The following is a 259,445-nucleotide window of genomic DNA, read 5'->3' as shown; positions in this document are numbered from 1 at the left end:
ATTGGCCACTGGCAGAGGCTGCCCAGGGAGGTGGTTGAGTCACCATACCTGGAGGTGTTTAAGGGACGGGTGAATGAGGTGCTGAGAGGCATGGTTTAGGGATTGTTAGGAATGGTTGGACTCAATGACCCAGTGGGTCCCCTTCCAGTCTGGTCATTCTATGATTCTATGATTATATGGATGGGATCCATGCAAGAGTATAAAGGGAGCTGTCAAAGGTGCTCACCAAACCCCTTTCCACCATCTACCAGCAGTCCTGGCTGAATGGGGAAGTTCCACTTGTCTGGAGGTTGGCAATTGTTGTAAGAACGGTTGGAAGGAGGATCCTGGGAACTACGGACCTGTCAGTCTGACCACGGTGCTGGGGAAGGTCACAGAGCAGGTCACCTTGAATGCTACAGCACAGCAAGCAAAAGACAACCAGGTGATCAGGCCTCAAGTTGCACCAGGGCAGGTTCATATTAGACATTAAGAAAGATTTCTTCACTGGAAGCTTTATCAGGCACTGGAACAGCTGCCCAGGCAGGTGGTTGAGTCACCAACCCTGAAGGTGTTTAAAAGATGGGTAGATGAAGTGCTCAGGGATGTGGTTTTGTAGTGGACGGGTATGTCTGGACTCAATGATGTCAGAGGACTTTTCCAACCAAGTGATTCTATGATTCTATAATTCACCTCCACCAAGCTCCCATCTGACGTTGCATGCAATGCTTTTTTGAGTCTACCTAGATTTGAGCCACCAGATGTGTCCCTAGAATTATGTTTGGCCAGCTGCAACCTGTTGTATGGTTCAGATGGTTCCCGAATGACACTGAAAACCTCTTATTGCACGCATTCAGCTCTGCAAGCAGCCACTGCTCCCATCTCATCTTGAAAGCGATGGAGCCAGCTTACAGAAGTGTAGGCCTTTGACAGGTTAGAGTTGAGAAGTCGTTTAGTAGAGTCAGGGTCAAGTTGGTGCTGCACATTCTAGCTTTGCCAAACCCGTATTGCCTTTTGCCTCACTTTCTGTCCTTCCTTTTGGTTTCTTTCTCTAAAATCTGCTTCTAAGCCCCTGTATATGTTCCAGTTAGCCAAACAAGTTGGAAGTCACTTGGACATATGATATATTTTGCACATTGTTCTCCGATCACCTAACTTTCACTTGCACAAATGAACAGACCTTTGCTGCCAAACTTCCAGTTCCACTTTTCAGTGTTATCAGAAGTGTGGCTTGGAAGTGATCGTTCCTCTGGGATTGACGGTTTTGAGCTCTCTGAACCTCTAGTGACTGCAGTATAGCATTTCTCTTTCCTCATTTTCTGTTTCAGGCTGTTTGTTTTCCTATGGGCAGTCCCTCTGAGGCCAAGTTATTCTATGAGGAGAGTGCGAACCAGAACTGCATCTCTGCAGAGACCTTAGTAAATTCCTCACTCCTGAACTTGTGCAAGTCAAACATAGCTTGATGAGGAAGCAGGTGAATTGTCTCTCTAATGCCAGACCCCTGTGACATCTGTCTGTCTGACCTGGAGACGTCCATACCCACAGTCCTGCTTAACACTAAGGAAAAGATTGTGAGATGCTTGAGCGGATTTTGTAGCACCTTTTGTGCATTGAAAAATGCACTGAAAATTGGAGCAGTTGCAGAGGGGGAAAGAAGAGCAGTATTTTCTGGCAATCTGCAGATGACAAGCAGAAGTCTGGAAGTGTAAGCAGTAGTTATTTCAGTGCAATGTAACACTCTGTGATAAATAATGTAAACATATTGAAAGCTCAATGAATATCAGATAAGATTAAGAACACTAGGAGACTAAAGCTTTTATCGGAAATACTGATCTCACCCTCCAGCACTTGGGGTGATGGCAGGCAGGCAGCGCTCCTCGCAAACTGTGTCAAAGACTTCTAGCCCAGCAATGATTCCACTTGCAGACTAAAGTACTAGCTTCAAGTTCTACCACAACAAATTACATAGCTCTCTGTGGTCTCAATCTGTGTGCCTCGAAGAACGTTTATATTATCTCTATTCTGTTGGCAAGACTAATTCAGATGAAATTTAACCAGTTCTTATTTATCTTTACTTGATTTTTCAGTACATGTGGGATTTTTGTTGTTGTGTCAGAATCTGGGGTTTTTTTGAGTTGTTGTCTCAAATATTAAAAGATTCTTTACTTATTCTTGCATTTAAACTGCACATAATTATTAACTGAGTAGTGCTTTTATGAGTTGCTCTTTTTAGTATTTTCACTGCTTATTGGAACCAAACCCAGAACACCTCCTCCTTTTATCATCTTTGTGAATATGTCGTGACAAAACCTGTCAGTTGTCACATCTGGTAGTGCCATTATTAATAGCAACTATTCACCACTTGCTGAGATGCTAGTTTCCTGTAACGATAACTGCCAGACAAAAGGATTTCTGTCTATCAGCTGTAATTCAGATAACCTGGGAATATCAACCCTATGAAACAATCTGTTGGGAGGTACATTTTAGTTTTGTGAATTTTGCAAAGAAAAAACAGTACTCACAGTGCCCACTGAGCATCTTTCTCTGCCTCCAGCCCTGCCCCCCTGCCCCTCCCTGGCCTTGAAATGTTCTTTCCCAAGACTCCCTTTTCTCCCTTTTGTTATGCACTGGTGACTGGCAAATTGAAGAACATAAAACTTGTCCATCTGCATCTTCAGAAGCAGAAAAAAATAATTTATGGTGATTTACCTCCTTCCTAATCACAGATAGAGTTGCAGAGAGGTGTATCACTGTAGCAGCTGTGAGTAGTGATGAAGTAAAAAAGGCTCTTTAAATTTAAGTTGCTTCTAAACATGGTCAGTTCATCCTTGTAATGAGTACAGCAGCTTGTCAGGCTGCGGATCCTTATTTGGAATTATTTTTGTGTGTCTGGAGCCAAGCCTAGGTCAAGTCATCTCTTTCACCAAAGGAGGAAATTTCTGACGGTGACCATCACAGATGCAATAAACCCACACAACAGCGATGAAAGATTTCTCTCAAAGCATGGCAGCAGCAATAGCTTATTCCCTTATGTGTGTGTGTTGGGGGAGAGGTGGAGTTTTAAGACGCAAATACTCTCTGTGTTTCAGGGAAGTTCCTTGTTCAATTTTGAAACATTTTTCAATGAAACCACCCACTTCATCACAGCCTCAACCTCCACATGCTGAACATGTGAAGTCTTTGGGGCATCTTCTTCTTTGCCCCCCTCTTCTCTCCATTGGAAGCAGCAGAATGGCCACCAGCAGAAGTTGGAGAACACAGTCTGCGCTAGATGTAAAGCTATTATTTTACAGCCAATTTCTCTAAACTACTCTGTTTTTAATCTCATAACACTGCATGAGCAATCTGTTTTTCTGCAGGGGGAGCTTGTAGTCCAGTCTAGACATCGGAACAAGAGAAAAACAACTGGAAAACATCTGCTTTTTCCAGCTGGATTCCAGTAACTTAAGTCCTGCCATTACTCCCTGAATAAGGGAGGTGCAAAAGCTTCAGACACCCAGCAAGTGCAGCATGCTATCAAATCTATTCACAGAAAGTAACAAGGACGTGGAAAAAAAATCTCTGCCAGAGGAAGTTTTGCTTCACAAATTTGTAGGTCAGTGAACTTTTTTCTTTGGGAGTACTCTTGAAGAAGCAGAAACATAAGGGAGACAACCCCAGGGGGATAAACCAAACTTCTTCTATTGGTTGACTCTCAAGCTCACACGTTAAGACCATTTTCTACATTTCCGTAGAGGCACGGATTTCCGTGGACAGAAGCCAGCAGATCCAAGCCGTGCTTCCCGGTAACTGCCTGGTAATTGGCATGATTGCCAGCACTCAGTGATTGCCCCCCTCCTCCTCAGTCTGTTTTGGGCCATTTCACAATACAAAGATGCCTCTGCGAGCAATTTACAACCTTTAAACTTCATAGATGTGATGATGTTAGCAAATGCCTTTCTCCACTATAAGTAATAGTGGCAAAATGGAGGCTGATACATTTTGAATGGGAAGTCCTTATTTTCTCTGTCCTTGACAAGTCATTTACTGTCTTATTGGTGTATTTCATAACTTAACATTTTTTTGTTCGGAGGGTCAAGGTGAGTTGTGCCTTTTCCTGTGTTCAGTCTTTTGTATCTGCCACTGAGAAAATCTGTGGGATTCACTTGTGCCTCCTGGGAAAACTGCAGCAAGCAGGCATTCTGCTGAATGTGGAAAACTGTCAGCTAATGTGCATGAGGTTTGACCCAAAGGGATATAGAAGAAAGAGACAAGAAAGGAATACAGCTTGAGGATATCCCACATGTAATTTTCTCTGCACACTGTGGGATGATAAGATGGGAGATCAAGAAACATGTTTTGCTTCTTGACACTAATACTGTTCTGTGCCTGCCTGATGCCATCCCCAAACCACTACTCAGCAGCTCCTCACCCCCAGTAACAGCTCACACTGTTCTGCAGAGCACCGTTCTCAATACACCGAGCGTCAGTAAACTAAGTGCTAAGGCTGTAGCCAATTTTGTCCATACTGCGGGTTTCATCTGAGTCATGCGATATGGTTTTAAAAGATGGACAAAAAAGCGTGACTTGACAGAAAGCATTGCTAGGATGATTTCTATAGGCAATCCTTATAAGCCATCATCATCTGTGACAGAAGAGCCCACCAGTTCTCTCATCATTTACCAACCAGCCATCTGCCTGATTCCCTCCAGACTGCGACTGCCTTTCCTATACTCCACCAAAGCTACAAAGACTGCAGTATGTGTAACATCCTTGGAATCAGAGCCAGGGAAGCACTAGCAGATAATTTCAACTAATCTACTGCATCGCCCAGGTCACTGTGCACCCAATTAACTATGCATTGAGGTCAGTAGCTTTGAATGTGTCTGTCACTTTTCCCAGAAAGATACTCTTCATCTGGCTATGTTTCAGTAGAGAGAGGATAAGATCAGCTGTTGGTGTTTTTCTTTACTGGTGAATGATTTGGAAGTGTTTAGCTTCCCAACACACATTGGTTTGGCTTGAGGCATTCAGCCAGTGGTTCTTGCTTCACTGCACACTTGTAACAGGAAGTAAGGTTTTCAGAGCAAGAGAAGAGAGGTTTGACTGGAGTTTGCCTAGCTGCACGTTTACCAGAAAAGCATTATTTGCCAAAATGAACCTACTCGGACCCAGTCAGCTTGGACTTAGGTCCAGAACAAGGAAGGAAGAAATGCCAGGTTTCAAACAAAAAAAACAAAAGATTGCCAGGTCATATGCTTTGGTACTTCAGAAGTCTCCTGCAAGGATCAGGCAGTATAACCATCCTCTCCATCCCACTGAACAGCTGGTTAGAAATTATCTGAAGCTAAATAAGCGAAACATCTGTTTCCTTTTTCTACCTCCTCCGTGAAGCACCCAAGACTTATCCTGTCCCTGCTCCATGGTTTACTGGTAGCAACGTGATTCCCTTTTCTTAAATGCCCTGTTGGTATGACTTGCTCAAGGTCATATTGATTAACAAACTTAAGATCAAGCAGAAATATTCTTCTGCAGAGGGTTTCAACTGAGCTCTTCTTCACAACTTCAACTAGCTTTCCAAGTTCCATTGACATCTCTGTCCCAAGTAAAGCTTTTCAAAGAAAGAGCCTTGCTTGCTGGAGGCCACCTTGTCAATCTGGTTACTTGCTTGTGGTAAGCAGCAGGTCAGTCCTATGAGGAGCGAGATACTTTTGTCAATCAGTGGTTTGGGTTCTTACCAACTTCTCCTCCACGCTCAGCTGGTTCCTCAGATTAGAGTCATTGAATCATGAAATCATTGAAGTTGGAAAAGACGTCGAAGATCATCAAGTCTGATCACAGTGCCTACTAAACTCAAAGTGCCCAAATTGCCATATTTACACATTTTTTTAACACCTCCAGGGACAGAGACTCCATCACTTCCACATGCAGCCTTTTCCAATGCTTCACCACTCTTTCCGGAAACAATTATTTTTTAAAAAAATATCCAATCTAAACTTCCCTTGGTACAATTTGAGGCTATTTCCTCTCGTCCTGTCACTTGTTACTTGGGAAAAGAGACCAACACTCACTTCACTACAACCTCCTTTTCTGACTGTATACCTCTGTAGAATATGAATCCCAGGTAGAATTCCTCCCCTATGCTCCTCTGTTAAAAACAAGCCTTCTGAATTGTCAGGGATTTCTTTCTGTGTGACTAACAATAAAGTGCAAATAATAAAGAAAATGCAACGTGCAGTTCTAGGAGAATCAAGAAAAGAACATAGTTTATCTCGCACAGAAACAGTGCTGGAGGAGTTGTGTTTCTTTTGGTTAGATTTCCCAGCCAGACAGAGGCCTCTATGGCTCTGTAGCCCCCTCACGTTTGTCATTTGCATGGAGTAGGCGTTTTGCAGCTATTTAATGGACCGTTTTGCAGAACTGTGTACACTGTGAAATACCGACAAAGGGTATTTGGTGAGGACAAAATAATTTTCTTGTCAAATGGTGTGAAAACAAACCTCCTTTTCTCCACAGCATAGCAGCTCAAGCAGATTTCCCACATATGTGCTACACCAGTGTGCTTGAACACCGGTCTGCACGCAGCACTCCTGCGGCCAGGAGTAACGCACCCTTCACCTCTCACATAAGGTCCTACATCTGTGAGTATCCTACCTTGTTTAGGGCAATAACGCACAATTCAGTGCTGTGCAGAAGTAGAGGGGTGCAGGTGTTGTGTGCCACTCTAGACAACCGCAGAGTTCTCCCTGCCAGACTGATCGTATCGTTTTTCCTTTGGTCTGGCAGAGATGTTGCTCCAATACAGCACAATGAGTCTGTTATAAAGAACTTAGAACAAAGGATTGTGAGACATGACAAAAATAATGAAAAATCATGACTCTCCGGGAAAAACGTTTTAAATGGGACGGTAGAACCTTACTACATATACAAGGTCACAGGTAAAATAGCATTAAGATTGAAAAATGACTCAAGCTTTGGTTGCTTTTCACACTATCGAGCAAGATAAATTTTCTACTTCTTCATGAATGCGTACAATGGTGGCATGGGCTGTGCAACCACAGCATGACTTGACTGCTTGGTGTTAAATCAGGCAGCCAATCTGAAGGCATAACTGCAAGGGCAGCTATGTCAGCATAGCAGAGTCCCAGACATCCCCCTTTGGTGCACAGTGGTGTGCATGGAAGACCCCAACTTCCTCATATAGCCCAAGTGTGTTCCACAGCTGTCTGGAGTGTCCCCAAGGAGAAACAACATTTACGTAATTTCTTCCCAGCAGAGAGCAGAGCATGACACCCAGCAGTGAGCGATTACATACGAGGACAGGGTCCAGCAGTGTAAGAACTGATAGACAGATAGTAGTTACACTTGGAGTCTTGGAAACGGTCCCAAGTGACCAGTTTAGGCACAACTTTTGCGAAGTGGCCATTGTAATTAAATTAGGGATAGGGAATCCAAGCCTTCAAAGCATTTCCATGCCTTGCCAAGTTCTAAGCACCCTGTCCACAGGGTTTCAAGGGAGCACTGACTTTGCCATGGGCTTGCCTACTTGTTCAGGTAGCTGTTTCACACAAAGTGAAGCGCATGTATGCACGTGTAAACATCTGCAGCCGAAGCCAATATATCTGACAGTTTGTATTTCACACTCCGTGCCCTCCAAGGAAAACTAATGCCTCTCATGAGTGTATTTCTCCCTGGATATGGTTTGTAGAAGTTCAGTGTGGGGTCTGTCCCAAGAAACATCACATCTTCTAGGGCTGATGACTTCCCGAGGCAGTGGAAAGGGAAACTGGAGTGGTAAATAGAAAACAACTTTCCTCTCTCCTTTGAAGTCTCACAGATGCAGTGCTGAAGCCAGCCCTCTTGGAAAGCACAGAGGCTCACTGGGTTGTAAATTCAAGTATGCTGGAGCTCCTTCAGAAATCACTTCCAAATTTTGTGAACAGAGTTATGAGAGATCAAAGCCTTAGGTAAGTAGGACACCTATTATACTGAGCCTTTATCTTTTCTTAAGAGGAGATGGGAGATAGCAGGAAGTCTGATGATTTTGCAAAGCTAAACCAAAAATTTATTACATTAGCTGGGGGATATCACAGGCATCTTTACAGCAGTTTTGAATTTGCATCTCTCAACATCTGATGTCCCCAGTGTGCAAGAAATGTACTCAGGCACTCCAAAAACATGTCAAAAAAAGGGGAAATGATGCTAACAAGATAGCATCCTTGTTTAACTTATTCTCCTGTGAATTTAAACTGTACTTCAGGGTGTCATTGTTGAAATTATTTGTTTTGTTCTTATTTGTTGGATGTCTCTTTTCAAAAGCCTGAGCATTATTGCTGGGGAAAACACGGTTTTGGATATGTCTGTGATGTCACCTTAACTCAAACCATTCCTGGAGTAGAGTAGTAACTATTCATGTGCTCAGAAGAACACAGGAAAGTGTGAAAAATTCTAGAATTATATAAAACCTGCCTGCTTTTTCCTCCTCAAAACTATTCTAGAGTCTCAGAAGCCTCAAGCACCTCTTGGGATACAGCAAAAAATGAACAGACAAAATCTAGGTAAGATTTACAGTAATGCAAGTCTGGGTAACAACCCACTGTTCCTGGAGTAAAAGCATGGATTTAAGCCCATGCTGCTACTTGCAGGAGGCAATTGGTGGTTCCTTCACAAACTGACTCCAGTGAAAGCTGTGCTATAAGAAGGAGGTTTCTTTAGGGGAGCAGCTTCTGAGGGTGGAAACTGAATAATCCAAAGCTGCAGAAGGGAACCTTAGATGGGAATTTGATCAGTGGGATGTACTCTTGTCTACTGGATGCTGCAGGTCAGTCTTGGAAAGGGCCTTTGGCACAGACTGCCTAAGGCTACAGTTTAGAGACACCTACCTGGTCTGAAAAATTAAAAAACCCAGGCCAGTCCATAGCTAATGCATAGTATTATGGCTCTGTTTCCGACTTATACTGGGCCATAAAATGGCCCATAATGTCTTATTCAACAAAGGGAAACTGTGTCTTATTTACTCTTCTTCCCCTGTTGCGCTGAGTGAGTATTTTAATGTTTATGCTTTATTAAAAACATGTCAATCGTCATGTTTCTGGAAGTCCTTTCCCAAAATTTCTCCTCTGCTAGAATGAGTATTGGTGTGTCTGAGTCTGCTTTTGTGGAGGATTCAAATTCACTTATGTACCGTATTGCTCTTAATGAACTTTATTGTAATTACTATGACACGTTCAATAGAAGTATTCACAAAATTTTAGAGCTCATTGACTGATTCAAGATGAATAATGCTAGACAGAGGTCAGTGATAATTTGCAACAATATTTTAAACATTTCTAGTCGTGGGAGCTTGTGTGTGTTAAACAACTGTAGATTTACTATATGTTTTGCGATCTTTTACTTGTTTGCACAATTAGGTGCGTGGGGTCAAATTCTAATTCATGGCCCTGTTGTAAGTTCAAAGTCCTATAACATTAATGATGTTAACTATGGACCATGTCAATGATATTAACTTCAGTCATGGAAAACTTGAGCTGAACCTGAGCAGCGAGCTTGCACAAACCTTGAAATACTTGTAACTACATGAGCTCTGAACACAATATTTGTGCCTATCTGAGGGTGTTTCACTTTTGTTGGGGCCAGGTTTTATTCTGTTACTGTTCTATAGATGATATTTTATAAAGAAGTTTCTTCTGCCTTTTAATATTCTTTTATTGCAATTTTTTTCTGCATGTGACTGCTAATAAGATAGTTCAAAGAGCTGAAAATGTTCCCTTTGGTAGTTTAACCATGACTGAACTTCTCCATTTCACCAGAAGCCTCAGAAACTGTCATTTTTAGGTTATGTCACTAGTATTCTAACAAACTGGTGGGAAACTGAGAGCTTCAGCAGCAGCCAAAGGGAAGTAGGTGCATGAATCTTCCTGAAATTCAGTGGAAAGTGGCAGCTACACTATAGCGAATGTTAAAATGGAAACTTTGATCAGAAGCTCTCATGACAGTAGTGGGTTGTAAGGATTACATGGCCATGTGCTGCTTTTAGACTCAGATTGTGACACCTCTTCTTCACTTACACGTCTTATTTTTTTATTTTTCATCTTGGTGCAAGCAGCAGGGAGTCTGTGCAATGAAGGTCTGACATGCCTTAGAGAAAAACACATCAGAACTGAAAATGCCAGGGAGGGCTGTCTGAACCCTAATGAGGAACAACAACCCCATTTCTACACAGTTGTCCCTGCATGGGGTCTTGTGCTATTCCTTCATGTGTTTTGGAGAGAAACACTGTTTATAGTCTTATTATAGGGTGTTTATCATTAAATGCCAGGAAGCATCTGCTGGCACATTTCTCAGCAGGAGACTTCTAAATTCTGCAAGTGAGTTTGGGTAGCTGTTGTGAATGTACATGGGAGTTCCCTCCAGAGAGCTGGATCGTGTCTTTGAAGGCAAGTTAAAGCTGTCTTGTTGCAAATACACTTCATAAAATGGGGTTCTCCATAAACGGTCAAGCTGAATATTCAGCTGAGTGGGCGTTCTCATCTTCCCTCATTTCAGAAATATCCACTCTCTGGTCCATACATAGGTATCACTGGGAGACTTCTTTTGATGTTATTATTATTATGTATGAAGTCACGCTTCCATGAGACACTTGGTTTATCCATAAAAATGTTTTACAAAGTTAGCCTCTGCTAGAGCCTAGTATCACAGTGCGTTGTCCCATGGGCTATGATAACACAAGTCTTCATGAGACCCTGTTTCGAACTCACTTGCTGAAAAGATGTATTAAAAAAAAAAGAAAGAAACAAAGAAAGAAAAATTGGGAGGGAAGGCTGGGAGGGGAAAGAATATAAAACAAAAGCCTGTTGTGTGTCAGGCTCTTGTGTCTGACTTATGTGACAATGACTTCAAGTGGACACAACCAGACCGTCACCAGATTGTTGTCACTGTATTGTGATCATGTGTTTTTATGCCAGAGAGTCAGATGAGGGAACTGATACGATAAATTCAAAGAGATACACATCTTTCCCCCTCTTTTTTTTTTTTTTTTCCAAAGCACCTCTCAGTCTGAGGACAGGGCAAACAGGAGGTTCTGGAAACACATATTCTGCTGAAGCCTACGTCTCATGAAACTGCAGTGATGGTTTGTGGCATAACCATTCTTTTTGCAGGAAAACTTGTACAAAACAGCTCTGAGCTGAGCTGTCCTTAAGTCAAAGTGCCTATTGCTCTTCAGACTCAACTGGTATATGGTCTTAGACATCCAGTTATGCATGACTGACAACCTATATAATGTCCGTGCCCTCCATGGCAGGCTGAGAAAATGAAGTAGGTCGGTCTGTTTTTCAATGTGTTGAGTGAAATCAAGTGGCTGATGGATGCATCCCTCCTTTAGGACTAGTCCTGAGTTAAAGTGGTTTTGTCCTTCTGCTTGGACCTGCAGGAGAGACAAACTCTTACATATTCTGCTTCATTTGTCAGTGTCATGCTAAACTTGCTTTTTCCAGGATGGTTAGTATGCTTACAACTGACAGGATGAGTGTTTATGAGAAATCATGAGAGATCTGACCATGGCCTCCTTCCCAGCACGTTACAGCTATAGGAGGAAGCCACAACATAGCAGGGTATTTATAAAGCAGGAACTGGGGATGAATGAACACCCTCAGTAGGTCTGTACAAACAGATTTTGAATTCACGGAGGACAAGAAAAATTGGTTATTGGTCCCACCCCTAATCTAGAAGCTGGAGACACATAGAAGATGGGGGACATTGGTAACGCTCCCCAGTATGTCATATTTTGTAAGGGCAAGCAACTTTTGAAAGAACTTCTCTTGAAGAAATCTTCCGGGAAAGACCTGAGGGAACTTAATGGAAGAGAAAATCATAGAATCATAAAATAGTCTAGGTTGGGAGGGATGCTTAAAGGTAACTTGGTCCAAACTGCCTGCACTGAACACCGATATCTTCAATTGGATCAGCTTGCTTAGAGTCCATCCATCCTGACCTTGAATGTTACAAGGGATGCAGCACCTACAGTCTCTTTGGGCAACTTGTTCCTTCATTGTAAAAAATTTCTTCCTTATATCTAGTCTTAATCTACCTTGCTTTAGTTTAAAACCATTACCACTTGTCACATTGCAACGGGTCTGGCTAAAATGTCTGTCCATATCTTTCTTATAAACCCACTTTAAGTACTGAGAGGCCTCAATAAGTGGCCTTCCACTTTCTCTTCTCCAAGCTGAACAACCCAAACTTTCTCAGCCTCTACTCCTAGGAGAGGTGTTCCATCCCTCTGATAATTTTTGTGGCCCTCCTCTGGATCTGTTTGAGCAGATCCATGTAAGTCCTGTTCTGAGGACTCCAGAGCTTCATGCAGTAGGGTCTCACCACAGCGGAGTAGAGGTGTAGAATCACCTCCCTTGACCTGCTGGTCATGAAGCAGCCAGGATACAGTTGGTCTTTTGAGCTACAAGTGCACATTGCCAGCTCATGTCCAGCTTTTCACCCACTAGTATCCCCGAGTGCTCCTCAGCGTGGAGGAAGAGTCACCACTTGTCACCAATCTTCTTTGGGACATCGAGCTGCTGAGCATTACCCTCTGGATGCAATTTTCCAACCAATTCCCCATCCACTGAACAGTCCACACATCAAATCCATGTATTTCCGATTTAGAGAGAAGCGTGTTGTACTGTGTCAAAGGCCTCACAGAAGGCCAGATAGATGACATCTGTGGGTCTTCCCTTGTCTGCTGATGTAGTCACTCAAGTATCCAAAGGCCACAAGGCTGGTCAGGCAGCACTTAGCCTTGGTGAAGCCATGCTGGCTGTGTTGAATCACCTCCTTCTCCTCTATGCGCCTTAACATACCATGTAGGAGGATCTGTTCCATGATCTTCCCAGGCAAAGAGGTGAGGCTGACAGGTCAGTAGTTGTAAGGGTCCTTCTTTCTACCATTTTAGAAGCGAGGGTAAAGCTTCCTTTTTTCCAGCCTCTGTGGACTTACCTGACTGTCATGTAAGCTGTAAGTAGTTCTTTCAAAATTACTTTCCATTAGGCAGCAGCATGTCTTTCTTTTCCCCTTAAATACTGGATCATTCCTAAACAGTAGCTTTTTATCTCCAAACAAAGGGATTTCTCATGCCACGAAAGCTTTGATCTCAAACTGTACTCCTACTTCCAAATTGTTAGCCATTGTTAATTTGAAGTTATTTTTACACTAGTGAACAACACAGCAAAGACAGGAAAGAATTGTAATTTTGTATATCCTCCAAGACCAACCTCGAATGCTGTGTAAAAGTCTTCTTACCAGCTTACTGACTCATAGCTGTAGTGCTTGGAAGCGAAATGCTAGTGGGAGAGGGTATCATATTACTATTGATATTAAACTAGAAACTTGCACTATTTGGCAACTTTTTCCTGTTTTCTTCTAACAGCAGCATACAGAACTAATACAAGAACTGGAAAATGAACACAAAAAGATTGTTTCTTTTTACCTCACAGAAAGGTGAGTATTCACATTTAAAAAAACCCAACCATTTTCACTAGGAGTTTTGGATAGCTTGTGCCTTTTTTAAGTGAGAGAGACGACGATTCTCACATACTGAGATTTCACTGGTGTGTTTCAAAACACTTTATAGTCCCTGATGACTCCTACTTGGTCTCTTGAGGAAATGAAGAATTATTATTCCCTTCTGTGAGTAAGAAAAAAAAAGAAGTACAACAGCATTAACTGACTCAGAGTCTGTCACAAATGTGATAAGGGATTTCAGTCTCATTTCGGTATTCATCTTTCTACTATCTTTCCTTCTTCAGTTCCACACAACTCTATTCATCATAGCCATGGCCCATTATCTAGTGGTAGAACTTTAAATAACATGATAGATTTTACTGCCACGTCTGCAATCCTATATGCACCACTGAAAGGCAAAGGATGTAGAGAACTGTGGTACGAATGAGTCTGTTTTCATTAGGTAAGGAAAAAGAGCACAATAAAAAAACCCTAAGAGACAAGAAAGTTAAGGAGATGTGAATTAACTTTCAAAAAACCTCCCACTGCAATAATTCATCATATTGTATGGAATGTAAAGAAAATAATTTTGTTTCATGGAATCACAGAATCATGGAATGGTTTGGGTTGGAAAGGACCTTAGAGCCAATCCAGTTCCACCCCTTTGTCATGGGCAGGGACACCTTTCACTGCATCAGGTTGCTCAAAGTCCCATCTAACGTGGCCTTGAACACCTCCAAGAGTATTCTCTGAGCAACCTGTGCCAGTTCTTCCCCGCCCTCACAGTACAATAATTCTTCCTAACACCTAATCTAAATCTTCCCTCTTTTAGCTTAAAACCGTTACTCATCATCCTATCCCTGCACTTCCTGATAAAGTCCCCCTCTCCAGATTTTCTGTAGCCTCCTTTAAATACTGGAACACTGCTAGAAAGCCCAGCTCTCAAGCCTTTCCAGGTCCCTATGGATGGCACCCCTTCTCTCCAGCGTATCCCTCCAGCACATGACCATGCCACATAGCTTGGTGTAGTTGGCAAACTTGCTGTGGGTGCCCTCAATCCCACTGTCCATGTCTCTGACAAAGATGTTAAACAATACCAGCCCCAATACTGACCTCTGCAGAGCATCACTCATCACTGTTTTCCACTTTGACATTGAGCTGTTGACCACCATCCTTTCGGCGCAACCTTCCAGGTACCTCCTTATCTGCCAAGTGGTCCATCTATCATATCTATGTCTCTCCAATTTAGAGAAAAGAATATCATGCAGGACAGCATTGAATGCTTTGGACAAGTCCCTTAGAATATGTCAGTTACTCTTCCCTTATCCACCAGTGCTGTAGCCCCATCATAGAAAGCCACCAAATTTGTTAGGCATGATTTGCCCTTAGTGAAGATGTGTTGGCTGTCATCAATCATCTCCTTATTTTCTATGTGCCTCAGTAGAGTTTCCAGGAGCATGTGCTCCTTGATCTTGCCAGGTGCAGAGGTGAGACTGACCAGCCTGGAGTTCCTCAGGCTTTTCTTCTTTTTTAAAAATCAGAGTTCTGTTTCTCCTTTTCCAGTCAGTGGGAACTTCACCAGACTGCCATGACTTCTCAAATTTGATGGATTGTGGCTCAGCAACTTCATCTACCAGTTCCCTCAGGACCTGTGGATACATCTCATTAGAACCCTTTGACTTGTGCACCTTCAAGTTCCTTAGATTTCTACAGAAAAATACTTTTTTTTAATTTAAACTTGACACTGATTCTGAATTTTTCAGGCATCATTAAACCCAAAAGAATGTGGCAAAAAGTCCTACAGGAGCAAATAAAAATTTGTGAATTAACGCTGGAAATTTGCATTATCGAGTTGTAGGAAAATCTGCATTGTGGGTGTGGCTTGATAAATGCCATTATTTAGATGAAATTTTTAATCTGAAGTTTTCATATCACACCATATCACAGCTGTACTTAAACGATTTCTTTAGATTAGCTCTATCTCTGTTTCAGAATCGTCTTCGTAAACTGTTTTTTTTAGGCTGAAGAGGGCATTGAAAACAATAACTTGGTGTCAAAAGCTGAACCTATGGGTCTTGTTCACACAACCATGGCAGGCAGAATCCTGAATCAGGATCCTTCTGTACTTGATGCCAAAATCACCCCAAATAATTGAATATCCCATGGAAGTCACATGCATTTTGTAAGTCCCTATAAAGTAGGTAATGAAACGTAAGGGAGGTAATGAAATGTCTGACCTTTGAAAAAGAGTATGTTTTGTGTTTGAAATCCTCCAAGTGCTGTCCAGGAAAGTAAATCTGTCGGTTGTCAAAAGTTGAGCACAAGGTCTCATTTGCATCTCTCGCTGCTTCTTTAGCTACAGTAGTGTGTGTCAGCAGGGGTTTAAGGCTGCATTTCTGTTAGATGAAATACAGAGACCTGCCTATGATATATACACCTTTGTACTACCTGATGTCATACCTGAGTCCAACGATCAGTTGCTTTTTATTTACTCAGTGCTACACAGTGCCAGGTTCTAACCACAGCTTCAGGAACTTTGCCTTTTCTCTTGCAGTCCTTATCGAGTACATGAAGCGCATCGAGACATCCTGTAACTTCTGAATCGTGTTCAGTGTGTCCCTGCACGGGCTTACTTCTAGATCCTGGAAAGCATTGTGTTCCCTAGTGAGCTTCACAGCCAAGCTGGGGAGAAGTCTGGTGTGCTCTGCAAAGCAACCACCTAGGGATTTTAGAAGAAGCTGCAGCTTTTTGTACAGTGCTGAAAACAATCCCTTCTGCTTGTCTCAACAAACAGCTTCAGGTAGAAAAGAAGATACAGAACTGGCAGGTAGGATATTTCCTTCATCTTTTCTTGTAGAAGAAAGGGATAAATATTTGTATATGAACCTTGATTTCAGCTATTTTTTTTCTGTGTATTTTCCTCCTTTTGCATACTGGTTTATTTTGCATCTGTACATGTTGGTTCTCAATAACGGGTCTTGTGTTTAAGTTTTCTTTCTGTGGCATCAGCATCACACAAAGGCAGAGTGCCTTGTTTAAAACTTCCTAAGAGAATGCCAAGTTCCTCTTTCTCTGTGTGCTTAAATCAAAAAGGTGCTCAGGCCTCTACCTGCTGATTGCATTTTAATTTAGCTGTAAAGGCATGATACATGGGCATGTCTTGCCTCCATCGCAAAGGGGTTTGCACCTTAACTAACTGTCTCCTGAGGAGACGTGGTGTAGCTCAAACTCGTAGATGAGCCAGTAAATGGGTGCTGTTTTCTGGCCTGTGTGTGCTTAGTGGTAAATGGTCTCACTGCCTTGCTAAAACTCTTGTATAGATATTACAGGTCATTAGGTTTCACTTGGATGTACTTTCACTTAGCATGGCTATTTTCATTTCAATTGACTAGTAAGTGCCACTTACTAGTGGCAAAAAGAGGTGAGGCCAACTCAGGGGTGCCTAAAGATTTCATGAACGTGGAGAACTGATAAGATGAAATGCACCCAAAATATCCTCTACACTACAAAGAAAACCCCTTCCCACCCAAAACCTTGCATATCAGATACACAAAATCTTCCATCCTTCCCCCGTATCTAATACTAGTTTGGCTCTCAACCCAGGAGTAAGACAGTCTAGAATGTATCAAAGAAGGATGTTCAGTGCATGCATTGCGCTTCTCTCTCTTCACAAAAAAAACATGTCTATTCAGGTATCCTAACACAATCAAAGGTCCCATAGAAGCCAGCAGATTTGCTACATGAATCTGTGATGAGAAGTAATATTTTTGTTTTAGCTAAAGTTAACTTGCTGCACTATACTTCTGCAAAGCATAAATTAGTTCAAAAACAGTATTAAAAGGAAAGGTTAAGGCCATATTATTAGTGATTCTTTGTCTTTCAGTATTTTTTGTTTGCAAACCATCAGACCAAAATAACCACAGTTCATAATGCAGAAGTAACCGTTTACTTCCTTTTAAGCAGTTGGTTATTTTTCTTAGTGATAAAAACTCTCTATGGATCTCTATTTAGCCAAATCTGTAACTTAGTGTGCTTCAGCTTTGGTTCTGGTTGCTAGCTTATTCTTGAACTACATATTATTCATTGTTACTGAAAGTCACTATTCCAGGCTTAAGCAAAAAAATAGGTGGAAGGAAGGGAACAGTGAACTAGGCTAATTTGCTGATATTAAAGTAAACCATACTGCTTCCTGGGAGCATGACTTTCTTCAAGCCAGCCTAGAAATCTGCCTACAGTTTCACAAGGACTAGTTCACCACTACTGGACAAGACAGATTTCCAGGGCAAGACCAGCCAGTTGGCTGTCTGCATTAGAAAGCCTGCTCTGAGCTTGCTGGTAATGCACCTTCCACACATTCTGTGTGGCAGTGTTTAGTCTGGACAACCATCCAGCCCCTCACACTCATGGGACCAGTCTATGACCCATAAATGTTTGCGTGTGCTCAGAATTGGCCCCCAGAGGAGCAGGAGTAGGTTCTTGCACACGCATAAACTGATAAGGAAAAGCCACCTGAGTCCCCAAGACTTATACAGCAGGGAAGTACAAAGAGGTGAGTTCTACTCCACTGTATGTATATATTTAAAACTGAATTTCACATCTCAAAGGTTTAATTACACACTTTTATGAGTGCTTCAATTGCCACGCTTCAAGAAGGAGCTCTGAAAAGAGGAAACACAGATAGATCACAGTTCATTAAAGACTTTGCTTTTTCCTCATATGATAAAAAGCAGTAGCTTAGCCTGAGGGTTGGGCAATACTGTGGTGGAGCCAAGGTCAAAGCTGTGTGCGTGCTCTGTAGACAGGACTGATAACTATGATCGGTAGACAAGCAAGATTCCTTTCCCTTTTCCCTGACTCATGCCACGGGCCTGCGTAGCACCCTGCCTGTCTCCTTAGTTTATTCGGTGTTATGCCTTCATCCATTGCTTCCTTCCTCCTCCATTGCTCATGCAATCCTGAGTTTAGTGGGACTTGCAGCCTCTGTTGGCTGCAATTTCAGTGGCAATCTGGATTACCTGCTAGTTTAACATTAAGACCTTCGTTTTCCTTCCCTTGCCCTTTGATAAGAGCTGTTTGTGTGCAATTTACACTGTTGCCATTGGGAATGTTGCCAATGCTTCCCCCACCTGCCATTTCGCTTCTTGGACAAACAGGATTTAATTTACTTTTCCATGCTAAATCTACAGCTTTGGCTTTACAACACTATAAAAGATATTGATACAGGTGCGAGTGGAGTGAGAACAATGGTTTAGCTTAATTTATGCTTGGTTGCAACAGTGTGCTGTCTTGCATTACAACTAGGATGACTTTCCCTTCTGCTCTCTTCTAAACTCCCTCATCTCTGGTGCAGTGTCGTGGGAGAAACATTCTTTATTTCGTGGTGTTTCTTTCCAAGGGCTCTGACTCTGCACCAGTATGGGATGGCTGGAGTGGCAACCAGCTCACACATCTCTTGAAGTCTGTTCCCACACAAGAAAGCCATCCAAACAAATGGGTATTTCCTCCTGAGTTCCTGTACTTTGTAGGAATTCTCATGTGAGAGTAAATTGAAATGAATTGTGATTTATTTTTATTTGTGAGGCTGTAAACAACGACTACTCTGAGTAACATTTTCTTCAGCTGTGTCTTCTGCAAGACCAAACAATGCCTCAGATGCCTATGTTAGACTTCTCAGATACCTTACAGGAACTCCCAGGCTCCGCTGGCAGCAAATACAGACATCTATCTACACGTAAGCATGTCAAACTCACTGGTTTCCAGTGCCTTTCATTATACCCATCAAGTGATGATTTTCACTTTCAGTTTAGGTCTGACTCTAGGGTTATTTCATTTCACCTCGATGTGATCCTAAGTTTTCTTTTGTTCACGTGTGAATCCTTTGCCTTCTGCCACTTGGCCTTCACAGCTCTCCAAGTACCTTTATTCTTCCATTGAATCTTCTCCTTTAAGAGACTCTGGGGAGGTCCCTTCTTGTTTCTTTAACAAACAGCTGACTAGAAACATGAACTAAAAATAGACAAACCTGACAAAAATTGTAGAACGCTTGCAAGATGAAAGTAGCTTCTAAGAAATCGTTTATTCAAAAAATTTCCCGCACACCAGACATTGATTAATGAGGCAATACAAATGTTAGTCTATTCAAATTTTATTCCTTACTGGCATGATTGCCTCGTCTCACAAATATTTTTGGAAGTCTCAAGGTACACACTTGCTACCCACAATTTTGCTGTCTGCCAGAGAGGTTTTCCAACTACAGCTAGTTCCCAGACATTCCTTTGGCTCTGTCTGCTTGTCGGAGAACATCATTCCCTGGATTATCACCACAGTTTACCTTCTGGCCAATCCTTGTTGCAAAGCTGTGCTGCATGTGGGCTGGCTGGGCTAACGTGTACTTTTCTTTATTTGGTTTACAAACAAAATTACTTCTCAGCAGTTTTCCTGGAGTAGTGCAAATATTCTGTTGAGCTATTCTCAAATATGCTTCACAAACTCACTTGGGACTCTGCCTCTGCCTAACTCCTTTGAGTTTTATGCTACATTTTCTACTATGGCCAAAATAGCAATCTGATTGCAGGAAAAAATTCATGTCCGTGCTTTTCTGGGCAGACACAACCTGTTCAGAAAGTGGCATTCAAAGAAACACTTAAGCCTCTGTCTGAACTGTTTACATCTCTGTACCACTCTCGCCCCCAAAGCTAATCCAGTCTTGCTTTTTCTAAGAGAATTTGTGGCTATGATTAACTGACACAAGGCATTTATTCTTTTCTGATTACAACACTGTTGCAAAAGTCTTTAGGAATTACATATGTCTTCTAGTACTTTGCTTAATTTTGGAGAACTTGACCAGATACTAACGGTCCTTATGAGATGTCTCTTCTTCACCCAGGCCTTGCCTACACTAGCTATGAAATTAGTCTAAGCAGATACATGGGCAGATGTACGCTTCAGGTACTGGCAGCCTAACACAGAGTTTTTTGTTGGTTGCCAAGGTTCAAGGTTGTAAGAAAGTTAAAAACACAGATTTGGAAATAAATGAACATGGCACAAAAAGAAGACAAAATAACAAAACACACCCTTGAAAATTAGACTCAAGAGTACAGTTTCTCATTGGCTGTGCTGAGCCTCATGTAGCTTCCACCTCTTTCTGTTATTTTAAGTTGGGATGTCTTGCTATTATCTGGAGATTATCTATCTCCCTTGGGGGGGAGGAGGCACCAAAAATGGTTGACCTTTTATTTCTGTGACGCACCAAGCTAAAGGCCCATGAGTTTTTTGGGGTTTTTTTACTTCCTTGTTAAGAAAACTCCTTTTTATTTCTCCTGACTAGGCATTTGGTGTCACACAGTACTGCTGAAACCTGACTTAATTCCCTTTCGTCTCTCAGAGCCTTTGATTAAGTTTTCTGTTGTGTGCCTTCATTAGCACATTCCCAGCTCCCGGCTGTATGTCATTGCTGTGGAGGTACACTGGTAAAACCTTGATCACTCTATCAGAAACAGCAAACACTGCCTCTTCTTAGAAAGCCCACAACTGATTTTACCCTATAAACATCACATGAAAACCAAACAGGACATGAGAACTTGTAACACTGGGAATATGATGTTTAATTTAAATACTCGCATCATTTCCCATATATCACCTTGATTTTATAAGGAGCTTCTGTGGTGCTGCATCACACGCTACCAGCAGAAGTGGCAACAATTTACCTCAAATAGGAACCATATCCCCAGTATCTTTGTGGCTGTGTGCGCTGCAGTGCTCTCAGTCTTGCATTTCTCACTGACTTAGCTGCTGCTGCCTTCTACCCTACCAGGATCTTCTAAATTGTTGGGAGAAGAACGTGACCTCCTTAAATCTGCCATCAGATGCTGAATGCCCTGTGCACCTATCAGGTAATCCCTCTTTTTCATGTGGCTGCAGAGGGATATATGTGCATAACTTCAATTTCACAGGAATTTACCATTTCATAAAATCATAGTATCAGAATGGTTTGGGTTGGAATGGACCCTAAAGATCATCCAGTTCCATCCCCTTGTCATGGGGAGGGACACTTCCCACCAGACCACAGTGCTCATGGACCCCATCTAACCTGGCCTTGAACACCTCCAGGGATGGGGTATCCATGACTTCTCAGACCAATATTTTCCAGCACCTTACTACCTCACAGTACAAAATTTCTTCATTATATCTAGTCTAAATCTCCCCTCTTTCAGCTTTAAACTGTTACCCATCATCCTATCCTTGTGCTTTCTGATAAAGAGCCCCTCTCCGGCTTTCCTGTATCCCTTTTCAGTACTGGGAGGATGCTATGAGGTCTCCCCAGAGCCTTCCCTTCTCCAGGCTGAACAACCTCTAGGCTGTGCTTATATGGGTGGTGCTCCAGCCCTTGAATCATCTTCCTGCCCCTGCTTTGGACTCACTCTAACAGATCTATGTCCTTCCTGTGCTGAGGACTCCAGAAGTGAATGCAGGGCTCCCGGTGAGGTGACAGGAGAGTAGAGTAGAGTAGAGTAGAGTAGGGTAGAGTAGAGTAGAGTAGAGTAGAGTAGAGTAGAGTAGAGTAGAGTAGAGGGACACAATCCCCTTATTTGACCTGCTTCTCACACTACTTCTGATGCAGCCCAGGATACGGCTGGCTTTCTGGACTGCAAGTACACCTTGCTGGATCACATTGAGCCTCTCATCGACCAGCACTTCCAAGTCTTTCTCTTCAGGGCTACTCTCAACCTAGTCACCATCCAACCTGTAATTGTGTTTGGGATTGCCCTGACCCAGGTGCAGGACCTTGCATTTGGCCTTGTTAAATGTCCGACTTCCCTTGTGCACAGAGATGGGAATAATACAGGTCATTGTTCTCAACCCTGTGAGGAATGTGCCTTTCTGTTAAACACCTGGAGAACAGATAAAGGAACAACCTTACATAAAATAAACTTGGACTGAATAAAAGCAGAGGCTGCCAGTGCCAGACCTAAAAACGTGCCTGTGCCGTGGCACACGTGTTGGTACAGACATGGTTATACACAGCTTATTTACTGCCAAAGGGATGCTGCAATTGAAGTGCAAACTGTTGATAAAAATGTCATGCAGTTTCCTTAGGGAAATCTCCAGGAAATTAAATGGCTTTGTGCATATTTATGCTATGCCGTATTAGTGCAGACATCTTCAGTTTTTGGTTAATTAGCTAAATTTGATGTTTCATAAGGGAGCCGAGTTCTCTCTTCTTGATACACTAGATTCCCTGGGCCTTGTTTTGTAAGACAGCGACTTTTTCCTGACTCCATCCTGACCATGCTCCTTTGCTGTTAGCTGAAGGTTTCTTTTTCCTTGTTAGAGTTCACAGAACTTGAGTTACTACAGTTCAAGAATTTCGTGAGTCCCAGCCGTGACAATAATACACTCCTATGTGCTCCTGTCTCATTTTGAGACCATGCCCAAATGTACAGAGATGCTGGTGCTGCTGCATAGCTGAAGAGCAAATATCAGATATCCCTGACCCCTCTGAAGTGGACATCTTATCACCGCATAGCCAGCAAAAGCTATAATAAAATTACAAGGACTTAATGCAGGAAACAGTACTATAAGATATACAAGAAGATCATTGATACTAGAAAGAATTCCATGGAAGGCAGAAAGTTGTTTCTGTATTTTTCCCGGCAGGATAGATGTAATTGTAACCTGGAAAAGAGACAATACATATAGACGATTTACATGGTGCATTTAATTGGCAATGATGGTTAATGTGTTTATGAGCATAATGGATGCAACATTGTATTTAAAGGACTCCTCTCAGAATGCCACTGAGTTATTTATATGAAGGATAGTTGACTGACTGAGTAATATATAATGCTCACCATGAAAGAATGAAAGAAATAAATCTGAGACTTTTTCAGGGATGCTGTAGGGGGTGCAGAAGTGATCTGATTCCTGCAGATCCAGGTCCCCTTCACACGTACTTCATGCAGAAAATATGAAAGTGGCAATGGGGGACAAGGCTGCGCTGCAGAAGTGTGAAACAGCCTGTCCAGTGTGGTGAACGTTGTTCCGCTGTATTTCTTGTTATTAGCATCTGGAAAACTGAAGGGGAGATCCACCACAGCCCTGTCCTCCTTTGTCTGCTCTGCTCTCCTAGTAGCAGGTATCTTAGGCACTGGTGCTTGCACTGCCAAGGCAAAGGAGTTTACAGAGAGAGGAGCTAAGCACAACCACTACCAGAACATCTCTGGGAGGCTATCAGAGACTAAACATCGTATAGCCATTATACAGCCCTTGGGGTGGTGTTATACTGTGCCAAAAGAGCTGTTTCTCCCATGAGTGCTGCTTGTTTTTCCCATAAGCACAGCTTGTGGGAAGAATCTGTAAAATGCTGAAGCTTTTTGTTGGCTCTGCATGGGTTGGATCTCCACTGTGTGTTCAGTCATGGGATCCCACCGAGGGGTATCCTAATTCCTCAGTGGTATGAGCTGTGGGTTTTTATGTGTATCTAAGCAGTGTGCATATGGCAGTGTTTGAAGTGTCACCAGATACAGCATGTGTGTTTGTGGCAGCTACTGCCTTGCAAATAACAGGAGGAGGTCTTGTGTAATACCTGTGTTACAAAGGGTGCTTTAATCGGAGGCTCTAACAAGCTGGGCTGATGCTTTGCCCTCAGCTATTGATTTCTCTCCTCATGTAGGCATGATTAGCTTTTAATGAGCCCTCCCAAGCATCCCTCTGAGATTACACTTTGTTCACTGAGGATGATTAGGAAATATGTGCTAAAAGCGATGTGGACATATCTGGGGTTTTCTGCAGCAGCTGATTAATCCTTATGTTTTCCCTGTGCAGTTGGGCATGTGCAGTAACATAGGCAAATGAACAGGCACAAATTTATAGTTGAAGAATGTAATCCTGAAACAGGTGGATCTCCAGCAGCTTTCACTGATTGATGTGTCCATCAAATCACCTAATTTTGCACCAAGCATTTCAGGTACCTAAGAGATTTCTCCCTTTGCAACAACCCCTTCCCTACCAGGGCAATGACATGAAGGAGTTCTCTCATACAAGATCCCAAATTTGCTGGGAACTAAACCTCAGAGACCAGATGATTTGGGGCCTCACACCCTGCACAACTAAACTTAGCTTTATCTCCCCTTCAGTGTCACCTGTGCAGCTGGACTCAGATGAACGCTCTTGACCAAAAGGTTTTTGGCTTTGCTATGGGCTGCAAGAGGGCAACCAAGAGAGACTACACTAATTTCTGTTCTAAAATATCAGGAGGATTTGCATTTGCAGGAGTTGGTGCCAGGGATGAGATCCATAGTCACCAGAGCAAGTTGTTGCTTTCCTTCTAAAGGCAAGAGGCTTCCGTTTTGTGGATTTCTTATGATTTGCCCCAGCTGATCATGGTTTGCTAGAGGCCTGGAGTACTAGGCAAGGGGCTCTGCTGGAGAAAGTGAATTTCTAGCCAGGCACCCTTCCTTCCACGCTGTAGGTAAGTGGCACTCCACTGAATCCTGATCAGTATGAGTCACGTTATTCTGCACACACCCACCGAAACTGTTTTCTGACCATTTCCAGTTGGCATGTGCCTTACAGCACCATGTCATCTCCCAGCTCCTGGAGTAACTGGTGAGGCATGGGAATACTTCTGTATGTACCCACAGTTGCCAAAGCTGCACACAGTAAGCTGGATGCACATCAATAGGAATCCAGATCATCCTTTCAAATTGAGTTACCTTGGATTTCTATCGATTTTGCAGAACTTTTATAGGTTCTTTGGAGGAGCACTTAAAAATGTGGCTGAATAGCTCCCAAGATGCATGAACAGCCCTAAAGCAACTGGGCACTTTGTGACATTGCCTTAATGGGCCTATTTAATTCTCCTGCTACAGTGTGGTCATGATCACAGGAACGTAGGATTTCTTTTTCCCTTCATCTGCAGCATCATGGTGTGCTTTCTGCTGCCAGATGAACAGTTTCACCTGTCAAAACCTCCCCTGGGATCAAGGCAATCAACAGTACAATTCATCTTTGACAATATATTTGATGACCTTTTGTCTTTTGGTGTTCACTTTACGACTCTGCTGGTGTTCCTGAATGATGGTAACCTGCAAATTGGATGTTCTGTGGTTCTTCCTACACTGAATTTTTTAAATGCTCTCTGATGTTCAAGGAGTGGGCATTAATGTCTCAATTTGGTCCTTTCAGTCTTGTATTTATTATGCATCCTACACGGACTTTCAACAGCAAGAGGATGGAAAAAGTCTCTCATAGCAAGGGAACTTGGGACAAGATGCACATCCAACTCCTGTTAGGAGTTATGGGTGCTCATAATAACAGATATGCCAGTGGTCTCCAGGGCTCCTTATCCTTCCCCTCAGCAGCCAGTGTTAGTCAGGAAAGGGGAGCAAATATGGGATAAGGAAAGCACAGGTTGTGGGAGGTGATTTGGTCATCTAAGGCTGATCTTTAGGAGTTTATGAGGAAACCTTTCACCGTGTATAAAGGCTTTTCTGGAGTTGTGACTCCCATGGTGAGTATGAGCAAACTGCCTGTCTTGTTTTGTCCTCATCTTGGAGATGAGGCTGTTTGAGTGGAAACAATGCCTGGACATTGCACCAAATCTGGGTGTGGTGGGAGCCCACCTTGGCTCAATCAGCCACAGGTGTTTCTTTGCAGTGTGAGGTACCAACCGTGGAGGAGCAGGTCAAGCTTCAAACGTTGCAGTTCAGGAGTTGCAGATTGGAGTAACAAGATAGTGAGGAAAAGCAAAGGTCATCAGTGCTCCTTTTGGAGGAAGTTTGAGAAAGCATGTAGGTTGACAGTAATTTTGAAAATAGCATTGACATAGGGAAGGTTTCTTGCAAAGACTGGTATTCAGTTTAAGTCTGCACTGTGGGATGCTACAGAGTGTGTTTCTCCTGTCCTCTAGTTACCCTCACCAGTTACTTGGGCATGGCATATTAAGTTGTTTGAAGCCTTACTAGCACACCAGGCATGTTTGGGTCTTGTGTGCTCCAGAGAGGGTCCTCTGCTTCCCCAGTTTTCTGTTTGGTTAGAGAGCAAATCTGATCTGGAGGGTGGGCTGACAGCATCCCTTAAACACCCATGTCAGTAAGTCCTCAGTTTAGCATCTAATCATGGTTGAAATCTAGAACAGTCTAAACGACTGGAAGTCATTCTCCCAGATACAATCTCAGGAAAAAGTCTTAATGGCATGAATTTAAATCCACCCCACCCTAAGATAGTCCCCAATGACTAGTGGCCATTTGGGAAAGTGAAGGATTCAAAGGCGAAGTGGGGTTTGGTGGTAGATGCCTGGCCATTTAAACAGCTCATTGACTGGAAAGGCAGCAGGCTGAACTACTTGTTCTCACAATTATTGGTTACAGCAAACTGGCAGCTGCCTTGCTGCAAGTGGTCAGCTTAATATTCTCCCAAACCTTACTGAGTGTGGTGGGAGCTAAAACACTCAACATACACATACTCTCCTCATACGGGCACTAAAACTTGCAGAGGAGGAAGTGAATTATGTGAATATTGGAAAGATGCTACCGAGAGAACAAAGTGCAAGGCAAGGACAAGAGACCTCAGAGCTGAGTTCACGACACTGAGTCACTCCTGCTCTTCTGAGTGCTTCCATGTGTGCTGAACTTCCCTGAGGAAAAAAAGTCATTGACAATGTATGCGAGGTGGATTTCTGTGCCGAGAAAAATAATCAAGAAAACAGCCTACCAAATTTTTAGCTGTCTTAAATTCTAAATAGGCCTGAAAGGCAGCTAATATTACGGTTGGATCCACTCTCATGTCAAGTGGAGATGAACATAACTCTAGGAAGGAAGAAATTATGGCTGAGGTCAAAGTGGTTACAAGCAAGTATAAAGACAACAGCAAAGAAAGTGGGAGTCATGTGGAGTTAGTCGCCATTAGCTAACATATTAAAATGGGGTAAAAAAGCAGAAGAAAGTTCTAGGAAGGAGACAAACTTCAGAATGAAGCAAGAACAAAGGGTTCTCTAAATATGTAGAAGGACAGAAAATAATCTAGATCCTTGTACTTTTGGTTGCAGAGAAAAATGCAATACTTCTGTCCGTTGCTGTTGGGACAGGGCATGGGTGATGAGAACATTAGAAATGCCTAGTGCAGGTGAAATTCTTTCTCAAGCTAGATGCTTTTCAGTTCAAAATCATCTGAAAATTACCTGCATTTTGAGGAGTTCAGTTCTACACGGAATGTCTCTTGTTGGCTATTTATGTGGCTCCTTTGCATTGGAATTAGAAACCCAGTTCAATGGGTACCTCAAGTAGATGTAGCTTGGAAGAACAATGATGGAGTAACTGAAAAGAGGCGCAAACTTTTGTTCTTCCTTCAGAAACTGCTTATGGTTCTATGGAGTCCTGTTCATTGCCAGTCTGCACTTCAACCTTCATCACTACTGGAGTACTGTCATTGCAGCATCTGGAATCTGCCATAGCTTTTCTCTTGACAAGACTTCAGAAATTTCACCTTCCAGAAAATACTCTTTGGCAAAGCTCTGGCTCTCATGTTACTATAATTAATCAACTGATGAATGCATTCAAGTGTTTGTGAGTAGGTTTGAATTTCCTTCTAACAGTGTTCATAAAAATCCAAAGTGAAAACACAGATAAAGGGAAAAAATAAGAGATACATACAGAAATCTATTATGTTAAACTTTCTCTCACTGCTTGCTATCAATAGGCATGTTTCTAGCAGGCATTACTGTCAATGCAACTTAGGGAAAGAATTTGATGATCTTGGAATAATGGTAATTCACAGGTACAGGGAAGAAGAAAGGTGGATTAAAGCTGGAGTTGGCCTAGTTTTAGTCTTCTTGTCTACCTGGTAGGCACAATGCCGGAGGACTGGCACCATAGGAGGGTACCTTATTGTGAAAAGTCCCGTAATTTGGGAAAAAAGTGAATGTGTGATTTGTTAAAGGTTGAGAACAAGTGGGAAGGGCAGAAGGCTCATGAGAGCTTATGGACTTTCAGTGAGCAGCATCCCCTTGACAGCAGGTGGGTGTCCCAGAGGCCAAGAGAAGGTCATGCTCTCAAGAATGAGCAACCCCTGGAGTTTTGGCACCAAAGCAATCCTCCAGATCGCTGGAGGAAGCTCTGTGGTTGGGTTATGCAATTGTGCTCTGTGAAGTTTTTCTCTGCAGTGTTTTTGCTTTTCTCAACTGTTGGAAAGTGGGGGAGGTGGAGGCTTGGGATCAGTTGGTAGGATATTTCTCTGGCTCCAGCATTACGGACGCAGAGAGAGGGGCTGCTGCTGGAAAAGTGATGCCTCACCAAGTTCATCCTTTTTTAAAGCAATTCGATATATTGGACTCTCATATTCCCTCAGTTTCCTTTTGAAAGCTTCCACGTCGGCAGGAGGTAGGTAAGGCGAGCAGCAATTACCTCTGGAACTAATTGGGGTGCCCCAACCCTAGGTGGTCTGCTTTTCTGCTTTACTATTTTAAAGCCTGTTGTGCCGAAGCATTTTATTTTTAAGGGAGCTACTACACGCTCCATATCTACAGGAAACAGAATTTAGAAAAAAAAAAAAAAAGGGAAGAATTTGGCCAGGAGCCAAGCTCAGTGAGTGGAGCAGAAGTAGGAAACTTGGAGTAAGTTTAGTTACCAGGACATTGCATGGCAGAGCAGGTCGGCGGTGGATTTTAAGGGGTTTGGAGAGGAGCACGCGATGCCCGTCTCACAGCACGAAGAAGCTCTGCTTTCTTAGGTGAATGTCCTGGTGCCACGACTACGAGTGAAGCTGTTGGTCTTGGGAGGGGATAAAGCTGCGTGTAAATGAGAAGACAGGAGTGTACCCGAGTGCTATGGAGGACAGCAACTTTGTTGCTGTGACTTACAAGCTTTCAAGGGTAAGATTTAAAGCTTTCCTTCCCCTTGTTTGTTTCATTCGACAGGGTTTTTTTTGGGGGGGAGCAGAAAACTTGCATTTTTTTTTCAGACCTGAGAGCTTTTGCGAAGGTTAATCAAAGCACTCGGGGTTCAGCTTTTTCTGCGGGCGAGCTGATAGACTTCTGGGTGGAGTGAGCTGAGCTGTGCATGATTTCAAGCAGCAGCAGCCACACGGGGAAGCTGCTATTGTTCGCATTGTTTCAAGGGAGCAGACTGCAGCCGGAATTTCTGTTAGGGAACTCTCTCTGCCTCAGCTGTTGATCGGTAACTTGAGCATTGCAACTAACTTACCCAAAGGAACCGAATGCAAATTTTTTACTGTCATTCTGGTGTCAGTTTAAAGAGTGTTTTAATGAAGACAGATGGAGGATATTGGATCATTACTTTAAAATGTGGCAGATAACAGACTGAGTCTGTTTCCCAGCAATTATACCTAATTGCATTGGCACATATGAGTGTAGGGGGTAGGAGCACACAGTTTCATGGGTTTCTGTATGTATAGCTTGGAACAGCACCAAAAAATAGCTAGAGGGCTGGCTCAGCTCGTCCAGGATGTCTCTCCGGTAGTTTAAAAAGCTGAGGAAGTTTTAGGCATACTTTCAAACTCTTTGCACTGAGCTAGTAGATTTAAACCGGAGTCATCGCCCTTTTTGTAAACCCTGATGCCAAGAGTAACCATTTATAGCTTCTTAAACTTTCTCCAGGTTAAATTCAGGCAAATCTCATTTCAGCCCCAAAATATTGTTGTTCTGGGATTAAAAACACCCATTTCAGCTGTCCGTCCTGCACCTGAATTTCTGTGTTTCCCACATGCAAAGCAGCTAGTTGTATAACACGCTACTCTGTTTTGTTCTTGAGGGATTCAAACATAAGAAGGTATAAGAAGTGATGGAGGAATACAAAGGCTAATGTTTTCCAATGTTAAAAGATTATTACTGCTAATTATTTCTAATGGCTGAAATTTTTGTGTTTGCTTTCGATAGAGTAAAGCAAGTATTTCATTCTCTTTGGAATGAAAATTAGAATAATTTGACTGAAATGGTTAATAGAGCAGAAGTTTTAAAGGATCCCTTTCCAATATGCCTTTGAGTGGCACATTACAGTGTCAGTCCATGCCAGGTGTGCCCAGCCTGTACATTGCTCTTGCCAGAGCCTTAGCAAACTTTGTGCTGACTCTGATATCCTCTGCCACACCTGAGAGTGAACATATCTCTCCCATTTTAGCACCTGACCTGTGCACCCCCTTAGCATATGTGCAACTAAGGCGTGGAGAAAAAAAGGGATTTTGAGGACCTAATGTATTTTTTTAATAAAAAAATGGTTTCCCGCTTTTGCCTCCAAACCTCATTTAAAGTGATACGTGTTCAAAATCTGGGGACTTAGATTTGGTTCATTTTGTGGTATTTAACAACATTACTCTACCAAGAGCAGAGTGCTCTACCAAGAACACAAGGCAGCACAGGCAATCTGGAACCCTGTTGTTCACAACGCCCGGTGCTTGGGATCTTTCTCATACACTGAGCTGTTGGTTGGATATCTAGTACTGCAGCATGAAAAAAAAAATTCTAACACGTGGATATTTGTCGGTCTTACATCAGCTGAATATAGATTAGAAAACCCAGCTCATGAATGTTTCTCACATGTAGAAACTGACCTGACATACAAAACTGGTGAGCGAAGGCATGGCATGACTTTTGAATTTTTACCTGGAAAGAGCTATTTTAGGGTTTTAGACTGTATACATACCGCACTAAGTTTAGTGGCAAAAATGACTGGAGAAATCTCGTTTTCCTGTCTCATTCCCTTGGACTCTGGGTGCTTGTTTCTAAGATTATAGCACTATTTGCTTGCCCTTCAGCTCTACTACAACCATTGCATGGGCAGGAATTTTGGTGTGTACTGAACTACACCCCATGATCTGTATTAAAATAACCCTCCCAAAAATGATTATGTTTAACATGGATCACTTAACAGAATCTGAGAACAAGGTGATGGTAACAGAAGCTATTTTCTCATCCATATTTAGCATTGAATCTGTTGTGTTGTGTAGCTACATCCAAAGGAATGGGGACGAGAAACTAGCCATGTTTTCCATCTCCAACATCTGCTCTGTATTCATATGAATTTTGCCATGTCTTTTCTCATTTTTCTGCTCATTGCTGTGGTGGTGGGAAGTGCCTCCCTCCACCTTCAGTTTGCAGTACAGACCTTAGTGAGCCATGGTTTTGGATTAAGATGTAGCCTTTGCAAATTCCACATGCCGAAGTTCATTGCAACCTGCCCCTCTCACAGGACAAGCTTTGCAATTGTTTTCTTAAGCCAAGTGGGGCTCTTATCTTTCTTAAATAAGGCAGATCTTGGTTTGCAAGAATACATCCTTTCCCTATTCCAGATCGGTCAAAGTAGCTTCTTGCTGCGGATATTAAAGATCTCAGAGCCCATGATTAAACTGTCAGTAGCCATGAAGCAGGTGGATTGTCTTTGCAGAAGCGTGAACCATAGCTGTATAGCTCATAGAGCACTGTAAAAAGCCTCCTATAGTGAGAAGGGGGGACTTATTCATATCTAATGCCCCAACATGCACTTGGGGCACAACAACCCTATGCAGCGCTACAGACTGGGGGAAGAATGGCTGGAGAGCTGCATGGAAGAGAAGGACCTGGGGGTGCTGGTTGACAGCCAACAGAACATGAGCCAGCAGTGTGCCCAGGTGGCCAAGAAGGCCAACGGCATCTTGGCTTGTATCAGAAATGGGGTCACCAGCAGGTCCAGGGAGGTTATTCTCCCTCTGTACTTAGCACCGGTGAGACCGCACCTCGAGTACTGTGTTCAGTCCTGGGCCCCTCACCCCAAGAAGGATGTTGAGGCTCTGGAGTGTGTCCAGAGAAGAGCAACAAAGTTGGTGAAGGGGCTGGAGAACAAGTCTTATGAGGAGTGGCTAAGAGAGCTGGTGTTGTTTAGCCTGGAGAAGAGGAGGATGAGGGGAGACCTTATTAATCTCTACAACTACCTGAAAGGAGGTTGTGGAGAGGAGGGAGCTGGCCTCTTCTCCCAAGTGACAGAGGACAGGACAAGAGGGAATGGCCTGAAGCTCCGTCAGGGGAGGTTCAGGTTGGATATCAGAAAAAAATTCTTCACAGTAAGAGTCATTGGGCACTGGAACAGTCTGCCCAGGGAGGTGGTCGAGTGGCCTTCCCTGGAGGTGTTTAAGGAACGGGTGGATGAAGTGCTGAGGGACATGGTTTAGGGAGTGTTAGGAATGGTGGGACTCGATGATCCAATGGGTCCTTTCCAACCTGGTGATTCAGTGATTCTGTGATTCTGTGATTCTGTGAACATCCCCATAAATGAAGAACTGGAAATTTGAGTTTTAAATAATTTTTGCTGTAGGCTCTGGAAACATGTTGGGGGCTAATGTGTCCTGTTAAACAAGACCTGCACAGTTACTTTATCACTGTGAATCCTGGTTGATTACTGAACAGCGCTGGGTACCTGGAGTAAACAGAAGTGAAAAACAACCCCCTAAATTATCAAGTGGAAAATGCCACAACAAAAAAAAAAAAAACAAAAAAAAAACCCAGGAGGGCTAACACAGGCTGTGGAAGGCAACTTAAGGAAATTTAAACAGAGTTTCACTTTGCATCTGAAAATAGCTCGTGCCAGGGAAAATGAAGGTAAGCAGGAAACTGCTTTTTTTGTCTGACTATAGAAAGTTTTCATAGGTTTTATGTGTTTTCAGTTAACTCAGGAATAGGAAGCTGTGAATGTATCTCACCAAAATTAGAGAAGTACTTCATTCTGCATGAAAATGAAACATGAGAATCATCATTTTTTTCCAGAAAACATAAAAGTAAATTAAAACCAGAGCAGTGTATGAGAGAGATATCAGGCTGAAGACCCATCCCTGCAATTTTGGAAGGATTTAAAAAATAGAGAGATGCATAAAGAAAAGTGAACAGGGATATGAATTTTGATTGCAAGTGTAATCTGAAAAAAAAAAAAATACCCTGAGGGAGATTGTTAATAGATACAGGTGCAAAGATCTTAGACGGTGCAAAAAGGATCGGAAGTCCAAAATACCCTAAGAAAAAGGCCTTGGACATCAGAAAGGCAAGCAGAGCTAAAGTCAGCCAAGAGACCACATCTGGCTGTAGAAGTTGTGACAGCTGGAACAAATGGAACCAGTATCTGGAGCACTACCAAACGAAACAACTCCACCGTCATTTTCTTAAGTTTGTTTTCACACTTGCAGCTGATGATCAATGAACAATCAGACTAAAAACACACCTGGAAGTGTGAAGGTGTACTGGCGCAAACTGGGCTGTGAGCAAGTGGTCGTGTACAGAAGCTGTAGCCAGGGTGAGAGCAGCTTGCTAGGTAAAGGAGTATGAGGATTAGATGTCTGAGTCAATAACAAAGCAGCAAAGAAATATATTTGCAATATTATGAATGAAGGGTACATCTCGGTGCAATAGGTGTGCGTAAAGCCCATAATGCCATTGTATGCACCTGTTGAATACTTACACATTCTCAAATGACCTTGTGGTTTGGGCAAGCCAGGAACTGAGTTTCGCATAAAGAATCAGGTCACCTTGGGAAGGATCTGTAGCTCTTGGTCATTAACCAAGTAAGCAGCTACACTAAATCTGTGTGATGGAAATGATGTGCCAGAGAGGCATTGATCCAAACTGATATAGCAAAGTTATTGCTCAAATCGCCCTAAGTGACAAAGTCTTATAGGAATAGTGAACCCATAAGAATAATTGTGTTGACCATGATGATAACTTAGATTTGCTGCTAAGCAAAGATGTTCAATGAATGCAATCCTAACAAAATGCACTGAGAAGCTGAAGGAATTAAACATCTCCCACGCCAAAACAGTGTATTGTTGCAGTCTTGTTGTCATACTCTAGCCATGCCAAGAGACAGTAAAAAATCACAGTAATTAACAAAAGCTGTGTGTCAGAACTGAAGGAAGTTTCAGGTTTTTGTTTGTGAGACATAGATCTTAACTCTTTTGTTTGTTTCACGTTGTTACTGCTGCAAGAAGGTTTATGACCACACTGTCTTCTCTGCTACTGCACATACATACACAGGTTTTTCCCTCCCCACTGCTGAAATTATATACCTTGTCAATTGAGTACACAGCTAGGAGAGGTTCGGTGTTTCTAAAATGAGTGGCAAAACCCAAAGTTCAGAACTACAGCCATATACCAACCAGAGAACCTTGTCCATCGTTGAGCTGCCAATGGACAGTGATTATCAGATTTGTGGCTATTGCTGCTCTAGGAAATCTGTAATCTTTATGTCTGGGTGTGTGGGAAGTGTGTCTCACTCCTCCCATCAGTTTATGGGGAGTCCTCAGTCATTGTTGGGAGGAGTTTGTAAAACATAATGGTAATTCTGAAACATGGAAAAAATTACCTTGAAAGAAGATGACAGACTGAGGTAATTTAGGGATGGAAAGTAAGGTTGGTCAGCAGGATTGAGAAAACTTTAGGATGTGACATGACGTGTCATAGCTTTAAGTGGTTTAGCTCCATGGACAGAGGAAATTTTGGGAAAAGGTATTGCCCAAGTACTTGTTCTGGTGAGCAGAAATGATTGTATCTGCATGAGTGAACAGGAAAAGGATCTCGCACAAGCACGATTTGCAGGGGCATTCTGAACATTGTGGTGAGTAGCAGGGAGCACCGTGCCCAGACTGTGCCGTGGTCAGAGTGTGCAACACTTATCTGCCTGGCTAGCATTTATCTGCTGCTGTTTGCCTTATCTCAGGCTCACTGAATTGCAGCTGCTAAATATAGATTTGCTTTAGCATCTGGAATAGAGATCTACACAAAAATATTTGACTTATGCAGTGATTGTAGAGTTTTCCTTAAAGCTTACCTTCATCTTTTGAAAAGACATGAAGCTCAAGTTTGCAAGAAGGACGGTCTGATGATGATGTATCAGACTTGGTTTTGGGCAGTGGCATAGGTAGTATTTGCACTTGCATTTCTAAAATAAAATATATTTGCTATACTTGTCTCCTTAGACACCCTTGCTCTGCAAAGATAACATAAGATAAAGGGCAAAAACATAATTTTGTTACCTAAAAGTTTGTTGTAGATAAATTACAATTACCTCAGAAGTCTCAGGCTGACTCCACTGGCCAGTTAAGAAATCGATAATATGTTCCTGTGGATTCAGGCTCCCAGTCAGCCAGATATACCGGGCAATGCTTGCTTTTCCCATTCTCTCCCATCTTCGTAGGCCGTCAGCACCAACATCACTATTACATCCTTTAAATAAACTGTCTGATGCTTGAAAAACTGGAATTTGTATTGCTAACAGGTTTTGATGCAGTTTTGTTTAATACTCAATTCCTCTGCGTATTGGGATATAATCAGTGTCTTAAAAGCATTTCTAGTGCCTGGCTTTTGGCTTCTGGGCCAGGAGGTTTGCAGCCAGCAGCGCAGAAGTTTTACTCAGACATACAGGCTAGTCCACCCACGGAGGTCACCAGCAGATGGACAACAGTGTCAGCCAGCACATACTGAGCACAGGCAGACGCACAGGAAACCAGTGCTTCCCGCTGTTTCCTCCTCTTCAGGGAGGCTGGTCTTGCTCTGGGTAGTCACACAGTTCCTCTGTACCTTAAGTACAAGTTCTGTGCTTGTGTTTCACCTTTTCACATAGGATTAAGGTAGTAGTAGGAATGTCCCTTTTCAGTTTCTCCTCCACTGGTCCCTTCTTTGTGCCATGTCACGAGATGCATAGATGAAAATCTTCTAGGAAAGGTGTGCTTCATTGATGCAGTGCAGCTTGGAAACGTGAGATAGTTTTGCATTTTAAAACATACTATGTGATAAACTGTAGCTGTTGCCCACAATGCAACACAGTGCCATGGAGCTTGGTTCCCCCGTTTTATGGGCACAGAACTACAGGTATGTGCAGCACCTTGTCATGCTGTGGGCCTAGAAAACCTCACTGTGAATTATATTCTCTTTTCTTTTGCAGAAGTTCCATGGACTTGGACTAAAATAAAGTTTTGGGATGTCTCTATTTGCACTGAAATTTGGAAAGAAGAAACTGAAAGGTGAGTGTGGTCTGATGAAGCCGTTGGCACGGGTGATAAATTAAGGACTCTAAATACTGCACACGCGTGAGCCCTGGAGATCATGTTTGGAAGCATGTCTGACACCTGCAGAGCAGGCAGGGGTGACACACTTTCTTTACTTTTCCTGCACTTCGTACTGCTTTGGAGGAGCACTGAGGACTGTGTGTCCGTGAGCCAGGGACATCTGCAACAGAACAGACTGCAAAGTTTTTGCGCTGTCATGGCCCGCGACTTGGCACATGACTGGCCTTGGAAAGCTTTTTGGTGCTTATTCTACAAGGATCTTTTGGAGAAGTGGATGGATGAGCAGTGCACAATGCCCTTTCTCAATCAGTTTATAAAATAAAGTAGAAGCAATTTAGTGTGAAGGTTTGATGCAGTCTTTTGATGATGAATTGTATTGATGGAAATGGCTCAGACATTCCCTTCAATGGGAGTTAGGAAGAAGAATAAAGTAGAGCGAAGCTCCCTGAGAGCATCCCAAAAGTTGCTGAGGGGAACACTAACTCAGGTGAAAAAAGCAGAGCCCATGTAACACTCTCCCTGTAAGCTCCATGCAGCACCTGAATAAATGGTTGTAGAAATGGGGAGCAACCGTCCTCTCCAGTGTAATCCTCACTGGACTTAGCAGCAGAAATTCATGAAGAGATGAATACTTGGAAGAAGTCCAGTAGGAAAGCTACTAATGGCCTTAAAGTGGGTCAGTATGCTACAGCCCCTTGGGGTGCATCTTCATCAGGCTTTGCGTTACAGGCTTCCGAAGTGAGCTTCTTGTTTTATCACTTCACCTCCAGCCACAGTGTTCAACCTCTGGTCAGGGATCCAGGTACACAGATGCTGTGAAGAGGGAAAGTATCTAGCCTTTCGTTTCCAGGTTGTTCCTCCCTGTATTTGATGAATGCAGAGATTAGTTCTCTACTTGCATTTTGACATGATTTTTCTTTCCCCCCACTTCTCTGAGCTCAGATGACTGAATAGCTTTTCCTCAAGGGTTTGTTTTTGCGATTGTGCTGTTTTTTTCCTTTCTTGGCATGAGGCAGACTGTGAGCCCTGGTGCGAAGAGAGGGGCGTCTGTTTGTTGGTCTGATAGTCCCAGGATACGAGGTTGTGATTGTTCCTGGAGAGGGAACTCCGCCAGCCTGAGGTCTCTTTCTCCATCTTGGCTTCAGAGATAAAGGACCACTGGCTTGTCTGTGAGCTGCTGTTCACCCAGGGCATCCCCAATTGTAGAGAGAAATAGTTCTTGTTATCAAAAAGATTATGTTGCTATATCAGGAAAATCTTGTGTTTTGCATGGCGCTCAATCTGGGTTTCAGCAGAGAAGTGTTGGGCCCACCCTTCAACCAAGTGTCTAAGAAATTCAGATCTTTCTAGATATAAAAGAACATGCTTTATAGGGAAAAAGAATTTATTTTTACATTTTATGTGCTTTTGATCACCAGTTCAAAACCAATGAATTCAAACTAGAGGAAGTTCTGAGAAGGATAAGGGAAGCTGGGCTGATAAGGGAATGAAGAACTTACATAACAGGAAACTAAAGGAGCTTTTATTTTTAATTCTTTTGCCTTGCAGCCTAAAAGTTGAAGCGTTATGATTGCTCCTTGAAAACTCTCCACTATAGTAAATGCCAGGGTTGAAGTGCTATTTTAATCCGACAGTTTGTAAGTCTTTGTATTTGGCGAAGTCCATAGGACTGTGCTGTCAGAGAGCAGATGAGGCTTATCAGGGAACATCCCTTGCACTCGTGTTGGAGGGAGAGTACTGCTCATGAAAAGACCAAATTTTCATTACATTCCAGAAACAAAGCTGGATGGCAGTTAATCTTACGGAAGAGCTATGCTTTCATGGGAAGGAATGGATTACCTCAGACATAGGCTGCTGAAATGGGGATCGGCATTGCTGCAATGAGATCCAGTAGCAGTTTGCAGTTCCTCCTCAGCAATACATATCTGTTTTCACATGAGCTGAGGTGTGGGCAATATTAGGAATTTTCTTTCAGGGTAGGCATTATTTAACTAAAATTCTTGGAGATAAGAGTCAGGTTTTTTATGGTTTTATGTTCTTTATACAAAGAATCATGGATATCACCAAAACTCAGCTTCACAGAGCAGCAATATGTGGTGTCATGTCAGACATACAAAACTGTTGGAAAACTGAGCCTTATTAAAGCTCCTCAAACACAAGTGAGGCAGTCAATCTCTTAGATAAGCAGCAGTAGTGTTTCTGTGGAAAAGATGCTCGAGATCTTTTACACTGAGGTTTACTCTACAATTAACATTGATGGAACGGAGTGGAATGGTGAGATTTACAATTCATGGAGTTTGTGGGAAAAAATAAATCAGGTCTTGCCAATAGTTGATAAATCTGGAGTGTTGTTTGACAGTCGACTGAACATGAGCTAGCAGTGTGCCCAGGTGGCCAAGAAGGCCAATGGCATCTTGGCTTGTATCAGAAATGGGGTCACCAGCAGGTCCAGGGAGGTTATTCTCCCTCTGTACTCGGCACTGGTGAGACCGCCCCTTGAGTACTGTGTTCAGTTCTGGACCCCTCACCACAAGAAGGATTTTGAGGCTCTGGAGCGTGTCCAGAGAAGAGCAACAAAGCTGGTGAGGGGGCTGGAGAACAAGTCTTACAAGGAGCAGCTGAGATGGCTGGTGTTGTTTAGCCTGGGAAAGAGGAGGCTGAGGGGTGACCTTATTGCTCTCTGCAACCACCTGAGAGGAGGTTGTGGAGAGGAGGGAGCTGGGCTCTTCTCCCAAGTGACAGGGAACACAGCAGGTTAACTCAGCACTGAAGCTTCATATCTGGAGGATATGGATGGTCAAGTATCATCTATGAAACAAACAGAAAAAGAGACAGGAAGAACTCATCTACAAAAATAAACTCATCCCAAGATCTGTGCTTCCAGTACATGGCAAGAACAGTCATTGCTGCAGCTTTTCCTCCATAAGGTCTGCCTAGGGGCACGGTGAGAGGAAGAGGAAGGATATTTATTAACTGACCCAGGGCTTTTGGAAAGATCCATGTGGTTTTTCTTCTTGCTGCTAGGGACAGCCTGCTCTCTAGGGCACCTGGTTTTGAGCAGCCAGGCTCTGGGTAAAGTTTGGCAGGGGTGACCAACTCCCTGTAGAGAAGGCAGCCCAAGACTGGCCCTACAGTCACAAAGCTTGGTTGTCTTCTGGGACTCCCATTCAGTTCTGATAGGAAATGTCTTAGCACAACAGACATTGAGTATGAAAAATATATTTATTTTTACATAATTTCCCATGAGGGAAATAACTGTGAATTGAAAAACTTCTAATAGTTTGTTTCAGAGCTTTATTTATTTTTATGATTTTTACATCACTTCCTACCACTGTGTATGACTGTTATTAACAACATGTGCAATTGTGTCAAGCTGTGGTGTTACTAGCATTTCTAAGAGATACTGTTTTCTAGTAAAGGAAATAATATGTGCCAGACAGTTACTGTCAGACTGTTTTTTAAAATAAAAATAAATGACTGTTTCGGCTGCTTTATTGAACATGCTGATATTGATCAAAACATTGTGAACTACTATTACAAAATCCAGCATACAAAATTATATAAAGTTCTAGCCTAAATTTGAAAAAATAAAATATTCAAAACAAAAATTTTACAAAATGAAGAGAAAATTTTCACTGATAGTGTATTTGAAAAATACATATTTTCATTCTGAAATGAACTGAAAACAAACATGAGGTAGATGTTTCTTGGGAAATAATCTGCTGCAAACATTTCTGAGACATAGTGAGCATTGACCCATTACCTAGAACCACATCAGGTCAGGTGAGGTATGGCCAGGAGGAGGAAGTGAAGGACAAGCCAGAAATGGTGTTATTGCAAGAGATGGGGATAGGAAGAGATGAGGCAGCCTTAGTCCCTCCCCAGAATAAGCTAAAAGGGAATATTTTCTGTTTCTAGGTTATCCAGCACTTCTTCCAGGCCTGTGCTTTGAGAGTGCCATTTGACTCTGAGGGTAGTACACAGTGGGCAAAGCTGAGACATCCTTTTTGAGATCTGTTTTCTTGTTTCCTCTTTCCTTGTGGTGATAATAGCAAATACTGCTTTATAAATACAAAGAACATCTAATATAATATTGAACTTTATCTTCATATTAAAAACTAACTGGACCTGAGGCAGAAATAATTCCAGGTCACCCTCAAGATCTTTTATTTCAGACCTCACATTTGACGCATGAAAATGGATATCAGTACATCTCCTAAGTGGGCCCTCTGTCAGTGATGCCAGAAAAAAAAATCATGTTTTATTAATATCTGGTTCAGGGACATACGAAATGTTTTACGTGTGCTGGCAAATTCCCATTGCTGTGCAGTGTTTGTTTAGAGGCTGAGCACGAAATTCGCAATTCAGCAGGAAGGAAGATTCTTGCTCTTTCAAGCAAAAAGAGATAAAGAAGATCTTTATTAAATAATGGAGAAACAGGCAGGAGGGAAGAGGTGCAAACCCATTTATGGTGGTGTATATGAATAGTCTTGATATATAAATTTTTTTTTAAATCCCTCATACTCGGTACAAGTGAGTCCATCTCAGAGATTAAAATGCATATGATTGCCAGCTTAAATCCTCTCCAGTCATAGCAGCCAGAGAGGGTCAGTAAACGAAGGGACACCTACATGTTGAAAATATGCAGTTTTGTAACATGGCACCCGGGAGAGCCCCTCCTTTGAGTCAATAATAAAAAAAAGTTTGTTTGCCAGGCAGCTGGGCATGTTCCTGCTCTGAGCAGCATTTGGCTCTGACCTTCACCTCCCTGGTTTCCATCCACCTCTCCCCCTTGCCCTAGCCACGCTTGTCTTGCCCTGTGAAGCTCTGGCTGCAGTTCAGGGCAGGGATGGGCTTTAGTTTCATGCCGCAGAGTAGCTTACGTGCCAGCACCAAGCAGGTTACAATGTTAGGTTAATACTCAGGTAATGAGGGTTCAGCTTCTGTCTGTGTCCCAGACAGACTGTTGATATTTAACCAGTGTGAGTTTAAGACCTGCTGTATGGCTCTTCCCTTCACCCGCATATCCTCTGGCCCCTATTAATGTTGAGCTTTTTGGATAAAGATTCCTGGTTTTATTTTTGGGTAGAGTTCTCTGATCCGAGCAAGGCAATGCTGCTTCATGAATGTGAAACTCTGCGATACTGCTGCTATAAAAAAATAACCCTGCTGTCTTTTACCCAAAGGTAGGGACTCTAACCAGGTACAGGATCTAGGAATGGAGCAACCTGGTGTATGGTTCCTTCATCTCTCATGGCTGAATGAAAGGGGCAATTATTGCTTTAAGGTGAAAGGAGATTTTGTCAATTACCTTGTATAATAGCCTCCCTAAGAGCAGCAATTTTAGTTGCCTATTACAGTACACAATGCCTCGTCCTCTCCCATGGAGTTGCCTTTCAATGGACTTCATAATTCTCTTTTCTTGGGGGAGGATAGAGGTACTGACACACAATGGCAGGTTTCAGTTACTTGAGCACGCAGAATAACAGTCCAGCAAAGACTAGAAATAGGGGAAGAAATAGGTGATCTCCTGGGTGCTGGAGGCAAGGTGGCACTCATGCCATTCCTGAGAAGTGATACCAAAAGCTGGGTTACATAGTGATGATGAGGTGCCCAAAAGTAGGGTCAACAAAAATAGAATGGAGGTGGGACAGAGGGAGGTAGAAAGAGACACAACATACAAACTGAAACAAAAAATGTGCTGCACCTGGTGGAGGTCTTCTGAATTACAGGCTCAGGAGGGTCATATATGTGCTCTTGGGAGCAGAATAACTGTGTTTGTATACTTTCACAACTTGGTATTGGAAAGGTTAATAGCTTTTCTAAGAACCACTGTGAGGGAAGCTGGTGAGATGAGCCTAGCTACAGGATGCTATTTTTTTGTGGCTGGTCCAGGGCAGTATTTTTGTTCTTGAGGTTGCTTGTTTAAAGGGTGGAGCAGAGATCAGTATTTTTACAGAGTTTGTTCTGTCTCTATTCTGTTGTCAGGCTTAGTTATGCTGGCACTGCCTTAATTGGGCTGTGTTCGCTTCATGTATGAGGTATCAGGACCTAGTTTGTATATGACTTGGCAAAACCACGCAGCCCTTAACCTCTTTCTTGGAGCCACAATAACTAATATCTACAAAATTTTTCCAACAGCCTGTTGGAAACATTGCTCTTGGCATATGCTCCTTAGCATAAACCAGAGACAAATTTCCAGGCTGTCTGACCAGATCTTGAAGCTAACCTTTTGCAGGACTTTTCCGTGCAGCAGTCCTAAACAGAGAATGATGGTGGGCTGGCCAGTTACATTTATAGTTGATTTTTGGCATGGGTTAAATTTTATTAAATGCAGATGTTGTTCTGCGGTTTAGCTCCCAAATCTGTCTGCCTGAGAAAACAGCCACTTTCCCAGTGACTTGATATCAGTGGTTAGTCCAAAAACTGGGCACTAAGCCATATTTATGTTCACTGAGTTTCCACTGGTGAATAATTTAGAATAGTTTTCAGTGGCAATGATAACTTGGAGCACAAATCCCATTCCTTCTTTTAAGGATTTGTGGCTGCATTTTGCAGAGGCAGAATGTCTGAGTTGCTTAGAGGTATAAGAGTTTTAAGAAATGAAAAACTTCACATCTGATAGCCCTTCAGGTTTCCCCTCCCTTTTTCCTCAGTGCTTTCATAATCAACAGGGCATGATAGGACATGCATGCTTGGATCTACAGCCAGAACGTTCTGAGCTGTGTTTTCCAGGAGAAGACAGTGTAATGCTTCATTTTCCCTTTTTGTTTATTATGGTCATCCAAGAGGCTTCATTTATGTCCAAACAGTTCCAGAAACCTAAATAAGAGTTGTTTGGTCTGTGAGAGTTGAGAACTGCTGGTTTAGGAGGCACAGCAACAGCACCTCATGGTCCTCTGTTGGTAAATATAAAACCACCGAATCAGTGTTGGCTTGTGCATGTGGTCAGTGGGGGTTCTCCTTTGGTGTCGCCAGAGGACAGAAACTTCTGCTTGCTAACATTGTTGGATGGAGCACCCTTTGCAATTTGTTGCGGTTCTTCTTGCTTTAGCCAGAAAACGAAAGTCTTGCCACCAGAAATTCGCCTCCTGTTTTGTCTATTTAGGGACATCACCTCTAAGATGGCTACAGCAGGCCAGAGATTTTCCAACCTGATGATTCTATGATTCTATGATCTCTCCCTGTGGTAGGAAGCCAGGCTCTTTCCTTGTAGGAGCAGAAACACACACAGTCTCTTTCTCGGAGCATTTGGGATCCTTGAATTCAAATGCACGTGCCAAGTGCCTCTTCACTGGCTGTGCAGACACCGGCAGCAGGTTGACGAAGGGTGATGGCTCCTCACTCCCCCACTGAGCCCTGAAAAGGACAAATAAGCTTGCAGCACCACCAGTTGCAGCACCACCAGTTGCTGCCAGCAACACTTGAATTTCTGTTGTGCAGTCCCCTCAAGGGCTGCCCTGAGAAGGTAACTGAGGACTTCAGAGCTTCTCAGAAGCTGCCATGTGACAGTTTATGAAAAGGACGTCCCGCCAAACTAACCTGATCATTTTCTATGACAAGGTGACCTGTTCAATGAGTGGGGGAAATGCTGTGGATCTAGTGTACCTGGACTTCAGTAAAGTCCTTGACATTGTTTCTCACAGTATTCTACTTGAGAAACTGGCTTCCAGTGGCCTGGACAGGTGCATCGTCTGCTGGGTTAAAACCTGGCTGGATGGACAGGCACAAAGAGGATGGCTAATGAAGTTAAATCCAGTTGGAGCCTGGTCACAGGTGGTGTCCCCCAGGGCTCAGTGTTGAGTCCAGTTCCGTTCAATACCCTTATCAATGACGTGGATGAGGGGATTTAATGTAGCTTTAATAAGTTTGCAGATAACACAAAGTGTCAATCTGCTCAAGAGTAGGGAAGGTCTGCAAAAGGGATCTGAACAGGCTGGATTGATGAGCTGAGTCCAACAGGATGAGGTTCAACAAGGCCAAATGCCGGGTCTGGCACTTGGGACACAGCAAACCCGTGCAGTGCTACAAGCTTGGGGAAGAGTGGCTGGAGAGCTGCCTGGCAGAGAAGGATCTTGGGTTGTTGATTGGCAGAGACTGATCATGAGCCAGCAGTGTGCCCAGGTGGCCAAGAAGGTCAATGGCATCTTGGCTTGTATCAGAAACATCATGGCCAGCAGAGTCAGGGAAGTGATTCTGCCCCTACACTCAGCACTGGTGAGGCTGCAACTCGAATCCTGTGTTCAGTTTTTGGGCCCCTCACTACAAAAATGACATTGAGGTCCTGGAGTGTGTCCAGAGAAGGGCAACAGAGCTGGTGAAGGGGCTGGAGAACAAGTCTTATGAGGAATGGCTGAGGGAACTGGGGTTGTTTGGCCTAGAGAAGAGGAGACTGAGGGGAGACCTTTTCATTGTCTACAACTCCCTGAAAGGAGATAGTGGAGAACTGGGTATTGGTCTCTTTGCTCAAGTAATAGGTGACAGGATGAGAAGGAATGGCCTCAAGGTGCACCAGGGGAGGCTCAGAGATTGGACACAAGGAAAAACTTTATGGAAAAAATTATCAAGCACTGGAACAGCTGCCCAGGGAGGTCATTGAGTCGCCAACCCTGAAGGTATTTAAAAGATGAGTAAATTACGTGCTTAGGGATATGATTTAGTAGTGGACAGGTAAGGTTGGACTTGATGACCTCAAAGGTCTTTTCCAACTTAGGGATTCTATGATTCTAAGATTCCACGATTCTACGACCCAGAGTCTCTTGTCTGTGCTCTGTGTCTCATGTCCTGGCAAGGGAATAGACACTTGAAGGACTCCATCTCAGATCAGCAGTTCTGGATGTCTTTGTGCCTCTCTGTTCACCATACACTTCCATAGCTCCTTCTGACAAGGCAGATGGGCAGACCCCTGCAATTGCTCATTTCTGGGTTGTTGCTGGGCTTTGTCTTGCTTGCACTGCTCCACAGAGGCATGTGGTGCATGCAAACAACTCTGCCCCTGCCTGCTGGTTTGTCTTCCCAGGGCAAGCACAGACTCTGTGGGCATACCTCTCTAACCATTCAGGTTTTCAAGCTTTGTAATCTATTTATATTTGCAATAAAACCATCTTTCTTTTCTGTGCCATTTATTCCAGTACTAGATGTGGGGCCTCTGGGGAAGGGATAAGAGTAGCACTTACTGTACAGGAGGAAACATGCGGGTGTTGGGAAATTCTGTTTCTAACAAATAGCTTTATCTTCCATCTGCTTTGATAATACTGGTTGCTCTCAGACAAATTCCCAAAGCAGCACACCACACAACAGTTGAAGCCCTTCAGGCTTGGACCTCTTGAGCTCTGCTTCCTTTTTCCTCTGGGACACCAGACAGGTTACTCAGACCTCTCTGTGTATTGTTCTCCCCATTGTGAAAGATGAGAAAAATGTGTCCAAGGAGAGCAGTGAAGGATTAAACAGTTCGAGGGTCTTAAATGAAGCCTCTGAGGCTGGTCTGAATCATCCAGTCTGGGCAGATGGGAGCTGATTAAAAAATGTCTGGCACAGTTAGATATGGACAGAAGAAAGGGAAAAGCACATTTACCTGCTAACATAGCTTTACACTAGTAATTAGAGAGCTTGATGAAAACAGCCCACAGACAGAGATAAAAATGTGATCTGAAAAAGGGCTTAAAAATCAGGGATCCTGTGTTATTTATAGGGTTATTGGAGGGAAAAGAGGAAGGGTAGCAGTTCAATGCACTAAATAGCTTAGACATTTGCTAATGCAAGAGTGGATAAACAGGAAGAACTGAATGTCTTACGCCTAATTTAATAGACATAATAGACACGTGCTGGGATACCTCATGAGGCTGGAATATTAATAGAAAGAAGTAAAGCTTACTCTGGAAGGGTAACAGAGGTGGCAAAGAAGGAGTTGTCTTCCTTCTGTGTTCATGTGCTCCAAGATCCAGCGTGGACAAATTGCAGATCCGTGAATAATGACACAAGTGTAAAGAATATAGGCACAGCAAACCAAGAAGGACAATCTTTGGTGAAACAAAACCAAAACCAAAATAAAACATGTTTTTCTGAGAGACAGGGCATGGTAGTAAATGAGGAATTCTAACCACACAGAGGCAGACTTGGAAAGGAGCATAGGGTAACATGACCTGTTTATCTGGCACAGTGTTTTGGTGCAGAGGTGGGTAAATTTTTGGAGCTAGAGAGGAGGCTGTTCTAGAAGTGATTCCCTCCAACAGGCAGGAGCTGGCTGGTCCTGTGAAAGCAGGGTGGAGCTTATATGGGAATGATTGTGAAATGATGGTATGACATTTAGGAAAAAGTGACAATAGCAAAGTGTTTAAAATGGACTTCAAGAAGGAAATCTTCAGTAAATACGAAAAGCTAGTAACTGAGATCTAATGGGAAGGAAATTGGGTGGAGGGACTTTCCTTAAATAATTAGTACTGAGGGCACAAGTGTTAGGCATCTTTCAGGGAAAAGCTTAAAAGGGCGTGTGAAACAGCAAAATCACAATCTCCTCATTCACTTGAGGCAGAAGAAGGATGTTTCTAGAAGGTGCAAACAGTGTGTTTTATTGAGCACAAACTTTGTGTCAAATGTTCAAAGAGAGAAAAAAACAATTAAGGACATAAAGGGGATTAAAAGTTGTTCTGCAGAAGTTGGGATCTCTGTGGTTCTGTAACCCTTCTAGGAAGAATGAGATCAAATATCTGCTACTTAGTGAAAAATACCTAGCAAATAATGCTAAGAAATCTGGTTTGGAGTTTGGTTGTTTGGTTGTTGGTTTTTTTCCTTTAGTCACCTAGTACATTTGTCGCCAGAAACAAAGGAGAAGGGGAGAGGGTTTGGGCTGGACCAGACATGAATGGGTTGGTTATGTAAGGTAGAGCATGGCTTGGAGCAACGCCGCCTTTGAGAGTTTCTGGTGCACAGGCAGGCAAAGTTCAGAAGACAGGGAAAAGAGTTAAAAACTGAGGCATTATATATGTATTGGCTTAAATTCTTAAGTAAACGTTGAAACAATCCAGTAAACCACTTCAAAGTAACTAGAAGTGCATGTGTGTGGAAGAGATGATTAACAGCAGTCCTGAAAAACTGCATCAAGCCAAAATTAATTCTGTCTTAGTGGTAGCCAGAGGGCTAGTGAAAAAGCCTGCCATGTATCTTGACTGTCACTTGCGGTATTTTTACAAGTAAACTGGAGATATATGATGGAGATAAAATAACAAAACAGTGAGTGTCAGACATTTCACGAGGAGAAAAAAAATACACTGACAATAGTTATCAATGACTGATTATGAAACTTGAGAGATTCATCAAGGATATATCTTGAATCTGGTATTCAGTATTTTCCTCTACATTGTGGCTGGCAAAATAAAGAACACACTTGGTAAATTCGTGAATGGCACCATGCTGGCAGGATCTACAAGTGCACTGAAAGATAGAATTGGAATTGACTAGTTGGAGAAGTAGTCTGAAAAAAATTGGATGCAGTTCAGCAAGGAAAAATGAAAGATTTGTGTTGCCTGATGAGGCATCTGCCAGAAAAGATCTGCCAAAATGCATTATATTCTGTAACACTCTCAGCTGTGTGCTGGTAGGGCATAAGGATATTATTTTAAATTACTTCTACGTGAATTCCCGTGTCAAATATGCATTGTCTACAAGATAGATGGAGTGTCCCTTGAGCTCTGGTCAGCTTTGGTAAGGCCTCAGCTGCAAACCATGCCCGTTGTGGCCACTGTACATCTAGAATGAGGTGGACTAGCTGGGAAGCTCACTATAGATCTAGAATGAGGTGGACTAGCTGGGAAGCTCACTATACATCTAGAATGAGGTGGACTAGCTGGGAAGCCCACTGAAGAGCAGCAAGGGTGATGTTACTTCCGAAAGACTGACTCGTAAGAAGTTCCTGAAGAAATAGAAGTTGCTTACCCTTGGGAGCAGGACACTACAGTAAAGCATAACAATCTTCAACACATAAAGAACCATTCCTTAGCTCTGTGTCCTTAGCAAGTAAAATGAAGAACTGAGGGGGAGCGGAAGAGCACTGTCGTCCATCGTAGGAGAACTTATAATTTGTTTAAATTGAAGTAATGAAGTTTATGTCAGATAATGGGGAAAAAACTCTCCAACAGGAAGGACACTACAGTCCTGGAATAGACAGTCTCAGGAACAGCCATCACTGGAACTTTCTAGGACATTTATTGAGAGCAACAGAAATGACCCTCTCTTAAGGTGGAAAATAGATATGACGACTTTTTGGAATTCCTTCTAGTAGTTTTTCCTTTCGTGATAGTTGTGGTGATGATGTCCTGTCTGTGGCAGGATGCTAGGAGATGCGCTTATACTGGAGCAAGGGCACTAACAGCAGGCTGATGGCAACAACCCCAGAGGCTTCAATGGGAAGAGATTGAGCAGGGAGGGAATGTTGAGCACCATTAATTAAACGGAAATTTTTGCCTAGGGTCAGGTGAGCAAGCTGTAAAACAAGTGCTGGCAATGCAGTGGGTTGTGGGACAGAGGAGGCTTGGAGTATAGACTAAGTGTTATGCTGCCAGTCCACAGTGCTGCTTTATTAGTGTCATCAACCTCTTTCATTCCATGGCATGGGGTGGCTAGCCCACAGCACAGATTCCTGGTAGCATGAAGTTTTAGAAGGCCTGTTTGCATTTTCCAATGCTTCATTCATAACCACGCTGACTCTACTTACTTTAAAGCATGTCTGATGCGTTTCCTCTTCTTTACAGAGGAAGAAAGACACCTTCAAGCAAACAACCGAGATTTTAATCTGCAGTTTGAATATGCTGTAAGTACCGAGCATGTGTTCTTCCATCGAGATGTAGCCACAGATATAGCTGCATCTGCTTCACGTCTTCTGTGTTGTTTCACTGGGGTGATATGACTGTATACATGTTATTACTCTGCAAACAAGGTAAACGTGAGCCATCAGGTGTGGTTCATTGCTGAGTCAAACATAGGGAGCTCTACCTCTGGAGTCAACTCTGCAAATGGGCAGTTGAAGATCTAATGCTGGAAACACATAACACAGTGACATCACACACTTCTAGAAAATTATTTGTGAGTCACGTGGTTGCACAATCAGGGTCCAAGGCCTCTCAATAAAGGAACCTGGGGGAAGTTTTCTGTTGGAAATATGTCTCCATTTAAAGTAGAACATGAAAGGAAATGTGTCAGTTCCTCGGCTTTTGCTGCAAAATCCTCTCTGGCAGGAAGGTTTTGAATCTGGCCTTTGTGGCTTCCTGACAGCTTTATTTCCAGCTCCTTCACAGCCTACTTAGGTTCACATTATGCCATGAAATCTGTGACTCCAAGAAGCATCATGACACGGGCTGGCCGTGACCCAGGTCTGTCAGGCTATAGTGGCAGGCAGCCCCTCTGGTGCCTAATTTCCGAAGCTTGTAGACCATTTACTGACACTGTGTGCAGAGGAGGGCTAGCTCAATTGGTGTCCTCTACAATTCCAGTAGTGAATTTCATCCTTCAACTTTACTGAGGAGCTCCTTTGAATCACGTTCCACTTTAGGAACATCACAAATATTTTCTCAGTAAGAACTAGAAAACCTTAGCATTTCAGAAGACTGTAATTTTTCATGAGATAGAAAGTCTGATTTGCCAATAGTTTTGACTAAAGATCTTGATGTAGCTGATCTGTTGACAACATGAACTGGTTGGTTTTCACCGGTTGTCTTTCACCTGTGAACTAACCAACACAGGTTAGAGAATTCCCAGGTACAGGGCTGCTGCATCTGTCCTGAATATGAAATGCATTGTAGCTAATACATGTGAAGTACTGTGCAGCATGAATACCTCCTCGAGCCTGGTGATTTGAGACTGGGAAAGTGCATTTGATTGGCACAGAACCTGCTAGTAGAGTGCTGCGGTAGGTGTTACCACTATGTATGGATTTGCGATCTTTCCTTGAATGATTGCAATGTAAACTACATTCAGCAGTGGGGCAAGGAAGCGAGAAGGAGATGTGCGTACCATGATGTCAGGGAGGAGAGAACAAGCAACTCTTCTGGTTCTGAGCCTATTTCTGTGAAAAGCCATTCATAAGGCTGACTTTTCATGTCATTGTTTCACAGCTGATGGCTGACATGCCCAAGGATTCACCGATAACCAAAATAAAGGGGAGCTCTGGAGAGTTTCCATGAGAGTCTGTCGATTAGGTGTGAGTGGAGGTAGCCAAAAAGCCAGCACAATATAATCTGTTTAGAACTTGATAGTGAGTTTCAGTATTCCTACGCTTCATTTTAAGCAGCTGGGTGCATCTGGAGATGATAAAAAAAAGGACCTCCACTTTGCCTTCCATCAATATATGCATGATGCTTTTGAAAGCTAGCTCTTCCAGTCCTGTAGTGCAACGGTCAAATCTCAGCCCCTTCTTTATGCTCAGATTTGTCTGAGCGTGGTGGGGTTGCACTGCTAAGCACTAGAGTGTGGTCCAGGGGGCCCAAGACCAGTACATGGGAGCCTGTACTGGGATGCTCAGGCATAACAGGTATTAGACTCAATTGCCTCTCACATGCTGACATTTTCTGGACAGAGTAGTTTCTGTCTCCTGCAGCTGCAGTCTCCCTCAATACGTCTTCTTACTCTAATGTAATTAATTTGACCTTTGTTCAAGCAAACAAAAGAAGTGTTTAGACTATTTGTGCTTCGTTGTGGTGCTCAACTCTTCAGGACACAAGAATCGGCATACATGGGCAGCCACACAGTGATTTCAGTCATCTTCATAGAGCCAGGAGGAGGAGAACAGTGATTGTCCAGCTCTTGGTCCCACAGGGAGGACCATTTTTCCTTGTCTTTCTGCATAGGAATCTTGTCTTTCCTCAGAGCACAAGAAAAGTTGCACAAAGAGCTATTCCAGCCAGATAAAAGGGACATTAGCTGGAAACTGAAATGAAATCCAGCAATATATTGAAGCTTAGGAAGTGTTTCAGGCAGTGAAAGCCACAAGAGTGAGGTGTACTTTTCTTGGTAACGTAAGACTATGTTAGCCATAAACCTATGAAGCAGGTTATTGTAACAAAGCTAGGTGAGGCAGTAAATGTTTCTTTAGGGTAAGGCCATTGTTGAGAAAGGACAGTAAGGAGAAGAAAGTAAAAGGCAAACAGAAGCATGGTGTATTGCCTTACTGCTGCTGCCAGGCTGTATGTCGCAACTGGTGTGAAGGTTCAACCCTTTCACTAAAAACAAAGTTTCCATTATGCAGGCATGGATCAAAGGTGCAGAGAAGCTTTGTCCTCTTTTATTCTCAGTGAGAACAGGGAAGTGAGAACGTACAATCAGAGACAGGTGTGTTGTCCCTGAATAGCTGGTGGTTGTCCCTTCCCAGTACAAAGTCTACAGGATATCTGTAAAGGCAGAAGAGAGGAGCAGAGGAAGACTTGAAAACTCTATTGTGTACAGAGTCTGACATCAGCTCTGGCAGCTACCAAAAGCTGGCTCTCCTAGTGTGAAGCAAGATGCTAAAACCGGCTTTGCAAGAACCTGATGCTGTACAGTGGAAAGCTGTATCTACCAGCGCATGCAAGGGCACGTCCGTATCCACCACATTTGGACTTTGGAGAGTAAATATTCTCCCAGAGCTCATCAGAAAATACATGGAAGGGCAAGCTGAAGTATGTCCCCGCAAAACTGCTTCAGCTGTGGAGCCTATTTAGCTGAGCACCATCTGGGCAGGCAGGTTGTGTGGAAGGCTGGACAGAGGGTAGAATGAGGCTTAGGGGACAGGAGCTGCACAGGGATAATCCCTTAACACAGAGGCTTCACAGTGAGGTGGAAGGATGATTTCAGAGGAAGAACTGAATGCACCCTGTGGGCATATGACATGTGTCATGCATGCAGTCACCTGGAATATTTTGGCTGGTCTCCTTCACCACTGTGAACAGGGGCAGTACATACTGAGATGGGGACAAGGAAAATGTCTGAAGAAGCCTCTTAACGTGTCTGAAGCAGCTTCTTGCATGTCTTCCGATAATTTTTGCTGTGATTAAATAATAGCACGTGCCTGTGGCTGAGGGCAGCAATTTCAAGGAGCAGCAGTGCTTGGGTGCATCAGGATTTGGTCTTAGTATGGAGACTGGAGCTGAAACTGGGGGTTTTAGACTGGTGCAGCCCCAGACATCCCTGACTTTACTCTGCACAACAAGAACACAGTAGCTTACAAAAATAAAACAAACTTTAAAACAAAGTGCTGTGCAGTTAATTGAGAGCGCTGAGCATGTACTACCCACCGGCTCACAAAATTAGTTAGGAATGACTCAGAAACCAAGCGTGAATGAGTGGCATGCGAAGGCATTTAGTGCAGCACAAAAATGGACTCAATATAGGTCTGTAAAAATGGAAAGTCAAGACCTAATCCTGTGTTTATTCACACTGCAGACAGGAAGATCCTTCCTGACTTTAGTAAGAGATTTGCCTGTGTAAAGACTGAAATGAAGTGAAATGCAGGGTGCCAGATGTGATCTAGCAAGATTTAAGGGCTTTAATCAAGGCTCTTAGCTGAGGCATTTCAATCTGACTGCACTGTCTCAGTGCAGCTTCAGAGGGAACTGCCCTTTATGGGTCCACCACGATGGGCTCTCTGTCTGTTGAGAGTCTGGAGGAGAAAATCTCTTCTGAGAGATTTTAATGTTCACTCTGACCCCAAATCCCTTTTAATTCTTTGCTTTCACATTAGAATTTAGCACAGCTGCACTGGGACGTCACAAAGGTCTGCGAAAACAACTTTGAAATTGGCTTTCAGACAATAGGAGAGGAAATGCAGGGCCCATGAGTCAATGACAAATTTCATCTTGGATCAGGATCTAGGGTCAAACCAGCATCCTTTCTGCAAGGCCAACAGTGAGGGGGCTGCTTGGACTCTGCTTTTGTTCTCCTTAGTCACTTGATGAATTGTCAGGGGAAATAGCAGGGATGTATATATCTTCCTACGGTAAATAACATTGCTTTTGGCTGGATTGGCAGCTGGATTCTTATCTCTTTGAAACTTAATCAGAGAGCAAGGACCTCTTATAGTGGGATCAGACGCTGCTCCACCTCCTCTGCTTGCGTGCTTTGATCTGAAAAGGATGCCCAGTGGACTATTCTAAAGGACCTTGTCAGTGTGATCAAGATAGTGGCAATGACTGCCCTCTCTTCCCATTCTAGCTGGTAAACGTTTCCCAGTGTTCCTTATGCTGAAGGCTGAAGGGAATGTTGTCTGATGATGTGAAAATTGTCTCCTGAAGAAACAGCTACAGCAGCAACTTGCACTGCTCTTTCTGCATTTAGGAAGGTCTTAGTTGGATCCATCCAAAGAACACTTGAGGCACTGACAGGTAGCAGCCAGAGCAGGGCTTTCCTACAAGAAGGGGCAAGCTGGGAGATCAGGGTGACACCAGAGCAGGCAGTTCCCTCACTGACTGGTATGCAGTCCTGCACCATCTGATCAGGGGGGCCATCCCAGACAAGTTGAGGTGATTAACCAGGTCCAGGGTCCCTCTAGGGAGCCCAGTCAGTACCAGTGGGAGATGGGGCTGAAAATATGAGTACGCCATAGGTCCAAGGTCCACCCAGGAGGCAGGGCAGGATAGGTCCATCTGCAAGACTAGGAATAACACTGGGCTGGAGACCGGTACTCCTACAACTCCAGCAAGGACTGAATGCCCAGGGTTAGGCTTAGGTGGAGCTCCTGATTCCTGGGTTGTGGATGGAAGATGCAGGTGAGGTCAAGGCCATTAAAGTTGATTAGGGCCCTGACAGGCACAGAAAGGCTGAGCAGTGCCAGACATGAACTGCAGTGAAGTCCATAGACTGTCCTTGAACTGAGTCTTCCACTCTTCATCAAACCTTAACCTCATGGTGACAAGACTCCTACTGTACTTGTTGGTACTCTGGTTGTGTGAGACCTTAACGAACACAGTACAGCGATTTGAAGACTGCCTTCTCTGCACCACCCTGCAGTGCTCTGTCCTCCTCTTCACTTCTCCTCCCCGCCTGATAGTGGCTTCAGGTACTGAGCTGAGTGGGAGGAGAAGGCAGTGCAGTCAAAGAAGATGACTAAGAGACAACACCTGTAGATCCCTTGCACTCACCTGCCTACGAGTGATGTGAGTTTTTCAATCCACGCCACCTCCGTCTCCGCTCCATGTACTCCTCTGTACCACCGAGATGAGGATGCTTACTACAGCAAAGTTACCTGGATTACAAATTCTGTAATGGGATGGCTCCAGGCACAAGAAACAGCACAGGAAAAGAAAGCCAGTGAGCACAACTTCCTAGAGATATTCCTGGAATACTCAGCATGTGATGGGATCCTGGAACTCACTTCATTATGGCTGCCAGGAAGGGGTTGAGGGGTTAGTATGTAAGAAATTCCCAAACTTGTTAAAAAGAGAAAAGAAAGAAAAACTTAAAGAAAGAGGATTGTACGTTGGATATGTGTTATTCTGGGAATCAGGAGGACATCTTTACGGGGACCAGATGAACGCCATTGGCATCCTTTTGTCTTTTCTCAGTCTTCCACTGAGTTGTGGCTGCTTCTGGCCTTCAGGAATCAGGCAGTGAACTTGGTAGGCTTAGAGCTGATCTCATCTGGCTTTTCTGTACTACCTATAGAAACAAAGCCTCTGTGGCACTGCTTGAACTTTTGCACAAGTGTAATAAATGTGTCCTTGACCACTTTCACAGCCCTCTGGTCACATTTCTGTGTGTGGCAGCTGGAAGCTTTCAGATTGCACTGCTGCAGTGAAACAGAATACCACTGAATTGCTTTCCTGCCGCCTCCTTGCAAGGCTTTATCAGAGCATCTGGGAAAGCTGTTTCTGCTTCTCAGCTGCTTCATTGGTCTTGTGCTACACAGGTACCAGTGAAACTGCCAAGTGTAGTGGCACATCTCCACCCTTCAGGATGCCCAAAGTTTCACTAGGGTTTGCTTTGAACTAGGTTGTCCACCTGCTAGAAACTAATATGTCACAGAGCCAGGGGCATAGATGCAGATGGTCAATACCTCACTGTACCCTGCCCTTTCCAGGTGTCCCCCTCTAGCCCCTGTAATCTGGCCTGAAAAGCAGTAATATCTCTTATTTACAGAGACTTTTATGGTGAGGAGACCATGTGTTTGCTCAGCAAACACAGGTAGGAGCCATCTGCTGAGCATTGGTCTGCCATTGGACGTCACAGACGGGCTTCTGAAAACACCCCCAAAGTAACAGCTCATCCACCAGATCTGCATTTGTGTAACTGTGGTGTGATGAGCAGCACTATTCTTAGGGACAGCATTTCAGTGGAGTCACACCTCCAGGAGGTGTGAATCTAGCCCCTGAAAAGAGCAGATGAGAATAATCCCTCACCCACAGACAGCATTGCTCTCATGTCAAGCTTCGCATCTGGAGAGCTTGAGGCTGACAGTGAGTAAAGACCCTTGAGACTATTCATTTAGGGCACAGACTCATGCAGGGGTTGCCCACAGTCAATCAAAAGCCTACAGCAGACCTGAGAGTAAGTATAACGATCCCAATTCCCATCGTTGGGCTTGGCTCATACACCTCTATGTCTTAGGTGCTTGATTTTTATAAACCTATAGGAGAATTAGAAGCTCCTGTAAGGCCTCTTAATACTTAATTGCTGTTTCAACGTTATTTCCTCTCCATCACTTTTCCTGTATGGGAGTCTTCCTCATTGAAGGCAAAGCATGTGGGAAGCAAGGAGGATGATGCATTAGGGGTATTTTTTATAAAATGACGGCTGCCTTTGGTGTGTTTAGCACACTGCGGTGCTGCAGGCTTCTGTAGTCCCTGTTCCTTCCCAGACTCGGGTCTAAAAAAGTAAAAGGGTGTGATGATGTTAAACATCACAGAATAGGATCAGATCAAGAGCAGAGGCCAACTGAGATTCTGCTGTAGCCACCCAAGAGCCCTAGCTTTCAAAGCACACAGCCCTGGAGTATTGAATGAAAACATAAATTGTATCTTACACAGAGCTTCAGCTGTATCCTTGATGTGGGGATGCAGAACTTTGAAGTGGAAAGGCTGCAGCTTTCCCTAGTTTGTTTTTATCATTTAATATTGATATTCCCTTAGCCCCGGAAGGCCATGAACAATTTACTTGTTGAATTAGTTATCTTCGTAACAGTTATGAAGAATTCTTTTTTCTGGTGCTTAGCTTTAATTATAGATTCGAGAATAGTAAGAAGATCTCTATACTCTAATACTCCCTGTCTTTACCCTAAAGGCTGTAATGTCCCGCTGTCCCAAAAGACAGTGTGCATCAAACAATATCACGACTCTGAACAGCTGTGGAGAAAATGTTGGATGTCCAGATTCCTGCAGTTAGGCATTTGGAAGTTGTTATGTCTGGGACTTTTTAGCATGCCTAATGGCAATAGGAAACAAAATGAATAGCTTTGGTTCATTCAGTGGTTTTCCTGACGTAATTAATGGACAGAAATAGAAGGCAGGAATTGAAATAAACCACTTCCATTCTTTTCTTATCCCCCTCTGAGATTTTTGCAGGCCATGTTCCGTAAACTTCATGGGAGTGTTTATTGAGTAGTTTTTCCCATGTTGGATATGACCCTATGAAACCTATTGACGCACAAAGGTCGGATCCCCTTACTTTCTCCTGCAGCCACTGTCATTTTTCCCCGAAGTAAGTGGCCATGAAGATTTCAGGAAGCATCTTTAGATCCAGGTTTTATTAAAAAATCTGTCAGACTCTGGTGGACACAAATTTGTCAAGGAAGGAATTTAATTCTCTGTATGTTGGTTTTGCAGAGGGTGCTGCTATTCTGTTGCTTCTGTTTTAGCAGTCTCTGTGGAGCCTCTGTGCAGCTCATATCCCATGGTTGAGGAATTTTAAAATAAACTAAATTTAACCATGTGTCACGATATTTAGATCACAGGCAGAGTTAACCACACCCTGAAATGGCTATGTGATGCCTGCAGACAAGCAATATTTTTCATATGATGATCACTTACAAACATCTTGTCTTCCTGGAGAGCAATCAATGGGAGGATTTGGCCAGCTCCTCCGTGAAGGGCGTTTCCATCTTTGCTCTTTTAGAGACTTATTCATTGGCTTTTACAGGGGATAAACCATGAAGTTAATGTTGGAGAATATTGCTGTACTTTGCGTCTGAACATAGGCAGAAATCCAGTAACTGCCTAAAATGGAATAGCTTTCCCCATACATATGGTATGGTATGGTGGTGATCTTAAGCAATTGATTTAATGGTAGAAACTTGAAGATGTATGTCAGTTTAGAAGTCAAGATCCTGCATTAATGCATGCATTAATTGGAAGTGGTATGTGATTCACAGTAGCACCTGTTCTCCCACCAGCTTAGCGTTGTTGAAAGGCTATTGCATTACTAAATAGCCATTTTCACTTCCATTGAACCAGTATATCTATTACTGAGCGAAGGTGCACTGTGAAATATCTGCCTCCTTATGCCTAAGTTCCGTGGGAGGAGGTTAATAGGCATCTTCTGGAGAACTTCTGTGAGGGAAATTTTAGATATGCTGGCCACAGATGGCATACATACTTCCAAGACTAAGCCTGGATGTGTGCATGATAAACTTCACATAAAAAGAAGTCTAACATACCTAAATACTGAAGGAACAACCCGAGCTGGTGGATGAGTATGATGGATTGAGCCTGTCTATCAAGAGAGATGCATCAGACTGGAAAGCTCTGATCTTCAAGAAATAAAATACCCGGTTCTGTAATCGTCAGCTTGAGTGTTTCTCTGGTTTGAAGGAGATAGAGAGGGGAGCAGCCATTCCTTGTGGCTAGAGAGGCTGTCTGCAATTAGAAAAGGAAACTGGAAATGGGGAACAAAGTTGCAACTCTCTTACTGAAATGTTGAGTTCTTGTATGAGTGGCTGTTTGCACAACACCACGCTCAAGTGATCTTTATGGAATAGAAACTGGTGCTGCTCCAAGTTGCTGAGTTGAGAGGCTGCTGAATCAGGTGAAAATAATGATGTCATGTTCTACTCCTGGGAGGACCTATAGCCCCTGTGTGTTGTCCAGCAAATGATGCTTCAAGGTCTCAGACAAGTTACAGATAATTGACCTATCATGCATTTTCTAATACTGCTTTACAGACGCTGCCAGCAAAATGTCTTAGTTGTGTTGTGGTTACAGTTGTTAATTCTGTTTGTGCATTGTGTAAATGCAGAGATTAATAAAGGGAAGATGTATCTCTGTCTGTGAGCAACTATACATACCTGTGCCTACCTGTACTTGTACTGGCATAAACTGAGCATCTTGTTTTCGCGAGCTCTCATAGGAATTCTGTGTTTATCCAGGCTTGGCATGACCGTGTGGCGAAAAAGGAAGCAGTTTTTGAGCTGCTGTTGGAAACAATGCTATTGCTAAATATAAGCAAGTAAAAACACAGTTGAAATGGGTTGTGCTGTAATTTTGTTTCCTGTTTTACCAATCCTATTTATTTTCCTTTTTTCCTTTGCAGAACAATACAATTAAAACGTCAAAATACAACTTCTTCACTTTCCTGCCTCTCAACCTGTTTGAACAGTTTCAGCGAATAGCCAATGCCTACTTTCTTTTCTTGCTGATCTTGCAGGTATGAATTCACTGTGCTGTTTCTAGCAGATTGTGTTGTCTATTATCAAAGCCTGTCTATGTATTAATAGTTGTTATAAAGTGCAAGCTATATTCCTGTCATGAATTAGCATCTTAGAGCAGAAAAAAAGCAATTTCCTTTCTTAGCTTTGGATATGAGGGCATGAATCAAAAATGTAAGTAAAATTTTCAACAAATCGTATACATTATTCCTGCCCCCTCCTACTACTCTTTTGTGTCTACATCTGGGTACTCTTGACTGTCCTTGGATTTGTATTACTTATTCCTCCTGTTGTACCAAGGAAATTGTCTCTTATTCTTTGGTTTAAAGGCAAATTCCACTGGTAGTCTCAGAGGAAATTTGTAACCTGTATTGTTTCACAGGGAAGGAAAGTGTTAACATCAGGAAGGCCCAAGGTTGGAGCGAGTTTGCATATAACCAAACACTGCTGCTCCCTGCTTAGCAGGGTGAGGAAGGTATCTAGTATGGAGTATGTCAGACACTGGCAACACTATTGAACCCTCTGTCTCACAACAGCTTTGGATTGCATTTTGCTCGATGTTGGTAATACTACCCTGAAAGTTGAATGCACAACATAAACTGATAGCAGAAGATCTGCCTCTTTGAAATCTGCTAAGATATGGATAAACGCAGTGTACTGTGTTGTTGCTGAGTCATACTAGAATACATGTTGTAAAAAAAAGGGTATAAGTCTGATTATGCTTCAGCTATGCTATTTTAATTCGACCATTTCAGTGCACTCAAGTTTGTAAAATTATCTTTGTCAAATGCTTTCTTTTCAATTTCAGATCAAAAAAGAATAGGCAAAATTTTGTTAACCCTGTAGCAGACTATGTACAATCCTCTTTGCTTATTTACAGGGAACAAATTTAGGAAATTACAGCCTGTGTATATTTTTCAAGAAACTAGTGAAATTGCCTTTTCAGCTGAGATTACAGCACTGTTCCTGTGTTGTTGTACTGCTCTCTAGCTGTTTGTCTATCAGATCCATAGTGCTCCAAACTCTAAATTATTTCACTGTGTCTTTTGCTGAACCATTAAACAGTGATAGTATAAAATCATACAACTTTTTCTGCTGCCTCCACTAAGCTAGGCTAAAGAGGGGAGCTACTAAGCTTTGATATTTACATATCTGCCCATCTAATTCTCTCCTATTCTGCCTACTCACTCTGCCCCTGTAGCACTGGGAGTATTTCTTCCTGCATCAGGAGTGGATGTCATGCGTGGGCTGTGGAGACTTTGCCTCCCTGCTCCTTTGGCACAGCCCAGTACGGAGTATATCTTCACAGTTAGGTCAGAGGGAAGCAGTTATGTATCTCTGCACCCTCCACAGCTGAGTGGGTATGTGCTTGTCTCTAAATGTCTTTCATCCTGGCTGGATTTGGTGGTACCAGAAGGGTCTGAGTTGTGACAGTGCAGTGAAAGGACCACCCTGCAACACTCCACCCTTAAGTAGCTGTTTCAGTGGCATAAATGTCAACTTCACCATTCATATGACGTTCACACTGACCAAATACAATCTAATGGACCAGCTGATGCTGGTATCACGTTTGTTCCATCATTACTCCTGTGCTTCTAGAGGAAGGAGAGAGCTATGCTGGGGTCAGACATCCATTTCTGTAGCACTGAAAGCATCACAGAGTTACCTTCAGCTCATGGGTCTTCTCACTAATAAAGACGTGGGAAACAAAAAAAAAAAAAAAAAGGCTCTGTTGATCTTGGAAGAGCAACTGCTCTGTTGCTTATTGATAGGAAGTTTAGTTCAGCAAAATGTGAAGAGTTACTGAAACAGAGAAAAAAAAAGGAAACATTTGAAGGCTCCACGCAGCAGTGCTCGCTCAGATAGTTGTAGATGCCTTACAGAAGGCTTGCCCATATCAGTACCTCCAAAGAAATCCACTGCGGACTTTGCAATCATAGTTTAACAAAAAAAAAGAAAGAACAACCCACTACACTTCCTGACAGCTCTGTGATTATAACCTAAATTTTAGCTTGTTTTGTAAGGAAAGCATGGGTTCCCTGGCTCTTCCACTTTTGTGGGATCATGTGTAAGTGATAGAGATGCATTTCTGTCTTTATTCTGTTTTCAAGTATGATAGAAAAATGTTGTCTGCAGCTTCCATAGAAAACAGTGTTTTGTTTCCACCTATTTTCTGAAGTGGCTGGAAATTTCTCAACTCAGATCTTTTCTTCCTACAGTTGATTCCCCAGATTTCCTCTCTGGCCTGGTTTACAACGGTGGTGCCCCTAGTGCTGGTGCTGGCTGTGTCGGGAGTCAAGGATGCCATCGATGATTTTGTAAGATCTGCATTGCTGACCTGTACTTTGCCCATGATTCTTCACCACAATGACTAAAACAAACCACTTAAAATAAACACAGCCAGTGGCAGGCAGCTGAAGAACTTGTCTGTGGCCAAGATGGAGTCTGAGATTAGATCCCCAAATCTGTAGTTTATTAGCTAAAATGAGCTAGAATTTCCAAATTGCTGAGCACCTTCATTGACTTTATCTGAAACTGCTCAGCATGTCTGAAAATGCAGTCACTGACACATATGCCTTGACACATGCACAAGCCTATTCTTAGGCTTCCACTTTGGAGAACTCATCCTCTGCCATCTAGTTGCAATGTAGGTGGAAAAAACAGTTGGTAGGAAGTAAGTGTACACCTCATGTGTGATTTTTCAAACTTACTCAGCTTTGGCTGAATTCTGCTCCCATCACAGCTAATGGTCAAAGTCACGTTGGCATAGTCATTCACCATGAGAGTGGAGACATACTGGCACAGGTTGCCCAGGGAAACTGTGGCTGCCCCATCCCTGGAGGTGTTCAAGGCCAGGTTGGATGGGACCTTGGGCAGCCTGGGCTGGTGGGAGGTGTCCCTGCCCATCACAGGGAGTTGGAAGATGATCTTTAAGGTCCCTTCTAACTCAAACTATTCTGTGATTCTATGATTCTATGATTCTATGACTTCAGGAGTTGATGTTAGGGCTGAGATTAGCATCTGATCTTCTCCCATTATTAAATAATTTTGATGCTGTGTGGAGACACAGTACAACATAGTAAATAGGCAGGTGAAAGATGGTGAGGTGGTGTCCCAGGGACCAATGCCTGAACATCAGTGGCCGCTTCCCATATCAAAGCATATGAATGGATTTCTCTGGTGTTTATGAAACTGTGATTGGCAGGACCAATACCAGTGGAGTCAGAACTGTGCTAAGTGACACATAAGGCTCTACCCTCCTTCTTCCCTCCAAGAGCAAGTCCCATGTTGCCTGTTGCTCTTTGCTGTCCAGTTATGCCCTATGCTACCCATGGGCTCAACTGTAACTCAGTCGTGAGTCTAATCTGCCTGACCTGTTCAGCTAGCTTCGTGAAAACCTAGTGTTAATGAACTGCCAAACGGCTTTAATGTGCTTGGTTTCCTGGAAATGCCTTTTAACATACTGATCAAATTTTCAGAATCGACACAAAAGTGATAAACACGTCAACAACCGCCCAGTCCAGGTCCTGATCAATGGCATGTAAGTCTTTTTTCTTTCGCTGTAATTTTGACTGAATTTTTATCACTGGGAAGAGCATTTTATAATAATATTTATTTTTCTGTGCAATTCCCAAGAATCTCTAAACAATTTAAAATGGCATCATATTTCACACCACTAGTTTACTGTTCTGTTCTGGACTACATGTCTGATTAATGAACCCAAGACACAGTGTCACAATTAGTGCAGACAGTATGACTGTGACTCTGAATAGACAAAAGTAAACTCTTTCTCTTCCAGCATATATAGAAGTTTAAATGAGTAATACTTTGAGAGTGTTGTATTATTTTACTTCTTGTCCTGGAAGTGGCAAGCAAGGCTATCCCCCATGTTCATTTGTGTTCATAGCATTTATTTCTGTGTTAAGCAATACTAGGCATTATCAACAAGAAATTTTAAATTAAGAAGCAGGAATAACTTCCTCATACATGTCATAATCCTTTGAGTGTGCGTAGTACTTCTTACTAAGATGTCTTCAAAATATTTCAGCTGTATGTTTTGGACATTGTACTGCTAGCACTGTTCTTTCCTGCAGAAAAAAAAGGAAAGGTTTTAGTTTTTGTGGCAGGCAGATGTGTTGTTTACTTGTGGCTCCATGGAGTCGAACTCTGCTTAGGACACAGCTGCAAACAGCTGCAAACAGCTGTGAAGTCTCTTGTGACTTGTGACTTTTTATTCTGTACTATAGATAGCAGTATGTTATGTAAACTCCAACAGATGATCAAACAGTTAAAAGTATAAGTGGAAACTGAAGAATAGGAACATACTTTTTCTTCTTCCTGCTAAGTGAATCAGTTTCTCGGTTCACTGTGTATTAGTTACTGTGACTAGGAAACATACATTGAAATAGAAAATTTACAATATTTTGCCTTTGTTCAAAAGCTGAGAAGTACAAGTCCTGCCCAGTTCTAATCAACATGGAAAGAACAAGGCTGAGCTGAACTCAAGCTTGAATACCTAGTCCTGTTTTGATATAACTCTTGATATGTTTCACCTCTAGATTTTGCATCTATAGCTGTTGTGACTTGGCTATGTGAGCACTTGCAGTTTAGCTGTCTGTCTGCATGAACATCTTGCTTAGGGCTGTGAAGGCCACTGCAGCAGGGGATTACCTTGGCTCGTGTACAGCTGAAGCATCTGCATTGACCTTCCTGACAGCCAGACCTACACAGAAACAGATCTGTTGCTCTGGCACATGAAAATACTGAGAAAAACTAGCACAACTGGCAGTTTTCTCAGGTGTTTGGGAAGTCTGATAAGCACAATAGAGAGATTTTTCTCTGAGGCAATATAACCTTTTAGGAGAAGGAAGGGAGTAGTAGATTCAGACAGGACAGTGCACATGAACTGTGATGCTACTGTAAGGCTTAGTCTCAGCCCCGCACGGGTCACCGCAAACACTGTTACTGCTTTTTTGCATTGTGGCGGTCCCTTAGTTTAGTATGGCTCAGGCCACATCATGGCAGACCTTGCTGTGCCTTATCAACAGCCCAAGTCCTGATGGCACCTACAATCTGGCTTCAGCAGCAGAGTGGAGTATCCTACCTTCGTAAGTGGTGTTTTCTTTACGTACCTACTTACTAGAAGCTTTCTTGCAGGTTAAAGGATGAAAAATGGATGAACATCCAAGTGGGGGATATAATAAAACTAGAAAACAACAACTTTGTGACGGTGAGTACAGTTTCTCTCCACCCTGCTCACAGTTAGTCTCTGTAATTACTCTTATAATTCACATGCAAATTAGCCAGTAGTGATGATAACTGCCTCAGAGACCTGCAGTGTGCAAAAACCTCAAGCAGCATTGCGAGACCATGCCTTCTGACGGTATGAACTCATGCCATATCTGTCTATCCATGTTCAGGCCGATCTACTGTTACTGTCAAGCAGTGAGCCGCACAGCCTGACATACATCGAAACAGCTGAACTGGATGGGTGAGTGAGACTGCCCATTGGGTGCAATCACAGCTGCCACTGCAAGACCAAATCTTCTTTGGTGACCCTCCGTGCTTCAAGCTTACCTGCAATAACTTTTGTAGCAAGAGCTTCCTAATATACAGGATAAAATTTGGGTAGATATCTTGGAAGTAACATCCTCTGGTAGATAATTTTTTGTCTTTCGTTGCAAATGTCATATGAGGAGGCAACTTTCCCTTTTATTTTTTAGTGACAGTTCTAGCAGGGAGAGCTGGTTGGAAATGTGTTATTGTAATATCCCAGGTCACTGACAGAAGCATTCTGTTTGTTGCATCTCCCTTTGTCTTTTATCTTAGCTATATTACCTGGGTGAGATAGTCACGGTGAATAGCACCAGTATTTTCCTTTGTATGGCTCTACCATAATACTAGTGCATGCACACTGTGGAGGTTTCCAAACATTGCTGATTCTAGGGAACAACTGGCCACAAGTCAGAAGGCTGCAACTAATTTGTATAAATTGGAATAACCTGGATCTGACCTCATCTTTATGACACAACTTGCAATACCTTTTCTGCGTTGCCTGGAGCAAGCATCAACTTGGAGGACTAAGCAAGACCAGAGAGATAAGAACTTGTGTCTCTCCCAAGGCACTACAGACAGCACTCCAGACTTTTCCCATCTGATTTCTGCTGAAAAATGTGCTGTGGTTCTTGTACACGCAAGTACCGGGAGGCCCTGAACAAATGCAGTGTTTCTTTGACACTGCATTTCAAACTCACCTTCCCAGCCAGCTAGGTCCAAGACCTGAGCACTCTTCAGGACCAGAATACATGGGAGGAGATCCAGAGCTCTCCTATATGCTCACGTTCCTCAAGATTCAGTGTGGTATGAGTGGCAGGATACAGGGTGAGCTGCTCTATGAGCTGAGATGCCTGGTCTTCCACTTTGTAGTGGAAATGAGAAGAGAAAGCCACCTCTTTCTTTCTGGCACCTTGTTCAGAATTTCTTGTCTTTGAAACTGTAGGAGACAACTATACTCTTTGGCCAGATAAAAAAGGCCAATTAAGGCGTGGCCCATCAGATGTCTAAGAAAGAAGGCTGTCCTCAAGTACAGAAATTACTTTCAGGGAGAGTTTTCAGTTCACATATGACTTTCAGTTAATGTTTTTGCCTCACGTTATTTGTTACAGTGAAACAAACCTGAAGGTGAAGCAGGCACTGACAGTCACTGCAGAGCTTGGAGAAGATCTTCAGAAACTGACAGAGTTCAATGGTGAGTCTACATGGAAAATTCACTTTCCAGCACATCTGACCAAAGACGAGAGTGCCTGAGGGTCTTCCTTCCAGGCTGTCCCCTGCTCCCCTCAGGATTCCTCTGGATGTGGCAACTGGGAAACAGGATGGGCACATTGCAGTCTGTACAACAGTTATCAACAACATACACAGAGAAAGAGCACCCCCTTTGCATGCAGATCTCCCAGTGCTGTCTATGGCTATAACCTGAAACTGCATTGGCGGCAATTCTCCTGGCTGCACACTTTTCTTTAGCATCAGTCTGTCCATGTCGAGGCTACTCACCTCAAAATTCCTTAGAAGAGTTCATGTAATTTAGCACAGTGGAAACTGGTTTTCCCACACAGCATGCTTAGTTCTGATCTGAAATTATTTTCACAATGCACCTTTACACTGATGCAGCAATGCTGATGCATTGAATACACTTAGGTTCTTAGGAGCAGCACTTTCCGGACACCCTGCAGACGTGAGGACTAACTCTGCTCCATGCACTCAGGACAGGTGACTGCCTCCCAGACTTAGCTTTGCCCTGCTAGCGTCTCTGTTCTCTCTCAATCCAACAATAAGGAGTGCATTTTAAGATATTTAAAGATAAGCAGTGCAGATGTGGGTAATGGGCAACATATCCTTTCTTAACACTGTTTTGTATATCAAATGTGTAACAGCACAGGAACAGAAAGGAGACAGACCTGTCAAAAATGCTCCATGCTCACACATCTGTCTGCAGAGAGAATATGGAGAAACAGGCCAAGTGGTGTTAGTCATGCTCCACAGTGACCTGCTGGCTTGGGTTTGAGGGCAGGATTATGAGAAGAGTCAGTATGGAGAGGGGTGGAGTGAGTGCTGCTGTCCTTGGAGTGTCTCAAGAACTGCAAGCTCTCAGGAAATATTTTTAGATAAAGAGTAAAAACAATTTTTTAATAAAAAATCTCTTTGAAATAACTAGATGATTCCAGGACAAGTGGCGGGTATGTGTCAGAGATTTAGCACAGCTGGGGCTGTCTCTGGCAGAGTCATCTCCGGCGTGGGCTTTTCTTTTGCTTTCTACATTGAGGTTTTAGGAAATCATGTTTTTGACCTCAGCTGAGTGTCAGCTCTGTACATTGGGATTTCTCTGGAGTGACAACTGAGGTTCTGAATGGTTTAGGTCTTGAGAAATATGTTTTAGCAGGTGCAGTCAGATGCTTTATGTTAGTAGTCAGAGTGGCGAGTGGCGTGCCTTAATTATTTTCCTGAGGAGGATGCAGTGTTTATCAATTTGTAAACAAAATCTTTATCTTAAATAATTTTTAAAGCATCTCTGTGTAAAGCTTATTTAAGGATACTGCATTCTTGAAACTGCATGATTTAAAAAGTGTTTAAAAATATTTTGGAAAACGAAAACATTTTAAATAAAATATTTATTGTCCTTTAGGTCTCTATTTTAGTTTTATTGTAAATAAAAGTGACCTCTTTGTAATACTTAAAATGAATAAAATGTTTCCCAGGATGATTTATATTTGGTGGAGTACTGGGAAGAGTGCCTGGAATCAGACCCAACCTTGAGTTTCCCCAGCAAACCTCTGTAGAAGTATTTAAATATTTATGTAACTCTTTATCTAATTACTTCTTAAGACAGGAAGAGAGGAAAGGGTTGAACGGCTAATACAGGCACTCAGTGGAATGCTTAATGTGAGTTATGGTGTTTGTTGACATTGCGATGATTCAGATAAGGAAGATGCTTGCAAAACACTGAATGTCTTTATCTGATTTGGGGAACTGGGAGATAAGAAAGGAAACAATAATTTTCAGTTACCTACTACTTATCACATGTAGACTTGGCAGTATTTAACTCTTTCAGGTGAAATAAATTCCAGATACCCTCTTGCCATTAATGGGACGAGGAGACAAAAGGCACAATTCCTTGCTGAGGTATAAATGTCTTCAGCTGCAGAGTTACTGGGGTCAGTGCAGGTATACTGGGTGAACCTTTAGAGCATCTCATTTTTTGTGCTCAGTTTAGTTTGGGTGAATCTCTTCTGGTCTCAAAATCAGTGTATCAGTACAGATTAACCCACTAACAGGAAAGTAGATGTAAGGTATTCACACAAGCTCTGTTCCACGGCTGGCTTAAGGAGAAGATCTGGTGAGGGATCATGCCCTAGATTTCTTTCACCAAAGTCTCTCTGTGCTGTGTTTCAGGTTCCACTGCAAAGCCTCTGCTTCCTGTGTGCTTTTTGAGGAGCTGCAATGGCTGTAGTGAGAGTGATCTATTTGCTGTAGACTTTTAGGAATGATGGAGTACAAGTCTGATTGTTGTTGGATTAACCGGATGATCAAATAGAATATCAGCATAGTTGTTCGTAAGAGCTCTGATATCACAAGTGTCAGAATTTCCCAGTTGCTTTGTTTTTCAAGCCTGATTTGTCTGCCATAGAGTAGAGCTACTTTTGTGAACAAAAAAAAAAAAAAAAAGAACATCCATCCTTGATTTTTCTGTGGTGCAGGCTACCACAGCACTTAAAGTTGTACTTTTTATTTATACTTGGTCCTACGCCTGATCCTACACCTGGGTCCTACACCTGGGTCCAGGCAATCCCCGTTTTCAGTACACAATGAGGGATGATGTGATTGAGAGCAGCCCTGCAGAGAAGGACTTGGGGGTGTTGGTCGATGAGAAGCTCGACATGAGCCGGCAACGTGCACTCACGGCCCAGAAGGCCAACTGTGTCCTGGGCTGCATCTAAAGAAGTGTGGCCAGCAGGGCAAGGAAGGGGACTCTATTCCTCTCTTGTGAGACCTCACCTGGAATACTGTGTCCAGTTCTGGAATCCTCAACATAAGAAGAATATGGAGCTGTTGAAAGAGGTCCAGAGGAGGGCTACAATGATGATCGGAGGGCTGGAGCACCTTCCCTGCAAGAGACAGGCTGAGAGAGTTAGGCTTGTTCAGCCTGGAGAAGAGAAGGCTCAGAGGAGATCTTAAAGCGACCTTCCAGTACATGACAGGGGCTACAGGAAAGCTGGAGAGGGGCTATTCATAAAGGCTTGTGATGATAGGACAAGGGGGAATGGGTATAAACTGGAGAGGACCAGATTTAGGCTTGATATAAGGAAGAATTTCTTCAACATGAGGGTGGTGAGATACTAGCACAGGTTGTCCAGGGAAGCTGTACATGCCCCAACCCTGGAGGTGTTCAAGGCCAGGTTGGATGGGGCCTTGGGCAGCCTGATCTAGTGGGATGTCCCTGCCCATAGTAGGGGGTTGGAACCAGATGATCTTTAAGGTCCCTTCCAACCCAAACCATTCTATGATTCTAACTGATAATTTTTCCAGTCTGTTGAGCTTGGTGTGTTTTATCTGAGAAAAGCTGGAAAAGCTGGAAAAGCTGTATTCTTTGCAAATGCTAGTCCTTAAATGGCTATTTGCAGCCCGCAAACAAAATAACTTTAATGTTCCTGCTGATTAACTGAAGAGACCGAACTCTTGGATTCCCTTTCAGTAAGGTGTATTTGTATTTTCCAATTCTTCCCAATACGTCCACAGAGTCCTCCTTTGAATGTTTAGAAATTAGGTCCAAATTTTGATTTCAATAATAATTTTTATACTGGAGTGTCTGTGCTTACGGTTTTGTCTGAACACATTTTGTTAAAAGAAATAGATACAAAGCATGGAAATAAAAACAGGCTCTCCAATTGCTTATAGTATCAGCTGTATGGCTGAAGGTAGCAGTATGATTTTTCATGTGCCAATGGGACTTAAGGTATAAAAAAGATGAAATTAAAAAAATAGTGAACAAAGACACATCTTGCAGGCTTCAGGCTATGATTTTCTTGCTTGGGCTCCTGCAGTTTCAAAGAAAATGGAACAGGAATTGTATGGGATCAGCACTTTTATCTAAAGTTATCCAGTGACATCCTACCACGATGAACTTGCTGTGGAAGGATTAAAAGTATATTGCTGGTTCAACATTTCTTCTTGCCCAAATAAAAGGCACGGAAACTTTGTTTCAGACTCTAACAGTACAAAATTACCATGTTCAAAGAACAGCATAAATCCAAATTAATTGTGGTCCGTTGGATCACAAAATTAACATGGAGAAGTAGCAATATCCCCAAACATCTATAAATATAGGATATAGGATGGAAATGACAGGGTCAGGAATGGACTGCAGCTATAGTGTGAAATGTTCCCTGTTCGTGAAATAATTGAGAATGCAGCATCAACTGACATTTATCTGGGACAAGAAGATTTCCACAATCTTTTTGTTTTACCTTCCTTTTACAGGTGAAGTCAGATGTGAGGCACCAAATAACAAACTGGATAAGTTCACAGGAACTCTCACTCTTCGAGGAGAGAAGTATGCCCTGGACAATGAGAAGATGTTGCTGAGGGGTTGTACTATTAGGAACACAGAGTGGTGCTTTGGCCTCGTTATTTATGCGGGTAGGTAGAAAAAGTGACACGTGAATTGCAGAGCACAGCAACACAAGTGTGGAAGTACATCACACCCAGCACACACAAAGGAAAATACCTTTCTTCCAGGTACAAGAGCAAAAGCAAAACAGTACATGAGATCCTGTGGCTTAACTCGAGGCTGTAGTGATGCACATTACAGGGGATTTCAATCTACGATTTTTTTTGTCGTTGTCTATAAGAGGAAATAGCTACCTTGCAAAACCCAATTCCATTTTGATTAAGTGCTTCAGTAAGCAGAAGTAATTTTTTATTTCAGAAATGCATGTGAGAAGTCGTGATGAATCAATGAGAAGGAATATAAGAGTTAAAGGCATTTAAGAATTAAAACTGCATTAAATCTACCTTTACAGGCCCACACTGGACCAAATGGAACTGTTTTCTCACCAGGCTTGTTCAAAATTTTTCATCCTTAAACGTATTTGATTTAAAATCCCACATAATTTCTATGTGATTTTAATCCATATTGGAATATTAGGGTCATCTTAATATTACTGTACACCGTTAGATCTATATTTTTTACAAGCATAGCTGTTCCATTGTTTATCTACTTCCATAGACATGTGAGATGATGTATAACATGTCACTAATAACAGAGCAGTATCAGGTATTCCGTGAAAAGTAATTAAACCTGAAAGGGATTGACTGTTGAAAGAAGAGAGCAGAATCCAAATACAGAATTAATGGCTTCATATAACTCTCTCCATACAATCTAAGACAAACGCCTTAACCTTTTCTGCCTACATTTCCCACCGGCACTGTAAGCTGTACCTGCCTTCAAGAAAACTGTGATGAGTATTTATGCTGTAAAGCACACCAGGGCCTCAGAAGGAATCAGCTTTAGAATGGCTAAGCTTTATTACTAAAATTCATCAGTGTGTTTCATCTCCAGGGCCAGACACCAAACTAATGCAGAACAGTGGAAAAACAACTTTTAAACGGACAAGCATTGATCGGCTCATGAATGTCCTTGTGTTGGTGGTAAGTCTGATTTATGTATCTCCATTTCTTCAGATGTATTCATCATTTCCAGATGCTCCACCTCACTGTCCACACAAATGAGGGAGTAGCAGAAGTAACTAATGATAAAAAGGAAAGTTATGTAATAATTTATTAGCAGCCTGAATTCATCAGCACCTCTGCCAACTCATCTTGCAAAGCAAGGCCATTACATTGAAAGTGTTAGGGACCTTTTGTCTGAGATTTTCATTTGCTCTTTTCTCCCTTGCTTTGCATTTTTTTTCTGAGATTTGCTTTGAAGCCTGAAAATGTCTTTATTCCCTAGCAATTTTGTCATTTTCTATTTAAATAAACATTAGCAGTCCTCCCTCTTCTTTCTAATTTCTTGGCATCTTTGGTGATATCTGTATAGGACTTGATAATTACGTTTGTTAATTTACATGATGACAGCTTCTGACTTAACACATTAGGCTAAAATGTTAGACGTGGTTTCATTAATACTCAGAAACTGGTGTTTTTAGAAGCTGGGAAATTTGGGAACACTAATCTTATATAGCAGACACTTTCATCAAACTAGAAAACAGATCTTACTTGATGTTTAAGCTTCTCAGTGGTTTTAACAATGACAAATACTTCTAGGCAGAGATAGTGATTCTTTTACAGGGTCTGTCCAAAGATTTTACTGTTGAGTTCGAAGCCTCTTAGTGAAGGAACTATTTTGGTTACTATTGCCAGTCTGGAGACACACACACACACTCTAACACTGCTTTACTCAGTGGTGCTTGAAGAAAATCTCTTTAGTTTCAGGCTTTTATTTTCCTTTGGATGCAAGTTTTAAATGCCTTTTCAAGCACGCTGCACCACCTCCACCAGTTTATAGCACTGGGAGGGTCTGGCCACTCCTGTGATCACCTCTTCACAGCAGTGCCCACTGTTCCCTGTTGTTCCCTTCTGCCCTTGCTCTCCAGCCCAGCCTGATGGCTAGGTTGGGGTCAGGATCCGTTCTCAGGTGCTAAAGCAAGCCTTGGAGAAAGCATCCAACAGCAGCCTGTCCATCACAGCAAGGCTGCCCTGAGCTCTCACTGCCCTTTGTGACTCCATGCCTCCTTGGTGGTGGGGCTTATAGCAAAAACATCTCAAAGACTGCCCCACTCACAAACCTCGCCAACTCATTCCAGCCCCTGTCCTCCTGCTTTTTCCTCAGGATCCCAAAAGTTCTTTAGTTGGGCCCAGGGATGGCAGATGTTACAGAACAGGTTGCACAAAGCAGCAGCAGTTAGCCAAACTCACAAAGCTGTAAAGCATTGTTCTGAACATCTGCACATGCATATTTGCCATAAATCAGTGCCACAAGACAGAGAGACACTCCAGGATCATCTTCAAGGCCTCCTGAATTCTTGTTCCATGTACAGTAAGGACATGCCCTTGACTTTAGTAATCTTACACTAATGTCCACCAAGTGAAAATCTTGATTAGCATCATTATCTTGTTTTCCTCAGTGTTTTCTTCCCTCACAATTAACGGGACAGCAAAATCAAGCACTGTTTGGGCATCTTACATTCAAAATTTTGCAAGCTTTTGAAAAAAGTCACATTTTCTTAGGCGTTCTGCTAGGCTATAACTGGAAAGGATGAGACACTGCAAGGGATACACAGGAAACTAAGCAGAAAAAAACTAAATATGGAACTTGGAATTTAGCATTCGATTATGGTTTGCCAAAACTTCTTTCACAAGTCAAGGGTCCCATCCAGAGCTTTCAGTCTGTTTGGCCTCTCTTCACAAACAAGATTAATTTACCTCCAGGCTCCATTTAAACAAGATGAGCAAGTTGCATTTGATTGCATCAGGCTCTGCCTGGGTTCTTGGGCACTGATGGAACCAAGCGTGCGCTTTTCTCTTTCACACGTTTTTAAGGCACCTAACATTTTGGTGTCCAAGTAAAACTCTATCCCACCCTAAGCACCGGGCTGTTTGCAGATCAAGGGGATATGGCATCTGGTTGTTCTAGCTCACTGGGTGGTCGAAGGTTACAAAGCACAGTCATAAAAAGAGGCAGTATATTGCGCTTTTGAGTTAGGAAATACAAAGCAGCCACAGCTTGCTATAAATAGCTCATTTTAAGCGAAATGAAACTTGTTCCACATTAACACTATCAAAGCTATTTTGTGTTTAATTGTCCATAAAAATTCCAGGCACAACACAGCGTTTAAGCAGGGCTCGCTAATGAACTCCTGGGTAGATGTTGCCTTGGTCTGTCTCAACAAGGGTTAATCAGGAGTGAATATTTCCAGATGGCAACCATATCTGTTCTTTCACGTTTGGAATTGTTCCCCAGCGATCTGCAAGTGAAGTGAATGTTCTTCCACTGGGGACGCACATGCCAGCTCCAGGAATGTTTTTCCCTCTAAAACTTTTAGGAGGCTTGCTGGAGAACGTTTTCAGAGTAACAGGGCTATCACCTTCATCTCTTAAGCAACTTATTGCTTCAAATCCCAGAACAGAGTTTGAAGTGCTAATAAAGGAACCGTGACAGTTTTAATTCACAGTCCAACAGGAAATGTTTGTCAAAAGTCACCTCCCCTCTACAAAAATCCTATTCAGCCCTGCAGATGATCTTTTGCAGGCATTGCATAGGCAAGACCCAGAAAAGGAGGATGTTAATGCTGGGAAGCCCATGAGCGTGCACAAACCTATGATCAGGGTTTTTTCATGTCCTTCTCTGGCGGAGCTGTGGTTCTGATTACAACACCCTGCACACAGTTTTTTCTCTGTACAGAAATTAATCTCTGGGGCTGCTGTTAACAGCTCAGATTTTTGCATTTGTCTCAAAGCAAACAGCATGTTAGTGAACTTTGTGTAAGCATGAGTAAAGCAGACAACTTGAGCTGTTAGAGACAAGCGTGTTGACATGCAAAATGCACATAAAGCAAAACGTTCATAAAGCAAGTGCAGTTGTAGACAAGAGCTGCTGTGATATGAGAAAGTTCAGCTGCTGTCTTGCCCCATCTGTATTTCCGTTGCTAAATCATACACTGAATTTCCTACATGGATTGTGATGTTCTACAAAGTGACAATTTTTAACCTATGGGACAGCAAGTAATCATTCAGGGTACAGTGATAAAATATAAGAGCCAGCTGGCTCTTCTAATTTCTCTTACAATAGACAAGGTCTGCAGTAATATCTTTTACTTGAACAACAGAAATATCTATAAAGATGAACAGGCTTGTATGTTTTCTCTGTCTACGTCTATTTGTTCGATAAAGGAAAATGCCTCTCTCCAGGTCATGCCTCTCACATATCCTTAAGTCACAATGATTACAACAGCACAAACAGACGTCTATTTTTACCGCTGGTCACAGAGGTTTAAAAACATTGCACCACATTCCTTACCAGCAAGTACTATTGTCTCCAGTTCACAAGTGAAGGTATTTATTTGGCCTCCCACCATTAAATAGAAAAGCTACTACTGATGTGGGAAATGTTTCCCCTGAAACACAGCTCAGCATCTTTGCTTACTACAGTCACATTTTAGCAGCTTCTTGGTACTAAAATTCAAGTTGGACGTATGTGAACTTTTCATTGAGTGATTCAAATCACTCCTTAAAATTATCATCCTTCATCTCACAGATTACCTCAGCAATACAACTATCAGCTTTACCAGCAATGTTTCTATGTTTGTAGTTACTGATTTTTAAAAAGGTTGATTTTTGTTTTAATCTGATTGTTCCTTGGTGGCTTCATACATAACACCCCAATTTACTGAGATTTCCTCCCTAATGACCATACTTGCCGGGGTGATTTTTAATTACTCTGTTGTGCACCCTGATGAAAATATTCCTTATCTTTACATTTTTATGAGGATATTGGTTGTTTTAAGTCAAATATTTGGAGAAGCCCACATCAACAGAACTAGTTTTATTATCAGTTGTCCAGGAATGATATCAAGCTACTCTCAGTTTATCTCTCCCTTGATCACCATTTCTACCTTTCAAATACTGGAAACGCATTAGCAGATTGTCAGCATGGTGGAGCATCCTGGTTTTCAAAGCAAGGTTAAAAACTAACCTTACTGCTTAAGAGAATTTCTCAGCTAGTCCCTCTAAGCTTTCATCATTAAATTACCTAAACCCACTTGATTGAAAATGCTTATTAGTATCCGCATAGTAGTTCTGGTCACAGAAGATAATTTGTCTTTCCATCTGCTGCATCATATGGGATAGATACTTCCTTCAGCTTCCTTCCTCCTTCATTCATAGATGATTGTTGTCTTGAACACATCTGCCTTTTCCACACTTCTGTTCATGAGTTTACTCTTTTTCTTTCTTGATATTTTATATTACTAGATATTTATAGCTTTATAATCCCCTGCAGTTTTTGATTTCTATTAAATTATCTTCTTCCCTTTCTTTTTGTATTCTTTTCCACATAATTGTATTCCTATGTTCTTCTTTTCTTTTAATCAAAAATTCTTCATGACCTAAGTAATGTTTTTATGCTTATTAAATGGTGTTTCTGAGCAAGTCTCAGTTTTCATTAAGGTGTTTCACTTTGAAATTCCCTTCCCAGTCCCTGATTGCTTTAAGCTTCAGGTAATACGCTTCTATAAAGTCCAAGGATACACATCACTGGTTAGTGTTGCTTTCTGTTTGCTCAAAGGAAACGTAATCAAATTGTGATGGTGGGTACCAAGAACTATTAGTTCTGAGTCAGTGATTAACCCTCTTTTAACCATCAGAATGATATCCACCACTGCATTCATATCTGCACAGTGCTGGATTTTCTGTGTTGCACATTATCTTTAGTAGTTTTTCAGAAATAGCGTGTAAGACTATAATACATTCAGCAAATAGCCAGGTAAAGTCCTCCAGGGAGTTTGTATTCAAATGTATGCAACCAGACCTTTTCAGGACCCACAGCTCAACTCATCTTTAATGAGATTTGGTGTCCTGCAGCTAGCTACCCATGAACAACCAGGTTTAGGTGGCTGCTTGGAACTTAGATATTGAGCTGTTTGAGGTATTGTGATTCCAAATAGCCAGACCCTACTCTGCGTAATTTTATCCTTCAGGTAAAAGTGTCATAACTTGGCTGGTTTTCCTCCTTTATCCCTAGGAGTATTTTCCTGTGATTCAGGCTGTCCAACCCAATCTCATCAGTGTTTTCTGATTAATAAATACATAATAGTACATAATAAATTCCTTGTGTCTAAAATGCAATGTTTTGTGTTTGGGATTTTTTTTTTTTTTCAGATCTTTGCATTTTTAGCACTGATGTGTCTTATCCTAGCCATTGGCAATGGCATCTGGGAGTACGATAAGGGCTACTACTTCCAGGTCTATCTGCCCTGGGCTGAAGGTGTCCACTCTGCCTCCTACTCTGGATTCCTCATGTTCTGGTCATACGTGATCATTCTAAACACAGTGGTGCCAATTTCACTCTACGTCAGGTATGTACCAGAACCTCCTTTCATGTTTCATCTTAGGAGAGGTTTAGCTTTTGCCTTAGCAAAAAAATGGAGCAGCATTTTCCCTAGACATGAATGCAGCCCTGTTGTCAATGATTGCTCACAGCTACAGTGATGCTTTTCTTTTTTTCTGCTGCCTTCAGAGGTCTTTGTCAGGGTTGGAGTGGGGCCAGCAGTGAGCCCTGGAACATGAGAGGATGATTTTGCAGTTAAAGGGGACGTGTAGATGTAGGATGCTATAGCAGTCAGGATGGAAGCCTTCTACGGTTAGCATTTTGCTCTCTCCCACTTGTCATTGCACCCTGTCATTACCTTCAAAATTGTCTTCTAATTGCAGTTGCTAGTGGTGGTGCTGAAGATAAAGATCTTGCCCCTTAAACTAATGAATAATCCATCACCTTCTCTTTCTGTTTCACCAGTGTAGAGATTATACGCTTGGGGAACAGTTTCTATATTGACTGGGACCGTAAAATGTATTATCCACCAAATGACACGCCAGCTCAGGCCCGTACCACCACACTCAATGAAGAGCTGGGGCAGATCAAGTACATCTTCTCAGACAAAACAGGGACTCTCACTCAGAACATCATGTGTTTCAACAAGTGCTCCATCAATGGCAAATCCTATGGTATGTTATCCATTTGTCATAATTTCCAAGTTTTATTCCATTGTATGCCTCTTGGCCCAAAGAGACTAAACATGATATCTGGAAGAGAGTGTCTTGCAAGAAGCTGCAGTGATCGAGTGCAGGGCTGCCTGTTACAGATGCCAGGACAGCCCTGATTACATTGCTTGCATATATTAATGTCATTTTCCTGTCTCTTTTTTGCCACCACTTAACCTCTCTTTCCCTGCCCCTATATAGTCCCAACTATAGAGCCCACACCTTATTACTTCTTCCTCACTGGTCCCAGTTTTACTACAGCTGCGCCCAAATTTGTGGGTTCTTTTTTGATATCACTGCATGGGTAACCTCAGCCTTTATGATGTTATTGGCATATTTACCCAGGTATTGCTAACCGTGAAAAACATAGCTCACATAACTAAGGTTATTAGTTATGAAATCATCCACCCTCAGTGTACTATCTGCAAATTTCATCAGCTTCTCACACTGTTATCTCTTGCATCCAACAATTTCTCATGTCATCAACAGTGGGTTTCCACTTCCTATTCAGTTAGCTGAATCTTTGGTTGGCACCTAGTCAATGGCGCCATTATTTGTCTTTAGCCCTGGCATGCTTCACCTGCCAGAAGAGAGAAAAGTTTTTAGGGAGTTGGTAAAAAAATGGAAAACAGAAGTTGTTAGTTCATTTGATCTTAGCAGTCGTTGGCTTCAAAGGCTCCTTCATCGTATGGCTCCTGGCAGTTTTCTTCATACCACTCAAGAGGTGTGAACCATCCACAAACCGACTAATTGATTAATATAACTAGATTCCCCCAGAGAAATTAGTCACCACTTATTCGTGGACTGAAATTTGTTTTGCCTGTGTCAAACTTGCTGATGGACCAGCGTGCCAGAAAGCTTAGCAGTGCTATCAAGTGGTCTAATAAAAGAAGTTATTTCTTCCTATAAATCTTGTTTTAGTTTATTTGGAGACATATTGCTCATGGTTTTATAAATGCTTAGCTTCCAAAATACTTTGGATTTGCTGCTTAGGGGCGTTTGGGAAAGCTATGCGAGGAAGTGTGAATTAGTTCTGCTGCCAGGGAAGGTACTTCAGAGGTTTAGGCTTCCCATTGGGAAGGAGGTACTTAAAAGGCCTTCAGTCACAGTTCCCAGGGGCTCAACTGATGTGCAGTTCTCAAGAGACATGACTTCTGAGTTTCTTCTACAACCTCAGGGCTTTTATGAGGGCTTACCAGTACCCACATTGAGTTTGATCACACTTGAGGTTTCTGGCACAGGTATGGATTCATCATTTGTGTAATTCACTATATTCAGGTCTTACCTCAACGAAGTGTTGAATCTGGCTTGGCTGAGCTAAGTCGAGACTTTCCAAGTGAATTTTTTCTTCAGGCGGAAGAATCTTCATAGTGTTTCTGGAGATGAGAAGGTCTTCCATTTCTGTGACTAAATCATCAGTGCACAGAAAAGGAACGGAGCAGCCATGCTACTTAGATATAGGAAAAACTATCTTTGACAACTCCTTCCCTGTGGTTGTCCAGGGACTGTTGCAAACCCAATATGATCCAGGAGCTGGATTTTGTCTCATATTCCAAAGGCAAAGTACAAGAGAAGCCATCCCCTGAAAGCACCCTCGTTTCCTCCCTAGCACTATGTCCTTTTTGGGTTCAGCTTGAATCAAGTTTCTCTTTACCCAAGTGCCAGTCATTCTTATGGTAACTGCCTCGAGTTTCAAGCATCTGTCAGTCTCTGGATTTTGTCATGGATTAACACAAAGCCTGATTGATATTAATCATCAGTCTCCAGTACCTATGTCAAGATATTTATGCTTACTGAAACTTTTTAACCAGACGCTACCTTCAAAATAGTTTAACAAATTTTTGTGGTAGAAGAGTTCATCAATTGCACTTATTGGGAGTTTGTGGCTATAATCTCAGTCTTTTTTGCTTGCAGGTGATGTGTATGATATGTCTGGGCAAAGGATAGAAATAAATGAGGTAAGTGCACAAGTGCTACCAGCGTCTGTATATTCTGTGAACTTGCCTGCCTAAGTGCTAGCGGACACAACACACAAAGGCATAGCTCATGGTTTTTACCCTGAAAAAGTTAAAGCTCTTGACCATGACAGCAGGGATATACGTACCTGTGGACGTCAGAGGATTGCCAGAGTTGCATGCCCCTTCCAGAAAGCCTGGTTTAAGCCTGCAGGTTGGGTAGCCTGAATGCCTAGCATTCCCTCAGCTTCACATGACATCCTAGTGCATGCACAGGTCTTCTTGAATACTTGACCACTGATGTTTATTAGAAACTTGGGCATTCATGAATTTTATTATCCTTGGCAGTTAATTAAAGCTTTGGAAGGGAATCAGTGACTTCGGTTCACATCAATAACAACCTCATTTTCAAATTGCCCTGATGTCTGGACACTGGAAAGTGTGAAAATGAGTGACTTCTCCATATTTCTCTGGCCTTTGCTTGCTGGCACAAACCTACCTCTTGGATTTCTGAAATGTCTGAAAACTGCATGCAGTAATCCAAGTAACAAATGGCAAGATGATGACGATGCAAATCCCAGTCTTTGTTCCAGTGATTCATTTCCAGGCCATTTAAACTTAAATTACCCACTGAAACTGGCTATTTGTGCTGAGTGCTGTTCTTCCAGACTGTCCTCATTCAGGCAGCAAAAAGCATAGGGCTGACTTGCTTGGGGACACATGCTTCTCTCCTGCCAACCAGCTGCCCAACAGCTCCTCCTGCCTCTGATACTTGATGGAGCAGAATCTTGCAGGTCAAAAGGCTGTTGCCCACACATTCACGGTGTTGCAGTGCCTGGACGTTTCTGAGCAGATGATGTTTGGGGCATGTCCCTGTACTCTTGTGATTAAGTGCTAAAAGTCAGCCTGCAGAGGTCAAAAGGATGACTCCCACCCTGGAAACTCTGAGCTCATCAGGGGTGGGTAGGAGTTGGAATTGTCCCAGGCAGGCTCAGCAGTCCATGCCTCTGTGACACATCATGCTGTGAGCTTCTGTCCATTTCTCCACTACATTCCCCTCTGCTTTTGAGTTCCTTGTGTTCAGACAAAATGAGCAGCGCCTATGGAGTTAAGCCTTTATGTCATTTTGCTGTCCATTTGCTGTCCATACAGAACCTAATCAGGCTCTGCCTGAGTGCTGCTGTGGAAGGCACCGCAAGTGCCTGGCCTTTCCTCTCATTCAGTAGCTTTCGTGACTTCCCACTTACATAGGCTCATCCATCACTGTCATGAATACCCTTGCAGAGGGGGGCCCTTTGAAGAGCTAAGAAAGAGGGAAGGAATGTGATGGCCAGGCATTGGTGTACAGGCATTTGAGAGCTCCATTAATAACACCAAGTCATGTTTTTGCAGAACACAGAGAAGGTCGATTTCTCATACAACCAGTTAGCAGACCCGAAGTTTTCCTTCTACGACCATAGCCTGGTGGAAGCTGTGAAGTTAGGTGATGTCCCAACACACAGGTTCTTCCGGCTGCTCTCACTTTGTCATACAGTGATGCCAGAAGAGAAGAAGGAAGGTGAGGACTGTTGAAGGCACCAAACTGAGTGGTTATGTTCACTCTCCACCATAGTATGTCTTCTCTCCACAGAAGCCATTATCGGTCCTTTTGGCTCCCTGGTGATTTTCTGTAGTCTACGGCTACACATAGATCAGTGACTTTGAGGATGCTACATGGGAAGAGAAAGGACCAGGGCCTCCACTCTCTCTGTGTTCCTGTGGTGGAGCTGACACTACTGCAAACACCCCATCTGTGGAGCGCAGAAATTGCAGATGCCACAGCTTCCCTGAGGTGGCAGATGGATTGTCCTATTCTTTATCTCCTCTGCACCGAGTCCTATGAAGTAAAGAATGTAGACCACCTGACCACCGTAGATTCATAACCGCTACTCACCAAGTATTCCCACAGGTTCTGGATCAGTCTTCTCTAATCCTAGACAGGGTGAAAACTGTACTTGAAAGGCTAGAGCCATTCACTGACACATATAAGTTGAAAATGCTGCTGAGAGAAATAGATGCAAATATACTAGAAGCGCGTAAACTCAGGGAAGTTGTCCTCCCAGTGAGACCTTTCGGACTTCAAAGAGAGGAATAAAAGAGTGTAGGGAGCCTCCTGTACTGGCCTGGAGGATGGGTTGATGAAACTTGATGGAGATGTGTGGGCATGAGGTGCTTTTTAGTGCCACACCTCTGGGGAGAGAGAGAAAAGCAAAGGGTTAACTGCTATGCAAGGTCTTTGCTTTTGTATATGTTTAGCTGCAGAAACAAGGCAGAAGCCACACTGTTTTTTTTTCCCTGCATGTCAGGTAACTTGGTGTATCAGGCACAGTCTCCTGACGAGGGGGCCCTTGTCACTGCTGCTAGAAACTTTGGATTTGTGTTCCGGGCTCGCACGCCGGAGACCATCACTGTTGTGGAAATGGGAGAAACAAAAGTCTACAAACTCCTGGCTATTCTTGACTTCAACAATGTTCGCAAGCGAATGTCTGTTATTGGTATGTTGCCTTTGCTCCTTTCTTTCCTTGTTAACCTTTTAGGCTCTCACTCTGGCCCTCATGGTGCTGTGATGACTTTTCTAGGATACCTACCTCCTTTGCAACGCTTTCTGAATGACATTTACTTCTGAACACTTGAGATGGACTGCCTTGAATTTTCAATTGCACAGCAATTGTGCTAGATAAACAATTAGGCTGGTGGGAAAATGCTTTATCATCTGGATAACAGAAATGGAACAAAATCCTAAAGACATTAAGTTTTTTTGCATATCTTACCACTCTCATAACAGTGCAGGAAAAGCCTTCTTTCTAATCAGCTTCAAAATTGCCAGCAAGCTCTGAGAAAATGAGAAAGGAGAACACAAGGATGAGTAGAGAAGCCCACTCATCTCGACTGTTGAACGCATCTGTCCTGCCTGAAATGTTACCGATAGGAAACATGTAGCCAAACAGAGAACCTCTTCAGACCACTGTAATCTCATTATGACTGTCTGTGATACTGCTGCTCATGTGGAGAGTAGTTGCACTATTTTCTGTTCTAAATCAATTCTGTCTTGATTCCTGGGAGGCTGCCAACACTTGGCAGAGTTTAGATGCCTCTAAAAACGTTTCTTTGTTTTGGTATAAGTCCTGTGAATCCCAGGTGCCTCTGTCTGGGATTTGTAGCATTTCTTTTCCTCTTTCTTGTAGTGCGGAGTCCAGAAGGTGACTTGACTTTATACTGCAAGGGAGCTGACACCATTCTTTATGAACTTCTTGATTCATCCTGTGACTCTCTCAAAGAGGAGACTACAGAACACCTGAATGTAAGTGTTTCTTTCTGCACAACATCTCTGCATTTGATAGTCTTCTTTTCTTCAGGTATGGAAATGTTCTTTGTGTTGAGATGAAAAAAAAAGAGATTTCAGAAGCAGAACCAAAGCACAGTTTATTTTATTTTCTCTGTTTGTGTTGGGAATGGAGAGGGAAATAAATTTACAAAGCCTTAGGTACTAAGTTAATTGCCTAAGCATGGTCATCAGGTGCCATTTGAACTGTTCTAGGAGATCCATATTGTCAGTCATATGTATGTAGAAAGCACAGTTAGGACTACTGAGATGTCATGACTGACTATGCTCATGCTGTGCATTTCAGCCAGCATTTGTACCCTAGAGGGTGTCAGCCCAGGTCCAAAATTCAAGGCTCTGTTCAGTGTTTAAATCTGACTGCTCTGAACCTTATGTTGAGAAGTAGGAGCCTGGGAAAAAAACTGCCTGGTTAATGAAGAGCTTTAGAACCAGAAAGTAGGAAAGTTCTTCTGAATTTATTCTTTGTAAGAACTGTGGATGGCAATGATAAAATGGTCTGAAATAATTTTGTTTAAAATAACTCAAGGATTGTGGTCTAAGGAGAGAGATTATCACCTTTCCTCTACAGACTTTAGGCAAGAATCTTTTACAGATAGCTGTTAGCTTTCCAAGGGCCCTCTGTAAGCCCAAGAGAGCAGACCTCCTTTGACCTATTCTGCCTCACCACTGTCTCGCAGGAGTTTGCTGGGGAAGGTCTGAGGACACTCGTGGTGGCCTATAAAAACTTGGATGAAGACTACTTTCAGGACTGGATCAGGCGTCACCATGAAGCAAGCACTGCCTTGGAAGGACGGGAAGATAAATTGTCAGAGTTATATGAAGAGATTGAAAAAGACCTCATGGTTGGTGTTTCAGAGAATCTGGGCCAAGCTCTGAGGGAGGCAGTGAGGATGGTGGTTTGTCAATAAACAGCTCGGTATGACTTCAGTAAACATTGCTCTGCAAGCAGCTCAGTGGGTTGTGTGACAGGATCAGTTAAGAATATGGCAGTCTTTAGTTTTCACTGGCAACTCCATCAGGAACCTGTAACTGGGGTGCCAGCCACCAGCACAGGGGAATAGTTTTATTTAAACTCACGTGGGTGTCAGAGTAGCTTTCTCATGATGAAGTGACATTCCAGAGCCTGAGGAAGATGACATAGACACAAATATTTCATGGCTATCCTTTGAAAGTGCAAATGGCTGATCTATTTATTTTCCTGTCTTTGAAAAGGCAGGCAGTGTACAATCCCCAGTGACCCTTCATTTAAGAGACTGTATTCTTTGTTCTTGCAGCGCCGGGCAGGACGGGGAGATGAAGTACAGGAACATGTTTGTGTCAATTTAAAATTGGGCTAAACTATGATCTTCAAGTCATTCTTTTCTCCATGAATTGTTGTTACAGCTGTTGTTACAGCTTTTTTAATGCCTGAAGTTGGGGGGAAGGTGAGAGTGGTAGTGTGAGGGGTAGGGAGTTGTGGTGTGTCTGCCTGTGTTTTAGAGTTGTGACTAATGAATGAAAAGGATGTGTGGCTTCTGAGAGAAAGCAAATCAGCTTCTGCACTCGCAGCAGTACTTTTCTGAACTCTCAGAAACCAGGAAAGCTGCGATCATAATTCTTCCATTAGCTCAGGATGCCAGCAGGGTCTGAAGCACGTGTGAGCTGAGAAGCTGCGGACCTGCTGGAAGATACATGGTCCATGGAGCAGAGCCTACTGCCCTTTTGCGTCTGGTCTAGAAAAATGCTTATTCTCCATCTAGAGAATACATTGAGCAAATGCTGTGTGGGTCATGTCCAAAGACAGAAAGATGTGGAGGTTTCGGAGGTTAAGGACACAGCTGCTTTGCAAAAAAAAAGTTTATGAAGCTCATGGTCTCATGAGGAGAGGTCATAGGCTCACAGCAGGAAGAAGTGGCTCAGAAGAAAACACTTTTTACGCCAGACCCTTCTCTGTACTCTGCACAGGAGTGACTTTACTTCCGAAAGGTGCTGCAGGGAGAGACAGAGAGTGGATGTAGGAAAGCCTGGCTTATGGCAGAGAATGATTATGAGAGCCAGAGCGAGCAAGAAACAGAAGAGTCTTGTGGAGATGTAGACTGCTAAGTATCATAGTCAGGTTGATGGGCCCTCTGTGCAGCAGATTTCTGTAAGGGTCCCTAGGGGGAACAAGGATATAAGGAAAAGAGCAGGGAACAAGGATGGAACATGATTATATTCAGAGAATAGTAGTAAAAATGCTATTTACAATTGATTGACCTAAAGACTAAGGAATTTTCACAGTCACTAAGGCATCATGACTGTCCCTCTATCTGTTGTTACACCAGGTGATGGGCAGACAGGCCAAGGCCTGTCAACAATACTATTCTGCTTTTCTGCAGCTCCAGAAAGACAATGACTGTGGTGAATGAATCCCCTTGTTCTCTCATCCTGGGCACGTTTGAGATCGATGCCCACCTTAGGGCTTCCAGCTCAGACTCAGGCTGCCATGAATAAGAAGATATTCCCAGAAGGTAGCTTGGTATGCTACGAGTATTTAAGCATTCCCTAGCCGGACCAGGGGCTACTGCTGTAGAATGGGGAACATGCAGTTTTGACAGCCCTATAGAAAAGTTTCCTCAGAGCTGTTATCTACATCAATAACACTCATAGCAGACGAATGATGAGCACCCCGGGAGGCCAAAAGGGATCTTGTATATAAAGTCAGCCCCTGAATTTAGACTCCCGACAGCAGGAGGTAGGTGGTAGCAGATGGTGTCTAAACCTGAGCTAGCAGTGTTACCCTTTGACAATAGGTTAAAGCCACCGAGTATCTCCAAAATGCAGAAAAAGCAATAAAAATAGTGAAGGTTTGTGTCCTGAGCAGTCTGTGGTTTAGTTGAGTGACAGTGCAGAGCAGGGGTGGGGACAGATCTGTTGTGGGCTTGAGAAGATGCTTAACAGCCACATGACTGCTGCAGTGCAATGTGTCTGAGGACCAGCTCCACACTGAAGGATGCACATGGAAGTTTGGGGACATGAATCCACAGCTGTTTGTCCCTAGTGAGAGCTCTATCTGCTGTGAAAAGGACATGTGGAAGAACATAGACCTGTAGTTCTGCAAACATGTTGGCAAATAATATCATGCATGTTCATGATCCAGCTGAGACTGGAGGATTAGATGTTTGCAGGATCGGGGCTCTAATTTCCCCTAAATTTGCCAAGAAAGAATGAAAATTAGTACAACCCAAGTCCTGGATTTCATTTGTGTTTGCTTGAATTATTGTCTGGAGGTCTGATGTTTTCTCTTTTGCTAGCAATGGGAAAAATTACCAGTTCCTTGCCATTTTCTATTAAGCTGTTAGGTGCCACAGCAATCGAGGACAAGTTACAAGATGGAGTCCCACAGACCATTGAGACTCTTGCCAAAGCCAACATTAAGATATGGGTTCTCACAGGAGACAAGCAAGGTAAAGGGGCTACAGTTTGGATATTTTTCCTCTTTCCTGTCTGTAGGATGGTTCTGTTAAGACCCATGTTCTCATTCTTTCTACTTTGAAAAACTGCACAAAGGGCATACGGGGATTTGCTTCACTGCCTGCTATGCAAAATTCCAGTTATCTGGAATTAGAGCAAGTAACTGTAGTTACTAGTGCCTTTTCTTAATTCCTGTCCTGAGGCTGGAAGCAGTGTGAAGGCAACACACTTTGCCTTCAGAGATGTGGTGATGAGCATCTCTGTCATATAATGTGCAGAAGTGTCCATTTAGTATAGTTGACCACCTTGGTAAAGAAGGTGGAAAAAAATCTTGTCCTGCTTTCCAATAATTTTTAGTGCTGAAGTAGATGCTAGAATTGTTTCAATTTGGTCCTGGCATTCATGATCCAAAACAGAAATGGAGGAAACATAGGCTTTTGGAGAAAGCATTAAATTGGACAGAAAAGGGAATATATTCCAATAAACAGAAGAGAAATAGCAACTTCACTGAAACAATCATGCTTCATGGAGACCGAAAATGTTTGCAAATAACTTCATGCAAGAAATGAGTTAAGAAATTTTGAGAAAAAGGAAAACATTTCATGTTTTCATATTCTGAATGTAACAGTTTTGCTTATAAAACTTTTTTCTTTTCTTCAGAATTTTCTGTACAAAATGTCTTGATATTCTTCTTCAGAACTAAGGTTGTGGATTTTCTGAGGGTAGGGTGAGAGAAAGTTAAATATGCTGAAAAAAAATCTTTTGGAATCAACATGAAATGTTTTTTGTTCCTCCAAGTAGGTTGGCCAAAGTGTGTTTTAAGCCTTTTCATTTTGGTAGAATTATGTTTTTCTGTGGCCTCGTAAAGTCCAACTAAGGGAGATTTGTTGCTTCTTACATCAACGTAACTCTCCTGACTCTCTAAAACAATTGACTCTGGAAAGCTTAAAGCTCTTTTGAGCGAGAAAGAGAATTTTTGTCTTGGCCACAGTAAAAAGGCCACAGTGACAGTGTTTGGGGCTGCTAAAATGGCTCATCTTCCTGGTTTGTCTTTCCCAGAGACGGCAATGAATATTGGCTATTCCTGCAACTTGCTGTATGATGACATGGAAGATGTTTTCATTATTGAAGGGAGCACATCTGAGGATGTACTTAATGAGCTGAGGTAAATGACTGAAATACACAGCCTCATTGCTCTGCACTGACACAGAAATGGAACACTATTTTGTATTATTCCACCTTTTTTTTCCTTTGAGCTTTATTTGGTGCATTTGATTCAGGGACCTCAGATAATGGCTGGCTGGCTCCCTAGGAGATCCAACTGTGACATATTAAGGAAATCTCCTTTGAGGATAAACTCCAAAGCTTCTTGATCCAAGAGCTCAAATCTATATAAATATATAAGAAAGCAGAGTGAAGCAGGCAATAATAGCTGACATTCAACGAGCAAGTTGGAGCCACAAAGCCTTTGGCCCCATGCTGGTGCTGTGCTATTACTTTACTGCTATTGCCTTTCATCCCTATTGCAGCCATTTTTCTGGATATAGTCCTTTTCTGGAATTATCTGGAAATATGCTTTCCTCCATACTCTCCTCCGTAGACATAAGTTCTTAGGTATAGGTGGAAAATCAGAGAATTTTTCAGTCCTTTTCTATTGAAGTAGGCGGTTGTCAAAAATATTCACAGAAAATTGTGATGTCCTTTGGGGTATCATCCTTCATGACACTGGGATCATTTGTTTGACTTTAAATCAGCATGCATTTAGCATGCACTTGTTAGAGTTTCAGAAGCATGTTGATGATCTGCACTACCTCTAGCAGCTAAACCACGCATGTTGTTGTAGAGATACAGGGCAAATTGGACTAAACTATCAAACAGAAGCACTGATTTTTTTAATTTTCATTAAGCTGAATTAGTAAAACATATATATCTTTATAAGTTTTTCGTTATTATTCTGGATTTTTTCTAGGAATGCAAGGAAAAAGATGAAGCCAGACTCCTTTCTGGACTGTGACGAAATCAACATTCAGTTTGGAAAATCTTCAAAAAAGCCAAAAATGATACCTGATGAGCAAGCAAATGGCGTGTATGGTCTGGTTATCACTGGCCACAGCCTGGTAAGGAAGGTTCAGAGTCATGTTAGGACTCAGTTCTTGGAAGAACCTAATATGATAGGAACATACTGGAAGTCTGAAAAATGCTTTAAAAATTTAGCTCTAGAGGACAGCATTTTATTTTTTTCCTAATTCAAGATTAGGTTCTAAGGTTATCATCTAAGATGTTTAAGGTGATGGACAAGGTTTCAGAAGACCAGTGGGCCCTCATGTTAGATGAGCAGTGAGGGGTACAGTACCTGGATCAATTTTCATTTCCAGAAAGATACTAGAAAAATAATCATGCAGTTTATGGATACAGCAGGAAGATAACATCAGACATGTCCAGCCTGAACCTCCCCGGGCAGAGCTTGAGGCCATTCCCTCGTGTCCTGTTCCCTGTCACATGGGAGAAAAGGCCAGCTCCCTCCTCTCCACAACCTCCTTTCAGGTAGTTGTAGAGAGCAATAAGGTCTCCGCTCAGCCTCTATTTAGATACAGTTCAACTAATCTGGAAGGAATGTTTAGGTTTGTCTAGGTCAGGTTTATTTGTCTATTGTGTTTTGCTTTCGTGGGTTACAGGGGAAGCAAACAGGGAAGAGCTGGGAGGGAGTGCCTTTCAGAGATAAGATGCTTCTGTTCTCTATGGTTGCTGCCATTCCTGATGGCAGTCCAGCAAATTTAACTCCAGGTCTATACCAGCCTGGCAAATTGCATTCGAAAAAAACCTCATCTTGCTCGATTTTTGGCTTGTATAGTATGTATACAGACCCTCTACTAGAGGGGTACCATCTCTCCCTCTTTTTCATCTGCTCCCTCTCTAACTCCAGGATCTTAATCCCCTTTACATTCCTACTACAAAGCAGACAAAAGCTGTATCAAACTTCGTTCATCTCCATAGGCAAGACATACCAGGTGACCACAAGCCCCTGCCTCTTCCTACACCATACTGTCAGCGTGCAGGACAGACCCCAAGTGCTGGTAATAGTGCTGATACTCTCCCACTCAAACACAGCATCTGTTCAGTGACGTATCCCTGAGTGCAGATGCACATATGTGGTCTTGCTTAAACACAGTAAACGAACAGAAGCACACCAGCATCTGTAATGGCATTATCTTACAACTATTTGATTTGTGTGCAATACCATTAATAGATTGGCTACGTGACAACATTCTCCTACTGCTGTGCAGTGAGGATGTTGTGGCAAAAGCCATTTCTAAAGGCAATGGGTGGCTAGTACTAAAGCTAAACCATGACAAGATCTCTCTTGTTGAGCATTCCTGCCTGCTGCTGATGGGAGGGAAGCAGGGGTGCTGGTGACTCATAGCTCCATTTCAAGAAGAAAGAATATCTGACCTAAGGATTATCTGAAGAAAGAGCAGTGGACCTGCTTTAACAGCCCTGAGGAGGACAGAGCCCTCTATGTTCCTTCCATGCATGTCTATTGAGATAAGACATCAAAGAACAGAGCCAAAAAGCATGATCTGAAAGAAATGCGAAAATCTAATGCTACTCCCTTGCTCTTGCGCAAAGCTGGAAGAGTGACAAGGCATTCAATTATCTCTGTTTTTCCTGAATAGGAATAACATGGCAAACTGATTTAAAAGGTCAGCACGCAGAGCAAAGTTGCCCTCTCCCTGGTTTTGTGTTTTTCTTTGTCACACCCACTTGAGCTCAGCTTTTCCATATATTTTTCTAATAAAGTGCTCCCAAATTGAAATATCTTTTATTTATTCCAAGGAACCCCCACAGCTTAAAAAATAAACCAAGAGGGATGGGCAGAGATTCTCTCACATGGGGATATGCAAGGCGCTCTCAGGCCCAGCAGCAGCTTTGCTAAACTGGTGTTCGTGTTGTTCGAGACTTTTGCTGCACTGTTAGGTTACATCAGCCAGATCCAGCTGTAGTGCATCCTAAGTGCAAGCTTGTAGGTGTACTCTGTATGACACAATGTTATGCAGTGTGGATGCTCCTTGCAACTCAGAGCTGTGGTTGGTCAGTCTGGAGAAGAGAAGGCTCTGGCGAGACCTTAAAGCAGACTTCCAGTACTAAAAGGGGCTACAGGAAAGCTGGGGAGGGGCTTTTCATCAGGCAGTGCAGTGAAAGGATAAGGGTGAATGGTTTTAAACTGAAAGAGGGGAGACCTAGATTAGGTATTAGGAAGAAATTCTTTACCGCGAGGGTGATGAGACACTGGAGCAGATACCCCAGAGAAGCTGTGGAAGCCCCGATCCCTGGAGATGTTCACGACCAGGCCGGATAAGGCTAAGAGCAGCCTCATCTGGTGGGCGGTGTCCCTGCCCACAGCAGGGGGTTTGGAACTGGGTGGTCTTTAAGGTTCCTTCCGACCCAAACCATCCAATGATTCTATGATCTCATATGTTCCTTTTGCTGAATTGAAGAACCAGCTCAGTTCTCATTTCCTTTCCATTGCATCCTTCTTGTCAGGCCATGAGTTGCTGCTAGTCCGACCTGAGTAACCCCTTTGTTCCTTCTTCTCAGGCTTATGCGCTGGAAGGGAATCTGGAGTTGGAGCTGGTGAGAACTGCCTGCATGTGCAAAGTGGTGATCTGCTGCCGGGTGACTCCGCTGCAGAAAGCCCAGGTGGTGGAGCTAGTGAAGAAGTACAAAAAGGCTGTGACCTTGGCAATTGGAGATGGTGCCAATGATGTCAGCATGATCAAAAGTGAGTGACGGCTGACAGCTGGCATGCTCTGGCAGATTCACTGATGTATTTGCTGTCTCAGGTGGCCCAGCAGGTGGAATACACATCTGACTACCTTCTGTGTCATCCTCTTTGTGGCACCAAGTGTCTCTGTCACAGGTTTCGGCAGGATCCTGCAGAGCACTGTCAGTCTAAGCTACTTGTGTCTCCTGCCACCAGGATCACAGGAAGCTAAGATTGCACACATTGCCTATTTCTCTGTTTCTACCTTAGAACAGGCAAAACTCACCGGGGCTGGTACAAGTTCACCTGTGTTTCTGCTTGCCCAGCATCACCATAATACAAAGAACAAACATGTTTGTTTCAGCGAGGGCCTGTTTGCAACACAAAAAGAAAGGGGAGGAGGAGGTGCTGATGTCTTCTCTCTGGTGACCAATGATAGGACTTTTGGGAACAGCAGGAAGATGTGCTGGGGAGCTTTAGTTTGGATATTGGGAAAAGATTCTTCACTCAAAGGGTGGTTGAACACTGGAACAGCCCCCAGACACATGGTGTGAATGTTGGGGTTGTCCTGTGCAGGGACAGGAGTTGGATTTGATGATCCTTGAGGGTCCCTTTCAACTCAGGACATTCTACGATTCTAATATTTTTAATATTCCCGTGTGGTAGGGCCATTTCTCAATTATCTCTCTTGTGTTATAAAACTAGGCCCTTTTGTCCTTGAGCATTCTTTTATGCAGCATTACCTCAGTGAATTGATGAGAAAAATTCCCTAACTAGGTATAATTAAATTAAGATTATTCAGAAAGGCCTATTGCTAATCTTCCTTGTGTTAATTTGCAAAAATTCATTATCTGGAGCCTTTTAATTAAGAAAGAAAAGGCTAAGTAGGGGGCTTCAAGGGAGATAAGCCAGGCAGCCAGTAAAGAAAGGATAAGAAAAGCAAGTTAAAGGGTACATGATAATTAGAAACTACTCCCTTCCCATGAGAGGGTTGGGACTTTGGGATTTTATCAATTCACTGTTCCGTGGAAACCTCTGAATCTAACCAGCCTCTATACATCAAGATTTTTCTCATTAGTTAGAACTGCATAATTAGCTGTCACATTAAACTTATGTCCATATTTAATAAACCAAATTATTTGATTCAACTAATAAAGCCCAGGAAATATAAAAAGGGTGCAGTCTGCTTGTAGCACTGTGTCTGAGTTTGAAGATTTTGCTTGTCTGAAGTGTAGTTTTAAGGCTACTGGAAGGACATGCATGCATGTAAATATAAGTCATATATCAATATAAATTACAGTTATTTTTTCATAACAGCAGCTGTTACAACAGTATTCAAGCTGTTGAAAACATTCAGAAAGAAAACATGCATTGTCACTGAGGGTGCAATTTCATTCAAATAATAAAAGCCCAATTACTGGAAATGTATGACCAGAGCCGAAATCAGAATGCTCCTGAAAGAATTAGTACCACACAATTTTCTTTTTTTTTTAGAAATAACTTCACATCTGACTTTTTTTGAAGGCTGAGAGGGAATTAACAGAGTGTCTCAGTGCAGGGAACTGATTTTAAAAATAAGACCATCAAAACTCTCGCTGTAAAGACATGATCCATAACCTTCTTTTTGCAGCTGCCCACATTGGGGTTGGTATCAGTGGCCAGGAGGGGATGCAGGCAGTCCTGTCGAGTGACTTCTCCTTTGCACAGTTCCGTTACCTACAGCGCCTGCTCTTAGTCCATGGCCGGTGGTCCTACATCCGCATGTGCAAGTTCCTCAAATACTTCTTCTACAAGAATTTTGCCTTCACATTGGTGCATTTCTGGTATGGCTTCTTCTCTGGCTTCTCAGCACAGGTAGGTCCAGCTTTTGTTTTCTCATGGTCATGTCTAGCATTTTCAAGGAAAGCACCTGGAAACAGTTTGAAAGGAAATTATCCAAACCGTTCCCCCCACCTCAATGAACAGCACACAGGTCTGTCTTCTTCACCTGTATGAGTATAATGCAGACATTGCTGCCTTCATTATATTGCTGGTAGAGGGCAGATGCCTGAAGATATTTAGGTGCATTACAAAGCAGAGAGGTACCTTGTGGGATTTTTGGAAGTGTCCAAACTGACTACACCCATCAGGATACACATTATAGAGAGGCCTAGTGGAGTGCAGGCAGGGATCCTGTTTTGGCTGCGGTTGGCAGTGGATGCTGAGCAAATAGGACTAAGCACAACAAATCCTTCATCTGTGTATTGCCACAGTTTAAGGTAATGAGCTGTTTAGGCTACTGAACTTGAGTCACCTTATACTTTTGGTCTCAGTGGCATCTCAAAGTAAGATGTTCCAGCATTTAATTGTGTATACTTTTGAAGAGATTGAATAGGCAGCCTCTTGCTAATTTCATGCTCTGTTTTTTCTTTTAGACTGTCTATGATGAGTGGTTCATTACGCTTTACAATTTGGTATATACCTCCCTCCCGGTGCTAGGAATGAGCCTCTTCGATCAGGTACTGTTACTGTCACAACTTGGACTTTTCTTTTTTAATAGAGGTTTTATCTCCAGGTGCTTTGAGCTGCTTACACAAAGAAAAAGCAGCTGAATTTTTGGCTAGCTATTGTGGTGACTCCTAAAATAATTTCCTGTCAGTGAGACCAGAGAGCACAAAAAAAAGAAAGCAGCAGGGAGAAGATGGTGTATTATCCTGATTGGGCCTGTGGGTTTCAATGTGATGAGACTTTTGGGTTAGTCTGTTGACTTCCGTAAAAGCTGCCATTGCAATTTTCCTCTGAAATAGTCACATCTTACTAGCTGTGTTCCTGAAGTTGGACAAATGGGTTTTTAATGAGCATGCAGAACAATGAATGAAATAGAACTCCGAAGCCAGGTTTTCCAAGTTCAGCCTGTCTAGTGGAAATCTTCCTGAAGTAATTCCACATATCTGTTTTTACCTCATATGCTATTATTGTTCAGCAAGACATAAATAAAGTTGCAATAAATTTGCTCCTGTGCATCTTTTACAAGCTAAATAAGTAGGAGCTTGCTGCTTCACAATGGTTCATGGTGTTCAGCTGTGGACACTCAAGGGTAGTAGGTCACTGAGCCTTGCATGTGTGTGGATCTAGTGGAGGTATTTTCTATCCCGCAGCTGCCAGGCAGCTTTCAGGAGAGTAGACCATGTAGTCTGCTTAAGATAAGTGAACCTTCATTTCTTTTGCAGCACTTGTCATCTTCCTGAGCGCAACTAAGGTGAAATTCAACACGGAAAGTGTGTCTAGGTGACCTTGGGATGTGCACACTCATCAGTGCAACTGAATGAATTGTGTGCTAACCCTGTTCTCATAGAAATGCATGTCACAGGGACATGGCAAACCTAAGTGGTCCTGTGTGGTCAGTTGCACAGATGTCAGCAAATCTGACCATCTCCATTCTACTTTCAGGATGTGGATGATCGTTGGAGCATGCTGTTTCCACAGCTATATGTGCCTGGCCAGCAAAACCTTTATTTTAACAAAGTGGTGTTTGTCAAGTGCATGTTGCAAGGGATCTACAGTTCCCTCATTCTCTTCTTCATCCCCTATGGGGCCATGTACAATACAATGAGGAGTGATGGAAAGGCCATTGCTGACTACCAGTCCTTTGCACTGATGGCCCAGACCTGCTTGTTGATTGTGGTGTCTGTTCAGGTAAGACTTCCCAGGTAGTGTTTTCAGGAATTAGTTGTTGTTTCACGAAGGCAGCATCTGGAGGGCCACTTGGAATCTTTATAGCATTATATTTGCTGCTACATGTTGCATTCTTGCAAAAAAAAAAATAAAATTTTGACACCAGATTATTCTCCTCAGTTAAACAGCACAGCCAAAGTGTTATGAAGGATCAAAGTGACAGGAAAGCAGTCTCTTTGCCTCCGGAATTTTACAGTCATAGCAGAAAAAACAGTTAAAGCTGGCATTAGAGAAGGACTCATTCCAGTTTTATGGGATGGGTTTGAAGCACAGGACTTTCTGCCTGCTATCAGGTAGTTAATTATAAGGTCTCCATCATGAGGCTGTCTCTGTAACCTGACCCAATGCATGGTGCAGATGGCAAAGCTGCACTTGCTTGAAGAAATATCTAAGATTTGCGTGGTACAAAATTCTGATTGTACTAGCATGATGAGTTAAATTTCTTAAAAGAAAAGCCAGTCAACCACATCTCTCTAGATAATGGTTTCTGCTGTCTGAGATCTTGTAGGCTCCTTCTCTTAACTTTCAGTGCTAGATCGCAGCTTGGAGGTGGGGACATAAACATCGCACATTTTAATATAGTGTCCTGTCTCCAGTACTGGCTGTCGGTAAATCATAGAATGGTTTGGGTCAGACATGACCTTGAAAATCATCCAGTTGCAACCCCTGTGCTGCGGGCAGGGATACCTTCCGCTTGATCAGGTTGCTTGAAGAATGTTTGAGAAGAGTGCAACAACAAGGCAAATCTAATAATGCTTCCTTGAAATGATGTCCCAGAATCCTAAAATCTGTGGCTTGGTATTTCTCAAAACTTGAATGAATACCAATCTTGGGTCAGGGATATAAAGGAGAGGTCAAGATTTCTACCTCTGTTCAGCACAAATCTGCTAAATAATTAAAGCACTGACAATAGCTTTGTTGCTCCATTCTTTCAGATTGGCTTGGATACCTCTTACTGGACAGTTGTGAACCAGTTCTTCATCTGGGGCAGCCTGTCTGTTTACTTTGCTATCACTTTCACCATGTACAGTGATGGCATGTACCTGATCTTCACAGCATCCTTTCCATTCGTTGGTAAGCTCTGGGACAGATCTGGATTGTACTCAAAATGGGCATACTGCAGGGCTTAAATCTGTTGAGTATTTCCAGTACATATTATTGCCTATCTAGAGGCTATATCAGAATATATTGATTGTCTTTTCTACAAGAAATGCCAGAGTATTTCTGAGAGCTGCTGGAAATGCTTGTTTTGAATCCTATCCATCCAGGTGAACATGTGCCACGTTCACTTCCCTGCATAAGAATGCACGTTCACATGCAGACACAGGAATGATCCTTTAAATAAACCTACTGAGCTGGCTGGAATGCTTTCTGCTGCTCTTTTATATCCTGTTTCCAGGTGTCCAATTCTTACAGATATCTAGGAGCATTTTGTTTGCAGAAGGATGCCTGTTCTTTTGTAAGTAAGTTAACATGTTGGTATAGGAGAGCATAGAAGTACAACATTCAGGTAGGTGTGAGAAAAATGTCATGGGATTACAATGAGCCTTTAGCCAGGATAAATGGGAAATTCTCAACAAAAACATTCCAGTGATGACCAGGTCTTTGGAATTATTCTACATAATAGGTTTCTGAACACATGCGAAAGATCAAGGATAACATAAAAATAAGTCTAACTCGTGTGACTTTGACCTGGAGGAAAATGAAAGCTTAGCAAATAATTCAGTTGTTTCTAATAGCTCTGTGCATTCGCAGCCAGTATTGATAGAGCATTGTTATGAGACTCTACTTTTGAAATCTCAGTGCTTTTTGTTTCAAGTGTTAGGTTGGTGTATTGATCAGTCCCTTTATTTCTGGATGAATTGGTAAGCCAAGACTTGTTCCACTCATCTTCACTGCAATATCAATTGGACATTGTAAAAATATCTGAGATGCAGGTCAGCTATTAAAATGTATTTTTCCAAGCGGATGGTCACATGCACTGTAAGATGGCTTTTAGTACAAAAGTGCTGAGTAAGAGAAGACAGTGTCTGTTCAGTTTCCAAAGATGGATGGTAACTCACTTGCCAGGGATATTTCAGTCTGCTGTTCTGTTGATATTACATAGGCCATACATTACATTTGCCATAATGCTGACCACTGCTTAATAAGGTTTGAGTTTAAAATCATTTTTAAGGAACATGTTTCTAGTTAGAACTCAGACAACTTTTTTTTTTTTTTTACTTTAATTTCAGTGGAGCTGTATTACAGCAGAATTTGTCCAACTGAAACCAAATAATTCAGTAACTTCACTGTGAACAACAGCATCATTAATCCCTATAATGAGGGTTTTGCAGACTGTTTGCTCTATCTTACATTCCTTCAGTTTTGAGGAGCCAGAAGTGAGCACTTTGGTTTCAAAGAAGGAGGCAGTGTCACACCAGCACAGAGCACCTGCTGTGCCAATATACCACTAGGCTATGCTGTCAGTGCAGACACACAGAGCAACGAGTGCTCCTTGCATAAAGGGGTCTGAGTGTGTTGTCTACTGGGCAGAGTCAATACTCCATAGGCGTCAGAAAATGGGGCTGGAAAGTAAGAAAATAGTATTCCTCCTTTGGTATAGAACCCTGGTAAAAGATGAAAGATCTGGACTGCTGCTGGAGAAGGTCTCTTGAGCATTTATATCAATTCTTTGCAGTGATTTTACTCTTTGTAAGGAGGTGTCATTCACTCTGAAATCTTTGTCTTCCTGGTGCAGGTAAGTTTGGACATTGCATTTTCTCTGTTCATATCGGACAGTGATATTTGTATCATTCTCTTCTCTACAGCAGGTTGCTTTTACTGTTGGAGACAGTGTCTACTTTAAACTTTGAGACATTTACCAAGTGCTTTGGACGCACATACGGTGAGAGTGCTGCTGTTACAATTTTAATCATGCTGTCATTTTTCAGGTACAGCTCGAAACACACTCGGCCAACCAAGCGTGTGGCTAGCAATCTTCCTCAGCATCACTCTCTGTGTGCTGCCTGTAGTTGGCTATCGATTCCTGAAGAGTCAGTTAAAGCCAACTCCCAGCGAAAAGGTAAGGAGATACCTTACTGAACGAGAAACCCTGCCATTTACCACCTCACAGGGAGCTGTTTTTAGGGGGCTGGCATGGCTCAGAATATACGTCTCTGTAGGTGCAAGTGCTGCCATCCATCTGCCTCTGAGTGCCTTGAGAAGGAGGACTGAATTTGGCCTTTGGCACAGCTCAAACCATCTGTAGCTGGGACCGAGGCTGAGATTATTTAGATGTGGATTCGATTGCACTAGAGCAAGGAAGCTGCAAATTTTTTAGGTGCAGGGCTTAAGCGCTGTGGCTCAGTGGCAAAAGGAGTGGCATGTCTCAGTTCTCCCACCCTGCTGCCACAGTTTTTAGCCTGGCGGACCACAGCCCTTTGTCCTCCATCCGAGTGTATATGTTTGCTGAGGATTTTTCACTTCAGAATTTAAGCCATTTATAGCCAACTGTTACATGGCCCCCCTGAAACCAGCTGCCTTCCCATCCTCAGGAATATGGAAATGAGGCCATTAGGGCAAGGAGATGCTGGGTGTACAGAGTGCACAGCTCAATACAGCCAATGAACCCTTCAGGAAAAGCAGCACAGGCTGCATTTCGAACAGCAGCATCTGCTAAATGCTGCTGCCACCTGCTGCTTCCTTCTTCTTCCTGCTCTGAGCTGCGAGACACGAGAGTCTCTGAGCACAGCTCCAAGGATGTGCTCCTCGGTGCTCCTCAGGCTGCCCTCGTCATCCTTGGGATGCCTGTGAAGCTCCCCATGTGCTCCAGGACTATTGGAAAATGAATGACGGGGATTCCTCATCTCTTGCAGAGGGAGTAGGTGGGTGCTACAAAAGAACGCTAGGAAAGAGGTTCCTCAGGACACAGTTAGAGGCAGTACAGGTGTTTAAAAATGGGCTCGGCTTACCCTTCCATCGAGTAAAAGTCTGAGTCAGCTGTGGCACAGAATTCCAGCCTCACTGCTTGGGTTCAGTATCTCTTTCTAGTGTTAAATCATTTTACTTTCCTACCTCCTCTGGGAAGTAAATTGTCACAGGAGTGTTGGGGTTTCTTGCTGAATGGAGATCCCCAGCTTGAAGTGTGAAAGGAACTTCATACGGATCTGATGTTTAGAGAAGCCAAGTACTACAGCTGCCACTGTCCCAAACAGGAATGACAGGGGTCCAGTGGCTAGTGATTCTGGCAAGTCACTGCCCCTCGGTACCTGCCTCTTGCCTTTGACAGCCCCTTTCTGACAAGCAGATTATCTTGGTGGCCACGCGGCAGCAGATAAAATGCATTATTTCATTCCCTTCTGCCAAGGAATATAAGAAACTATTGATCACTATCCTTATGATAAGAAGCTTTTTACATATTGAAGATCCCCTTTAATAGTCTCTTTTCTAGATTAAGTAAGCCAATTTTTAGATGTTTCCTTATTTGTTTTCTGTTGTTGTGATGACTTTCACAATTTGGGTTACTTGACTGAATCACTTAGAAGAGCTGCAGTAATACCTCAACAGAGTCATCTTAGAGCTGTGAGGAACAATACACTGAAACCATCCCCTCCTTTGACTTACAGATGACACTACCATTAGCAACTGTAAAAATAAGATTACATTTTCCTTTTACCAGGCTGCCATCCTGTGCTGCCACTTCAGTTTCTGCTCAGCAACCCCTCCTGCCATCCCCCTTCTTTGGTCAATCATTTTCAGCTTTGGACCCCTGCTTCTGTTTCCCTTTTTTTGCTCCTCTTTAATTATGCTTGTGAATAATGGTGCGCTTCCCATTTTTTCTATCTTATTTTCTGATTTTAGGTGTTACTCAAGATCAAAGAAGCCAAAAAGAGGCCACCTCCGCCCTCACCCAAGAGACGCCTGCGTCGGACCAGCACCCGCCGCTCTGGCTATGCCTTCTCCCATCAACACGGCTTTGGAGCACTCATTATGTCTGGGAGAAACATGCGGCCAAAATCACCTTTTGCCACAACAGGAACATTTTCACCAAATAGTGACAAATACAAACACAAAGGACTGTAAAAAAAAAAAAAAAAAGGAAAAGAGAGAGAAGGAAAAAAACAATCAAACAACACAAACCAAAGTCACAGACTGTCAGGAGAGGAGTTTGTGCTCCCTGTGAAGCATCCAGCCATGGCCAACTAGAACTCTGTCCTCTGGGCTACCAAATCAAATACTTGTGCCTTTCCTTTCACCGATGCGCAGCCTCTGACTCCAGCCTTACTCCCTGGACATGTGCTGCTGCCTGGGAAGCCAGGCAGCCTGAATTAGAGCTGTTGTATGGTATCCTAGAAGGCCTCATTGGAACAAGAGAGAATTTGCTGTGGGAGGCACCTCTGCTCCCTGAGATTGTTCTGAATGCTATTTTTTTCTCTCCCCTTAACTACATACCTCAGAGCAAAGAGAAATCCAGGCTGAGGAAAAGGCTGAATTGGTGATGTTTTTCACATGTGCCTTTGTTTGTGTCATGAATCAACTCTGGGCTGTATTAATGGGGTAAAAGTTTTGACCTCAGGTGTGCCTTAGGTCCAGCCGCACAACCCTCAAATCCCTAATCTTTGTAATATGTGTAATTTTTTAGCCTTTTGACTGTACGCAGACACTATGGAAGGTGTGACTTGGAAATAACCTCCTTCCAAACTAACAGTTAATTCAGTTTCTCGAGAGATGGCCAGTGCCCAAGCACCACCCTCTCCCTGCACCCACAGTTGGGAAGTGCTACAAGCTCAGAGAAACTTTTAGCTGGTTAAGGGACAAGGACTTGACATTCACCAGCCTACTTTGTTTTACCTGCATTGAAAGTCTGCTCTTGTAAATGACCATCGTCCTCAGAGCCCTCTCAGATTTTGTAGCCAGGTACCAACCATTTCATTTAGCCTTAAAATAAACGGGAAGGAGAAGCTCAGGCTCTTATGTAGACCAAGCCATAAAATCTGCCCCGGAGAAGCCTGTGTCATGGCTAGGACTCTTCTGAGCTGCCAGCACGAGGTGTTTTTTCCTGCCATAACAGGCTCAGGCATACGTACATCCCTCTTAATGGGAATCACACAAGCAGTATCACAGGCAGAGATACTCTTTCATGGCCAGCTCAGAGTGTCCTGCCCTTTACTCCAGCGGTGCTTTTGCTCCATGTAAGGGATGAAGTGTCACCTGGTGGCTCCCTCAGACTCCTTGATGAGCAGTGTGGTCAAGTTTAACAGGAAATTTGTGAGGGCCCTGAGGTCTCTACAGAGTTCCTCTCTTTTGGTGAATATTTGGGAACAGTTCACCCGTCAATCATGAGCTGCAGAGAGCTGGAAATCCTATCAGTCTTGCTGCCAGCAGAGGGACCTAAGATGCACAGACATAGCCAAAGATTTGGTGATCCTGAGGGAGTGGGATTTGCTCACTGTTTTGTTACACCAGCTCCATCATCATCAGGGTTACTGGGTGGAAGGCCAGCGTGGCAGCATCTGTCCTGCGAGCACTGCTAAGCTGTCTTAATAGAGCGCTTTTGTGCAGAGGACTAAGCAGCGATGGCTGGGTGGTTTTGGTTGGGTTTTTTTTTTTTTTGCTTTTCTCTTTTTTTTTTTTTGGCTCCTTTATACAAATTTAGACTCCTTCCTTGTTTGAATTGGACTTTTTTTTGCATAGTAGCCATCTGGTATTTATTGAGAACTCTCTGCCTTGACTCTTCGAGCTATTGGTGGAGGCAATGTATGATGGCAACAGGCCAGGCATGTCCCCATTTCAGTCTGCATATAACACTTCACTGCCTTTGGTCCCAGTTTCAGTAGTTATTGCATAAGATTGTTTAAGCTCTCATAGAAGGTTTCATTGCCCGGTATTTAACTCAGCACAGAAAAACACCAGTCTGTTGCACCTACTGCTTTGGGAGCCTCGTTGCACACTGTGGTATTAAATCAGCAGAGCCAGTGCAAAGCTAGAGCTGGGTCTGGATCCAGACTTCAGTAGCCAGGAGATGCTTGCTAGGGAAAGAGCAAACTCTAATCCTATGATCTTTTCTGCAAGGAGATGCCTAAGTAGAGTGAGAGCCTGAACCCTGACTGAGGAAACCACTGTGATAGTCAGTGCTTGTCACCACTTTCTGATTTGTCATTCACTTTGCAGAGACAATCATGGCTTTCTGATGAGGATTATATCTTTCACAGTCAGACGCCCTGGGGCTAGAGGGAAAAATTTATGCAGGTAAGCAGATGTTCTGAAGATACCCAGACTGGTCTGTGGACCGAGAGCCCTATCAAAGCTGTTCCTACAGTGTAAAGCAGCAGAACATAATGCCAAGCAGCAGAGGCAGACCTTTTGCTGACAAAGCAAGACAGCTTCGAGACTGTGCCACTCTTCTCATACGGTTTACGTGCAAACCACTTACTTTTTGGCGGAAGGGAGCTTGCAAATGCTGCATCGAATGTATAGGGGATAATGTATAGGGGATAACGTTGTTGAACTTGCACCAGATAAGAGATTTTTCAGTGGTTTGACAAGATCAGCATTTGAAACATATCAGCTGGCAGTGATGTCTGTTCTACATCACCCCTGATTTTGTGAAATATTTTTTTTTTAAATAAAAATACTTGGATGACTAATTCCTTGCCCGTGTGCTAATTGATCAAAGGAGTATACAACCGGGTAAGCGTGCTGTTCTAAAGCGGGATGATGGTCTGTGGGAGGATGGATCTGAGATGACAGCACTTTCCATGCCGTATCCTGATGCAGGAAACAATCTAGTTCCCAAAGTTTGGATCCTATCAGCGTTATTTTAAGTGGAAACGTAAGAGAACACGTCGGGCATCCTTAGAGGGAGGACAAGGACTCGCAGGGGGTGGGGGAAGGCGGGGAGCGCTGAGATCCCGCCCCGCAATCCGGCTGTAAACAGCGGAGCGGTGCAGGCGGCTGGTAAGGGGCGAGAAGAGGAGGAGGAGGAGGAGGAAGGGGAGGAAGGGTGGGGTGGGTGGGTGTTCAACAGCAGCGCTTCGGCGATGGGGGAAGCGCAGTGTTTCTCGCGTGCGAGATGCTGGGAGGGGGCGTCAGACCTGGTGTCGGCTGTGCAATGCCCGAGTATGCGAATTGAGGCTTTTGTGATGCTCTTGTAGTTGATATTTATATCAAATCTAATCTCTGAAATGTAATTTGAGTTGCCTCCCCCCCCTTTTCCTCATTATTCCATAGCACAGAGGTTTGTGGTTGGAACAGTTTGTTCTACTATAGTGATTAAACACTCACCAGCCCGCTGGGCGGCAGCTTCAGGATCAAGAATGATGATGCTTTGATGATAACTGGCGATGACATGGTTACTTTTCTTATACTGTAGCAGAGGAGGGCTTAGAGCATCCTCTCACTCCCCTGAAACCAAGAGGGAGCAGTTTCTACCACTGCTAGCGTGGGGCATCAGGTGCTTTTAGAATCATAGAATTGTTAGGGTTTGTAAGGGACCTTAAAGATCATCCAGCTCCAACCCCCCTGCCACAAGCAGGGACATCTCCCACAGGATCAGGTTGCTCGTAGCTTCATCCAACCTGACCTTGAACACCTCCAGGGATGGGGCAGCCACGACTTCTCTGGGCAACCTGTGCCAGTGCCTCACCACCCTCACAGTAAAAAAATTATCCCTAATACCTAATTTAAATCTACCCTCTTTCAGCTTAAAAATGTTCCCCTTTGTCCTATCTCTGCACTCCCTGATAAAAAGCCCCTCCCCAGCTTTCCTGTAGGCATCTTTTAAGAATTGGAAGGCTGCTATACTGTCTCCATGGAGAATTTTGGGCAGAGGCACCTCGAGGATGTTCTACATTGCTAACTGCAGCACCTGCATTCCTGCTAGGCTGCCCAGTGGCTCTCACTTTATCAGTGTAAATGAACACAACTCTCTTCTACTGACCTGTAGCCTGGAAGTTATTACTCGTGAGCAGCTCTTATGGAATGGGAGGGCAAAGCAGGGCCACATGCTTATCCTGGATTCTTCAACCGAAGCAATGCTCATCAAGCGCTGTTGTAAGAAGGGAGACATTTAAATTATGACCTGTACTAATTACTAGCTGGGAACAAAACCAGGAGTGTAAGGGAACTCTTGGATACCTATGGGCAGAGGTGTTGTGTCCTACAACCCCATCAGACCACTGACAAAACATCATCCCAAAACTAGCCATTCCAGCTGGAAAGCTTCCTGGTGCGATGGCTGATTTTTCTTTTCTCCTCTTCTAGCTTTCAACCTAAATGTGCTCACAGTGCATTTATTCTCTTGTTGTCGTACCAGCATTATCCTTGTGCTTCAGCAGTTTTGTTTGTCTCTTGTGATATATTTAGAGAGCAATCCTATCCACTCCCTGCCTACATTTGGCTAGGCTTAACAAGCCAGGCTCTTAAGTTTCTTCTTGTTTGATAGGTTTTCTGTTTCCCTCAGGCGGTTTCTGCACCTGTTAATTTGAATTTATCATTTTTAAATGGGAATGATCAGAATTTTTTTTGTTTGATGCTCCTGTCATCAGTGTCTGTACAATAGCATGGGTATTTCACTGTCTGGTCTAGACTGCATTTGCTTTTCATGGCCTCATCATCTCTGTGATCCCTGATGTAGTGTAGTGGCTATTTTTCCTAACTTGACTGAATACACACAATTGTCAGCTAAATTATGTCAGCTAAATAAATACTGCTCATCTCTCACTGTCTCATGTCTGATAACATGGGGAGGAGCTGAAGTCACCATAGCATAAGTCCGACCGTGTTGATGCTTTGAACTGGTGCCTTGTCCTCAGCGACGAGGTTTTCCATGAAGGCTGGTAAGGGCTTTTTCCTAAATTTACTTAAGTTTTGGCTGATGTAAATCTACTGGAGGGAGGCAGCTGTCATTTCTCATAGCAAGGAGAGTTCACAGCCTCAGCTTCCTGTCCAGGAACCACCTCTATCCCTGTTCCAGTGACAGGTAACTGGTTTGCTGCAGAGGCGGACGTGATGCAGGACTCAGCAGAAGGACACAGAGCCTGGGCTTGACCTGTGAGTGCTTCTGGTAGTAGCTGCAGCTCAGCTGCTCTTCAGTTTTTCCAAAGCTAGTCTTCTGCTGTCCTGCTTTTTATAATTCACTGAGAAGCAGAGAATGTTTTTCTTTGCCTGGCACTGTGCTGAAGCAACCTTTGTCTCGTTGCTCCCAGCTTGAAAGGAAGCGGTTTTCATAACCCCTGTCTCTTTCCACTGCCTGCCTCTCCTGCTGGGTGGAGCTGGCTGTACTGAGCTGTCAACTCCCTGCTTTTCCGCACGACGCTGAGTCCTCTGCCAGACTCTTCAGCTGTAAACGGATCTGGCCTTTTCCATCACCCCCCCTCCCAACACCAAGAGATGTTGCGGGAAATTGGAGCTGGCCAGGCTTGCTCTGAATTAGGAAAACATATGATCCAACCAGTGGCTTTTCGTAGGTTCTCTGGAAGCATCGTGCCTGGCTTTGGGGAGAGCTGTCTGTGCCCTGGCGAGGGCTGTGCTGCTGCTCTGCTTGTTTGTACTGTGAGAGCGGTTATTCCCAGACGTGAATGCAAAGCTGGGGCAGACCTGTAGGTGCTGTCTATAGCCCCGTGCATCACCCGACAAACAAAGCACCTTCTGATCTGATGCTGCATCCCAAGGGAATGCCGATGTTTTTGTTAATGACTGCATCCTGCTTCCACATCCATATTAGACACTTAATAAAAGAAGCCTGGCTTTTGTAAATAAAGAACAAACCCACTTGCTTCCCTTAACTTTGGGATTTATGGCAGAGATCCTGGAATCTTTCAAGCTTTATTGCATTCTCCCTCCCCTGAGAGGCAGGGAGGATCATTATCTTCTTGTTCAGCAAGAAGCTGGGGCCTGAAATATGCAGACCGAGGTGACTCAGGGAGTCAGTAGCTGCCCTGAATTTTAAACTGAAGTCTTTTGTGTCATCTGGAGTAGATTGCTACCCTCCATCAGCCCTGCAGGCATCCAGGCCATTCATTCCATGTAGAGTACAGGTCTGTATTTAGAAAACTAATTTGTACTCTCATGTTGGAAAATTGTAGTCTGAAACTCTCCTAGTTCATGTGCCTTATAGAAGCTGCTGGGCTAAGTTCCAGTCTGGTGACCTTTCACTGGCAGCAGTAGGTTTGCATCCCTTGGGCTTAGATAACAACACCTAGAGCAGCTGCTTCAGAGGCTTCCTTACCTCCTGGCAATCATCCCTCCAAAACCTTCAGGCTGTGGTTAAGGAACATAGAATATTCAGAAGGTGCAAGCCTGGTTTATGACTGCCCAGTATTCTGCCTGCAGTTCTGCTTCTGGTTCAGTTTTTGCTGTGACAGCAGGTGATGTCTGACACTTCTTCCTGTGCAGGATGCCTGCTATCCTGAGTTTTCTCTGCTCAGTGTCTTGCTTGTGTTGCCTTTTGGGTGGGTTGGTAGGGCTGTTGGCTGAGCAGAGTTTCATAGGCAATGTGCGGGAATACATCTCTTCTCTTTCTGTGTGAGCTGGAGGATATAATATCCCAGACCAGGATATTACATAGGGCTTATGGTTCACTGAAACGTCGTTTCTGCCTTTCTGCTGGGATCGCAGGCAATGTTTTACATGAAACAGATGAGGGATAAATGAAGTGCCTACTTCATCCTTCCCCATTTCATCAAGCTGGTGTGTGGCAATGGTGCCTTTGAGCCATAGGAATAAATGAAATTAAGATATTGTGTATATATCTTATATATACAACTGTAGCTGTATATATATACAGCTGTAGCTGCCTGATGCTCTTCCCTATGGTAACCTCTGCTGAAGCTAGGCCAGGCATCAGATCCTGCTGGTTTGCCAGCTAAACTTGGAGTTTTTCAGGGTAAACTTGGCTGGGAGGAGGTTTTCTGCTTGCTGTATCCCTCACAGGTGTTTAGGGAGAGTGGTTACCCCAGTTCTTCTTGGCCTTACACAATCTCCCTTTTCCTTAACACTTAACTCCCAGTTCTTCACCAAAGCTCTGGACACAGCAGGGTATTTTCTGAGGTTTGTTGCCCGTAGCCTGGGGTGGGTATTTGCTGAGCATCTTTGTAGCCCTTAAGCATTGCCCTGGACTCTGCCCTTCTGAATGAGTTCTCAGTGGAGCTGTTGTTGGGAGTGTGTCCATCACCCAGAACCAACGCGTTCTTTTAAAGATCCTTGGCAGAATGATAACAGTACTAAATTATAGTTACAGTTAAAGTTTTATTTTCTTAACAGGTTCCTGGCACCCAGGAACCTTGAGGGCAGAGGAGAGGGAAAGTGTTGCATCTTGAAATTGCACGGACTCATTCTCAACTTTATTCTCAGCCCAATTCCTTTTATATTCTTCTCAATACAAATCATATAACTCTAAAACTTACGTCCAATCACAGTTGTTAGTATATACCTATAAACCAATCAACTAACAGATCATGTGCTGATCACACACCTATTTACTGCTAACTTAACATAATGTTTGGATACTTCCTTACTGATATCCACGGGCAAGGCAAAAGCTAGGGGTTACATAATTTGAAACGTTTATCTAAGCTGTGTGACAATGCTCTATGTATTTCATTGTGTGTACTGAATTCTTGCTTTCTCATCCCACGGTTTTGTTCCATCAAGCACAACAGTGTCCTTCTCCCAAGGCTGCTCTCGCTCCATCGACATATTTGAGCTTACTCTGGAAGCCTGCACATCTGCCCCTTCTGTGTTTATAAAGAATGCTTGTTTCAACTTGCAATCTATTAAACTTTGTATAATTTTCAGCAAGCATGGAATACAACCTAAAATACAAATAAAAAATCACTAAACACATTAATCCTACTTGCAATATTCTTTTAAGCCACACAGTTACTCCCAAGTTACCAAAAAGGTTTCCAAAAATATCAAAACCATCATCTTGCTGTAGCTTTCGCACTCCATCTTGTAGACTGTTGATGTTCTTGTGGATAGACTCTGAATGGTCAGATAAATTCATGCAACAAAGTCCATCAAAATCTTGGCATCTGTGACCTTGCACTAATAGCAAAAAATCTATGGCACCTCTGTTTTGAAGCATAGCATGTCTAACAGAATCAGCATCTAACAATAACCCACCAATTGCTAGGAACGTAGCATTAGTCTGTTTTGCTAACCAGCAACGAAACTTATTTAGTATCCCCAAAGCTTTACCCACAGCCACTTGTGGTGCAAATAAAGATGCCACTACAATTTCACCACTGTCCCAAAACTTTGTATTATCGCCGCAATCAGATTGATAGGCATGTGTGAAGCGTTTGTGACTTTTTCTATGACTTTCATTACTGCGATGTTGGGTGTCAATACTGTTAGTCTTCCAATACTACATGGTCCCACACACACACAAGAGGGGAAACCAGGCCAGCCGTGATCTCCACAGGTTAAAATGAATCAAGGAGGCAACTTGTGCGGGTATCTACTAGATAATGTTAGATTTGCAGCAGTATAGTTGTACCATGTAGTGGCCTTTCTGTATACAAGCAAGGTGGCATTTAACCATTGAATCTTATGAGGTTCAGGAATCTGTATACCCTGGTCTTGATCCCTTAAATGAGGACCACAGATCTGTGTCACTGAAAATCACACAGTAATCCATTTTCACAGATCCGAACAAATCTAATTCTTGTAGTTCAGTGTTCATTTTTGGAAGCTATCTAACCCAATTATTGAACTGATCAACCATATCAGTAGGGGTGTTAATTACAAATTGCCATCTGTCAGAGGGAACAGGCCAGTTGTTGACAGGTTGTCCTACCAAGCAGGTAGTAAAAGGATTCCCTGGACTGAATAGTCATAGGCACAGTGTGTCCGGTTCTGTTTGACTAGCTAGAGTTACCCATATATTAGTTTTTGATTGGGGTGGAAACCACAATGATGAGGTTGTCATCATGTCGCTGATGATGACGATGATTGTGACAATGAAGGCTTGACCCGTCAAGCAGGCACCCAGCTTGGTCCGGAACCTGTAGAAACACAAGCATATCAGGCCCAGTCAACACGGGTTCATGAAAGGCAGATCTTGCCAAACTAACCTGATCGCCTTCTATGACAAAGTGACTCAACTACTGGATCAGGGAAAGGCTGTGGATGTAGTCTTCTTGGACTTCAGTAAAGCCTTTGACACAGTTTCTCACAGCATTCTGCTTCAGAAACCGTCTGCCTCTGGCCTGGACAGGCGCACACTCTCCTGGGTGAAAAACTGGTTGGATGGCCGGGCCCAGAGAGTGGTGGAAAATGGAGTTAACTCCAGCTGGAGGCCAGTCACAAGTGGGGTTCCCCGGGGCTCGGTACTGGGTCCAGCCCTGTTCAATGTCTATATCAATGACCTGGATGAAGGCATTGAGTGCACCCTCAGCAAGTTTGCAGATGATACTAACCTGGGTGGAAGTGTGGATCTGCTGGAGGGTAGGGAGGCTCTGCAGAGGGATCTGAACAGGCTGGACCGCTGGGCTGAGGCCAATGGGATGAGGTTTAACAAGGCCAAATGCCGGGTCCTGCACTTGGGGCACAACAACCCTATGCAGTGCTACAGACTAGGAGAAGTCTGGCTGGAAAGCTGCCTGGAGAAGGACCTGGGGGTGTTTGTTGACAGCCAACTGAACATGAGCCAGCAGTGTGCCCAGGTGGCCAAGAAGGCCAATGGCATCTTGGCCTGTATCAGAAATGGGGTCTCCAGCAGGTCCAGGGAGGTTATTCTCCCTCTGTACTCGGCACTGGTGAGACCGCACCTTGAGTACTGTGTTCAGTTCTGGGCCCCTCACCACAAGAAGGATGTTGAGGCTCTGGAGAGTGTGCAGAGAAGAGCAACGAAGCTGGTGAGGGGGCTGGAGAACAAGTCTTAGGAGGAGCGGCTGAGAGAGCTGGGGTTGTTTAGCCTTGAGAAGAGGAGGCTGAGGGGAGACCTTATTGCTCTCTACAACTGCCTGAAAGGAGGTTGTGGAGAGGAGGGAGCTGGCCTCTTCTCCCAAGTGACAGGGGTCAGGACAAGAGGGAATGGCCTCAAGCTCCACCAGGGCAGGTTCAGGCTGGACATCAGGAAAAAATTTTTCATGGAAAGGGTCATTGGGCACTGGAACAGGCTGCCCAGGGAGGTGGTCGAGTCAGCTTCCCTGGAGGTGTTTAAGGGACGGGTGGATGAGGTGCTGAGGGGCATGGTTTAGGGATTGTTAGGAATGGTTGGACTCGATGATCCAGTGAGTCCTTTCCAACCTAGTGATTCTATAATTCTATATCCTCCATCCCAAGTTATTAAAGGAAAAGTTCTTTCCCATTGATTCATCAGTAAATTTTTAAAAATAACTTGGGCCTTATCTTGAACTTTATGTTTCTGTGAATCAAAGTGTCGACATATAGGGAGTCCTTTTGTACATGAGTCCCGTTTGTTGTTGCAGCCCTTCCATCACTAAGGACTATGCTGTGGGAGTTGGAGATTATCCAGGGCTGCTATAGCCAAGCTCCAGGCGGGGACAGCGGCTATTATGGGAGCAGTGGCTTGGTGGTGGAGGCATGATCTGGTGCATAGATGTCCAGAAAACCTTTTAGTATTCCTATGTCTGCTGCTTTTCTAGTGCCTTTCTTTACGAATGCCTATTTATCATGCTGGTCATGTATCATACAAATCCGGTATTTTTCCTGGATCAATAGGACTTGGATCAAAAGGATCATCCAGATCCTCATCAAAATTATTGGGCGGCAATACTGCAGAGGTAATAGGAGCAGGATATGTTCTTTGCTTCGCTGTGGGGTTTGGTGATGGCAATCGACTCAATAGAGGAGCTGATAGGACTGTAGGAGCCATTGCTCTATCCTCTGTATTTTCCTGCAGTCCCTTGTGCAACTTTAAAATCTCAAATATGACTCGCCAACACAGCAATAAATTAGCAGCTGCCTTATCACCACAAGTAGCACCGTCCCATAGTTGGACCTCAATTTCATCCCACTTCTCTGGGTCATAAACATTTTTAATATTTATAGACAGGTCATTCCTACATGCCCAGGCAAGAGTCTTCTGTAAGTGTTCCTCATCTACTGTCTTCCTGTGGTGTTTCAAGATTTTATAAAAACTTATAAGACATCTTTTTGTTCCTTTGTCAAATGTGACCCCATAGTTCCCAGCTGCTTACCTCTCTCCTTTCAAGAGGTGTTGATGTGCACGCACAAAATCTGCTTCATTTCAGCGGTGAATCCCTGGAGTTCAGCTGGGCAATGCAACTGGATCAGCAGCTAGCCTTCAGGCCCCACAGGAAAGAAGAAACCTCTTGTCTTCTTGGTGCATGGGACCTTCAGGACCTGATAATGAGGGGAAGGAAAGGAATGCATGACCTGCTCAGTCACAGAGAATGGCTCTTTTCCTCATAAAGTGGTGTTAGTTGTGCTGACCACATTGCCGAGGGTTGGGAGCCACCATAACTGCTCACAGTGTCCCCCTCAGGACTGCTCCTGTCTGAACAGTCTCCCCAGTGACAGCTCTTGGGCTGCTGTCACAACTGTTATTCTGACACCAGAATCTGTCTGGCACAACCTGTTAAGGCTGCTGTTGTAGGACACTGCCTGAGGATGCTTTCAACCTCTCTGCAAGTTCAGTGGCTTTGCAGAAAACTATGCACTATGGTGGAAATGTCTCTTGGGTGACTTGCTCATGTCCTTCACAAGAAGAACTTCTTGTTGGCTAGTTTCACAGTGGCTGGTTCAAACTGCACCAGGATCCTCCACAGGTGCCAGGGCAAGATGCTGGTTCAGATGGTGGTGTGTGAGCCTGAGTTTGATGTACTGCTAATCTCATCCCAGCAGTGGGATGTGGAGCGTGTCCATCCTACTGCTGTAATGATTGTGCTACCATGTACAGCACTGAGACTGTGCCTGGAAAAGCCCATGAAGTATCTGGTACAGATATCTACCTGTGCATGGCCCTGTGTCAGCACAAGCTCAGGTGCAGACCACGAGCATTAGAGCTCCACAGCAACTTGCATCAGGCTGTGCTGAGATATCCTATTGAGCTGGAGCATTCTTCCTCACTTTGCTTAGAGCACTCCCTGTCACATAGCGTGTTTTTCAATGCATCATAGATCTAGAACCTGCAGTGCCTGGGTCATGTGAGGGTCTCTGTGGAACACATGCTGTGCAACCCAACTAGCTATGGTTTGAAAGACCGAGTAAGGATTATAATTTTCTGATGATTCTGTTAGTCAGGGTAGTCAGTTTGGAAACTACCTGAAGAATTACAGGAGTCTCTTGCAAAACTATTAGCGTGATAAAACAGCAAACGGGATTCCATGCTCATAAATGCCACAACTTTATGCGTGTAATGGTGATTTACAAACAGTTTATCACTGCCCACCAGAAGCCATTTGGAGTCTCTGTGGATTGTTGTCTGAGCACATCAGCTCAATGTTCAGCTGTAGTCAAAAAGGCAGACCTTATACTGGAAATAAAGCAAAAATCAAAATATGCTGGTATATATTCTTGCATTTTGAGTACTACGTAATGTCTGGTCACCTTCTCTCAAAAAAAGAATGGCATAGATTTGGACATGATACAGAAAAGGGGAATTAGAATGATTAAGAGACTGAAACAGCTTCTGTAGGAAAAGAGGTTAAACAAGAAAAAGCAAATGCTTTTGGGAAAGAGTAAAGGACTATGAAATATTGTACAGTGGGGAGAAGCTGAGTAAGGAATGACCTTACTTGACTTTGCTATTTCTCACAGCACAGAGGAAGAACATCCAGCAAAATTATTTATTGGGCAAGAGGTTAAGGAAGTCCTTTTTCAACACGGTTGATTTGCAGAACATGTTGCTATGAGATGGCATGAAGGATGAAAATACACACAGATTCCAAAAGGAACCAGACACCTCAATGGCAGAGATGTGTTTCAGTGCCTGTTAGACATGGTGGTCAGTGTGCAACCTCCGGCCCTGGAAGTTTCTTGACTGCTGGTTGTTTAAGGCTGGAGGAGTGTGGTCTTAGGAGAGATAACGTTGTCTGTGATATGGATATGCTGGTGCCAAAATGTCCAGGATAGGGCACTAGACCAGAAGAGTTGTTGGTCTGACTAAATATAGCGGTTCTTGTTACCAGAACACCCCGAAACAGTGGGGTGAAAATGAACTGGTTTTGAGCACTTCTGGTCTAATGGCTCTCCTGTGGGAGTTACACGCATGTCAGCACAGATATTCTTTTGTGTTTTAATAGCAAATCTGAAAGCCCGTGCAGGAGAAAGGGAGTGGTGTAGGCAGAGCCCGCCAGCTCAGTGTGCCAGACACTGGTCATTGCAGAGAGCGTGCCAGCTCAGTGACCACCGCCCAGCCTGCCAGGTGAGATGCCTGGTGTTAGCTATCTGGTCCTAACTTTGCTCCCTCTTGGCTTCTGATTAGGATCTAGTTTATGTTCTGGTGGGACAAAATCTGGATTCTTAGAGCCTTTTCTTCATTTAACAGTGGGTGTTCTTGTTATCCATCCAAATGTCTCGTTCTACCGCGAGGGGAAAGAGCAGGCTATTTCAAAATCTGTTGTGAATTCCTCTATCCTTTCCAAGTCCTATGTTGCAATTTCCTTCAAAGTCTAAGTAGCAAAATGTCTGCAGGCTCACTCCGCTGAGAACTGGGAAAGGTTGGAACTGTACTGCCTTTAAAAGTCTATTTGCTGATAATGGAGTGCTCATTTTAGGAGTAATAGTAGAGCCACTGTTATTTGCTGCTCATCCCATTAAAAACTTAGCTAACCAATTTTATTTTTTTTTCCCTGGAAGCTGGCTGAGGCCGTAGGAAAAAAAAAAACAAGACAGTAATGGAATATGATTTTTGTTCACCATTCAGCTTGCTGAAAGTAGATTCTTAACCGCTTAAGCCTGAAACTGGTATTGCAGTGAGATTTTGGGAACAGAGGACGCAGCATCTAATCATAATTTTACCTCTGCCTCATTCCTTGGACAAAAATCTATGCACTCACAAGCTGTAATGTTCGTACCTCTTTCAATAGGATGGATGAAGAGTTTAAAGCCCCTGTTGTGCTGCCTAGTTCCCTGCTCCCTGAGGAGAAGAAAAAGTCTCCTGGCAGCCTCAAGCTGTTTTTAAACGAGACAAATGCCCAGGGTGCCTGTCTGCCTGTACACCAAGTCCCTTTTTAGCATGCTTCTCCACGCAGCTATATCTGGCTCCAGTTCCTTGCTCTGGGAACGTGACCTCATCATTGTTTTGGTATTTCCAGTGATTCAGCCTGGTCCGGGGCAGGGAGGAGTCATTCCTGGTGCAGGCTGACAGGGTGTTAGTGCGTTGCTGGAATTCCAGAGCAGTGCAGTCCCAGCCCTTCCGCTGCCCTGACAGCACGGCTGAGGTTGGGCTGGTGCATTGCATTCCTGCCTGGCAGATGGCCTGTACACAGCTGGGTAGAAGGACCAAAGCTCCTGCTTTTAGGAGTAGTGAGGATCCTGTCTTTTCAGTGTACCTGCTGTGGTGAGGGTGAAGAAAGCTGGGTGCAATAACTTACATGCCTAGGAAAGCCGCAAGTATTCTTTGCTTGACGAGTGGGAAAAGAATCTCACAGAAAGCTTATTGCTGTTTACAGACTGTTAGAATCCCATAATGAAGTCGCCTTTACAACGTCTGTGACAATTCGGTAAGTGTTACAATCCTTCTTTCACAGGGGAGGAATCCTAGCCATCAATGAGGGAGGCGGTCTACTGGATGTTTTGTACAGCTGAGCAGGAAAAGTAAACTCCCATGAAGTGGTCGCCACTGTGCATGTCCTCTCCTGTGGGTTTCCTCAATGAACTATGAACTTGGGCAGACTGAGGGGGAGGAGTGGCTGTGGGGAAGAACAGCTTCCAAAGTGAGACAAGGCTAAGCTGTACAGTTTGCTAAGCCACATTTTCTGTGAGTATCACATTCTTCCATCTCTCCAGGTGCGGTCAGAAAGCACAAGGGTGACTTTGTAGATGGGATTCCCCAGCCCATGTCAATGCTCGTGCCCACATCACATCCACAGCAGCTGTGGATGCTTCAGGGCTGTCACTTATGCCTTGGCAGGATTGCTATTGATGCTGGTGTAGTAAGCCTTTTTGCAACCCGGATCTAAACACTATCAGGTGCCTTATTTGAGCCTGAGTTGTTGTGAATGGTTTCTCTAAGCTTTGGGATCTTCTCGTGATTAGCCATTCCCTGGCTGAGACCAGCTTGGTTGCAGAAGCAGTTTGGTTGAAGATGTATCTTTAGTATTGTGTTGCTTAGCAGTGAACTAGCCTGTCAGTGTAGTCACTTCACTCTAGGAGGAACCTATTTCCTGTTTGTCTCTATGCAAGGATAAGTCATGGAAGCTCATCGTGTTTGGAGAAGCAGCCCCCTGTCTGGAACCCTCTTGCCTATATCAGTGAATGCTTGGAGGTGAAGTTGTGGCTGTATTTTGTCTCAGACTGATTTGGGGAGCTACATCTGGCACCAAGTTCATGGTTGTTACATTGGGAAATTTTCGGTTTTTTATTGTGCAAGGGTAGCTCAATGCCAGTATAGCTATCCCAAGGTCAGCAGGCCTGGGCTTTGGTGAAGAATCTCTGCACTGTGGAGAGGGAAACCATGAAGCAATTTCCTCATTTCAGGCACTGTCAGCCCAGGAAAAGGATATCAGCATGTGCAAGAACAGGGAAATTTAATAACCACACTCTCCCGGTTGTGTTGAGTGATAATGGCTATACTACCAGTTTGCTGGAGAGAAGAGACAGCACATAATACAACCTGACTGCTTTCATTAACAGGGAACATTTCAAGCTGTCTGAATGTCTGGATGGCTTCACCCCATTCGCAGGTATCACCAGGACATACACTTGTTGCTTTGAAGTCCTTATGCTCTCTATGAAGCTACATTTTTAACAGCATTTGCTAATGAAATTGGCCTATGTCAACTGCTTTCAACCTTTTCCAATTTTGAGACCAGGCAATATTATTTCAAAGGAGGAAAAGAGGTCTTCCAACCTCTGCAGAACAGACTTCTGTGCTACATAACTACATGGACTCCCTGCTCTTCGTCACTGGTTGCATCCGCAGAGGTCACTGGTATGGGCTATATAACTATCTAGCAACAGGCTTTCTGAAAATAGGCTGTGCCCGCTGTGGTATGCATACTGAAACAGCTTCTTCTCAGCCTCTTGATGAGGTGTCTCAGTGCTTACTAGTTTACTGGAGAGTTGCTAGAACCCAAAACCCCCCTCTACTGCTGGTTCTAGCTGTGGGGACAATGGAGGCAAAGCCTCCAAACCCTTTGACAAATCGCTTCTTTGCAGAGCTAGTCCCTGTCCCCTCAGCTGCCTTGTTTGGTGTAAATCCAGTTGCATTGCAGCTTTTAAGTTATCCTGAAATGGGAAGGAAAGAAGAATCCTGGCAGGTGCCAAAGGCAGTTGAAGAACTGGAGAGAGAGGGTAAGTCCTAGTGACCGCAGAGCCCCCATGCAGGGGCAGAGGGCCTGGACTGTGGGACTGGGATCCTGTATGATGAGCTGGTCACGCACATGGGTGGAGCAATGCTCTGATCAGCCTTTCTCCCAGGCTGCTGTAGTGACGTGCACCAGAGAAGGTGTGGGGCAGGGGTTGTCCGCCGTGGGGCAGAGGATGGAGAGTTGCATAGGTTTGCCGTACTGCTCACAGGTGGTGTGCATGGAGTTGTAGGAGCTGCTAGAGAGCATGGAGTTGGGGGATCACCCCTCACTAGTGGTCACTTCACCCCACACCTTCCCCTTGCAGCCAGTTGCCTTCTCAATCCCCTGTCTGTGCAGGCAGGCGGTGGAGCCAGCCTGCTCAGCCCCATCACGTTTGCTTCTTTCTGAGCTTGCTGTAAATGGCTCTCTGTAACACGAGCTGCATTTCTGCCATAGTCCTCTCTAGAGTGCATCTGTATTTACACTGGGGCATTCATTCAATCTGGCCCTTGCGTTGCCAGCAGCCCACAGCCCTTGCTTTTCTTTCCTGCCCACATGCTCTGTGAGCAAGACCAGCACCCTGGCATGGCTGTGCCTTAGCAGAGGCAAGTGACTGGCAGTGGGAGGAATCCCTGAGCCAGCTCCCATCTGGAAGAAGTGCCTTGTCATGTTGCCTCTCACCCGCCATCCTGCAGAAACAGAGGAGCTGCCTGCAGAGAATCCCTGCAGCTCGGCTTGCTGATCCGTGAGCTGACACAGGGACAAGCTGGTTTTGCTTTGGATTATCACTGGCTTGGCATGCTGTATTCCTCCTGCTGCTCTCATGCCGTTGCTGCTGCACTCGGCTTCCAGCTGAAGCGAGCTGAGCCCACAGTCCAGGGAGATTGTATCTGGCAAGGTAGGAGCTGATCCTATCCCTTTATTCTGCTGAAAGTAATGTGGCAAGTCCTGCCCCTTCCTGGAGAGCATGCTTCAATTAGCAGCGTGTATGTGGTTTTATTTTGCATTGTTTTGTAGCTCCGATGAGCAATCAGTATGCTGCTCAGGCTTTAGCCTCTATTACAAGGAACAAAAATGCATATATGCATTTGCTTTTTACCTACAGACTGGGAAATCAAACTCTGGCTCCCTTTCCACTCCAGGATAGTGTGCTGGTGCTCCAGAGGCTATCTTCTGTGTTCTTGTGCAGCATCCTGTGATTGTTCTGCAGGTCATGTTACCTGCTTCTCCAGGAGACATGAAAATAGAGAGCAGTCTGAATGTGTCTTGGGAGAAATGGACAGGGAAAATAAACTCACAGATGGCAAAAATCAAGGAAGTTTAATTGGCATGGAAATGGCTTTAGAGAAGTTATTTTTACCCCAGAAAATTAAACAGGGGAAGAGCTTCCTTTCCTCGGATAGTCTCAAAAGGATTTTTTTTTTCCGACTTCACTCCTTTAAGGCAAGCTGTTTTGATTATGAAAGGGCCCGAGGCTGCTCTCGTCCCTAGGCATGAAGGAGAGTCAGTCTTGTTAGTCTGGTGTCTTCTTTCCAGAAAACCTCACTGGCATTTAATGCTTCACCGTCCCCCACCACTGCACGCCTTTCCTGGTGCTGTATAGGGAAAAGAGGTGTTGACCGGGAAACCCTATACCTGCTGGATTTCCCTGCACTAGCCAAGGACAGATTAAACAGAAGGGCAGCAGCATTTTCTTCTGACCTACATGGTGTTTAAGCACAACTGTTCCCTTTTTAGTCAACAGCAGCTGGGATGTGGCTGCCCAAGTGCTCATAGCCATCCATCTTCCCCAAGTTCACTGGGCTTCCCTCATAGGTGGATGACAGTCTCCTAAACAGGACAGACACGGATATCAGGTCTTCTGCAGGTGATAGTTTACTTCTGCGGATCATGTTTTAGCCCCTCATCTAGCTGCTAAGCTATGAGGAGGGAAGGGGTCCTCTATCTTTCCCTCCTTAGCATACCCTGCTGTGCTGCCAGTGGGTGTATAAATAGTGCCCACAGTATACTATTTTGGTGACAAGCTCTTCCCAGGATTCATCCAAAATGTTATGTGAGCAAGTGTTAAAAATAACACCAAGCCCTGCCCAAATGCTGGCGTTGTTTCAGCCAAAGTGTTAGGAATCTTCCACAGAGAGCAACCTTGGACCTTTGGGAGCGGGCAGAATGAGGGGGTCCATCAGGCCTCCCTCTGTTTTCTTCTTCTTGCTGCCCTACTGACCACAGAGTACACTGACCCACAGGTTCAGCCGATCTGCTGGCTACCCAGAGGATGTGAAACTTTCACTTCTAGTTAGGTTATTTGCTACTGAGATTTCCCTGTGTGTTCTGAGTATTATCTTTAGTTCTATTAAGAGGTACAGGAAATGACAGGAGGAGTTCACCTGAGCTTTAGTCTAGCCTGCTGCGAGGTCCCTAATTGTAGCAGGATCTAGCTGCTTCACTAAAAAGCCTTGAGTTGTAGCAATGTCATATGTAGGCATTCTGACCCTGTGTTAGGTTTATCCTGAGGACCGGTAGCTGGAGACTGGTTTGATCGTAGAAGGCATATTAAACCTATATGTTGAATTAGCAGCTGTAACTGAGCATTCTTCCTATCCACATAAACACAAAACTAATTACAAAATTCTGCCCTTTTCCTGGTGTGATCACTGCCTATAACTGAAAACTGGAGCACTCTGCAGAGATTCCCGGAGAGCCATGCTCCTCAGGCTGTGTAGCCAGTGCAGGATGCACTGTCCCAGTGAGGAGCTGGAAGCTCCAGCTTATTTCCCTCAGGCCAGGTTTTGCTTGTTATGGGTTAAGTTCTATGCTAGGTGTGCAATTCAGCTGCTCTCAGGCTGCTGGAGCATCAATGCTGTAAAGCAATAGACTCCACTGAGTTGTTGGTCTTGCGTGTATGGAGCCCAGAGCGCACAGAAATGCTTCTTGGAGGACTCAGGCTCAAGGAAGCCCCATGTAAAGACAGAGATGCTCTTTCATGAAGACAGATGATGTGGCTCCACTCTTGCCTGGTCTAATATGGAATGTAGAAGTTACTGCCTGTGGGATTGCAGCGCCCATTGTTCCTACATGCCTTAATACATGGAGCCTTGCACTCTGAAGAAGATGAAAAGAGCTAAGATGTCTCCTGGCTGCAAACCTGGGGGCACTGCTTGAGCTTACCTATTTGTTCTGAGTTGAAGGCAGCAGTGTCATGGACGGGGGAGAACACGCTTCATTTTCAAATGCTGGGGGTCAAGATGACAGCGTTAATTCTGCTCTGTTGCTCCTGGGTCTCCATATTTGCATCTCCAGACATATCTGTGCTAGTTTCTGGCTTTGTAGAGGAAGGACCAGATGCTTCTGCAGTCTCCGAGTACTTTATTTTCCAAAGAGCTGGGTTTATTTTAAGCTAATAGAGAAAGTTGCTGTGAAAGCAGCAGGCATGCAAAAATTACTAAAAAGGTCAAAAGCACTGTTTGGTGTTCCATGCTTCACCTCCTCTGATATGAGATTGTTAATTCTGGCAGATGTTCCCAGGGATGGAGAGCAGGTCCTGTTAGAACGTTGTGACCAAGTGTTTTCTCCAGCCAGTGCACTGAGAATGAGTGAGAGCAGAGCAGCTGCTTGTCTTCTGGCTTGGACCATTGTATCTTGCATGCTCAGCCCTTGCTAGCCCTCCTGCCCATCTCACCTTTTAGCTGATGTTCTCTTTTGTTTGCTGTGTGCTGAGAAGCACATGCTGGGTTTGTGCACAGGAATGCTTTCTAAGTGTTTATTGAAATCACAGACTTCAGAATTGTCTGGACATGGAAATATGTCATGGAGATGAAAAGCATGTTTCTGTTTTTCCAGGAATATGCTCTGGGCAATCAGTCCTTCATCTGGGGCTTCCTGCTTGCTCCTCCTGTTCCTCTCCCATGTCCAGCCAACAAAGGAGGTCTCTGAGTCATTGTCGCTGTTTATTATTAGGCCTGAGCCAAGGCTCTTTGTATCATCATACATTACAGAGCTCCTGAGGGCTCTTTCAGGGCTCTTTCCACCCTGGCATGCTCTTGTTCCTGTGAGTGGAATGCGTCTGGCATCCATGGGGACACATGACCTTGTTTGTTGTCTTTAAGCACCTCTTCTCTGGACATTTCTTAATGGTCTTCTGCACAGTGCCAGAGCCCCACACCATGATTTTCAGCAGTTCCTGAAGTGCTGAGGTATCTCCATGGGGAAACCCTGTAGAGCAGTGCAACCCAGCTCTTTTGTCTGCTTCATGTGAATTTGAGCCCTGTTTCAGTCTGTACAACACAATCAAAGCTTGGCGTGTTTGTCAGGCATCTCCTGTGACCTGCGCTGCCTTTGTGCCCTGCCTCGTCACGGGTGCCAGGTCATGGGCACTCTGTGAGCCTAAGCTTTGCCTCTACCAGCTTTGGTTTTCTATTTTAAAGAACATGGCAGGATTTCCTCCCACACATGGATCCCCTTTTATCACTATAGCATTTCCTTTGACGTGTCTTTCTCCAGCCTGGACAAAATCATTGCACACAGGGACATACTTCCCATTTCTGGCTCTGTGTGCCTGCCTGTCTATGGGATGGCTGCCCCTGTTGGTTTAACCGTCTTTTTGAGAAGGTAGACCTTGCATAACTGGCCGCACAGCAGCTAGGTGCTGCAGATTAGACTCTTAGTGCCAATTAAGCATACACCGATAAACACATGCAGCCAAAAGGGTGTTTGATCATGGTCTGACCTGACATGGAGACCTTCCTTGAGTACAGGTGACTGATGACCCAGGACAGCCTGCTCTATTAGATGGGAAGAGGTTAATAATAAGCAGAAAGAAACGTAGAAATATTCTTACCTGCAGTCAAGAACCATCTTCAGCAAGACTGAATTGATGAGAAAAAGTCTCCTCACTGTGGGATGAATCCACTGGCTGAAAGCCAGTGCTAGGAAAATTCAATTCAGGGGAAAAGCACCTGGGGGTGAATTTTTAACTGCCAGGTGGATTAGCTACTGGATCAGCTGGCATGGGATTATTTCCATTTTCAGGCTGTACCTGTAGATTTGCTGTTTCCTTCCAGGAGAGTGTTTCTGTTTCTTCAGGTAGCCTGCCTCACAAAATAAACTGCTCTGGCCTTTTAATCTTGCAGTAAGGGCTTCCTGCTCCTCTGAGTCAAACAGAAATCATGTGAGAATAAGACCTCCAGAAACCATATAGTGACATCTGCTTTACCTAGACATAATGGGTATGCCATTCCTCGTGTTTCTTCATTTCATCTCTCCCTAGAAGCTCCTAGTGACTCAGGCATTATCTGCTGCATCCTGCGTCTTAGCAGTCCAGACCCCTCCCTCTTTCAATATTTCCTGATGCTGGGTTGGCCAAGACCCTAAAATGTGCATTTCTTCAGTGGCAAGCCCAGAAAAAGAAATTATTTCCAATTTCTGATACAAAGGGCCTGTAAAAACTAACAGGAATGCACGCCATTACATAAGTAAGGCAAAGAGCCTCTGGGACAGACAGAACCATACAAAATTGTAAGAAAACTAATCTTATCTCCTGGCTGCTGTGGTAAAATAATGAAGGGTTAGTTTTATCTATTATACCTGGTATCTAATCTGAGCTTCCCTGGCTGCCTCTCAGGGGAGCCTTTTCCTGTCGTCGGCGACGTGGAGAGCATTCACAAGAGCTTATTCACTTGCTCTTGGCAGCAGCCGTTTATGCATTTCAGAACTGCTTTCATGTACCTCTAGTTTTCTACAGAGAACCCACTCGCTTTGCAATTTACTCCTTTCTTGTTTTCCTTGCTGTCTTTGAACTTACCAGTTTGTCCATATAGGACACGTCCATGAGGCGTGTGTCAGGGTTGAGCAGAGAGAAAGGATTACTCCATGTCTTGCATATGACAAGCCTATTCATATAGCCCTACATACTTTTTGCTTGCTTCAGAAAATAATACCACTATTATTCAAGCTAAGCATGTGATCTATGATGACCACAGATCCCTTCTGAATTAGCAGGTTGTGAGTGATGGTTACAGGTGGGGATGCGCAATCTGCTGCGTGGCAATGGTGCATGGTAATTATTGTAATTTATGCCGCTTTGCTGTTTATGTATAGATCTTATACATTCAGCTAACAGTATCTGTACTGTAGGTAATACAGATGAAGAGTAAAAAACAACTATACCATCTGAGAGCCAGCAGGTTAAATGTACCAGTGGTGGATGGGATCTCAAGAATTTAGTTATGAGCCTGCATTACAGAGGCTTTTTGGCAGAAGTTTTCAATGGTTCTCCCTTAACTGCCCTTTTTCCTCTCCTCTTCCTAGCTTTTCTAAGTGCCTACTGGTATGTGGGATCCTCAGGAGCACAGGCAGTCTCTTGGGTGGCACTGAAGTCATATGCCTGCCAGTAGTGCTATAGCATCACTACTAGTGGGTAGGTTTTCAGTGTACCTTCACAGACCTCTTCTAAACACAGAGTACTCTGAAGAAGCACAAGTTGTTTAGACATTGCTTTATTTGCCACTAAAACATAACAAGCTAGAGCAGGTACACTTTAGAGCAGCACTACCTGTCCAGTTTGGATGGTAAATGGAGAAACTTAGGAAAAAAAATCAGTATAAACAACCATAATTAATATCACGTCTCTAATAAGTCAGCTGGTGGTTATGCGCTCTCTGGGTTTCATTGCAAAGGTGGGAGTGTTTGAGAAAAGGGAGGTCTGCTGGGGACTCACTTTGTGGTGAGTGGGCAGATCTCACTGCTTGACTTTTGCTGTTGCCCTGAGCAGTGATGGCAGAGAAGCGCTTCGACATGCGCAGAGGGAGGTGAGTGTAGGTTTTCTCTGTGAAATCCAGAGCAGATTTTATACTTGCTGTTGCCTTGGAAAACTGGAATATTTATGACTCAGTACTGAAGCAGGAGGGCAGGAGGCTTTTTCCATTTTTGGATGTGGCCTCTTGTGTGTCCAACAGTGATGTTTTTCATCTCCTCTGCTTCTCCTTCCCTGCTGCATCCCTTCCATTGCAGTCTCCGTGAACAGAAACTTGTTTGCAGTGCAGTCACCCTCGCTTTGAGTCAGCCAGGCAATGCCACTGGAGTGGTAGGGGAATGTCACTTTGGTGTACATCACAGGAGCCATAAGCAGTCACCTTCCCTGTTTCAGCGCTGTGGATCCAGCTCAGCCCTTTTCAGCTGCTTAGTTGGGAATATGTAATTTTTATTTCAGGTCAGAATACAACCTGGTAAATACAACAGAACTGTGGCTGCCAAATTCACCAGCTCCAATATGGTGTGGAATGTGGCACTTAAGCCTTTCCTCGTGGCAGTGGAGAACTAGCCAGTTTTAGTGAAACTAATGGTTTAGGTAAACTGTGCTGTAGGAGCAACATTGATCCCGTTTTGAAAACTAATTTTAATAGGAGTTAAGCCAGTTAACACCTTAATGCTCATTGTTACCATGAGCTGCTCATAAAAATTAATTGCCAGATTAGAAGGTATATTTTTTTTTTTAGTAATTAGACCCTTTCTCCTCCTTTTGCCAAAACTTTAATTGGTTAAAGAGTTTATATTCCCACTCAGTGTATTATCAGTGTTAGAGTGAGTGCTCGAAGAAGCAGGGTTGCTATTACAGCTGAACTCCTTCTTTAAAAACTCTGAAATCTCAGGCTGGATCAGCTATGCTCAGGCTTTGCTTTAATTCAAGGTTTTCTGTACAGCTTTATGAGTTTTGCTTATCAGATTGAAGCTGAGACTTCAGGCATTATTCTGGAGTTGCTTTGCTGTTTCTGTCCAGATTTCCCTCTGTCTAAAAGTGTCCAACTATTTTTTTGTGTTCTTGCTTGGGCAGTACTAGAGCTAGAAGATGGTCACTGGGGTTGTAGGATCAGTTCTTCCTTTACCGCAGCCTTCAAAGTGATTCACATCTCCTTGTTGCCTCAGTCTCCTGTGTGCAAAATGTTCATAGCAGTATATTCCTGGAAAAACAGTATTAACACACTGGAATTCTAGGCTGGAAGGGACAGGAGACAGACAGTTGAGTGTGGGCTGGGTTTGGGTTTCCCATAGACATCTCGGTATTGTAGAATTATGTGGAGCTTAGCCCAGCCCAGTGGGAAGCCTTGCCAGCTCTAGCCCTATCTGGTAGTTGTGGCTTTTTATGGAGGTTGTGAAAGCCTCTGTTCCTGGGCAGTGAGGCATCAGCTGAGGATTCAACTTCAATACAGGAAAGTGGAAATAAACATAGTGATTGGGATGAAGGAACCACCTATCTCAGTATGATTTTTCTAAAACTGGCTGTAGGTGGTCAGCTAGAGAGGACAGGGAGCAGGGCAATCAGGGGTCATATCCTACTTTTTTTTTTCCAGGGGATTTGCTAAGTCTATTATATTTTATCTGTTCAGTAAGCTGAAACAGATCTCTCAGGTGCTTGTCCTGCCTTCTCTTGAACCCGTGTGGACTTCTTAGGTGTGCTTCTGTAAGAACTCAGAAGCAGTAAACAGACTAGAGAAGATAACAGGAACATTGAAAGCGGAACTACTGATCTGAAGGGAAGTTGCTAGTAGAGAGTAGCCTCAAAATGGAAGCTATTCAATACATCCAACAATGCTCTGAATATTAAAAAGTTAGTTTTTATTAGTGGTATTTCCTGAAGACACAAACCTATGAAGCATCATCAGAGGCAATTCAAGGTTATTCAGTGGGAAGAGCTTGGATGTTCCTAAGGAATAATACAGATGTGAACTGGGTAGTCCAAAATTGTGTGCATGAGAAATGAACAAAAAGTTCAGTTCCAGTGGCGAGCTCATTGGGAAAAGAGAGACATGAGAGGAAGCCCAGGATTGTCTATCAATAATGTACAGGATAACTGTGAGCATCTGGTATGATGCAGCCATGAAAAAGATAAATGTCAACCAACATGACAGATTGGACAAAAGATTTGTAGGAGAGATGAGGAAATTTTAGCGTGTTAAGGCACAAGGAAACCTTGCTTGGAAGACTCTGTATTTACAGTCGCTCTCTGAAGGCTATATGGAAACTGGGTCAGATCCAGAGAAAGGATACGGATATGATCAAAGAAACGGAGAGCCTACCTAATGTGAAGTGATTAAAGAACTCAGATAATGTAACTTTAAACTCAGATTGGATGAACACTGACGTTAAAGCTCATTTTTGGAACATAAGTGAATAGGGGTGAGCTGTGCATGGATAAAGATAAGCTGGAGATGTAGAGAATGTTCTTAAACATCAGAGGAATGAATTTGGTGAATTAATTCTGTTAGAAGACAGTTAGCAAGCAACAAGAAAGGTACAATTTTCAGGAAAAAACAGCGATGACTTTCTCTTTTCAAGCCATTTTCTTATTTGGAAGTGTGACTCCTGCCTCGGGTCGCAAGCCCTGGAGAAATCAGTTCTGCTGTTCTGGACAGTGAGTAGGGCTCACTGAGTCAGGATTATCATGGGGGGCTGTGATCAGCATAACCATATAGACTCCTCTGCCTCTGTCCTCAGATCCTCTTGGAAGGCAGGCTTAGTGGGCTAGTGACCGCCTGGGGAAATGTGAGGGCTGAGGGCAGGCATTGCCACTACACTAATATGTGATTTTCTCAATACATTTCAATTTTTGACTACTCATTCAAAATCTCCCATTATTTGTGCCCACCAAACAGAAGAGTCACCAAGCACATATTGGTAATGACCAGCCTGTATTGATCACTGTGTGCAAGAGAGAAATGCTATTTGATCTTGAGGGACCAGGCTCACAGGGATGGGGAATGATTTTTCTTTTCTTTCTGAGGATTTTCATGAAGTTTTCAGCACATCTTACATTCCTGTTGGCCTCTGTGTTCTGGTCCCCCTTGCTTCAGTTGAATAGGACTATGCTCATAATTCAGCTCTGACCAACATTCCTCTCACTGGCATTCCTGCAACAGCTGGATCAGTGATGGATGGGGTTGCCGTGTCTTGAAGATTTAGATTTACACCACTAGAAATCAGTGACTGAGATGGAAGGGCACTAAGCAGCTTTCACCTTGCTCCGGAGAAATCCAGCATGTGGGAAAGAGTGATGGTGTTCCTCCTTCCTGTGGCCATGCTACAAATGGGGTCATGATGGGCCAGAAGCTGTAGCCACAGATAGGAAGGCACAGGTCATCCGCTGTGGTAATGAGTTTGCTGTTGCTCATGCCACTTTCCGTTTGCTTGAGAGGCATGGACACGCTGAAGGTAATGAGGGATAGGTGGAAATACCCATCCATTAGGAAGAGGTGGCAGGCAGCTCACTGTGCTGTGTTATAGCCGTGAGCTGTGGGGCTGCCTGGCTGTTGTGAGCGTGGGCAGGTTGTGCATCAAACCTGATGGTGAGGGTTGATTAAAGACCTCTTCCTGCCTGGTGCTTGGTGTCAGAGCTACAGCCCAGACAGCTGGCTGGGATCTAGGGCTGAGGTGCTTCATGTTCATGAATCACTGGAGCAGATCTGCAGCAAATAGGTGTGAGGCTTGGGCTGCTGGTACAATTGCAGTGAAAGTGGAAAGATTTCTTCCTTCTTGTACATGGAAGCGATCTGACCTTAGAAGCCAATTTGTGCGTGGCGTGCAAAGGAAGGACCCCAAGGCCAATGCAGAAATGTGATGAGCTTTTTTCCACCTAGATGATCTATTTGTATCCTGATTGTTGTCAACGAGTGCTCCACGTATACACACAGCTTTTGTCCAGCGTGAGTGTGGCACATGGGTCTCCCCTTAGGTGGTGAGCTCTGCTGCAGTCTGACACTGGGAATGGGATGTGCCTCCTTACTGGAGTTCACTGTGAGTAGAATATATTGTACAATGAGTTCACCCACCCTTGGAGCAAGGGGGAAGGAGGCAAAATGACAAACCCCCTGTCTGACAGCTGGTATGCCTGTGAGTAATGAGACTGATGTTGCTTTACAAGCACTTTTCTCCTGCCAAGCTGCACCCCACAGTGCTGGGGTATGGGGGAATCATCTATCTCTACTTTTCCAGGCCAAGCAGGACAGGATCCTCTGTTACTTTAGAGGCAGGCGTGTTCTGACATCTCCATCTCCCTCGCCTTCTCTAAGGAGCTCAGTCACCAGCCTGCATCATCCCTGCTCCCCTCCTTCCATGAGACTGAGGAGTCAGCCACCCTCCCCCTTTTCAGACTCATCGCTGTGATCAAAGAGAAGTCATGTCCTAGAAGACAGTCCCCAAGAAAGAGCTTTCTTCTTCCTCATTATCGCCTGTAATCTCTTACTGCCTATGAAGCTTTGGGACAGCCCATCAGTTTTTATGGCTGTTGCTGAGAGGGGCAGATCCTGGGAGGGAGATGCAGCAAAGGGGTGCTTGCTGCAGTGGCGCAAGGCCACACGTGCTTGGGGTGAGGGGAATGTGCTGAATGTGTTTGGAGGAGGAGGATACAAATGTTTATGTTGGGAACAGATATGTAAATAGGAGTGTTTCTCAGGAAGTCTGCTGTCTGCTGCATTGCTCTGCCTTATTTTTAACAAAACAGCCCCCTGACTCCATCTGCTCTGATGTGCGTCTGCTACACGAGGCAGGCGTTGCCATCCGTGAATTAGTTAGTGCCACTGTCCTGTGGCAGGGACAGGGATGGAGGCAAGCAATTCGCCTGCCAGCATTTATACCTCCTGGCGTCAGCATTGGCAATGCTCATGGAGGACTGAGGAGGGTAAGGAAATAGTTTCCATTCTCCTCTCTGCTGTGGGAACAAGTCTCCTGGGTAACAAATGCTCCTTGTTCTGCACAGAGCTCCACAGCTGAGACTCTGTCTCCCTCTTCGCTGCTGCTCCATCACTGTCCCAGCTGAACGGGCCAGAGACGTCTGCTTGGACTTGCCTTAATTAAGGCCGACAATAAATGGGACTGGCCATACAGAGGCCCAGGGGCTGCACGCTAATGAGAATACAGTAAATAGTCTCATCTACTGCAGCTCGGGTGAAGCAGAGCCTGGCAGGACTAGTTTTCTGCTTGCTGTAATGGCCAGAGGCATGTCCCTCCCTCCTGGCTGTGACATGTCCCTGCTGCTTGAATGAGATCCCGTGGTTGTGTGGGCTTGGAGCATCCAGGGAGAGGGAAGAAGTGGGCTGGCGAGTGTGAAGTACCAAAGATGGGCAGATGCATTGGCCTCTTGGGAGGGACCTGTGGAGCCTGAGCTTTGGGATGGGCTGACAGATCATTCCCGGTGTTTTGGAGGTGAGTAGCAGAGCCATGTCTACAATGCTGGCTCCAGTGCATTGCAAGTAGGCTGCATGGCCCTTTCCTTGCTGGAAGGATCTCTCTGCACTGAGGGGGGTCCTAGACTCCTGCCTCTGGAGCCCTTGGTGGGAGCACCCACCAGCCACTGGGTTTTCAGTCAGAAATCTGATTTGAATGTTACCTGAAGAGATATTTTACAGGTTTCTAATGGTCTGGGATCTGAGACAACTGGCAGTGCTTCCAGTAATGAGTCTAATGTTTTTCTGGCATAGCTTTTAATGTTGGCTTCTCCAGAGTCAGAAGCTTCTGCATTTTGTCCCAGCTACTGTATTTGTTTATTTGCTTACTGCTTTGGGTGCATTGTGGCATAGAGCAAAATGTATTCAGGCATGTGATGGTTCTTAATTTCTTGGAACCGTGTGTCTGTCTGACGTTTTTATCTCTTCTCTGACTTAGCAGCTACCCATGGAGCCTTGGTTTAGGGTGTGGGGTTTGTCTTGGGCTCTCAGGTGTTGCTTTTTTTCAGTATGGACACTCCATTTCCGGAGCTCTGCTTAGCTTGGCGTAGGGCGGTGGCAGTAGGAGAAGGGCTAGATGGCAAAGTGCAATAGTGTGAGTGGTCCCTCCAGGATGGTTGTCTCAGGGAAGCTGCTCCAGCGCTAGAAGGATCTCCTCTGGCACAGCCTGGAGCGTAGCTGAGCTTCAGGTGTGTGTGGTCATGCCAACACTATGGCAGAAAAACAAAAGCAGCCACACACACGTTCCTTGGTGAAGCTACTGTCTTGCCTACGGAGCAGTTTGCAACTGCCTCTGTTGAAAGAAGAATGGTGGAAAAATCATTTTACACAGCTCCAGGACAACAAGAGAGGCTGGGTTTTTGCAGGTGGTGATCCTTTATTTCGGGAAGGAGGATCTCTGTGGATTGCTTTGCAGAGGTGCTGGGATTTAGCCCAGGTTATGGGTGGTGCTTGAATCAGAAGCTGTAGCTAACAGTTAATCCAGTCATGATTTGAGATTCCTTGTGACAGCAAGGACTGCAGACATCCTGCCCCTGCCAGATGGATTCGGCACTGGGGGAAGTGCTGGCAGTTGCATCTTGCTCTGGGGGTGGCTGCATTTCAGGGATGCTGTGTAGATACTGTTAATGAAGCTCTTTAGGACAAGACACTAGAGAAATGCAAAAGAAGCTTCAAGAAGCTTCTTGTAGTTTTCCCGATATCTCAGTTATAAGTCCTTCCATCCTCCTCCTGCTGTGTGTTGCTCTGCAGACTGGCATTTTGTCTCCGAATTTGCCATTATCAATGGTAGGAACATAGCACTGCAGTTCATTTTGCAAAGCCAAGAGAAGAGATCAGACAGCCTGCAACCACACAGTATCTGAAACTCAAGCTCCTCACAGAATCAGATGATGCAGCTCTGCTTTAAGACATGGGCTTAATTCTTTTTATTTTGCTTCATGCTACCTTCCTGATTTCCCTCTAAGAATCAATCTTCCTTCTTCCAGCTCTACTTGTCCCCTCCTCTCCTTCTCTGCTCCCTCCCATCCCCTGTCTTGTCTGAGGTCCTGCAGAGACTGATTGCAAGTGGAGCGGCGGTGCTCTGGGCATGCTTGCTCCTTCACGCGCAGCAACGTCACAGCAGCAGCAGCAGCAGCAGCAGGAGCATTGGAGATGTGATTGCGCAGACCTTCTGCATTGCCAGGGATGCAGCTGTTAAAAAAAACAAATTAAAAAAAATGGACTCTGTGTTTCCCACAGCATCCTCGTGACAGAGCACGGAGCCCACTAGAATCTGAGTGCTCAGCAGTGACAGAGCAGAGCATGTTCAGTGACAGGAGACGGGGAAGAGAAGATCTGTGGAAAGGTGAGATGGAGAAATGATGGGGTGGGCATTAGTTGCACTGATGGTTTTCAGGCTGTTTGTCTGCAAAGTGGCTGTTTTCTTTTTGTAGAGATTGCCAGCTACCCGATAAAGCTTATAGGTTTTAGGATTGCTTTGTCTCTTTAAAGGCTGTGTTGCTTTGGAGCTACTGTGAATATAATGGATGCAAGCTAATGAGGAGGCTGGTGTTGCTGTGCAGAATGCAGTTTTGTCCATTGTAGTTATGAAATAGGGCTGTCATGTCCAGGGGTGGTTGTGCAGAGGCGAGCTGTGCTTCAGCCTGACAATGCAGTCGCATAGCTCTCCATTGTGCCTGCCATAACAGCCAAGCCCACACTGGTTGTTTTGGTCCTGCCAGCTACCATGCTCTCTGTGCATCACTGGCAGTGCTGCTGTTGTGCAGCTCAAAAGCTGTTTTGACAGACGGTGCTTCCATGAAAACACAGAAACAAAGGACACAGACAGAGGAAAGATTGCTGTCAGTATGGCTTTTATTTGGGGTTTTTTCCTTTCTTTTTTCCTTTCTTTCTTTTTTTTTTTTAAATATTGGAAAATCAGTTGCTTAAAGGTCTTTAGATGAAATATTGTGACAGATAAAAAACCTGCTCTTCTGCTAAGAGATGCATCAGGCTCTGTACAGACTCTAGTCCTTTGTGTCGCCCAGGGTGTGTCTGTGCTGGCTGTGTAAATGGATGCTTTATTTCTCTCTGCCTCCCTCACGGATCAGATGAGAAAAGTTATCTAGGAATGGAGGAATTAATGCTTTTAATTACTAAAATGAGGGGTCCAGGCTGGGTAACAGTTACTAGAGCTTAATTATGTGGTCTTGTTATAGCCAAATCCCTGTTTTCCCTCCCTGCTTTCCCTCCCCCACCCTCTGCACAAATCCTTCCATCAAATTGCCTCTGCAAAAACACAGGGAGAAGGGCTTGAACAAAAAGAAGGGTATGTGTGGCACAGGGGTACAGATGCCAGAGGGGCAATGTTTAAGATAACAGTCCGTGGGAACAATAAGACAAAGGTATAAAAGAATGAGATTTCCGTCTGCGTGGTACAGTGACTTGGCTGTAGGCAAATGTACACATGAGAATGTAGTAACAAAAGGACGTAATGAAGTAGCAGGTGCAATCTTTTGGGGTTATGAAAGATTCCGAGTACATGGAGTCGCAAGTGCAGGTGTGTTGGGGGAATGTGGTGTTAGTAAGAATTACATTAACATTGGTCCTTGAGGAAGATCCTGCAGGGTCTGGATTGATGAGTGTCAGAGGTGTATGGAGCGTGGGGGAAGTAGAGGCCTGCTTTTCTACCACTAGACACCTAAAGCATTATATATGTGCAAACTTGGCAGGTTTAACCTTTCTGCAGTTTGCCAATGTTATGAGAATAATTCCAAGAAAGCATCCTTAGGCCTGTCAGGAGCAACAGGAAATATGTAGATAAAATGGTAAATGTTTGACAGAGCTGCAGAGGAACCTTGGAGCAGAAGGGGCAAATGTGAGGGGCATTGCAGAGCTGGAGGAACAGAGGGTTCTGAGTCACCAGCAGTAGAGGGCACAGGGGAGGAACTTGTCAGGGAATTTAAATGTGTCTATTGTACTGTCATTCTCCAGCCTCTCTCTGTGTTCCCTGAAACGCTCAGTGCTATGTGCTGCCTCAAGGGGCTTGTTGAGGTGGGAGTGAGCCTCAGTACAGCCTTCTCTGCAGCGGTTTTCTGAAGGAACCATTTTGCTGCTACAGGTTCTCAACTGGGTGCTCCTTGTCCATCCCTATGGAGCTGCAAGGCTCTCTGGCCACGACGTCTGGGGAAGAAAATAAACACAGAGTTTCAGTGCAGGGTGTTGGGTGAAAAGGAAAGGGCTTCCAGGAAATGCACGAAGAAGAGTGCATTCTGCTTACAGCTCTATGACAAGTCCTGGAAGCACTCATAGGAATTCCTGCACTGCAGGTCCTTCTCATCCCTATCTCACCCTGGAAACCCTCCGTGTCTCCAGGTGTCTGTCCCACCCAGCCTGATGTGAGCAGGGTAGGTACCAGACTGCATTTGTGGTGCTGCTGCAGAACAGGCTCCTGCAGGTAACTTGGTGCAAGGTGACAACAGTACATGTGTGTGTTTGTAGGTGCACTGTGGGCTGGAGAACAGGATATACGACGTTACTTATCTATGCAGAATACACATACTTGTGTGGGGGTGTAGAAGAAAAAATGTCTAGTTTGAGTGTACAATGCTTGCTTAAAGAAATAAAAAGAAGGTGATTGCAACCTTCGCTGTGTCAGACAGCAAGGGTCCCTAAGCCACGCAGGCTGTGCCTAGGTAGTAGGTGCCACTCTTACAACAGCATCTGTTAAGCAGTGAGAGTGCACAGATAATCTCTGCCTTGAGATGCTTAAAAGATGGGCAAGAGCTTCTGGTGACTGGAGCTGACTGAAGTGATTCACAGGAGATAAAATTGCTGCCGTATGCCTCCCTCATTGCATCACTGCAGAATGCTAGAGATAAAGTGCAGCTGGATCTCTGGATACAAGGAGCCTGGACCTGCATTCCAGAAAGAACAGGTGGCTGAGAAGAATATGCCATGGACTCAGGAATGGCCTGCCTGTGGCTCCATTGCCATCTCTCAGGTGTCTGGGGCTGTGACAGCAAACATAAAATGAATTCTCTGTTTGCTGTGACAGCAAACATAAAATGAATTCTCTGTCCCAGAGATCTTAATTTTCTTCCAGTCTGATGCTCCTAGTGAGTCAAGGTGTCACTCTGGTATTATTCCTGAAAGCCGGAGAGTAATCCACCTTTAACAACCTGTGTTGTGTTTTGACCCATTTTTCATTTATTTCCCAGTCTTATTATTATTTTCCAATGTTCTCTGAAAGCCTTACATTGAATTAAGGGCAGGTCGATAGATCTAACCTGTGTCAATTTCCTTCCTCTTTTGGAACAGGTACAGATTTTGCTTTTATTATTGGCCAGCCACGCAGCTTCTCCCCCTTCCTCTCTTTCCACATGGGTGTTCTTATCAAAAGCTCTGTTGCTAGCTGCTGTGATGCAACTTATTCTTTCATTGTTCTGGGATCAAGAATATCTTGTCCCCCTGACTTGAATGCATTCATCTTCTTGAATTTGTTCCCACTTCAAAAGCTCATTTCCTTTTCTGTACCCTCTTTCCTCAGTATTATATAACCTGTTATCACTGCAGCTTCGGAATTCATCTTCTTGCCAAAACAGCACCAAAGATGCTGTTTCACTTACCTCTGATATCCTTCATGATGTGGTTATTCATTCAGGTTGGTCAGCAGCCCTGTTTTTCTAATTTCCTCACCTTGCTTGGTGATTCCAGATTTTTTTTTTCTACTTATGATGTATATTCAAAGTCTTTTCTGATGTACATCTCCAAGCTCTTTGTTCTTATTGACTTCATAACTGCTCTCTCTGATATGCCAGAGATCTGCTCTTTAAAAATTAAAGAGGTTTCTTGACAGAGCTGTCTGCTTTTTACCCTTCTGTCTAATAGCAACTGGGTCAGCTTGAGATATTCGATCCAAAGCCACTTCTATGTTGTGGATGCTGTGTGGTAACTGTTCTTGGTAGGCAAGGTTGTGATGGATCTGAGCACTGGTTAAACCCAGAAAAAAAAATGAACCAAAAGTGAGAGGTGCAGAGATCTGTGCAGGTGGGTGAAACATGGAGGATTGGAGGTGCCCCTTCCCACCTCTGCTGTCAGCTGTGGAATCTCAGGATAGTCCTTAACAAGGAGATTTTGTTTACAACAAGGAGATTTTGTTCACATGTTGTGGAAGCCATTGAAATCCAGCTGGCAGTGGGAAAGCTCCCTTCTCTGCTACCTGTGCTTTGTTGTGGGAAGAATCCTGATGTGGATAAAGTGCTTCTGGCAGTCTAGTTTGTAAGTCCTGAAGGGCCAGAAGTTCACCCCATTCCAGAGCTGTGTGAAAGGCTGCAGGATAAGGCTTGAAGGAGCTGAGGGAACTTGGCTGGCAGGGGGTGAAATCCACCGCAATGATCAATGGCAGCTGTGTTGGTGACTAGTCTTAGCAGGGATTTGTCATGTTATCTGCTGAGCAGGTTCCCTGCATGCCCTAGCACTCAAGTGAAACTTGGTTCCTCTCCAAAGAGAAATAAGCGGGCTGTCAAGATGGCTGTAGTTCCCGATTCTGCTCCAGTTTTCTCTCTTGATGAAATGATTTTAATCTTCATTTTCTGAAAGAAATGGTTCCAAGCAGGACATATCTGTTAAGATGAGTACAAGAGCAGGCTTGTCTACAGACTCTTCTTCTCCCCACCATTGTTGTGTTGCAGCCTCAGGGTCAAGTAGACAATGTTTTTTTCTATCTGTCAGATGCATGCAGATATCTGGGGCAAGATATTTGGGCAAGGGAACTGATGGCTATATCAGCAAATAGGGGGAAAGAAAAAGAGGATTAGAGTTGTTAACTCTTGCAAATACATAGACGGCAGGAGGCAGGTTTGTAGTGTAGGTGAGTAGCTGTAATACAGGTGATGGCGGCTTCTGGGTCAGGTTCACTGAGTGAACTGCTGGGAAAGAGACTGTGTGTTGGTCTTTGTGCAGTGCTGAGGGTATGAGGCTGGGGGCATAATAAATAATAAATATTTGAGTGATGTCAGCAGTGCTTTGTACTGACATTTGGCAAGTGATGGGAAACTGGCTTTACCACCAATCTCCCTCTCTGCTCCAGCACAGGTGATCTCAGAAAGTAGAGGGCAAGTGTCACTGCCCTGTTATTGTGCTTCTTGGGCCAGTGGCACAGGTATCTCAGAGTGATAAGAGCCAGCAGTTCCTTCTGGCAAGGGGACATTTCCTTCTCTGGAAGTTACAGGGGAGGGCGGAGACGGGGTGGAATAGAGGCCGTAGGGAAGGCCTTGGCAAATATACAGCAGATTTTGACCTCATACTTCCCTGGGACCCACTGTTGCCTCAAACTAGATTGTGCTGTCTTCTTGAAGAAGGGTGAGACACATGGACAAGGTATAGGTACTAGACTGGGAGAGTCTGACTTCCCCTGGTTCCCAGATATGCAAGAGAGTCACCTGAGCATCTGCAGCTCTGGCAAATGCTTAGGAGCACTCCTGCATACTGATGCCAGAAAAAAATAGTAGGCAGTTGCAAGAAAATGTGTTTTTCATGACAACTCAAATGGTCATATGAGTTTTGATCTGATGAATTGCTTGACTGTGATACCCTCAGCGCTAGGAATAAATTGAGTGTTGTTTAACACAGACCCAATTCAGCACCACTTAGATCTTATTTTTCAGCTTCTTCTGACCTTCAAGGAATGGGCTTTTCAGGTGTTACTCTTTAAGGAAGCAGGGAGTCCATTTGACTTTAGACTAATCTCATCTGTTTGTTTTATAATCATAGAACAGTTTGGGTTGGAAGGGGCCTTAAAGATCATCTAGTTCCACCACCCACTTGCCATGGGCAGGGACATCCCACTATATCAGGCTGCCCAAGGCCACATCCAACCCGGCCTTGAACACCTCCAGGGATGGGGCAGCCACAACTTCCCTGGGCAACCTGTTCCACTGTCTCACCACTCTCATAGTGAAGAAATTCTTCATAATGTCCAGTCTAAATCTGTCCCTCTCCAGTTTATACACGTTCCCCCTTGTCCTATCACAACCTGCCTTTATGAATAGCCCCTCTCCAGCTTTCCTGCAGCCCCTTCAGGTACTGGAAGGTCGCTATAAGGTCTCCTCTGAACCTCCCTTCTCTAGGCTGAACAACCCCAACTCTCTGAGCCTGTCTTGGTGGGGAAGGTGCTCCAGCCCTCTGATCATCTTTGTAGCCATCCTCTGGACCTGTTCCAACCGCTCCATATCCTCCTTATGTTGAAGATTCCAGAACTGGACACAATACTCTGGGTGAGGTCTCAAAGAGAGGAACAGAGGGGCAGAATCCCTTCCCTCGCCCTGCTGGCCACGCTTCTTTTGATGCAGCCCAGGACACAGTTGGCCTTCCGGGCTGCGAGTGCACATTGCTGGCTCATGTTGAGCTTCTCATCGACCAGCACCCCCAAGTCCTTCTCTTCAGGGCTTCTCTCAATCACATCACCCCCTCATTGCGTATTGAAAATGGGGCTTGCCCCAATCCAGGTGTAGGATCTTACACTTGGCCTTGTTGATCCTCATGATGTTCTCAGAGGCTCACTTCTCCAGTCTGTCCAGGTCCCTCTGGATGACCCATCCTTCTGGTGTGCCAGCTGCACCACTCAGCTCGGTGTCATCCACAAACTTGCTGAGGGTGCACTCAATCTCACTGTCAATATCACTGATAAAGATATTAAACAGCACTGGTCCCAATACGGACCCCTGAGGGACACCACTCATCACGGATCTCCATCTGGACGTCGAGCCATTGACCACTACTCTTTGAATACAACCATACAACCAGTTTCTTATCCACCATACTGTCCACCTATCAAATCCATCTCTTTCCAATTTAGAGAGAAGGATGTTGTAGGGGACCATATCAAAGGCTTTACAGAAGTCCAGATAGATCATATCCATCTGTTTATCCATGTCCACTGCTGCAGTTACGCCATCATAGAAAGCCATTAAATTGCTCATACAGGATTTTTTAACTCCAGAACTGTGACTTATTCATTGTAAACTGGCACCAGATGCCATCATTTCTGGAAAAGTGTGACCTAAATGCTTTCTGTGGGCAGGCTCTTCTTTGTTCTGCTCTGTCTGCATTTGTGTAGAAGCAACTGCATGCTTATTTAACCCTCTTTGGTCTAGTCTATCAGGCCACCTTCTTTTAGTCCCTTTTTGGGGTTCACATGGCAAAAAGTAGTGATGAGTGCCTTGTGCTGCATTGTCATCTGTCTTCTGTGAAACTCAGATAGCATAGCTTTCCTCATAGATGTCCTTCTCAGCAGGAAGAATGACCTGTCTGGACCATTGTGCTACTGCAAATTTCTGTTCTTTGCAGCGATGCTAGCTCCAGGGTCTGCTTACCTGACATTTTTCTGTTTAGTGCCATCCTCAGACATTTTCCACTAACACATGAGAAGATCCAGGGGAGGTATAAATAATTCATATCTCTGTTCCCAAGATATTATTAGTCCACACATCTTCCTTGGCTTTGCCTAATTCATTCTAATGATCATTACCTGGGGTGACACATCTGCTCTGGGGTCTGGCTTAGTCTGGTTGAGCTCTCCTTCACCAGCTCTCCATACTTGTTAGTATGTGAGTTGTTGTAGTCACTTATAAGAGATTTCTTGCCTGAATGTGGCTTATCGTGAGCAGTGATTGTAGCTTGACTCTTCAGAAGAACAGCAAGGGGGTTTCAGCATGAATCTGCACTTAGACATTTTCTACTGGTCATAAGCAGTTCTCTCTTGTCCACAGTCAGTGGCATCTACTGCTGCTGAGATTTGTCCTCCAGCTGCACATTATAGAGCTCGAAATGGCTGTCGAGCCATCTCACTTTCCCAGATGTCTCTTCCTTGCCTTCAGCTTCTTGTCAAATGCCTCATTTTCATTTCTGCAGACACTTGCTATTTATAATTACTGTATTTATAAAGCACTCTGAAGGTGGTGACTACTTATTACAGGAAGCCTGAGAGCCTTTTTGTTCCCATGTGCTTTCCTTCCCTGTTTCCTCTTAGACTGGCTGTTTTGGGGAGGCACTAGGAGAGAGGAAGGGTGAGGTTGTGTGGAGCACAGTGGGACCTCAGACATTCCTGGAGGTCTCTAGACTCTGGTACAGCAGGGCTAGCTGGTTCATGGCATGCTAAAAAAGGAGAAGACATGGAACAGCCAGAAAAAAAGTATGTCCCAGCACTGACAAGCAGTGACATGATGGAGGTTAGTGTACAGAGGTGTCAACACTCTAGTGACATGTTGTTCAGTTCATGCTTGATCATGAACCGATAGTGGTTGTTGACTCATTGGGTTTTCTCTTACCTGTGCTTCTATTGCTGTCTTTGCACAAGTTTTGGAGACCCTAGACAATGTCACCATCTTTGTAATTCTGACCTCTCTGAGGTGCTGTGTTGTTGATATCATTTGGTATTAAAAGGTGGAGAAACACCCCGGACTGAAGAAATGCATTTCGATTTGTCCTGGAGGCACTGAAAGGTGATTCCCCTATGTTCCATGGCCAATATTTTGGTCTACTGCCTTGTTGTCTGCTTTCGCTTTGGCACAAGTTGAGGTTGAAAAGAAAAAAACCACAACCACCTTTTGGCTTGCACATTAAAAGAGAAGGGTAATCTTCTTTCATGGAGGCAATCCAGCAGACCTCACTGATTAATAAGGCAAATTCACCAGGGACAATATCCTTCAGTCCAGACCTTAGTCAGACATTGAGGACCCTCTTATCTCTTGGACAACCACAAAAAAAATTGTATGGTGACATGGAAAACATCTTCTCTCACATCTACATCAAGAATTTGTGCAACTTCAGGGAGGAAACCACCCAAACCCAACATTGCAGTGATGGCAACAAGAAACTCCTTTCCTCAGAGAACAGATATGTAAGGAAAATCCCCTTATTTGTTTTGGGCTAGTCTTGTTGTAAACCTTGATTTTTCGAGCTTGAGATTCAGTTGTGCAAAATATGGAACAGAAGATGGCCACAAAGTGTACCTTTTCAGGTTCCAAATGATTAAATTGATTAAATTGATTGTAACTCATTAAGCCAATGTCATTAAATGGCAAAAAGTACCTGGATGTCACCCTGATCATAAAGGTGACACTTGGTATCTCCATATGAATGTTAAAGTATGTAAGAAATGGAATGGAAAATTATGGTAGTCTTCTAATGTTGATACAGAAAGCAGGGAATATCCCGCTGTTGACTAGGAAACTATGTGCAGTTAGTCACTCCAGCTCAGAAGGATGACTGCAGAGCTGAAGGGAATTGAGAAACTGCCCAGGACACAGCACAAAGTCCTGGAAAACTCTTGTAATAGGAGAGACTGAAGAAATGGGTATTATTTGTGTCAAATGGGAAACTGTAGGGTTTGTGGTATGAAGTAATGAATATTCTAGAGAAAGACGATAATGATTTATGAAGTGCTTTGCTTGTAGCATGGAAATATCTCACAAAATTGAGGCTTATTTAAAACTGATAATAGGAATAATTTTCATGTACTGTAATTAATTAGTCCGTAGATCTTACTGTCAAACTTCAAAGCCCAGCAATGTTCCCACATGGCTTGGCATTTGTGTGAATAAGACTACCCTCTGTATTTATAGTACGTGCTCAGAAGTTGCAGAGTTTTGAAACCTGCTGGTTGAATTGAGGCTTCGTTGCAAGGGCTTACAAGAGGCAAATTGTTCCTCCCCATTTGTTGCAGGTATTTATTCTTTGCTCTGAGACACCTGGTGCAGAAAGGACACAACGGATTCAAGAAAGGAGGTGTCCAAATGTGAATTTGTCCTAGCCAGGAAGATGTAGGAGCCTGCAGTCTTAACATGGCTCTTCAGCCCTCTTGAAAACCCTTGAAGTGATTAGAAGCATAGTAGTCATTCCTCCAGTAGACTTTGTGTGTCCCCTGGGAGTCTGATCTGCTCTGCCAGTAGAGCCAAGGATCATCCCCATTTGCCCTGTTTTTTTTCTCATGGTGAGTAATAGGTGTGTGCATCCTCTACAGCCCAGCAATACTTTCTTCAGCAGAAGACCTTGGTTAATCCAGGCTTATCAGATTTAGTTAGTTAGACCCTTAATGCTCTGTTGAGCCCAGTCATTCCAAGCCTAATTAGCACATGAGCTGACTTGTGGAGCAATATCCTAAAATAAACTGTCCTGAGCAGAGCTTTACAAGCTGAGTTTAGTTTGGGTTGCCAGCCCCTGCAAGGGATAAGTTTGTCCTCTCAGAAGTATGTGTAAACATTAGGAGTGCATAGTCTGCTTCATAAGTATTTTATTAAGGTTCTGGCTTGCCTTTTGTTAGTTCTGTTGCATGGAAAATACTCTGTTACGTAAATTGATGCTGCGGTTTCATCCAGATCCTCTTGAGTTCTGCCTTGCCACTTGCCATACAGTCATATAAACACACCCAAACATTGGGAGGACACACTTGTAGGGAGGTTCATGACTGGACAAAGGATTAGAGAATACTCTTGATTTTTAGCACAATTAAAAACTTGTGACTGCTCAAAGGGGTGGCAAATGTGATAGAGAAGATGATACTCTCCCTGTCCTAGCCCAAGGACAAGCAATGAATCTAAATGCCCATATGTTCAAAAGGACTAATACTACAGTGGCATGTAATTAGGTGTGGAGCTAAGGAAGTTACAGGCTCCAAAAGTTGACAGATTTCAGAAAAAAAAATTGGCATTACAAAGGATGTAAAAAAATATGTTCCATTACGATTGTATAGGCTCCTTACTTGCTATGGGAGTGTTATGAAACATGCTTCTAGATTTAAACTCTTCCCCTGTGGAGGAGGCTGCCTGTGAGCCAGGCAGAGAATGGGGCGTCTGGTCACTCATTTGTCCACTTTGGGGTTATTACACCTCATGCAGAGCATCTGAACTCTGCTGGCAGAGGTGAAGGGAGGGGCTTTACCCATCCGATTTACTTCACAGATGTCTTGATTCCTGTGCTGAAATCAAAACTTCCCTGTGGCAGTTAATCTATGAAAGCTAAATAAGATCATCTGTCCATTGCGTCTTTCTGCTCCCTCATAGTTCTGAGCTGGTGGCAGCAGTTGCCCTTGATTTTGTTTTTCTAGAGAAAAGCATTCTTAATGGACTTGTATTAGATAGGGAGGTCTTGTGAACACCTGCTGCGCCATGAGAAGAGTGGTTTCTAATCTTACACAGTCTCACTATGATCCAAGGATTCATTCCCATATCAGAAGCTTCTTGTCCCATCATCCTGGGAATCATTCTACGTTGTTTTTTTGTCTGCACTTCTGCTGGCTTTGAGTGCCATTCACCCACAACTGCTGGCTATATTTCTGTCAATACTCAGCTGCAGCCTCTGGTTCCCAGGGCCCTCAGTTGGACAGGTCTGTAGGAGCATGTTCAGGAGGCAGCCAGCTAATAGTCACAGCCCTGGTTTGCAGCTAAGCCCTGTCCAAAGCTAGGCCACTAAGGAGCAGTTAAGCTTGGCTTCTTAGGTACTGATTCTGGCCAGCAATGTCATTTCCTGATAGGATTTTTTTTTTTCCTGAATGGGTTCTTGACTACTCTGGGAATAACACAGCAGCCAGGCTCCAGCACCCAGACAGATCCATGCGTCAGGAAGGATTTTTGCAATTTGAGTTCTTCTAGTACCTTTAGTACACTTTCAGAGGGCTCAGGCAGAAAGGTGCTACAGATGTGTCGTCCCTCCTGCTGTTGCTGCTGCTACTAGAGTGTTTGTGATAAGAAAGGATTTGCTGTGTCTGCAGTTTAATTCAGAAGCAATTTTGGTGTGATATTAGCAGCTAGAAACGTCAGAGTCTTTTCTTCCTCTGTGGATTTGCATATGGCTATTAGGAGCATATGTGGTGGGGGCTGGGCCAGAGGAGGGCTGGTGGGGAGGAGGAGGAGCAGGTTCCAACCCAGATCACCTCGGCCTGATGCGATGCTCAATTCTCGCTCATGAGTCATGGCCTATAAGTGGCTCCTGCTGAGTGCCACATGCCAGATGATGAGTCACGGAGCAAGAGAGCACAGAAATGGGAGAGACTGATTCAGTCACTGTCCAGCTCCTGTTTAGCCGGTATAGATCCGCTGCTTGAGCTATTTCTAATGTCTTGTGTAACTCAAAATGGCCAAAGTAGCTGGGATTTCTTTTACTCATGCTCGTTGTGTCATCAGCACGAATAAACATGCTGGCTATTGCTTATATTCATCTCATGTGCCCACTCATCTCTGCTGGCAAGAGATGAGCCCCTTGTTTCTGACCAGCGCAGCTCCTTGACCCGCGCAGCTCCTTGCCGCCACAAGTGCAAGGGCTGGGATTGATCATCACATGCAGCAGTTTCCATTTTGATCACATCGTAATCCTATACAGTTCTAGGATGTAATGATACATTAATCACAGGCTTATTCAGGCTGTCCTGGAAACCACTGGAAAAAGCCTTGACCCGGGCAGCACTTCACTGTGGAAAAAAAAGAGAAGTGGTCATTTCAGGAATCACTGTTTGCTCATCATCACAAGAGGAACCAGCCTGAGCTGAGACAGAAATGTAGGAAGTATTTAGTCTTTCTATCTTGCCACAGATCACGTTAAACTCTGGGTGCTGGCATGTTCACCCTGGGACCAGGCAGACCACCTTCACTATGTGCCTTGCACTCCAAGGCAAGGGAGGAGAGCTGGGAGTTTAGGAAGAGTCAACAACTATGTTTTATTTTACACCTTTTCTGTCATTAAATGTGCTAGTTGATTTCCTAAAGCATTTAATGGAGAGGTGAATTTGGCAGAAATGTATTAGCTGTCGACAAATAAATGGATGTCCCAACAAACACCACTAGCTAGTCCCACCCTACAACAACTTACAGGCTTCCTCGTCTCCACCCTCTTCTTACTCACCCTGGTGGTTCAGATGGTCCCTTGGTCACTCATCCTGTGGCTCTCACCCCATCCTCGTCACTCACACTGCTTCCCAAATGCCCTCCAGCTTTCTGTAATTCTCCTGTTAAGTTTTTTAAAAACCATTCAGTAGTTTCTGGCAGCTTTTGGAGTGGTAAAGCTGAGGCATGGACAAACTGTGTTAGTGGGATCCTGGAAGCTGGTGCTAGAATAATTGAGTCCTGTGATTTTCCCCCTGTCTGAACAGTGCCTTTCAGTTTGGATTCCCTCTCCCAGCCTTTTTGCCTGAAAGCAGGCTTAGAGGGAGTAAACTGAATATATCTGTCCCTGTGGAGCAAAGAGATGTCTGTATTGTACCCCTGTCTGCAAGTTCACACAAACTATGGCTTATTGCAGCATTTCTGCTCATACTTGTTTCTGTGTGAGAGAGCTGTGTGGCTTCTCTCAGGCACGTTAATGCGAATGCTCTGTAAGAGCCAGGGATTCGCATGGAACAACCCTCAAAGAACAAGCAGCTCCAATACAAAAGGATTTTTGCTGTTTCATCTATAAACTGAATGCCCAGCTTTTAACCCCAGTTTTCAATCTTTCACCCTTGAGTGGCGTGTTGGATCTTGGTCTTTCTGAGGAAGATGTTGATGACGGTGAAACCAAAGCCATTTTGAAAGAGCCCGCAAGAACTCTCACAGCTAAAGGTTTCCACAGGGCATTCAATTTCATAGATGAAGTGACTGAGATTTGTAGAAACACTAATTAGTTCTGAAAAGCCAGTCTCTGAAAAGTCAGCATTGCCTCCAGCTGATAGTTTGGATGATCTTGCTCCTGCCTCTTCATCTTTTGTGCTATGTGTGCATTTTTTTGGCGTTTAAGTCACATTTCTTTCTTAAATCTCTACATGCGTCCCTCAGTATTACATTACATTTTGTGAGCAAATTTGAATCGCTGTGTGTTAAACCCAGTCACCCTACACGTGCTGCTGAGGGCACTGGGCAGAGTATGGCATTAAGTAATTAGCAATGGAACTACAAAAGTGTGGCCAGAGTGGTAACAGATGACAGGATATGCCTGGAGTTATGTGACCAACACACCTAACACATCACCTCCTCTAATTGAAGCAAACCCTTGCAGGTCAGTTTGGAGCTCTCTTTGATGACTTCTACTCCTCGCCAGTATTGCAGAGGCAGGCTGTAATCCAGAAGCCACAGAGCTGCACTGACCACCCTTAAATTAGCCCAATATCCTCAGTCTTTGAAGGTAGGACAGAGGAGGGATTTGGGGGCCTTTATGTAATGCTCAGCAAGAACTTAAAGACATGAGGTGCAGAGCCTGAAGGGCTCAGTTCTGCCAAGGTACCGTGTGACCCTGTTATCTGCAGCATGCTGCCTGCTTCCTAAAGCACAGGCACAGCCTGGCAGGCAGCTAACTCTCATATCAGTCGTGAAACACCCTTTGTTGCTCGACACTTCTTTCCCGCTACTTAGCCACTTAGCTTTGCTGTGGCTAATGAGTTTTTCCCGTGTATATATAAACATGAAGGTACAAGCATTCTGAAGCAATTCCACGCCACACCATAGATGTCTCACAAAAAAAGACATCCTTCTCTGCTCTGCATTAGCAATTTCACTTGACTGTAGTGAAACATCCACAGGTAATTAAATGTGTGGCCCTTTGCACCTCAAGAAAGAGCCGAATAAACAACCCACATTTCCCATGTAGTAGCAGATGGTGTCGGTATAGAGAAGGCAATGAATTTTGGCATTTGCCATCAAAATGGCTGTTCTACTGATCTGTCTGGAGTCATTGTGCTCCCTGTGTGCCTCCCTGCCTCGCACTGCCACGACATGCTTTTCTAGGCAGGGATCACTGCTGGATGCTGTGTTTGCTGTTGTATGTGTAGGGTAGAGTGGGATTCAGCACACTGTGGGCTTGTGCTGTTACAAACGATAAATAAGAAGAATGAACTAAGTTGGCAAAAAATGTTCAGGTACTAACTGCTATCCCCACGTCTGGAAACATCCCCTTGCAAAGGGATGTTAATGCTTTACAAACAGCTGATTAAAGCCAGCAGAATCGGCAACTACTCTGCTTGCTGGATTTTATGCTTGTGTCAATGCCAGCCTACCAAACCCTGAACAGAAGAGGAAGGATCCAGAATCAGAGAGGGAGAGCCAAGGGGAAATGCTCTGTCGTTGGGAACTGAATAATCCCTGCACTGGCCGCTGCCAGGCTACTTGCATCTCTAAAACAGGAGGAAGCCAAGAGAGGTGTCCCAAGAGAGAGAGGGGTATCTAGGGCACAATAAAAATGATGCATATCCCTAGGAAATCTGCCAGAATGGCTCCCTGCAGGAGTTGGCTGCGTGCTGCCTGTGGTATGGGACCTCAGAACCTTGTGCTGGAAGCAGGCTGTGGGTACAGGCAGAGTGGGCTCCATCTGCTGCAGCATCTGTGACAACCAATGAATCACAGCCCATCCAGGGAGTCTGTGCTGCCACTGAAACCAAATAGCTGTGCAGAGCTGCATGGTGCAGCCAGGGCTCCAGAGAAACAGCTGGGAAATGGCTGCGTGTCAGCTCTCTTGACATTTTGCTGTCAAATGTCAAAGTGTGCCTCTGCGAGCTCTGTCCTCCCACAGCAGCTTCTGCACAAACTGTGTGTTTCTCAGCAGAGCTTGGCAGCAGATTGGTGCTGGTAGCCAATTCCAAGCAGCCATTTCCCAGAGGCAGCTGAGACCTGGTGCTTCAGCAGTGAAGTGTGCTGTCATCATGGTCTGTGTCCTCAAAATGATGCCTTTCAAGTGGTTGCATTGTGGCAACACTCAAAGTATACCAAAGCCTTGTGGAGACATATGATATAAGCATTACAATCAGCCACAAAGGCAGAGGAGACCCCCATGAGCAGATGGACACTGAGGGTCCAGCTTTTTCCCCCGTGTGCTGGGGGCAGGGAGGCAAGATAAATAGGAGATCCTGCTGCTACATGTACCATCAGTAGTGCGCAATGTCCAAAATGGGGTACAAACACTGCCCCATCTGTTGAACACCCCTTTCAGCATGTGTCTGCCCTAGTCATTGAGTCAGGAGATGCTGTTACCCACAGTGGTCCTTGAATTTCGGGAATCCCTGGTGTAAAAGATCTGCCCCTAGGAAATGGGCTGAGGACAGAGACTTTCCATCCAGCCTCTGTGGCAGCAGCTGTTGGAAAGTAGCCAAAAGGTTGTAAGACAGAGGAGTCACTGAAAGGGGAGTGAAAGGTAATATAGGCATCAGGGAGATTATAGGTGGAGGAGAGTTTAGGGTGTCATAGTAGTTCAGCTGAATGTGGTCCGAGTGGTTCAGTTGACCTCTTTGCTGTAGAGCCTAATCCATGGTGAAACGTCCCATCAGAAGCCAACATAGGAGTGAGTGTGCCCCTATAATGATCTCTGATAGAGTCTACCAGAAGGTTTGTCTGTTCTCTGACAGTGTTGTTAGCATGAACTTTTACATCATTGGGTGTTTACTGTAAACAGTAAGTCCATCTCCATCTTTGTATTTGTTTCTTCTGCCAGCATCATCCTGTATCTGTAAGAAAGACTACTGTGCGTGGGAGGAACGTACTTCTTTTGATCATTTTTTAGCATCTTTTAAATTGCTATTCTTAAACCATGAAGCTGTAAGAACTGAAGTTCCTGATCTTTCTGTGGAGCTGTCTCATGGCTTACAGTGTTGTTCTAACTTCACTTGGCCCACATTTCTCAATTTCTCTCCTTGGCTCCCATGTGCCTTTGCAGCTCTGCTTCAAATCCTGTAGTCATCCCACAGTCACAAATTCTGGGGTAAGGTAGGCAGAGACAGATCCTGTGAATGCCACTTTCTGGATTCTGAAGATCAGTGATGCAGCAGACTCAGAGTCCTGGAGTCCAGAGCAGGATCACGGTATACAGTGTGAGGATGTTGTGAGCCTTGAAGATGCCTGGATGACATATGGGATGTTGATTACTGACCAAGGGTATTTGGACCAGGGTTTTCAGAGCACATGGTGGTTCTAAGGGAGTAGTAGTTATTTTTTAATGCATCAGGACCATCATGGATCACTGTTTTCTTTTTCTCCCTCCCCTTGCTGCCTTAGCTGCACTCTCATGGACTTCTCTGTGTTGGCTTCTCTGAATTTTAGAAGGGAAGGCACGAAGGAAACCCCCTTCCAGGTTGTCCTACAGATGCTTGCAGATTGGACCTCTGGGTTAGACGGAAAGGGAGGAATTAATTTATTCTCTGCTCACCCATATAAAATGCTGATGAACATCTTCCTCTAGCTTTATGAGAGTCTGCTATTTACTGAACACTGAGGGAGAGGGGCTCGTAGTGCCCTGCCTGTACAGCCTGGGACCATGAGCTGTGGCAGTCATTCCATTGTGAAGTACAGCAAGTCCCAAAGATAACATGGCATAGTGTAAGAGAACTGTGAACCAGGCACCCTGGACCAGTTTGAGCTGAGGCTTAACCATCAGCAAAAGGTCAGCTGAAGGCAACATACTGTATGGAACCTATTTAACCATCAGCAGTGGCTCCCTATGGTCCCACTGAAGTCATCCACTGCTTTTCAAATGAGAGGCCCCTGTGCACAGTTGTGTATTTTGGGATGCTCCCCTGGCACCTCATGAGGACTCTTGGACTTTGGAGAGGAATGATTGTTGCTGCTTTCCTGTTCCAATCCATTCCTGCTTTCCTGTCTGCCTGGACTTGTGTATCTCTAACGGTGCAAGGCTTGGCAGTGCAGTTAGGTGTTTGGTTCTTAAAAGAAAATTCAGGGTGTCTAAATGGAGGCACAGATATTTTATTCAATGTGAGAAGATGGCACTTCATTTCAGATCCCGTGCTGCCTGTGTGTTTTCCTGTGTGTACAATGTACATCCGCAGTGAGGTCTTCATTTGGCCCAAAGTTTGTAAAGCCCTCTGGCCACTTGAGTGAAATCAGTTACTCACTTCGGATAAGTTTGAGAGGAGTCAGTTGGAAGCAGATGTGTTGTCCCAGGAGTCTGCAGAGAGGAGGACATGTTTATCTTCTATTGTGACCCCTTCCTGGAAGGACAGCACAGAACCTTGTGCTCATGTACCTGTGCTGACAAGGACCAGTCATGAGGTCTTCAGCCAAACCAAGGATGCTTTAAATAGTCACTGCCTTTCCTGAGAGGTGACTTCCTTTGTGTTTTTGTCTCTCTCTAGGTGTCTGAATTTCCCCATGAGAAGTGTCTACCCTGCCTCTCATGTGCAGCCATACCTGTCCATGGGTAGTACCAGCTTAACTGATGTCCTGAAGAGCATTCCTCACCATGGATAGTCCACCCAAACTGACTGGTGAGACTCTGATTGTCCATCACATTCCCCTGGTGCATTGCCAGGTCCCTGATAGACAGTGCTGCACCGTGAGCAAAAGGACCAACCCCTTCTGCCAGCCAGAGCTCAGCATTACACGGACCTCTGCCCTTCCAGACAGAGACCTTTCACAGACTGACTCCTTGGTGTACAGCAGCTTTCTGCAGGCCTCTGAAACCTCAGTAGAGGCCTCAGACAACAAAGAAGGCAAAGCGAGGGATTTGATTGTCCCTAGTGTCAGTAAGCGACACAATCCCTTCCTCCTGAGTGAGGGTGAAGACCTCACTGTTTTTGGGGATGACTTGGGTCAAAAATCTTTCCACCTTCACAACTCACTTGTGGCTAGCAAACCTCCCTTTCATCTGCACGAGCTGGCCTTGCCCCCTTTCCACCTCCACGACTCCAACAACATTGTGAAATCCTGGAACATGGCCAGCCGTTTTGGAGTGGTAGATGGGCAAGAAGACAAAATCAGCAGTGACGACGTCCAGAAGAGGAACAATGCAAACAGATGCCACCAGGTGTCAGAACGCATGGAGCTGGATGAATGCAGCTGCCATCACGGCAGCTCCTCCAGCTTCTCCTTTGACGGTGGTGACCAGGAGTGGAACCAGAATACCGGTGAACCACTGAGGAATCAGGATGCCCTGCACAGCCGGACATGCAGCTGTTCCAGCTCAGAACTCCAACACTGTCGCTGCTACAGTTCATCAAGTCAATCTGAAGTGATTGACCAGCAGATGGGCTACATCAGTGACTCGTCCTGCAACAGCTCTGATGGGGTGCTGGTGAACTTCAGCACTCTCTACAACAAAATGAATGGCCAGTCTCGATCTAACCTGAATTCAGCCAACCTGTCCTGTGACTCTTCCTTCTGCAGCCACTCAGACACAGGAGCTTTTTACCTGGATTTGCATTCATCACCCACTGAATCCAAGATGTCTTGTGAGTCGCATCACCCAGAGAGTTCAGAGAAGGAGTGTGGGTGCCAGCACTCCTCTTCACCTGTCCTTGATGCTAATTGCAACTCCTACCACCTCCACTGTGACCCTTGCACTTCGGAGAGCTCAGATCTCACTGCCTGCTTCCAGAGCCAAGCACGGCTCGTTGTGGCTACTCAGAATTATTATAAGTTAGTCACGTGTGACTTGTCTTCCCAGTCATCCCCCAGCCCGGCAGGATCTTCCATAACTAGCTGCTCAGAAGACCATACCAAAGGTAGTCCAGCCCAGCCGACTGAATACTATCTATTTAGAAGGCCTGACCTGAGACAAGAGGAAAGCAATGTGGAGTGCAGTGAAGAGGAGGCAAAGGGAGAAGCCGGCCAGAACATGATTGAGGGTCAGGTCTATGTGAATGTGTCACCACCTAACCTCAACACAAGCCGGCAACGCTCCAGGAGTTATGATCAGAACCTGGACAGGAGTCCCAGCAGCAGGCTGGGCTCTTTGGAGCGCATGGTGAGCTGTCCAGTCAAGCTGAGTGAGAGTCCAGCAATACCAATACAGAGTTCTCCACCGAAGCGAGTGACATCTTTTGCTGAACTGGCTAAAGGCAGGAAAAAGAATGGCACCTCCCCGCCACACCGGTCCAGTGGTGATTCTTCCTTGGAGTTCTCTCCTATCCCTGAGACACAGCGGGATTGCCCAGCCTTTCTTGAAGAAAGAGCTCGACGGAGCCAGAGTCTTCCACCCATGCCCTTCATCCATGGCCTGAACCGGAGCTGCGAAGGCTTCTGTTTAAATCACACTTTTGGGGATAACCAGGCTTTGTGTTCCACCAAAGACTCAGTCGCCAGTGAGAAGGTCCCCAGTGGGCATGGGGCAGGTGAGCAAGCCTCTGTCTCGCTGCTGACGGAGGCAGATGCCAGCTTCTCGGGTGGCTCTGCCAGTGGCCACGGACAAAGAGATGTTAGAGCCCAAGCAGACGGTAAGGAACAAAACTAGGCAGAATGAAGAAGTAAAAAGAAAGGATGATTTTTGGGACATGAGGGAAACAGCAAAGGAGCTGGGATGGCAATGGGAGACCAGTGCTTGTGCAGTTGGTTTCCTGTCTGCCACTGCCTGGAGCGAAGCCCTGTTGTGCTTACTTCAGACCCAGATCAGTGCAAGTGTCTTCTCCTCGTATTTCTAAAGCCTCTTGAGGTTTTGTGCAAATCTCTCCTGTCACATAAGGGAGGACGTGGCATTAGCACTTAGGGTCTGTGCAGGCTGGAGAACTGTCTGCCTTCCCAGACATTGTACTCCCCCAGTCCGTGAGAATTGCATGTCTTTGGCTTCTAGAGAGAGACTTGAAATGCTCAGTGGAGTCACATTCCCAGCAGACAAAGGGAAAGGAAAAATTGAGGAGTTTTAAAAAATCATAGAATCATAGAATGGTTTGGGTTAGAAGGGACCTTAAAGATCATCTCATTCCAACCCCATTGCCATGGACAGGGACATGTCCCACCAGACCAGGCTGCCCAAGGCCCCATCCAACCTGGCCTTGCACACCTCCAGTGATGGGGTATCCAAAGCTTCCCTGGGCAACCTGTGTCACATCCTCAGCACTGTCATTGTGAAGAATTTCTTCCTAATGTCTAATCTAAGTCTTCCCCCTTCCAATTTAAAACCAATTCCGCTTGTCCAGTCACTCCATGCCCTTGTAACAAGTCCCTCCCCATCTTTCTTTTAAGGCCCCGTTTAGGTACTGGAAGGCTGCTATGAGGTCCCCCTGGAGCCTTCTCTTCTTCAGGCTGAACAATCCTAATTCTCTCAAGCCTGTCATCACACCAGAGGCGCTCCAGCCCCCTGATCATCTTCATAGCCCTCCTTAGCCTTTCTTCTTTGGACCTACATGGGGCAGAGGTTGAGAGGGAGGTGGCATAGCCAGCAATCTCCTCTCAATGCAGGGACAGGGAGCTCACATAATCGCTGCCAAGGCTCACAGCATGAGTCTTGCAGAGGTTGGAGGAGCTGCATGTCTCTGCTGGAATATCCTGGGCATATCCTCCACAGTGCATTGGATTGCAGCAAAGGTTCCTCTGTTGGAAATTGTCCCAGATTCCTCTGTTGGAAAGCCTGTAATACGTGATATGCTTTCCACCCTGATGTTGCTTTTACCTGTCCTGGTGAGGAAGCTGTGTGAGAGCCCCATCAGGGTTATGGCCATTTCTCCAGTGTGACAGGAGACCTCTATCTCTACTCTAGACAGCTCTTATACCTGCTTCACAGGCAAGCATGTGTCTAAAGTGAGGCTCTGACCAGAGTGCTGTGGAGTGGATAGTAGGACCAGACTGTCTCCATTTAATGCCCTGAAGGTTTCTATCAGGAGATAGGAAGAACATGTCACGCATTGCAGCGAGTGTGATGTGGGAGAGATTTTGACCTTCGGAGCAAGAGGTTTTTGTGTATTGTTCTATTTGTTTCTTGAGCGTTGAATCTGCACTTGGTACAGGATGGCAGGGAAAGCTCTCTGCTGTGAGCAGGCAGCGTGGGTGCAGCCCTCTTGGTTTGCAGAGGGAGGGCTTGGAAGGAGCAAGAGCGGATTGGGGAGGAGAGAGCAGACAAGAGCTCTCAGGACAGTATATCCCAGTAATTCCTGCAGTCCCTGCTGCAGTCCCTTCCTCTGCACTGTGACAGCAAGGCAGGCACTGGTGCTGTGCAGAAAATACCTGCCTGTGGCTGGAGATAGAAGCAGAGCTACCCCACACCATCTGAGAGCAGCATTCAAGCCTAGAGGAACTGAAAAGAGATAAGAGAAAGACAGCCCTGCTAAGGACTAGCTAGGGAAAGAAGACTGGGAAACCCCGGAGGAAGTGTTTGGGATGGGTCCTTTATCCCAAGATTTGTGGTGGCTGAAGGAGTCGAGGGGGAGACAAGGCAGAAGGTGGCACGCTGCACTGAGGTGTGGAGTGGCTGGTGAGTCCCAGTCAGCCTCGTGTGCACCAGTGCTGTGTATGTTGTGCACTGTGTGCACATGGTGTCATTTTTCAGCTGTGTCCCTGAGGATATTGCAGTCCCAGCAGGAGCTGCAGGTACACATAGAAGATGAGCCCAGTCTACTCCCTTAGGACATCCCTGTTGGTTATTTGTTGGAGCAGGCCTGCCTTTTCCCGGGTTGGAAGCTCTTCTAATTCTGCTCTGGTCCTGATTTGATTGGGAATGTCCTACCTGGATCTGGTATAGACAGGAGAAGGAAGGAAGCTGTGTGCTCAAAAGGAAGAAGAGACAGGAGGAGGAGCAAAGGGGAAGCAAGCAGCCTTTCCAACAGCACTGAGCATGATGTGGGTTGCAGAGCTTCGGTGCTATTTCTTGCAATGCTTGTGCTCAGTGGGTGAGTTCTCAGTACATGTGGGAGGGTAAAGTCCTTCAGGATAAGAATTCTTGCTGTACCACAATGCGTTGGTCCACATCTTTGTGGCACCGCCTGGGTGGAGGTGGGTTGAGGGCAGGCGCTAGGGGCCATGCCTTGTGCTGTCCTGGGTGAAAGAGATGGGGAAGAGCTGATAAGCTGGTGACTGTACCAGGAGAGAGAAGCCCTCAGTGCAGTGCCCTACACATGCGGACAGCTGTCAACAGCTGGAAATTCTGCATTTGAGGCCACATGTCTTCACCTTGTTAGTTCATGATGTGTGTAACTGGTTCAGACTTGAACCACCCTGTGAGCATCACTGGCTTGTAGTTCTTCTTCTTTCTCCCACGGCTGAGAGCACATTCCTTTTTGCTTGCGATCTGCCAGGTTGCTGATGTCGGTCGCTGTGCACACCCTCACCCTCTGTCCCCCTTTCTCTCTCCCGAAGGTGGTGGCACAGACAGCAAGCCTGTGGTACGCTACAGCAAGGACCAGCGTCCCACCACTCTGCCCATCCAGCCCTTTGTTTTCCAGCACCATTTCAGCAAGCCACCCAAGGCTCGTGCTCTGCACAGCCATTTTGCCTCCAGCCTTTCTCAGCTCTACAGCTTGTCTAGCAACCGGCCTGCCAGCCAGCAGATCTCCAGCTCCCAGTCATTAGCCTCAGCCACCTCAGCAGAACAGTCAGCGGTGGTGGGGAGCCAAGCCCACAGCACGCACCTGACCCGACGCTCAGTGGATGGAGCTGCCTCCCGCAATGAGGGATACATTAAGAAGCCTGGCCCTGAGACAACCCGGCCATCCCCTCTGGGGAGTTACTCTCCTGTGCGATGCAACGTGCCTTTCTTTCAAAGCGTGGACTCCTCTTCCTCACCCACCACAGAGAGGGCTGGAGAGACCCAGCCCCCCAGGAGCAGGTCCTGCCCCATCTCTGCCAACCTGCTTCCCACAAGGTCTTCCCCTGCTGTCAGTGCCATCCAGCCCTCCCAGACCACCAAAGCTGATGCCCTGAGGCAAAAGGAGAAACCCAAGCCAGTTCCCAAGAAGGAGGCACCCCTGGAGCCAAGTCCACCACTCTCCGAGTACCGTCTCCACAGTGGGTCCCTCCCACCCCTCTCACTGGGTGGGATGCCTGTGAGCAGAGTGGTAGGACATGCAGATTCCCATTGGAGAAGTGGCAGTGAGACCAGCAGCTCTGGTTCCCTGGGCAGCGTGGGAATACGGCCCCTTAATGGTAGGTACCCATCCTCCAGGATATGCTAATATGGAACACCTCCAGCTCCCTATGGCTGTGGCTGCTCCCTATACTACCACCCTCTTATAGACACAGCCCTGGGCAAAATTGCATCTGGATGCTACAGCACTCAGCAGCTCATGTCAATACTCTGCCTGCAAAAGAAAGTCCTGTGCAAAGAGCATGTCCTTCCAGTCCTGACTCCTACACTCTGTCCCCAGAGAGGGCAGCATGGGGCTGCTGATCTTAAAGCACCCCACGCCTGGTGCTTGCACCCCAAACCTGCTCCCTCTATGCCTGCAGCCGTGAGGCCACCAAGATTCCTGTCCCACTCTGACAGGCTGTGGCCTCTGCCTCCCTCCATGTATGTGTGCTAATGTCCTGAAATGCTGCTGGACTTTTAACTAATGTGCTGTCTCTCTTTCTCCGTCCTTCCTCTTTCTCATCTTCTCACTCCCTTTTTCCCCCTCCGCATCCTCCTGTCTGCTCATGTCCTCTCATCTGGTGCTCACTGCCTGTGGCATTCTAGCGAACCATCTCTCCCCACAAGCACTGAAGTGGCGTGAGTACAGGCGAAGGAACCCACTGGGTCTGGACCGCATTTCGGGGCTGCCCAGCTTAGCAGGCAGCCTAGACAGGAGACAGCAAGAGCCTCGACTGAATCGGGGGAACCCCATCTTTGAGCTCCCTGGCACTCTCAACACCAGCCATTTCCACTGCAAGCTGAACGGTGCGCATCACCTTTCTGCTGTGGGGGGTCTCAGGTGGTAACTTTGGGGCTCAGGATTCAGTATCCCTTGGGGCTTAGGTTCAGCCTGGCCTCATCACTGCTCTGCCTGTTCTGAGAAGGGGAGATGGTGCATCTGCTGAAGGAGGCCAAGGGGTACCAGAGATGAGTTAAAATTGCCTCTCTGATAGGTGCAGTCTGTGTGGAGCCTCCCTTCTTCTCCACAAGCTGAGAGAAGTCAGGTTGGGCTGTGGGCTGGTTTGAAGGGGAAAGTGAATGGCCTAAGAGCTTGCTCAGATCTCAGCAAGTGCTCCTGGATTGTGCCCATCTTGTAGTTCATGTCTTGTTCAAGAGTTGTAGTCCTTAAAGATCTCATGTCTGTGCTGAATGGTGTCCACCCATCCGCCCTAACCCTGGCAGTGTGCTAGCTGTTGGGCTGTAGCTCTCATGGTGTACCTGGCAACACTGTAGGGCTCCACGGGGCTCTGTCTACTCTATGCTCTGCCCTTAATGTCTTCCCTGTTCTCCAAAATCTGTGCAGGAAGGGCTGAGAGGGGCAGGCTGCTTTGGAAGTCCTCCAGGAGGAACACAGGGATTTGTGTGTGGGAAGGAGAGCATTCTTGGCCAGCCCCAAGTCTTGGAGAGAATTTCCGAGAGCTCTACACATCACTCTGACAACCCTAACAGTTTCTTCATCCCTCCTCCATGGAAAGATGCTTAGTGTAACAGAGCTGGGAATCAACCACATGGAAATTGAACACATGAGAGACCTACTGTGGAAGTCACTCCTTGAAAATATAGACCATTCCTAGGGACAGGCAGAGGACACATAGCTGTTGTATGCCTGTACATGACAAGTAGGGCTTCTCTCTGTGCTCTGCTTTTGATTCCTCTTGCTGGGGCTATCCATGCAGCAGCCTCAAGTGAAGTTTTCCTTGGCACCAACCCATGAGAGTGACCCACCCAGAGTATCTTCCAGTGCCCATGGGTCCCCATCAAGTTGGAGCAAGGTGTTGGGTAGACTGTGGGGTTGAGCTGTACAGGCTCACGTTGCAGACCATTGCTGGGAGAGTAACAAGCCTGTAGCCTTGCTGTCCTCGTCTTGGATGGGCTGGTGTGAAGACTCCTGATGGTGCAGGTTACATCTGGGAAAAGCAAATATGGGCAAAGCAAATTGTTATAAGGGAGAGGCTTTGGTATAAGGGCTTGGAGCTGATCCTTCTTCCCCTTGTCTTGGCACTGCAGGACAGTCTATGAGGCAACTCCAGCTTACCTACACTGATTTCTTCCCTGACTACTTCTCACTAGCAGAGAAACCTCCTGCTGAGTTCTGCCTCTCTCCAGATGGCAACACAGAGTCCATCTCCATCGACTTGCTGCAAAAAAAGGGTGAGTATGTGCATCTCTTGTGGACAAGAGTGTGGCATAGGACAGCGTAAGGCAAACAATGCTTCTCTCCAACTCATGCCACCTCTGCAGACATAGTAGTTCCTTTCCTTGCCCTCCTCTACTGTAGTGTCATAGCTGCCTGTCACCCTGGACTAATGGCTGTTTCCATGACAGGTTTTTGTATTCTCTGCATGGGCCATGGAATATATTTGAGATTCTTGCCCCAAGAATTATGGTTGGAAAGGATCTTAAATCCATGAGAAAGTGCTGAGAGAGTACACAGGCACAGGAGTAAGACCCTAAGGCAGGACATGCTGGCACCCCCATCTCAGCATACAAAGGCAGGCTTTGTGAATCTGTGTGGTGTTGCAGAAGTGCTAGCCTGAGATTTTGTAATTTAGGTAAAAGGACTGTAGGGTCCTACATGGTAAACTGTTTATTTAAAAGAGTGGGAGAAAGGATTCCAAAGCAAGACAAGATATGGCTGTGATGAGGTCCGTGCTAGAGGCAAGCATGGGACTGGATTGTTGACAGCTGCCTCAACATCATGTCAGAGGCAAGGGATGTGCAGGAACGTTCCCAGGCCTTTGCCAGCTGGGTGGTGGTGATTACCAGATGACAGCCTTCCCCTCTGTACCACTTCTCTTCTTGCATCACACTGATGCGGATGTCAGATTACCTACCACTGGCTTGTTGTTGAAAGTCACCACATAGCTTGCCAAATGTGTGGCTTCTGCCCTGCCATCCTGCAGGATCAATGCAGCAAAACACTCCTTGCCTCAGCCCCTGTCTCTGCTCCCTCAAGGGATGGTGCGTGGAAGTGATGTTCCGTGTCCCTTTGGAACATTGACAGAGTGTCTTATGCTTCAGCCACTTCTAAAGGTTGTCAAGCTGTCAGGCTGGTGCATGAGTGCTGGAACCAGCAGGGACAGATCTGGTGAGGAATCAGGGAGGGCTCTGCATGTTTTTAACAGAGAGGGCACATGTGCTGACACGAGCTTCTTCATGAACTATTTCTTGAAGGTCTGTCCTAGAAGGCCCCTAGGCAGTTCTCTGACTTCTTCTTTCCCTGTAGGTCTGGTGAAGGCAATCAACACTGCTGTTGACCTGATTGTGGCTCACTTTGGAACGAGCAGGGATCCAGGAGTGAAGGTACATCTTGCTTTCAGTATGGCTTCTTGACATCATGCATGACACGGAGAGGATGGAGAAGGATTGCCTCTCCATTTTTTTTTTTGCAGTCAAAAACTACAGGGTATCCAAGAAGCTGGTAGTACCAAGAACAAACCAACCAAAGGTGATGGTACGCCATGCTGCAGATAGTAAATCTGTGGCAGTTCTTGCTTCATGATGCTGGGGATGCTGAAATTTCATGGATTTAAGGGAAGATCAGAAAAAACACATGGAAGGGAAATTCATTGAGGATGCTAAATGCATAGGAATAATGTCCAGTTTAGGTAATCTCTGAGTTGAAAGTAGTTGGAGGCTGCAAGAGTATTAAGGGCGAGTATATATATATATTTGCTCTGGTTTGACTTTTTCTTATACAAGAAACAACACCAGGCCAGCTGGATATCTGGTCGGATGCAGTACACCAGTCCTTTTTTCTCATACACTGAAGAGCTGTGTGTCCCTCCTCCTCGTGTCCTATGATTCTGTTCTGGCACGGGTTCCAGTACACAGTGCAGTGTCCTCAGTCTCTCAGTGTGTCGCAGCTCTCTGTGATGATAAAAAAGTGCATCAGTCGTTGCCCATCTGGGGCAGGTGGGCATCTCCTATAGGTCTTACCATGAACCCATTAGCTGCAGAGTGCATCTGTGTTGCCCGTGGGGCTGGTTGACTTTGGCCTGTGCTCCCCTCATCTCTTATGTGTAGAATAATACAGAAGCATAGCAGGCTTGTGTCTTGTTTGTACAAAGCAGTGTTTGCAGTCCTGTGACACCCAGCACGTTTGTGGTGCCCCATCTCAATGCTGAATGCTCTGCTTCAGTCAGGGGACTCTGGGGCAACAATGTGACACTATTCAGACATGACAACTGCCCTAGAGTGCTATCCCCAAGAAGAAAGCTGAATAAAGCCCGGTTCAATCTTATCTCATAGCCCAGGGTAATTTGTCCCTAATTGTAGTTGTTGCTGATGCAGCGATTGTTGTGCAGCATAACTGGAGATGCTGGGATTCCCACAGCTTTTTTAAGTCTTTACTGCAAATTCCCTATTTTTGCAGTGTCGATTTGGGGAATAATTGCAACATTCTTCCATTGCTTTACACACCAGACAACACTGTGGTTTTGACCTGGGGTTTCATTATGCACCAAGGGCTGAGCATTCACCTGTCAAAAGGCAGCACCCGTCGCTGATGCTTCCGCACTCAATGGATCTGACAGGATTATTCCTGACCCAGAAGTTCAGACTCAGTTCAGGGCCTTTTTTGAACCCGTGCCAACCTGCCGGTATAATTCCAGCTCAGCTGGTAAAATCTGTGCCCTGAGCACAACTGCCTGGGACCACCAACATGACATGCAAGGCTCGCCGCTTTGGATGGCCCCCTCAGCAGAGATTCTGAGCAGCAGCCCTTATCCCTGCACTGCTGATGCTGTGCTCTTACGTGCTTCCTCACCTCAACCTGAGCTCTGTCCATCCATTTTCCCTTCACCTTGTGTATTTATAGTAATCCCCAGGCATTATAGCTTGGCATGTCACTGAGTTAAGTGTTCCTTAACCCCTCGGTGCTGGTAGTTCCTATGTGGCTTTCTGCTTTCTGATTCAAAAATAGCAACAAGAAGATCTGCAGCAGCAGAAAAATACCCTACTGTTATCTTCCTCCAGCAGGACAGCCTTGTTATACCTGTAGGCAGAACCAGACGTCACTGCTAATTGGGATATTCTCTTCCCAAGCTGTGATATACTCTTCCCAAGCTGTTGCCTTATCCCAGTCTGGGACAGACCTTGCAAGGAGAAATCCAGAGCTGGTGTATGAGGCAGCAGGGTTGAAAGGGAAAAGCAAGGAGCTGGTGAGCAGCTTCATAGCCTGGGTATTGTGTGCTGGGTGTCTGTAGTAGGGAACTGGGGCTGGACTGTTTTCATGTATCTGTACCTTGTAGAACAGTTAACAACACTCTACCTGTTGTCTCTTAGGCCAAACTTGGGAATAGCTCTGTCAGCCCCAACGTGGGGCATCTCATCCTGAAATATCTGTGCCCTGCTGTCCGGGACATTCTGAGTGATGGGCTCAAGGCTTACGTCCTGGACATGATCATTGGCCAGAGGAGGAACATCCCCTGGAGTGTGGTAGAGGCATCCACCCAGCTAGGTATGGAGAGTGTGCAGCAATGCTCCTTGCTCTGTGGTACTGCTGTGTTGTGACTGGGAGGTGTTGGGGAAGGTTGACTCACCAGGATGGGAATGCAGAACAATACCTGTCTCCTTGCATGGAACAGGTTGCACTTTGACCTTCTCTTTCAAGATGGGAGAGCCACTGCTCTATTACGCCCAAATATTTATTGTTATTTCCCCCAAAAACTCCAAATTCTCCTGTAACAGGTCCTAGCGATGGAAAAAAAAAAAAAAAACCTAAAAAAAACCCCCAACCAAATAATGTCCTTTTCCCTTCTAAGTTTCCAAGGTGTTTCTATACCTTCATCTTTAGTCCTGCGCAGCTACTGTATAAGGCAGAGTTGTGCTTTAGCCTGATCTTAAGGAAATGTATTACTTGGCTCAAGCATGCCTGCAACACCTGCACCCTCTGCTAGTACCAGTCTGTACCCTGGATTATGGCAGTAGCTACCATCCAAGATAACTCCTTTCTGAGGTTACATATGGCAGAACCACACTGATTTCTGCATCATGGAGGGTTTACATCCAGGGCTGGGAAGCCTCCTAGCCTTTTTGTGGCACATCTCCAGCTCTGAGGTTATCTCTGTGATTACAGAGACCTCAAATTGTAACCACCTACCACAACATCCTATTCATGATTTTGAGTAAAAGGCTATGATTGTCCCTGAAGTGTGGGAGGCGGGTTCTTGCAGTATTGAAATTCTCTCAAAGTTTTGGAGTGGCAGTCTGGAGCAGACTATAACCCATCTCCCTTGTGGAGCCTACCTGTTGGGGTAGAGTGACCTCATCTTAGTGGTTGGTGGAAGGACAATGCATATGTAGCCAGCCAACGTCTGTCTTTGCCTTGATGCTCCTTCCTGTTGTGCCGTTTTGGCTTTGCTGACCACAACTGATCTTATCATTTTTCTTCTCTCCATAGGCCCCTCTACCAAGTTGCTACACAGCCTCTACAGCAAGATTAGCCAGTACACAGAGCTCACCAATCACACCATGAGATTCAACGCGTTCATCTTTGGCCTCCTCAAGTAAGCAGATTCCCTGGGCTGGCTGCATATCACTGTGCAGGGCTAGCAGCAGATGCTGGTCCTTGGCTGCAGGCAAGCACAGTCGGCAATGAAGAGGCTTAAAAAATGTGGGAATCCACTCCCTAGCTGTAGGTGAGGGAAGGAAGAACTCATGAGCCTCAGGGAACTCCAGAAGGATCAAAACCTACCCTACTAGGCCAGGACTGAGAAGGAGTAGCTGTAGCCCACTGAAGAGCATCATCAGGTTGTTTCAGTCCCAAAGCATGAGGTGGGAAGAGTCTGCCTGACAGGGTTCATACAAGGTTAGACATATCATATGCAAAAACTCCTCCTAGAAATCACTGCTTAAGTCACTGCTTCTTGAAGCTGCAGTGAATTTCAGGGCACAAGACTCTGAAGGAGAAATTGACCTGGTCCAGGACTCAAGACTGGCCCTTCCATATTCGATAAGGAGTGTGCATAATGCACTCAGTGTTAAACAAAAGCCACAAGGAATTTCTTTTTGCCAGCAAAGGAGTGAGTGCTGCTAGGATGGTATTCTCCTGCTCCTCTCCAGTAATCAGCAAGAGATCTGGCAGTGGCAACAGATTCCTTAAGGTCTCCAAATGTTGGAGGAACCGTACAAGTAGAAGCAAGCTCTGCCCTGCTCTCCCCACCCAGGGTGGCCCACCTTTTGCCTGCTGGCATGGGATACCAGCAATTTTTTGGCAAGGCCTGCAGCATTGGTCTTACACTAGTAGATGATTTGCCTCTTCCATGTGAGCCTTCCATGGCTCCATGTCAGTCTAGGTACCTGTAGTCAGTACATGCTGATGGGAGTGAGCTGCTGTCTTTTTGCTAGGTCTTGAGGTTCACAGGTTCATGCTGTGTAAATGCCCTTCTCCAGCCAATTCTTTTTGTAGAATAGCGAGTATGGAGGAACTGAATCTGTTTTCATTCTTTCTTTCTTTTTTTCTCTGCTTGTTTTCCCTTCTTGCAGTATCCGGTCCTTGGAGTTCTGGTTCAACCACCTCTACAACCATGAAGGTAAGAGACTGAGGGCTGTGGGCTGCAGTGACTGTCAGATTCTGCACAATGCAGAGCACAGAGGGAACGCTGCTCCCCTCTGCTCTGAGCTGAAGGACAAAACAAAGTCCCAGTATACCAGGGAAGCCCCAGATGGAAGTGCAAGCTCCATGCAGCTCCGTCCACTTGAGCCTGCCCAGCTGTGTCCCTCCCAACTGCAGCTCATACCCAAGGCTATCACCTCCAATGCAGATCCCTCGGTCTATCAGACGGAGAACTGATGTAGCCCTCCCCAAATTTCTGTGTTCCTTGCCCAGTGCCCGGGAGTTTTGTACAGCTGGTGATTTGCACATTAACTGAAAGCCTTCAGGAAATGGAAAGAAAAGGAAAGAAAAATCTCGTGACAAACAAAAAGCAGGTTTTACTGGTTGTATCTGTTTTTTCAACCAGAATTATTTCTAGAGTGTGTAGATAACCCAGCACTGCAACCAAGCTGCCTGATGCATAGAAGCAGCATAGCTAAGAGCTAAGTGCCCAGTGAGACAGATACCCTTGACTTGCTGGATTCTCTGAGAGTGCTGCTGGCTCAGCCTGTGCTCAGCCCAGGGTCCCACGCACTGCAAGAAGTCCAGGCCAGTATCTTCTAGCAGGTGTTGGGGCTGACCGCAGACGTTTCCCAGGTCTGCATGTGGAGTCAGCGCTTCTCTGTGTAGTAGACAAGAGAGTGGACTTGTCTTTTTACCAAACGGTGTGGCAAGACTAACTAAGCATCATGATTTTCTGGAGCAGAAGAAAACCATCTGTTTTAAGCCATCATTAAGAAGCCAAAAGCGTGAGCAAAAGCTAGGGCTGTCACGATGCAGAAGGCAAGACAAGGGAGATAAGGTGCAAGTCATCTCTGGGGTGTAAGTTTGTTATCTCAATGGGGCCAAATGGCCACAAATCTTGTTCCCAGCTCTCTTGCTGGGAGTGAGATGTGACAGCAGAGCTAAAGAGGGTACTGGAGCTGTGGCCAAATGAATTGAAGGATGAATGCTGCAGGTAGAAATTCTAGTCCACATTGTGTTAAGATCCACAGTTTAGCCCAGCCAGATCCCTGAAAAGACTGTATTCAGCTGTCCCTGATACCTCTCACTGCAGGGAACTGGTACTGGCCAGACCTGCAGCAACTTGTTCCCCTCCAGGAGGCAGGGAAGAGAATTTTAATGTGTGGCAACACTTTGATGCTCTTTATTTGCACCCTACTCCCATGGTATGTTGTGGCAGATGTCATCCTGGTGGACAGTCTGTCAGGCAAGTCCTTGCTGCAGGCGTGACTGGAAGCAGGACCTAGTCCAGTTTGCCAGAAGCTCACAGATCACATGATGCGTCCTGACCAGTGCCGAATCTTGCACTGCAGCCACAGCTGTGACTAAAAACTAGTGTCCAACTTCTTTCCCCGTAGCTTTGGCAACTTCTTGGTGGCTTGGAGAAGGCAGCAAGAGCCTCTCCTCTAACTAACCTCTCTCACCCTACAGATATCATCCTGGCACACTACCAGCCAGTGGGCTTCTTGTGCCTGTCTCACAGCGTGTGCCAGCCTCTTTTCGAGGAGCTCCTGCTCCTGCTCCAGCCTCTCTCCCTGCTGCCCTTCAACCTAGACCTCCTTTTTGAGCACCAGCTGATGCAGATGGGCAAAGAGCAGCAGCAGCAAAAGGAGCTGCTGCGTGTCAAGCAGGACCTGCTGCTTTCTGCACACTCCACACTGCAGCTGATGCGGACGCGGGGCAGCAGTGAGGATCCTGATGGCTGCAGCACTGCCCCTGAAGCATGCAAAGTGGGTACCAGAGATGGTGACATCTCACCAGGCCACAGCCCCCAGCAAGCTGTGAGTGAGAGGGTCAAGGGGGTGGGGGCCTCATGTGGAGATGGTGACAGGGAAGAAGAGCAGAGGAAGACACCAGAGAGCACATGGGAGGGGAAGAAGGACAAGCAGGCAGGCTGGTGGTACCAACTCATGCAGAGCTCTCAGATTTACATCGAGGGCTCAGCTGAAGGCTCGAAGTTTATCCGCTATGAGAAGAAGAAGGTTTTGAATACTGTGCCCAGGTCAGCAGAGATCCGCAAGGCACCACCACCCCGCGAAGGGGTGGTGGAGGGTGCAGAAGCTTGCCCCATTGCTGAGAGCACCTTGGAGGAGAGGCCCAAGGCTAACTGCAAGCCAATTCCTGAAGCTGTGGAGGAGCCCTTGGAAAAGCCCCAGCAGGTACCTGTTGGTGAAGAAGTGAAAGAACGGAGCTGGCCCTTCTGGATGGGCAGCCCCCCAGACTCAGTGGTTACTGAGCTGAAGCACAGTAAGGAGAAGGAGACTGGGACTCAACAAAGAGTGGGAGCAGCAGCAGCAGCCCCCCAAGAGGAAAGCAGCACCAGTGCATCAGAGGGCAGCCAATCTATCAAGTGGGGACACTTGTTTGGGTCCAGGAAGATGCAGAAAGAGCCCAAGCAGCCTAACAGGTAAGGACAGAGATGGTTTGCAGCTGGAGAGGGCTAGTTAACGTGGGATTTCATCAGTGCTGGTGGAAGACAGGCCAGTAGCTGACAGCTGGGCTGTACCACGGTGGTACATCAGAGGCTGTGTGAACGGAGAGATCTGTCACTCCTGCCTAGCCATGCCAGCCTGTTGACCTGCCTTAATTCCACCCATACCACTGTTTGCTTAGGCTCCTACCCTTGCTCAGTCCACCTCATGGGCTTTCCTTTTCTGCCTGAGATGTACCACTGCCTTAGCTCCTAAGCCCTCTCTCCAGTGGCCCTGCTTCATGGCCCCCATCGTCACCTCATCCATCCCAGAAACATATTGAGAGCAGAACATGGAGCCATCCTTGTTACACACAACAGGTGAGGAGAAGACATGAAGTTGCCCCATGTAGCTAAGACCTCCCTGCATTACCTCTCCATCTATATCCTTACCACTTCTCTGGTCACTAGAAATGTCCTTCCCAGTCTAGGCCATGGTGTGTTTGGAGGACGCTGAGCCTTCCGTGCCAGGGCACAAGCAATGTGCCTTGTGCTTGGAGCCAGACCTCTAAGACATGACCTTGCCATGCTGCTCCTTGCCCCAGGTACACTTCTCTGCCACTACTTATTTCTGTCTCCTTCTTGCAGGTTGCCCTCTGGCTGGCTGAGTTTGGACAAGTCTGTGTTCCAGCTGGTGGCCCAGACAGTTGGGGCAAGCATGTGGCGAGAAGCAGCCCCTGAGCCAGAGCCCCCTCAGCCTGAGCCACTTGAAGTCCCCCCTGCAGGGCGACCAGCCCGGGAACTGTCTCCCCACCCTCCCTGGTGAGTGGCACCATGTGGATCTCCTGCGGGTGCTGGGATGTCGTGGGTTGCATTGACATGGCTCCGCCTGTTGCAGTTTGCCTGGCCCCCTTATACTTTCAAACCAAGGGACAGTTCAGGGCAGTGATGCAGTTTGTGCATCCATCTGCTGCAACCCTGCAATATGCAGGTGAGGGGCAGCTGGGGGCCTGGCTGGGGAGAGAGGCAGGGAGTGTTTTCCTTGCTCCTCTGTGCTCATATTGAACCCTGAGCTTTACTGGGGTGAGTGTCCTGTGGTGAGCTAACCCTTTCTTCCCTCCATCTGCCTGCAGTGAGGTGAAAGCTCTTTGCCATCACATTGCCACCGAGGCAGGACAGCTGAGCTTCAACAAGGGGGACATCCTGCAAGTCATCTCCAAGGTGGATGGTGACTGGCTGCGGTGCAGCCTCGGCTCCGAGAAGGGACTGGTGCCCATCATGTACGTCACCCATCCAGAGGATGACGACTATTGATGTTTCTTCAAGGCCAAGCACAGTACCATGGGCTGCTGAGAGTGGCTCCTCTGGGGAAGATCATCCTGCCAGAGGAACAGACACAGCTTCTTGCTAGTTTCTTACCTTTCTTGCCATTACAGAATACAGTAACCGTAGGTGGTTCCTTCTTGCTCCTCCTTGTGCAGCTGCCAAAGGCCAACTCAGCCCCAGGGCTCTTCTGTGAGCTGCACCTTATATTGCCAGGCATTGCCGTGCATGCAGCCACACTGGGGATCATGAGCCCCCTCCACCCCGTGCCATTTCCAACACTCGTAGGCCTGGACTCGTACACAGCAGAAAACCAAGCAGTCCCTGCCAGGGCAGCACTGCCCTGCTGCCTGGCTCAGTTTTGCACTGAAAGGTGCAAGATTCTGGCCATCCCCTCCTGGGAGGTGGCAGTGCAGTCTGCAGCCTTCAGCATCCCTGATGTCATCAGCCACAGGGGTGGGAGCACCATGTGTTGGCAAAGTCTCTGCAAGGCTGGGCTGATGTGTTGCATTACAGCTTGATGAGGGGCTGCAAGGGAGGTTCCTCCATGCTAGACCAGCTCTGTCCTGACATGTAACAGGTAATGCCTGCTGGGTCGTGGCCTGACAGGGCAAGTGGCCTGACACTTGCCTTGCTGCAGGTCTGGGGCTGTGCCTTGCCACAGCCAGGGCGGGGGGAATGGAGTATGTGTGTGTATGCGGAGCAAACAGATGTGTGTGGTTGTGAGGAAGGAGTGTGGATGTTCAGAGTTACGTAGGCCTTGGATGGGTAGAGTCACCCTGTGTGGAGATGGGTGCTTTGGGAGGTGGCGCTGTGCCCTCCATACTGAGCAGGGGGACAGTCCTTGGGAAGCCCTGGGATGCTCGGTGAAGAGAAGTTGGAGGGGAGGGGGTGGAGGGCAGGGTCCCTGACTGGGCTAGGGTCCCCTGCTCTTTTGAGTTGGGGACGGTGCTCCTGGCAAGTAGATTAGGGGTGCTCCCATTGAGAGCCAGGGCGCTGGGGGATGGGGTGATGCTCCCCTTGGCATGGGGCTTCTGGTCTTACTGCACAGGGCCCGGGGTGGAGGTTTGGGGGGTGGGGGGTGGGGTGCAGTGTTGTGCATGAGCACAAGGGGCTGCTGGGGCTCCAGAGGTCCTTGGTAGAGGCAATGCCAGTCAACCCTTTCCTTGCCATGTTCATGATGCCTGCTATGATGGGGATCCTCACCTGCTTGTCAGGTGGGAAACAGTGTTAATGAAAGGCCATGCCAGTATTTGGTGCCTTGGCCATGTTGACGCTACTCGCAGCATCGTGCCTGGGCTGGCTTCCCCATGGCAAGGGGCCCTGGTCTTGCAAGGTTACCTCCTGCTTGTACATCGCTTAGCAGACGTTGCACCATATTTAATTTGTATTTCCCTGTTAGAACAAGGTGTCTCGCCTTTATTTATTTCGTTATTTATGATGTGTATTAATAAAAAAGGTGCTGATTGAGCTCCCTGTTACCGAGCGTTGTGATTTCAGCCCATCCCTGAGAATGACCTGTGCTGGAATACTGCATTGCAAGGTTCATACTGACTGCACCACAGCCAACACGAGGTCTTCAGAAGGAGATAGGTTGTCCCCAGCTATCAGACCTGTCAGTTCAGGCTGGGAGTTGCTACATCACATCATCAGATGATAGTATGTCTCAAGGAGGCAGTATGGTTCCGGATTCCTGTCTTTATTCCTTTTGTATGCTTGCAGGAGACCAAGCAGGTTTCAGACAGAAATTCACACCATTTCAATCTGGCATATTCTTCCCCCAAGGTGCTCAGGCTCTTGTAAGTAAGTTCCATAGACATGGCCAAACTAGAACTTTGGTGGGAGGAAGTCCTGAGCAGCGCACAGGGGAGGCAGTGAAGGATCAGTTGTGGGGGCAGGACCCAGAGTCTAGGACAATCTGGCCATGAGTATCAATGCCTGTGGGTCACTCACAAGGAAGGACTCTGGAGTTTTAAACTTAGACTCACAAAGGCACTGGACCTCCAGGTACAGCAGGAATGAGCTCAAATAGCCCATCAAAGAGCCCCATCACACCTCAAGAGCTCCTGGGAGGAAAGAACTCTGCTTGAGTCTCTAGCTTTTCCTGCAAGGACACCACAATGGAGCTTGTTGCACCCATGAGGACAGTCAGCAGTGGTGGAGTGATTCAAAAGAGTTGAAAAAGGAAAAACAGAAATGAAGCAGCATAAGCCCTTGTCCTCACTTGGGGAGGCACAGAGCAGCCATGGGCTGCTTTAATAAACCTCTCTGAGGGGGCAGTGATCAGGGCTGTTTATAAATCCCATGGGGCCAGGCTACTTTCCCCATCTGCTCACCCAAATGGGGAAGGGGACCGTCTGCTGGCAAACAGATCCATGAGGTGCTGAGTCAGCCCTGGGATGGGAGAGGGGATTTCCAGCTGTTTCCACTGCTGGGACTGACACCTAGCAACTCACTGGATGCTCACAGCTAGGGCAGCCTTGGATGCTGGAGGAGTGGGGAGGACATAGCAGGGTGGTCAGGGTGTTGAAGGCTGGATTTGTGGTTGCAGCGACAGGGTTTGCACCTGCTGAAATCTTCTTTAGGGCCATCTAACAAAGCTCCAGCAGAGTCTGGTTGGTGGTTATCAGAGAGCTGGTCCCAGTTAGGAACTGGGCACAGGGCGTGAAGCCTGTGTGGCTGGAAGGCGTGATGTATGTGAGAACACAGCAATGTATATGGGGCAGTGCCTGCGCGGCTGCTTCTGTGACTGGGTGGCCCTACTGGTGGCCTAGTCCCAGAGGTGCAGCTACAGGAACCTGGTGTGGACATAGGTCCATGAGTACCACCAGGGGCAAGCTGAGTAGGAGAGGAGCTGCTAGGTGCTGTTCTGAACTGGAGCTAACCCTGGTCTTGAGGAGAGCAGCTCAGGCAGCCTCCAACATGGGGAGCTTTGCACCTCCTCAGCTGGGACATGGCAGCAAAAAGGCTGGTGCTGTGGTGTGTGGATGATGGTGGAGAGAGGGATGAGTGCTGGCCCACAGCCTTGTGAACACCTCCAAAGGAGATGGGAGCAGCTAAGATGGTCATGTTGTGGGCATTACCCCTCCTGGCCACTTCCCTAAACCCAAATGGAGCAACACTTCACTAGCAAACAAGGGAAGTCCCTGGTCTCACTACTGCACCAACTAGTTCCTTCCCAGCCTCTTGGTATCAAGCTCCCTACCAGGGCCAGCCCTACACCCCTTCTGCCCTCCTACGGCAAAGAGCAGAGCAGCTACCAGCCCCAGCACCAGTGCCAACCCAGCACCACTTCTCACCTTGCATGCCCTGAGGCACAGAGAGAGGGCAGAGGCAGCCCTGGACTGGCAGACAGACCCACACTCAGTCCTGCCCATCTCACGCCACTGTCTTGTGTGGGTTACTGGAGAAGCAGGTCCCCTTGTTCCTTCTCTGACCAGGTCATCAGCACCGGGCTCATCCTCAGGGCGAAGGCTGTCACTATGGCCCCTGGATGCTTGTCAGGGCTGACACAAAGCTGGCAGCCCTCAAAGGCTGCTTTGGGAGACTGAGAAGGCAGGATGCACCCAGGCACCAGCAAACTGCCAAGCTGCCTTGGGGATGAGCTGAGAAGGGAGGAAGCACCTGAGCACCAGTAAACTGCCAAGCTGCCTTGGGGACAGGCTGGGAGAGCTGAGATAGGAATGCACGTTTGGGCAGGATAGTCAGGGAGAGGTGGGACAGGGATGCGCATGGAGTCAGCGCAGGCAGCCCAAGGGTAAACACAAGGCCCTGGGGGTTTGCAACCACAGCAAAAGAGCTGTTTTCAGAAGCGTAACCCTATGGCTGAGCCAGAATATCATAAACAGTTCCTAAGGAGAGAACTGCTAACCATGCCAGGCAGCAAGACTCACAGGAAAGCAGAGAGTGCCTCATTGAACAGAGTTGGTAGCAGCCAGTATCAGGCCTGGCGGACAAGTGTGCCTGTCACATCACCATGACTGCATGGCATCTGACAGAGAATAAAGAAGGTACTACATTAACATGGCAGCTTTTCAAGGCCCTAAAAGCTGAGCAAGTAAGGAAGACTTGGTGTGGTGGGAAATGGGCTTATACTCTGCTGGAATTGACCCCACGTGTGTCCGAAGTGTCCATGTGTGTTTAACAGTCACATTAAACTTCCAGAGGGCAGACTTTGGACTGTTCAGAAGGTTGGTTGGCAAAGTCCCATGGGAGACAGTCCAGGGCAAGGAAGCCCACGAGGGCTGGGCACTCTTCAAAAACAAAATCCTAGCAGCTCAGGAGCAAGCCATCCCTGTGTTCCGGAAAAGGAGCCAGCGGGGGAAAAAGACAGTTTGGTTGAGTAGGTAGATCTTGAGACGCATCAAAAAGAAGAAGAATGTCTATGAGCTTTGGCGGAAGGGGCAGGCATCTTGGTTGGACTACAGGGAGGAAGTGAGATCATGCAGGTTAAAAATTAGGAGGGCTAAGGCCCAACTTGAAATCAAATTGGCTAAGTCTGTGAAAGATAATAAAAAATCTTTCTACAAATACATTAACAAGAAAAGGAGGACTGGGGAGGATATTCAGTGCCTATTGGATGCAGAAGGAACAACAGTGAGAGGGGATTAGGACAAGGCTGAGGTACTTAATGCCTTCTTTGCCTCAGCCTTTAATAGGAAGGAAAGTTGTCCCCTCTGTGTACAAACCCAGGAGTTAGAGGAGCAGAGTGTCGCTCCCACGATCCAAGAGGAGGCGGTTAGAGACTTGCTTGCCCAGATAGACACCAGCAAGTCTATGGGGCCAGATGAGATCCACCCAAGAGTATTGAAGGAGCTGGCAGATGTCCTTTCCAAACCCGTTTCCATCATCTTCCAGCGGTCCTGGCAGATTGGGGAAGTTCCACTAGACTGGAGGCTGGCTGATGTTGTGCCCGTCTATAAGAAGGGTTACAGGGAGGTTCTGGGGAACTACAGGCCTATCAGTCTGACCTCAGTGCTGGGGAAAGTCATGGAACAGGTGATCTAGAGTGCAATCATGAAGCACATGCAAGAGAACTGGGTGATCAGGCCCAGTCAACGGGGGTTTACAAAAGGCAGATCTTGCCAAACTAACCTGATCACCTTCTATGACAAAGTGACTCAACTACTGGATCAGGGAAAGGCTGTGGATGGAGTCTTCTTGGACTTCAGTAAAGCCTTTGACACAGTTTCTCACAGCATTCTGCTTCAGAAACTGTCAGCCTCTGGCCTGGACAGGCGTACGCTCTCCTGGGTTGAAAACTGGTTGGATGGCCGGGCCCAGAGAGTGGTGGAAAATGGAGTTAACTCCAGCTGGAGGCCAGTTACAAGTGGGGTTCCCCGGGGCTCGGTACTGGGTCCAGCCCTGTTCAATGTCTTTATCAATGACCTGGATGAAGGCATTGAGTGCACCCTCAGCAAGTTTGCGGATGACACTAAGCTGGGTGGAAGTGTGGATCTGCTGAAGGGTAGGGAGGCTCTTCAGAGGGATCTGAACAGGCTGGACCGCTGGGCTGAGGCCAATGGCATGGGGTTCAACAAGGTCAAATGCCGGGTCCTGCACTTGGGGCACAACAACCCTATGCAGTGCTACAGACTGGGGGAAGAGTGGCTGGAGAGCTGCACAGAGGAGAAGGACCTGGGGGTAATGGTTGACAACCGACTGAACAGGAGCCAGCAGTGTGCCCAGGTGGCCAAGAAGGCCAATGGCATCTTGGCTTGTACCACAAACGGTGCAACCAGCAGGTCCAGCGAGGTTATTCTCCCTCTGTACTCGGCACTGGTGAGATTGCACCTTGAGTACTGTGTTCAGTCCTGGGCCCCTCACCACAAGAAGGATGTTGAGGCTCTGGAGCGTGTCCAGAGAAGAGCAACGAAGCTGGTGAGGGGGCTGGAGAACAAGTCTTAAGAGAAATGGCTGAGAGAGCTGGGGTTGTTTAGCCTGGAGAAAAAGAGGCTGAGGGGAGACCTTATTACTCTCTACAACTACCTGAAAGGAGGTTGTGGAGAGGAGGGAGCTGGCCTCTTCTCCCAAGTAACTGAGGACAGGACAAGGGGGAGTGGCCTCAAGCTCCACCAGGGGAGGTTCAGGCTGGATATCAGAAAAAAATATTTCACAGAGTCATTGGGCACTGGAACAGGCGGCTCAGGGAGGTGGTCAAGTCACCTTCCCTGGAGGTGTTTAAGGAACGGGTGGATGAAGTGCTTAGGGGCATGGTTTAGGGAGTGTTAGGAATGGTTGGACTCAGTGATCTGGTGGGTCCTTTCCAACCTGGTTATTCTATGATTCTATGATTCTATGATTCTATGACTCAAAGGAAAGGTCCACATATTGGAAAAGAGGAGGGAATGCCTTTTTTTCTCATGCCCTTCCTGGGAGCCAGACCCAGCCCTCTCCCTGCCATTGTGCAGCAGGCAGTGCCACAACCCCAAATGTCACAAGGCTCCATGCAGCAGCTGTGCTGTATAGGGCAGGAGCTGCCAGGCTAGGAATGGGCATGCAGGTGGCTCTGACACCTCTTTGACCACTGTTTTGGGGCATCAAACCATGTATGAGCTCATACTCACTCCTGAGAGCGTTAAGCATGCTCAAAACAGCTGAACATACAGCTTTCCACCTGAACATCCAACAACTTAGTGGCTTTCTATTACCAACTTGATGGCTTTCTCTGATGAGGCAACCACAGCAGTGGACACAGGTAAACCAACAGATGTGACCTATCTGGACTTCTGTAAAGCATTTGACATGGTCCCCTAGAACACCCTTCTCTCTAAATTTGAAACATACGGATTTGATGGGTGGATGGTACAGTGGATAAGAAACTGGCTGGATGGTCATATTCAAAGAGAAGTGGTCAATGGCTCAAAGTCCAGATGGAGATCCGTGACAAATGGTGTCCCTCAGGAGTCCATACTGGGACCAGTGCAGTTTAATATCTTTACCAATGATATTTACAGCGAGATTGAGTGCATCCTCAGCAAGTTTGCAGATGACACCAAGCTGAGTGGTGTAGTTGCCACACCAGAAGAATGGGATGTCATCCAGAGGGACCTGGACAGGCTGGAGAAGTGAGCCTCTGAGAACCTCATGAGGTTCAACAAGGCCAAGTATAAGGTCTTGCACTTGGGTCTGGGCAATGCCTGTTTTCAATACACGGTAGGAGATGATGTGATTGAGAGCAGCCCTGCAGAGAAGGACTTGGGGGTGGTGGTTGATAAGAAGCTCGACATGAGCCCACAATGTGCGCTCACAGCCCAGAAGGTCAACTGTGTCCTGGGCTGCATCAAAAGAAGCGTGGCCAGCAAGGCAAGGGAGGGGATTCTGCCCCTGTATTCCTTTCTTGTGAGACGTCATCTGGAATACTGTGTCCAGTTCTGGAATCTTCAACATAAGAAGGATATGGAGCAGTTGGAATGCATCCAGAGGAGGGCTGCAAGGATAATCAGAGGGCTGGAGCACCTTCCCCACCAAGACAGGCTCAGAGAGTTGGGGTTGTTCAGCCTAGAGAAGAGAGGTTTAGAGAAGACCTTATAGCGACCTTCCAGTATCCGAAGAGGCTACGGGAAAGCTGGAGAGGGGCTATTCATAAAAGCTTGTGGTGATAGGATGAGGGGGAACGGGTATAAACTGGAGAGGGGCAGATTTAGACTAGACATTAGGAAGAATTTCTTTACCATGAGAGCGGTGAGACACTGGCACAGGTTGCCAAGGGAAGTTGTGGCTGCCCCATCCCTGGAGGTGTTCAAGGCCAGATTGGATGGGGCCTTGGGCAGCCTGATCTAGTGGGATATTCCTGCCCATGGCAGGGGGGTTGGAACCAGATGATCTTTAAGGTCACTTCCAACTCTAGCTATTCTATGATTCTTTCAGGCCAGCCAAGCTACAGCATAGCCTGGGAACAGGCTAGATCCCTGCACCATGGCTGTCCCATCACCGGAGCTGCTTCCCAGGTCTCTAGTTGGTATGACTCTGCTCATGGCAACAGACCAGGAGTTTTGAGACAGGACCAGACACTGGGGTACAGCTTGGTTCCCTCTCAGACAGAGAAAGAACAGTGCTGTGGTTGCAGCACTGTCCTAAAACTCAGCACTGAAATCTGTGTCTGCCATGCAGACTTCCTTCCTTGGCCCCTTCACTGACTCCCTCTCTGCTTCAGTGCTCCCATCAGTACAACGAAACCCATGACATTTCCTCTGACTGAACTCAAGTGGCAGCACCGCCCATGAGTAGCATTCACTGCCCAGAACTCCTGTTTCCCATTGCTGCGATGCTCATGGGGCAAGAGCCAATCTCTGCACACCAGCAGCTGAGCATGGTCCATGGATGACAGCACAGGGGAGATTTAGATGAGGACAGGCAAACAAGGTGCTTCTCCTGGAGAGCATCATGCAGAGGAGCCGTGTGTGTGGGTGCAAGCCCTGGCTTCCAGGAGCAGACAGGAGCCCATTCTTCAAGGTGTGGCCCCAGCAATGGTGTCCCAGCTTTGGTAGAGGACGGGTTCACACCCCCTTGCAACACAGGTACACCTTTGCAAACTTGGCTCTCAACCAAAAGGAAGCGGCAGGGTATAGTATCATAGTGCCGCTGTTGGGCTTCAAAGCATCCTGATGGCTGGTGTGCTACACCAGGCAGCAGCAAGTAAGGCATCAGCGTGTGACTTTTCTGAATGTGCCTCAAGGCCAGGGTGGAAGATGAGGAACTGATCTCTGTGCAGGACTAGGCTGAGCTCATTCTCAGGACAGGGCTGCCTGCTGGTGACAGCTACAATATTCTTTGTTTCCATGACCCCCTATAATTAACAAATATTGAAAAGTCCATTGCAACTTGTTCAGTTTCAGAAAGAGGAAATGCATGAAATGAGGAACTTTGGAAAATATGAAGCTAAAAGAAGAAACATGGTCACGCAGTGTCCAGCAAGCTTGCAAAGATTTAAGGTAGCCTTTCATGACTCCTGGTATCAAAAGGCAGAAAGAAGCTAGCAGGGCTAAAGGCTCAGAGGTTATTTGAAACAGAGAGGCCCCTTCAAAGAGCTGAAGTCATGTCAAGATAATAAAAAATAGTATCAGGAAGGTAAGATGTAAAAGCTCGATAAGACAAGCAAAAAAACAGAGAGTGAAGAACAGCCTGTAGAAGTCACCAGCAGTCCTTTTCACAAACAAAAGAACTTCAAATGCACCACCAAGTCTGTAGGGTCAACAGGAGAGCACGTCCTAGCAGCAGAGAAATGACATCCCCACAACTAGCAAGATAACTGCAAAACATGGCTCAAATGCCATGAGGTTTGGGGGAAAAAAAGACATGAGCGGCAGCGTGCCTTGACCTTGGCATCACAGCAGGACACAAGTTCCTGCCTACACCCTGCTGAAATACACCCTGCCCACCTAGCTGTGCCATATCTGGGTGCACTCTGCAAAGGGGTGGCACAGGGGAGGCAGTGGGACCTATCAAGCCAAGAATCCCAAGGACACCTGTGTCCTGTCTTGTTGGAAACAAGACAGAACTGTCTTTGTGGCTTTGGATTTGTCTTGTGTGAGCAGAACATGTAGCTGCTGGCCCATTGAGGGAGGTGGCACCAGCTTGAAACACTGTGCAAGAGCCCAGGTTACGCTCAAGGATTTTTCGGATGTGGAGCAAGGGGAAGTATGAAGAACGAGAAAGCAAGAGAGCAAGAGGGCTTCCTGGCAACAGCTTGGGCCACACTTCCTCCATTGTTTTTGAGGTTTCAGATGGGGTAATGAAAGGCTTTTGAAGATGTACTGTTAACAAAGGGGCTGGCAGTCATTGTGCCAGGTGTGGTGCACGGAGGGAGTGAGGGCATGATATTTTTTTAGTCTTTTCTAATTTATGGAATTTCCCTACTCATTTTCCCAATGACGGTCAAATGAGGAACCTGTTCCTACTTATATGGGTTGCTGTCTCAGCCCTTTAATTATTTCTTGAAAGACCCAGAAGCATTGAGAGGCAGAGAGAAGTGATGTTTGGTTGTTGCTGTTGCTGAAGGCAGAAAAGCAGCTGCTTCTCCGCACTCTATAAACCTCCCACCTGCAGCAAAGCACAGCTATTTCCCAGAATGTGCCTTAGGGCTGCAGCATGAGGTCCTGACCATGCATATGCAACCTTCAGGGCACTTCTGCCAGGGCAAGTGTATTTGGGTGTGGTAAAATCTCTATGGATGAGCTTCATATCTGAGCAAAGGAAATAAAAAGGCAGGTTCCTGGGGCGCGACTGCTAGACATGTCAGATTTGTTGCAGAAGAGATGAAACACAGACAAGGGAGAAGAGGCTGAGACTGCCTTCCTGAAGACAGGAGGGCACAAGGAAGGTGGCTGGGCAGACTCCAACTCTGTCCCTGAGATGTAAAAGACTGCTGGAGTATTTGGTCTCAAGCACCATGATTGCAGAAAAAAAAAAATAAAACAAGACTGTTGCCGTATTTTGCTCACGGACAGATTTTTTGGGTAGCTGAGAACACTGTATTTGAAGGGTGCCACTCTGTGCTGTCCTGCTGATGCTGCGGAATAAAGGTGTTGCAGGGTCTGCAAAGCAAGAAAAGGATGTGCAAAGCAAGTGCAGGGTGTGCAAATCAAACAAAAGATGTGCATCAGCAGAAAACAGAGCCTGACAGCAGACTTGGGAGTACTGGGCCTTGCTGAGGAGCACGATAAAGATGACCCTCAGAAGGGCTGCAGCTCTGCTGTAAAACCTCAGAAAAGGTTTCAGGGGTTTTTTTATCTCCTAGCCATGTGTTTCAGCTGGGACATAGGCCAAGAACAAATTCATTGAGTCCTGCCTTGGACCACCTCTAATGTTCAGGTCTGCCACTATGGCCAGTGCCTCCATCCTCCAGTCACACCGACACACTCACAGGCAGTCCTCTCTCCGCCCACCGCCATGTCTATGCTGCCTTCTCCCGTCTTTGTAATCATTCCCACTCCCACCAACACAACTGGCAAAACAATCTGCCACTACACTTGAGCTTCAGGTCAGGTCCCAAGGGCTCTCATCAGCTTGTTCCCAAGCATTTGCTCTCAGCGCAGTCTTGAGGATCCAGCCACTTCTGCCAAAACCTTGGCTTTTCTACCCATGGCTCACACTGTCAGATAATTAAAATCATCAGTGCATTTCAGAAGTCCTTTTTATCACCATCCTTATCAGGGAGTAATAAGATGAGGGTTATCCTGATGTAGTCTCTGACCTTACTGTGTGGGTATGGAAGAAAAATCTCCCTGCAAAATCCCAGTCACAAAACAGCACGGTTCACAAGCCCTTCTGGAACAGCTGAGATCTGTACTGGGGGAGAAGGCAACCCAGCTGTTGTGGCTAGTAGATGCTTCTGCCAGAAAATCTGAAAACTGTGGTTCTCAGACAAGAGATCAGAGGGCAGCAAGATTGCAAAAGAGGCGTGAAGTTGTGTTGGTGTGCAGAAGAGAAGAATGAAAGCAGCGCTGACACTGGTGGAGGTTCCCTCTCCAATGAGGAAGCCTCTTGCACCATCTGTGATTTCTCTGTGTAGCTGTTTCCTCTCTGTGCTTGCACTTCTGGCAATCAGACAAGTGTGTTGTGAGGCACCCAGCAGGGCTGAGACCTCAGACCTGCCCTGGGACCATAAGAAAATATGGGTCTGCAATGGACGTTTCTCCTGCTCCTCACACCTCTGCTGGCAGCACAGGAGGAGAAAGAGCTAAACCCCAACATCTCTGAAGAAACCCAGGAAATAGGTAAGAAGTGTTTGCTCCTCTCTCTGCAAGAAAAAGTTTCACTGCTTTCCTGCTGCAAGGTTGCTGTGTGCCTTTACTGTGTGCAGGGTGCCGTAGCAGTATCAGAGAGGACTGGAGCTGAGGACCCAAGACATTTTGGCATAAGTCTGGTTGTGGTGGGGTGAGGCTCTGTTTGGGATGGAGGGCAGCAAACCTCAGTGTGCTGGGAAAGCCTCCACAGAGGCCGCGTCCCTCATCTGTAAGAGTGGGCAGCAAGCCCGGGAGCAGCCGGTTGACATCTCTTTTTGCACGATGTGTTATTGCCACACCCTCACTGCAATGGAGATGGGTGTTGGTGCCCAACCAAGACCTGGGGAGCCATGAGCTGAACCCCTGTGTCTTCAGGAGACCTTATGGGGCAAGAGTTACGATGTGCTGGGGCTGCTCTTTAACAGGCTTCCTTGGTACCAGAGAGTCAGGGCACTTACAGAGCTTTGCTGGTCTCTTCCTACACAATTCCAGTCTAGCAGAGTGACTTAGTGGGTATCTTTAGGCTCACATGTTGTGTGACCTCCCAGAAGACTGATGAATCAGTCCAGCATGGCGTTGTCTGAGCTTTGAGCTGTGGTCCTGGAGCCATGACTTTGCATTGCTCTGGAACAGTCTGCATTGGAGTGTTTCTCTAAAATAATATTGTGCGGTGATGAAAATCATTACCCTGGCATCTATGCCTGTTGTCCTGACCCAAGGCAGGGTTGTGTCTGGTCTTACACAGGATAGACAAATCTGCTGATTGAGGAATATATCTACGACAGAGGCCAAAGAATGAGACCAGGATCTTTAGTTGCTGATGTAAAGCGATGGCAGGGTTCGTGCTGTATGATATGGGCCATAGGAGCCCATTCCCAGGGAAAAAGTATTCCTGTGGTTGCAGGGCCCATAAGCATAGCATGCTGTCACTCAAATCCCAAGGGCTAAACCTGCAACAGAGGATATTCTCCCGTCCAGAGTGCCTTTCCCTTTCCTAGATTCCTCACTGATGTTGTCCTTCTAGACCAGCATCTGCAACCATGCCCAAGCATTGCACGGCTCTCCAGCTTGTGCACACTACAGCTGGCGCCTGGCTGTACTATGTACAATGGGAAACAGTGGGATGGAGTGAGGACCAGCGGCCAGCAGACTCTTGTTGTGCACTGCACATCTCAGCCCCCAAACTGTTCCTGGAGGAATCTGGGGCTGCCTGTGACAGAGCTGGTATTGCTGAGTTTGCACCTAGGTGTTTGTGAAAAGAGGAACCAAGACAAAAACATTCAGCAGCCACAACCAACAATGTGTGAAGCCGTGCCAGCATCCTCAGCACATGGGCTCATTCCTTCACAGGGGCTGTGCCAAAGTCCCCACCTAATGTATCAAGGGCATCCCTTACCAAGAGACAGGGCAAAGGGGTTGGCCAGGATGGGGCGGGAGGGTCCCTCCCATCCCTGTTAGGGTGGAATGATCCTCTCTGAGGCAGACAGTCACAGTGGGGCAGAGTAAAGCCATTGGGCAGTGATGAGGGCTGCAGGAACAGGATGTGCCTCAAGGGTCCCCCTTCTCAGGAGTCCCTGAGCATCACGTCCCATGACCCTGGCAGTTGTAGGGTATAATCAGAGAGAGGGAACAGCCCAATGGGGACATTGGACAAGCTGCTCCCACTGTCTTTCGCTGTCCCTTTCCAGGCACCCACTAAGCCCCCCACGCTGGAAGGACCAGGGTGCCAGGAAGTGTGGGGCTATCCTCTTTCAGCAGGACTCCTGCATGCCAAAATCACAGAGCCAACTTCACCCACTCAGTCTGCTCCCTCCGTCCCGCCCCCAGCACCGAGCAACAGCAGCATCGGTTCCTGAAAATTCATAGGCATGGTATGGCCATAATTTTGAGGGGTGGCTGTGTGTCATAGGGCCCAGCAATCACCAAGAAAATGAGGCCAGATGGTAGAGTCACATCCCAGGGCCGGGCAGGAGGTGAGGGCAGGGAAGGGCAGAGCAACTGCAGGCACAGGATGTGGTTGGTGTGTGTGGTAAAAGGGTGAGCCAGCACAGCACTGCTACTTTGCTCACTCCATCACAGAAGCATTGTGCAGTAAGCAGGGTGCATTGTCTCATTGTTCTACTGCCACCTGATTGTCTTGGTGTTCTTACAGGGTTTTTCTCTCCCCTGAGGTGCCTCACCTCTAGGAAAGCTTCTTCCTCTTACAGTCCCCACGCATCTGGGAGGCAACTGGAGAAGCTGCTAGCTTATGTTTTCCCTGGAGAAGCAGGGTCTCTGACGCAGGCTGGGCCCTGTCCCATTTCTCATCAGCCTTGTTAGACTTTACGCAGTGATTTATTACCAGCTGACAAGGAGTCCTAACTAGGAACAAAGCCGAAACACCTGGTGGGTAGGAGGGTGCTAGGTAAAATAAGACCACACTCAAAACAAAAGTTTTTGTGTTGGTGGGCCTTGAATTTCAAACACTGCCTCGAGTAAATCCTGTGAGTCTGGGCAACCTTGGGGCTGTGAACTGTTTGCTCCACCGTGCTTCCACTTTCCGTTACACAGACTCAGGAAAGAAGTATTTCACCTCCTGTTCTTAAACCTCATCAGTTACCTCTTTGCATGGCAGGGCACTACAGGTTAAAGTGCTAGTGTTTCCCTTCTCTTCCTCTGGCTCCCTGTTCAGTGATCTACTTCACCACCTCCTTTCCCTGGCACTGCTCCCAAGAAGGGCAGCCCCGAGATCTCTACCCCTTCCCCACCCTCACACTGCCCATTACCTTTAAAGGTCCACTCAGCAGCTTTGGTTGCTAGAGACGAGTACAAGACACTTTAAGACCCTTGCATATCTCCTCATTGGCTTGCAATACCGCTATCCACTGGTGGAAACAGTGATTGCTTTTCTTAGCTTCTCTCAGCAAGCACATGGCATCAAATGCAGCAAGATTCCTGTGTGCTTTGCTGTCATCTCTATTAGCTGCTGACCTGTGACGGGAAAGGGGTAGAAGTTTGCCTGATACTTCTTAGATTTCACTTTGTCTTTTATTCTTTGTGTCTGAGATAATACAACCGAAGAAAATACATCTTTTGCTATTAATCAAAGGGCTGAACTCAGGAACCTGACCTGAATTACCAGCACAGCTAGTTCTCCTTTCTCCTGATCCTTCTTAACATCTGCTTCTGGGCCATGCCGGGTCTCTATTTTGCCTTCCGGAATCATGAGTCCTTTTACAGCAGGGACAGGCAAAACAGATACTTCTGTAAAATGGTTACACTATTCATGGGTATTAAATAATATTAACAAGGAGGGTATTCGCATAATTGCACCAACTTAAAAAATAACATAACAGTTAATCTCTGACTAAATGAGGCAAATAAATAGACTAAGCTTTTGTCCTCTCTCCTGCCTAGGCAGTCAGCATTCTCCATTTTACGTGGAGTACGCATTGCATGTTATAAGAAGTGCCTCTTTGGCCTAGTCTACACCACATTTTCCATGCTGAAATTTCAGTTGCCATCTCAGCCTCTTTTCTATAGTTGGGGCTGGAGAGCCTGTGGGCGGCAGTCTCCATAACGTGATACAAGGTAAAAAACATCATCCAATGACTGTTTCTTCACTTTCCTGAATGTTACTGCCTGCAAGGCTAGAAGCTGAGCATTTCTTTCCCCTGTCTCTCTGAGCCACCTCCTTTCTCCTGCGGTGTCCTGTCCCTCCATACACAGGAACGGGCACCTGTCTCCTTTACGAAAGTAAATTCCAACCTGGTGAAAATCTGATACCCTCCGACTTAGGTGTGCCACATCATAGATTCCCGTGGCCACCACCAAAGCACACAAACAGCCATTCTGGGTTAGAGCAAAGGGTTTTTTTCTCCAAGGATCTCTTTTCCCATAGAAAGTATTACACAGTGACTGGGGAAACAGTCTAAGAAAGAAGGCAAGAACAGAGGTGTCTGCCCCAGCCTGTGCATCTCAGCTGCACCCAGCAGTCATGGATTAATTTCTCAGTGAGTCTCAAGTGGTTATCATGCCAGGCCTGGGCTTATTGGAGAAGTGACGTTGAAGTGGATTTTGTTCAGCAATATTCTTAAGGCAAAAATGGATATGGACTGAAAGCGTCTTCTCTTCCCCTTTTGTGGGGAAGCAGAGACTTCTAGGCTTTCTTCTCAAGCAGTCATTAGAAATGCCACCAGGAAGGTTTCTGAGCTCCTGCAGATGCCTGAATGTAGATAGTGTTGCTGCTGTGACACCCTTCATGTCTCCAGTTCCTCTGCAGCACCAGGGATGTGGGTGGAAGGCAAGCCTTGGATAGGATGGGATGGCACAGGCTCTGCTAGCACAATGCTCTATGTTCAGGAGGAAAATGGGCTTTGACAGCCTTTCAGGCTGTCTCACTGGTGTACACTACCCTTTGCAAGGCAAAAAATTTCATTTTGTTAAATTCATCTGTCTGTCAGAGAGTGCTAAATGTCAGACTAATTTCTGAGGCTAGTGCACTCCCTTATAGCAGTGCTTTCCAGGCTGTGGCTCCTCTCAGGACATAATACTGTTGTGGGCTTTGCCTGCCCTTTTTAATCTCTCCCAGGCATAGCCCAAGGGCTGGGTAGCTGCTCGTGCCCAGCCAGGGTCCGGGTGCTGTATCAGCCCCTGCCTGTCCCAACCATGAGCATGACAGGGCCACATCTGGTGGGCCAAAATGCAAAGAGGAGCCTGCGGCAGAGAGAAAAAAGGGGCCAAATGACCGTCCCACAGCTCAAAGCACTTGAACGGAAAAGGACAAATTGCAGGTGACAGGCATCCTGCTGGTACTTGCAAGGGGTTCTGCAGGCACAGATGGGTACAAGAGGAGAGCAAGAGGGTTTGCCTACAGGACTGCTCATGTGTGTAGTCTTCGTGCCCAAAGGGCACATGTGGCCACTGACACATTTCTGGCACACATGTGCTCTTTGTAGAAGCATGTTTCAGACATCTGCTCTTGCCGGATCATAGAATCATAGAATCATAGAATCATAGAATCATAGAATCATAGAATCATAGAATAGTTTGGGTTGGAACGGACCTTAAAGATCATCTAGTTCCAACACTCCTGCCATGGGCAGGGACATCCCACTGGATCAGGCTGCCCAAGGCCCCATCAAACCTGGCCTTGAACACCTCCAGGGATGCGGCATCCACAACTTCCCTGGGTAACCTGTGTCTCACCACTCTCATAGTGAAGCAATTCTTCCTTATTCCTGATGCTGCAGTGGAAAGCACAAGGGATCACAGTAGCGTCCTGCCACCCCCTCCTAGAAGACACTGACAGAAGTACTAAGGAAGCTCTGGAGCAAAGCTACACCTCTGCCTGGCCTTTTTCACCTCAGAAAATAAGGAAAAGGGAAAAGGTGCAGATGTCTCTGGCAAAGGATTAGGTCTGATAAATGCCCAGATTTAAGAGAAGTTGTTCTCTGGAACCCTGATGGATGTGGCCAGCCTAGTCAGAAAAGGGTGATTGTTGTGCCAGCTCAGTCCAAGAGATCTCTTCACACCCACTTCCAGCCCAGGAACCCTACATAGCACCTATTTACTTTTACTTTACTGAAGTGCTGGTGACTAAGGGAAAAGATGAATCAGTCCTTAGTGTTTGTTAACAATAATTAATATAGTGCTGAACATGCCTATTTCAACATGTGGAAGCTTTAACTTTTGGTAAAAGAATCATAAACCTTAAAAGAAGACTAGTTCTCCTTCATACTATAGTAATTCTGCACTATGTCACACCTCTAAGGCAGGAATCATGAGACACGGCCCTTTTAAATGCAGCATTACCACTGGCCTCTCTAAGGAACCACCATGCAAGGCCAAAAACCTCTAGAGACATTCATTCATGTAGAAAGCAAATGCTTTTTTACATGCAGGACACTAAACATTTTGGTGTGAGGCTCAGAGGGTACAGGGAGCAAGGCAGAGCTTTGGCATACAGCTGTAACTGCCCCTACCAGGAGACCATCAGTGTTTGTAGGAAGATGGTGTCTCAGATATTCCTCTAAATCTGCACCTGTGTCAGCAGGTTGCACATGGTGGAGAATTTCTCTTTCTCTCCTCATTCCCTGACCAGAAGATTGCCATGTAGTGCTGCAGATGGGTTTAGTGTCACTGCAGGGACTGTCTTAGTTATCAGGATGTGTGGAAGCACTTAAAAAGGAAAATCAATGAGCCCTTTTTGCACTGAAGGTCAAGACTGGAGCAGGCTGCCATGTCCCTCACAGGTCTTGGGCTCCTAAGGCTGTCTCCACTGGAGGGATTTCATTCCTTAAAACTGTGTCTTGCTTGAGATCAGGCTCCACAAATCTGTTTTGAAGCAATGACTCTTCATGTTTCTGCTGTGTCTCTAAGCTAGAAGGATCCCCATCAATGAATAAACTTTCTACACACACTATACAGGGCGCTGAAATGCAAAATGAAATCCTGGTAATGCCTTCATGAGTACCTCTCACCTGCCTGAAAGAGATCTTGCTTGATTTGAAAGTCTGGTGGGACTTTATTCCATTTATTTAGCAGGAGCTTATTGTGGTTGAGATGATGCAGCTGTTCTGTTCTCTTGGCCTGCTGCACAAGGAGTACAGAGTGATTCAGTGATCCTCATGGTTTTTGCACACAGGAAGATGTAAAGCTCCTTCCGACTGGGACCCTATGCTGCAGTTTAACCCAAACCAGAGCAGCTATGCCGTGAACGATCTGGTGCAGCTGAGCTGTGCTGTGAACTATGTGCCATCAGTCCCTCAGATCAGATGCATTTCCAATGGGACGCAGCCTTTGTGGAACAGGAATGCCACCTGCAAGGGTAAGCATAGCCCAGCATCATCCTAGCCCCGCGGTCCAGAGCTGACATCAAACCCTCTGTGGCTTCAGGCCCACCTGGGTGACAGCAGCAGGAGACCCGGATGCCTCAGCTTTCCCTACTGTCCTGTCAGTGCCAGGGCACCTTTTGTCTCAGCACTTTGCGGCAGACGGCTGCCAGGGTCTGGGAAGGCTTTCAAAGGCAAGAAGAAGGGTCTCAGCACCGGGGGCTTGAAACAAGCCCTTTGCCTTCAAACAGTATGTGGGCACGTAGCCACAGTGGTGGGAGTGGAAGGACCTCTGTGGGAAGGCTGGGAGAAGCTGAGTCCCTGGTCAGCCTTACCCAGATGGACCCTGAGTGGGGAAGCCTGCCCCTCTGTAGGCATGGATGGGAGTGTTCTTGGGGTGGCATGATGCCACCCTTAAATCTGGAGTTCGGATTTGGAGTTGGACATGGTGGCCGAAGTTGGACAATATCAGAATCAGGGCAGTAGATCCCACAACAAGTCCCTGCTTATATTGCTTACACCCCTCCTTCTCCTCTGTGCAGAGGGATGCCAGCAGCCCCAGTTGGACTCGAAGATCCGCTTTAGCCCAAAGAAGAGGTTTTATGGGCTCAATGAAGAGGTGACACTGAGCTGTCTTATGGTGGACTCTCCACCCCTTGCTGTGATCAGATGTGCAAAACAGACATCTCCAGATTGGCAAAATGCTTGGGAGGTGAAGGACATCCAGGGATCATGGCATGGGGTGGCAGAGAACCTGAGCTGCACCCCAGGTAAGTAGGGGTCCCCTGCTACATGTGCTTCTCCCCAAGGAGGAACCCTGAACATCCTGTCATATCCTTGAGACTTCTTGGCCAACACTCAGAGATGTCCTCCATTTGGGAGTGGTCTCCAGGATAGGAAGAGACAGAAGGCTTCAGTGTGGGGCAGGTTCTCTCACTGTCCCTCCATCTCCTCCCTGTGTATTCCTGAGCTGCAGCCATGGGGAAGGAGGCCAGATCCTGCCCCTCAGCTCACGTCTCCCCCAGAGTCCTCTGTCACCCCCGTGTCCATGCACACACTCCTTTCCTGCACTTGAGGGACCTTGCGTTTCCTTTTGGTGTTGAATGCTGACACCGCAGTCAGGCACAGCAAAGCCTCAGTTCCCTTTCCTGCCTGAGCATCCCTTGTCCCTGAGAAGGACTCTCACACTTTCTCCTTGACAGGAAAGTGCCCCAAGCCCCTGTGGGATTCAAGAGTCCAGTTTCCACAAAATAAGAAATATTACCGATTGAACGAAGAACTGACACTGACCTGCCCTGGAGATCTTGAGCCTTCCTTCCCCAAGGTCAAATGTGCAAGGGAATTTCTGCAAGTGCATTCTGGAGAAGTGGTCTATGGAGAGGCCTGGTGGGGCCAGAGCAGCCCAGGTGCCTGGACAATCATTGAGAGGCCCGTAAGGTGTCTTGGTAAGTGAGGCAGTAGTAGCTCTCCTGTGTCTCCTCTCAACCTTCCCCCTCCATAGCTGTTTGTGGCGTAGCCTGGTTGAACAGCAGGCATGTCAAAGTCTCTCCTTAGTGCAGAGTTGCCCATGCTAACTGTTAGAGAGGACAGCCCAGACAGCAGAGAAGAGACAAGTCACTGCAGCCTGGAAAAGCTGCTGTGACTCTTGAGCAGTAGAGAAGGAGAGCCTTCCACTCAATAAGCCTTCCTGAGGGGCCATGTCCTGGCAGATGGACATGTCACATTCTCACCTTGTCACAGACTGGAGGGATTGCTGATGTGCCTCATGCCAAAACTACTCAACACCTCCCAACTCAACTAAACCCCAGTTTTCCCTCTGCCAGGAGTATGCAAAAAGCCCTGGTGGGACTCAGATCTCCAGCTGGAACCAAACCAGGAGATTTACAACAACAATGAAGAAGTGGTGCTAAGCTGTCCTGCAGATTTCCAGCCGTCCTTCAAACGCATCAAGTGTGCAAGGGAAGATCAGCCCAATACAAACTCGAATATTGCATCCAGATTCCCATGGATGGGAATGGACGGCAGAGGTGCCTGGGTCCGCATTTGGTCTGAAGTGGAGTGCATTGGTAAGGGAGGCATCGGGATCTCTCCTGTCTGCCCTGCTCTGCCCTTCCTGAGCAGGGAAAGGCAGGCTGTGTGTGCACAGGAGGTTTCAGGCTCTCTGCCTATCTGGGGAAATGGTGTGTGCTGCTGAAGGCAGAGCTGAGGCACCCACAAGCCAGCCCTGTGCTTGCGTCAGGGCTGCAGAAGAGCTTTGATGGGGATGGGGCTGGCACCAACCTCAGTCCGCGAGAGCCCTGGAAGAAGCGGGCTTCAGGATCAGGGTGAGGACAGTGGCCAGAGTCGCCCCTGCTGGGCCAGGGCAGAGCAGTGTGTGTGCAGCGCTCCAGTCTGCAGTTCGTGGGTGGGTGAGTGGGAGGTTCCTGGTGGAGGTGCGAGCACAGGTGGGGCCCTGTAGATGGGCACCAGGGCCAGAGGCAGGATCTGGGAGCACTGAGGTGCCCACAGAGGTGCCCTGGTCCCTGCAGCACCTCAAGGTCTCACCCTGGAGTGCACAAATCTCCTTGCACCCCTGCCTGTCCATTCATGTGAGGAACCCCAAGGACATCTGCAGCTGTATGAGTTGGAGGGAAGGGGACGGAAGGGGGTGCTGAGTGCCCCTGGCTGGGTCAACCCTTAGCACTGGGGATGGAGGCTGTGGAGGATGGCCTTGTGGGCATTGCGATGCTGTCCCACTGGGGATGGGGATGCAGGGCTGCCCCAGGCAGGGAAAGATCTTTGCAGGGAGATTGGAAGGCCATTCACTGCTGACTCAGAGCTCTTGGGAGATGGGCAGGGAGAAACAACACAGGACCCTCCCTGCCGTGGGCTTTGAGGGGTGGCTTTGAGTGTCCACAGACAGAATTTGGTGGGTGTAGGAAGTCAATGGATGAGTGATTGTTCATGCTTCAGGTGCACGAGGAGAGCCACCTCCCTTAAACCCTTGCTGAGGGCTCAAGTCCTGGCAGATGGATGTGTCATCTTCTCTCCCCTTCAGGGGCCAGAGGGATTGCTGATGCTCCTCCTGCTGCACCTCCTCAACACCTCCCAACACAGATAAACCCCAGTTTTTCCTCTTCCTCTGCCAGAAGCATGCGAAAGGCCTCAGGGGGACTCAAGAGTCCGCCTTATTCCGGACGAGGAGAATTACAAGAACAGTGAGGAAGTGGTGCTGAGCTGTCCTGCAGGTTTCCAGCCGTCCTTCACTCGCATCAAGTGTGCAAAGGAAGATCAGCCCAATAATGACTCAAATCTCGCATCCATATTCCCATGGATAGGAATGGATAGCAGAGGTGCCTGGGTCCGCGTTCGGTCCAAAGTGGAGTGCATTGGTAAGGGAGGCATCAGGATCTCTCCTGTCTGCCCTGCTCTGCCCTTCCTGAGCAGGGAAAGGCAGGCTGTGTGTGCACAGGAGGTTTCAGGCTTTCTGCCTATCTGGGGACATGTTGTGTGCTGCTGAAGGCAGAGCTGAGGCACCCACAAGCCAGCCCTGTGCTTGCGTCAGGGCTGCAGAAGAGCTTTGATGGGGATGGGGCTGGCACCAACCTCAGTCCGCGAGAGCCCTGGAAGGAGTGGGCTTCAGGATCAGGGTGAGGACAGTGGCCAGAGTCGCCCCCGCTGGGCCAGGGCAGAGCGGTGTGTGTGCAGCGCTCCAGTCCGCAGTTCATGGGTGGGAGGTTCCTGGTGGAGGTGCGAGCACAGGTGGGGCCCTGTAGATGGGCACCAGGGCCAGAGGCAGGATCTGGGAGCACTGAGGTGCCCACAGAGGTGCCCTGGTCCCTGCAGCACCTCAAGGTCTCACCCTGGAGTGCACAAATCTCCTTGTGCCCCTGCCTGTCCATTCATGTGAGGAACCCCAAGGACATCTGCAGCTGTATGAGTTGGAGGGAAGGGGACGGAAGGGGGTGCTGAGTGCCCCTGGCTGGGTCAACCCTTAGCACTGGGGATGGAGGCTGTGGAGGATGGCCTTGTGGGCACTGTGATGCTGTCCCACTGGGGATGGGGATGCAAGGCTGCCTCAGGAATGGAAAGATCTTTGCAGGGTGATGGGAAGGCCGTTCACTGCTGATCCATAGCTCATGGGAGATGGGATTGCTGATGCCCCTCCTGCTGCACCTCTTCAACACCTCCCAAAGTACTAAACCCCAGTTTTCTCTCTGCCAGGAGTATGCAAAAAACCCTGGTGGGACTCAGATCTCCAGCTGGAACCAAACCAGGAGAATTACAAGAACAATGAAGAAGTGGTGCTGAGCTGTCCTGCAGGTTTACAGCCATCCTTCACGCGCATCAAGTGTGCAAGGGAAGATCAGCCCAATAACAACTCGAATCTCGTATCCAGATTCCCATGGATGGGAATGGACAGCAGCGGTACCTGGGTTCGCATTCGGTCCAAAGTGGAGTGCATTGGTAAGGGAGGCATCAGGATCTCTTCTGTTTGCCCTGCTCTGCCCTTCCTGAGCAGGGAAAAGCAGGCTGTGTGTGCACAGGAGGTTTCAGGCTCTCTACCTGTTTGGGGCCATGGTGTGTGCTGCTGAAGGCAGAGCTGAGGCAGCCCATGAGCCTGCCCTGAGTCCAACCTGCAGTTCAGCAGTAAGTGCGAAGCTGGGGCTGAAAGCGCAGAGGGTAAGGATCTCCCTGAGGGCTTCTGGCAAGAGCACGTCCACAAAGGAGAGAAGCATGGGAGACCTGTGCACAAGTCTGTGGGTCATCACAGTCAGGGCAGGGGATCAGAGACCCTGTACTCTCAGACCATGCAGCTGTGATTACCAAAGCTTGCTCCCCATAGCATGGCCCCTCAGAGCTCTGTGTTAGGGTGGGCACACGCTTGGCCCCGTCTTCTTGGCGCTTGGGGCACTGAGGTCCCCTCCAATGGAGAAAACATCAGTAGTAGAGTGGACTGGTTTAGAAACCCGGTGAGAGGTGCCTGAAGATTTGGAAACAATAATCCTGTGTTGCTCCCCAGCTCACTGGGGCCACAGAAAGAGGACTCTGCAGATACCTCTGAGCCTGGGTAGTCTGGGGAGGTTTGTGGGATGAGAAGGGGATGCTTCTCCTGTGACACCCCATTCTGGGGACAGGCCAGTACATGGCCCAAGCTTTCTGGGTGTCCTGCCTGATCCCCTTGAATGCTTTGCTGACTTCATGTGGCAGGTTCCTAAGGCTTGAAATAGCTTCTTAGATGATGCCACAAGGCACCACAGTCAAACACGTCTCCATCAGTCACTGTGCAAGTTTTGTGCACAGTGTGAGAACCCTGTGGGTGCTCCAGTCCCTTGAGCTTCTGCTTCCCTCGGCCTCTCATTGGAGACCTGTGGGAAGCAGCAAGGGGCCCTTTTCTCCCTCACCCTCTTCCTGGGGATGCAGTGTAGGAGGTCTATTCTGCATGGTTTTCTAGTGCTCCGTCTCTCAGGATACTCTCAGGGAAATTGACTCTTTCTCCTGGGTCCGTGCAGGGCAGGAAAGGGCTAGGTCTTTCTAGGAGAAGCATCTGTTGGACTGTAGAGATGCGGGGACACACAGACACCTCAGTTTTGACTTGGTGAGGAAAATTGCCTTGAGCAAAGGTACTCCTCATTTTTACCCACATTCATTCCTTTTCCAGACTCCTCCTGGTTCATTACCAGAGAGCCAGAGCAAACAGTTTCAGCCTCTCACTTTCCCTCCTTCCCACCTGCATGGGGAACTGTGGCACCCTCACAGGGCTGGGATGGAGACAGAAGGGAGTGAGCCTCTTGCAATGCTTCCTTCACAGAGGTCCTCCAGGTTGTTCCCGGAACCGTGGAGATTTCCAGCACCAGCATCAAACTGAACTGGACATGCAGGGTCCCTGACGTCTGCCAGCACATGCGGGCCACATGCCGCCTGGCAGAGCCTTCCTCCCCTCCCTGTAAAGCAGAGGTGTTGAAGGGAGAGGAGATGCTACATGGCCAGGAGGGAACATTCACTTGTCTCCATCTGCATCCCTACACTGTCTACAGTGTCACCATCTCCCTGCCCCCTGACACCATCTTGTACACACGGCTCCTCAGGACAGATGAAGCAGGTATGTGCACACAAGCACAGGAGAAGAGAGACAATCCTGGGCTGTGTTCCAGGTAAGGGAACACAGCAGCTCTTCACCAGCAGCTCACCCTGATCACCCACTCCCTGCATTGATGGTCCTGGACTGGTGCTGCTTGGAGTTTGTGGGGCTCAGGGGAAGGGGCTGTGCAGGGACTTGGAGCACTGCCTAGCCCCTCTGCAGTCTCCTCATCACACTGTTCCTGCTCCTGCTGCTGCTGCTGCAGCCCATGCAGCTTTTGTGGGGACAAATCCTGCTTGGGAGCCCCTTTACAGCCCATCCCCCGGGCCAAGAGCTGCCTGCCCCCTGCTTGGGGCTCAGACCCTCCTCAATGGCCCCATGTGTGACCCTGTTCTCCTGTGCTTCCAGTGCCAGACAAAGTGGAGGAGCTGTGGCTGGATTCAAGCACAGGTTCCCTCCGGTGGAAGGGGCTGCCCTCCTGCAAAGGGGAGATCATTGGCTACCAGGTACCTGGGAAGCAAGGGCTCCCTCTGATCCAGCTCTTCATGCCAGACACCTGTGTGCTTGGAGCTTTGTGCAGGCAGCCTAGGGGAGAGTGGGGAAAGGAAAGGTGTTCTGTCCTGTGGGAGGAAAGAGAAATTCAGGGGTCCTCTTGAGGGGGATGTTACTAAAGCGCCTGAGGTGTTGCAATTCCAGCAACCTGACCTTGGACTCATCACATGTATAAATGTCTCTTGAACTGAATAACGTCCCTCTTACCCTCAGCTCCTCACAGAACCTTGCTTCTTTGGTTAGAGAAACAGACACTCCAACACCTTGAGTGTTTGCTCTAAATTCTTCCTCTCGTCCTCTTGTCTGCTCTGAGGTCGATGCATGGGGCCAAGGCTCCAGCTGGTTCCTCTCTGGGAGCCTTCCACCGCAGGGGCAGGTGCAGAGAAAGGGAGGCTCGCAGAGGTGCTTTGCTCTGTCTCATTGTGCTGTGGGCAGTTCCCAGAGGGCAGGCTGGATCTGCTGCCCTCCAGCTTTGTCTCCTGCTCCCAGCTGAACATCACGACAAGGAGCTCACAGAATGGCAGCTTCCTGGAGATGGAACGACTTTGGCTGAGCAGCTCTGTCACTGAGCACCCACTGCCTGAATACAGCCCTGACAGGAGCTACGTGGTGACGATGCAGGGACTCACGGCTGCTGGAGCTGGGGTTGCATCACTGTGGAAGTTCCAGACCAACAGCTCGGGTAATGCTCACTGTGTCCTGGTCCCTCCTGGGTGCCCATTGTATGCGCCCTGGCAGAGGCAGCTCTTTGTGGTCTCTTGGCTGTCATGGAGGAGCCTGGGCACCGAGGAGCTGTGCTCTGCAGCCGGCACTGCCCAGGGCTGCCCCTGCTCCCACACAGTCTCTGCTGTGCTGCCTGCTGGTACTCATTCCTTGGATCTTCCCCTCCAGACACTCCACACCCCCTTGGCATCAATTGCCGCATTGTCCATGATGTCTCCCCATCCCAAGGGACAGCCGTGCTTCCTCTCCAGCCTATCATCCGTGACCCCGAAGGAGTGAGGTGCGTGCAGCCTCCAGCAGCTCTTCTCTCCAGAGGGAGCCCCAAGATGGGTTTCCTCACTGGCAGCGCTTGCCCACAGCCACCCCCATCCCGCTCTCCCCTCCCCATCTCTGCTGACCCTCTCACTGCCCTGCCTTGCAGGGAGCACCAGCTCATTGTGGCTGCAACACACAACAGCACCGCAGTGGAAGGCGCCTGCTCGGGGGAGCCACAGTCCTTCAACACCAGTCAGCAGCCCAGTGCCTACCTGGCTGCTGTGCTCAACCTCACCACCCCCACGGGCTTTGTGCTGGGCAACGGGACCCATGGGCAGGGCTACCACAATGCTGCCCTCCAGCCGGGCTGGGACTACACTGCCCTTCTGCGCCTCGTCCATCGCTCACAGCAGGTACCCTTTGCAGGGCCTTCTGCTCCCGAGGGATGCTTGGCAGCCTTGGTGGGGTCTAGGCTGGCTGTTGATCATAAGCAGTAGTGCTGCACACGCTCCACTGCCGACCCCTGCACTGAGAGCCCAGAGCCTTGGCAGGACAGTGTCTCTGGGCTCTTCGGTCACAGCTGGGGCATTTGGTGGCTGTGGGTGGGAGCCCTTGGACCCCAGGGCAGGCAGTGGGGCATGACTGGCCTGAGCTCTCCCTCTCATCTCCTCCTACAGACAGAGAAGTTCACCTGCGTTTGCTACAGATTCTCTCTTGGTAAGTAGACACCTTGCTCCCTGTGCCTAAGCCTCTGTCCTGCATCTTCCCTTTTCCTAGCCTGGCTGTATCCCATGGAGAGCCACTGGCCAAGCACAGGAGCAGTGGGGTCTTCTCCTGCTTCCATCTTTATGGAAGTTCTCTGGATCTTGAGGTCATCTATGTCTGACTGGCTTTGGAAAACCTCAGGACACTTGGTCTGCTTTATCACTGGTGGCAGCTGGATACTGAGCATCATCATCCCTTCCTCTACCACATATAGCATCTTAGTCCTACTGCTCCCCTGGTGCCTGTGCAGCACCAGAAATGCAAACAACTCACCAGCCTTTAGGCCTGCCTGGGGCAGTCAACGTGAGGGAGGTGGGGCCCACACTGAAGTGTGTCACTGCAAGCAAGCATCTGCTCTTTCTGCTCTATCTTAGCTCTTCTCCAGTGCCAAGCCTGCAATGGGAGATGAGGGAAGCTGTTTTTCATCTCATGTCCCTATGGGATCTCCCAACATCTTGTTCAGGCTATGCAGGAGCCTGAGTCTGGGCTCTGCTTGTTGCAGGACAAGAGTCAGGTCCTCTGCTGGGCAGGAGGAATGTGATTATTGCTGCAGCGCTGGTTGTTGTCCTGCTGGCACTTGGGATTTTGCTGCTTTTGGTGCTCTTCAGGTCAGTACACACCTGACTTTCCTGCTCCCTGTGAGGCAGCCAGCACCTTGCACTGCCAGGGAGTGTCCAAGTGGACCCTGAGAGGTGGTCCACTCAAGGAGAGGCCCACGCAAGGTGGGAGGTAAGGCTGTTACATGGCCAACAGCCTCCCCTCTCTCTTCTGCTGGTCTGTGGGCCTGACTTGCTGTTTTGCAGGCGGAAGTACAGCAGTTCAAAAACCTCGGAGAACACCAGCACTATTCCCCTGCGAAGATGTCGAGGAGGTGCAGTATTAGCAGAGGCCTTGCATGCTTTGTCTGGACAGGCTGCCTGCTAAAACCATAAGCAGGGTGCTAACAGGCTCTGTAAGGTCCTTGCAGGAGCAAGGAAATCAGAGCCTGGCACAGGGAAAGGGACATCTCCCAGGAGAAACGGACCTGCATGGGGAGGGACAGTCTAGGCTTTGGTGGGGTCCTGACCACTGTGATGCCAGCTCTGTCCCAACTGCAGAGCTCCAGGTTGAGCTGTTAGGTGCACACTAAACTCCTGGCCTCATGATCTCCATAGGTACATGCAAGCTGAACACACAGATCCCTGTGGAGGAACTGCTGGAGGTTATGAAGAAGCTGAAGAGAGCAGAAATAGAGGCAGAGCAGACAGAGGAGGAAACAGTTGACAGGCATGGTGCTGGGCGTCTGAGAGAGTACCAGGTCTGGTGCAGCTGTGCTTTCCCACCTGGCTGTGCTGTCCACCCAGCTCTCACCCCTACCTTGGGTGTGGGATGCAGTTGGCCTTGGCCTGCCCCAGAACTTGTGCTGCTGCAAAGTGAGCTTGTCTCTTTCCTCTTCAGGAACTGTCCTCCACGTTGTCACACCCATGTGATGCTGGGAAGGAGCTGAGTAATCAGAGCAAGAACCGCTACAAGAGCATCATCCCATGTAAGCAGAGCTCTGCAGGGGTTGGCATAGGCACTTTGAGGAGAGTGGGCAGTGGGTGGTGCTGGGTTGGTGCAGGTGCCCCTCCATCTCTTCATCTATGCTGAGTTCTTCATTTCATCCTCTGTGGCAATTGAAAGCCAGAGGGATTTTCCAAAATCATCATGTTGGCCCCAATGTTTTATAACCCATTGGAGAATCCTTGTTCTGCTCCTCAAAACCGCCTGCCAGCTTAATGACCGTTCGTTGTATTCCTGTTCCTGCTGTCTGTCATTGCTGAACACTGCCATGTCCCATCCAGAGGTGGCTATTTATGGGAAGCAGAGAGAATGACCCATTTTCTATCAAAAATTAAAGCTTCTCTGGGCCCCACATGGTGTGGACATTTGGCTATTGCATTAACATTCTTCCTCCAAACCACATTTCCTACTGTGCCATATCACCTTTTTTCTGATTAGCTGTTCTTTACCTTGGAATATGTCCTGAGGCCTGGCATGCTGCTGAGGAGGGAACAGACAGTCCCAGACTTTCCTAAAAAACAACCCCTCCTTAAACAGTCACTTCGTTTCTGCCTCGGAGAGACAATCTACCAACCCCCACCTCCCTTCTCTTTCAGACGATCATTGTCGTGTAGTGCTGCAGCATTCTGACACGGGGAATGGCTACATCAATGCCAGCTATGTGGATGTAGGTAGCGAGGAATTGCTGCCCTGGGAAGGGCAGACGTGCCTGGGCAGGGTAGAAGAGGCCCCTGGCTGAACCGTGTGTGAACAATCCTGCTCACATGGGTGTTCTGGAAGTTGGGCTTTTGCTGCACTTGGGTGCTGGCAGATCTTGGAATGTCACTTTCCTTGTGTCCTCTCTGAGCTGCCCAGCGTACTCAGGGTTTGTGTGCATTTCTCATCCCAAAAAGGGATCTGTGTGAGGGGACAGGAGCTAAAATGCAGCCCCAGGGTACCCACTCTCCTTGCTGGACAGGAGTGGTGCTCTGGGACACACTGTGCTGAGGGCTTTGGGCTCTGCTGGCTGTAGGGGATGGATTCTTTATTTCATTCCTTGTTAAACATTTAACCCATGTGATCAGAGCTGTTTGAACCTCTCCCCCACAGAGCTACCGGAGTCCGCGCTTCTTCATTGCAGCTCAAGGTGGGTCCTCCTAGCCCTCATGCTCAGGAGATGCCAATCCCTACTCTGAGCACTTTGAGAAGTAGGGAGCTGGGACACCAGCCTAGGAATAGTTACTGGTGCAGTCCAAAACCCTGTATCTCCTGGGCCTTTGTCTTGGACAGTCATTATGACTGCTGCACGGGACAGAAGGCCACACTGGCAGTTTGGAGGTGAATCCATGATATACTGGGCTCACATACCCTCCCTCTTTTTGTCCTGATTTCTAATACGAGTGATGAAGCCAAGGTGCCCAGCACCCCATGCCAGGTGCTGCTGTGCCCAAGCTGTGCGGTGTTAGTCCCCAGGCAAAGAGAAGTCCAGAGCTGCTGATAGCCAAGGAACATCTGAGCCATACCTGGGAACAGGTACATTCTCACGTCTTGGACACTGGCACAAGACTCTCCTCTTCTTCTCCAAGGCCCCTTACCTGGGACGGTGGTGGATTTCTGGCAGATGGTCTGGCAGGAGAAGACCTCAATCATTGTGATGCTGACAGGCTTAGTGGAGCAGAACAAGGTAGAGAAACAACCTCAGGCTGTGCTCAGATCAGGCTTCCCTAGAGCACAGCCTTTCTTGTCTGCTCTTCTTTGCTCTGCTCCCAGTGCAGCTGTCAATGAGGGCAGAGAGGAGCTCCACGCTGCTGCTAGCTTCCAACGCAGTCCTTGTGCATTTGCTACTGCTTAGCAGTCTCACTGCCATTGACAGACCAAGTGTGAGCGGTATTGGCCAGAGCAGGAACAGGTCTACGGGGACTTCACCGTGACACTCAACAACACCAGGACCACCACAGGCCTTGTCACACGCAACTTCTGCCTGCAGAAGGTAAGCCTGGCATGTAGCTGAGATGGGGATGCAGGGTGCTTTGGAGTTTGAGCAACTGCTAGAAGCTGCCCAGTGAGAGACACCACATGGAGCCACGCCTGGTCTCCATCACTGTCTGGTGTCAGAGTTGCAGTTGCAGTATGCCATACTATGGCATCTCACCTAGGTTTCTGTGCCAGGCAAAGACAATTGGTCAGCTCTCATGGTCACCTGATATGAGTCTGAATTGTTGCCATGTGGGTAGATCATGCATCCTTGAGGGCTTGGATGAGTTGGTCACAAAGGATATACAAGCAGTTAAAATGGCACCTTGGTACATCCAGGATGACGGCGCAAGTGCCTGAGTGCCACCTGGGCCAGTCTGCAGAGAGCCCACATCCAAGCTTTGTGGTCATTTGCAGGTCCTAGACCTGAGCAGATAGTTTATGGTTTAAGGTAACTTGGACAATGACATTTCTCAAGATGGGTGCTTCTGCTAAAGTTGTACCTCAGACAATAAGCAGAAACCGAAGAAGGTGCAAGGAAGGGGAAGGAGGTACAAGATAAAGATATTGCAGTTATGCATATTCTTGTCTTGTCTTGTCTTATCCCAGGCAAAGCCCAGCTGAAATGTAAAGCTACAAGAGCCACCTGATGGTGGCATAGAGCAGTTCGTTAATTCAGGCCACAAGAATGTGACATTTAGGGAAAAATGCTCAGTGGGCTGGTAACAAAAGTGACTACATTCACATCACTGCATTACCAGCCATAGGAAATGCCTTGTTTTGGGAACACCGTGCTGTGATTTTCAGTATTGTTTCCTCTGCATCTGAAGCTGTACTTACTGGTCTTAGTTCCCTGTTCCCAGCATGAGGAAGCAGAGAACAAAGTGAATTGCCTGGCAGTGTGCTGGGTGAATTTGCCCTTTTCTCTCTGCCTGGCTGTGGTGGACCAGTCTTGCGGTGAAAGTGCTGGGTGGAACACCATGTGCTGGTGCCCCTCTGAAGTTAAGTTTTCTCCACTGTTTCTGACTTGTTAGCACGCAATTACTTCACACAACTTTGCAGGCTGATTCCTGCTCCCTGCTCCCAGCCGTCTCACCCTCTTTGCAGGCAGGCTGTGCTCTCCCAAGAGTGGTAGAGCAGTTTCATTTCCTACTGTGGCCAGACCACGGGGTCCCCAGGAACTCTGCCCAGCTCCTGTGCTTAGTGGAGGTGGTGAACAAGAGGAAGATGGAAGCATCTGCTGGGCCCGTGCTGGTGCACTGCAGGTACTGGGCTGGGAGCGCATGGGTGCTGGGGCAAGGCTGGCTGGGGCAGCATCAATGCCTGGTTTTCTGGGTCCTCAGTGCAGGGATCGGGCGCACAGGGACCTTCATTGCCCTGGACTTCCTCCTAAAGATGGGGAATGCCGAGGGCAAGGTCGATGTATTTCACTGCGTGCAGAGGCTCCGGGAGCAGCGGGTCAGCATGGTACAGACCAAGGTAAGGATAGTTACGTGCTCCCTGCACTCTGTCAGGCTGTGGATCTACTTCTCACTTTTCCAAGGGATGTGGTGTGCAAAGACACACCAGCCGTGCCATTTATGGAGTAGTTACAGGGACTGGAGCTGTCAGTTGATGGACACTGCAGGATTTTGGTTTTAACACTGTGTCCAAACCTAGTTGGGATTTCTGTTCCCTGAGATGTTCTGAGGTGCCAGCAGCATTCATTTGCACCGGTCATCTTGATATAGAAGTGTTGTCTTGTAGGCAAAGGAGCGTGAATGAGATCCCACTTATCCTTGTGGATTTTAGGATCTCTGCCCTCATGACATGTTCTGGGCTGCAGTGTCCTGGCCTAGGGACTACATCCCCATGATCTGCTCAGTGCTGGGTCCTTTTGGAGGAAACGAGGTTGCGCAGCATCATCCAGCTGCTTGTAGAAGGACTAACTAGTTTCACAGTTTTCTGGGTTTCTTTCTCCAGAGCAGGGGTCTGTTCCAAGGTGGAGCATTAAACCACAGACCAGGGTGGTCTCATCTGGGTTGCTGCAGTTGCTGACTGTTTCTCAGAGCAGGGCTGCCTGCACTGGTCTCAGGATCCCACTGCAGAAATGTGAAGGATGGACCTGGCTGATTCCCAGCACAAGTCAATTCCAGCGAGCTGGTGGTCTGGAGTTCCATGGCTCCAGACCATGCAGCTGCTCCAGACCATGCAGCTGACCCTTATCCCCATGCAGGAGCAGTATACGTTCCTGTATGAGGCGCTCCTCGAAGGCTTGCTGTGCAGCAGCACTGGAGTCCCAGTGGAGAACATCGCCAGCCATGTTCGGTGTCTTAGAGAAGCTGGGGCCTCAAGGCAGAACAATGTCCTTGAGAAGGAGTTCAAGGTACCTCCAGGATCTGTTGTACTAGGTCTGCTGCTGCGGGGGCTGGTCTGTGATGTCTTCCTGCTACTGCTCCCCTCCTCTCCCCACCCGTGGGATGGAGATTGGGGAGCATTTCTGTGGGGTGGCTGAAGAAGAGGAGAAAAAACAGGCAGAACTTGGTTGGCTGAATCATCCCTACAGGCCCTGCAGAATTTTTCTGAGTTCTTCCAGCTCCTACCATGCAGAGAAGCTGAGAAACCCAGCAACCAGCCCAAGAACCGCAAGCCAGGGATCCTGCCAGGTACTGATTACAAGTCTGGGCAACCCAGTGTCTGAGAGCAAAGTAGGGGGGGACAATGCTGCCTTGCTGCTTCCCTCCTCAGCACCATGCTACTGGCAGGTTCTGCCTGAGGCCCGAATGATATTTTCTGCTTGGTATAGACTAGTCTGGACCCTCCGTAAGAGCAAGGTCCCATCCCCTCTTCCTTCTGGGCTTGCTGGAGGCATGCACCCATGGGCTACGTCTGTGATAAATACATTGCTAGTATGGGATGGGCTAATCCATCCCAGAGGATTAGCCCAAATGAGGCATCACAAAGCAATGAGCAGGACAGACTTGCTGTGCCTCTGTACATGGGGTTTTGGATACCCTGTGTCAGGAAGTCCTTAGCTGTTATGACCACAGGGCTTATGGCACCTGTTTATCTAAGGCTCTCCAGCCCATGCTGCAGGGAGCCACCCCAACCCCACCATCTGTAGGGAAAACCCCAAGTCTCTGTGAAGGGAGAGGATGGCACATCATTTCTTTCCCTGTTCCTTGCTTCTGCAGCGGATTCCTGTCGGCCCATCCTGATGTCCTCACTGAACGCAGATGGCTCACCAGGTTACATCAATGCTGTCTTTGCCAACGTAAGGCTCCAGCCACAGAAGGAGCAGCAGAGATGCCCCTGGCACTCCTGCTCAAAGCGGGGTTAGACCTTACCGCCTTGGTTGGAGGTGTCCTAGACCTGTAGCTCCTTTACAGTGACTGCTTCCCAGAGGCTGTGGACCTGCTGCTGGGAGATGTTTCCTCTGATCAGCCCAAGGCCTGCCTGCACAGACAGCTCAGCAGGCTGTGGCACTGCCACTGGCTTTTGCCTGCTGGGAGCAGGGACCGGGTGGGATGACCTGAGTGGGCAGCAGGGTGCAAGCCTGGTCTAAGCAGGCCTATATCTCCCTGGGCTTTGCCCCTGTGCCTGCAGAGCCCTGGCTGAAGCGAGGTAGAAAGCGGTTCCTGCTGTCAGAAGGCCCTCACGGTCTGGACTGTGTTACCTCTTCACCCAAAACTCTGGTGTATTTTGCAGATGTACACTGAGGAGGACAAACTGATCATCACCCAGCTGCCTTTCCCTACCACTCTGGTAGATTTCTGGGCTCTGGTTTGGGATTACACCTGCACTTCGGTCGTTGTGCTGAACCAGCTGCAGGAGCTGGATGAGGTCAGCAGCCCACCCACAGCCCTTCCTTCTCCTGACTCCTCATGAGGCCAGGCAGTGTGCTTTCTATGTCTGTCTCAACACAGCTCTTCCCACAAGAGCCTGCTTGCTGCAGGATCCCACTGCAAGCTTGTGGGCTCCATCTGGGAGACCCATGAGGACAGCCCTAGCCCCATGGAACTACAGCTGTGGGGCGTCCCCAGTCTCACAAGAAGAAAGCACCCCTTGGGTTTTGCTTAGCCCTGTCCAGGTGCTCTCTCTGTAGAAGTGTTATTTTTGTGGCTGTAGCACCATGGGTTGGTCCCCAGCAAATGCCAGGCAGAACACCCATGTGCACACTGCCTTATGGGTGCAGGGCTGTTGTGAGCACACCCGTGTGAGATGCTGAGCTCTGCCACACATGCAGGCGAGGCTGTGTGTGATATCCTTGTATCTCCATCCCAGACATATGTGGAGTTCTGGCCCAGCCAGGGCGAAGCTGACTACGGCCATTTCCATGTCCACTTCATCTCAGAGGAGCCCGGAGCTGGCTTCACAGCCTGGACACTGACCCTCACCAACAGCCAGCAGGTGGGCTCTTTGCACTGAGATGGCAAAGTCCTTTGCAGAACAGCTTTTGCAAGGCCTGGGAGTACTGGACAGGCTCCAGCATCAGCAAGCTTTGATTCGGGGTTAAGGTCACAGCTTGGGGTGACAGAGGCCACAACTGTCAGAGGGATCCAGTGGGGTCCCAGAAAAGCACTGGCCAGAGCAGGGCCTTTCTCCTTGGGAAAGCAGTTGGTCCAAAGAAGATGAGGCTGCAGGCAGAGGTACAAGGCAGAGGTATATTTGCATACCTTCCTAACTTGGAGAACAGCAGCTGTGGATAGAATCTGTGTCTTGGTGGTGGCTCATGGACAACAGCTATTACATGTTGGGCACTGGACTGGCATCAGTGTGAGCTGCACCTTGTGGTCAGCTCTTATCTGGTGATATGTCCATCTGTGGTCTCAGAGAGTGGAAAAATGCAGAGTGTAGGACTGGGTCGATCCACTGTGGAGCTGCTCCCTGGATCCAGTGTACGTGGATGAGCCAGGATGGATACACCATGTCTGTCTCTTCCCTCTGTGAAGCCAATGGGCTTCCTCTCTGCCCAACCCACGGTCTTTCTTCCCCACTAGCCCAAGAAGTCTGCACTGGAAGTCCGGTTCTGGCAACTGAAGGACTGGCCCATGCAGCAGCATCTTCCCCCAAACCCTGACACCATCATCAGCCTGCTAGGGAAAGTCGAGACACACCATCGGCAGAGCCAAGATGGACATATCCTCGTCACCTGCTTGTGAGTGATGTCTCTCAGAGGTGTGCCAGTGAACTTGTGTTACAGCTCTATCTTGCACAACTTCATCTGTGTTCAAGGAGGAAGGCTTCCCTGTGGAGGCTGGCTGGGTGCAGGACACCTCTGAGGCTCAGCCTTTCCAAGTGATCCCAGAGCAAGTGACTCTATCCTTGTTCTTCTCCACAGGGATGGTGCCAGCCGGAGTGGGATCTTCTGTGTTGCTAGTTTCCTGTGTGAGCAGATCCAAAGTGAAGGGCTGGTGGATGTATCCCAGGCTGTAAGAATGCTGAAGAGGCGGCGGAGACAGCTGATTAAAGATGTGGTAAATGTTGACTATAAGCCAAGTTGGGAACAAAACCAGAACAAAAGCCATACCCTGGACATCCCAGCAGCTGCCCTCACTCCTCTGTGCTCAGATCATCCTAGGCCAAATAGGGCCAGATGAGACCTCTGAAAGCCCTGCTTTCTGCCAATGGTACATAACCACTCACTTGGGGTAGGTTCTGCAGAACCAGGTAGGCACCAAGGCATCCTGCAGGCTGTGTTGCTCATTTCCAGTCCAGCTGGCCTGCTCAGCAGGGGGCTGCACTGGTGGAGGCTCAGGTACCTGTCCTGCACTCACCTCACTTCCCAGTTTGGGTGCTAGAAGCCATCAAAATTTGAGCACCATGGATGGTTGTGAGCAGCTGATGTTTCATGCCACGGACGCGAGGTACCCTCTGGAGACAAGGTGGCTCCAGCATTGGTGTAACCAAGCCCTCATCTACTACAGTACATGACTGTGATTCATCTGGCAGGGAAGGTGGGCTTCAAATGGGAGGAAGAGATTGGGCTGTACCTGCACCTGACTTCCAGAGGAAGCTGTTGGCAACCACAGCTGGTCTCCCGCTGCGGGTGATGGTGTACCAGGCTCTCATATATATCTTTCTGTTCACAGGAGCAGTATGGATTCTGCTACAAACTAGCCCTCAGTTATTTGAATTCATTTGAAACCTATGGGAATTTCAAGTAGAGGCATGGCCACAGCCCATCTCTGGCCAGGATTTTGACTCTCTTGACAATCCTCCATCCGTAACAACGGAAACCAGAGGAGACAATAGGGGTGTGCCCTGCCCCACAACCCTTTACTCCCCTGAAAAGCCACCCCTAGTGTCCTCTGCAGCTGGAGAGCACAGGCAGGACTGTCTCCAAATTGTGGTCAGCCTTTGAAATGGGAACCTGACCCTTTGCCCAGAGTTTGCACTGGAACTTACCTAGAATCACAACCTGAATATGCAGACCAGAGCAGAGGCAGCAGGACCCGACCTGTCTGTGCTGGGGATGAAGAGAACCAGTTGTCCTCCTCAGGCTCCTTTGTCCCTTCAGGCAGCCCCAGGGAAGGTGGAGTAGCTCCACGAACTCTCAGTGTTTTGCCAGGCAAGCATCAAACTGCTGCAAGATCCATGGAACTCAGGAGCACAGGCTCACTCAGCTGCTTTGAGAGAAGCACGAAGCCCGAGGCAAACAAAAACCAAGGGAGGGGCAATCCACAGTCCTGTAGAGCTAGCATGGTGCTTCCCACTCCACACAATTCCTTCCTGGAGCTCTGTCTCCTTGGTGTTGATCCAGGTGCCACAGCCTTGCTTGCTCCAGAGAGGTTCACTCACCAACTTCTCTGGCTTGACCATGGCAATTCCAAGTTGTAGTGTCTCAATCTAGATATCCTGATGGGCTTCCAGCTGAAGCTGCTGCACAGTGGAGACTAGTTCTGCCTTTGTTCTCAAGGGAAAGGGGCCTCAAAGCCAAGACCTGCCCTATGGCTCTGCTCTGTGTCTCACCAATAAAGACTGTGCTGGCCGTGGTAGTAGCAGTCTCTGATCTTCACTTTTCTTCCAGGTTTGACCTGGCTCAGGGGCTGCAAAGCCACCAAAAGAACACGTCTCTCAGCTCTGGCCATAGCATGGGTGCAGAACATGCCTCTGCCTGAGATACGCACTGAAGGACATCACCCTTCACTGATTCCCACCATGCCCCCCAGCCAAACTCATGTGAGAGCTGCTCAGCAGAGCCTCATGGAATGGAGACACTGTCAGGCACCACTCAGGGACATGAAGTCACACCAGCCCTGCTCACAGCCTCCCCTCAACAAAGTGCAGTCAGCTCCGTATAGGCAAACATGACCCCACAAAGGGCAATGAGGGGACCAGGCAGGATAGCCCCCTCCAAACCACAAAACTTTATTTGGCTGTCCAGACAGAGCAGGTCATGAAGGCAACCCAGTTAGGCCAAGTTCCAGCAGAGCCCTGGATTTGGCTGCATATCAGCAGACAGAGCAGAAAAAGGGATTTGGAACCCAGGGCATAGCAGGAGAATGGACTATCACTCAGCCTGAGCCTCTGTGATTCAGGGGTCGGGAAATCTGGTCTAGAGTTCCTGCTTCCAGGAAAGCAAAAATGAAAGCAAATTCTAAAAAAAGTATTTACAGAAAGTCACATTCAAAGGCCTTAAAAAAGCAGCAAGTGGAAGCTCAGATGTGAAGTGGGAGAGGAAAGAAAAAATCTCACAGCTCTCCTGAGCCTCCTCTTGTCCTGTTGAATTGGATGAGACCCTCAGAGCTGGCCACAGTCACAGGAAAGCTGGGGGGCCATCAGCACAGAGCTGGGTTCATCCTCCGCATCTGCTCTGCTTCCTCACTGCTCTGAACATTTCCTGCGGTCCTAGGCAGGAGACTGAGTGATCGATCTCCAGTCTGGACACCTTTACCTGTGGAGACCAAGGGCACCCAGGGTAGAGACTGCGGTGTGCCTTTGGCAGTGTGCAGAGCTCACAGCAATGCAGCTGCCTGCACACACATGAGGGTCTGAGACAACCTGCAGGCATGAGGCAGGATCTGCCACAGCACAAACCCTCATTTCTTGCTGCGCCCCATCACAAGTCCCCAGAGATGCTCAGCAGTGCACAGGTGAGAGCAGCAGTTCCTCAGCCTGAGCCTCCTGAGACCCCCTTCCAGCACATCTCTCTCCTGAGGGGGTGACACGGACACGGGTCACTCAAAGGGCTGAGATATCAGCCATGCTTTAGGGTGCTTGTTTTTGCTCAGCCCTGCTCCAAGATGGGAGCACTGCTTGCAGTCATGGTCTGGTGCCAAGTAGGGCTTAGCGGGCACAGCCATCCAGACTCTCCCTGGCAAGGCAGAGCAGAGGCAAATACAGAAACGTGTGGATGTGCAGATGTTTCTCCAGAGGGTGAGCCTCTCCTGAGACATCTCTGCTCTTCCCCACAGCTCCTGCCCTAGAGCACTTTCAGTGATAGTGGCCCAGGGAATTGTGTTTTCCTACCTTTTTAATTATCCTGCTGAGCTTTGATGGGCAAAGAGTTCCTTCTCCTGGGAAGGCAAAGGGGTATTTTGAGTGAGAGACAGGCATTGCCCATTGTCCTGCTGAATCCCTCCCCTTCCTACTCACCTGGAAAGCACGAAACACAGGATCCCCGCAGACACAAGGAGAATTGCCAACAGCAAAACCACCCCAATCACTGTTCCGTGCCATGGGGCTGGAGCCTTTCCTGTAACTAACACAGCCCAGAATAGATGCCGCAGCCTGAGACACATTCTGACAATGGCCCCAGCGATGGGCGAGTGCATGTGCAGGTGGGTACATGTGTGTCTTGGATCAAGTTTCTACTGGGATGGAGAAACACTCCACGTATAGGAAATGAAAGGTATCCTCCTCCCTCTGTGAGACTTGGCAGCTCCTCTCCATGAGAAGCAGCCAGCATGGACAAAGGGAAGATGCACAAGAAAGGCTCTGGCACAGGGGGCGAGGAACCCACTTACCGAGAGAGAAGCTGTAACAGATGCAGGTGAACTTCTCTGCCTGTTGGAGTAGACAGGGGGAAGAGCTCAAGCCAGTCATGACCCACTGCAGCCCTGGGGTCCAAGGGCTCCCACCCACAGCCACCAAATGCCCCAGCTGTGACCGAAGAGCCCAGAGACACTGTCCTGCCAAGGCTCTGGGCTCTCAGTGCAGTGGTCGGCAGTGGAGCGTGTGCAGCACTACTGCTTATGATCAACAGCCAGCCTAGACCCCACCAAGGCTGCCAAGCATCCCTCGGGAGCAGAAGGCCCTGCAAAGGGTACCTGCTGTGAGTGGTGGACGAGGCGCAGAAGGGCAGTGTAGTCCCAGCCTGGCTGGAGGGCAGCATTGTGGTAGCCCTGCCCATGGGTCCCATTGCCCAGCACAAAGCCCGTGGGGGTGGTGAGGTTGAGCACAGCAGCCAGGTAGGCACTGGGCTGCTGACTGGTGTTGAAGGACTGTGGCTCCCCCGAGCAGGCGCCTTCCACTGCGGTGCTGTTGTGTGTTGCAGCCACAATGAGCTGGTGCTCCCTGCAAGGCAGGGCAGTGAGAGGGTCAGCAGAGATGGGGAGGGGAGAGCGGGATGGGGGTGGCTGTGGGCAAGCGCTGCCAGTGAGGAAACCCATCTTGGGGCTCCCTCTGGAGAGAAGAGCTGCTGGAGGCTGCACGCACCTCACTCCTTCGGGGTCACGGATGATAGGCTGGAGAGGAAGCACGGCTGTCCCTTGGGATGGGGAGACATCATGGACAATGCGGCAATTGATGCCAAGAGGGTGTGGAGTGTCTGGAGGGGAAGATCCAAGGAATGAGTACCAGCAGGCAGCACAGCAGAGACTGTGTGGGAGCAGGGGCAGCCCTGGGCAGTGCCGGCTGCAGAGCACAGCTCCTCGGTGCCCAGGCTCCTCCATGACAGCCAAGAGACCACAAAGAGCTGCCTCTGCCAGGGCGCATACAATGGGCACCCAGGAGGGACCAGGACACAGTGAGCATTACCCGAGCTGTTGGTCTGGAACTTCCACAGTGATGCAACCCCAGCTCCAGCAGCAGTGAGTCCCTGCATCGTCACCACGTAGCTCCTGTCAGGGCTGTACTCAGGCAGTGGGTGCTCAGTGACAGAGCTGCTCAGCCAAAGTCGTTCCATCTCCAGGAAGCTGCCATTCTGTGAGCTCCTTGTCGTGATGTTCAGCTGGGAGCAGGAGACAAAGCTGGAGGGCAGCAGATCCAGCCTGCCCTCTGGGAACTGCCCACAGCACAATGAGACAGAGCAAAGCACCTCTGCGAGCCTCCCTTTCTCTGCACCTGCCCCTGCGGTGGAAGGCTCCCAGAGAGGACCAGCTGGAGCCTTGGCCCCATGCATCGACCTCAGAGCAGACAAGAGGACGAGAGGAGAAATTCAGAGTGAACACTCAAGGTGTTGGAGTGCCTGTTTCTGTGACCAAAGAAGCGAGGTTCTGTGAGGAGCTGAGGGTAAGTGGGAGATTAATCATTTTAAGGAGTGTTTATGTGTGTAATGTGCAGGAGGCCAGGTCACTAGAATGGTATTGCAACACCTCAGGAACTGTGGTGACATGCCCCTGAAAAAGAGCCTTGAAGTTCTCCTTCCTCCTGTGTAAGGTTGAACTCTGAAGCCCTTGTCTGGGTGAAGAGAGGAAGAGTTTCCACAAAGGATATAAATGTAGGCTCCCATTTGCCTGTTCATCATATGAATTTCCCACGGTATCCCAGGCCATCTCCTCACTGCTGTCAGAGTCTTTGTTGAAGTGACATCTTAGGCATATGGAAAAGAGTAGCTAACTGAAAGCAGAAAAAAAAATGTGGTTTTTTTTCACAGAGGTGCCTGGGAGCAGGGAAACAGCTGGAACTGACACACAAGCAATGCTGTCAGGGTCTCTGTTTGCCAGTTTCTCCAGAAAAGACAAAAAAAAGGAAGCATTAAGAACCTGCCAAGAGTAGGACATCTGAGTTCTTGTCACCTCATGGAGACAGTGGTCCTCAGAGAGGGCATAGGGCACACTGGCAAGGTCCTGACCCCCTCTCAGTGCTAGAAAGCAAAGCTGTCCAGTGGGAAAAGCCTCAAATCCACAGAAAGAGGAGGCAATTATAGGCACTCACTGAGGAAAAACAAAAGGAACAATGCAATTCTACTAGAAGAAGAGGCATTTTCAGAGATGACTCAAACCACAGGCTTCCCTGTGACAGGAACCAGAAACCAGCACACAAGACACACAGGAAACAGTGGGAGGTAACCCCAGCAGACACGTCACCAAAAGCTGTACACCCAGCACAAGGTCTGTCAAAGCACAGCCTGAGCAGACCTGAAAAGGAAACCCAGATGTGAGGGTGCACCCACCACATCTCCAGGCAACTACGCAGCAGGAGGAATGTTGAAGATGGGACAGGACAACTTCATGATCATCGAGGCCACATATTCAGCTGGACTGTCTGGGAACTGCAGGTCATCACACCTTTCCTTTCCCCACTCTCCCCTAGGCTGCCTGCACAAAGCTCCAAGCACACAGGTGTCTGGCATGAAGAGCTGGATCAGAGGGAGCCCTTGCTTCCCAGGTACCTGGTAGCCAATGATCTCCCCTTTGCAGGAGGGCAGCCCCTTCCACCGGAGGGAACCTGTGCTTGAATCCAGCCACAGCTCCTCCACTTTGTCTGGCACTGGAAGCACAGGAGAACAGGGTCACACATGGGGCCATTGAGGAGGGTCTGAGCCCCAAGCAGGGGGCAGGCAGCTCTTGGCCCGGGGGATGGGCTGTAAAGGGGCTCCCAAGCAGGATTTGTCCCCACAAAAGCTGCATGGGCTGCAGCAGCAGCAGCAGGAGCAGGAACAGTGTGATGAGGAGACTGCAGAGGGGATAGGCAGTGCTCCAAGTCCCTGCACAGCCCCTTCCCCTGAGCCACACAAACTCCAAGCAGCACCATTCCCAGGACCATCAATGCAGGAAGTGGGTGATCAGGGTGAGCTGCTGGTGAAGAGGAGATTTATCCATCTCCCTTACCTGAGACACAGCCCAATACTGTCTCTCTTCTCCTGTACTTGTGTGCACATACCTGCTTCATCTGTGCTGAGGAGCCATGCGTACAAGTTGGTGTCAGGGGGCAGGGAGATGGTGACACTGTAGACAGTGTAGGGATGCAGATGGAGACAAGTGAATGTTCCCTCCTGGCCATGTAGCATCTCCTCTCCCTCCACCTCCTCAACTTCACAGGGAGGGGAGGAAGGCTCTGCCAGGCGGCATGTGGCCCGCATGTGCTGGCAGGTATCGGGGACCCTGCATGTCCAGTTCAGTTTGATGCTGGTGCTGGAAATCTCCACGGTTCCGGGGACAACCTGGAGGACCTCTGTGAAGGAAGCATTGCAAGAGGCTCACTCCCTTCTGTCTCCATCCCAGCCCTGTGAGGGTGCCACAGTTCACCATGCAAGTGGGAAGGAGGGAAAGTGAGAGGCTGAAACTGTTTGCTCTGGCTCTCTGGTAATGAACCAGGAGGAGTCTGGAAAAGGAATGAATGTGGGTAAAAATGAGGAGTACCTTTGCTCAAGGCAATTTTCCTCACCAAGTCAAAACTGAGGTGTCTGTGTGTCCCAGCATCTCTACACTCCAACAGATGCATCTCCTAGAAAGACCTAGCCCTTTCCTGCCCTGCACGGACCCAGGAAAAAGACTCAATTTCCCTCAGAGTATCCTGAGAGACGGAGCTCTAGAAAACCATGCAGAATAGACCTCCTACACTGCATCCCCAGGAAGAGGGTGAGGGAGAAAAGGGCCCCTTGCTGCTTCCCACAGGTCTCCAATGAGAGGCCGAGAGAAGCAGAAGCTCAAGGGACTGGAGCACCCACAGGGTTCTCACACTGTGCACAAAACACTGATGGAGACGTGTTTGACTGTGGTGCCTTGTGGCATCATCGAAGAAGCCAGGGCTATTTCAAGCCTTAGGAACCTGCCATGTGAAGTCAGCAAAGCATTCAAGAGGATCAGGCAGGACACCCAGAAAGCTTGGGCCATGTACTGGCTTGTCCCCAGAATGGGGTGTCACTGGAGAAGCATCCTCTTCTCATCCCACAAACCTCCCCAGACTACCCAGGCTCAGAGGTGTCTGCAGAGACCACTTGCTGTGGCCCCAGTGAGCTGGGGAGCAGCACAGGATTATTGTTTCCAAAACTTCAGGCACCTCTCACCGGGTTTCTAAACCAGTCCACTCTACTACTGATGTTTTCTCCATTGGAGGAGACCTCAGTGCTCCAAGCGCCAAGAAGATGGGGCCAAGCGTGTGCCCACCCTAACACAGAGCTCTGAGGGGGCATGCTATGGGGAGCAAGCTTTGGTAATCACAGCTGCATGGTCTGAGAGTACAGGGTCTCTGATCCCCTGCCCTGACTGTGGTGACCCACAAACTCCTGCACAGGTCTCCCATGCTTCTCTCCTTTGTGGACGTGCTCTTGCCAGAAGCCCTCAGGGAGATCCTTACCCTCTGCGCTTTCAGCCCCAGCTTCACACTTACTGCTGAACTGCAGGTTGGACTCAGGGCAGGCTCATGGGCTGCCTCAGCTCTGCTTTCAACAGCACACACCATTTCCCCAAATAGGCAGGTAGCCTGAAATCTCCTGTGCCTTTCCCTGCTCAGGAAGGGCAGAGTAGGGCAGACAGGAGAGCTCCTGATGCCTCCCTTACCGATGCACTCCACTTTGGACCGAATGCGGATCCAGGAACCTCTGCTGTCCATTCCACGCCAAACTTCTTTGTAGACGGGTTTCCCATGACTGATGGTCTGGACTTCCCTTGCACACTTGATGTGGGTGAAGGATGGCTGCAAACCCTCAGGGCAGCTCAACATCACTTCTTCGTTCTTCTTGTAGCTCTCCTGGTCTGGAGTCAGCTGGAGTCGTGAATCCCACTGGGGCCTGTGGCACGTCTCTAGAAGAGGTGAAAGTGGGTGATAGTTGGGTAGGGAGGTGATGAACCTCCCTACCCAACTGGAGCAGGGGTAAGTGATGGGATAGAAATTCCCAGCAGTCCCTGCAGTCCCTGTAGGGAGAGAGAGGTGAAACATCCTTCTGTGAGAATGTGACATGTAGGAAAGGCTTTTGGGAGGGGTTTCTCCTTGTTTGACTGAAGCATGAAGGATCATTCATCCATGAACATCCTTCATCCACCCTTGTGTCCCAGAACACTATATTCCTTCCTTCAAAATCCACAACAGAGACTTTTTCCAGGGCAGTCACACCTCCAGGCACTCATTCAGACTTATCACCACCCCAGCTCAGGCTGCCCTCGATAGACCATGGCACCACTAGCTCTGCTGGGGTGGATGTCTCTCCAGCCATGGCTCATCCCTCCCACAGGGAGCAGGAATGTCCCTGTCACACTTCTGGGATCACTATGCTAATCCCCTCAGTTCCTTGACTACCCTCTTCCTACTCCACACTGCTGTGCAGTGGGACTTGGGGATAAGCAAAGCCTTCTCCATTCGTGTCCCCTGCTTTACCACAGCCCCTGTTAGTTTTCTATTTCACAAGCCCTATTCCTTCCTCCTCATCCTCTCCTCACCACATTTACCATCCTCTAACCTGAATAGGCACAAACCATCCCTGCAGTTTGCTGAGTGCTGCTGGGGGTAGAGGCTTTGTGGCAATGATTCCTACACGTAAGGACGCTGGAACCTGGGAAGGAGCACTTTTCTGTTCCAGACTTAGCCACAGAATCTGAAAGGTCACAAAGTGCTTAAAATATAAACTTTCTTTTCCTAAAGGAGCAAAGAAGGGATCTTCCAAAATTCAGACTGTCTTCTGCACAGCCAAAACAGACAGACATGCTGATGAGCAAGTCCCTTATGGTCAGGACTTACTTTCAAACAAACCTGACTCCAGAAGGCAAGAGATGCCTAGAGAGCACTGCAGCCAGCAGCTGTGCTCCACTGACACACAGTCACCCTGACATAGGCATCCAGCACACCCCATGCCCAGGCACATCCAGCTGGCAAAGCGGCCGCAAGATTCCTTTTGCTGTGCTCTCAGCAGGCAATGTCCCACAGGCGCACCTTGGAACAGAATATGTACAGAAAGTGGAGCCCTGCTCCCTGAAGACCCTTCCCCTGAATCGTGGTACATGAATTTATGCCAAATTCATGCCAAATTCTTGTTGAATTCATGCCTGCAGCCTCCAGTGAACGACTAGCACACTGGCTCCATGCAGGGCATGACACATCCCTGATTGTGCAGCCCAATCCCATCCTTCCCATAGCGCTCCCAGTGCACCCACACCACAGCGTAGTCACGTCCCTACAGTCTCCCAGAGACAACAAGCACCACAGCTGATACAGCCCCCAGGGCTCTGCTTGGGCTCCAGCCCAGGGCTGCTGGCAGTAAAGTTGCATATCAAACTTGCAGGAGGAGGAGGAGTAAAATCTCTCTAGGGGAGAGAAGGAACCCCTTCTTACCTGTCTCCCACGACAATCCTGGGACCTTGGGATCACGTTCTTCCTGTGCAGCCAGAAGAGATACAAGGACCAGAAGAAAGCTCAGAGTTAGCAAGGGCAGGGCCATGCTAGCATGAAGTCCCCAGGCAGGACTGAAGTCTGATACCCACTTGCTTCTTCTGGGCATCTACAACTGCAAGATTTGCAATCACAGGAAGGAAGCAACCACATGAGGAAATCTCACAAGATGACGGAGTTTTCTTCTTTGGTGAGTGAACCTCCCATCAGTATCACTGTTGCCACCTTTTGTTGTCTTTTTTTTCCTCAGGGGCATTCAGGCTCTGGTACTCCACAGAAAAACCATGTCACGAGAACACCAGTTTTTCCCTTAAATACTCTTAGTTACCAGAGTGCATTCAAGAAACACAGTTTCTCCCATTTCTGAGGCAACATCCCTCACCCAGTGCTGCTTGTTGGGTTTTAGAGCAGTGATGAGTCACTGCACTTCCTCTCAACAATCCCAGGAGATGGAGGACCTCTGAGAGTGCACATAAAGAACTGGCAAAGAGCAGGGGTAGGAATGGGACGTGAACTGCAAGCAGTACATCAAGACTTGAAATAAGCTCTGGCCTTTCTGAAAGGCACACTCAGCCTAAACTCTCTCTCATCCCTCCCTGCTTCTCCATTCCCAGCTGCCTTCTCCTTCCCCTCAGCCTGTCAACACTCTTTTCCATTCCCAGTGTGCAGACCACTCTGCCCTCCTGATACAGCTGAGTACATGAGGAAACCCTCAGAGCTATAAGTTATCCCCCTTGCTCCTCAGTAGCTCCTGCTTTTCTCTTCCTCCAGAACCTCTCATGGGCACACCTGAGACATTTGAGATACCAGAGAGCCGAGTGATCAGACACGGGGGCTGCAGAGGGGCAAAGACCATGCCCTGTTCCTCAGCTTTGCCTGCAGCACATGTACAGGATACACTCCTGCTAAGGACGAATTGGATGCCCCACACTGAAGCCTTCTGTCTCTTTCCATCCTGGAGAACACTCCCAAATGGAGGACATCTCTGAGTGTTGGCCAAGATGTCTCATGGATATGACAGGATGTTCAGGGTTCCTCCTTGGGGAGAAGCACTTATAGCAGGGGACCCCCACTTACCTGGGGTGCAGCTCAGGTTCTCTGCCACCCCATGCCATGATCCCTGGATGTCCTTCACCTCCCAAGCATCTTGTCAATCTGGAGATCTCCGTTCTGCACATCTGATCACAGCAAGTGGTGGAGAGTCCACTGTAAGACAGCTCAGTGTCACCTCTTCATTGAGCCCGTAAAACCTCTGTTTTGGGCTAAAGCAGATGCTCGAGCAGGGAGCACCACAGCTCACTGGTTCCCATCACACATCTCATCCAAATGCACATCAGAGCTGCCCATTACAGCCCTGAAGGCCTTGGGGAGGCTGCCAGCAACAGCTCCAAGCCACAGTGGCCCTGCTCACAGCATCCTCTAAACAAGGTGCAGTTAGCTCAGCACCCCACAGGGAACATGAATCCACGGTCATTGAGGGGACCAGGTAGGAGCTGGGCTGGAGGGGGAGCCCCCTCCAAAGCATGAATGTTTATTGGTTGTGTAGACAGAGAGAGGTAAGTCACAAGTCCAACAGACTCTGACTGGATATGGAGGCAGGGAGTAGGGAGCAGAGCAACCCAGGAGGTGGCAGGAACACAAACCAACCCTCCACTTCCCCATATCCTGACCCTGCACATTCCCCTTCTTCAATCAGCAGCAGCCACCTGGGATTAAACATCCTTTTTGCCTCTTTGCCCAATACCCACTGAGACCAGCTCTGCTGAGTCATGTAGGTCATGGGGGAGAACCCATGGGAAGGAAATATTTTTGTCCCAGGGACCAGCTGCAAGTACCACCATGGTGGTCAGACAGTTCATCCAGAGAACTAGAGGACTGTCAAAACATGCTTTTACTGGCACAAGCAGGTCATCCCAGGTTACCTGATAAACTGGAGAGATATGGGTATTACAGATGGACCATTAGATGGATAAGGAATTAGCTGGATGGGTATGTCCAAAAAGCTACACACTCAATGGCTCAAAGTTCAAGTGGAAACCAGTAGTGAGTGATGTCCCTCAAGGGTCTGTACCAGGACCAATGCTATTTAATATCTTCACCAAAGACATGGACAGTGGGATTGAAAGCACCCTTAGCAAGTTTGCAGATGGCATCAAGCTGAGTCATGCAGTTGATTCACTAGAAGGAAGGAATGCCATCCAGGGGGACCTGGACAGCCTTAAGATTTGGGCCTGCGTGAACCTCACGAAGTTTAAGAAGGCCAAGTGCAAGGTATCATGCCTGGGTCAGAGCAAACCCCAGTATTAATACAGGTTGACAGATGAATGGATTGAGAAAAGCCCTGAGGAGAAGGACTTGAGGGTACCAATGGATGAAATATTGGTCATGAGCCAGCCGTCCAAGTGCACTCACAGCCCAGAAAGTTAACCATATCCTAGGCTGCATCAAAAACGTGGCCAGCTGGTTGGGGGAGCTGATTCTGGCCATCTGCTCCAGCCTGGTGGGACTCCATCTGGAGTACTGCGTCCAGCTCTGAAGTTCTCAGCACAGGATAGACATAGACCTGTTGGAGCAGGTTTAGAGGAGGGCCACAAAAGTTATCAGAGGGCTGGAACGGCTTTCTTATGAGAAAGGCTGAGAGAGTTGTGATTGTTCAGCCTGGAGAAGAGAAGGCTTCACGGAGACTTTATTGCAGCCTTTCAATACTTAAAGGGAGATTAAAAGATGAATGGAGAGAGACACTTTTAATAAGGTTTATAGTTACAGAACATGGGGCAATGGTTTTAAACAGAAGGAGGGTAGATTTAGAATCAACATCAGGAAGAAATTTTTGTGATGAGCACGGTGAGACGCTGTTACACCAGGGAAGTCGTGGATACCCCATCACTGTGTTCAGATTGTGGTTAGATGGGGTTTTGAGCTACCTCATCTAGTGAAAGAGGACCCCGCCCACAACAGAGGGGCTGGACTAGATGATCTTGAAAGATCCTTTCTAACCCAAAACCGTTCTGTCATTCTGTGATTCTAACCACAGAGCTGGAGAAAAGGGTGGTCATTGCCCCATCTACCAGTGGTCCACTCCTCACCACAGAGAGCCTTCAGCTGCCCCGCAGCATCCAGGCTCCACTGGGCAACAGCAGCCCTCCATGTGAGAGAGACAGAGGCTGCTGAAGGCTGCACTGGGGCAGCAGCAGCAGCAGCCGAGATCAAGCAGATCTTAAAGGCTGCGGGATGGGATTTTCCAAGAGGGACAGGGCCAACCACACCTCACCAAATGGGAGATGAGCACCAGCACACCCAGAGCAGGCCACACGCCAACACAGAGTTCCAGGAGGGAAGGTAGATACTGAAGTATAGCACTGGGAGCAGGCATCTTCTCAGGTGCGCTTCCTAATGTCTGCCAGGGGCTGGAAAAGCCTAGTCCAAGGTCCTCTGTGAAGATTCATAGGTTCAAGACTTTCACATATAAAAGAGGGAGGAACCACAACAAAGGAAGAGTTATCACTGGCAGGTGGTGCCTGCAAACCAGAAAAATTTATTGGTTGTTTGGACACAGCAGTGCAGTTTTGAGGGCAGTGCCATTGGGTGAAGCTCAAGCTGGACCAGCCCTCAAGAAGCAGCTATGCGAATTGCCATCAGCACTGAGCCTTGGATGTACACCCTATCTTCTCCTCTTATTGACTGCTCTGAATGACTCCTGAGAATTCTGAGACAGGCGGAGGTTTAGGCAATGGCTCTCCAGCCTGGGCATCATTACCTGCAGAGACAAATAGCACCAAGGAAAGGGGCTGCTGGGTGTGCTTGGCAGTGTGCAGAGCTCACATCACAGCAGTTGTTTGGACATGTGAGGATCTGAGACAGGCTAGAGCACGGAGAAGGAATGGCCGCTGCACAACCCCTCCATCCCAGCTGTGCCCCACTACAGGTTCTGGAGCGTGCCTGCTGGTGTCCAGGAGCCTGATGTGGCTGCTTCATGGGGCTCAGCCATCCTCACACCACCCACGGCACCACAAGGCAATTGAAGGAGAGGCACATGAAGAAAGGATCCCTCTCCACTCTCTCCCTGTCATGCATCATACCTGCGTCTTCTTCTGCCAGAAGAGTATTCTTGATCACACAGTAAATATCCGAGTTCTCATAGAGCTGAAGTGCTGAGGGGATGACAGAAAGAGCTTGAGGGATGCAGCACCCATGGGAGAAGGACCAGGGCACACATCGACAGGCAGCAGTACTGGCAGCTGCAGGGCACCCTGTGACACACACTGGCAGGGCAGCCAGGCTCGGCAGAGGAGTTGCCTGCCCTGGGCAAGGAGACCACAGGGAGCAGCTCCCAACCCCTATTGGCACCAGGGGGACTATAGCCAGGAGCAGCTGGAAAAGAGAGCTGGAGGAGTTTTTCATCTGAGGATACCAACTGTGGGACTCACTTCTCTGGCAGGACAGCCTGAGCCAGCTAGGCTGCCTGCAGCCACACCAAAAAGAGCAAATGAAGGAGATATTCCTTCTGAGGGCTGTGCTTTCCCAGCACAGATCTGCTGCCCTCCCACTGCCAACCCCAGCCCCAGGGATCCTACCTGTGTAAAGGTCCTCCTCAACTTTGCTGGGCACAGCTTTCTTTTTCCTGGGATAGCAAGTCCTGAGACAGAGGAGAGGCTGACATGACCCAGGGCCCAGCTCAATGTGTCTGCAAAGGCACTAAGGGCTCTTCACACCGTGTCTTGTGTGTGTGTCTCACAATCACTCCAGAGAGACAGCAGTGGTGGTAGACACAGAAATAAGGGACGGGGTCTCTAAGCGCACATAGTCTTTGCCCCAGATTCAAGGAAGATGCTCATGAGCCACAGTCAGGGGACCTAAGCCACACTGTGACCAACCAGCTGCATCCCCCATGCCCAGAGAAGGGTGAGAGTTGCTGCAGGAATCACCTCTCCACATCCAGCCATCCCACAAAGCAGCATGGCTTGAGGCAGAGCAGTGACTCCAGCTCTCCTGCCTACTCACCTGGACAGCACAAACCACAGGATCCCTGCAGACAGGAGGATCAGCACTGACAGCACCACCACCACCGTGACTGCCGTCCCCGGCCACGGGCCCAGAGGCTGCCCTGCAACTGAGACATAGCCAGGAGTGGGTGCCACAGCCTGGACCACGAGACAGCAATGGCCCTGACCTAAGTGTGCGATGCCTACATCGGTGTAGACACCTGCATCCAGGCTCTGCTGGCCTGACTGTTGCAGGGACCCGCAGCAAGGCACAGCCTTCCCTTGTCCTCTCATCTGCTAGGTAGGGCAGAGGGAGGGCTGCTCTGGAGCACAGGAACTTGTCCCCTCTCCTATACACAACCAGAGGGTCAACAAGCCCGTCCAACGAGGATGCACGCAGCAAGGAGACACACAGAGCCAGGTCAGCAGCCCTAATGCCATCTGACCTTGAGCCCTCCGTGCACTCATGCAGAGATGGGTATCATCTTCTCTATTGGAAAAGTAGAGAGACAGCTCTGTTCTCACAGGGGCTGAAGCGATGCAGCTGCTCTAGGGAGCAGGCAATGCGGCCCCTCGAAGCAGGACTCACCCAGACACACAGCTCACTATTTAGTCAAGCTCTTGAAGAGGCACATACAATGGACACCCAGGAGGGACCAGAGGATACAGTGAGCATTACCCGAGCTGTTGGTCTGGAACTCCCACAGTGATGCAACCCCAGCACCAGCAGCCGTGAGTCCCTGCATCGTCACCACGTAGCTCCTGTCAGGGCTGTACTCAGGCAGTGGGTGCTCAGTGACAGAGCTGCTCAGCCAAAGTCGTTCCATCTCCAGGAAGCTGCCATTCTGTGAGCTCCTTGTCGTGATGTTCAGCTGGGAGCAGGAGACAAAGCTGGAGGGCAGCAGATCCAGCCTGCCCTCTGGGAACTGCCCACAGCACAATGAGACAGAGCAAAGCACCTCTGCGAGCCTCCCTTTCTCTGCACCTGCCCCTGCGGTGGAAGGCTCCCAGAGAGGAACCAGCTGGAGCCTTGGCCCCATGCATCGACCTCAGAGCAGACAAGAGGAGGAGAGGAGAAATTTAGAGCAAACACTCAAGTTGTTGGAGTGGCTGTTCTGTGACTAAAGGAGCAAGGATCTGTGAGGAGCTGAGGGCAAGAGGGATGTTATTAATTTTAAGAAGTGTTTATAGGTGTGATGGGTCCAAGGTCGGGTTGCTGGAGTTGTATTGCAACACCTCAGGCGCTTTAGTAACATCCCCCTCAAGAGGAGCCTTGAATTTCTCTTTCCTCCCACAGGACAGAACACCTTTCCTTTCCCCACTCTCCCCTAGGCTGCCTGCACAAAGCTCCAAGCACACAGGTGTCTGGCATGAAGAGCTGGATCAGAGGGAGCCCTTGCTTCCCAGGTACCTGGTAGCCAATGATCTCCCCTTTGCAGGAGGGCAGCCCCTTCCACCGGAGGGAACCTGTGCTTGAATCCAGCCACAGCTCCTCCACTTTGTCTGGCACTGGAAGCACAGGAGAACAGGGTCACACATGGGGCCATTGAGGAGGGTCTGAGCCCCAAGCAGGGGGCAGGCAGCTCTTGGCCCAGGGCTGCCAAGATGGGCTGTAAAGGGGCTCCCAAGCAGGGTTTGTCCCCACAAAAGCTGCATGGGCTGCAGCAGCAGTAGGAGCAGGAACAGTGTGATGAGGAGACTGCAGAGGGGATAGGCAGTGCTCCAAGTCCCTGCACAGCCCCTTCCCCTGAGCCCCACAAACTCAAGCAGCACCAGTCCAGGACCATCAATGCAGGGAGTGGGTGATCAGGGTGAGCTGCTGGTGAAGAGGAGATTTATCCATCTCCCTTACCTGGAACACAGCCCAGGACTGTCTCTCTTCTCCTGTGCTTGTGTGCACATACCTGCTTCATCTGTCCTGAGGAGCCGTGTGTACAAGATGGTGTCAGGGGGCAGGGAGATGGTGACACTGTAGACAGTGTAGGGATGCAGATGGAGACAAGTGAATGTTCCCTCCTGGCCATGTAGCATCTCCTCTCCCTCCACCTCCTCAGCCTCACAGGGAGGGGAGGAAGGCTCTGCCAGGCGGCATGTGGCCCGCATGTGCTGGCAGACATCAGGGACCCTGCATGTCCAGTTCAGTTTGATGCTGGTGCTGGAAATCTCCACGGTTCTGGGGACAACCTGGAGGACCTCTGTGAAGGAAGCATTGCAAGAGGCTCACTCCCTTCTTTCCCCATCCCAGCCCTGTGAGGGTGCTGGAGTCCGACAGCCCCATTCCCCATGCATCTGGGAAGAAGGGAAAGTCTGAGGCTGAAATTGGTCGCTCTGGCTCTCTGGTAATGAATCAGGAGGCGTCTGGGGTCATTGTGTTTTCAGAAGCTGGATATGAGCTTTTGGGAGACTTCTACTGGTGAGGCAACTGCCTCCATTCATCAAAACACCAGGACAAGGTGAAGGTAACAGAGGGATATGCAGGACAGTGTGTCTCCATCTGCGCTACATCACAGATCACACAGGGCAACAAAGGGGTCCTGTTGCCTTTGCAGCCCCTGAGGTTTGTGTTTGAGTCATCCTTTAGTGCCATGGGAGAGCACAATGGGACACATTTCATACTGGTCTCCAAGGACCTGCTTTCACAGTCATCAGATCTCACATCATTGGCCCAAAGGGGAAACTATGACCTCCCATGGTGACTCTCACCCCCTACACATTCCCAGCATCATTCCTCAGAAATGACAATCCTGATCCTTACCAAGGTACTCCATGCTGCACAAAAGGTGGATCCAGTCACCTCCGATGTCCATTTACAACTATAGCTCTCAGTACACAGGTTTCCCAAACCTGACGAGCTGGGCTTCCCTCACTAACCCTGTTTTAGTGGATGATGGCTGGAAACTTGCAGCACAGCTCAGCATCGCAGACATTGCCTTCAGCAGCACCTACCACCTCCACAGGCAGGCGAAGAGCCTGAAACAGCCTATGCATGCACAGCCTGCCTTTTCCTGCTGAGCCAGGCAGAGTGGGACAGACTAGAGAGCTCCTGATGCCTCCCTTACCGATGCATTCCACTTTGGACTGAACGTGGATCCAGGCACCATGGCTGTCCATGCCGACCCATGAATCTCCAAACATAAGATTCTTGTAAATGGTGGGCAGTTTTTCCCTTGCACACTTTATGCGTGTGAAGGACGGCTGGAAACCTGCAAGACAGCTCAGCACTACTTCTTCATTGTTCTTGTAATTCTCCTGGTCTGGAATAAGGTGGAGTCTTGAGTCCCACTGAGGCCTTTCGCATGCTTCTGGCAGAGGAAGAGGAAAAACTGGGGTTTATCTGTGTTGGGAGGTGTTGAGGAGGTGCAGCAGGAGGAGCATCAGCAGTCCCTCTGGCCCCTGAAGGGGAGAGAAGATGACACATCCATCTGCCAGGACTTGAGCCCTCAGCAAGGGTTTAAGGGAGGTGGCTCTCCTCGTGCACCTGAAGCATGAACAATCACTCATCCATTGACTTCCTACACCCACCAAATTCTGTCTGTGGATACTCAAAGCCACCCCCCAAAGCCCACAGCAGGAAAGGTCCTGTGTTGTTTCTCCCTGCCCATGTTCCAGGAGCTCTGAGTCAGCAGTGAATGGCCTTCCCATCACCCTGCAAATATCTTTCCCTGCCTGGGGCAGCCCTGCATCCCCATCCCCAGTGGGACAGCATCGCAATGCCCACAAGGCCATCCTCCACAGCCTCCATCCCCAGTGCTAAGGGTTGACCCAGCCAGGGGCACTCAGCACCCCCTTCCGTCCCCTTCCCTCCAACTCATACAGCTGCAGATGTCCTTGGGATTCCTCACCTGAATGGACAGGGAGGGGCACAAGGAGATTTGTGCACTCCAGGGTGAGACCTTCAGGTGCTGCAGGGATCAGGGCACCTCTGTGGGCACCTCAGTGCTCCCAGATCCTGCCTCTGGCCCTGGTGCCCATCTACAGGGCCCCACCTGTGCTCGCACCTCCACCAGGAACCTCCCACTCACCCACCCATGAACTGCAGGCTGGAGCGCTGCACACACACCGCTCTGCCCTGGCCCAGCAGGGGCGACTCTGGCCACTGTCCTCACCCTGATCCTGAAGACCACTCCTTCCAGGGCTCTCGCGGACTGAGGTTGGTGCCATCCCCATCCCCATCAAAGCTCTTCTGCAGCCCTGACGCAAGCACAGGGCTGGCTTGTGGGTGCCTCAGCTCTACCTTCAGCACCACACACCATGTCCCCAGATAGGCAGAGAGCCTGAAACCTCCTGTGCACACACAGCCTGCCTTTCCCTGCTCAGGAAGGGCAGAGCAGGGCAGACAGGAGAGATCCCGATGCCTCCCTTACCAATGCACTCCACTTTGGACTGAACGCGGACCCAGGCACCTCTGCTGTCCATTCCCATCCATGGGAATCTGGATGCGAAGTTCGAGTTGCTATTGGGCTGATCTTCCCTTGTACACTTGATGCGTGTGAAGGACGGCTGGAAACCTGCATGACAGCTCAGCACCACTTCTTCATTGTTGTTGTAATTCTCTTGGTTTGGAGTCAGGTGGAGGTATGGGTCCCACCAGGGCTTTTTGCATACTCCTGGCAGAGAGAAAACTGGGGTTTAGTTCAGTTGGGAGGTGTTGAGGAGATGTTGCAGGTGGGGTATCAGCAATCCCTCTGATCTCTGAAGGGAGAGACAAGGTGACACATCCAGCTGCCAGTAGATGAACCCTCAGCAAGGGTTGTTGAGGGGAGGCTTTCCTTCTCTACTGCTCAAGAGTCACAGCAGATTTTCCAGGCTGCAGTGACTTGTCTCTTCTCTGCTGTCTGGGCTGTCCTCTCTAACAGTTAGCATGGGCAACTCTGCACTAAGGAGAGACTTTGACATGCCTGCTGTTCAACCAGGCTACGCCAGAAACAGCTATGGAGGGGGAAGGTTGAGAGGAGACACAGGAGAGCTACTACTGCCTCACTTACCAAGACACCTTATGGGCCTGTCAATGATCGTCCAGGCACCAGGGCTGCTCTGGCCCCACCAGGCCTCTCCATAGACCACTTCTCCAGAATGCACTTGCAGAAATTCCCTTGCACATTTGACCTTGGGGAAGGAAGGCTCAAGATCTCCAGGGCAGGTCAGTGTCAGTTCTTCGTTCAATCGGTAATATTTCTTATTTTGTGGAAACTGGACTCTTGAATCCCACAGGGGTTTGGGGCACTTTCCTGTCAGGGAGAAAGTGTGAGAGTCCTTCTCAGGGACAAGGGATGCTCAGGCAGGAAAAGGAACTGAGGCTTTGCTGTGCCTGACTGCGGTGTCAGCATTCAACACCAAAAGGAAACGCAAGGTCCCTCAAGTGCAGGAAAGGAGTGTGTGCATGGACACGGGGGTGACAGAGGACTTTGGGGGAGACGTGAGCTGAGGGGCAGGATCTGGCCTCCTCCAACTTCCCCATGGCTGCAGCTCAGGAATACACAGGGAGGAGATGGAGGGACAGTGAGAGAACCTGCCCCACACTGAAGCCTTCTGTCTCTTCCCATCCTGGAGAACACTCCCAGATGGAGGACGTCTCTGAGTGTTGGCCAAGATGTCTCATGGATATGACAGGATGTTCAGGGTTCCTCCTTGGGGAGAAGCACTTGTAGCAGGGGTCCCCCACTTACCTGGGGTGCAGCTCAGGTTCTCTGCCACCCCATGCCATGTTCCCTGGATGTCCTTCACCTCCCAAGCATTTTGCCAATCTGGAGATGTCTGTTTTGCACATCTGATCACAGCAAGGGGTGGAGAGTCCACTGTAAGACAGCTCAGTGTCACCTCTTCATTGAGCCCATAAAACCTCTTCTTTGGGCTAAAGCGGATCTTCGAGTCCAACTGGGGCTTCTGGCATGCCTCTGCACAGAGGAGAAGGAGCGGGGCTAGGATGATGCTGGGCTGTGCTTACCCTTGCAGGTGGCATTCCTGTTCCACAAAGGCTGAGTCTGATTAGAAATGCATCTGATCTGAGGGACTGATAGCACATAGTTCACAGCACAGCTCAGTTGCACCAGATCATTCACGGCATAGCTGCTCTGGTTTGGGTTAAACTTCAGCATGGGTTCCCAGCTGGAGGGAGCTTTACATCTCCCCGTGTGTAAAAGCCATGAGGGATTGCCCTGAGGATCACTGGGCTCCCAAAGCATCCTCTAGGAAAAGGAGGCTCTGTCTACAGGATGAAGATTTGCCAGAGGTTGAACACGCCCCAGAATGAGGTTCCCGGTGCTTTTGCCCTACTTGCACCTTTGGGTGCAGTGCATGATGGTCACCCGCAGGCCCTCCTGCCCACCCGCGTTCCGTGAAGGAATTCCAGGCAGGGTGATCCAGCAGCCTGCTGCATGCTGGTCTCTCCCGCACTCTCTCTCCCAAAGACTGGGACTGTAGGACTGCACCAGCTGCAGTGAGCCTCTGCTGGCACTGCTCACCTGTAATCCCATCATATCACTGGGCACTACCTGCTCACAACCACTTATTTACAGCAAAAAAACCACTTAATTTGCCAATCAGTTTTTGGTCTGCAGGTTACACTTGTTGTTTTCTCCTCTCCATCCATTGGCCAAAATACCCACTGGCTTCCAGGTCTGGGTCCCTCCTCACCCATACACCTCCCATCCCATATACTTCCCATCCTCCCATCTAGCAACACCCTCACATGTGGGTTGTCAGAAAGGACTCAAGAGGGACTGCAGGTATGCATTTAACTAGCTGCATGCTTAGTTTCATTTTGCAACTAATGCACTGGACAGAAGTAAACCACTGACAGAACCACTGACAGAAGTAAACCTCCATATTTGTTTTCCATTAGTTTCTGGACAGGAGTGCTGCTGTGTCCCTGCATGGCACACATTTAGATCTCTACCTCCTCAGCAAATACCGATTTTTATGCGATTAGAAGTGTACCTCTTTGGGAGCTCTCTTCTTCCAACAAAGTCAGCTGCAAGGACCCAGGTTACTGGGGCACAGTAACCAGGCAGGCACAAGAAGTTTGCACTGCTTCCCAACAAACCCAGATGGGATTAGGACTTTGTGGAATCGTGATTGCTCTGCATGCCAACAGACCATAACAACTGCATCATCCCAGCCAGAAACAGGCATCAGCCAAATAAATAGAATAAAATCCCACCAGATTGGCAAATTCAGCAGCATTTTTTTCAGGACAGTTAGAGCTTCTCGTGAAAGCATTAGCAGTGCTTTGGCTTGCATTTCAGGGCCCTAAATCATGCCTACACAATATTTATCTATCAGGTGATGTCGCACTAGAAATGCATAAAAGACTACCCAAGCCAGCGAGCAAGCGGACAATGCTTTTTTAAAGTATGTGAAGAAGCCTCCAGATAACAGACCGGGGGGACATGAACCTCAGCAACAGCTGCTGGAAAGGCAATGCAGAGGGAAGCAAGTAATCCAGGAGATTGCTGGAGGGAGTGGGAACAACTTCTTGGCACTAGAGCTGGGTGGGTCATCCAGGGGTGAGACATTTCTCCACCCGTTATTCATAAGCAAGGAAGAACTGGCTAGGGTGGTGACAATCAACAGCAGTGTTGTCTGTAGCAACCACAAAAGAATGGATTGTGAGATCCTGAAGGGTGCAAGGGGGCAAGTAGCAGAGTACAGACCCTGGACCTTGGGAGAGCAGACTTCTTCTTCCTCAGGGACTGGTGAGTGGGATCCCAAGGGTAGCCACTCCAAACAGCAAAGTAGATGCTTAGGAAAGCTAGACGTCCTTAAGGACCCCTTCAAGCTCAAGAACAATCCATCCTCATACTCAGGGACCGGCTTTCTGCAACTGAGAACTGCGCTGCAGCACAAGAGGCAGTACATAGGAGGTGGACAGAGAGGCTGCAGAGGAGCAAGAGGAGCACAGCCTAGGAGCACAGCCTGTGCACGCAGAGATGATTCTAAGAAAGCACAAGCTCAACTAGAGATGACACTTGCAGCAAAGGCAAGGGAGAAAATCAAATATTAGCAGTAAGGGACAATTAGGAAACATGTGTGCTCCCTGATCCAATGGTTGCGTGATCCAACGACACTGGAAGAAGACAAGGTTGAGGTTCTCCATGATGTTGTCATGGTGAAACTAATCACTATCCTTTTTGAAAGACCATGAAGATAAAGAGAAGTTTGCAGAAGTTTCCTCAAGATGCAGGAAAGCTGTGCAAAACCACAGACTGTGAAACCTTTCTCCTGTCCATGGAAAAATCATGGACCATATCTTCCTGGAAAGTGGAAGAAGGGGCTACAAAGCAGAATACAGAAATACTGCCAGTGCTTGCAGGGATTGTGCTAAGAAGATCCAGACTGAGCTGAAGCTTGCAATGGCAAAGAGTGCCTGGGTTTTATGCAGTCACAAGTCTGTGATGCTGTTTTCTACAATAGAGGCACTTCCCCATTCCAGCCTCTGCAAGCATATTCAGTTTCCAGAGGAATTATGCAATGCACATCTCTACCATAATGAAATGGAGAATATATCTCACAAGTTTCACATCATTTTCCGACAAGAAAAGATCTACAAATATGGCTGTCAAAGGCAAGGAGACTGAGGAAAGTTTTGTTCTCGAACAGCCCTGGCTAGAGAAGACAAAGGATGACCAAATGTGCAGTTGATTTTGGCCCAGCAGCTTTCTGGTCCATGCATGGCAGAGAGGAAAGGCTCTTACTTGCCTCTGGCAGGCAGGGACTTGTACAGAAAGTGGTAGGCCTGTTCCATGGAGACCTTTTCCCTGATTCGTGATGCATAAATCCATGCCAGATTCAAGCCTGCAGTCTCCAGGGAATGATTGTCACACTAGCTCAGTGCAGGGCATGACCTATTCCCCACCATTCAGCCCAATCCCATCCTTCCCACAGCACCCCCAACACACCCAAACCACAGTGTAGTTCCTGCCCCGACAGATATCCAAGAGAAAACAGGCACTCCAGCTGACATAACCCTCAGGACTCCACTTGGGCTCCAGCCCACAGCTCCCTAGGTCTTTACTGATGGAGCACCGGCATCGTTCTGCCTGGCACTGGGGACATTGCTCAAATTGCCCCAGGAAGACCATGTGCTCAGGCTTTGTCTGCACAACAGACAGACAGGCAGGCATCTCCTGCCTACTCCAGGAGGAAATGATACAGCCCCCACCCCACTCACACTGAGCGCAGTTCGAACCACTTCTCTCAGCACATTGCGGATTACTGCCTTCCGCCCCAAAGCAGAGCTTCACCACACCACAACCCTGCTATGGACATCAGCTTCAGTCCTCTTTGAGAGAGTTACTGCATACTGCACGTGGAAAAATTGACTATCAAACTTGCAGGAGGAAGAGTAGCACAATCTCTCCAGGGGAGAGAAGGAAGCCCTGCTTACCTGTTCCCCAGGACACTACTCGGAACCTGAGATCGTGTCCTTCCTGGCCCCATGCTGCCAGCAGAGATGCAAGGACTAGGAGAAACCTCAGAGCCAGCAAAGGCAGGGGCATGTTGCATGAAGTCCCTAGGAAGGACTGATGTCTCAGCCCCACTCAGTCTCTGAGAATGGGAATCTGCAACCGACTGCAAGACTTTCAGCCACAGGAAGGAAACAACCACATAAGGAAACGTCATGAAATGCAGGAGCCTTCCTCTTTGTTCAGCTAATCTGCCATAACTGTCAGCGCACCTGCTTTCTGTTTCACATGTCCAAGAGCACCCAAGGATCAAGCCATCACCAAAAGAACCCTTCACCAAAACCCTGGAGTTTTATCCCAAATCCTCTAAGTCACCAGAATGCATTCAAGAACTACAGCTCCCATTTCTGAGCATTTACCCATATGCTTCCCAATGCCACTTCTTGCAGTCACAGTTTCTGGAGATGTCATGAGAAGTCTCTGCACCTCCCCTCAGTGACTGCAGCAGTGTGAGGTCTTTCAGGAATTGTGAAAAGAGTTGACAGGAGTCAGTGATAGGAAGGAGAGAGGAACTGCAGAGAATCCCTCCTGGCATAAGGCAGAAAGCAGGCAGCAGGCACTGTAGGCTCTTTGTCCTGAACATTTAACTACACAACTAAATAAATACCACCTTATCAGAGAGGGCACTGAGAAAAGGACAGAAAAAGACATGATTTTCCCAGAGCTGTAAGACATGATGCTCCTTCACCACGCATGCAGTGTTCAATTCTGGTGCTCACAGCTCTAGGACAGTAGACAGAGAAGGCTAAGTATTGCGGGATTGAAGAAGTGAAGGATCTAACCTCCACATGTGATTTTCAAAAGGAGGTACACCTGGGAGAGAAAGGTGTTGTGGAGGTTACAGCCCTGGCTGGGGTCAGGATGGCTGTGGAAGTGCTCTTCCCCAGACTGCCTGGACTAAAACTAAGAGGCATTCCCCCAAACCACTGGTAGACCAGCTCAAAACTGTAAAAGGAAAGTCGTCTTTACTCAGCAGGAAGCCAGCTGTGGAACTCCCTGCCACAGGAGGCCGCAGAAGGTGGCAGTATCCGCTAAGTCAAAGAGGGATTTGAGAATTTCACACACAACATGTCCAACACGGGACAACACAAGGACTGGGGCAGCCTGTCAATCCAACATCCTAATTCCTAGTGCTCCAGACACTGAGAGTCAAGAAGAGAGATGACACTGAAGCAAAAGCCTACGATGACTGAGTTGAAGACTATAAATAGCACAGCACACCATCAGTTTGTCATACTGGAGTACATGGAAGGAGAGCCTATGTGCCCACGTCCAGGAGAAAAGAGACAGAAACATCTCAGGCCACACACAGAGCTGGAGAAAAGAGTGATCATTGCCCCATCTTCCAGTGGTCCACTCCTCACCACAGAGAGCCTTCAGCTGCCCCGCAGCATCCAGGCTCCACCGGGCAACAGCAGCCCTCCGTGTGAGAGAGACAGAGGCTGCTGAAGGCTGCACTGGGGCAGCAGCAGCCGAGATCAAGCAGATCTTAAAGGCTGCAGGATGGGATTTCCCAAGAGGGACAGGGCCAACCACACCTCACCAAATGGGAGATGAGCACCAGCACACCCAGAGCAGGCCACACGCCAACACAGAGTTCCAGGAGGGAAGGTAGATACTGAAGTATAGCACTGGGAGCAGGCATCTTCTCAGGTGTGCTTCCTCAGGGCTGCTGGGGGCTGGAAAAGTCTAGTCCAAGGTCCTCTGTGAAGATTTGTAGGGACAGGGCTTCCACACATGAAACAGAGAGGAACCACAACAAGAGGGGAGCCGTCTCATCGCAGGCAGTGCCTGCAAATCAGAACAATTTATTGGTTATTGAGACACAGCAGTGCAGCTGTGAAGGCATCACCGTCGGGCCAAATTCAAGCAGAGACTGGGGTCTAGGTGTATATGAGGGTATAGAGAGAGGAAATAAGGATGGGGAACCAGCAAGCTACTTCACTCTCAGAGAACAGTTGCAGGCACCTGTGTGTGGGTGAGACGGCTTTGGCACAGCACTGGAGGACTACCAGAACATGCCCTTGCTGACGCAAGAAGGTCTTCCCAGGACGTGAGCTGCTTCTGCTCTGTGACAGAGGATGCTGGAACTTGATTAGAAACAAAATTTTAGGGGGAGTAATAACCCAGCACAAGCTATATGTGGTCTTGCTTCCAGAGGTGGAGCACTAAGCCTCAAGAAGGAGCTATGGGTGTTGCCGTCACCACTGAGTCTCAGACAGCCACGTCATCTTCTCCCTTAATGCTCTGATTTTTTCTTGAGGACTTCAGGACAGGCAGAGTCTTGAGCTCTCCACGCTGGACACCTTTACCTGCAGAGACCAATGGCACCTAGGGCAGAGGTGGCACAGCACATGAAGCTCATGCCACCATGGCTGCCACTCTCAACCCTTTTCTGCCATGTGTGAGAAGACAGACAAGGCAATTCATTGCCTACCTGCATCTCTTTCTGCCAGAACAGTATCCTTGATCACGCAGTAATCATCCGCGTTCTCATAAGGCTGGAGTTCTGGTGACATGACAGAAACAGCCTGAGGGATCCAGCACCCATGGGAGAAGGAGCAGGGCACACCCAGGCAGGCAGCAATACTGGGAGCTGCAGGGCACCCTGCGACACACACTGGCAGGGCAGCCAGCCTGGGCACAGGTGCTGCCTGCCCTGGGCAGGGACAGTACGAGGGCCAGCTTCCCACCCTCATTGACACCACAAGGGACTCCAGTCAGGAGCTGCTGGAAAAGACAGCTTGAAGGAGGTTCTCATCTGGGAATAGCAGCTGTGGGGCACACTGATTTAGCAGGACAGACTGAGCCAGCTGGGCTGCCTGCAGCCACACCAGGATGGCAGCAGCTTCTCTGGAATAGACCTGCCCCCATCCCAGCTCCAACCTCAGCCCTGCAGGCTTCTCTGTGAGGGTGCCCTACCTGTGTAATGCTCCTCCTCAGCTTTGCTGGGCAAGGCCTTCTTTTTCCTGGGAAGGCAAAAGGCAGTCCTGAGTCAGGGCACAGGCTGACATGGCCCAGGACCCTGCTGGGTTAGAAGCATGGAGCTCTGCCCACCCTTCCTCAGGTGTCTCATGCCGTCAGGCATTGCCCATCAGCACCCAAGGCAACAGCAGCAGTCACAGCAATAGCAACAAGGGAGGGTGCCTCTCAGTCCACAGTCCCTGCCGCAGCTCCAACAAAGATGCTCATGAGCCCCAGTCAGGAGACCTACAGCTGAGCTATGGTAGGACCAGCCAGCTGCATCCCCCATGCCCAGAGAAGGGTGAGAATTGCTGCAGGAATCACCTCTCCACATCCAGCCATCCCACAAGGCAGCATGGCTTGAGGCAGAGCAGTGACTCCAGCTCTCCTGCCTACTCACCTGGACAGCACAAACCACAGGATCCCTGCAGACAGGAGGATCAGCACTGACAGCACCACCACCACCGTGACTGCCGTCCCCGGCCACGGGCCCAGAGGCTGCCCTGCAACTGAGACATAGCCAGGAGTGGGTGCCACAGCCTGGACCACGAGACAGCAATGGCCCTGACCTAAGTGTGTGATGCCTACATCGGTGTAGACACCTGCATCCAGGCTCTGCTGGCCTGACTGTTGCAGGGACCCGCAGCAAGGCACAGCCTTCCCTTGCCCTCTCATCTGCTAGGTAGGGCAGAGGGAGGGCTGCTCTGGAGCACAGGAACTTGTCCCCTCTCCTATACACAACCAGAGGGTCAAAAAGCCCGTCCAACGAGGATGCACGCAGCAAGGAGACACACAGAGCCAGGTCAGCAGCCCTAATGCCATCTGACCTTGAGCCCTCCGTGCACTCGTGCAGAGATGGGTATCATCTTCTCTATTGGAAAAGTAGAGAGACAGCTCTGTTCTCACAGGGGCTGAAGTGATGCAGCTGCTCTAGGGAGCAGGCAATGCAGCCCCTCGAAGCAGACACAGCTCAACGCCGAGTCAGGCTTTCAGAGAGGCACCCACTCTCCTTACCTCTGTCTTAGTGATGACAAGCTGAGGGCACACACAGCTCTGGCGCTGTTCCATGCTTAGCACTCCCTCCTAGAGAGGACATCTCAGCCACACCCATAACAGAGCAACCATTACCTGCAACGTAGCTTTGAAATTCCAGCAGTGAAGCAGGTCCAGCACCAGCTGCCGTGATACCCTGCACTGTCACCCTGTATTTGCTTCCAGGTGTCTGACGAGATAGTGTGTACTGAGTGACAGATTGGTTCACCAACACCTGCTCAAATTCAAGGAAGCTGCCATCGTGTGCTCTCCTGGCCGTGATGTTCACCTAGAGGAAAGACAGGGAACTGGTGGGAAGCAGCACCAATCTCTCATTCCTGCTCAGGGCAGTTCTGCGGTTAGGAGCTGATGATGATGATCGGGCACAAGAGGGAACTTGATACCACCAGAAACGTGAGCAGTATGGAGCTCGATGGCCCTAGCCAAGAAGGGCTCATATCTCTCCCCTAGGCTACCCGCACAGAGCTCCAAGCAGACAGGTGCCTGGCAAGGTGAGCAGGACCAGAGGGAGCCCTTGCTTCCCAGGTACCTGGTATCCAATGATCTCCCCTTTGCAGGACGGCAGCGCCTTCCACTGGAGGGACCCTGTTCTTGCATCCAGCCGCAGCTTCTCCACTTTGTCTGGCACTGGAAGCACAGGAGGACAGGGTCATGCACTGGACTGATCAGGATGTATCCCCACACCTGCCACAGCAGCAGCAGCAGCAGTGTGGTTAGAAAAAGGAGAGTGAGGAGGGGACAGAGGACAGGACAAGGAGGAATGGCCTGAATCTCCACCAGGGGAGGTTCAGTCTGGATATCAGAAAAAAATTCTTCACGGAAAGAGTCATTGGGCACTGGAACAGGCTGCCCAGGGAGGTGGTCGAGTCGCCTTCCCTGGAGGTGTTTAAGGAACGGGTTGATGAAGTGCTTAGGGACATGGTTTAAGGGAGTGTTAGGAATGGTTTGACTTGATGATTCGGTGGGTCCTTTCCAGCCTGGTGATTCCATGATTCTATGATTCTATGCTGTTCTCCAGGGCCCTGCACAGCCCCCTCCCCCACAGGCTGCAAGCAGACCCAGTCCCAGGACCATCAGGACAGGGAACGAAGACTCTGCTGCCGAATGAAGAGCTGGGTAATATTTCATCTAAACATACATGTTTCCTTTGTCCTGAGGAGCTGTGTGTACAGGATTGTGCTGGGGGGTAGGGAGATGATGACACTGTAGACAGTGAAAGGCTGCAGAGGCGGACAGGCGAACATTCCCTCCTGGCCATGCAGTATCTCCTCTCCCTTCAGCTCCTCAGCCTCACAGGGAGGGGAGGAAGGCTCTTCCAGACGGCACCTGGCCCGGATGTTCTTGCAGACATCAGGGACCCTGCAGGTCCAGTTAAGTTTGATGCCGGTGCTGGAAATCTCCAAGGTCTCAGAGACAACCTGGAGGATCTCTGTGGAGGAAACAGTGGAAAAGGGTCACACCTTTGTCTTCCTATCCTTGCAGCCTAACTCCATTATCCCCACCATTCCCTCACTACTGCATCCCCAGCACAATGTGGATGAGGCCATTCTGCCTTCTTCACAGACTACTCTAAGGCACTGCCTGCATCTTCCTTTGGTCGTAGACCATTCCCAGAGGTACTATGGGGGTTGCATTGACTGTGGAAGGGTAAGAGCAAGTACTTGTGGCCTCTCTGCAGCTGCCACCTTAGGGCTAGCAACAGACCTGTCCCTTTCATACCAGCAATGACTCAGCCAACAAATCCAGCAGTTAGAGCCTGGCCCTGCCCTCCTGCTCCTGGGCTGTAGAACTCTTCTCTAGGCAGACCCCCCTGGCTGCTCTGTGCACACAGCCTGCTATCCTATGGACAGTGGTAAGGACATGTCCCCTTCAGCACTCTGCATGTTGCTCCAGCTGCCAACAACATGGACGAAAATCTGGGATACAACAGCAGCAGCTTTCTCTGGAGTTAATGTCCACTCCATGCCCTGACACCCCAGGCACACAGCCCTGATGCTGAGGGACACATGCAACACTGCACTTCCTGCCGGGGGACAACAGACTGAGAGTGCTGGCAGAGTAGCTAAGTTGCTCACTTACCCACACAGGTCAAGTTTTCCTCCATTATGCCCCAACGGCCTTCACCATGCCTCACAATCCATCCACTGCGAGGAATCGTGGAGCTTTTCCTTGGATTCAGCTTCACACATTTAATCTCCATGAAGGGAGGCCAGTGCCCCTCAGGGCATCTCACGTTCACCACTTCACTTAGATTGAAGGTTCCCCGTTCTTCGTCAAAGATAAACCTGGGGTTCCCCTGAGGCTTCTGGCATTTCTCTGCACCCACAAGATGGGAAGGCAGGGTGGATAGTGGTCCTGCAGGGCATGCCAGGGGAGGGAGCAGGGATGCTCCATCCCCTTCCTTTGCACATCAAGGCAAGAGATGGAGCTGCAGGACACCACATGCAGCAGCCCTCCCACACCATGTCATCAGTCAGGGCATGAGAACAAGAAGGTCCCCACACTGCTTCCGCCAGGCCTTCCAGGAAAGGCCAGGAGAAATTGGAGCTCCAGGGATTGGTGCCATCTGTGAGGCACTCATACTATGCACAAAGCCTTCAGACTGGTGGACTAACATTTGACCCTGGTGCTCTGTTCATCCCTCATGGAGGACAACAACACCCTGAGTCCTCCTGAGAAAGCCATAAAGCCTGAGCCCAAAAGCATACAGCAGAGACTTGGAGGGGAGACCAGTACATGTGGAGGAAGTCAGGCATCTGCCCTGCCTGCACAGGCTGAGAGAACACAAGGAGCAGAGTCCTGATTCCCCAGACCCTATCACTATGCTTTTGGCCTGTGCCACACATGTCTAACAGACCTACAGCACTGCAGCCCCTGTGTCCTCTGCACATGCTCTTGTCAAAAGCTCTCAGGGAGATGTTTACTGTCTGCACCTTCAGCAAGAACTTTCTATCAACCAGTAAACCACAGGCTGGACTTGGAGCAGGATTGTGGGCTGCCTCAACTCTGCCTTCAGCAGCACACACCATTTCCCCAGGCAGGCAGAGAGCCTGAAACCTCCTGTGCACGCACAGCCTGCCTTTCCCTGCTCAGGAAAGGCAGAGCAGGGCAGACAGGAGAGATCCTGATGCCTCCCTTACCAATGCACTCCACACTGAATGAAGGCTCAATGTTGATCCATCCACGTCTGCTGTCCCTTCCAATCCAAGCTTCTCTGTGTACAGGTTTCCCATTGATGATGGACAGGACTTTTCCTGCACATTTGACATGGCTGAAGGATGGCTGGAAACCCTCAGGGCAGCTCAGCATCACTTCTTCATTGTTCTTGTAGTTCTTCTGGTCTGGTGCCAGCCAGAGCCCTTGGCCCCAGTGAGGCCTTTGACATGTTTCTGGCAGAAGTGGAAGTGGGTATTAGTTGGCATGGGAGGCTTTGAGGAGGGAAAGGGGTGTTTGGTGGGGTATCGGCAACCGCCAGCAGTCCCTCCAGCCCCTGAAGAAAGAGGGAAGGCAACACAATGACCTGTAATGACATGACCTCTTAACAAGGTTTGTTAGGAGGGAGCTGCCCTTGTACGTATCAGCTGGGACTGGAGCTGGGGTTTGTCCAGGCAAGTGATTCCCCCTTTCGGTGGGGGAATAGTCTCAGGTATCTGAGACACGGAGATCTGGGTAGCCCAAATCAGGCATCAGAAGTAGATCCCTGGCAGGAGTGGTGATGGTGGAAGCTCAGAAATGGACGAATGGGGCAGGATTTGACCACAGATCTCCATAAAAGGCACATTCTGACACCCCGCTTACCGATGCACACTACGTTCTCCTCTATGGGGATCCAGGCATTACTGCTGTTCCTCCCTAGCCACACATCTCTGTTTAGATATCCAGAATAATTCAATAGCTGAGCTGGCCCTGCACATATGACATAGGTGAAGGATGGCTGGAAACCACTGTTGCAGCTCAGAGTCACTTCTTCATTCTTTTTGTAATTCTCACGGACTGGAGCCATCTGGATTCTGGGGTCCCACGAAACAGGTCTTTGACATGTTTCTATCAGAGACAAAATTTGGTGAGGAGTATTTTTGGAGGTGGCAAGAGGAGGCTCGACACAGCCGTCTCCTCATCATGACCCTGACCGCTCCCTCTGACTTACACAAGACCCCCCTCTATTCCCGTCTACTCCTCCTGCTAGCTTCACAGCTGAAGATCTCCATGCGGAGGCAGGAGATGCTTACCAGTAAGGGTTCCTGCCTTTGAACCTCTTCCCAGGAGCACAGACCTCATCAGCTGCCTGTGGCAAGGAGCTGAGACAAAAGGTGCCCTGGCACTGCCAGAAAAGGGGGGAACACACAGGCATCCAGATCCCCCACTCCTGGACTGTCACTGTCTCCTGGCAGCTCAGGAGCCTGAGGTCAGGGTGATGTGTTGCTGTGCTTACCCTTGCAGAGAGCAGCCCTATTCCACAAGGGATGGGTCCTGCTGGAAATTCATCTGATCTGGCAGAATGATGGCACATAGTTCCCAGCACAGCTCAGCTGCACCAAACAGTTCACGGCACAGCTGCTTTGGTTCAGGATAAACCACAGCATGGAGTCCCAGTTGGAGGGAGTATTACATCTTCCTGTGCAAAGGCCACATGGGAGAGCCCTGAGGATGACTGGGCTCCAGCAGTGTCCTCGGGAGGGAGGAGGCCCGTCTGGAGGTGTGCTGGTCCCCTCACTTGAGAAGGGTAACAGAGTTTGAGCACGTCCCAGGATGATGTCCCAGACCATGAGGTGCAGTGCAGGAGAGTTACCTGCAGGCCCTCCTGCCTGTCAACGAGCTGTGGAGGGATCCCAGCCAGCATGATCCAGCAGCCTGGTAGGTGGTCTCTTCTGTGCTCTCTCCCAAAGGAAGGGGCTGTGGGACCTCACCAGCCCCAGTAGGCATCTTCTGCCATTGCACACCCTTCTGACTTGGCCCCATGAGGCAGCTGGCAGCACCAACAGCCTGCCCTCAGATCTCCACATGTACGTTCACAGCACTGGCCACAAAGTTCACACCCTACTTCATGCACCCAGCCTTTTCTGTGGATTTTACCCAAAACAAGCCTGCCTTGTCCTGCCCTGGTAAATGTGTCACCCAGACTTCCTCACCAAACTGAATGCATGAGAAGGTATCAGGGTAGGGGGTGTCCTGCCCTAAAATAGGATGAAACGCCTTTCTCCAGTTAGACACACCTCTACAACTGCCTGCTTGTTGCTAGCCAGCACTCATGGGCCGCAAACCCTTACACTGGAACAGCAGTATTGCCACACTTCCCTTATCTGGTAGCAGGTTCTCACGCCATCATCTCAATCCTGCATGCTGGCTCTCCACCGCAACGGTTAGTGGTCACCATCCCCATCCTTTGAGACAGCATGCGTTGTCCAGAACTTCCCCCTCTGCAGTTGGATCCCTCCCACTACCATTAGAACACACACTTCACCGTGACAGCTGAGAGCCTTGACAGAGCTGAAACTCCGTCTGTACCTTGTTAGGCATCCTCAAAACGTACCTTGTCGCCTCTCACCATTAAACCTCCCTGAAGCAGAACACACCCCCCTCATATTTCTGACCTAGAATGACATCCAGGATCCATCCTTCCAGCAGCATCTGGGCTACCTGCCAAGCACTCGGCATTTGACCAGGGACTACAGAGTGGGGAGGAAATCCCTCTGCTTCATGAAAGTTAACCATGCTCCAAAGAGCAGATTTCCATCTGGAGACAGGAACAGGTTTTTTTCCTACTGGAAAGTCTACAGCTTTGAAAGTCTGGCTGTCCCTAGAATGTTCTGCAATCTGAAAGGCTAGCTAGAAACACCCTTACGTGGAGGATGAAGCATGCAGTCAGAGCACAGCCTGGCTGATTTAGGAGGCTGACATTGACCTGCAATGCAAGAGGACACAATGACAAGCAGATTGCGTTCCTAAGGGAGAAAACATCAACAAGAAGAGCCAGTGAGAAAACAGCTGGCAAGGCCAAAGCACAAGAGGGGAAGAATCAGAGCATAAGGCTGTCTCAGTGGGGAGAGGTAGGTCAGCAAAACTGGGCCATAGGCTCTGTCAGCAAGTAACACGGACCTTTGTTGTCTAGTTCTGGTCTAGGAAATGCATGTGAGTCATTCAGATGTTCATGGCTATCCCTAAACAGCAAGGGCATAGGATGGGGAGAGAGAGCGAAAAAAGGCATACATCTATGTATGATTCCTTGATGACACTTGAAGCGCGCCAACTGCAGCAAAAGCCCTTGCAATGGCCTTGGACTGGCACCGGAGCTTTTCTGTCTGTGCAGGTGAAAGAAAACTCTGTCCGTGCCTGCAGCTCTTCTGGATTACTCATAACTGACTCCAATGACCCCCTTCGGTGCTGTAGATGCCAGTAGCACAGTATGGGATAATGACCAGAACCTCAATTCGGTGCCCCACACCTCTTCTGCAGGCACAGGTTCAAAAAGTCTCCCCGGCCACTCAGAGCCAATATCTCTACTGAGCCTATCACAACCTTCTCCAGATGGAACTCCTCAGGTCAAGGAGGGAAGACCTGTGACTACCAAGAGGGCTTCTCAGGGATGAGGGATAGGGAATGGGAAAAAGGGGCAGGAGTTGCTGCCGAGTAGAGGGAAATAGGCTCCATCCTGCTCTGGATAGCTGAGGGTTTGCTGGGATGGGCATCCCTCAAGCCACCAGCAGTGGCTCATATGACTCATAACCCATCGATGACTTGCTAAGCCACTTCTGCTCCCAACTCCCTGTGGAGTGAATGACTCACAGCTCAGGCCCCCGAGTCCCTGGTCCCGTTCCTGCTGTGTTCCATGAGTACATCAACAGGCAAACTGAGGGCATAGTACACACTCTCCATAGGAAAGCCCACAGTCTCCATAGGAAGAGCCCAGCACATACCTAGGAGGTGTCCCTAGCCCTCCCCGGCACAGAGAAAGAATAGAAAAATTCCAAGAACAATTCCCAGCTAATAGTGAGACTGATCATAACTCTCCACATCTTTGCTAAACACCACAGCCGCCTTCCCCTGCAACAGCAATGCTGCCTGTGTTGCCTCAGGAAGGCCACCACCACTCTGATTGTCCTGGCTTCATCTGTCCACTGTGCAACAAGAACTGGACATCTCCTGCTCCCAGGGACACTGCCCATCCCCCAGAGGAACATTGCAACTCCTAAGCTTGGGGCAGCTGTCCCAGCACACTGAGCTGCCCTCCACCCTGAAACAGAGCTTTGCCCCACCACAACTCGGCAGATGTCCAAGCATCTCAGGACTGATGCAGACACTAACTTCAGACCTCTGCAAACCACCTACTGTGGGCCAAAGAGGGTGAAGTCATGTAGCAAACATGCAGGGAGGAGCAGGAAAACCTTTTCTGTAAGAGAGAGGCATAACATACTCTTACCTGCTTCCTGGGCTCCCCCTTGACTCTTGGGATCAGAGACCTTCTCTCCCTGTGCAAGCAGCAGAGGGGCAAGGGCCAGGAGAAAGGCCAGAGGCAGACCTTGCAGGGCCATGATGGCACAAAGTTCCTGGCAAGACTCAGTCTGAGCTGCTCAGGAAAGATGTTTCTGTAAGCCAGTGCAGGAGATGTGGAGGCACAGAAATGAAACAGCCACATAGGGAAATTGCATGTGGTTCAAAAAGCTTCCTCTTTGGGAAGAGAGCATCCTGCCAGCTGCTGGGCTGCTCTTCACCCATCTGCCCACAGGTAGCAGGTCCAAGCTCGATGGGTCTCCTGGGTGCCTCGGTACAGCCTTTTCACTGGCTCCCTCAGGCCCCTACTCCCACAAACACCCTCAAAACCTTCTCACATCTGACTCACTTCTCTCTCCCTCCAGATCCAGCAGTAGATATTGAGAAAAACACCCCTGACTCACTTGCCCACCCACCCCAGGACATTCTTACCAGGCATTACTTCTGCCTTGAAATGTCTCTACTTATTATCTTGAATGGACATCTGCAGTAATCTTGCTGTTGAACACCTTGATAGACCTTTCAGACCTGACAAGCTCCTGAACCTGCCAGACACGGCTCATTTCTCTTCTCCTGCAAATCTTTACTTCTACCCTGCACCGAGCTATACTTTCTCATTGCTTTCTAGGATGTGAAGCATCTCGACATGGACAGTGCACACAGTACAGGGAGTAAGACGGTCTTCCTGGATCTGGATGGAGCCAGGCCAGGCAGGGTCTCTGGGTACGGGAGGGAATTCACTGAGTATTTACTGGTTTGTGACATAACTTCAAGTCCAGCTCACTCACACACCCCCATCCTCCTGCCTCTGAAGACACCACCACCAAGCTCTGAGCCCTTTCCAGCTTACACACTGTTGCACATCCTCAAGCTTCCATGAGTCCTGGCTCCTTGTGCTTTTGCAGCTCTCCTGAGCGGCTCCTCTTTCAATTCTGTGGTTTATAGGGCTCCTCTGTTTCCCTGGACAGAAGAGAACAAGTGCTCTACGGTCCCACACAAGTCATGTTCTGGGAACCCATGCTGACACCAGGTGAAAAGCACCAGGAGGGTGCTTTTCACCCCCTAACTGGGTCCAGTTTCCAGAGATCCATGGCATATCCTTTCCCAGGAACCATCGTCTTCAGCACTGCAGGATAGCGTTCCATCTATCTATCTGCAGTACCTGAGTAGAGCAGCAACACTAAGGAGTTCTGGAAGCTAGGTCTCTCCTAAGATCCATCCAGGAACATCAGTACATGACGTCCAGCTATCTCACACACAGCTGTTGTGAGACTAACGGGGTAAAGTCTCCTAGCAAGTTTGCAGCAAAAGGAGCAGCAGCAGTAAGTCATGTCCTCCCTGTCTCTTTGGTGGTTCCCCAGGATTTGAGAACCAGGCTTATTTTGTCTCTGTGTAGCCAGCAAAGATGCAAGCACCCAGGAGAATGGCCACAGCCAGTACTCACTGAGTAGTGTCCTCATAAAATTCCAGCATTAGATAAAGTCACTGTCACTGTCTCTGTTTGTCTAATTAAAGAAACAAAAATAGTGAAAGAAAACAGCCATCCCTCAGAAATGCACATGTGGTGCAAGAGGCTTCCTCTTGCAGCTGATGTATTTCTTTTCTTTCCCCTATCCTGAAATGCACTGGGTTCTAACAATCTGTGTTTGGTCTCTTCCTCCTTAGAAATTTATCATTTTTTGAGTTTTGTTGTCTTGGTGCACAGCACACACAAGAAAAATGCTGCAGAAATACTGAAAGCCAGTGCACCTACTCATATGCCTACCTTTCACACGGTCTAACATTAGAGCTGCTAGTTCAATTGATGATGTCTTACTTCACGGGGAGCCACATAGCAGAGTTCAAATTAGAGAAGGTTTCCAAGAGACTGTCAAGTTGCACAGCAACTCACGAATCCAAACTTGGCATGGCATGAACAACGAGAGGTGATGAGCTCCAGCTCTGTGAGACCACACCACTTCCAAGGGCACATCACGTGTGGGCTGCACACGCTCTTTGTACACCACTTTTCATACACCACTATTCATACACCCTTGCAGCAGGAATAAGTCTCACAGAGCCATTTCAACACATCTTAGATGCTTTCTAATACAGAATTCCTGCTATACCATACAGCCAGTGTGTATATTTTTGCACAAAATAAAGCCAGTAAGCTGCATAGCTTCTTCTCGATGGGGCTCAGATCCAAAGGCCGTTGATTTGCTCATGCTGAACACAATCGATGGGTTGTTTCCTGAAGATCTGGTTCAATTGTCAATGAACTAACAGGACTCAAACCACCTGCGATTTATGATCAGTTTTACTTCTGACAGGGAAGAACATTGAGGGCTAAAACCCATCCATGAAACCACACAGAAAGCAGAAGTAGCCGTGGCTGCTGAGGATTAGTCTTTGTGGACTGCATTGCTAACATATTCACCACACACCGCTACAGGAAAGTCTGTTCTTGTGTCAGACCTCAGCAGAAATATATTTGAGGCTCATCCCTGTCCCTATCCTGTACCTGTCCTTGAGGGAGCCCACTGTGAGGTGTGCCTATAAATCATCAGACAGGAGCATGGTGATGGGGTGAGTTGGTATCAGGCTACTATGTTATCCTGCAGGTGGTGGGTCAGGATCAGACCTGGGGAGGGCAACCCAGTCAGATCCAACACCAGGACGGCCAGGCAGGGGTCTTCTCTTTGCTCAGCACCAGTGTGTGACCCTGTGTGATCTGGTGGCTGGGTCCCCACATGCTGCTTCTTCCTCTCCAGGAAGCAGCATCCACCTCCATCAGGGCTGCAGCCTGCACTGCCAAGGTCCAGGGGCTTTTCTGGCAGGAAGAGATGGAAAATGCCCACAGGACCCCAGGTAGAGCCCAGCTCTGAACCCTGCTGCAGAGTCTTTCCAACCCCACCAGTCCAGAACTTTCTTCCATGCAAGGATCTTGCAATGCCATCAAGGCAACAAAGGCCAGCACGCTGAGCCACCCTGAACTTAGGAATCATCCAGCCCCATCCTCAAGGGGATGATAAAACTCAGACATCCCAGTCCCCTACAGTGTATCTGCCTCAGAGCTGGGGGGAGAACCCCAGACCTGTGGGCATAAGAAGAGTAAGGGGAGCCCCAATAATGCCGGTGTGCACATAGGTCCAGGGTGACAGCCTGGTCATGGTGGGTTATCGCATTCTGCCCTGAGCCCAATAAAACGTGAGATGGTTACAGGGACTTCTGATGGCCTGGGAGAAGGGTCGCATTGAGGCAACTTTGCTGCCACCCAACTGGTGGTGTTTTGCAGAATCAAACTCTATAACCCAAAACGAGTTATAAAGCAGGTATGTTTATTTCCAGCACTTGGGTGCAAGGGGGTTCTCCTCCTCGCTTGCACACCGTGTAGCTTAACAAGCAGCTACTTATAGTGTAAAGACATGCATAGGTATAAGTGCCTACTACATATTCACACCCTTTCCCTGCTTGGTATTATAATTACTTCTGGAAAGTTCTCTCCAGCCTTGTGCCTGCGTAGTGCCTCCTTATGGTCGTGGGCCGGGGTCTTAGGGATGAAGTAGGAAGTCTTCCTCAGGATGAATATATTTCTTTTCGAACTTTGCGCAGACTCAGTCTCCTCTGGCTGTTTTCAAACTCCTGAATCAAATACATCCAGCTTTCTGCATTCCAATGCCCACTTATCAGTGAGCTGCTGCTAGCTGGATCCTTCATTATCAACTTCCAAGGTCTTCAAGGCAAACAATGCCAGGCTCTAATGAACACTCCCAACCCACCTTGTCTGCCTTCCCTCATCAGTGGCAGCAGCTGGGGCAGGGGTTCCTTGTTGCCCAGGCCACCTAAGGCTGTCACGTTTGCTCCCAAGGCAGCTTATGGATCCACCAGCTCTGCTTGTGGCCTGAGCTTGCCTAGAACTGGTGGATTGAGAGCAGAGATGTGAAGTGCACAGCCCAGCAGGGTACAGAGATCCCAGGAGGGTACTCCTGACTGCTGGGCAGTGCTGTGGCAGGCCGTAGGTGCGGCATAACCTCCTTCTCGTCTGCCCTGACTGCTACAGCAACCTCTTTCCAAGGCAGAGAGCAGGACCTGCTGCCTGGTCTCCACAGTGAGCATCTCCCCATCTTTCTGAGTCCCTCTGTATATGTCCCCGTGCTATGACCCTCCCTCGAGACGCATGAACCTAAGCCAAGCAAGACTATCTGTTCTGGCACTGCTGCCTTAATACATGTCCCTCCACAGTGACAGTCAGCCTACAGTCCCCCACCCAGCCTACCCAGGCCCATCTGGCCTCGTGCTGCAGCCCACACCTACCCCAAATACACCTCGACTCCCCTTCACTCTCAGATTGCAACCCTCTCCCATCTGGCTGCACACTTGCTGACCACCTAGAAAGATATTTTTAGCATGCAAAATTGTACATAAGCAGTTTGCAGCTGGGAGCAGGGTGGAGTAAGGTTGGAGGGGTGTGGGGTGCTGCATTTTGGTTTGAGGAAGATGTGCTTATGAATGAGGTTTCCTGCTCTGACCTCCAAGCTGTTCCACATCTGGTCCAGCTGTTCCTGCTCCCATCCCCAGGGTCATCTTCAGCACATCCCACCCTGGTTCTTGGACAGGGAACCCAACTAACCCTCGGAGGTGGGAACTGTAAGAATTGAAGCAGCATCTCCTGCCAGATCAGTTTCCCCCCAGCCTTGCTGCCTGAAGGTGTGGCTTTCAGGGCAGGGTCTCTGCACCAAGACCAATATTTCTGACCTGCTCTTTCTGCCTTTGTGTTTCATACTCATGTTCCCCCATATGCCCTCTGGCAGGAATGGCATATTGTGCCTGTGTTCTCTTTCTCTGCCTAACTGGAGCATCTGTCTTATTTCCTAGACAAACCTTTCTTCCTCCACCTCCTTCTTCACACAAGCCTCTGTACATTGCTCCTGTTCAAATGTTCCACCCAACCCCATGTGCTGGCCCCACATGTCACAGCAGCCGATGCAGTGCATGTGTTTGTTAGAGTCGTGAGTCTTTCCTTCCGTACTTAAATAAAGGGCTTGGCATTTTCCCTTTTCAGTTCTCAGACTGTATAGCTTCCAGAGTAAAGCAAATCTTGAGGAGCCGCATATGTCACCCAGGGTAGCTGGGAACAGAGAAATGGCCAAAATATCCTGGGCCCGGGAAGAACCAGAAGAATAGGGAATAATAAGGCAAGAGGCTTTTTCCCCACTGAACTGTAGCCACTGGCCTGGTGGTGGGGTGGAAGGTGGCACAACTGGTGGTATTGGCTGGTTTTCTGGGAGCTGCACAGCCCTGTTATCACACTTGGTCCTGGTCCACTAGTACCTCACAGGAGGCATTGCTGCTGCAAGGGGTACCCTGAGCTGACACAGCTCCTGCCTCACCCATTCCAGGATGTCTCTCTGTGTCTGCATTGTGAAGTTGTCATCAGCAGAGCACTGTGCCTCCACAAAGCAGCTTCCCTCACACATGGGGCACTGGAAAAGCAAAGTCTGGGCTGAGCCCCTGCTCACCCTCCTCCTCCATGTGTGGCCACCGGGATCCTGCTGACTTCTCCCAGCCTTTAGCCTCTGACCAAGGCTTGAGGTGACATGACTTGATTCCCCACAAAGTTTGGGCAGGCGGAGGAGAAAGAGTGAGGAGGGCATTGCATGCAGGTAAGTCACTGAGAGTGGTAGGGGTGACATGTGCCCAGAGCCCAGGGACCAGCTGCCTTTTGTTGTATAAATGTACGCATAAAATCACAAGCGTTCCTAGGATCAAGCTAAAATGAAGAACCTAAAGAGACCTACAGCAGTGCCACAGCTAACCTTGGGACAAACGGAGGTCCTGTCTCCTGTAGGAAACTCCCACTTAGCATGACTCCCCTTCAGCTAGCAGAAACCCTGAAAAGCCCAAGGTCATGATAAGCAGGCTGGCGAGAAAGGTTCCCAGGTGGGGGGCAGTAGGGAGGGAGGATGCTGCTTCACCCCTGTCACAAGAAAAGTCAAACCTCTGGCTGGCACTGGGAGGTTATCAGACTCCATTCAGGGATCTTGGCAAGGCAATGCCTGTGGTAGCCCTTCTTAGTGAGAGCAGGCTACAGGGCATCCACACAGACGCTCCTGAATGTCCCATAAAAAAGGACTTGCCACGCATCATGGTGTGACTTACATTCCAGGTGCTGTACTGGCAGAGACACACTTGCCTTACGCAGAGCCCACAGCACCAGGTCTCTCCTGGCTGTTAATTACCCCAGGAGACCAGTTTGTCCAGTGCTGGTGCAATCAGCCACTGTAGAACAAGGGCTCAGCAGGGTGGGGTGACCAGCCACCCATGACACAGGTGGACAGAAACTAGGCCATGGTAATCAAGGGTATTAATGTGTTGTGGTGGCATGCAGGTGCTGCCTGGGAACAGGGCTCCAGCATGCAGTGCACAGCAGGATCAAAGCCATGTCCCATTCATCTCAGCTTTACCTTTTGCTGGAGCCAGCAGAGACAGCCGGTCAAGGAAGCACCATCACCACTTGTCCTGGCTCAAGTATCAGTTGCTTTTACTACTGCTAGCCAGGGACTATCAGCCTCACATGTTTACGACTAATGTAGCTGAGGAGGACCCATTCTCCTTCCTGATTTTTTACCCACCACGAGGTACAAGGCTGCTGTACAAGCCCTGCTCCCTTGCTCTGTTTTAGAGATGTCCCCACATCACACCTCATTTTCTTGCCCTTGTCTTCAAGGCAGGCCCTTGCACACCTTGCTTATGCCAAACCCATCCATGTAATCCAGTGTGCAGGAAGGTTTTTCACCCCAGGCTCCATGGAGCCACGCTGATGTGCTTCCTTGGAGGTCAGGGTGTCTTGACTCATGAGAAAGCGAGAGGAGATGAGAAAGCCTGGCACCATTGCCCACAGAGCTCGCTAAACTTAATGAGATTTTCAACAGCTGGGAGAAGCAATAAAGAGCTGTGATTGAATCAGCTGCAAGAAGCAACACCACGGTGCCTTCCACACTGAACACAGCACTTCCCTCCCCAGATAGGGCCATGATCCAGACTGTGCTGCCTCAGCCTGCGATGCCTGGACAGGATCTGAACAGGGCACAGGAAAAGGGAAAGGGCTGGGATGTGCCCCCAGTCACAGGGACCTCCAGATCCTGCGGGTGTACAAAGAGCTGATGCTCTCCTTTCCAGCCCCTGCATGGAGCATCACTCTCCTCACATGGCAAAAAGCAGGCACAGAGAGAAGAAGCCAAAGGGGAAGGCAGCAGCTGCAGGACACAGTGCACGAGTCAACTCTCCTCTCTGCCTGGAGGGGACTATGCCCATGTCTCCTCCTGGGAATGGCCCTGGCCCATCACCTTCCTTGAAGCTGTTCTATTTAGCACAGGCCAAAATTGGGTCAGGGAACCAAATCAAGTGGCATGGATTATTTATTACAGGACCATGCTCAGGCCGAGGAGTAACTCAGAGACGTGTAGCCTGAGCACCCACAGGCTCAAGGGTGAGGAGACCATTGCAACCCTTATCCATTGCTGAGGCATCTGGGAGAATAAGCAGGGCTCCACAGTCTCTACTTGGGGGTAGGAAAGCAGAAAGACTGGAAACATCTGTCTCACTCATGCTGCTGCATCTGGAGTGGGGTGCACGCCCCCCCCCGAACAGAAGCTCAGGGCTCACAGGGGAATGGTTCCCCAGCCTGACGCATTGTTTTACTCCAGAAGGTTTTCCTTTTGTCAGCTCTGGAATGGGTAAGGAAGCCAGGGCAAGCCTGAGGATGCTGGTTTGTGGGGTCTCTAGGGTGGACTGTGCATGTGGGTTTGTTCTGCAGGGCCTCTGGCAGGCGCTGTCCTGAGCTATGCATGTCCTCACCGACATTTCCCTCTATATCGCTGCGCTGGTTCAGAGTTCCTCCCTGCAGCAACCTCCAGCCATGAAGATCAAAGGGCAGTGATGAACCACAGGTGAAGGCTCCTCCCCAAAGCCATAGGCCAAGACCCACTGAGCCCTGCCCCTTGGCCCGCTCTCACACTGCTGGTGCCGTGGGTCACAGGGCTGCTCCCACCACTCGAGCTGAGGCCAGTCCTAGACCTGCTCTGATGTGGTCCCACTCAGGCCACCACTACAGCCAGAGCAGGTTCTTGGCATCTTTATTCCTGGCAGAACCACGAGCACTTCAGGGACCCTGTGCTATGGCTGAGAAATACTGCTAACATAATAGCCTGGCAAGAGGCAGGAGATGGAGCAAAGCTGGCACAGCCTCCTGGGATGAGCTTGGTGGAATTGTGAGCCCCATTTCCCAGGACCAGATCAAGGAGCAGCCCTACTATCTGCTGCACAGTCTTGAAGGATGGGAGCATAGCAGGTATTGGCAGATAAGCTGTTCAGATTGGTTCAGGAGCGGCGTGAGAGATGCTGGAGGTGGTAGCATTGCCCCTACGTGTTTGGCACAAGGTTACCAGCTCCTGGTAACCAGTGAAGCTCTCTGCAGTGCTAGTTCACATCAAGGATGTAGTTGTGCTCACATGGCTGCACATCATGTCACCGTAGGTCACAGGTGCTGCAGGCACCACAGAACTGCCTGTCCCTCCTTTTCAGAGGAGGTGGTTGGTTTTATTCTCTCAGTGTTTTCAACTTTTTCAAATTCACAGCCCACAGGGCTTCCAGCAGGCACACATTCAGCTGGATTCAGGGCATCGGCTGCTAAGTCCCCTGCCACCCTGTTGTGCACTCTTGACAGGGACATTTGAGCTTGTTTGAGGAAAAGTATAGCAGGGAGTTCAAGACACTGTTTACCACTAAGATAGCGATGGGATATTCTCACGCATGAGAAGCATTCACATGAGATAACAGGAGGCAGTGAGCAAACATTGCCAGGTGCTGTGCTGACTCTGCTTGTAGAAAATTAATGACACAACAAATATTTGCAGCCCTCGCACTGAAGTTAGCTTGCTTTGGCCTTGCACCTGGGGTGCTGAGGAGAGAACAAGGGGGCAGCAACATGCCTGCACAGAACGGCCCCTACCACTCCCAGCTCGCATCTGAACATGAGCTACTGTAGCTTGCAGCCATGGTGCTGGGTACGGAGCATGCACAGCCTTGCACTCCTGAGCTTGGCAACACACAACACACTGGGAAATGTAGTTCTGCTACATCAGCTGTACTGTGTGCTCTTGGTCATAACCAGACCACACATCAACCACAGGGGCTGGGGACTTCTCTGATGTATTCTGGGTTCCTTGCACTAACCAAGCCTCCTAGCAGGTTTCAACACACCCTACTGCGCTACCCTCTCCTGTTTCCTATAGGTCACAATCATAGTATCATAGAATAGTTAGGATTGAAGGGACATTAAAGATCATCTAATTCCAACTCCCCTGCCATGGACAGGGACATCTCACTAAACCAGGCTGACCAAGGCCCCATCCAAGCTGACCTTAAACACCTCCAGGGCTGGGGCATCCACAACTTCTCTTGGATGGAGATGGAGATGGAGATGGAGATGGAGATGGAGATGGAGATGGAGATGGAGATGGAGATGGAGGTGTTTTTCAGGGACTGCCCCCCTCATAAGCAGGAAGCTGTGGAACATACAGGACACAGGCAGGTGTGAAGATCTGCTGGGTGATGCATGGTAATATGGGAAAAGAACAAAGGTTGTCAGAAGACAGAAGGAGAGAGGACAACTGGAACAAAGAGGCTACAGCCACATTAAGGGAGAAAGAGAGTCATTTGAGTGACCAATGCCGATACTCCTCCTGCTCACTGCTATGTCTGAACAACCCCTCCAGGGTGGAAAACCCTCCAAGCCTTGTGCCTGCTCTGGCACAGCTTCACTCAATCACTCCTTGCAGCCATCCCTGACACCCCACCACCACCACCACACACACACACACCCCCCTTGCAGAAGCAGCCATTGATTTTCCTGAATTTGCAGAGAAGAGGTAATGGTAGGGATGGGCTCTCACACATTGTGCACGGGAGGTGTTTGTTTCAGGTTTGGCTCTGGGGCTTTCAGCAGGGCAAGCCTTCAGTTGGGGAGGATTACTGTTGGCTTATCCAAACAGACTTGTGCTGCAAAGGACCCAATGCCACAGGCCCTGGCGTGGAATAGGGGTGGGGCAGCAGCCAGCATGAGGCTTTCTGCATGGAAGCCCTGCTATGCCCCACAACAGCCTGGACATCCCATGGCCCGTGTGTCTCCCCAGCACTGGCCTGTATGGGCTGTTTGAAGGCTCCTGCCCCTGCCCTGCCTGGGTGATGCACCATCTCCAGCAGGCAGAGAGATGTTTATTAATCCCTGAGCCTTCTTCCCATGAAAGTGGAAGGGTGCAGAGCCCAGGCAGAGAAGGGCAAAGAGGACAAAGCCCCCCTCCTCTCCCTGCTGCAGCTCCACAGAAGCACAGAGCAGCCAGGGAGACCTCATTCCTGCTCTTCCTCAGCAAGCTTTGAGGAGCTTAATTCAGGGTTTGCTGCAGGCTCAGCACAGCCTGGCTTTGCACCTAGCTGCCCAAAGCGTACCTGCCTGCACTATGGGAGGGATTTGGGGCACTGGGGACCTTTAGCCACGTCTCAGCTCAACGATGCTGTGCCAGGCAGAAGCAGAGTGTGGTGGAAATAGCACAGCAGAGTTACCAGTGCTGATGAGAGAAGGGACTGTAAATACTGCAGCGGCAATTTCCACAGTCAGGGCTGTCTCCAGGGCTTTAATTTATCCGCTACAACTTAATTGGATGTAAACCCAGTCACTTGTGAGCAGCAAGAACCATGAAAAGGAAGTGGTCCTAAGCTCCTTTCTGCAAGATGCCTTGCCAGGACTCCACATCTCTGTTGCAGTGCCTTGAGCCTCTGAGGCTGCTGCTCATGTGCGCTTAAGGGAAAGGGAGAGACAATGTTTGCTCTCCTTCTGGTCCCAGCTGAGCTGGGTTTGCTCCTGTGAATGGCTCCCTGCATCACTGAGGAGGTGGAGGTCACTGGGCTGTGGGCATAGCAGGGTGCTCAGATTTTGGGTACCAGGGCTGAGCCCTGGGATGGCAGGAAAACTTCCATCCGAGCAGCTGCAGCTGACCATTGAAGTGGGAGACTGCAGCCTCTCATGCTCACATGCAGACAGCAGTCTCTCCTCTCCGTGACCACCACAGGAGACCTGTGAAGCTGCTCCCATCATGCTGTCTGAATGTTTTCAGCAGGACAGACGCATGATGCCCAGGAAGCCTAGGAATGGGGCCTGTTGCACAGTGCGGTTCCCCATGGCTGCAGCAGCCTCCCTGGCACACACCATCAATCACCCTTGCAGGCAAAGGCACCAGACTGGAGTGGTACTGGTGAGGGAAGGCATAGCTCAGACCCTGCAAGGCCAGGATGGGCAGAGTCCTGGTCCCCAGGCTCTGCCTCCCACTCATAGGAAACTTGCCCTGCATGGTCACACTCCCTTCTGAGGACCTCAAAGAGCAGAAATATGAAATATTACCTGGGGCACAGGAGGCTGCTCCCATTATAAAGAAATCAGAGACTCAGTTCCCCTGCTTTAGCCCACAGGTTTATTCTCCCTTCTGGACAAGGAAGAAAATCCAGGGCTCATGGTCCATGGTGTCCGCACTGTGTTTGGTGGCACGTGGAGCCAAGCACTGACCAAAAAGTAGCATGCCAAGAAATACTCCATGTGGCTCCTTTTCCCAGAAGGTAATGTGGAGCCAGCTGTACCACTCAGGAATACAGGTGGACTGAAGCGTTTTGGGGTAGCTGTGGTGGCAGGACAGCACAGGAGGGTTGTGGTGGCTGGGGCAGAGCTGGGCTGGCACAGGCAGGTGGATGCCAAGGAGAGAAGCAGCAGCAAAATTTGTGGGTTAGAGCAAGGGCAGATCCAGATGCAGTGAATCCCTGGGCATGAAGGATAGGACAGATCAGCAGCAGAGCAGAGAAAAGGCCTGAGGTGGAGCAAGAAGCAGAAGTCGGAGAGCTCAGGAAAGAGAAATGTGAAGAGGTGCAACAGGCACTGGGCATTCTGTCACCGAGAGGCTGCACTTCCAAGCTCCTCTGGAGCACAGAGCCCTGAGACACCATTCAGACTGGGGTGGGTGCATGGGGAGAAGCACAGTTGGGGGTTGTTCAGCTCAGAGAAGAAAAGGCTCCAGAGAGACCTTATAGCAGCCTTCCAGTACAGCAGGCGTACAGGAAAGTTGAGGAGGGGCTCTGTTTTAGAGAGTACAGGGATAGGACAAGGGGTAACAGTTTTAAGCTGAAAGACAGGAGATTTAGATTAGATCTTAGGAAGAATTTTTTTAATGTGAGGGTGGTGAGGCACTGGCATAGGCTGCCCAGATGGTGCAGGGCTGGATATATTATGGGAAGATCAAATACCCGTACCCTTGGCCTGTCTGTTCAGGAACTGGGGCTATAACGAAAAAAGTCCCGCAGCTACATCCGGGCAGTGCCCAGGGGAGAAAGAGAGTCCTGCATCTTGAAGGAGCATCTAGGTGGGACCCAGGGGAAGAAGAGTCCCATGTCTACAAGGTGGATCTGGGCACTGCCCAGGGGAGAAAGTCCTGCAGCTACAAGCTGTATCCAGGTGGGACTTAGGGAAGGAAGAGTCCTGCAGCTACAGGCTGCATCCGGTGGGACCCAGGCGTCAAGGAGTTTCATGTCTACAAGGAGCATCCAGGCAATGTCCAAGGAAGAAAAGGTCCTGCAAGAAAAGATCCCAGCTACAAGCTGCATCCACACTGAACCCAGGGAAGAAAGAGTCCCATGTCTACAGGAGCATCCAGGCACTGCCCAGGGGAGAGAGTCCCGCAGCTACAAGATGCATCCAAGTGGGACACAAGGAAGGAAGAATCCCATATCTACAAGGAGCACCCGGGTAGGGCCTGGGACAGGGAAGGATCCGAGCACTGTGTCTGTGGAGTCTGCCCAAGCAGTGCACCACAAGCATAGGTCCCCGGTGCCCACGCAGGCAACTACAGAGATGCCACCTTGGCTCCCACAGACCCTTCCAGTGCTGGGGACATCATAGATTCATAGAATAGTTTGGGTTGGAAGGGACCTTAAAGAGCATTTAGTTCCAATCCCCTGCCATGGGCAGGGACACCTCACTAGACCAGGCTGCCCAAGGTCCCATCCAACCTGGCCTTGAACACCTTCAGGTTGTGGATGGGGCATCCACAATTTCCATGGGCAACCTGTTCCAGTGCCTCACCACCCTCATGGTGAAGAAATTCTTCCTTATGTCTAGCCTAAATCTGCCCCTCTCCAGTTTATATCCATTCCCCCTTGTCCCATCACTACAAACCTTTGTGACAAGTCCCTCTCCAGCTTTCTTGTAGGTTCTTTTCAGGTACTGGAAGGTCACTACAAGGTCTCCTCTGAGCCTTCTCTTCTCCAGGCTGAACAAGCCCAACTCTCTCAGCCTGTCCTGGTATGGGAGGTGCTCCAGCCCTCCGATCATCCTTGTAGGCCTCCTCTCACCCACGCCAACAGCTCCATATCCTTTTTATGTTGAGGATTCCAGAACTGGACACAGTATTCCAGATGAGGTCTCACAAGAGAGGAACAAAGGGGGAGGATCCCCTCCCTCGCCCTGCTGGACACGCTTCTTTTGATGCAGCCCAGGATACGGTTGGCGTTCTGGGCTGTGAGCGCACATTGCCGACTCATGTCGAGCTTCTCAACCATCAGCACCCCCAAGCCCTTCTCTGCAGGGCTGCTCTCAATCACATCATCCCCCATCCTGTACTGAAACCGGGGCTTGCGCCAACCCAGGTGCAGGACCTTACACTTGGCCTTGTTCAACCTCATGGAGGTGTTTATGGAAAGGGTGGATGAAGTACTTAGGGACACGGTTTAGGGAGTGTTAGGAATGGTTGGACTCGATGATCCGGTGGGTCCTTTCCAACCTGGTGATTCTATGATCCTCCAGCCTGTCCAGGTCCCTCTGGATGACACCTAGTCCTTCCGGTGTGGCAACTACAGCACTCAGCTTGGTGTCATCTGCAAACTTGCTGAGAGTGCACTCAATCTTGCTGTCAATATCATTGATGAAGACATTAGACAGCACCGGTCGCAGTATTTTGATGCAGCCCAGGACACGGTTGGCCTTCTGGGCTGTGAGCGCACATTGCCGGCTCGTGTCGACCAACATCGACCAACACCCCGAGCCCTTCTCCGCAGGGCAGCTCTCCATCACAACACCGAAACGGTACCATCCGCCATCCGGTACCGAAACGGGGGCTCGCCCCGGCCCCGCTGCAGCACCTCGCACTCCTGAGGTTCTCACGGCATCACCCACGCGTGGCTCCTGCCCACCCCGCCGCGAGGAGGAGGAGGAGGGGCTGTGGGCTCGGCTGGGCGGCGGGTCCCAAGGAGTTAAGGGCTGTCCCCGCCCCGTCCCCGCCCGGCGGAGGCGCGCTCGGGGCGGCGGCAGGCGCAGCGCTGGGGCTGGGGGCGCCGCCACCGGGAGCGTCGCAGGTCTAGGAGGCGGCGCCCCCGGGGCGCGGGGATGTAAGCGCCGCTGGGCTCGCTTCGGCGGCACTGGCGGCGCCGGTATGGAGTGGGAAAAGCTGCCCCGGCGGCCCGGGGAGGGCGAGGGGGAGGCGGCGGGGCCATGGCCGGGCTGCGGGCGGCTGCGCCCCTCCTCGTACCGGGCGCTGCGCAGCGCCGTCTCCACCCTGGCGCGCATCGACGACTTCTTCTGCGAGAAGATCGGGGCCGGCTTCTTCTCCGAGGTCTTCAAGGTGTGCAGGGCGGGGGGCGGGGGTAGCGGTCGCCGGAGCATCCACGCAGGGTTTGGGTATCCCTTGGGAAGCGCGGCTCCCATCGCATCCTCATCCCAGCCCGGGTCCTTGGGGAAGGGAGACACCTGGGGTTTTGGGGAGATGTGTAGCCCCCCGCGGGGGACCTGGGGCTTTGGGAAGCCCTGCCCCCTCTCCCCCAGAGGAGCTGAGGTTTTATGGAGCCCTATGTCCCCCAGGAGCTGGGGTTTTGGGGAGCCCCGCCCTTGTTCCCCCTGACCCGGAGTTTTGGGGAGCGAAGTCCTGTCCCCCGAGGACCTGAGGTTTCAGAGAGCTCCGTTCTCCCTCCTGGAAACCTGAAGTTTTGGGGAGCCCCATCCCCCCACGGGACATGGGGTTTCAGGGAGCCCTGTCCTGTCCCCCCAGAACACCTGAGATGTTGGGGAGCCCTATCCCCACCACCCCAGGGCATCTAGGGTTTTGGGGAGCCCCTTCCCTCCACCCAAGGGCGCCTGGGGTTTCAGAGAGCCCTGCACACCCCCAGAGAACCTGAGGTTTCAGGGAGCCCTGTTCTCCCTCCCGGGGACCTGAGGTTTCAGAGGGCCCTGCCCGGTCTTACCGGGCCACCTGGGGTTTTGGGGAGCCCCTCCCCTTCAAGACAGGGAGAGTTGTTCTTGCATCTCTTCGTGCAGGGAGAGGGGAGCACCAGCTCTGTTTACAGCCTGGAAAGGCTGAGCACTTCGTTGTGGAGCTGTGGGAGGGTCAGGGCATCGGTGGCGTGGTGGGCATCCCAGCCCTGGGGACCCCTGACAAAACCATGGAGCCTCAACCCTGCCAGGCCCAGGGTGTTCCTGTCACAGAGGATACGGGCAGATGATCCAGGGAGATTTCTAGCGTTGCTGGGCCAGCTCCAGCCTCAGCTGGGCAGGTGGAAGTGCAGGATGCTCCATGGGAGCCTTCCAAAGGTGACTGAGTCTGGGAGAGGGGTGTGATGCTGCAGAACAGCCTAGCGGAAGGTCCTGACCTGAAAGCCTGGAGCTCTCTTTGTCCCTCGTCCTCTCTGGGACTACCAGAGTGGCGATGCCTATGTGTGGCCCACAGCCTGATTTGAGGTGCGCAGGTGCTGGTGGGGAGCTCAGGGTCCCAACACCATGGCAGAGCTGCATGGTGATAGTACCTTGTCAGCCCACACCAAGGGGCTGAGCCCTGCCGTGCTGCCTCAGCCACCTCTCCTATCCAAGGAGAAGTGTGTGCACTTATTGTTTTTATCCTTGGCATCACTTAAGGATGCAAGGTCTGCCCGTAAGCTGTGCTTCTAGTGGCTTCACCCTGCTCAAAGAGCAGCTTTGGGCTAGGCAGAGACCCCACCACCTCCCACCACTGTCACTGGGGTCCAGGGTAGTGCCGTGCTGTGTCCCCTGCATGGGACCGTACTCCCATACGCAACACAGCTGGGCATCCACAGCCCAGCAGGACCCTGGGGTCCCTCTCCAGCCCTGCTACCATTTCCCACTCAGCAGGGAGACCCTAAAGCCCACCTCCTCTGCAGCCACAACAGAGGTGTCCTACAAGAGCCTGTGACAGGCATGCAGAGGGAAACCTCTCCTCCATGCTCCCGCCTGCCCCTGTGGAGCCATGCCCTCTCTGCTGGCTGGGTTCCTGCTATTGATATTTGGCTTGGAGTGCACAGCAGCACCTCGGAGCAGAGGGAGCATTTAATAATGTCAGGCATGGATATGGCTCTTTAATAATGGATGCTTCAGCATCTCAGCCAGGCCACGATCTCTCCTTGCCTTGCTGTTTCTGTTTGCATGGGCCTGCGGGAGCCACAAATGCTTCTTCTCCCACATGTTCCTCATGTTCTTTTGGGGCTTCTTGCATGTAGGATTTGGGGGAGCCATGGGGGTTGGAGGGTGAGAGTGGGATCAGGTTGCTGGAGCCGATGTATGTCCATACCGGAGAGGAGGCAGGTGCAGGAGGGGGCCAGATGGGGCTTTGTGCTTGTGCGGTCGGTTGTGTCCAAGAGCTCAGCAGGATGGTGGGGCAGGCCCAGGATCTGAGCTGGGGTTTGGCCGCCTGAGCTTGTAAGGAAGATGGAGCTTGGCAGGGCAGCACAGGACTTGTTTTCCACCCACCTCCCTTGTTCCTGCTGTTGCTTTCCATGGTTGCGGGCACTCACAGCTCCCTCCTCCGCGTGGCTGCTGGGTCCTGCCTCATTCCAGCCTTGTTAGGCATGAGGGACAGGGAGGAGACCTGGACACTTCTGCCTCTACACAGGTAGGTCAAGCCCTGGTGTGCAGCCAAGCCAGGGCCAGGCGGGGTGCTGGGGTACCTGCACAGGCATCTGTGTTTCCAGTGTGAAAGCCAAAGCGTTCAGTGTGTCTGAGCCCTGGTGTCCCAAAGCTTGCCCCACGCTGAGTGTTATCCCACTCCAGCCAGGCGCTTCTCCCAGAAAGGCTTTCCAGAGTGGACAGGAGACACCAGTGATGAAAGGATGCCCTTTTCCCCAGAGACTGTTTTCTGCTAGTCCCCTGCTGTGCTGCAGAGCTGAGTTGTTTCCCTCTGGAGCAGCTGGTTCCTGTTGCCTTTCCCTGTGCGATTTCAGAGTCACCAGGCCCACCCATTTTCTTGGGTACGTGGACATTGCTGCGAGCTGCCTCTGCATCTCCAATAGACTGAGCAGACTGAGCCTGGCGTGTTTGTGCCAGACATTTTCTCCAGCCCTTAAACCACTGTTGCATCTGTTCCCCAAATCCCTCTCTTACTTTCCCATGTGCTCTCTGCAGCAGACATGGGGGCTGTGGGTAGTATCCTGGTTTTGCTCTCATGGGAGCTGTATCCAGACATCCTTGCTCATCCTGCTCTGCACTTTATCCCCCGCTGTTGCACATCCTCTTGGAGAAGCTGCTTCCCAGGGTGCAACTCTTTGGTGTGCTCAGTCCAGCGCCCGATTTCCAGGGTGCCAAGATGGGGATTATCATCTCCAAGCACAGACAGAACTTGGGACAGGGCATTGGTGCCACTGCCACCTGCTCATCTCTGGTCGCTTCCCCACCAACCTTTGAGAGTTTGTATTTACTGCCACTAATGGCACAACTCCGTCCCTCTTATCTGCTGCCCTTCATCAGTGGACCTTGCCTTGTTTTACAAAGGAGGGTGGAGTGGCATGACACAGATGGAGAAATTAAGGCAGGCAGGGAGGGAGTGAATTTGCCAAGGTCAGCCAGCTGTGGTAGGGCCAGGAGCAGCCCTTGCTGCGCTGTCGCCACTTGGGAGCCCCAGGCACTGGAAACACGTTGTGCTGACTAGCCTGGGACCCACCAGCATCTCTCCTGCACTGTCAGAGGGCGTGCTCTGAGGTTACTGGTGAGGGCTGGTGATGCCCTGGCTCTCAGTGTGCCCACAGCGCAGCACCTGGGAACATGGGAGGTGAAGGCTGCTGATGCTCAAGCATTTGTCAGGGCTGGGTGCTGCATGCCCTGCTCCCTTTGCTTCCTCAGAGGAAGTCTGTCATCCTGACCAATTCTGCATTTTCCATGTGATGAGCAGGTTTTCCAGACCCAACCAGTAAAAGACCTGTTGCACCACTGAGATTCCCGCGAGCTCAGACACAGCTGTTGTGGGTAGCTGTGGGATTACCAGCAGCATTGTGAGTTCTCTTACCTGCCCTACCATCCTTCCCTGCTCGCCTCCCTGGGGCAAAGGCTGCAGGATGATGTCCCTGTGTGGCTGTGTCTTGCCTGCACCAGGATGGGCAAAGGGCACATGCGCTGAGTGGGGTGATGTACGAGCCTGTCCCCAGTGTGGCTGCTGAAGTGGGGTGGGTGGTAGTGAGGGCTTTGCCCCATGTCTAGACGGAATCGTCAGCTGTGGGGAAGGAGCAAGCCGTCTGCTTGCTCTGATTAGCATGCTCTTTAAATAAGACTCTAATTTCCGCTGTTAAAAGAGCTCAGATCCCTTGTGCCCAGGCTGGGGCTGCAGCCAGCCTCGTCCCATCCCCCAGCCCCATGTGCTGGCAACAGATGGGAGGAGGACCGACATGCCGTGGCACCCCGGCTTGGCCGCAGTACCCCCAAGAAGCACCCAGCAAAGGGGCCATGTGGGGTGCTGGGGATCGTCAGCAATGGGTGAGGGCAATTGTCTGTCTTCTGGGTGGGGGACCAGTGGCTTGTGTCCACCCCCCACCCCGTACCCCAGCACGGCTGCCTGGCTGAGCTCAGCTCCGGGGAATGCACTGGGATTCCTGGGCGCCCTGCCAGAGTGCGTAGAGGCGAGGGGGAATGCCGTCCTGCTCTGGGAGGCTCTGTTGCCCACTGCCTTCCTGGGATGGCAACAGCAAAGGAAACCCTCTTAGCATGTGGCTGTGTCTACCGGGAGTTATGGCTTGCTCCCTCCTCTGCTATATCCATTTCCAGGGAGGAGGCCAGGATGTTGGGCTGGTGCTAACACCTGGCTGGACTGGGTAAACTGGTCAGTGCTTGTAGGAGGTCATGGGAAGCCCAAGGGAACATAACCCCTTCCCTGTCAGGGAACATGCAGGGGTGACGCAGGATGGGGCCTCTCAAGCAAGCTCAGGATGGTGGGTGCCCTCGAGGACACCATGCCCCATGTGTTTAGGGCTGTGACTGTCCTGGGAGCCAGGGAGTGTGCTGGCTAGAGGCTCCTGGGAACCCTGGGAGAAATCCCAGGAAAAGGGCTTTCACTGGACCTTCCCTCCCCCATGCTGCCTCTTCTCCAGGATTAAGGCATTAGACGACGTGCAGCTGCACTCAGACCTGACCCAGCCTATTGCAATGGCAGGAGGCTTATTAACAAGGATTTAAGCCATAGGCACATCCTGGCAATGTGGCGCTGAGCCAGCGCCTGCCAGGGGCTGCTCCCTGATCTAGGGACACTGCTGCTGATGGGGACTCGGCCAGCCCCAGGGTGCATGGCCACAGAGTGCCAGCGCTGTGCATGCCGCTCAGTGTTCCCATCGTGGGCGCGTGGCGCCGGAGCTTCACCGCCTGCAGCCATCCTGGCGGGACTGAGCCTGCCTGCGCTGTCAAGCTGGGTCCTGGCGCCTGGCAGCTGCTTGTGCCAGCCAAACCGACCGAGCCAGTCCTGCCAGCCCCAAACAGAGTAGGAAGGGAGGGCAGTGCTGCTGCCAGGCAAGCTGGGTCAGGACTGCTAGGCTTCTCTGGGCCAGCACCAGGCAGCTGGCAGGACTAGGGGGTCCCACTGGCCTCATCCAGGCTCTGGCTCCCTTGGCCTCTGGCTCTGCAGGGGGTGAAGGGAGACCCTGCGCACTCTGCTTTGGCCATGTGTGTCCCTTCCTTAAAGCCTGCACAGCCACTGAAGCCAGGCTGGGAGCCTCATTTCTGTGTCTGATGCTGCCTGCGCATGGGGATAGAGTGGATGGAAGGCAGCAATGATGAGGATGGGGTGGGAGTGCTCCTTGCCCTACCTGCAGATGCAGGCGTGGGCAGGGAGGCCCTGGGCACCAGGATAGGACTGGCAGCAGTGCCAGTATGGGGTGAGCAGGGTGATGGGCACAGGGAGGACCTGGGGTGCCGTTAGATGAGGAGCCACTGGTGTGTCCAGGGCTAGAGGAGCTGTGCTCCCCACGGCATGGGCTGCACTATCACCCTGGGATGGAGTCTCCCAAAGCCCAGTCGTTTTATCTGGTACTCACTGAAGAGGAGGCATGGGGGAACCCATCCTCCCTTCTCCCTGCAGCCCGGTGAGGGACCAGGATGGGGACCACGGCTACAGGTGTCTGGGGTGTTCCCACCTTGCTTGTCCAGGGTCTGTTCTGATCTCTGCCCAGGGACTGGCTGGCTGACAGGAGCTGGCTGGAGGTGACACGGGTGTAACTGGAGCGGGGTGCCCACAGGCAGGTGGCTGCTGAATTATTCAGAGCTGCTCCATGAACTCATTAAGCTGGTGGTGGCACAGCAGGGTTGGGCCAGGCCACTTCCACTCTGCTTGTGGCTGTTTTGGCTTTGGTGCACCCAGACATGTAAAGGGGTCTTTATAAAGCACTGGTTTTCCCCAGAAGGCCCTTTGGTTGAGGGGAGCTGCTCCCCATCCTCTGTGAAGTGGGTGCTGTATGGGTCCCTGTTTCAGCATGCATCCTAGGACAAATGCTTCTCGAAGCAGTGCCAGTCGCGGGGTGGGAAGAAGGCATCAAAGAACCCACCGCACTAGCCTCTCAGTGTTGTGATGGGGACAGGGGCCAAGCTGCAAGCAGGATTCAAGGCACAGGGGATCCTGCCTCCCACCAGCCTCCTGTGTTTTGCCCAGGGATGCAATCCCTGAGGCGAGGAGGTGTGGGGGGCAGACTAGGGGCTGGCACTAGCACAGCAGCCTCAACCAGCATTGACTAAAAAGGAGAAGAGCAGGGAGCTGACGGCAGCACCAAGGAATGCCAGTGCCTCCATGCGCTGCTTAGTGTGTACGAGGGGCAGCTGGGATCAACCAACTTGTCCCGTACCACCCCTAGCACCTACTCAGGATGGGACCCTCAGCACTGGTTCACCCCCTTTCCCCCAGCATGGTGCTGGGACGAGGGATCCCGTGCTTATCCCTCACCCTGCACGTGCTGGGGCGCTGCAGGGGCGTGGGGGTGTCCATGCTTGGCCACGCTCTCAGCTGCTGTTCCTGGCAGGGAGACAGGCCCCCAGCTCGCATGACAGCATTGAGCTGGGAACAGCTAAATATACAGCCTCAGCCAAGTGCTGTGCCCCACCAGGCTGGGGACGTTCAGTGGGGCAGCATTAGCCACTGCCAGGGCTCGTTCTGGGGACAATGTGTCCCCTCTGTCATCCACTTTGTGCTGGTGGGATCTGGCTGGTTGGTACTGACCCAAAGAAGCCCTCCCTGGTGTCCCTAATCCTGCACCTGCGTGTCCTTGCAGTGGAGTTGTTACACCTTACAGGAGCTGCTGTTTCTTCTCCAGGAGGACTGGACAGGATAGCATCATGAGGAGAGCAGGGCAAGCAGGATGCCATGGGTAGGATGGGGATGTGCATCATCATGCTGGGGGTCCTTGGGGTGCTGCTGTGCTGGGAGAGCCTCCCCCCCATCCAAACAGTCCCTGGGGTGCCTCATGCCTCAGGTGCATGGGGTGCTCAGCTCCCACCTCTTAGGCTGGAGTGGATACCAGGTGCAGGCTGGTGTCCAGGGGAGCGATGGAGACATGTGAAACTCAGCCTCTCCCGCACCCCCTCCAGGTGCGTCACCGCCAGTCAGGCCAGATCATGGTGCTGAAGATGAACAAGCTGACCAGCAACCGGGCCAACATGCTGAGGGAGGTGCAGCTGATGAACCGCCTCTCACACCCCAACATCCTCAGGTAGGAACTATTCCCCCACTGCCATCTCCATTGCCTCATTTTTCCTTAGCCTGGGTGTTTTGAAGCTACTGCTGGTGCTGGATGAGCTCCTGGGGCTGATCCCCACTGCAGCCACACTCAGGTTCCCTTTGTTTCACAGGCTCATGGGGGTGTGCGTGCACCAGGGACAGCTGCATGCACTGACAGAGGTAAGAGCAAGGCAGCAGCTGTGAGTCTCAGGCTTCCTGCAGGCCTGGGGAGGGGACAGCGATGGCTGTGAGGGCACTTTCACAGCCCGTGGCACATGTGTGGGGCAAGGTCTGCTGGAGAGCTGTGCCGTAGGGTGGTTGGGGGATATGCTGGAGCGAGAGAGGGCATCCAGCAGAATGGGAGCGGGGGGGTTGCAGTGATGCAGTGGCTTAGCTGTTCCTGTCAGTACATCAATGGTGGGAACCTGGAGCAGCTGCTGGACAGCCCTGTGCCCCTCTCCTGGTCCACACGTGTCAAGCTGGCCCTCGACATCGCCTGTGGCCTACGCTACCTGCACTCCAAGGGCATCTTCCACCGTGACCTCACCTCCAAGGTATGGGATATTCCAAGGCATCCCATTGCCCTTATTGTCCCTTACCCATGTTGCTGCCCCAGGCATGGCTATCTGGGGAGCAAAAGGCTGCGCTGTGCTGAGGCATCCCGGAAGCGGTGGCTGATGAGGCAGGGCTGCTGTGGTCAGTGTGACAGAGGTTCTCCTATGCCCCTAGA

At 47.9% G+C, this 259,445-nt stretch overlaps 7 protein-coding genes across 22 annotated transcripts in view; 4 read left to right on the top strand and 3 right to left on the bottom strand.

Annotated features, from left to right (window-relative positions):
- Positions 1-16,005: 16,005 nt before the first annotated feature.
- On the top strand, positions 16,006-102,262 carry LOC104056580 (phospholipid-transporting ATPase FetA). 4 transcript variants are annotated; one of them, XM_054053965.1, is made up of 29 exons: positions 16,017-16,279; positions 21,266-21,344; positions 36,363-36,441; positions 49,233-49,291; positions 58,969-59,082; positions 61,303-61,401; positions 62,563-62,624; positions 64,241-64,313; positions 64,504-64,574; positions 65,749-65,831; positions 70,118-70,276; positions 71,199-71,287; positions 76,517-76,713; positions 77,151-77,359; positions 79,310-79,353; positions 80,743-80,908; positions 81,696-81,884; positions 82,575-82,690; positions 83,410-83,574; positions 86,046-86,157; positions 87,224-87,329; positions 88,134-88,281; positions 90,761-90,944; positions 92,557-92,780; positions 93,341-93,424; positions 94,356-94,601; positions 95,576-95,714; positions 97,574-97,704; positions 99,483-102,262. In XM_054053965.1, exons 3-29 carry the CDS (start codon positions 36,399-36,401, stop codon positions 99,702-99,704), a joined length of 3,534 nt encoding a protein of 1,177 aa, XP_053909940.1. In that variant the 5' UTR covers positions 16,017-16,279; positions 21,266-21,344; positions 36,363-36,398; the 3' UTR covers positions 99,705-102,262. The 4 variants fall into 4 exon arrangements, with proteins under 4 accessions (XP_053909939.1, XP_053909940.1, XP_053909938.1 ...); XM_054053964.1 differs by lacking the exon at positions 21,266-21,344 and having other exon boundaries at positions 16,006-16,279; XM_054053963.1 differs by lacking the exons at positions 16,017-16,279; positions 21,266-21,344 and adding an exon at positions 28,645-28,829.
- A 256-nt stretch (positions 102,263-102,518) lies between these two features.
- Positions 102,519-165,880, top strand: RUSC2 (RUN and SH3 domain containing 2). Of its 7 annotated transcripts, none has more exons than XM_054054296.1 (13): positions 102,560-102,578; positions 130,018-130,123; positions 147,857-149,935; positions 152,787-153,572; positions 154,102-154,302; positions 155,545-155,688; positions 156,764-156,840; positions 158,824-158,998; positions 159,941-160,046; positions 161,026-161,072; positions 162,569-163,544; positions 164,196-164,369; positions 164,681-165,880. In XM_054054296.1, the coding sequence occupies exons 3-13, from the start codon at positions 147,964-147,966 to the stop codon at positions 164,859-164,861; spliced, it is 4,839 nt and encodes a 1,612-aa protein (XP_053910271.1). In that variant the 5' UTR covers positions 102,560-102,578; positions 130,018-130,123; positions 147,857-147,963; the 3' UTR covers positions 164,862-165,880. The 7 variants fall into 7 exon arrangements, with proteins under 7 accessions (XP_053910274.1, XP_053910271.1, XP_053910270.1 ...); XM_054054295.1 differs by lacking the exon at positions 102,560-102,578 and adding an exon at positions 113,925-114,280; XM_054054299.1 differs by lacking the exon at positions 130,018-130,123 and having other exon boundaries at positions 102,519-102,578.
- A 10,420-nt stretch (positions 165,881-176,300) lies between these two features.
- On the top strand, positions 176,301-202,208 carry LOC104056581 (receptor-type tyrosine-protein phosphatase kappa). Of its 4 annotated transcripts, none has more exons than XR_008447823.1 (31): positions 176,302-176,587; positions 183,222-183,404; positions 183,951-184,178; positions 184,611-184,853; positions 185,232-185,474; positions 186,537-186,779; positions 187,612-187,854; positions 189,200-189,490; positions 189,878-189,975; positions 190,511-190,703; positions 190,913-191,024; positions 191,166-191,412; positions 191,677-191,716; positions 192,267-192,372; positions 192,568-192,635; positions 192,919-193,061; positions 193,202-193,289; positions 193,903-193,973; positions 194,396-194,432; positions 194,872-194,969; positions 195,159-195,275; positions 196,367-196,524; positions 196,603-196,738; positions 197,475-197,624; positions 197,805-197,904; positions 198,433-198,512; positions 198,947-199,081; positions 199,523-199,648; positions 200,239-200,396; positions 200,580-201,195; positions 201,331-202,207. XR_008447823.1 is itself a non-coding variant. In XM_054054541.1 (31 exons), exons 1-31 carry the CDS (start codon positions 176,485-176,487, stop codon positions 201,403-201,405), a joined length of 4,449 nt encoding a protein of 1,482 aa, XP_053910516.1. In that variant the 5' UTR covers positions 176,302-176,484; the 3' UTR covers positions 201,406-202,206. The 4 variants fall into 4 exon arrangements, 3 of the variants coding, with proteins under 3 accessions (XP_053910515.1, XP_053910516.1, XP_053910514.1); XM_054054541.1 differs by having other exon boundaries at positions 200,580-200,715; positions 201,331-202,206; XM_054054540.1 differs by having other exon boundaries at positions 176,301-176,587; positions 186,540-186,779; positions 200,580-202,208.
- A 426-nt stretch (positions 202,209-202,634) lies between these two features.
- On the bottom strand, positions 202,635-211,114 carry LOC104056582 (receptor-type tyrosine-protein phosphatase kappa-like). Its single transcript, XM_009557843.2, has 11 exons — positions 210,671-211,114; positions 208,906-209,148; positions 207,287-207,577; positions 206,796-206,893; positions 205,220-205,412; positions 204,899-205,010; positions 204,511-204,757; positions 204,208-204,247; positions 203,837-203,942; positions 203,711-203,757; positions 202,635-203,135 (listed from the first exon to the last, which is right to left on the bottom strand). The coding sequence occupies exons 1-10, from the start codon at positions 210,834-210,836 to the stop codon at positions 203,715-203,717; spliced, it is 1,539 nt and encodes a 512-aa protein (XP_009556138.2). The 5' UTR covers positions 210,837-211,114; the 3' UTR covers positions 202,635-203,135; positions 203,711-203,714.
- A 2,539-nt stretch (positions 211,115-213,653) lies between these two features.
- On the bottom strand, positions 213,654-220,143 carry LOC104056585 (uncharacterized). Of its 2 annotated transcripts, none has more exons than XM_054054543.1 (9): positions 220,074-220,143; positions 218,769-219,011; positions 217,614-217,904; positions 217,121-217,218; positions 216,389-216,581; positions 215,729-215,837; positions 215,302-215,363; positions 214,807-214,878; positions 213,654-214,245 (listed from the first exon to the last, which is right to left on the bottom strand). In XM_054054543.1, the coding sequence occupies exons 1-9, from the start codon at positions 220,129-220,131 to the stop codon at positions 214,229-214,231; spliced, it is 1,143 nt and encodes a 380-aa protein (XP_053910518.1). In that variant the 5' UTR covers positions 220,132-220,143; the 3' UTR covers positions 213,654-214,228. The 2 variants fall into 2 exon arrangements, with proteins under 2 accessions (XP_053910518.1, XP_053910517.1); XM_054054542.1 differs by lacking the exon at positions 213,654-214,245 and adding an exon at positions 214,252-214,484.
- A 6,889-nt stretch (positions 220,144-227,032) lies between these two features.
- LOC104056586 (uncharacterized) lies at positions 227,033-236,991 on the bottom strand. Its single transcript, XM_054054764.1, has 11 exons — positions 236,608-236,991; positions 232,989-233,234; positions 232,331-232,579; positions 231,270-231,506; positions 230,329-230,619; positions 229,720-229,817; positions 229,266-229,458; positions 228,538-228,646; positions 228,096-228,142; positions 227,611-227,682; positions 227,033-227,485 (listed from the first exon to the last, which is right to left on the bottom strand). The coding sequence occupies exons 1-11, from the start codon at positions 236,717-236,719 to the stop codon at positions 227,388-227,390; spliced, it is 1,752 nt and encodes a 583-aa protein (XP_053910739.1). The 5' UTR covers positions 236,720-236,991; the 3' UTR covers positions 227,033-227,387.
- A 14,051-nt stretch (positions 236,992-251,042) lies between these two features.
- TESK1 (testis associated actin remodelling kinase 1) overlaps positions 251,043-259,445 on the top strand; it is a 12,385-nt gene continuing 3,982 nt past the window's right edge. The window contains exons 1-5 of one of the 3 annotated variants that reach the window (XM_054054695.1): positions 251,043-251,374; positions 258,586-258,707; positions 258,847-258,895; positions 259,123-259,269; position 259,445. The exon at position 259,445 is cut by the window's right edge and continues 82 nt beyond it. In XM_054054695.1, coding sequence (XP_053910670.1) covers positions 251,186-251,374; positions 258,586-258,707; positions 258,847-258,895; positions 259,123-259,269; position 259,445 — 508 coding nt within the window. In that variant the 5' untranslated portion in view covers positions 251,043-251,185. The other 2 variants (XM_054054697.1, XM_054054696.1) reach the window with 2 other exon arrangements.

This window comes from Cuculus canorus, chromosome Z, assembly GCF_017976375.1.
Source record: "Cuculus canorus isolate bCucCan1 chromosome Z, bCucCan1.pri, whole genome shotgun sequence".
In the NCBI taxonomy this organism is placed as follows: Eukaryota; Metazoa; Chordata; class Aves; order Cuculiformes; family Cuculidae; genus Cuculus; species Cuculus canorus.
Note: the sequence above shows the minus strand (reverse complement) of the source record. Positions and strands in the feature narration are given on the sequence as shown.

What these genes read in the sequence shown, in the direction of transcription:
- LOC104056580 (XM_054053964.1), top strand. Translation starts at nt 36,399, where the DNA reads ATGTCTCTATTTGCACTGAAATTTGGAAAGAAGAAACTGAAAG. An exon ending in TCTCTGGCTTCTCAGCACAG is followed by an intron (nt 92,781 to 93,340) that starts GTAGGTCCAGCT and finishes TTTTTCTTTTAG; the next exon opens with ACTGTCTATGATGAGTGGTT. An exon ending in AGCATCCTTTCCATTCGTTG is followed by an intron (nt 95,715 to 97,573) that starts GTAAGCTCTGGG and finishes GTCATTTTTCAG; the next exon opens with GTACAGCTCGAAACACACTC.
- RUSC2 (XM_054054299.1), top strand. Translation starts at nt 147,964, where the DNA reads ATGGATAGTCCACCCAAACTGACTGGTGAGACTCTGATTGTCCATCAC. An exon ending in TGTTAGAGCCCAAGCAGACG is followed by an intron (nt 149,936 to 152,786) that starts GTAAGGAACAAA and finishes TCTCTCCCGAAG; the next exon opens with GTGGTGGCACAGACAGCAAG. An exon ending in CGACTTGCTGCAAAAAAAGG is followed by an intron (nt 155,689 to 156,763) that starts GTGAGTATGTGC and finishes CTTTCCCTGTAG; the next exon opens with GTCTGGTGAAGGCAATCAAC.
- LOC104056581 (XM_054054539.1), top strand. Translation starts at nt 176,485, where the DNA reads ATGGGTCTGCAATGGACGTTTCTCCTGCTCCTCACACCTCTGCTGGCA. An exon ending in CTGCTTTTGGTGCTCTTCAG is followed by an intron (nt 192,373 to 192,567) that starts GTCAGTACACAC and finishes GCTGTTTTGCAG; the next exon opens with GCGGAAGTACAGCAGTTCAA. An exon ending in CAAGCCAGGGATCCTGCCAG is followed by an intron (nt 197,905 to 198,432) that starts GTACTGATTACA and finishes TTGCTTCTGCAG; the next exon opens with CGGATTCCTGTCGGCCCATC.
- LOC104056582 (XM_009557843.2), bottom strand. Translation starts at nt 210,836, where the DNA reads ATGCCCAGAAGAAGCAAGTGGGTATCAGACTTCAGTCCTGCCTGGGGA. An exon ending in AGGATTGTCGTGGGAGACAG is followed by an intron (nt 209,149 to 210,670) that starts GTAAGAAGGGGT and finishes CACCTCTTCTAG; the next exon opens with AGACGTGCCACAGGCCCCAG. An exon ending in CCTCAGCACAGATGAAGCAG is followed by an intron (nt 206,894 to 207,286) that starts GTATGTGCACAC and finishes CTGTGCTTCCAG; the next exon opens with TGCCAGACAAAGTGGAGGAG.
- LOC104056585 (XM_054054542.1), bottom strand. Translation starts at nt 220,131, where the DNA reads ATGGGAATGGACAGCAGAGGTGCCTGGGTCCGCGTTCAGTCCAAAGTG. An exon ending in CCTCAGGACAGATGAAGCAG is followed by an intron (nt 217,219 to 217,613) that starts GTATGTGCACAC and finishes CTGTGCTTCCAG; the next exon opens with TGCCAGACAAAGTGGAGGAG. An exon ending in GTTCCAGACCAACAGCTCGG is followed by an intron (nt 215,838 to 216,388) that starts GTAATGCTCACT and finishes GCTATGTCTCAG; the next exon opens with TTGCAGGGCAGCCTCTGGGC.
- LOC104056586 (XM_054054764.1), bottom strand. Translation starts at nt 236,719, where the DNA reads ATGGCCCTGCAAGGTCTGCCTCTGGCCTTTCTCCTGGCCCTTGCCCCT. An exon ending in ATTCAGTGTGGAGTGCATTG is followed by an intron (nt 231,507 to 232,330) that starts GTAAGGGAGGCA and finishes TTGTGGGTGCAG; the next exon opens with AGAAATGCCAGAAGCCTCAG. An exon ending in ATTTCAAAGCTACGTTGCAG is followed by an intron (nt 228,647 to 229,265) that starts GTAATGGTTGCT and finishes GCTATGTCTCAG; the next exon opens with TTGCAGGGCAGCCTCTGGGC.